Source organism: Pan paniscus, chromosome 2 (assembly GCF_029289425.2).
Source record: "Pan paniscus chromosome 2, NHGRI_mPanPan1-v2.0_pri, whole genome shotgun sequence".
Classification (NCBI taxonomy): domain Eukaryota; kingdom Metazoa; phylum Chordata; class Mammalia; order Primates; family Hominidae; genus Pan; species Pan paniscus.
In genome coordinates this window covers 12,429,822-12,718,179 of record NC_085926.1, presented here as the reverse complement: position 1 = coordinate 12,718,179, position 288,358 = coordinate 12,429,822, and the positions used below count along the sequence as shown (strand labels likewise).

Here is a 288,358-nt window from a genome sequence, read left to right as displayed (position 1 = left end):
CCTCAGCCTCCTGAGTAGCTAGGATTATAGGCACCTGCCACCACACCTGGCTAATTTTTGTATTTTTGGTAGAGATGGGTTTTCACCATATTGGCCAGGCTGGTCTCAAACTCCTGACCTCAGGTGATCCACCTGCCTCGACCTCCCAAAGTGCTAGGATTACAGGCGTGAGCCACCAATGCTGGCCCTGGCTGTGATTTTGGTCAAGTCCTCCCCTCTCCCAGCCTTAATGTTCTCATCTATACAATGGGGAGCATAACAGTGCCCACCTCACGGTATTATGTTGAGAACTGCATGAGATAATTACATAAAGTCTTATGCACAGACTCTGGCACATAGGTGATGCTCAATCAATGGGCGTTATTACATTAGACAGGAGCACAAATCAGATCCCCTTAGGGTCAGGCATACAGAGTCAGCAAGATGTAGAAAAGTGGGGGCTGGGTGCAGTGGCTCACACCTATAATCCCAATACTTTGGGAGGCCAAGGTGGGTGGATTGCTTGAGCTCAGGAGTGTGGTAGCATGTACCTGTGGACCTAGCTACTTGGGAGGCTGGAGTGGGAGAATCGCTGGAGCCCAGGAAGTCAAGGCTGCAGTGAGCCATGATCATACCACTGCACCCCAGCCTGGGTGACAGAGCGAGACCCTGTATCAAAAAAATAAAAATAAAAATGAAAAAAGTAGGGAGCAGGAAGAGGGGAACAGAAGAGCATATACCTGACCAAAGGGGGCAGCTGCTGTCTAGCAATTCCAGGTGAGAACACCAGCTAAGTGGGATCTCTCAGCCAAGCCAACGAAAACCACACCAGGTGCTTTAACAGGAAGAATTTAATAGAGGGACATGTTAACCAGGTGCAGGACTACTAGAAACGCAGAAAGGGACCATAGTATCACAAAGTGTAACTGAGGGAACTGCCTAGGGCTAGAGAGAAAAAGGAAAGAGGTTGTAGCTATTAGAAGTGAGAGGCCGGGGCCAGGTGTGGTGGCTCACACATGTAATCCCAGCACTTTGAGAGGCCGAGATGGGCGGATCACAAGGTCAGGAGATCAAGACCATCCTGGCTAACATGATGAAACCCCATCTCTACTAAAAATACAAAAAATTAGCCGGGTGTGGTGGTGGGCGCCTGTAGTCCCAGCTACTCGGGAAGCTGAGGCAGGAGAATGTCATGAACCCGGGAGGCAGAGCTTGCAGTGAGCTGAGATCGCACCACTGCACTCCAGCCTGGGAGACAGAGCAAGACTCTGTCTCAAAAAAAAAAAAAAAAAAAAAAAAGAAGTGAGAGGCCGGGTGCGGTGGCTCAGTCTATAATCCCAGCACTTTGGGAGGCCAAGGTGGGCAGATCACCTGAGGTCAGGAGTTCGAGACCAGCCTGGCCAACATGGTGAAACCCTATCTCTACTAAAAATACAAAAATTAGCCAGGCTTGGTGGTGGGCACCTGTAATCCCAGTTACTTGGGAGGCTGATGCAGGAGAATCACTTGAACCTGGGAGGTGGAGGCTGCAGTGAGCCGAGATCATGCCACTACACTCCAGCCTGGGCAACAGAGCAAGACTCTGTCTCAGTAAATAAATAAATAAATAAATAGCCAAGTGCAGTGGCTCATGCCTGTAATCCCAGCAGCACTTTGGGAGGCCGAGGCGGGTGGATCACGAGGTCAGGAGATGGAGACCATCCCGGCTAACACGGTGAAACCCCGTCTCTACTAAAAATACAAAAAAATAGCCAGGTGTGGTGGCGGGCACCTGTGGTCCCAGCTACTTGGGAGGTTGAGGCAGGAGAATGGCATGAACCCGGGAGGCAGAGCTTGCAGTGAGCCGAGATAGCGCCACTGCACTCCAGCCTGGGCGACAGAGCAAGATTCTGTCTCAAAAAATAAATAAATAAATAAAGTGTGAGAAGATTGAGAGAGGGTCCTCCAGAGCTGGGACCCAGACCTCTGGGGAAAGGGCACTGCTTAGCTGGGGAGGTGTCTCTGAGGGGCCTGAGGAGGCTGGTTCTGCAAGTGCAAGACCACTGGGGTCAGACCTCCAGTTTCTTAGCAGAAGCCCCAAATCTAGAGTTTGGCAACTATTTTTTTTTTTTTTTTTTAGTTTCCACTTCTGCTATGGAAAAGAGTATAGTGATTCCTCAAAGAACTAAAAATAGAATTACCACATGATCCAGCAGTTCTACTTCTGTGCACACGCTAAAAAGGGACTTGAAGGGATCTCTGTACACCCATTTTCAAAGCAGCATTATTTCCAGTAGCCAGAAAGGGGAAGCACAAGCGTCCATCAATGGGCAAATGAATAAACAAAGCATGGTATATTATCAGTTTTTAAAAAAGGAAATTATTTGAGACTTCACAAAAAAATAAAAACCAAAGGGGGAAAATATGGAAATTCTGGCCAGGCATACTGGCTCATGCCAGTAATCTCAGCACTTTGGGAGGCTGAGGTAGGAGGATCACTTGACCCCAGGAGTTCAAGACCAGGCTGGGCAACACAGCAAAACCCCATCTCTGCAAAACAGAAAAACATTAGCCAAGCATGGTGGCACATGCCTGTGGTCCCAGCTACTTAGGTGACTAAGGTGGGAGGATCACTTGAGCCCAGGAAGTGGAGGCTGCAGTGAACCATGATCATGCCACTGCACTCCAGCCTGGGTGGCTGAGTAAGACTCTGTCTCTAAAAAAAAAAAAATAAAAGTAAAAAAAAAGAAATTGTGACACATGCTACCACACAGATAAACCTTGAGAACATTATGTTAAAAGGACAAATACAGTTATGATTCCACATATATGAGGTACCTAGAGTAATCAGATTCATAGAGACAGAAAGTGGAATGGTGGGTGCCAGAGGCTGCAGGACGGGGAATGAGAGTTAGTGTTTAATGGGGACAGAGTGTCAGTTTGGGAAGATGAAAACAGCCCTAGATATGGATGGTTGTGATAATTGCACAACACTGTGAAAGTATTTAACGCCACTGAACTGTACACTTAAAAATGGTTATGGTGGTTAATTTTATGTCTATTTTACCACTTTTTTTTTTTTGAGACAGGATTTTGCTCTGTCGCCCAGGCTGTAGTGCAATGGCCCCATCTCGGCTCACTGCAACCTCCGCCTTGCAGGTTCAAGCGATTCTCCTGCCTCAGCTTCATGGGTAGCTGGGACTACAGGCACGTGTCACCATGCCTGGCTAATTTTTTGCAGTTTTAGTAGAGATGGGGTTTCACCCTGTTAGCCAGGATGGTCTCGATCTCCTGACCTCGTGATCCACCCGCCTCGGCCTCCCAAAGTGCTGGGATTACAGGCGTGAGCCACCGTGCCCGGCCACTTTTTTTTTTTTTTTTTGAGATGGAGTCTCACTCTGTTGCCCAGGCTGGAGTGCAGTGGCACGATTGCAACCTCTGCCTCCCAGACTTGAGGGATTCTCCTGCCTCAGCCTCCCAAGTAGCTGGGACTACAGGCACCTGCCACCATACCTGGAATTTTTTTTTTTTTTTTTAGTAGAGACAGGATTTCACCATACTGGCCAGGCTAATCTTGAACTCTTGACCTCAAGTGATCCGCCCACCTTGGCCTCTCAAAGTGCTGGGATTATAGGCGTGAGCCACTGCACTCAGACCACTTTAAAAAAAAAAAAAAATTCAAATTATCAGTGGTTAAATAAAACTGGATCAGGCCTGCGGCCCACAAGCTTACAGCTGCTTTGTGGAAGGCTTTTTATCGTGTCAAGCTAAAGCCGGGAGCTAAAAGTGGTGCACGCAGGGGTCTGGTTACACCTCAAGCATCAAGTGCATTCCTGGAGCCCCAGTCCAACGTGTGGGCTAAAAATAAAGCACTGAATCTTGAGCCCAGGAAGGCAGCGTTGAAAAGTGGAGGGGTGAGGAGGAGGTTATGTGGAAGGGGATGGGCTTTGGTCTTTGGCTGTCCTGGATGCTGTGTGCTAGATTTCTGCTTTGATCACAGTGGAGGGAGGGCGAGAGTACAGATTTCAAAACCATACAAGCCAGCTTGTGCCGGGAAGATTTTTTTAAATTTAATTTCAACTTCTGCTATGGAAAACAGTATAGTGATTCCTCAAAGAACTAAAAATAGAATTACCACGTGATCCAGCAGTTCTACTTCTGCACATATGCCCAAAGGGGACTTGAAGGGATCTCTGTACACCCATTTTCAAAGCAGCATTATTTCCAGTAGCCAGAAAGGGGAAGCACAAGTGTCCATCAATGGGTGAATGAATAAACAAAGCATGGTATATTATCAGCTTTTAAACTAATACTTCTGCACATGCTTCTGCGCATATGCCCAAAAGGGACTTGAAGGGATATCTGTCCCTTCAAGAGAAGTCCGAGAGGACTGTGGCGGTTGTTTATCCTGTTCTCCTGACACAGCCCCTGGAATCTTCTGTCTACTCCAGAGATCTCTGGGCCTGTACCAGAGATGGAGTGAAGGGATGCTGCTGACTAAACCTAGGAAGCTGAGGGAAGCACTTAACACTGGAGCTGGGAGATGTAGGGAAGGGCTATCCAGGCAGAGGTCACAGCATGGGCAAAGGCGTGGAGGAATAAAAGAGGATAGCATGGCCGGGCGCGGTGGCTCACACCTGTAATCCCAGCACTTTGGGAGGCCAAGGCGGGTGGATCACTGAGGTCAGGAGTTCAAGACCAGCCTGGCCAACATGGTGAAACCCTGTCTCAACTAAAAATAGACAAAAATTAGCTGGACGTGGTGGTGGACGCCTGTAATCCCAGCTACTTAGGGAGGCTGAGGCAGGAGAATCACTTGCACCCAGGAGGCAGAGGTTGCAGTGTGCCAAGATGGCACCACTGCACTCCAGCCTGGGCAACAAGAGCGAAACTCTGTCAAAAAAAAAAAAAAAAAAAGAGGATAGCATGTCTCAGAGCAACAAGGGGTCAGCCCAGTGTAGTTGAGGCATCCAAGGTCTGAGTAGGGCCGAGGACAGGTGGGCAACAGAGCACAGAGGTAAATTGCTCCCCTCCCCCAGCAGGACCTTGATACCTGAGATAAAGAGCTGAGACACTAGCCTAAGGACCATAAGGACAACAGGGAGCCTTGGAGGGAGTTTGAGCAGAAAAATGGCATGGTGAGACTGCACTTCAGAAAGATCACTGCACTCCTCTGGTAGCCCTGTGGGGGCTGTGGAGGGATGAGAATGAGCCTCACAGGCCTCCAACTCTAGGGATCCTAATTGACCAAGCACTGCTGTACTCTGTTTGCAGCAAGGACACAGTTCCCTTGAGATGCCCCCACCTGATGACTTTGCCATGAGTGGGATGCTAAGGCAGGCCCATTCCTAGGAGACATGGGATTTCTCTGAGCTGACTTTGGCTTAAGGACTCCCCGACACCCTGCCAAACCCTGCTTAGACTGCATGGCCAACTAGGACCCTTCTACCCAACCCTCTTTCCCTCTCTTCCTCACCTGGGGCTGGACTTACATCCCAACCCTCCCAGCTCCCTCCCCGTTTCCCCGCTACACGTGTTTTCTTTAATAAAATCCTAGCACAATTTAATCTTATCCCGGTATTTGCTTCTCGGAGGACTCAGACTAATGGGGTGAGATTAGAGGCAGGGGGGACCGGTGACCACAGGAAAAGATAGAAAGGGTAAACTTGAAGACATTCCAAAGGTCTAATCCACAGTATGACTTGAGGTGTGTGCTCACCATCAGCCCCCTGGGCTTTCCCAGTGGTTGGAGTTCCTAACACTCAGCAGAGTAATTGCCTATTTCTTTTTTTTGAGCCAACTTTCATTCTTGTCTCCCAGGCTGGAGTGCAATGGCACAATCTCGGCTTACTGCAACCTCCGCCTCCCAGGTTCAAGCGATTCTTCTGCCTCAGCCTCCTGAGTAGCTGAGAGTACAGGCACATGCCACCACACCCAGCTAATTTTTTTGTATTTTTAGTAGAGACAGGATTTCACCATGTTGGCCAGGCTGGTTTCAAACTCCCGGCCTCAAGTGATCTGCCCGCCTCAGCCTCCCAAAGTGCTGGGATTACAGGCATAAGCCACCACGCCCAGCTAATTTTTGTGTATTTTTAGTAGAGATGGGGTTTCACCATATTGGCCAGGCCAAAGATCGTGCCACTGCACTCCAGCCTGGGCGACAGAGCAAGACTCTGTCAAAAAAAAAAAAAAAAAAAAATTAAAAGAATTGAAAATAGGGACTCAAAGAGGTACTTGTACACCAATGTTCGTAGCATCAGTGTTTATGATAGCCAAAAAGTGGAAACAACCAAAGTGTCCATCAACAGATGAATGGGTAAACAAAATGTGGCCTATCCATTGTATGCAATATGATTTAGCCATAAAAAGGAATAAAATCCTGATTTCTGCTACACCATGGATAGACCTTGAAAACATAATGCTAAGTGAAATAAGCCAGACACACACACACAACATTGTATGATTCCACTTATGAACACCTAGAATAGGCAAATTCATAGAGACAGAAAGAAGATACCAGGAGCTGAAGGAAGGGTGAGATAGAGAGTTATGCTTAACATGTACAGAGTGTTTTGTTTGCAGTGATTAAAAAGTTCTGGAGATGAATAATGGTGATGATTTCAAGACCTCGTGAATGTACTTATTGTTGCTAAATTGCACACTTAAAAATGGTTATAATTTTACATTTTGCATATTATATCCCAATTTTTTAAAAGGTAAAAATAAATAAAACCTGTACCCAGTGAGTTTTGGGAGGGTTGACCCCACCACTAGCCCAAGGGATGGGTCTTGACTGGCATTTTGCCAATCAGCCTATTCTAGTCATTGATTCATGAGCACAAGGCAGAAGCACTAGCTGTCTGCCAGAGTCTATTCTTCCTTTTCCCATTTTTGGGTGTCTTTGGCACAGCAGCATAGTCTGTAAACCAACTAATTCAGGCTCAGAACTGAACAGAACCAACAGGTCATCAAATAGCTAGTCTCCAAAGATGAAGCCACCAATCTCCACTCATCTTGGGTGCATGTGTTGCCCCTGCCATCAAATGGCAGTCAGCTTCCTCTCCCCTTCAATCTCAGATGGAATGGTGACTTGCCTTGACCAACGGACTATAGCACAAGTGACATGTGACTGTCCCAGGACGAGCCTTTAAGAGGCCTGACAGCTCCTGCCTCTCCTCTTTTTTTTTCTTTTCCCCACTGTCCTGCTTCTTCTTTCCCCTTTCCCCACCTTTTCTCCCCATCTTTTCCTCCACTTTTTGCCACTGTCCTCTCTTCTTTCCTTTTCCCCACCTTTCCCCCATTTTCTCCCACTGTCCCCCCATTTTTCCCCACCTCTCCCCATCATCCCTCTTCTTCTTTCACCTTCCTCCCCACCTCCCCCTCACCTCTCCTCATACCATCCCTCTTCTTTCCCCTTCCCCTACCTTCCCCCACCTTTCCCCTTCTTTCCTTTTTCCCCACCTTCCTCCCCATTTTTCCCCACTGCTCCCCTTCTTTCCCCTTTTCCACTTTTCTCCTTTCCCCACCCACCCCTTCCCCCACTTTTCCACATTCCACTGTCCCTGTTCTTCTGTCCCCTTTCCCCACTGTCCCTCTTCTTCTTTCTCCACCCTTGCTCTTCAACCACACAGCTGAGCTCAGACCCCATTGAAGAATCATGAAAAACAGCAAATTGCTGTGTTTTAAGCCACTAAGCTTTGCAATGGTTTATTACACTGCAATAGATCATTGAAACAGAGACTTTTGCTGGGGCTTCTAAGAGAAGCAACTACTTCTCTGTTGCATTTCATGATGTGAGGCTGTGAACTTTGGCATCATGGCCACCGTCTTGCTCTATATAGGGGCCAGTCTGAGAATGAGTCTACAGGAAGTGGAGTAGAACCCAGAGAAGCTGAGAAACCAAGCCCTGATGACAATGTTACCTTCTGGATCAAGCTGCCCATGAAGTTAACCCTATTTTATGAAGCAAGAAACTTCCCTCTTTCTTTCACCCAATTTGAGTTGGAATTTCTGTTCCTTACAGCCTAAGAAGCTTGTCATACAGCAATGACAGTATGTTCTTTTCTAAATGTGGATGGGAAAGCAGGTTTGTGTGTAGATTAGTTAGGAATAGACCTTTCAGCTTTATGACAAAAAGATACAAAAATACAGTGGCTTAAATAAATTAGGACTTTGTTTTTCTTCCAGTAGCATTCCAGAGTTGAGCAGTCCAAACTGGTGGGATAACTCTGCTCCACATAGTCACTCAGGGACCCATCTGTGGCTCAGTTGTGTCTTAGAGGGTTATCTTAGTCTGTAGGATCAAAGCTAAGTGGTCACTCTGTCTGCGTTCCGGTCTATGGGCAGGGAGATGAGAGGACATAGAAGATAAGAAAATTCTTTTTAAGCAAGGACACAGAAATTGTGTACATCATTTTAATTCCCATTCTACCATAAGAACTTAGTCATTAACCACCCTTAACCGCAAAGGAGGCTGGGAAATGTAGTCTCTAGTGGAGCGCCTGTGCTTCCAACCTGCCTCCAGTGTCATGAAAGAACAGAATGTATTTGGGGAGGAACATCTGGAGCACATGACACATTCTATCTTGGATGTGATGATTTTGAGGTATTTAAGGGACATGTAAGAGGATGCACGTCTCATGCAGTTGGATATATGGGGCTCGGAAACAGGTGAAAAGCCTCACAACACTCTAGGAGTTGTGAACACCTACCTGAACGACAGGAAATCAATACATATTTGAGTTCCTAGTATGTGGCGGCCATTATGTGAGGTGCTGGGGAACAAATGTGGAATAGGAAGAGAATAGGGCTGAAGATCAAACTTTGAAGACCCTCAGCATTTAAAACTCAGGTTGAGGAAAAGAAAACCCAGAAGGTGTGGACAGGAAGACAAGAAAAAAACAAACAAACAAACAGGAAGAAGGGGTTCACAGAAGCCAAGGGGAAGAAATGCTTTAAGAAGAAGAGGTGGCCGGGCGTGGTGGCTCATGCCTGTAATCCCAACACTTTGGGAGGCCCAGGTGGGTGGATCACCTGAGGTCAGAAGTTCGAGACCAGCCTGGCCAATATGGTGAAACCCCGTCTCTACTAAAAATACAAACAAACAAACGAACAAACAAAAATTAGCCAGGCATGGTGGCACATGCCTGTAATCCCAGCTACTTGGGAGGCTGAAGCAAGAGAATCACTTGAACCCAGGAGGCAGAGGTTGCAGTGAGCCGAGATTGCACCATTGCACTCCACCCTGGGTGACAAGAGCGAAACTCAGTCTCAAAAAAAAAGAAAAAGAATTAGCTGGGTCTGGTAGTGCATGGCCTGTAATCCCAGCTATTCAGGAGGCTGATGTAGGAGAATCGCTTGAACCCAGGAGGTGGAGGTTGCAGTGAGCTGAGATAGCGCCACTGCCCTCCAGCCTGGTCAACAGAGTAAGACTCCATCTCAAAAAAAAAAAAGAAAAAAAAAAAGAAGAGGTAAGTTAGTTGTGTCAAGAACTTCTGAGGAATAAAGTAAGTGAAGAATGAAAAATGCTGCTGAGTCTTGTCTCATGCATGCATTGATCAGCACTCAGCTGAAGACATGAGCAGGACCCTCTGGAGATGTCCAGGGATCGCTCTCTCTCTGCAGCAGTGTCTGCTGTGGTGGTCGGCTCTGAGAACTTCAGTGGCCTTCACCTCCCCAGACCCCCATCTCTTCAATCCAGTAAGATCATCAGACCATGCCTGGGCTACTCTTTTTAGTCTTCTCAGGCTGCCATAACAAAATACCATAAATTGGAAAGCTGGATGTGGTGGCACATGCCTGTAGTCCCAGCTACTTGAGAGGCTGAGGTGGGAGGATCACTTGAGCCCAGGAATTTGAGGCTGCAGTGAGCTATGATTGTGCCACTACATTCCAGCTTGGGTGACACAGCATGATTCTGTCTCTAAAACAAACAAAAAACAAAATACCACATACTGGGTGGTGGCTTAAACAACATAAATTTATTACTCATGGTTCTGAAGGCTGGCAAGTCCAAGATCAAGGTGTCAGCATGGTCAGTTTTTGGGGAGAGCTCTCTTCCTGTAGATGGTTCCCTTCTCACTGTGTCCTCACATGGCAAAGAGAGAGACAGAAACAGAGACAGAGAGAATGTCTTTCATCGTCTTTTTTTCTTAGAGACAGAATCTTACTCTTTTGCTCAGGCTGGAGTGTAGTGGTGCGATCATAGCTCACTTTAGCCTCAAACTCTTGGGTTCAAGCAATCTTCCCACCTCAGCCTCCTGAGTAGCTAGGACTGCAGGCACGTGCCACCACATTCTGCTAATTTTGTTATTTTTTGTAGAGATAGGAACTCACTATGTTGCCCAGGCTTAGAGTCTCTTCTTTTAAGGGCACAAGCCCTATCAGTTTAGGGCCCACTTTTTTTTCTTTTTTTTTTTTTTTTTGAGACACAGTCTTGCTCTGTTGCCCAGACTGGAGTGCAGTGGCGTGATCTCGGCTCACTGCAAGCTCTGCCTACTGGGTTCATGCCATTCTCCTGCCTCAACCTCCTGAGTAGCTGGGACTACAGGCGCCCGCCACCACGCCTGGCTAATTTTTTGTATTTTTAGTAGAGACGGGGTTTACACTGTGTTAGCCAGGATGGTCTCGATCTCCTGACCTCGTGATCCACCCCCCTTGGCCTCCCAAGGTGCTGGGATTACAGGCGTGAGCCACCGCACCTAGCTTAGGGCCCACTTTTATAACCTCATTTAACCTTTATCTCCTCATAGGCCCCATCTCTGAATACAGCTACATTGGGAGTCAGGGCTTCAGGGTATGAATGTGGGGGACACACTTCAGTCTGTAGCACCTTCTCTGCACTGCAGCCTGTAGACCAGGGCAACTGTGGAACTCACATCGTTTGCTTCCCCTCTCTGGGGGTCACAGCCTTCCACTGTCTGATGTCCAATGTCTAAAAATGGTTGTTGCACACGTGTTGTCCGATTTTTAGTTGTTTCCAGTGGGAGGCAAACCCAGTCTCTGTTACTCCATCTTTGCAGTGCTGATGGGTTTCATAACAAGGAAGCCCCTGGTGACTTGATCCAGAGCAGTTTCAGGGGAGTGCTAAGGGCAGAGTTCAGGGTGGAGTCAAGTGAGCGAGCGTAGTTGGTGAGGGAGTAGAGACATGGAGACATTGAGTGTAGAAAACTTTTTCAAGTTATTTGGCTAAGAAAGGTGTCCCAGGGGAACCTTGACAAGATCCCTTTCTTTCTTTTTCTTTTCTTTTCTTTTTTTTTTGAAACAGAGCCTTGTTCTGTTGTCCAGGCTGAAGTGCAGTGGTGTGATCTCGGCTCACTGCAACCTTTGCCTCCTGGGTTCAAGCAAGTGTCCTGTCTCAGCCTCCCGAGTAGCTAGGATTACAGGCACACACCACCACACCCAGCTAATTTTTGTATTTTTACTAGAGATGGGGTTTCACCATGTTGGTCAGGCTGGTCTCGAACTCCTGACCTCAGTTGATCCGCCTGCCTCGGCCTCCCAAAGTGCTGGGATTATAGGCAAGATTCCTTTCAATTGACCTCAAGCCTATATTCTTGATGAATTTCCCACACCAACACTCTTTGGTTGGAGTAAAAACTAAAGGAAATAATTTGGTAAGATTCAAAGGCAGCTGTCAACCCTTGAGGTCACTGTATCACTCATTCAGTGAGTCATTTAGTCACTCATTCAATCAGTCACTTATTCATTCAGTCAGTCATTTAGTCATTCATCAAACTTTTTTTTTGAGACAGAGTCTCGCTCGGTCACCCAGGCTGGAGTGCAGTGGCATGGTCTCGGCTCACTGCAACCTCCGCCTCCCGGGTTCAAGCGATTCTCCTACCTCAGCCTCTTGAGTAGCTTGGACTACAGGCACGCACCACCATGCCTGGCTAATTTTTTGTATTTTAGTAGAGATGGTGTTTCACCATGTAGCCCAGGCTGGTCTCAAACTCCTGAGCTCAGGCAATCCGCCCACCTCGGCCTCCCAAAGTGCTAGGATTACAGGCATGAACCATGGCACCCGGCCTCATTCATCAAACTTCTATTGAGACTTCACTCTGTGTGCCAGGCTCTGCTGAGACTGAGATGAGTAAACACTTACTGGCTACCTGACTGTGTTTTAGACAAGGGGTAAACAAAGCCAGCCCAAAGTCTCAGCAATTCTCAGTGAGGTGATTTTTGCCCTGGCCACCATCCTGCCGCACCACCAACCAGGGAACATTTGGCAATGCCTGGAGACACTTTTAGTTGTCACAACCATGGTGAGGAGGGTGCAACTGGCATCTGGTTTGTAAAGGCCAGGGATACTCCCAAATGCCCTGCAGTGCACGGGCTAGGCCTCCATAACAATGAATTCTCCAGCCTCAGACGGCAATAGTGCTGAAGCTGAGAAACTCTGTTGTAGCTTCAACTCTAGTGGAGGAAGATGGAGGTAAGAAAAATGTGTCAGAGGGTGCTAAGTGCTATGTAAGAAGCGGGGGGCTGGGCACAGTGGCTCATGCCTGTAATCCCAGCACTTTGAGAGGCCGAGGAGGGTGGATCACCTGAGGTCAGGAGTTTGAGACCAGCCTGGCCAACATGGTGAAACCCTGTCTCTACTAAAACTACAATAATTAGGTGGGCATGGTGGTGGGCGGCTGTAATCCCAGCTACTTGAAAGGCTGAGGCAGGAGAATTGCTTGAACCCAGAAGGTGGAGGTTGCAGTGAGCACTCCAGCCTGGGCGACAAGAGTGAAACTCAGTGTCAAAAAAAAAAAAAAAAAAGCAGGGGACAGGGAGTGCTGGGGAAGTGCTCACTGAAAAGATGACGTTGGGCAAAGGAAGTGAAAGACTAGCTATGCGGCTGTCCGGAGGAAAAGTGTTTCAGGCAGAAGGAATAGCAAGTACGAAGCCCCTGAGGCAGAAGCAAGCAGGGCAAATTGGAGGAGCAGCCAGAAAACAAAGAAAATAAAATATTAAAAAAGGATACATACATACAGGTAATAAAACTGTAAGGAAAGTGAAAAGATAAACACCTGCTGGGGAGAAGGAGGGAGAGAAGCAGGGCCAGTGTCTAACGCGCTGGCAATGCTTTGTTTTTGTAGGTGGTGGTTACACAATAGATACACAATATCTATTTTCCAAGCTGTGTGTATATCCTAGATACTTTTCTGTGTGTTATATTTCACAATAAAGACGATTTAAATCATGTGTTAAATAGTCTTTACTGTTTGCTCAACTGTGGGTGCTATTACAGGGCATAGACACAAGAGGGGGCGCTAACCAATGAGCAGCGGCAAAGCAGTGTTTCCTAGCAACGGGGAAAACGTTGAAGCAGAAACTTCCTTCAGAGTGGTTAACTGATGGATTCTGGCTGCTGCACCTGACAGGTCGGCCAGAGTCCACTTCGCACCCTGGAGGCGTCTCTGCAGGGTCTGGAGCGTCACTGACTTTTGTGGGGAGTAGAGCTCTTCTCCCAAATGCGAAATCGGGTCTGCAGAACACGAGAGGTTGCTCCCTTGTGCCGCGGAGCTTTCTTCTGCCAATGTTAGATAATAACGACGTCCTCATTAATAGATGCCATTATTAATATCATTAGTAACAGAGGGCTCTTATCCGTAAGACTCCAAACAAGTCGTAGTGTTTCCCTCGGAAAACGGAGGAAATTAAAGAATGGAAAGGAGGGACCTTGCCTCCAGCCTTCTAAGACCTCAGGTCTCTCTCTCTCTCTGTCTGTCTGTCTCTCTCTCTCTCTGTCTCTCTGTCTCTCTCTCTCTCTGTCTCTCTCTCTCTCTCTCTGTCTCTCTCTCTCTCTCTGTCTCTCTGTCTCTCTCTCTCTCTGTCTCTCTCTCTCTCTCTCTCTGTCTCTCTCTCTCTCCTCTCTCCTCTCTCCTTCTCCTCTGTCTCTCACTCCTCTCTCTCTGTCTCATACGCACACAAAGAGAGAGAGGTTTTTCAAGATTTGGGATGCGGTGGAAGTTTTCAAGATTGCTGGCCGGTCATGGTGGCTCACATCTGTAATCCCAGTATTTTGGGAGGCCAAGGGCAGATCACCTGAGGTCAGGAATTCAAGACCAGCCGGGCCAACATGGCAAAACCCCGTCTCTACTAAAAATACAAAAATTAGCTGGGCGTGGTGGTGCGCGCCTATAATCCCAGCTACTCTCAGAAGGCTGAGGCAGGAGAATCACTTGAACCCGGGAGGTGGAGGTTGAAGTGAGCCAAGATCATGCCGCTGAACTCCAGCATGGGTGACAAAGTGAGACCCCGTTTCAAAAGGAAAAAAAAAAAAGATTATTGACAAAGCAGAAGGTTTTATGATACACAGGTAAATATTAGGTAAATTTGAGGCTGAGTGGGATTATGGTAATGAATACCTACACTGTTAAAAGAAGTTACCCCAGACTTTATCTCACTTGACTTTACAATCACTTTGGTACCACTCCATTTTGGAGATGAAGAAACTGAGGCTTAGAGAGGTTAAACTGTGAGCATGCCAGAGCTTTCCTCCCAATCCAATTTACTAAAGAAGAAGTATTAACTAGCTTATTTTTAAGGGGGGGGGGAAGCTGTTAATTATCTCTCCTGCCTGTAATCCCAGGACTTTGGGAGGCTGAGGCAGGCAGATCATGAGGTCAGGAGTTCAAGACCAGCCTGGGGCCGGGCGTGGTGGCTCATGCCTGTAATCCCAGCATTTTGGGAGGCCGAGGTGGGTGGATCACGAGGTCAGGAGATCAAGACCATCCTGGCGAATACGGTGAAACCCCGTCTCTACTAAAAATACAAAAAATTAGCCGGGCAAGGTGGCGCACGCCTGTAGTCCCAGCTACTCGGGAGGCTGAGGCAGGAGAATGGTGTGAACCCAGGAGGCGGAGCTTGCAGTGAGCAGAGATCGTGCCATTGCACTCCAGCCTGGGCCACAGAGCAAGACTCCGTCTTAAAAAAAAAAAAAAAAAGACCAGCCTGGCCAACATAGTGAAACACCATCTCTACTAAAAATACAAAAATTAGCCGGGCGTGGTGGCTGGCACCTGTAGTCCCAGCTACTTGGGGGGGACTGAGGGAACCCGGGAGGTGGAGGTTGCAGTGAGCTGAGATCGTGCCACTGCACTTCAGCCTGGGCGACACAGCGAGACTCTGTCTCAAAAAAAAAAAAAAAATTGTCTCTCATAACCAAAGAAAGTTAAAACAATGGAGAGGTAGTTTATTTTCTCATTAAAATAGCAAAACTATTTTCAATCATAATACCTCACACTAGGAAGGCCTAGTGGAAACTGGCAGTCTTGTACGACGCTAACGGCAGCGTAAACCAGTAGCCACTCATCAGGAGAGCAGTCTGGCAACACCCAGCAGAAGCCATAAAAATGTTCCTACCCTTTGATCCAGCAACCCAGGTTCTGGGAATCTATCCTAAGGACATAATTTGAAATTTAGGAAAAGGTGTATGTGCAAATATTGGTGGCAGCATTATTTATGATGGTGAAAAATTGGAAACAACTAAGGGAAATGGGTGATCAAGGGCACAAGTCTATTAAGTAACATGAATGTCTCCTTTTTAAAAAAATGATGACTGCAAAAATTTTGAAAATTACCTGGGTGTGGCTGGGCATGGTGGCTCATGCCTATAATCCCAATACTTTGGGAGGCTGAAGTGGGTGGATCACTTGAGGTCAGGAGTTCAAGACCAGCCTTGGTAACATGGCCAAACCCTGTCTCTACAAAAAATACAAAAAAAAAAAAAAATTAGCTGGGTGTGGTGATGCATGCCAGTAGTCGCAGCTACTCCAGAGGCTGAGATGGGAGGATTACTTGCGCCCAGGAGTTCAAGGCTGCAGTGAGCTGTGATCCTGCCACTGCAACTTCGGCCTGGGTGACAGAATGAGACTTGTCTTCTAAAAAAAAAAAATATATATATATATATATATACACACACACACACATATATACACATATATACATATATACACATATATACATATATACACATATACACATATATATATCTTATTCTGAAGACTGTGACATCATGGGAAATGCTGCTGTGTAATGTTTTTTAAAGTTTAGCTAGACTTCCCTCATACAGGAATGCCGTGCAATATTAAATGAAAACAAAAGCAGCTACAAAATAACAGGGATATCAATCAACTCATAAGTACATACCATTCCATTCATGTGGGGAGAAAGCTAAGGCAGGAGAAGAAACTATGTTGGGGATAAGAATGCTTTTTTTTCTCTTGTTTTTGTTTTCATAACTTTTTTCTCCCCTTTCACTTCTACTCGGGATCTTCTTCCTTCTTCCTTCTTGTTTCTTCTTCTTTTCTTTTCTTTTTTTTTTTTTAGATAGGATCTTGCTCTGTCACCCAGGCTCCAGTGCCTCTGCCCAGTCACAGCACACTGCAGCCTCAACCTCCTGGGTTCAAGCAAACCTCAGCATCCCAGGTAGCCAAGACTAAAGACACAGGCCACCAGACCAAGCTTTTATTTTGAAATGGGATTTCACTATGTTCCTCAGGCTGGTTTCAAACTTCCGGTTTCAAAAAATCCTCCCACCTCAGCCTCCCAAAGAGTTGGGATTACAGGTGTGAGCCACTGTGCCTGGCCTACTTTTTCTTCTTTTCAAAATAAAATTTTAGTAGGTATTTCTTATATCAGTTGGTAATGTAATCTTACTCCAGGAAAGCCAGGAAATATAAGAATATTAAGTCCAGGCACAGCGGCTCACAACTATAATCCCAGAACTTTACGAGGCTGAAGCGGAAGATTGCTTGAGCCCAGGAGTTTGAGACCAGCCTGAGCAACATAGCGAGACTCCATCGCCACAAAAATCTTTAAAATTGCTAGGCACAGTGGTACCCACCTATAGTCCTAGCTATCTGGGAAGCTGAGGTGGGAAGATGATTTGAGTCCGGAAGTTGGAGGCCCCAGTGAGCTGTGATTGTACCGTTGCACTCCAGCCAGGATGACACAGAGAGACTGTCTCTTAAACATATGTATTAATATATTCATACTCTCACTCATAAACAACTTCTAGTAACAGTGGTTAGAGCAGTGATTCCCAAACTTGAATGTGTATCAGTATCACCTTGTTAAAGGACCTGTTAAAACCCAGATGGGGCCAAGTGCGGTGGCCCATGTCTGAAATCCCAGCACTTAAGAGGCCTAGGTGGGCGGATCACTTGAGACCAGGAGTTTGAGATCAACATAGGCAACATGGTGAAATCCTATCTCTACAAAAAATAGGCCGGGCGCCATGGTTCATGCCTGTAATCCCAGTACATTGGGAGGCCAAGGTGGGCAGTTCATGAGGTCAGGAGTTCAAGACCAGCCTGGCCAACATGGTGAACTCCCATCTCTACTAAAAATACAAAAATTAGCTGGGCATGCTAGTGTGTGCCTGTAGTCCCAGCTACTTGGGAGGCTGAGGTGAGAGAATCCACCTGAGCCTGGGAAGTTGAGGCTACAGTGAGTCATGATTGCACCACTGCACTCCAGCCTGGGTGACAGAGCAAGACTTTGTCTCAAAAAAACACCAACCAAACAAAAATAACCCAGATGTCTGTGTCCCACCCTGGAATTTCTGATTCAGTAGATGTGGGATGGGGCCCAAGAATTTACATTTTTGACAAGTTTTCAAATGACACTGATGCTGCCAGTCCCTGGGCCACACTTTGAGAACCACCACCTTAACGTATAGGCTTATCAAATCTTTCTATATGTCACACATGTAGATTCTTCACCAAAAAAATGATGGACATTTAGATTGTTTTTCCAAGAGCCCTCTTGTACCTAAATATCTGGTGCATTCTTAATTATCTGAATAGCTAAGAATTTTTTTTTTTCTTTGGGACGGAGTCTCGCTCTGTCACCCAGGCTGGAGTGCAGTGGTGCGATCTGGGCTCACTGCAAGCTGTGCTTCCCAGGTTCATGCCATTCTCCTGCCTCAGCCTCCCAAGTAGCTGGGACAACAGGCTCCCACCACCACGCCCGGCTAATTTTTTGTATTTTTAGTAGAGACAGGGTTTCACTGCATTAGCCAGGATGGTCTCAATCTCCTGACCTCGTGATCCGCCTGCCTCGGCCGCCCAAAGTGTTGGGATTACAGGCATGAGCCACCGCACCTGGCCCTGACTAACCAAGATTATCATAATCATTAATTTACTCTTAATTACTAAAATTATTAGGATTAAGTTTCCATTTTCAGAAATGGAATTGTTGGATCAATAGACATGCATGTTTTTCAAGCTTCAATATGTATCATCAAATCGCTACCACAGAATCTTTTTTTTTTGAGACAGGAGTGCAGTGGTGCGATCTCAGCTCACCACAACCTCTGCCTCCCAGGCTCAAGTGATTCTCCTGCCTCGGCCTCCTGAGTAGCTGGGATTACAGGCGTCCATCAGGACTGGCCAGTCAATTTTTATATTTTTAGTAGAGATGGGGTTTCATCATGTTGGCGAGGCTGGTCTCAAACTCCTGACCTCAAATAATCCACCCACCTCGGCCTCCCGAAGTGCTAGGATTACAGGCGTGAGCCACTGCACCTGGCTTATAGAATCTAATATTTACCATACACCATGTAAGTACGTCATCTCATTTAATCTTCAAAATTCATTTATTCATTCATTCGGCATATATTCTTTGAATGCTACTTTGTGCCACATATTTTAGGGACTCAGAGATGAGCGAGACATAGCAACCCTCTGAGGTAGATACTATTGTTATTCAGATAATTATTATTCAGATAAATTATAAAATAATTATAATAATAAAATATATAAATATATATTATATATAATATAATTATTATTCAGATATTATTATTATTCAGATAAAGAAACTGAGATCCAGGCCAGGCATGGTGGCTCACATCTGTAATCCCAGCACTTTGGGAGGCCGAGGCAGGTGGATCGCTTGAGCTCAGGAGTTTGAGACCACCCAGGGCAACATGATGAAACCCCGTCTTTACTAACAATACAAAAAAATTTACCGGGTGTGGTGGTGCACGGCTCTAGTCCCAGCTACTTGGGAGGCTGAGGCAGGAGAATCGCTTGAGCCCCAGAGGCAAAGATCGCAGTGAGTCGAGATCATGCCACTGCACTCCAGCTTGGGCTACAGAGTGCGGCTCCATCTCAAGAAAAAAAAAACAACTGAGATCCATGAGGTGACTTGCCTAAGGACACACAGAGAGCCATTCCTTGCACTGCTTCATTTGCACAAAGTTGATCCTCTGGCTCTCAACAGCCTCATGCTGCTTTGCTCCATATGGAAAGGGATATTTTAGTTTTGGGTGGCAACTCTTTTTCCTCTTTCTTTTTCCATTACAATTCTGGAAAAATTAAATGAGGAAACATCCTGGCATATAGTTTAGGAAATACAGTTTGTCTGAAAGCTGCCAGGAATAAAAACTAACACTTTCTCCACTGAGTTTTATCTCCCACTTTTTTTTTTTTTTTGAGACAGGGTCTCGCTGTGTCTCCCAGGCTGGAGTGCAGTGGTACGATCACAGCTCACTGCAGCCTTGACCTTCTGGGCTCAAGTGATCCTCCCACCTCAGCCTCCCAAGTAGCTGAGACTACAGGTATGTGCCATCATGCCTGGCTAATTTTTTTGTATGTTTTGTAGAAATGGGGTTTTGCTTTGTTGCCCAGGCTGGTCTCTAACTCCTGGGCTCAAACGATCCTCCCACCTCAGCCTTCCAAAGTGCTGAGATTACAGTCATAAGCCACTGCGCCCAGCATTATCTCCCACTTTTAATAAATTAGGCAGAATTGGCCCCTTTTGATCTGAAAATTAGACTTGTTAATAACATTTCTAACAAAAAGCATGATGGAGTTTTATGGACATGTAGCAATTTAGTCATCTCTTTTTCAGTTTCCTAAATTAACTCTAATTACAATTATTGGCTGGGTAGCTTAGTGATTAAGTAAAAAGCTTGTGAGTCAAACAGATTTGACAAAACAAAGTTTTACAATAAATATTTGTAAAACTCTCTAAACTTCAGTTTCTTTGTCTGTAAAATGCAGCTGAAACTACTTCTTCATTGAATTCTCTAGAAGATCTCAAAGATTCAGGGGTCGTGGTCACCATCTACCCCCCATTTAATTCACTAAACTGACTCCTGCAAGAATTGAATGGATCCTGGAGGATGATGGAGGACTACTGCAAACTCAGCCAAATAGTAATTGTGATATGGTTTGGCTGTGTCCCCACCCAAATCTCATTTTGAACTGTAGCTCCCATAGTTCCCATGTGTTGTGGCAGGGACCTGGTGGGAGATTATTGAATCATGGGGGCGGTTCCCCCCATATTGTGCTCGTGGTAGTGAATAAGCCTCATGAAATCTGATGGTTTTATGAAGGGTTTTCCCTTTCACTTGGCTCTCATTCTCTCTTGTCTGTCGCCATGTAAGATGTGACTTTTACCTTCCGCCATGATTGTGAGGCTTCCCCAGCCACATAGAACTGTGAGTAAAATCTTTTTTTCTTTATAAATTACCCAGTCTTAGGTATGTCTTTATCAGCAGCATGAAAATGGACTAATACAAGCCCCAACTGAAGTCGCTGTGTGGAGATGGTGTCTTCCTAGATCTGATTAACATTGCTTCAAGTCTGTGGTGTCCAACCATTGATTTGGCTTTCCCATCCCTAACAAGAAAAAGGACCAAAAATAGCTCAATATATGTGGGGACAGACAACAATATACATTTACAGTCTACCTCAAGGCTATGTTAAGTCTTGCCCTCTGTCGTAACATGGTGTAAAGGGACTGGGCCATCTGGGCATCCTGCAAAACATCATATTGATCCAGTCTATGGGTGAGATAGTGTTAATAGGACTGGATGAACAGGACATGGCTCCAGAGAGTTGGAGATAAACCCTATAAGAATTCAATCCTGGCCAGACATGGTGGCTCACGCCTGTAATCCCAGCACTTTGGGAAGCTGAGGCAGGCGGATCACAAGGTCAGGAGATCGAGACCATCCTGGCTAACACAGTGAAACCCCGTCTCTACTAAAAAAATACAAAAAATCAGCCGGGCATGGTGGCGTGCACCTGTAGTCCCAGCTACTCGGGAGGCTGAGGCAGGAGAATGGTGTGAACCCGGGAGGCGGAGCTCACAGTAAGCTGAGATCGCGCCACTGCACTCTAGCCTGCTCGACAGAGCGAGACTCCATCTCAAAAAAAAAAAAAGAAAAAAAAAGAAAAAAAAAGAATTTAATCCTAAGCAAATTAACACAGGAGCAGAAAATCAAATACCACATGTTCTTATAAGTGGGAGCTAAACATCAGGGGCTGATGGACATAAAGACAGCAACACTAGACACTGGGGACTACTAGAGCGGGGAGGAGAGGAGAGGGGCAAGGATTGAAAAACTGTCGGATACTATGCTCAGTACCTGGGTGACTGGATCATTTGTATCCCAAATCTCAACATCACAGCATCATGCAATGTATCCAGGTAACAAAACTGTACATGTACCCCTTGAATCTAAAAGTTGGAAAAAATAGCAAATAAACTGGGAAAAAAAAAAAAAGAATTAGAAGGACTCCAGAAGTTTAAGAGGCTCACCACATCATGAGGTTTTTAGGGATTCAATGGTCTGGGGCCTGCTAGGACATCCTCTTCAAGGCAAAGGACAAGTAATTACACCTTGTTCCTCCTTAAGAAGATAGCAACACTCTGCTGGGTACAGTGGCTCATGCCTGTAATCCCAGCACTCTGGGAGGCCAAGGTGGGTGGATCACCTGAGGTTAGCAGTTCAAGACCAGTCTGGCCATCATGAAACCCCGTCTCTACTAAAAATACAAAAAATAAATTAAAAAATTTTAAAAAATAAGCTGGGCCTGGTGGTGCACGCCTGTAATCCCAGCTACTCAGGAAGCTGAGGCAAGAGAATCACTTGAACCCGGGAGGCGGAGGTTGCAGTGAGCCGAGATCATGGAATTGCACTCCAGCCTGGGCTACAAGAGTGAAACTCCGTCTCAAAAAAAAAAAAAAAAAAAGAAGACAGCAACACTTTGTAGACTTCTGCAGCATATTTTACTTTATTTATTTATTTATTTATTTATTTTTGAAATGGTGTTTCACTCTTTTTGCCCAGGCTGGAGTACAGTGACGTGATCTCGGCTCACTGCAACCTCCGCCTCCCAGGTTCAAGTGATTCTCCTGCCTCAGCCTCCTGAGTAGCTGGGACTACAGGCACTCGCCACCACACCCAGATAATTTTGTATTTTTAGTAGAGATAGGGTTTCACCACATTTGCCAGGCTGTTCTCAAACTCCTGACCTCAGGTGATCCACCTGCCTCGGCCTCCCAAAGCACTGATATTACAGGTGTGAGCCACCGTGCCCGGCCTGTGGCATATTTTATACTTTGGAATACTGCTCCAACTCATTTTCTTAGGAACATGGAAGGCTGACAACTTTGAACAGATCTCAAGCCAGAAAAGAGCTCTCTGGCACAGTCAGGCTGTAGTACAAGCAGCTCAGCCTCTGGGGCCACATAACCTGGAAGAACCCAGGCTATTAGAGGTATCTGTGGTGGGAAGAGATGCCATATATTTATGGCAAGCCCCAATGAGAGAATCACCACGTAGATCCCTCAAGTTCCAGAGCAAAGCCATTCAGTCTGCAGCAGAGAATTATTGCCATTTGAGAAATTACCTGTGGGTGGCCCTCATAGAGATAGAGGGCTTGACCATTGGACATTAAGTGACCCTTGCAGCCAGAACTGTCCATCCCAAGCTGGGATCTGTCAGAGCTACCAAATGACAAGGTCAGATGGGCTTGACAGCAATCCATAGTAATGCGGAACATCTGGGATCAGGCACAAGCAGGGCCAGAGAGCACGAGTAAGCTGCACAAGATCCCCACGGTGGCCAAGACCCCCATGTCATCCCCCAGTGTGACACCTGCATGCCTCCTTCGGCTCACCCTGGCAGCTGCTTTTGGGCTCCCTTATGACCAGCCAGCAAACAGGAAAAAGGCCAAGCTTGATCCACAGGTGGGTGCATTCAGGATGGCAGTGCAAGTTGAAAACAGAGAACGGCTGCACTGCAGCCTCACTCAGCAGGGACCCTTAAAGACACTAATGAGAAGGAATCTTCCCAACGGGCCGAACTTTGGGCAGTGCACATGCTCATCCACTTCGTGGCCAAGAGAAATAACCTGAGGTAAGTTACAGACATATGGGCAGTGGCAAAATTAGGAAGGATAAATATAGGAAGATTAGAGACAAGGAGGTCTGGGACACAGGGATGTGTGGACCCATGGGAACTGGCACAAAGTGTGAAAATCTTTGCATCTTATGCTCCTGTCCCCCAGACAGCATCTACCGTGGAGAAGTTACCATGTAACAAAATAGGCAGAGAGACTCAGTCCATTCAGCAGTCAGCCTCTGTCACTGGCCACCCCAGTTCTGGCACAATGGGTTTACAAATGGAGAAGCTATGTGGCGGGGTTAGAGGTTCTGCATTCACTAAGAATGCTCTAGCTACTGTCACTGTTGAATGTCCAATCTTCCAGCAACAAAGATTAACATAGAGCCCTCTTCATCCTTCATGTGATGTATGAGAAAAAATAATTAAAAAAAAAAAAAAGGACATAGAACCCTCAACATGACAACCATCCTTCAAGGAGCCCCATCGGCCCCTTGGTGGCAAGCTAGTTACCTCAGACCTCTTCTACCTGGAAGGGGAAGCAATTCATGTTGACTGCAACTGACACATCTTTTGGGTGTGTGTTACATTTCCTGGCTACAACGCCTCGGCCGATCTAAGGACTTGCAAAGCACTGATCCACTAACATTTGGTCTCAGATAATATCACATTAGACCAAGAGTCTCAGATAACTCCCATTAGACCAAGAGACAGCAAAGGTGGTACAGCCTTGCTTATGACTGTGACATCCACTGGACTTACCACATACCACCTTGCCCAGAAGCAGCTGGCCTCAATGAGCCTGGAGGACTTTGGTGCTGTTGCCTACGTCCAAACAGTCAAACTGGGCCCCAGAGGAACAATAGACTGGGTCTTTCCCAGCCCCAAACTGGAAATATCATTTCACGTCTCCCTGTAGACCTGTAAAAGGCAGGCACTTGAGCTCTTAATTCTTTCCCATTTGGGTCCTTTCTCTCTTCCACACCTGCAATAAGTTCTGCCTGAAAGCTATTTTTGTACCACAGCACTCCCTGGAGTATGGTTCACCCAGTGCTGCTTCCCACAGGAGTCGCTGATCTGCCTTGAGGCTTTCTTGGTCAGTGCCTGGCAAGGCTCCAGCCCCACTGGACCAAAGATTCTGTCATCCCTTCCCCTTCCCAACTCTGAGCAGATCCACGCCAGCTTCCTAGAGTCATGGGCAAGGAATTCTGGCAGAAGGCAGACTAACGTTCAACTTCTATTCTTCTCCCAGGTGCATTTTTAACTCTTTTCTATCCAACAGTGTCTGAAAAATTCTATCTCCAAAAGACATGATCAGCAGAATGCAGATGAATGATGTCTCCTCTCAGTAACAATCACCTTCCTATTGTCTCCTAGCTGGATTTGGCTTTCCCTAGAGGTTGCAGTGATGTCATGTTGGAGGGGACTACAGCACTTGGGCCACCCTAGAGTGGGCTGTAAGGCCCCTACGGCTCTGGATGCCTTGACTTGTTCTCTGCTAAGACCGTGTTCTCATGGGCAGCAAGTGGGATTGCAGGTGAGGGAAATAGTCAGGAGCCTGAAAACCTTCCTTTCTCCCTCCCAAGACCCTTCCTTTAACTGCTTTGTGGCTGCTGCTGTGATTTGAGTTGATAGATTAAAGAATTTCTATATTAAAGATGTTTGGCAAGTCTAAAAATTTAAAAAGCACTTTAGTGGCCAGGTGCAGTGGCTCACACCTGTAATCCCAGCACTTTGGGAGACCAAGGCAGGCAGATCACTTGAGCCCAGGAGTTCAAGACCAGCCTGGGCAACATGGTGAAACCCCATCTCTACTAAAAACACAAAAAGCTACTACAGGTGAAGTAACACACACCTGTGGTCCCACCTACTTGGGAGGCTGAGGCACAAGAATCATTTGAACCTGGGAGGCAGAGGTTGCAGTGAGCCAAGATCATGCCACTGCACTCCAGCAAGAGTGAGACTCCGTCGCCCCCAAAAAATTAATAAAATAAAATAAAATAAATAAAAAGCACTTTAGTTAGAAAAAAAGAAATGCAGCCAAGGCATCAATCTGGAAATGACACTGCAAGGATACAGCACCATCCCCCAGGATGCAGTATTCACCCTGAATCAACAGCCATTCATGAGTTGTTGATTAAGAGCTCAAGTGCCTGCTTTTTGCAGGCCTGTAGAGAGACATCAGATGGTATTTCCAGATTGGGGCTGGGGCTGTCTTGTCGAAGTAGAATAAATGGATCTGGGAATCCGGGGGTGGAAGTATGAGTGGCTGCTCTCACTGTACTCCCAGTGAGCTGCTGGGAGAAATCAGTCCTCTCAACTGTACAGCTCTAGGCTCTGTAGGTCTAGAAGTCCTCATTCCCAGCAGGAGGATGCTTCCCCCAGGAGGCCAATAAAATTTGTCTTATCAAACCAGCTGCCACCTGGTCACTTCAGGCTCCTTGCACCAACAGACCAGCAGGCAAAAAAAGGAGTCATGTTCTTGGCAGGTTAAATGATCACCAGGAGGAGGCAGGGCTGCTGTTGCACAACAGGATGGGGAGGGACTCATCTAACTCTCCAGCAGATCTATTGCGGTGATTCTTGGTTCTTCTCTGACCAACTTTGATGGTTAATAGACAGATGCGGCAACCATGACCTGAGACAAGCATGGTGACTATGGTCTCAAACCTCTCAGGGCCATCTCACTAGGTGAGCCACCTAGACCAGCAGAGACGCTGGCCGAGGGTGAGGGGATCTAGAATGCACAGGAGAGGAGGGAGAAGAAGACTATCAGCTGTGCCCTGAGACCAGCTGCAGCGTGACAGCTGCCATTCATTCCACTAACCTTCTCAAACTTCCCCAGAAAAAGAGATGAAAAAAGAAAAGAAAATGGCCAGGTGTAATGGCTCACACCTGTTATCCTAACACTTTTGGAGGCAAAGATGGGAGGATTACTTGAACTCAGGAGTTTTCAACCAGCCTGGACAATATAGCAAGATCCTATCTCTATAAAAATTAGCTGAGTATGGTGGTGCACACCTGTAGTCCCAGCTACTTGGGAGGCTGAGGTGGGAGAATCACTTGAGCCCAGGAGGTCGAGGTTGCAGTGAGCCATGGTTGCCACTGTGACTCCAGCCTGGGCAAAAGAGTGAGAGCTTATTAGAAAGGAAAAGAAAGGGGAAAGGGAAAAGAAAGAAAAAAGGAGAGAAAGAAAAGAGGGAGAAAGAAAAGAGAGAGAAAGAAAAAAGAGAGAGAAATAGAAAGAAAGGGGAAGAGAAAGAAGGAAAGAAAGAGAAAAAGAGATGAAGCAGAATCCTGGAGAAGCTGTTCTCAGATGGGTTTAGCTTATTTTATGAAGCAGGGGGATCCATGTGGTGCAGGACTGTAGTGGATGCTGTGATGTGTTGCTTAGATCTCCCTCTTCAGGACCAAGGCACTCACTCACTTCCCAGGTGCCAGGAGAGCCCTCTAGTGAAAAAGGTTGCAACCCCTCTTTGGGTGCAGTTCCAGCCATGACTGATCAACAGAGGAGTACAAAGGCATGATGCCCTTCTGTCAATTCAGGACAACTGTGAAGGGCCATCCCAGTTTCAGAGCTCCCAGTGACAGAGGTCTCTGTTACAACTCTAGCACAGTTCATCCTCTCCCTATGGGAAATCCTGATTCCTCACTACCTCATAGGTGCTATTTCTAAGGGCATTCCCCACAAAACCTCCTGCATGCCAACACCCTCCTCAGTTTCTCAGGAAACCTGGCTTAACACACTATGCACATCCTCAACCACACTAGTTAATGTCAAACTGTTCCCAAGATGGTTGTATCAACTTGCATTCCTACCAACAGCACCTGAGAGTTCCACTTGCTTAATACCCTTGCCAAATTCTAGTATCATTTGGTTTTTTATTTTTAGCCAATTTAGTGGGCATAAAATGGAAGCTCATTGTGGTTTTAATTCACATTTCTCTGGCGACTATTGAGGTTTGGCCCCTTTTCAAGGGTTTGTTGGCCATCTGGATTCCCTCTTTGGAAATAGCCCCAGCTCTTCTGCTGGCCCCATTTTATGGGCCCACTCATTTCATGCTGCCTAATAAGGGAGTGAGTGCTCACTTTAGTGAGCCCCAGAAAACTGGAATGGCTTTCCTGAAGGCCACCAACCTCGATGGATCCTTTGGTCCTATCTATCTGTCTGTCTGTCTGTCTGTCTGTCTATCTATTTATTTTTGAGACAGGGTCTTACCATGTTGCTGGTCTCGAACTCCTGGGCTCCAGTGATCCCCCTGCCTCAGCCTCCCAAAGCGTTGGGATTACAGGTGTGAGCCACTGCACCTGGCCCTCAGTTCTCTTCTGACTTGACCTCTGAGCAGTGTAAGATGTCATTGACTGCTCTCTTCTATCATCCTCTTTTCATGTCTTCCCTGACATTGCACAATCCTCATTTTTTATCCTACCTCTCTGGTTGTCCCTTCTCTGTCTCCTTTGCAGGCTTGACTGTTAAATGCTTGGGTTCCTCAGAGCTCAGTCCTTGGCCCTCTTCTCATCTCACCCTGGCCTTTCGCTCTGGGCAACTTCACCTTCAGCTACAGTTCCCAGCTTTGTACGCTGACGGTTCTCACATTCCTCTCCTTTGACACTTCCATGTGAATGTCCCAAAGCCTCTCAACCTCTATATATCCAGAATAGAAATCAGGCCTTTCCCCCCAAAACATGGTTGTTGTCTAGCCATCCCTGTTTCAGCAAAGGTCTCACAATCCTTCCAATTCCGAATGTCACAAACCCAGGAATCCCTGTCTCTTACCCCATATCTAAGCCTTCAGGACCAGTGTTAGTTATCTTCAGTTCACCCCTCCAGATCCACTCCCCACCCTTCTCCATTCCACTCTCTGCTTCTGGAGGATGATTATAAGCACACTTTTCCTGGGCTTCTTGTTCTTTAATTTCTGATTGGATTTGGCCAATGGCATTTTAGCTGTTTACTGCTGTATAACAAACTATCCCAAAACTGAGTGGCTTTAAAATATCACCATTGACTGGGCACGGTTGCTCACACCTGTAATCTCAGCACTTGGGGAGGCCAAGGTGGGTGGATCACTTGAGGTCAGGAGTTCAAAACCAGCTTGGCCAACATGGTGAAACCCTGTCTCTACTAAAAATACAAAAATCAGGCCAGGTGCAGTGGCTCACACATGTAATCCTAGCACTTTGGGAGGCCAAGGCAGGCGCATCACGAGGTCAGGAGATCGAGACCATCCTGGCTAACACGTTGAAACCCCGTCTGTACTAAAAATACAAAAAATTAGCCAGGCGTGGCAGCGGGCACCTGTAGTCCCAGCTACAGGGGAGGCTGAGGCAGGAGAATGGCGTGAACCCGGGTGGCAGAGATTGCAGTGAGCCGAGATTGAGCCACTGCACTCCAGTCTGGGCGACAGAGCAAGACTCTGTCTCAAAAAAAAAAAAAAAAAAAAAAAAAAATTACAGGTGGCAGGCACCTGTAACCCAAGCTACTTGGGAGGCTGAGGCAGGAGAATTGCTTAAACCCAGGAGGCAGAGCTTTCAGTGAGCCAAGATCACGCCACTGCTCTCCAGCCTGGATGAAAGAGTGAGACTCTGTCTCAAATCAAACAAACAACAACAACAACAACAAAAAACCACACACACTAAAAAATATACCACCATTGTATTCTCTTCTCATGACTCTGTGGGTTGACTCAGGTAATCTGAGGTCAGTTCTGCTCTACACGATATCATCCAGGGACTCAACTGTGCTAGAACATCCAAGATGGCATTCTCATGTCTGGCAGGTTGGTGGGGTGGCTAGAGGTGTGAACTCAGCCAGACCAGAAAGGCTGCACCTGTCTTTTTCCAGGTGGTTTCAGGGCTTCTCCCCTACCCAAGGCCTTTCCATGTGGTCTTATGAGCACAAGGTAAACAGGCTTCTTATATGGTCGCTCAGGGTCTTCCAAACAGCAAAGGCTGACACTACCAGGCCACCTTAATTCTTAGGTCCAGAGCTGGCATGGCATCCATCACATCTGCTGCCTTCTGTTGGTTAAAGTAGGTCACAGAACCAGCCCAGATATGATGTGGGAGTGGACTGCACAAAGGCATGCACATAGGGAGGCATGAGTCATTGGGCCATCTTTGGAGACCAGTCACCATAGTCTACTACCTGGTCCCCAAAGCCTCTCTCACATGCAAAATGAACTTCCCTTTACCTCCCGTAACTCCCAGAGTCTCACCCCAATTCAGCCTCAGGCCTAGGCTTGAAGTCAAGTTACTCATCAACTAAATCTCAGCCAGTTGTTGCTGAGGCCTTTGGGTGTGGTTCCTCCTGCTCTGAAGACCTGTGAACTAAAGAGACAACAAGTTCTCTCCCCCTATAGACCCAACGTAGAATGACAAAACAGGAACTCAGGCGCCACAATACATGCTCCCATTCAAATACACAAGACCTAGGGTAGTCACAGGTCCGTGGCCATTCTGAAATTCCACGGGGTACAATCCTCCCTGCTCCAAGGGTAGAAAACGTTGATGAAAGCCCCGGGTCAGCTTCCTGGGAATGGTCCTCTTAGGCTCTTGGCTCCACCCTCTGAATCATCCTTCTTTTCCATAAGGTATCACCATGTTTGCTGGCTTCCTGCACTTAGGGAGCTGGGGCCACAAAGGCTACCTTTTGTTTTAAAATGACTCTGTTCCACCGGGCATGGTGGCTCACGCCTGTAATCCCAGCACTTTGGGAGGCCGAGGTAGGCGGATCATGAGGTCAGGAGTTCGAGACCAGCCTGACCAATATGGCGAAACCCCCATCTTTACTAAAAATACAAAAATTAGCCAGGCGTGATGGCATGCACCTGTAGTCCCAGCTATGCGGGAGGCTGAGGCAGAAGAATTGCTTGAACCTGGGAAGTGGAGGTTGCAGTGAGCAGAGATCCTGCCACTGCACTCCAGCCTGGGCAAGAGAGCGAGACTCTATCTCAAAAGAAAAAAAAAAGTCTCCGTTCCTTTCAGTCAAGCAAGTACAATTAAAAATGTTGTGTTTCCTGTGTATCAGATTATAATCCACTGCATTAGACAAAAGCCACCCTTAGTTTCTTTCGGAGACAAGCCTTTTCTGCTTTGGACCCTGCATCTACTGCTGAGGAACAATGCCCTAAAGATTCTTAGAGGCCTTTTTATCTAGCTGAGAGGATCCACCTGGCAAATGCTTAAATCTTTCTGAAATATCAACAAAAGGGTCTTATAGCTGTGTCACTGATTTGGTCTTGACCCGGAGGCCACGTTTTACTAGAAGTTCCCTGGATTTGATCTTTAGCACCAGGTTTCTCCCCTACCTCCACATTTTTTTAACTTTTTTTTTTGAAACAGGATCTCACTCTGTCCCCGCCAGGCTGGAGTGAAATGGTGCAACTGGGGGCTCTCTGTAACCTCAAACTCCTGGCCTCAGGCGATCCTTCCACCTAGGCCTCTCAAAGTGCTAGGATTACAGGCATGAGCCATCACGTCTAGTCATCCCTTCAGGTTTTTGTTTTCTGGGAGAATTTTTACTGGGCTGTTAAGGTTAGGAACAAGAAACAGTTGTTTTTTCCAATCCAGCAGGTGTGGGGCTAGAAACTTTTTCTTTAGGTTCTGCTTGGATCCTGAACAATTCCTTCTTCAATTCGTCTGTCTATCCATACCTCCTGCTATGCAGTTAAAATGAACCAGTTGGCCGGGCGCAGTGGCTCACGCCTGTAATCCCAGCACTTTGATAGGCTAAGGTGGGCGGATCACCTGAGGTCACGAGTTCGAGACCAGCCTGACCAACATGGCAAAACCCCATCTCTACTAAAAATACAAAATTAGCTGGGTGTGGTGGCTCATGCCTGTAATCCCAGCTACTCGGGAGGCTGAGGCAGGAGAATTGCTTGAACCAGGGAGGCAGAGGTTGCAGTAAGCTGAGATCGCACCATTGCACTCCAGCCTGGGCAACAAGAGCAAAACTCTGTCTCAAAAAAACAAAAAACAAAAAACACGAACCAGTTGGTGCCATCAACATTCTGCATCAGCCAAATCAGCAAGTTCATGAGGTATGTTTTAGTGCCCACGTTATCACAGGGAACAGTTTTACTAAATTATTCTGCCAGTGAATTAGTTGGGTCCCCTTTACTCAGCCTCCAATAACAATTTCCTCATTCAGCTGTCTTCACAGGGTTAACAAGAATTCTGGACAGAAATATAGTGATAATTAAGCATTAATCAGGCTGCACTTTGACCCACTTGAGATAGATAGGATCTCTGACATAAGAATCACAAAGCTTTTATTTAAGAATTGCTTAAGCAAGGTGGGGCGTGGTGGCGCATGCCTGTAATCCCAACTACTCGGGAGGCTGAGGCAGGAGAATTGCTTGAACCTGGGAGGTGGTGGTTACTGCGAGCCGAGATCACGCCATTGCATGCCAGCCTGGGCAACAAGAGCGAAACTCCATCTCAAAAAAAAAAAAAAAAAAAAGAATTGCTTAAGCAGCCGGGCGTGGTGGCTCACGCCTATAATCCCAGGACTTTGGGAGGCCGAGGCAGGCAGATCACCTGAGGTCAGGAGTTCAAGACCAGCCTGGCCAACATGGTGAAACCCCATCTCTACTAAAAATACAAAAAAATTAGCCTGGCATGGTGGTGGGCACCTGTAATCCCAGCTACTCGGGAGGCTGGGGCAGGAGAATCGCGTGAACCCAGGAGGCAGAGGTTGCAGTGAGCCGAGATGGTGCCATTGCACTCCAGCCTGGGTGACAGAGTGAGATTCTGTCTCAAAAAAAAAAAAAAAAATTGCTCAAGCAGATCCTGACTTCCAGTGGAACAGCTGACACCAATCAGTATGAAGACCCCCATGGAGGAACCAGACCAGTATGAAAACAGCTTCTTCATCTCCCTGTCCCATGACTTCACCCTGCCCTCTTCCACCAATTGACAATCTCCACACTTTGGCCCACTCCAAACCCCTTAGAAACCCTATCCTTAAATTCCTTGGAGAGACAGATTTGAGGTTTCCTCTCATCTCCTCATTAGCCAGCCATGCAACTAAACCTCTTTCTCTGCTGCAACCAAGCGTCTCAGCATATTGATCTGCCCGGTGTCAGGCAAAGACCCTATTACAGTTACATTCACAGTCCTTCCATGTTCCAATAACAATCCCCTCGGGGCCTGTCTAGCCTCTGCCCACTGCTCTGTTTCTAAGCCAATCGCACATGTTTTTGGTGTTGATTATTGGAGCCCTCCTACTCTAAATAGCAATTCCTGTTTTTCTTATCCCCAAAGTTTAATGGCTTAAAACAATATCCATGCATTACCTCTTGAGATTCTGCATTGACCAGGCTCAGCTCCACGTGACATTGGCAGGAACAGCATTATCCAGGGGCTCACTTGGGCTGGACTGTCCAAAACAGCTCACGCACATGACTGGCACCTTGTTGGGGACAGCTCAAAGGCTGGGCTCAGCTAGGGCACTGGGACATCAGGCCTGTCTCTCGACCTGGCTTCTCCATGTGATCTCTTCTGTGATCTCTTCAACAGGGTAGGAAGACCTAGGACAAGTTCTGTAAATGCTCTGTCCCTAGGTGTTCCCGTTCCTCAGCTGCTCCTGTTACCTCAAGAAGTCTCCGACTCTGTATCCTTCTAACAGGACAGATGTCTTAAAGATGGCTTAAAGCCACCATTTACTGACCACTTAGGAACTGCCTGTTCTGTCTGGTGCCAAGCCCTGTGCTAGAGACTTGACATGTATTTTCTTCCTTAGGCCTCAAGGCTAACCCAGTTAGGTACGTATTGCTCCCTCAATTTATGATGTCCAGTGACTTGCCCAACGTCATAAGCTGGACTGGAATCCAGTTCCATCTGACTCCACAGCCTTTGCCTTCTTCAGTCCACTGCCCATGCAGACCTCCAGGGTCAACTAGTGGGTCCTACCGCAAGGTCACTGTTGGCTGAGGAGCTTATGGACTTTTAGGTGTAACATACAGATGGTAAACTTAAAGTGCGTTTATTTTCCACATACATCTCAGAGATGTTTACATCTTGCAAACCCCTGCAACAACCACTAATACTAAGATTTAGAACACCTCCAGCCCCCTGACAAGCTTGCTCGTGACTCTCTCCCATCTGTATACCTCTGACTTCTACCATCAGCAATTAGTTTTGCAAATTCTTGTCCTGGCCTTAGTGTGAAGAGACAGACCTGGAATCACACAGTTCACCACTAATTCCTAGTCGTGTGACCTTGGCCAAGTTAAGAACTTCTCTGATCCTCAGTGTTTATCTGCATAATTTGGCACAAATAACCCCTACTTCACAGACAGTACATCTTCTGGCACTTGGGTGCTGACTAGGGTGAAAGGCATGGATTCAGTAAAGGTTGGCCCCTTTTCCTTTTTCCTTTCTTCAGCCAATTTTTCATGTTCCTGAAAAAAAATGTGCTACTCAGAGCGAAAGACGACTTCAGGAGGAGCATTGGCTCTCAACTTTAGCTACACATCAAAATCACATGGGGGCTGGGCATGGTGGCTCACGCCTGTAATTCCAGCACTTCAGGAGGCTGAGGCCAGCGGATCACTTGAGGCCAGGAGTGTGAGACCAGCCTGGCCAACATGGCAAAACCCAGTCTCTACTAAAAATATAAAAATTAGCTGGGTGTGGTGGTGAGCCTCTGTAATCCCAGCTACTCAGGAAACTGAGGCAGGAGAGTCACTGGAACCTGGGAGGCAGAGGTTGCGGTGAGCTGAGATTGTGCCACTGCACTCCAGCCTTGGCCACAGAGCGAGACTCTGTCACACACACACACACACACACACACACACACACACAAAATCACATGGGAAAATTTTTTGATATAACAATGCGCAGTCCCTACCCACAGAGGTTCTGATTTAATTCATCTGGGTTAGTCAGCAGGCATTATTATTTTTCCAAAAGTGTCCAGGTGATTCCAATGTGTAGCCAGTGTTAGAATCACTGTGCTAAGTAAGGAATTGCCTATGTGTTCATTTGAGAAGCTGAAAAGAGGGATATGGTGACCAACCATCCCAGTTTGCCCAGGACTGTGCTAGTTTTAGCAGTGAAAGTCCTGCATCCCACGAAATCCCTTAGTCCTGGGCAAACTGGCACGGTTGGCCACCCATCAGGGAGCTCATATGCCAATGTTTGATATGTGTTACTTAAATTTAGGATTTCCTTTCCATTAAGTTGAGGTTTAAGTCAAACTACTTTTGAACTTAGGGAATAAACACTAGAAAGCTGCTAGTATACCCAGCTCATCTGGGGCATGTCAGCACAAAGTTTGAAATGCACAGAGAAAGCTATCAGCTCTGCAGTCCCATCACAAAAAGTAGAAGAGACTGAGGTCAGGAGAGAAGGAGTTCATTTGCCACAGGCCTTAACCCTCCCAAGTCTTGACAGCTGGGGTTGCTTTGCCAACTCCCACTCCTGCCGGGCCCTTGGTGGCTTTCCCTGTATCTCCTTGCCTTTCCTTGTCACCAAGGAAGTACTTCTCAAACTTTAATGTGCATGAGAATCATTGCAGGGTCCTATAAAAGGCAGTTTCTGATCCAGCAAGTCGGAGGGCAGCCTGAGATTGTGCTTTATTTTTTTGAGACAGAGTCTCGCTCTGGAGCCCAGGTTGGAGTGCGGTGGCACTATCTCGGCTCACTGCAGCCTCCGCCTCCCGGGTTTAAGCGATTCTCCTACCTCAGCCTCCCGAGTAGCTGGAACTACAGGCACGTGCCATCACGCCAGGCTAATTTTTATGTGTTTAGTAGAGGCAAAGTTTCACCGTGTTGGCCAGGCTGGCATCAAACTCCTGGCCTCAAGTGATCCTCCCATCTTGGCCTCTCAAAGTGTTGGGATTATAGGCGTGAGCCACCACGCCTGGCTGAGATTGAGCATTTCTTTTCTTTTCTTTTTTTTTTCGCAACAGAGTCTCGCTTTGTCGTCCAGGCTGGAGTGCAGTGGCGCTATCTCGGCTCACTGCAAGCTCTGCCTCCCGGGTTCACGCCGTTCTCCTGCCTCAGCCTCCCGAGTAGCTGGGACAACAGGCACCCGCCACCATGCCCGGCTAATTTTTTGTATTTTCAGTAGAGACGGGGTTTCACCGTGTTAGCCAGGATGGTTTCAATCTCCTGACCTCGTGATCCGCCGGCCTCGGCCTCCCAAAGTGTGGAGATTACAGGCATGAGCCACCGCGCCTGGCCGAGATAGCGCATTTCTAACAAACCCCCAGGTCACTTTGATGCTAAGGTCTAGGGATAATTTTTAGATTATAAGTTTTGGGTGTGAGATGCAACTTCTCTCTTACAACCCATGTGGCTTCGAGGAAATTCTTCTTGCAGACCTTCTGGTTTATCAGCTATAAAATGGGAATAATACCTACTTCACAGGTAATACTCAGGAAATTCCATATATTTTAGAAAGTGGGTTGTTGGCCGGGCCTGGTGGCTCACACCTGTAATCCCAGCACTTTGGGAGTCCAAGGCGTGCGGATTGCTTAAGGTCAGGAGTTCAAGACCAGCCTGGGCAACATGGTGGAACCATGTCTCTACAAAAAATATTAAAAAAGCTGGGCGCAGTGGCTCACGCCTGTAATCCCAGCACTTTGGGAGGCCAAGGTGGGTGGATCACGAGGTCAGGAGATCGAGACCATCCTGGCTAACACAGTGAAACCCCATCTCTACTAAAAATCCAAAAAATTATCCGGGCGTGGTGGCGGGCCCCTGTAGTCCCAGCTACTCCGGAGGCTGAGGCAGGAGAATGGCGTGAGCCCGGGAGGCGGAGCTTGCAGTGAGCCAAGATCACACCACTGCACTCCAGCAGCCTGGGCGACAGAGCAAGACTCCGTCTCAAAAAAAAAAAAAAATACAAAAAAAAAAAAAAAAAAAATTAGTGGCCCGGTGCAGTGGCTTACTTTGGGAGGCTGAGGTGGGTGGATCACGAGGTCAGGAGATCAAGACCATCCTGTCTAACACAGTGAAACCCCGTCTCTACTAAAAATACAAAAAAAAATTAGCCGGGCCTGGTGGTGGGCACCTGTAGTCCCAGCTACTCGGGAGGCTGAAGCAGGAGAATGGTGCGAACCCAGGAGGCGGAGCTTGCAGTGAGCCAAGATCGCGCCACTGCACTCCAGCAGCCTGGGTGACAGAGCCAGACCCTGTCTCAAAGACATAAAAAAAGAAAAACTGGCTGGCCGGGCGTGGTGGCTCACGACTGTAATCCTAGCACTTTGGGAGGCCAAGGCAGGCAAATCACCTGAGGTCAGGGGATCGAGACAATCCTGGCCAACATGGTGAAAACCCATCTCTACTAAAAATACAAAAATTAGCCGGGCGTGGTGATGCGCACCTGTAATCCCAGCTATTCAGGAGGCTGAGGCTGGAGCATTGCTTAAACCCAGGAGGCAGAAGTTGCAGTGAGCCGAGATTGCGACACTACATTCCAGCCAGGGTGACAGAGCAAGACTCCATCTCAAAAAAAGAAAAAGAAAAAGTGGGTTGTTGTGAAGATTCCATGTGCCTGGCATACAGTAGGGGCTGAGTAGGTGTTAGTTCCATCTCCATCTCCACACAACTTTTGCCCTTCTGCTTGAAGAGCTCTAATAATTTCTTAACGGTTAGCACTGTCCTCAAGGTAGAATGGGCACCTAATAGGCATTTGCTGAATTGCTCAGAGAGAAGGTGAGGGTAGGCAGAGGACTGCCAGCTAGCACAGGTAGCAGAGACCAGCTCCACCTTTAATTTAACCATTTGTGTGTCCTGAGAAGGAAAACCTCATTTCATTTAGAGATGATGTTGGTAGCCAACAGCTTTTACTTCAAGGCAAAAAAGAGAAGAAATGCCACAGAGAGAATATTTTTCCTTAATAACTCGTCTCAGAATGTTGAGGTTGGAGGAACCATTGGAGAGGGAAAGTGCTAGACTCATAAATAGCCTTAGAAAAGCACAGGCTTTGGAATCAGAAACTCCTAGGTTTGAATTCTAGCTCTACCAGTCACTATGCTGTGTGACCTTGGACAAATCACTATCCCTCTCTGAGCCTCAGTTTCCTGAGCACTTTTCACATGTTTATCCTCAGGTCCATCATATGAGATAGATGGTACTATTCCATAGGTAAAAAAGCAAAGGCACAGAGACACTCCATAGATGACCCAGGGTCACACAGGTAGAAAGTAGCAGTGCTCAGATTTAAATTCAAGCAGCCTGACTCTAGAGTGTGTGTCATTAACCACCACACCACACTGCCCCTACCAGAGACACTGACAGCATTCTCCTATTTATTTTTCTCAAAATAAACTACTAGTATTTGTTTTCTTTTCTTTTTTTTCTTTTTCTTTTTTTTTTTTGAGATAGAGTCTCTATCACCCAGGCTGGAGTGCAGGGGCTTGAACATTGCTCACTGCAGCCTTGAACTCCCAATTAAGGAATCCTCCACCTCAGCCTCCTGAGTAGCTGGGTCTATACCACTACTAAGCATTTTTAGTGTTTCCAGTTTTTCTTTTCTTTCTTTTTTTTTCTTTATTTCTTCTTCTTAAAAAAAAACAACAAAAAACAACAACAACCAAGATGCATGTGCAGAATGTGCAGGCTTGTTACATAGGTATACATGTGCCATGGTGGTTTGCTGCACCTACCCAGCCAATTTTAATTTTTTTTTCTTTTTATTGTAGTAATGGGGTTTTGCCATGTTGCCCAGGCTTATCGCAAACTCCAGAGCTCAAGCAATCCTCTACCTCAGCCTCCCAGAATGTTGGGATGATAGGCGACAGCCACCATGCCCAGCCAGTGAGCCATGATTGCATCACTGCACTCCAGTCTGGGTGACAGAGCAAGACCCTGTCTCTAAAATAAAATAAAATAAAATCCTACAATGATGAAAGAATGATCCAGAGCTCAAAGCCGGGAGTCATTAAGCCTGGGTTCAGATCTCCCAGCTTTTCCTCTGCTTAACTGTGTGATTACGGGCAAATGACTTAATCTAAGTTTCAGTCTTACCTTATGTAAAATGGGACTGTTCATAGCCCAACCTCATAGAGCAGGCCTAAAAATTCAGTGAGATAATACATGAGAAATGCTTAGCGTGGTCCCTGGCATTCTGTGGTGCTCAATAAAAATTCAGCTACGACTGATTATTCATGACTGATGTATGCTCTTTAGATTTGGTGAGCCTCCGGCCCTAAGAAGATCCGAATTTTAGTGGTGGAGAGAAATAAAGGGTCTGAGGGCTGCAGCTCCAAACATGAAAGCAAAGCCTGGAGGAGCAGGAGCTGTTTATAAAGTGAGGTACGGCCGGGCGTGGTGGCTCACGCCCATAATCCCAGCACTGTAGGAGGCCAAGATGGGTGGATCACCTGAGGTCAGGAGTTCAAGACCAGCCTGGCCAACATGGCAAAACCATCTCCACTAAAAATAAAAAAAAATTAGATGGGCGTGGTGGCAGGTGCCTGTAATCCCAGCTACTAGGGAGGCTGAGACACGAAAATTGCTTGAACCCAGGAAGCAGAGGTTGCAGTAAGCCAAGATATCGGCTACTGCACTCCAGCCTGGGTGACAGAGCAAGACTCTGTCTCAAAAAAAAAAAAAAAAAATGAGGTGCATGGTGCGGGGTGGGCGGGGACCTGTGTGTAAGTACTGGAGGTAGATGTACCGGAGCCAGCCAGGCCCTGTGATGGGTAGGAGGATTCCCTCTGTGTGTGCTCATCCACCCTGTCTGGTACAGTCACCAGCTCTGAAACTGTCCCTGCAGTCTCCTCCCTCCAAGTAAATAGGTGTTGCTATTCTAAGAGAGGCCTGTGATAAAAATAGTTGCTTTGCTTTGGAGGGTTTGTCTTTTTTTTTTAAGCCATGAAAATAACAGGGCAGTAGGCTGTCTATTTTGGGTTGGGGACTTTGGCCCGCTTTCAAAGTCACAGCCCAATGAGATCTATTTAGAAAAGGTCACTGCGCACTTTGCTCACGTCGATGGCGCCTTAAAACAAGCCTGCGTGGATGCACTTAGGAGACTCTGGGGCTTACCCAAGGGACAGAGTTAGAAGGAATTGTGGGGCCACTATGTTTATGCCCCTGTGTAAATGTAAGCCCTGGCATCTCTCCGTGGGGCTTCAGTGGTCTTTCTCTCCACCGCACTTTCCCCAGCCCCCACCAACTTCTCAGGAGGCGGAGCTAGCTGCCAGCCTGCTTCTCCCTCCACCTTAGGAATCCTGCATCAGGGTGACGCCGGGTGTGGGGAATGCTCTCCTACTTCTCTATAAATCAGCCTATCATGTGGCAGCATCAGTCAGGCAGGAGCTCCAGCTGGGGCCTGGCATCTGGAACTGGGCTGGATTTTTCCATTCTCAGTGGACCAAAGCGTGACTTGGGTGACTGAGAAAGGCACACCCGAGTAGATGGCCTAAGATGACAGAGCAACTGGAGTGAAAAGAACATGAGCAGTGTGAACCTTGTCCCTAGCCCTCACTAGCTGTGTGACCTTAGGCAAGTAACTTCACTCTCTGATCCCTTGTTTCCTTACTAGTAAAATGGAGATAAAACCAACCTTATAGGACTATTGGGAGGATTAAATAAAATAATGTATGTATGTATGTATGTATGTATGTATTTATACTTATTTATTTCTTGAGACAGGGTCTTGCCCTGTCACCCAGGCTGTAGTGCAGTGGCACCATCTTGGCTCACTGCAACCGCCACTTTCTGGGCTCAGGTGATCCTCCCACCTCAGCCTCATGAGTAGCTGGGACTACAGGGGCACACCACCACACCCAGCTAATTTTTTGTATTTTTTGTAGAGATGGGATTTCACCACGTTGCCCAAGCTGGTCTTGAACTCCTGGATTCAAGTGATCCGCCAGCCTTGACCTCCTAATTGCTGGGATTACAGGTGTGAGCCACCGCACCCAGCCACAAGATAATGTATTTTAAAAGTACCTAGTATGTATAGGGTGGCTACCAAGTCTGGAAACACAGAGGATTTTTCAGAATAAATGGTCTGTTGCTAATACATACTAAAATTCTCTATACTTTCAGACTTTAACACTTATATGGTGCTTACCATGTGCCAGCCACTGTTTTAAATGCTTAGCTTTTTTTTTTTTTTTTTTTTTTTTTTGAGACAGGGTCTCGCTCTGTCACCCAGGCTGGAGTGCAGTGGCGCGATCTCAGCTCACTGCAAGCTTCGCCTCCCGGGTTCACGCCATGCTCCTGCCTCAGCCTCCCGAGTAGCTGGGACTACAGGCGCCCGTCACCACGCCCGGCTAATTTTTTGTATTTTTAGTAGAGACGGGGGTTTCACTGTGTTAGCCAGGATGGTCTCGATCTCCTGCCCGCCTCGGCCTCCCAAAGTGCTGGGATTAAAGGCGTGAGCCACTGTGCCCGGCCTAAATGCTTTGCATTTTTAAACTCATTAATTCTCCATAACAACCTTATGAGGTAAGAACTATGTTACACCCACTTTACAGAAAAGAAAACTGAGGTTCAGAAGTTAAATCACCACCCAGTGATGTGGTAACTTTCTGCCCTTCTTAGTCAAGAACATACTGAAAACACATTGGAATCAGTTAGCAAACCTTTTTTTGGGAGAGGGCTCTCTATGTTGCCCAGACTGGGCTCACACTCCTGGGCTCACGGGATCCTCTCACCTCAGCCTCCTTAGTAATTGGGACTACCGGCCTGCCACCACACCTGACTACATTTTTTGAGTTTGCCCAACCTGTCAGGTGAGAAGTGGTCTCTCAGTGTAGTTTCTCTTACTATGATGGTGGCTCTCTTTTTGTACATTTGATTTACTTGCGTGTTCCTTTATGTGAATTGCCTATTCATATCCTAACTATCCTAGTCCTGACTATTTGTCTATGGGGTTCTTTGTTTCTTCTTAATTGATTTTTGGAACTCTTTTTACATTAGGGAAACCAATCCTTCATCTGTGAATTGTATTTACTTATTTTTTTTTTTTTTTTGAGACAGAGTCTCACTCTTGTCGCCCAGGCTGGAGTGCAATGGCGCCATCTCACTGCAACCTCTGCCTTCCGTTCAAGTGATTCTCCTGCCTCATCCTCCTGAGTAGCTGGGATTTGAGGCGCCCACCACCACACCCACTAATTTTTGTATTTTTAGTAGAGGTGGGGTTTCACCTTCTTGGCCAGGCTGGTCTCAAACTCCTGACCTCAGGTGATCTGCCTGCCTTTGCCTCCCAAAGTGCTGGGATTACAGGCGTGAGGCACCATGCTTGGCTCATCTATGAATTGAATTGCAAATGTTTTTTCCCAGCTTATCATTTGACCTTTGATTTTGTTTAAGGTATTTATTACCATGCAGAAATTTGACTTTCATGGAGGTCAATTTATCAGGCTTTTCTTTCATGCCTTCTGGCATTCATATCATGCTTAGATATGGAAGTTTCTCCTGTACTGAAAAAAAAATGTTTTTAACCTTCTCATGCTTTCCTGTAGTACTTCTTTTTTTTTTTTTTGAGACAGAGTCTTGCTCTGTCGCCTGGGCTGCAGTGCAGTGGCTTGATCTCGGCTCACTGCAACCTCTGCCTCCCAGGTTCCAGCGATTCTCCTGCCTCAGCCTCCTGAGTAGCTGAGACTATAGGCACACACCACCACGCCCGGCTAATTTTTGTATTTTTTAGTAGAGACAGGGTTTCACCATATTGGCCAGGCTGGTCTTGAACTCCTGACCTTGTGATCTGCCCACCTTGGCCTCCCAAAGTGCTGGGATTACAGGCATGAGCCACTGCGCCCGGCTTTCCTTTAGTACTCCTATGGTTTCATTTTTTGCTTTTTCTTTTATTTTTATTTATTTATTTATTTATTTATTTTTGAGATGGAGTCTTGCTCTGTTGCCCAGGCTGGAGTGCAGTGGCGCAATCTCAGCTCACCACAACCTCCGTCTCCCAGGTTCAAGTGATTCTCCTGCCTCAGCCTCCTGAGTAGCTGAGATTACAGGCACCTGCCACACCGGGCTAATTTTTTTTTTGTATTTTTAGTAGAGACAGGGTTTCACCATTTTGGCCAGGCTGGTCTCGAACTCCTGACGTCAGGTGATCCGCCCGCCTCAATCTCCCAAAGCACTGGGATTACAGGCGCCTGCCACCATGCCTGGCTAATTTTTGTATTTTTAGTGGAGAGGATGTTTCACCATGTTGGCCTGGCTGGTCTCGAACTCCTGGCCTCGAGTGATCCACCCACCTCTGCCTCCTAAAGAGCTGGGATTATGGGCATGAGCCACTACGCCTGGCCCATTTTTTACATTTAAATCTCCCTGTCATTTGGGTTTCATTTTGGTGTAATTTGCAAAGTAGAGTCACTTTGGGTCCTACTGTACATGCCCAGCACTTCCACTTAAAGCATGGAATCATTTATGTCCAGTTCTAATTTTAATTTAAAAATTTGGCCTTAATTTGGTGTATCAGTGTCCAGGGCTACCATAACGAAGTACCACAAATTTGGTACCACAAATAAGAAATCGTTCTGGAGACCAGAAGTCTGAAATCAAGGTATCAGCGGGCCACGTTCCCTCTCAGACTCTGGGTAGAATCTTTCCTTGCTTCTACCGAGTTTCTAGCAGTGCTGGCCATCCACGGAGGCCCTTGCCTGCAGCTGCATCACTCCAGTCTCTGCCAGTGTTGTCTCTTGGTGCTCTTCCTGTGCCTCTCTGTCTTCTTATTAAGACATCAGCCAGACTGAGTGTGGTGGCTCACACCTGTAACCCCGGCACTTTCTGAGGCTGCCAAGGCAGGAGGATCGCTTGAGCCCAGGAAATTTGAGACCAGTCTGGGCAACATGGGGAAATCCCATCTCTACAAAAAATAAACAAAATAAACAAATAAATGGTGGTGGATGCCTATAGTCCCAGCTCATCCGGAGATTGTAGTGGGAGGATCGCCTGAGCCCAGGGAGGTTGAGGCTGCAGTGAGCTGAGATGGCGCCACTGCACTGCAGCCTGAGTGACAGACTGAGACCCTGTCACTCAGACCCCTGAGTGACAGAGTGAGACCTTTCTCCACTACAAGTTCACTTCAGCTTCATTGTGTCTGCAAAGACCCTATTTCCAAATAAGGTCTCATTGACAGGGAGGCTGAGGCAGGTGGATCATCTGAGGTCATGAGTTCAGGACCAGTCTGACCAATATGGTGAAACCCTGTTTCTACTAAAAATACAAAAATTGGCTGGGCGTGGTGGTGGGTGCCTGTACTCCCAGCTACTTGGGAGGCTGAGGCAGGAGAATCCCTTGAACCCAGAAGGCAGAGGTTGCAGTGAGTGGAGATCTCGCCACTGCACTCCAGCCTGGGTGACAGAGTAAGACTCGTCTCAAAAAGAAAAAACAAAAAAGTTAACTTCTTTGTTTGTTTTTTGTTTTGTTTTGTTTTTGCTCACTTCAACTTCTGCCTCGAGGGCTCAAGCAATTCTTCTGTATCAGCCTCAGGCAGGTACCACCACACCCAACTGATTTTTTGTATTTTAAATAGAGATGGGATTTCACCATGTTAGCCAGGCTGATCTGCAACTCCTGGCCTCAGTTGATCCACCCACCTCAGCCCCAAAAAGTGCTGGGATTACAGGCATGAGCCACCTCACCGGCCTTTTTTTTTTTTTTTTTTTGAGACGGATTCTTGCTTTATTGCCCGGGATGAAATACAGTGGCACAATCTTGGCTCGCTGCAATCTCCGCTTCCTGGGTTCAAGCAATTCTCCTGCCTCAACCTCCCTAGTAGCTGGGATTACAGGCTCATGCCACCACACTGGGCTAGTTTTTGTATTTTCACTAGAGATGGGGTTTCACCACATTGCCAAGGCTGGAGAAGTTAACTTCTTTATCATAAAAAATAATTCTTATATACTGGTAAGAAAAAAACACCAATACCCAAATGGTCCAAGATCACAAACAGCTAAATCAGAAAACAGGGAACAGGTTGGGTGAGGTGGCTCACACCTGTAATCCTAGCACTTTGAGAGGCCAAGGTGAGCAGATCACCTGAGGTCAGGAGTTTGAGACCAGCCTGGGCAACACGGCGAAACCTGGTCTCTACTAAAAACACAAAAATTAGCTGGGCCTGGTGGTGTGTGCCTGTAGTCCCAGCTACCTGGGAGGCTGAGGTAGGAGAATCCCTTGAACCTGGGAGGCGGAGGTTGCAGTGGCACAATCTTGGCTCACTGCAATCTCTGCTTCCTGGGTTCAAGCAATTCTCCTGCCTCAGCCTCCCTAGTAGCTGGGATTACAGGCACACACCACCATGCCTGGCTAATTTTTTTGTATTTTTTGTAGAGATGGGGACTGGCCATGTTGTCCAGGCTGGTCTCGAACTCCTGGACTCAAGTGATCCACCAGCCTTGGCCTCCCAAAGTGCAAGGATTATAGTTGTGAGCCACCACATCTGGCCTTCTCAACTTCTGTTTTTTTGTTTGTTATTTTTATTTTATTGAGACAAGGTCTCGCTCTGTCACTTAGGCTGGAGTGCTATCATCCAGGCTCAATCATGGTTCACTGCAGTCTTGACCTCCCATGCTCCAATGATCCTCCCCACTCAGCCTCCCAAGTAGCTGGGACCACAAGCAAGTACCACCATGCCCAGCTAACTTTTTTTTGTGTGTGTAGAGACAGGGTCTCTCTGTGTTGCCCAGTCTGGTCTTGAAGTCCTAGCCTTAATTGATCCTCCCGCCTTGGTCTCCTAAAGTGTGGGCCTCCTAAAGTGTTCAGCCACCATGCTCGGCCCTAACTTCAGGAACTCTATATTAGAGAAATAATCTGAAGTGTGGAAAAGCTATTTGAACAGGTAAAGGAATATTTGTTGGATGCCTACTAAATGCCAAGCTCTTTCCGTATCTTATCTTTTTTTAATTCAGTAATCTTGTAACATAGGTATTCCTTGCTCCATTTGAAGATAAGATCAAGTCTCTGTGAGGTTAAGTCGCTGTCAAGGTCACACAGCTTGTAAATGACAGCTGGGCTTTGATCCCAGGAGATCCATCTGGGCTCTCAGCTGCCCACAGCTCCATGTGACGCAGAGCACCCTGACGCCTCTTCAGGCCAGCACCCATCTGCCAAATGTGGGGGCTAGAAAGGTTTGCACTGAAAGGTCTCTAGGATTTCTCTAAGCTGTAAGCTTTCGTGACTCTTTATTGCAAGTAAACCTCAGGAAGGACAAATACAGAAATGAGTAAGAATTGTGCAGTAAATTGGCCGGGTGCGGTGGCTCACGCCTCTAATCCCAGCACTTTGGGAGGACGAGATGAGCGGATCACGAGGTCAGGAGATCGAGACCATCCTGGCTAACACGGTGAAACCCCGTCTCTACTAAAAATACAAAAAAAAATTAGCCGGTCGTGGTGGCAGGTGCCTGCAGTCCCAGCAACTCAGGAGGCTGAGGCAGGAGAATGGCGTGAACCTGGGAGGCGGAGCTTGCAGTGAGCCAACATTGTGCCACTGCACTCCAGCCTGGGTGACAGAGCGAGACTCTGTCTCAAAAAAAAAAAAAAAAAAAAAGAAGAAGAATTGTGCAGTAAATTTGATCTTGGCTCACTGCAAGATCCGCCTCCCAGATTCACGCCATTCTCTTGCCTCAGCCTCCCCAGTAGCTGGGACTACAGGCACCTGCCACCATGCCCAGTTAATTTTTCTCTTTTTTTGTATTTTTAGTAGAGACAGGGTTTTACTGTGTTAGCCAGGATGGTCTCGATCTCCTGACCTCATGATCCGCCCGCTTTGGCCTCCCAAAGTGTTGGGATTACAGGTGTGAGCCACCGCGCCCAGCCTGTGCAGCAAATATTAGACACTCTTCATCTCCCCCTTCAGCATTGTGGCTTTCAGCCAAGATTAATCTTGTTTTGGATTACCATTTTGAGTATGTTGGTGTTTTTTGTTTGTATGTTTGTTTGTGGGTTTTTTTTTTTTTTTTTTGAGACAGGGTCTCCCTCCATCATCCAGGCTGGAGTGCAGTGGCATGATCACGGCTTACTGGATCCTTGACTTCCCAGGATCAGGTGATCCTTCCACCTCCACCTCCCCATGTAGCTGGTACCACAGGCATGCGCCACCATGCCCCGGCTAATTTTTGTATTTTTTATAGAGACAGGGTCTTTGCTATGTTGCCCAGGCTGGTCTTGAACCCCTGGGCTCAAGCGATCTGCCTGCCTCGGCCTCCCAAAGTGCTGGGATTACAGGTGTAAGCCACTGCAACCGGCCTGTTGGTGTTTTCTTAATTAAGATTAGTTATGTACTATGTTTGAATGCCTATTTATTTATTGAACAAATAAACTATAATGATTAAAGGTGCAGGTACTATGTAAGGATGTTTCTTGCATATTTTCTCCTTGTTACAAATTCTATCCAAATAGTTATTTTAGGCTGGGCGCGGTGGCTCATGCCTGTAATCCCAGCACTTTGGGAGGCCGAGGCGGGCGGATCACGAGGTCAGAAGTTCGAGACCAGCCTGACCAACATGGTGAAACCCCGTCTCTTCTAAAAATGCAAAAATTAGCTGGGCATGGAGGCGCGCTCCTGTAAGCCCAGTTGCTTGGGAGGATGGGGCAGGAGAATCGCTTGAACCCAGGAGGCGGAGGTTGCAGTGAGCGAGATCGCACCACTGCACTCCAGCCTGGGCAACAGGGCAAGATTCCGTCTCAAAGAAAAAAAAAATAGTTATTTTAAAAAAATAGAGGGGTGTGGAATTGGACAGCTTGAATTGGATCTACAACTCAAGCGCTGTTAGCTGTGTGTCCTTGCCTCAGTTCCCTCATCTGTAAAATGGGATGATAATGGTAGCCATCTAAAACTGTTGTTATGCCCATATGATCATGTGCCTTCTGGCATTATGCCTGACATAGAGCTGGTGCTCTATTGTTGTTAGCTATTGTTGTTAATAATTTCCTTTCTACGTTTTATGACCAACCAATTTGTTTTGGAGTCATTTGGCTTCTGAAATTGTTTCTAAAAGAAAACCCTGGCTGGGCGCGGTGGCTCACGCCTGTAATCCCAGCAGTTTGGGAGGCTGAGATGGGTGGATCACCTCAGGTAGGGAGTTCAAGACCAGCCTGACCAACATGGAGAAACCCTGTCTCTACTAAAAATACAAAAATTAGCCAGGTGTGGTAGCAGGCGCCTGTAATCCCAGCTACTTGAGAGGCTGAGGCAGGAGAATCGCTTGAACCCAGGAGGCAGAGGTTGCAGTGAGCCATCACATCACAGCACTCCAGCCTGGGCAGCAAGAGCGAAACTCCATCTCAAAAAGAAAACACTGATTTTCCTGATCGGACAAATGTCTACAGGATGCCAACATTACTATAAAGAATCTGAGAGGCAGGCACGGTGGCTCATGCCTGTAATCCCAGCACTTTGGGAGGCCGAGGCGGGTGGGTCACGAGATCAGGAGATCAAGACCATCCCGGCTAACATGGTGAAACCCCGTCTCTACTAAAAATACAAAAAAAAATTAGCCGGGCATGGTGGCGGGCGCCTGTAGTCCCAGCTACTCGGGAGGCTGAGGCAGGAGAATGGCGTGAACCTGGGAGGTGGAGCTTGCAGTGAGCTGAGATCGCACCACTGCGCTCCAGCCTGGGCGACAGAGCGAGACTCTGTCTCAAAAAAAAAAAAAAAAGAATCTGAGGAAGAAGATAAAACCACAGTTGCCCAGATCTATAATGAGAAAATGAACTAAAAGAAAGCAATTTCCAGAATTAATGTGCAAACCGTATTTTAGGCTGAGAAAAAGGCTGTATAGACAGGCTTGATTTTTTTCAATCTGATGACTGGAGCTTTTAGCTAAGGTTGACCCTCTTGTATTATCCTTAAATTTTTCACTTCTAGAGAGGTAAGTGAAGGGGCACAAAATTTAAGCTAAACATCAGAGGACTGCATCTTCAGCTACTGTTTAAAGCTCAGTTCTCATGGTCTCCAAGTTATGGAAACATTGCACATTATAAGGGTTGTAAATATTGTTAATTATAACACCAGGCCGGGTGCGGTGGCTTATGCCTGTAATTCCAACATTTTGGGAGGCCGAGGTGGGTGGATTGCCTGAGCTCAGGAGTTTGAGACTGGCCTGGGCAACATGGCAAAACCCCATCTCTACTAAAAATACAAAAAATTATCCAGGCTGGTGGGGCGCGCCTATAATCCCAGCTACTGGGGAGGCTGAGGCACGAGAATCGCTTGAGCCCAGGAGACAGAGGTTGCAGTGAGCCAAGACTGTGTCATTGCACTCCAGCCTGGGTGATAGAGCGAAACTCTGTCTCCAAAAAAATAAACTACCTGCCAGGTATGCTGGCTCACACCTGTAATCCCAGCACTTTGGGAGGTCGAGGCAGGCGGATCACGAGGTCAAGAGATCAAGACCATCCTGGCTAACATGGTGAAACCCTGTCTCTACTAAAAATACAAAAAATTAGCCAGGCGTGATGGCGGGTGCCTGTAGTCCCAGCTACTTGGGAGGCTGGGGCAGGAGAATCACTTGAACTCGGGAGGCGGAGTTTGCGGTGAGCCAAGATCATGCCACTGCACTCCAGCCTGGGTGACAGAGCGAGACTCCGTCTCAAACAAACAAACAAACAAAAAACCAGCCAGGCGCGGTGGCTCACACCTGTAATCCTAACACTTTGGGAGGCCGAGGCAGGCAGATTGCCTGAGCTCAGGAGTTCGAGACCAGCCTGGGCAACATGGTGAAACCCCATCTCTACTACAACGCAAACAAACAAACGAACAAAAAATTATCCGGGCGTGGAAATGTGCGACTGTAGTCCCAGCTACTCGGGAGGCTGAGGCAGGAGAATTGCTTGAACCCAGGAGGTGGAGGTTGCAGTAAGCAGAGATCTTGCCACTGCACTCCTGCCTGGCGACAGAAAAAGACTCTGTCTCAGAAAAAAAAAGAGCTGGATCTCCATCCAGGCCAGAGAAGCTTGTCACAGAAGGTTTTCAACTCTAAGAAATTAATTGGTTTGGTAATAAATGGCTTCTGGTCAGATAAAAAATAGTAATAATAAAATAAAAATAATAATTCCAGAGTTCTCACAATGTACTGAATCTGGTCTGATGAAGCCTCTCCAACGTGAACCCCTGTGAATCCACAACAGCCTCAGAGGCTGTGGGGCAAAGCAAGCCACCTGAGGAATGAATAGCGGAAGAAAGACTAAAGGCAGTGGGCAGCCTTTTACACCCATTGGTCTTTGGGGCTCGGAACACTCCTTCAGTTCATAGACTCCCTCCTCCTGAAAGCGTGTGCATAACTCCCAGTGATTTCCACATGTGGTCTGAAGGGAACCCTCTTCAGAAGAAGACATGAGCTTCACTGAATGTCAATATTCAGTTTCCGGAGAGAAAATCAACAGCTAACGGCCGGGGCATCTATTAGGGCTCTGCTATCGGCGATAGAAAAACTAACTTAATTGTTTTAAGTACAAAAAGGGGGAATGTAATCTGCATGGAACTGAAAAGCCCAGGTCTGGCTGTTGGAGGTCTGGCTGGTTTCAGTGCTCAACAGAGGTTGAAGGACCCCGCGGAATCCATTCTCGGGCCCTGTGAACTCCAGGCTCTGTTTGTTGTTTTTTTTTTGTTTTTGTTTTTGTTTTTGTTTTTGAGACACAGTCTCGCTCTGTTGCCCAGGCTGGAGTGCAGTGACGCGATCTCGGCTCACTGCAAGCTCCGCCTCCTGGGTTCACGCCATTCTCCTGCCTCAGCCTCCCAAGTTGCTGGGACTGCAGGCGCCCACCACCACGCCCGGCTATTTTGTTTGTTTGTTTGTATTTTTTTTGTATTTTTTTTTTTTAGTAGAGACGGGGTTTCACCGTGTTAGCCAGGATGGTCTGGATCTCCTGACCTCGTGATCCGCCCGCTTCGGCCTCCCAAAGTACTGGGATTACAGGCGTGGGCCACCGCGCCCGACCCAGGCTCTGCTCTCACTGTATAAAGGTGGCTGAGGGCCGGGCGCAGTGGCTCACGCCTGTAATTCTAGCACTTTGGGAGGCCGAGGTGGGTGGATTCTCTGAGCTCAGGAGTTGGAGACCAGCCTGGATAAAACGGTGAAACCCTGTCTCTACTAAAATGCAAAAAATTAGCTGGGAATGGTGGCGTGCACCTGTAATCCCAGCTACTCGGGAGGCTGAGACAGGAGAATCACTTGTACCTGGGAGGGAGGTTGCAGTGAGCCGAAATGGCACCACTGCACTCCAGCCTGGGTGACAGAGCGAGACTCCATCTCAAAAAAAAAAAAAAAAAAAAAAGTGGCAGACGCAGCTCCAGCCTTTCCTCCCCTCCCAGTTCAAGTCCATGGGAAAGCCCAGAAGGCTTATTTGGAAGCTTCCTCTAAAACCTGAGACTCACTGTGATTGGATCCGTTGAGTCACGTCTCCATCCCTCAACCAATCACAGTGACCAAGGGACCGTGCCTGAGTCACAGCTTCCATTCCTGGCACCAGGGGGAGAGTCCCAGCCAAATAGCAGGGTCTGAGAGTATGGGAGAAGTGGGTCCCCAAACGTTTCTTAGGATAAGAAGAAAAGGCAAACAATGAAGTCCTCTGTAACCGACTACTTCAATTGAGGCATGGGGCCTGAGATGGACAACCCAGGTGCTTCCCAGCCCCTTCCACTGGGCCTGTATCTCACCAAACTTAGGCACTCAACAAACCAAACTACTTACATTTTCTTGCACACACACACTGTATAAGTGATCTATTGCTGTGTAACAAATTATTCTAAAACTCAGCAGCTAAGACAAGCACTTACTATCTCATGCAGTTTATGAGAGTCCAATTCAGCCGGGGCTTAGCTGGTGGCTCTGGCTCAAGGTCTCTCATGAGGTCATAGTCAAAAAATAAAAGCTGAGGTTGCAGTCAGTGGGGACCATGGTATCTGAAGGCTTGATGGGCTTGAAGAATCTGCTTGTGTGACTGTTGACAAGCGGCCTCAGTTCCTCATCATGTGGGTCTCTCTGTAGGACTGCCTGTGACTTCCTTCAGCACAAATGATCCAAAAAAGAAAGAGATAGAAGATAGAAGAAACAGGAAAAAATCTTGGGTGCAGTTCCTTTTTTTTTTTTTTTGGCAGCATTGCACACAGTCTTTTAGAACTAGCCTTGGAAGTGACACACCACCACTTCTGTGGTATTCTATTGGTCATGCAGACCAACCCTGACAAAATATGGCAGGGAATTTCACAAGCTGTGAATACAGGAAGTGGGGATCACAGGCAGTCATCTTGGCTACCATGAAGAGTGCCAACTCCTGCCTCTGTGTGTATCTTTACTTGCCCTGTTTCTTCTGCCTGTCTTTCCTCATCTCCTTCCCTTGGAGAATTTCACTTGTGATTTCATCCCTGAACACACTCCTCCTCCAGGAGGCCCTCCCTTCCCCCTTATCCAGTCATTCCCTCTCCAAGGAACACTGACACATAGATAGACTACTATGTTTCAAAGCCTTGCCTGGGCCTGTAATTCATTTGTTCTTCTCCACACTGCACAATGAGGCCCTCAAGGGCAGGGACTCTGCTGGGCATCTCTACATCACCAGTAGCTGGTGTGGCCTCCAGCATGAGGGTGAACTGTAGATAATGGAGAGTGAAAGAGAGAACTGACAGGATTGTCCATATCATTTCAGCAAAACAAAACAACACAAGCACATCTTTGGTCCTGATTATCTGGCTTTCATTCTCCCTTTGGAACCAGCCAATGTGAGCCAATGAAGGAAACTGTATCAATTTTAGACTGGATGTGGTGACAATGAAATAACCAGAAATTAAAGTGTTAGTCATCCAATAAGCCTTGTTCCTTTAAGGTTCATCTTAAGGCTAAAGCCACAGTTTCTCTTCTGTCTTAGCTAACAGTGAAATAAGTATACATTAAGCACCAACTATATGCTCAGTACTACACGCTGCGGGATGGGGGCGGTAGAATATACCATAATAAGGCCCTTATCCCAGAGACTAAGAAAGACCTAAGCCATTACATTTTTTTGAAGCTCCTGAGATTTTTTTTTATTTTTTTTTAGAGATGGAGTCTTGCCCTGTTGCCCAGACTGGAGTGCTGTGGTGCAATCTTGGCTCACTGCAAACTCTGCCTCCCAGGTTCAAGTGATTCTCCTGCCTCAGCCTCCCAAGTAGCTGAGACTACAGGAGTACACCACCACGCCAGGCTAATTTTTTGTATTTTTAATAGAGACGAAGTTTCACCATGTTGGCCAAGCTGGTCTCGAACTCCTGACCTCAAGTGATCCACCCGCCTCGGCCTCCCAAAGTGCTGGGATTACAGGCGTGAGCCACCACCCCGGAATTTCCTGGTATATTTTTTTAAATGTAGAAATTCCAAAGTAGGTATTAAAAAATGGTGATGGGCCAGGCGCAGTGGCTCAAGCCTGTAATCACAGCACTTTGGGAGGCAAAAGAGGGCAGATCACAAGGTCAGGAGTTCCAGACCAGCCTGACCAACATGGTGAAATCCCGTCTCTACTAAAAATACAAAAATTAGCCGGGCGTGGTGGCATGTGCCTGTAATCCCAGCTACTTGGGAGGCTGAGGCAGGAGAATCGCCTGAACCCAAAAGGTAGAGGTTGCAGTAAGCTGAGATCACACCACTGTACTCCAGCCTGGGTGATAGAGCCAGACTCTGTCTAAAAAATAAAAAAAAAAAAAAAAAAGGTGATGAAATATTTTGAAGGCTTATTTTAAATTTTTATTTCTATTTGTAGAGAAGAGGTCTTGCTACATGGCTCAGGCTGGTCTTGAACTCGTGGCCTCAAGCAATCCTTCTGCTTTGGCCTCCCAAAATGCTGGGATTACAGGCATGAGCCACTGTGCCTGGCCTTTAAAAGCTTATATTCAACAAACTAATAACTTTTAAATTCATAATCCACCCCCATACAAACATAATGTAAATTTATGATGCTCTTTTCAAGATAAAGGATTTAAGATGTAATTCACAGATGTGGCCAATTAATACTTTTCAAAGATAGTGCAACAATAGGTCCCATCTCATATGAATTTCTGTAACCTCATCAGTCCCGCATCGAGAAGTGGATTCTGTATTTCCTCCCCTTGGCTCTGTGGGCTGTAACTGCTACAGCCAGTAGAGTACAGTGGAAGAGATGCTAGGTCAGTAGGTCATAAAATACCATGACGCATTAGTTGTTGGTGCTCTGAGTCCCCACGTAGGAATTCTGGACACCCTGAGGCCACTGTGCTGGAAGAGCAGGCAGAGGTGCTCTGGCAGATACCCTCAGCTGAGCTTAAGTTCAGGCAGCTTGTTACACAACAGAGGACAGCTGGAATAATAATCTACCACAGACAGTGTGGTCTGGTGTCAGGCTCCAGTTTAAAATTGTATGATGAGTGGTTTCTTGTTTTATTCTGATCAGTGTACCTCTAGAACCTTGTTTGGGGAGAATGGCAAATTTTAAGACCCTTCCAGGCCTATATGACCCTCCTGGCCTCTCTCCAGGGTCATCTACATAATTTGTGAGACCCAGTGCAAGATGAAAATGCAGGGCCTGGCCGGGTGCGGTGGCTCACACCTGTAATCCCAGCACTTTGGGAGGCCGAGGCAGGCAGATCACAAGGTCAAGAGTTCGAGACCAGACTGACCAACATGGTGAAACCCCGTCTCTACTAAAAATACAAAAATTAGCTGGGCATAGTGGTGCGCGCCTATAATCCCGGCTACTCGGGAGCCTGAAGCAGGAGAATTTTTTGAACCCGGGAGGCAGAGGTTGCAGTGAGCTGAGATCACACCACTGCACACTCCAGCCTGGGCGACAGGGCGAGACTCCGTCTCAAAAAAAGAAAAAGAAAAAATGCAGGGCCCGTGGCTGGTTGTGGTAGCTCACACCTGTAATCCCATCACTTTGGGAGGCCAAGGTGGGAGGATTGCTTGAGTCCAGAAGTTTGAAACCAGCCTGGGCAACATAGTGAGACCCCTGTCTCTATTAAACAGAAAAGAAAAGAAAACGCAGGGCCCTTGTTCAAAAGGCAAAAAAAAAAAAAAAAAAAGTGCCATTAAAATTTCGACTAAGGCAGGGCACAGTGTCTCACACCTGTAATCCTAGCACTTTGGGAGGCCAACGTGGGTGGATCACCTGAGGTCAGGAGTTCGAGACCAGCCTGGCCAAAATGGCGAACCCTCGTCTCTACTAAAAATACAAAAATTAGCCGAGCGTGGTGGCGCATGCCTGTAATCCCAACTACTCAGGAGGCTGAGGCAGGAGAATCACTTGAACCCAGGAGGCGGAGGTTGCAGTGAGCCGAGATCAAGCAATTGCACTCCAGCCTGGGTGACAGAGTGAGACTCCCATCCTGGAAAAAAAAAAAAAAGAAGAAAGTTCAACTAAAATGTAGAACTTGGCCAGGCACAGTGGCTCACGCCTGTAATCCCAGCACTTTGGGAGGCCGAGGCGGACGGATTGCCTGAGGTCAGGAGTTCGACCAGCCTGGCTAACACATAGTGAAACCCTGTCTCTACTAAAAAAATACAAAAATTAGCTGGGCATGGTGGCGCACGCCTGTGGTCTCAGCTATTTGGGAAGCTGAGGCAGGAGAATCACTTGAACCCAGGAGGCGGAGGTTGCAGGGAGGTGAGATTGTGCCACTGCACTCCAGCCTGCGTGACAGAGCAAGACTCCATCTCTCAAAAAAGATAAATAAATAAAAAATGAAAAATAAAATGTAGAACTTTTTCTTTTCTTTCATGGTTTCTCCACCATGTTTTATATTTGCTATTTCATGTCATGTTCCTTTGGACATGGGGATGCTCATAGGGTGAATGCAGACCCCAATAGGGGCCTGTGTGTTCCCACCAGCTGGTTCCCAGGTTGCCCCTCCCACCAACTGCCAGACTGATGTGCTGAGCCCAGCTGGGGGCAGGGAAGGCAATCTTCGCTTCCCAGTAGAACACTGTCCCACCTCCTGATAGATAGTGACCCTCAAGGGATTGCAGCTTCTGTGCCAGGTAGTGTTCAGAATCTGGGTCAGGGGCGGGAGGCGCCTGCTAGGCTGCCTGCCAAATGTGTAGTGGTAGGACCACACCTGGTGGGCTTGGAGGAGTCCCACCCTGACCTTCCTGGCCCCACCCCAAGGTGGAGGGTCACAACAGGAGCTGGGTGGGGGTGAGAGAGGGGAGGCTGCCCCAGGTAGCAGTAGGGAGTGGGGTGGGGTTGGAGGGAAGTGGCAGAACACAGTGGAGCAAGTGGCTGGAACCGCCCCCTTTCCCGGGTAGGGAGGAAGTAAGAGCCTGGACCACGCAGGAGCAGAGGTCTCAAGCTCCATGGTCACATTGGACTTCACATACAAAACGCAAACTCAAAGATAAAATGATGAAGAATTTCAAAAGAGATCACAGAGCATTCAACCCCAAGTACAGGTGCTTTCTGAGCATGGAATGGGGTTCCTGTGTGACTAGCTGGCCTCGTGGTCATAAAGCCCACCCTGCCCCCCTCTCACCACACAAAATAAGATGTTTTCTTTTCTTTTTTTTTTTTTTTGAGAAGGCGTCTTGCTCTGTTGCCCAGGCTGGAGTGCAATGGCGCAATCTCGGCTCCCTGCAACTTCCGCCTCCCAGGTTCAAGCGATTCTCCTGTCTCAGCCTCCCAAGTAGCTGGGATTATAGGCATCCACCACCACGCCTGGCTAATTTTTTTGTATCTTTAGTAGAGATGAGGTTTCACCATGTTGGCCAGGCTAGTTTTGAACTCCTGATCTCAAGTGATCTACCCACCTAGGCTGCCCAAAGTGCTAGGATTACAGGTGTGAGCCACCGCGCCCGGCCGATAAGATGTTTTAAATAGGGATCTCAGCCCTACCAAAGCCCTTGGTGGGGCGGGCGGAGGTGGGCACATCATTCCCATTTCACAGATAAGAAAACCGCAGATACATTAGCCAGTTTGCTAATACATAGAGTCAAACAGCTAATAGGATAAAGAGATGGAAAATCAAAGTCTATAGCTGAATAATAAAAAAAAAATTAGCTGGGTGTGGTGACGCACCTGTAGTCCTAGCTACTTGAAACGCTGAAGAGGGAGGATCACCTGAGCCTTGGGAGGATGAGGCTGCAGTGAGCCGTGATTGCACCACTTCACTCCAGCCTGGGTGGAAAACAAACAAAACAAAACAAAACAAAATAAAACAAAACAAAGGCCGGGCATGGTAGCTCACGACTGTAATCCCAGCACTTTGGGAGGCCAAGGCAGGTGGATCACGAGATCAAGAGATCAAGGTCATCCTGGCCAACATGGTGAAACCCCGTCTCTACTAAAAATACAAAAATTAGCTGGGCGTGGTGGTGCATGCCTGTAGTCCCAGCTACTTGGGAGGCTGAAGCGGAAGAATTGCTTGAACCCAGGAGGCAGAAGTTGCAGTGAGCAGAGATTGCGACACTGCACTCCAGCCTGGCGACAGAACGAGACTCCATCTCAAACAAAACAAAACAAAACAAAACAAAACACAAGTCTATAGCTGGTTGTGCAGCTGTAGTCCCCGCTACACCTGATGCTGAGGCAGGAGGGTCCCTTGAGCCCAGGAGTTTGACGCCAGTCTAGGCAACATAGTGCAACCTTGTTTCTATTTTTTTTTTTTTAAAAGATGAGTTTTGCTCTCGTTGCCCATGCTGGAGTGCAGTGGCATGATCTTGGCTCACTGCAACCTCCGCCTCGGGGTACAAGTGATTCTCCTGCCTCAGCCTCCTGAGTAGCTGGGATTACAGGCGCCTGCCACCATGCCTGGCTAATTTTTTGCATTTTTAGTAGAGACGGGGTTTCACCATGTTGGCCAGGCTAGTCTCGAACTCCTGACCTCAGGTGATCCACCCGCCTCGGCCTCCCACAGTGCTGGGAGTACAGGTGTGAGCCACTGTGCCTGGCCCCTCTTTTTTTTTTTTTTTTTTTTTTTTGAGTAGCACTACCTTTTAAATAAGTCAGATTCCAAAGCTTGTGCCTATTCTGTGATGCCTATGTGAGGCTGAGAAAAGGCAATGCACACAACGAAGATGGGGTAGAGGTGGAGCTAGTCGCTGCAGAAGTGGTCCTCGAGCTGGGATCTAAAGCATGGAAGGGTATTTCCAACAGAGGACATGGCAGGAGCTGCTTCACCAAGCTGCTCTGGGTCTAACATCCTGCAAGCGTAAAAGGAGCCAGTCCTGGGACAAGAAGAATCAGACAGCGCTGGTGTGAAATAGGAGAGTAGCACAGAGATAGAGTTTCAACAGGAAGGGCATACCCTTTACCAAATGCCACAAAGGGCATTGAGGCCTGGGCTTGGGACACCCTCCTGGGATTTACTGGGGGCCTTGGAGGGTGGTTTCTGTGGGAAGGAGAGGCATTCTGGGGATGGCTGTGGAAGGCCAACTGTCAGGGCTTAATGCAGGGGTGGGTGAGAAAATTCAGCCCCAGCCTAGACCATTTTTTAGATTAATTTGGCCCTAAAGGGGAGGAATTAGGGTACCAAGTACAAGGGGTACATTGGTGTTTTTTTTCTTCAAGACCCAGTCGACTTGTCCATGTAGGGCAGAAAGCAGTGAGTCAGGGAGAAGTTGGGGAGAAGGGGAGGAGCCGCGCTTTCTGTGCTCCTACTGTGTGCTAGGGACTGTGCTTTCCAGTTTTGTTTCCTCCCAGCAAGGCCTGAAGGCAAGTGTTTCCTACTTGACCTGAGGGAGAGGCCAAGAATCACAGGGATGAGGGGCAGGCTGGGGTTTGGTCTCCCAGCTGTCTGACTCCAGAGTCCAGGCCAGCCCCTCTGTGCAGAAGAGAGAGGAGGGATTGGGCTTATCAAGGAGAAAATGCATGTTCTCCTCAGGAGCTGGATGAAGGGGTGGCCTGCCCCTCCACACCTGTGGGTGTTTCTCGTCGGGTGGGACGAGAGACTGAGAAAAGAAAGAGACACAGAGACAAAGTATAGAGAAAGAAAAGTGGCCCCAGGGGACCGGCGCTCAGCATACAGAGGACCACGCTGGCATAGGTCTCTGAGTTCCCTCAGTATTTATTGATCATTATCTCTACCATCTCGGAGAGGGGGATGTGGCAGGACAATAGGGTAATAGTGGGGAGAGGGTCAGCAGGAAAACATGTGAACAAATGTCTCTGTGTCATAAACAAGGTTAAGAAAAATGTGCTGTGCTTTGATGTGCACATACATAAACATCTCGGTGCATTAAAGAGCAGTATTGCTGCCAGCATGTCTCACCTCCAGGTGAGATAGGTGGTTTTCTCCTATCTCAGTAGATGGAATAATACAATCGGGTTTTACACCGAGACATTCCATTGCCCAGGCACGTGCAGGAGACAGATGCCTTCCTCTTATCTCAACTGCAAAGAGGCCTTCCTCTTTTACTAATTCTCCTCAGCACAGACCCTTTAAAGGGTGTCGGGCTGGGGGACTGTCAGGTCTTTCCCTTCCCACAAGGCCATACCTCAGGCTATCACATGGGGAGAAACCTTGGACAATACCTGGCTTTCCTAGGCAGAGGTCCCTGCGGCCTTCTGCAGTGTTTTGTGTCCCTGGGTACTTGAGATTAGGGAGTGGTGATGACTTTTAACAAGCATGCTGCCTTCAAGCATTTGTTTAACAAAGCACATCCTGCATAGCCCTAAATCCATTAAACCTTGAGTCGACACAGCACATGTTTCTGCGAGCACAGGGTTGGGGGTAGGGTTACAGATTAACAGCATCTCAAGGCAGAAGAATTTTTCTTAGTACAGAACAAAATGGAGTCTCTTATGTCTACTTCTTTGTACATAGACACAGTAACAGTCTGATCTCTCTTTCTTTTCCCCACACTGCTAAAGTAGGAATATGGCATAATAGGGCTCCTATTGAAGGTGGGTCTTCAGCCCTGAGGTGTTTCCAGGGCTCAGAGCAAGTGAGTCTTCCCCCTTACACCCCCAAGTGTTCAGGTTTATTGAGGCCATGAGGAGCTACAAGGAAGCCTTGAGTGTCTGGGATATAGCCTGACATCAGCCTGGACAGTGGCCCAGATGAGGTCTCCACCATTTGGGTTTACTTGAAAGTGTGACTCTCAGCTTCACCTCGCCCAAAGCTTTTGGGCCTGAACACAGCGAAATAGCAGAGGTGGTTGCAATAGGGCTTGCCTTCATGCTCCGGGTGGCCCTTGGAGGTCGGTGTCTTTCCACACTTCCACACTTGAGGCAAGGCCAATGCCAGTCCTTGCCCTGGGAGGTCACCTGTTCAGCAAAGTACACTTTTTTCTTTTTTTTTTGAGATGGAGTCTTGCTCTGTCACCCAGGCTGGAGTGCAGTGGCGTGATCTCAGCTCACTGCAACCCCGTCTCCTGGGTTCAAGCAATTCTCCTGCTTCAGCCTCCCGAGTAGCTGGGACTACAGGTGTGTGCCACCATGCCCGGCTAATTTTTGCATTTTTAGTAGAGACAGGGTTTCGCCATGTTGGCCAGGGTGCTCTTGAACTCCTGACCTCAGGTGATTCACCCGCCTTGGCCTCCCAAAGTGCTGGGATTACAGGCATGAGCCACCTCACCCAGCCAAGTACACCTTCTTGTTGCACTTAGAGCGCTTGGGGATGGCAGCACTGGGTCCGGTGCAGGCAGCTGTGGCTGCAGCAGGAGTGGGCTATTAGTGCGAGACTCACATGTGAGTTGTGAGGGAATGCTGTGGGCAACCTTCCTCTAGAGGTGAGCCATGGAGGTGGTGGGGGAGGTGGTGGGCCACCGTGCCTGGCTCACGCATGTAATCCCAGCACTTTGGGAGGCCGAGGCCAGTGGATCACGAGGTCAGGAGTTTGAGACCATCCTTGCCAACATGATGAAACCCCGTGTCTACGAAAAATACAAAAAAAAAAAAAAAAAAAAAAAATTAGCTGGGTGTGGTGGCATGTGCCTGTAATCCCAGCTACTCGGGAGGGTGAGGCAGGAAAATCGCTTGAACCAGGGAGTCGGAGGTTGCAGTGAGCCGAGATGGCGCCACTGCACTCCAGACTAGCAACAGAGCGAGACTCCGTCTCAAAAAAAAAAAAAAAGATTACAAGCAATTGCAATGTGGCAAGGAATAACCTGTTTGGACATAATTTCACACCTTTACAAGTATATCTGTAGGATAAATTCCCAGGAGAAGAATTTCTAGCACAAAAGATACATGCATTTATAATTTTGATATTGCCAAATTACCTTCCATAGAGATTGTTCCAATTTTATTTTTTTTGAGACGGAGTCTCGCTCTGTCACCCAGGCTGGCGTGCAATAGTACAATCTCAGCTCACTGCAATCTCCGCCTCCCGGGATCAAGCGATTCTTGCGCCTCAGCCTCCCGAGTAACTGGGATTACAGGCACCTGCCATCATGCCTGGCTTTTTTTTTTTTTTTTTGGTATTTTTGTAGAGATGGGATTTCATCATGTTGGCCAGGCTGGTCTTGAATTCCAGACCTCAGGTGATCCACCCACCTCGGCCTCCCAAGGTGCTGGGATTACAGGCGTGAGCCACCACGCCTGGCCGATTGTTCCAATGTATATGCACCCCAGTAATTTATGAGAGAGCCCAGGTCTTAATTTTTAATTGTTTTCCAAGATGGCTGTACTAGGCTTTCCTGCAAATGACACCATAGCATATATTGTGGTTGCCACCCCAGCAACCAGGCCCTCACCCTCCATCATGGGCTGCCCATTATGGCATGAGGGGGATTGACACTGGGCCAGGTATCTTTTGCCCCTCTAGGATTCCCCTTCATCATTCTCTCCATGCCGTCTGCCCCAGGAAGGCGATCTCCAACCTCAGAGACCTGCTTGCTGTTTCCCAAACTTATGCTAATGACACCTCTATGCCTTTGCCCATACTGTTCCCACCTCTTGCCCTGCACTCCTTCCCTTCTCAGTCTGGAACATTCTGAAGTTGTCCTCACAGGATTAACAAGAATTTTGGACAAAAATATATTAATAGTTATAATTAAGCATTACTTAGGCTGCACTTTGACCCACTTTCTTGTAACTGAAAGTTACAGGGCACTAGATACTGACCATTTGCATCCCCATTGTTCCTACAGATAGGTTTTTTTTTTTTTTTTTTTTTGACAAGGTCTCACTCTGTCACCCAGGCTGGAGTGCAGTGGTACAATCATGGCTCACTGCAGTCTTGACTTCCCACATTCAAGCAATCCTCCCGCCTCAACTTCCTGAGTAGCCCGGTCTACAGGTGTAGGCTACCACACCTCACTAATTTTTAAATTTTTTTGTAGAGACAGGGGTCTCCCTATGTTGCCCAGAATGGTCTTGAACTCTTGGGCTAAGAGGTCCTCCCACCTCAGCCTCCCAAAGTGCTAGGATTACAAGTGTGAGCCGCCACCACACCTGGCCTATAGATCAGCTTTCTGATGCTGGAATAATAAGCCTTTTATTTAAGATAGGTAGAATCTCTGACATTAGAATCATAAGGCTTTTGTTTAAGAATTTAAGATGTTTTTTAGATCCTGAATTCCAGCAAGACAGCTGACCTCAAATAGTCTGAAGACCCACTGACCCTTACAGAGGAATGGAATCAGCATGAGAATACAGTTTCTTCATCTCCCTGTCCCATGACTTTGCCCTGTGCCCTTTGAGCAATCAAGGATCTCCACACTTTGGCTGATTCCCAAACCCCTGAAAACCCTAGCCCCAAACTCTATGGAGACGGATTTGAGGTTTCCTCCCATCTCCTGGTTCAGCTTCCCTAGAATTAAACCTCTTTCACTGCTGCAATGTGGTGAATTGACTTGCCACGTGCACTGGATAAAGGACCTATTATGGTTACAATTCCACTCATCCTTTAAGATAGCTTATATGTTGTCTCTGGTCACTGCCTCCCTCCTCTTGGTGCCCCTCGCACAGTTATCCATGACAGCACATTTGCGTCACCTGCTGGGGCAACTGTTTGTTTACATGGCTCTGTCTCTCCCAGCACCCAGCCCAGGCCAGCCCCACACTTCAAAGTCCCTGCAGGGCAGGATGGCATGGAAAGGTCACAGGTTTGGGAGTTAGACTGAATATGACTCCACCCTCTGTCCTCAGCCTCATCTGCTCCCCTAGTTTTCTGTGCTCTAACCACACTGGCCTGCACTCCTGTCTCACTTCATGGCCCTTACACATGCTGTTCCAACTGCTTAGAATGCTCTTCCTCTGGCTCTTTTTCATCCTTTCATGCCCAGCTTAACTATCACCTCCTGAGACAGGCCTTCCTTGACTACTGAATCTAAAGGCACACCCTCTTCCCATTCTGTCATTCTCCAGCAATTCCCTTCATTGATTTGCCACAACCCTAATTATCATATTATTCATTTACTTGTTTGCTGCTTGTCTCCCCTGCTAGAGCTTAAAGTCCTTGAGTATATACAGGGACTTTGCCTTGTTTACTCCTATAGGCCCAGCTCTAACACAGGGCCTGGCATATATTAAGCATTAAAAAAATTTAATTTTAGCTTTTTTTTTTTTTTTTTTGTGAACGGAGTTTCGCTCTTGTTGCCCAGGTTGGAGTGCAATGGCACGATCTTGGCTCACCGCAACCTCTGCCTCCCGGGTTCAAGCGATTCTCCTGCCTCAGCCTCCCTAGTAGCTGGGATTACAGGCATGTGCTACCATATCTGGCTAATTTTGTACTTTTAGCAGAGATGGGGTTTCTCCATGTTGGTCAGGCTAGTCTCGAACTCCCAAACTCAGGTGATCCACCCGCCTCGGCCTCCCAAAGTGCTGGGATTGCAGGCATGAGCCACCGCAACCGGCCAATTTTAGCTTTTTTCAGACAAGCTGGAGTGCAGTGGCATGATCATAGCTGACTGCAGCCTCCAATTCCTGGGCTCAGCTGATCCTCCTGCCTCAGCCTCCCAGGAAGCTAGAACTACAGGAATGTGCCACCACCCCTGGCTAATTTTAAAAATTTTTGATAGAAATGGAGTCTCACGATGTAGTCCAGGCTGGTCTCAAACTCCTGGCCTCAAGTGGTTCTCTCACTTTGGCCTCCTGAATTGCTGGGATTACAGGTGTGAGCCACCAGTCCACCAAGAAATTTTTATTAACTGAATGAGGAATGAACAAACAAAATAGATCCAAATCCTTGCTCCACTAGTTACCACCAGATTTGTGTCTTAGGACAAATTACTTACCCTCTCCTCATGTGAAGATGAGGCCTCTCATGGGTTGTGTATTGGAAACTGTAAAAATGCCTGATACGTGAAGACATTCCATAAATGGCCGTTATTTTTTCTTTCCTTCATCTGAAAAATGTACCCTTTTTGCCAAGAATAAAGACCTTACTGTACATCTTTCCTTTTTCTTTTCTTTTTTTTTTTTTGAGATGGAGTCTCGCTCTGTAGCCCAGGCTGGAGTACAGTGGTGTGATCTCGGCTCACTGCAAGCCCCGCCTCCCGGGTTCACGCCATTCTCCTGCCTCAGCCTCCGGAGTAGCTGGGACTACAGGCATCCGCCACCACGCCCAGCTAATTTTTTGTATTTTGTTTAGTAGAGACGGGGTTTCACTGTGTTAGCCAGGATGGTCTCGATCTCCTGACCTCGTGATCTGCCTGCCTCGGCCTCCCAAAGTGCTGGGATTACAGGCGTGAGCCACCACGCCTGGCCAACGGTACATCTTTCTTTTTTTTTTTTTTTTTTTTTTTTTGAGACAGGGTCTCCCTCTGTCGCCCAGGCTGGAGTGCAGTGGCACAATCTTGGCTCACTGCAACATCCAACTCCCCGGTTCAAGCAATTCTTGTGCCTCAGCCTACAGAGTAGCTGGGACTACAAGCATGCGCCACCATGCCCAGCTAATTTTTGTATTTTTAGTAGAGATGGGATTTTGTCATGTTGGCCAGGCTGGTCTTAAACTCCTGACCTCAGATGATCTGCCTGCCTCAGCCTCCCAAAGTGTTGAGATTACAAGCGTGAGCCACTGCGCCCGGCCTATTTTCCTCCTCTGATCTGACATCATGGGCATGTCTATTCTTCCTTCAAACCATTTCAGACTCATTCCTTCCTCCTATTACTCTTCTGAGACCTTTCCTAATGACTTTAGCACACTTGACCTCTCCTACCACCAAACCAGAGGTATCCAAAGTAGGGGATATGCAACCCAGCATGTAACACACATGTTCTTAGCACACACGATGCCCAAAAAATGGAAACAGCCCAAATGTCCACCAACAGATGAATAGATAAACAAAATGTGGCATAAACTTACAATGGAATATTATTCAGCCATGAAAATGAATAAAGTACTGACACATGCTACCATGTGGATGAACCTTGAAAACATTATGCCAGGTGAAAGAAGTCAGTCACAAAAGGCCACATATTGTGTGAGTCCATTTTTATGTAATATCCAGAATAGAAAAATCCATAGTGACAGAATGCATATTGTTGATTGCCAGACGTTCAGGGGATGGGGAAGAAACTGCTTGATGGGTAAGGGGTTTTACTTTGGAGTAATGGAAATGTTTTGGAACTAGGGGTGGTGGCTGTAAAAGACTGAATGTACTAAATGCCACTAAATGTTCAGTTTAAAATGGTTCATTTCACCTCAATAAATTTTTTAAAAAATGAAGTAGCCATTCTTCCAGGTGAGCTGAAAAGTTTGAATGAGGCACAGGCTCCTTAAATTTCTAAGATGTAAAGTGCTGGGCAAATAGCTGGGGATGCTGAAGGAAGGAATAATCAGAAGGTCAGCAAGTGTGGCTTCAAAACTCTGCCTCAAGTAATAATGATAATGATAATTAGAGATAGTTATAATATTGACTTCTTTGGTTTCCTTGTAAACCAGTGTTATTTTAGAAAAAGAGGGAGATAGCTCTAGTAATTACAGCTAACACTTCTACAATGCTTAATATGAGGAAGGCACTGTTCCAAGTACTTTACATCTAAAACTTACTAAATCCTTACAACTCTAAGAGGTAGTATCATCACATTTCCATTATAGATGAGGGAATGGAAGAATTGAGAAGTTTAAATGAGTTCTCCAAGTCACAGATAAGGAAATGGCAGAGTCCAAATTTGAACCCAGGCAAGTCAGACTCTAGGCACTGAAGTCTCAACCACCAGCCTCTGCACTAAGTGCTCTCCAGGTTTTATCTCATTTAATCCTGCAAGGAAGGTGTTATTATTCCCATTTTATTTTATTTATTATTTATTATTTATTTATTTATTTATTTATTGAGACAGAGTTTCACCCTTGTTGCCCAAGCCAGAGTGCAATGGCACAATCTCCGCTCACTGCAACTTCTGCCTCCCAGGTTCAAGCAGTTCTCCTGCCTCAGCCTCCCGAGTAGCTGAGATTACAGGCCACCATGCCCGGCTAATTTTGTATTTTTAGTAGACATGGGGTTTCTCCATGTTGGTCAGGCTGGTCTCGAACTCCCAACCTCAGGTGATCTGCCTGCCTCAGCTTCCCAAAGTGCTGGGATTACAGGCATGAGCCACCGTGCCTGGCCTATTATTCCCATTTTAAAAATCCACCTCATGCTATCCACATTCCACACCTTCTAGTCTTTCTTTTTTTTTTTTTTTTTTGAGACGGAGTTTCGCTCTGTCGCCCAGGCAGACGGAGTGCAGTGGCGCCATCTTGGCTCACTGTAAGCTCTGCCTCCTGGGTTCACGCCATTCTCCTGCCTCAGCCTCCCGAGTAGCCGGGACTACAGGCGCCCGCCACCACGCCCGGCTAATTTTTTGTATTTTTAGTAGAGATGGGATTTCACCGTGTTAGCCAGGATGGTCTCGATCTCCTGACCTCGTGATCCGCCTGCCTCGGCCTCCCAAAGTGCTGGGATTACAGGCGTGAGCCACCGCGCCCGGCTTTTTTTAATTTTTTTTTATATTTTTTTATTTTTAGTAGAGACCGGGTTTCACCGTGTTAGCCAGGAGGGTCTCTATTTCTTGACCTTGTGATCTGCCTGCCTCAGCCTCCCAAAGCGCTGGGATTACAAGCGTGAGCGACCGCGCCTGGCCAGTCTTTCTCCTACATTTATTTTTACGTTGGTCCACATACTCCTGTCATTCTCACTTTGCTTCATTTTTCCTTTCTTCTTCTTTTTTAAGAGACGGGGTCTTGCTATGTTGTCCAGGCTGGAGTGCAGTGAGGCAGTCATAGCTTATGCCATCCCCAACTCCAAGTGATCCTCCAGCCTCAGCCTCCTCCCTAGCTGGATTACAGGAGCATGTCACCATGCACACTAATTTTCTTTTCTTTTTTTTTTTTTTGGTAGAGATGGGATCTCATGTTGCTCAGGCTGGTCTTCAACATCTGGGCTGAAGTGAGCCCCCTTCCTTGGCCTCTCAAAGTGCTGGGATTAGAGGCTTTGGCCACCACATCCAACCTGAATTTTATTATTTATATTTTCTTTTAGTCTCCCATTACTAGAAGGCAGGGATTTTGATTACTGTTAATTTTCCAATATCCAAAATAATGTGTGGTACCTAATAGGCTCTCAATATCGAAAAGCAATAGTGCACATGGCATTCTGTAGTATTAGGTAGGTATCTTGTGTTCCTGTGTTTGCGTAAATAAGATCATACATGATGTTCTGCTTTTTTAACTTAATGGCTTTTTTTTTTTCTTTTTTTGCGACAGAGTCTGGCTCTGTCACCTAGGCTGGAGTGCAGTGGCGCTATCTCGGCTCACTGCAACCTCTGCCTACTGGGTTCAAGTGATTCTCCTGCCTCAGCCTCCTGAGTAGCTGGGATTACAGGTGCGCACCACCACACCTGGCCAATTTTTTTGTTTGTTCGTTTGTGTGTGTGTGTGTGTGTTTTTTTTTTTTTTAGGCGGAGTCTCACTCTGTTGTCCAGGCTGGAGTGCAGTGGCGCGATCTCAGCTCACTGCAAGCTCCGCCTCCCGGGTTCATGCCATTCTCCTGCCTCAGCCTCCTGAATAGCTGGGACTACAGGCGCCCGCCACCACACCTGGCTAATCTTTTGTATTTTTAGTAGAGACGGGGTTTCACTGTGTTAGCCAGGATGGTCTCGATCTCCTGACTTCGTAATCCGCCCGCCTCGGCCTCCCAAAGTGCTGGGATTACATGTGTGAGCCACCGCACCCGGCCTATTTGTTTTGTATTTTTTAGCAGAGACAGGTTTCACCATGTTGGCCAGGCTGGTCTCAAACTCATGACCTCAAGTGATTTGCCCGCCTCGGCCTCCCAAGGTGCTGGGATTACAGGCGTGAGCCACCACGCCCAGCCATGTCTTTTTTTTTTTTTTTTTTTGAGACAAGAGTTTCGCTCTTGTTGCCCAGGCTGGAGTGCAATGACGCTATTTCGGCTCACCACAATCTCCGCCTCCCGGGTACAAGCAATTCTCCTGCCTTAGCCTCCCGAGTAGATGGGATGACAGGCATGCACCACCACGCCCAGCTAATTTGGTATTTTTTATTTTTTTATATTTATTTATTTTTTCGAGACGGAGTCTCGCTCTGTCGCCCAGGCTGGAGTGTAATGGCGCGATCTGGGCTCACTGCAACCTCTGCCTCCCGGGTTCAAGCGATTCTCCTGTCTCAGCCTCCTGAGTAGCTGGGATTACAGGCGTACGCCACCAGGCCCGGCTAATTTTTGTATTTTTAGTAGAGACGGGGTTTCTCCATGTTGGTCAGGCTGGTCTCTAACTCCCGACCTCAGGTGATCCGCCTGCCTCGGCCTTCCAAAGTGCTGGGATTACAGGAGTGAGCTACCGCGCCGGGCCCTTTTTTTGTTGTTTTTTAAATTCAGTAACTATCTAGTTCATTCTTGGATGGATGACAACCCAGATTGGCTGTGTAGCAGCGTTCTCTTAACCAGTTTCCTATTAATCTTCATTTCATCCCCAGTGTTTCTCCAGAATGCAAATAATATGGCATTAAATATCTTCACACATAGCTTTTTGTGTATGTGTATACTTATTTCTCTAGAATTAGTGTCTAGAAGTGAAACTGCCGGGAGGCAGGATATATACTTTTAACATGTCCAAGTTCCACTGTGATAGCGCTGCGAGGGCACACAACAGGTTTCAATATACCTTGGACCAAACCGGATAGTATCAGTTTTTTTAACTTGTTGCTAATGTGATGGGGGAAAAATGAACTCGGAATTTACACACAAGGAAAAGACTGTTTAAGGTTCAGGGACTGTCCACATAGCTGTCAAGTGGCGGAGCCGTGATTTGGTATTAAAGTGGCCGGAGAGGACGCGTCAAAGTTGGACACTGTGCCCTGTGTCCTGAGGCACGTCTGGTGATCGCTGGGCCTTGCAATGCTGGGCAGGCAGGCCTTCCTCTCCCCTTCTAGGCCTCTGGCCACTCCTGGCTGGCCGAAAGCCTGTTCTTCTCGATTACCGAGTGCTCCTCCTGAAAGCAAGTCAGCATCGCCTAACCTCTTCAGCTTCGAAATGGCGGCCACCAGATCGCTAGGCCACGCCCCGGGGGCGGGGCCTGAGTTCAGGCCAGAGCGATGGATGCCCGAGCCAAGTTAGAAGTCGACTGCCAGTAGGGCTCGCGCAGAATCGGAGAGCCGGTGGCGTCGCAGGTCGGGAGGACGAGTACCGAGTCGAGGGCTCGCTTGTCGGGGCCGCCCGAGAGTCTTAATCGCGGGCGCTTGGGCCGCCATCTTAGATGGCGGGAGTAAGAGGAAAACGATTGTGAGGCGGGAACGGCTTTCTGCTGCCTTTTTTGGGCCCCGAAAAGGGTCAGCTGGCCGGGCTTTGGGGCGCGTGCCCTGAGGCGCGGAGCGCGTTTGCTACGATGCGGGGGCTGCTCGGGGCTCCGTCCCCTGGGCTGGGGACGCGCCGAATGTGACCGCCTCCCGCTCCCTCACCCGCCGCGGGGAGGAGGAGCGGGCGAGAAGCTGCCGCCGAACGACAGGACGTTGGGGCGGCCTGGCTCCCTCAGGTAGGTGGCAGGACCGGGTCGTGGATGCCTGGGGAGCCGGGCGGCGGGGCTGAGGAATCGGCTTCCAGGGCCACCGGGCCTGGGTGGCGCTGATGGAGCGGCTCCGCGGCTGCCGGGCAGAGGGCTTGGGCCAGGCCGCTGTCACCCCGGGTAGCGTTGGGCGGGGGCCCCGGAGTCCGGTGTCATGGCCGGCGAGCCGAGTTCCCACATCCCACTCAAATTTCCTTGTGTTTGGCGGAAACGTGCCAACGCCACCTTTATGCCATGCGCATTCCTCATATTTGGCAGTGGGAAAATCCGCGCAGAGCTGCCCCATATCTGTTGTCACTTGGATGGGCCAATTCCTTTTCTCTTGGGCCGCCGAATGTGGGACCCGGGCTTGCACCCTTTCTCAGGGTACTTCAGTCAAGTGACACCCTTTTAGAGACGACATGAGGAATCGGGTAAGAGAGGAGGAAACTGGCCAGTGCCCTACCGCAAAGGCACAGGGGCCTCTTCTTGGGTATCAGGACTAGCCTTGGGTATCAGGACTCTGTGGGTTATTAATGAAAGGTTTGGGATACTTATAGAGGATTGGCCTCAGGACGCTTTGGAATGAAGAGTCAGGGCTGTCTTTTGTGTGACGCGAGAGCCGCCGGGACGCTTCAGCTCTGCAGCTGCTGAGGCTCTGCGAGCGAGTCGATGCCCAAGAGAGAGGCGTTTGGACGTCGTGAGAGGCGAGGCGGCCGTGTTCATTCATTGTTCTCGTTCTAGGGCTCTGGGTGTGCCCCTGGTATTCATTCTGTGGTGGGAAGAAGGAATGGAACTTACGTGTATCCTTGAGATGTGAACGGGTTCTAGGGGGTCACTTAATCTAAGTGGAAAATGAATTCAAGGCACGTTCATTGAGCGTTTCTGCTTGCCTGGTCCTCTGTGGGCTGAGTGGAGAGACTCTGCCCTCCCTGCGCTCCTAAGGCGTGAAAACAATGCAGTGTGATAAGAATTGGCTTATCAAGTGTTATGGGGATTTAGAACAGTTAGTTTTGCTTGGGGAGGAGTTGAGGAAGCTTCTACACTCGAGGAGACTTCTGAGTCGAGTTTTGAAACACCTGTGAGTAAGTGCTCATCAGGTGAGGAGGAGCTCAGGGAACAGCTGGTACAAAGGCTTAGAGCCATGTGGGAGTTGGGATGAGTTTGGGGAGCAGCAAATTGCCTGGGGTGCAGGAAGGAAATGGTGAGAGATGAGAGTAAAATAAAAGTTGCTAGAATTGTGAGGGGGCTGTCTTTGTTGTAGATAGTGAACTAGTTGAATTTGGATTATTGTACATGGGTTGCTGAGTCTTCATTCTTGCTGATAATTTTCTCCCTTTGTTGATGTTGAAGCTGATATTGATTGAACATATTTAGTTTAACTTAGTTAATGACTTTTAAATTTTTTTTTATTTTTTCAGAACAATGCAAACTTTTTTTTTTTTTTTTTTTTTTTTTAAAGGAACAGGATCTCACTCTGTCGCCCAGGCTAGAGTGCAGTGGCATGATCATAGCTCGGTTGCAGCCTCTAACTCCTGGGCTTAAGCAGTTCTCCTGCCTTTGCCTCCTGAGTAGCTGGGACTACAGACAGGTGCCACCACACATGGCTAATTAAAAAAAAAATAGTAGAGATGGAGTCTGGCAGTGTTGCCTAGGCTGGTCTCAAACTCCTGGGCTCAGGCGATCCTCCTGCTTCCACCTCTCCCTCCCAACGTGCTTGCTGGGATTACAGGGGTGAGCCACTGGCCAGGCAGAACTTTTTTTTTTTTTTTTTAAATAATAGAGAGGGGGTCACACTATGTTGGCCAGGCTGGTCTTGAACTCTTGGGCTCAAGTGATCCTCCAGCTTCAGCCTCTTAAAGTGCTGAAATTACAGGTGTGATCCACTGTGCCTGGCTAGCAGAACATTTTTGATAAGTGTTTTATATCAAATGTTTTGACTTACACAGTAGTGAATGAATTGAACTCATATATTCCTGGGGATTCTTGCAAAAAATTCTCTTAAAGTTATACTTGCTCACAAAAATGTTAACTTTATAAATGTAGAACACTCTCCTACTAATTTTTATTTTATTCTATTGTTTTTTATTTTTTTGCGACGGAGTCTCACTCTGTTGCACAGGCTGGCGTGCAATGATGCGATCTCGGCTCACTGCAACCTCTGCCTCCTTGGTTCAAGCAGTTCTCCTGCCTCACCCTCCTGAGTAGCTGGGTAGGCACACTCCACCACGCCCGGCTGATTTTTGTATTTTTAGTAGAGATGGGGTTTTGTCGTGTTGGCCAGGCTGGTCTCAAACTCCTGACCTCGAGAGATCTGCCCACCTCGGCCTCCCACGGCCTCGCTGGGATTACAGGCATGAGCCACTGTGCCTGGCCTAAATTTTAAATATAAATAATGTACTCCCCAGTCTTACAGAAATTGGACGACTATAGAAAACAAACATCAAAAAAAGTGTAGAATGTGAGTATTTTTAGTTTAATAAGTGTATTTTATAAACTATTTATTTGTATTGACTTCTCGGATAACAACCTGTTATAAAATCTTTATCCCCATAAACATAATTTTCCTAAAATAGCTATAATATTGTGATTAATGTTTATGCTGAAGTGACTATTATGGAATTAACAGACTTCAGTTGCAGTTCCTAAATCTTGCTTTGGTTGTGATGATTATATACCACTGAAGAACATTCAGGATTATTTTGGCTTGTTTTTACCCTTATCACTCAAGGGCTAAGCTGTTTAAAATGCAACATAAACATTTGACCCAGTTGAATGCTGGGATACTTGGAAAAATAAACCTGTTACTGTTTCTGTACTAAAGGCTTATCTTTTAAAGATATGTGGTGTTTTTTTAGTGCAGTGGTGCGATCTCGGCTCACTGCGACCTCTGCCTCCTGGGTTTAAGCATTCTCCTGCCTCAGCCTCCTGAGTAGCTGGGACTACAGGCGCCTGCCACCACGCCTAGCCAACTTTTATGTTTTTAGTAGAGACGGGGTTTCACCATATTAGCCAGACTGGTCTTGAACTCCTGACCTTGTGGTCTACCCGCCTTGGCCTTGCAAAGTGCTGGGATTACAGGCGTGAGCCACCGTGCCTGGCTGATATGTGGTGTTTTGTGATTATAAATTGTAGTGGAGTTCCTTAGTTTTGTTAAAGTCTTGTCAGTAGTTGTAAAAACATCAGCCAGTTGTGGTGGCTCAGGCCTGTAAGCCCAGCACTTTGGGAGGCCGAGGCTGGTGAATTGCTAGAGCTCAGGAGTTTGAGACCAGCCTGGGCAACATGGTGAAAACCTGTCCCTACAAAAAATACACACACACAAAAAGAAAAAAATTAGCAGGGTATGGTGTAGTATGCCTGTAGTCCCAGCTGCTTGGGAGGCTGAGGTGAAAGGCTCACCTGAGCCCAGGGAGATTGAGGCTGCAGTGAGCCATGTTCATGCCACTGTACTCCAGTGTTGGTGACGGAGTGAGACCCTGTCTCAAAAAAAAAAGTGTGCCTTCAATAGAAGGCTTGAACATATTTTATGGGATTTGGTTTAGCTGAAAAAAACAGTGAGAAGCAGATTAAGCTGGTAATTTCTGACAAAAAGTATCTAAAAGATGAAGTGAAGAATGTTAAACATCAAGTATTATATTACAGTTGCTCTGAGACTAGTAGCTTTTAGTTTATAACATGTCATTTGTTTGCTCTGAAGATTAAGCAAGTTCATACTTCTTGGAAGTTAAATTTGACTTTTCCAGAAGCACTGGATTATTTACGAAATAAAAAATATAATTGATAACTTTAAACTACTATTTCAGGTAGTCTATTACTAGTAAATGTATGATTCTGCATTTAAATTTCAGGTAAATCTTTGTTAGTAACCTACTGCCTAAAAAAATGTTACATGAGGGAGTACTTTTGTTTGCATGTTAGGATCATAATAGGCCATACATAATAATCTTGAGCTTGGGAGGAGCTTGTTAGCCAAACAGCATGCCTTAATGTTGACTTGCAGAAGACAATTTTAAATATTGCCTTTGAAAGGCAGTGGATAATGTGACAGTGAGGGGGTTTATGAAACCATAAAATTGAGCTTTTTGACTTAGTTTTTGTTTTTAAGTTGTTCAGATCTTGGGAGTCATTTCTTCAAAACAAATGACTATGAGGTGGAAAATTACTTACCTTGAATAAATTAATTGGAAAATCAGAGAACACTGTGTTTATTTAGGATGAGGTTGTTTAGGTCTTTTATTGGTATGTGTATGGGAGGGTAGAATTCCTAATTGCTCATCTGACTGGGTTCAAAATGTAATACTAGATATTTGTGTTGCAATTCAGTTGGTACTTTTGGTATAGGGCTAACTTACCTTGCGTGTAATTTTTTTTTTTTTTTTTTTTTTTTTTTTTGAGATGAAATCTGGTGCTGTTGCCCAGGCTGGAGTGCAGTGGTGTGATCTTGGCTCACTACAACCTCCGTCTCCCAGGTTCAAGGGATTCTCATGCCTCAGCCTCCGGAGTAGCTGGGATTACAGGCGCCGGCCACCTTGCCTGGCTAATTTTTGTATTTTTAGTAGAGACGAGGTTTCACCATGTTGGCCAGGCTGGTCTTGAACTCCTGACCTCAAGTGATCCACCTGCCTCGGCTTCCCAAAGTGCTGGCATTACAGGCTCGCTCAGGCATCTTGCCTTGTAATTCTCATGATAGTAATGGCTATTTTTTTCTTGCCTTAGAGTTGTAAGTAAAAATTCCTTAATTACACATTAAGGTTTGATCTTTAATTTTACAATGTTTGAGTCATTTTGTTACTTCTTTTCTCCCAGAATGACTTGCGTAGTTCTAAATGATTTTAGTTAATTTCAGATCTGTTTGCCTTTCTTCTAAAATGACCCCTAGAATCTCAGCTTAACTAAGGAAAATGTCAAGTGGGTGTTGTTTCTTTGTTACTGGTTTTGGCCTAGACTATCTAAAGTTTGGCAAATTACTCACAAAGTATGTTAATTGGCATCACATTCCAATCAGTGTACGTAGCATTTTTTGAGGAACACTTGACACACGGTTTTATTTTTAGACCAGATTCTAAGGGGTTTTACTGGGTGGGGCTTAACAATCCTAAAGCTAGTTTACGGTTTTAAAATCTTTATGATTTAGAGGTTGTTTACATTTTTTGTTAATAAATGGGAAGCAGCAGGCAGTGGCAGTCAATTTTGTTTGTTTCTTTTTTTGTTTTTTTTGAGACGGAGTTTCGTTCTTGTTGCCCAGGCTGGAGTGCAGTGGCATGATCTTTGCTCACCACAGCCTCTGCCTCCTGGGTTCAAGCCATTCTCCTGCCTCAGCCTCCTGAGTAGCTGGGATTACAGGCATGCGCCACCACACCTGGCTAATTTTGTATTTTTAGTAGAGACAGGGTTTCACTGTCTTGGTCATGCTGGTCTTGAACTCCCTAACTCAGGTGATCTGCCTGCCTCAGCCTCCCACAGTGCTGGGATTACACGCGTGAGCCACCACGCCCAGCCCTCACATAACTTTTATGATATTATATTCTTATAATTGTTCCATTATTAATTATAATTAATCTCTTATTGTGCCTAATTTATATGTTAAACTTGATCATGGGTATGTATGTACAGGAAACAACATATACAGTATAGTATACTGTTCTTGCTTTCAGGCATTCATTGGTAGTCTTGGAACATATTCCAAGTGGATATGGAAGCACTACTGTGTGATGGAATGTTACTCAGTAATAAAAAGAAAGGATGTACAGGTGTATACTACAACATTGGAAACATGCTAAGTAAAAGAAACCATGCAGGAAAGACCACATATTGAATTATTCCATTTATATGTAATGTCCAGAATAGGAAAATCCTTAGTGACAGAAAGTAGATTAGGGGCTGAGGGATGTAGGGAATGGTCAGTGACTGTGATAGGGTTTTTTTTTTTTTTTTTTTTTTTTTTGGGGTGATAAAAGTGTTCTACAATTATGGAGATGGATCCACAACTGTGAATATAATAAAAGCCATTTTATTGTATACTTTTTTTTTTGAGATGTTTTGCTCTTGTTGCCCAGGCTGGAGTGCAGTGGTGCGCAATCTCAGCTCACCGCAACCTGTGCCTTGGGTTCAAGCGATTCTCCTGCCTCAGCCTCCTGAGTAGCTGGGGTTACAGGCATGCACCACCATGCCCGACTAATTTTGTATTTTTAGTAGAGATGGGGTTTCTCCATGATAGTGAGACTGGTCTCGAACTCCCGACCTCAGGTAATCTGCCCACCTCGGCCTCCCAAAGTGCTGGGATTTACAGGTGTGAGCCACTGCACCTGGTCCCTGCCTGGAAATTCTTAAGACTTAAATATTATTTTCTTTGAGTAAGTAATAATGTCAGATGTCACAACATTTAAAGGATATAGAAAGTTATGTTGTGCATAGTTATTCTATGTTCTCTTTTGTTCTCTAGCTACCCAGCTTCCTTTCACAGAGGGAAATGTGAATTCTTGTGTATCCTATTTTGTGACGACACAAAAATATTTAAGGGTAGATGTGCTGGCCTTACTTTCTTGCTCAAATCTTCCAGGCTCTCCCTGGCTACCAGACTAAGTATATACAATTCTTGCTTCTGTGTCTTGCTCACATGGCTTTCTCATAGTAATAGTATGTTTAGTGGAAATCAAAAGCCAGTATTTTTAGGCTCCTGTAGGTGCAGGCCAGTGCACTTGGTGCAGCATAAGGCAAGTTCCTACCTTCAAGGACCTTATCTAATTGAGAGAGGCTGACATTTCCTTACTTTTATCTATTCCTCTTTTTTTTTTTTTTTCCCGAGATGGAGTTTCACTCTTATCACAAAGGCTGGCGTACAGTGGCGTGATGTTGGTTCACTGCAACCTCTGTCTCCCGGGTTCAAGTGATTCTCCTGTCTCAGCTTCCCAAGTAGCAGGGATTACAGGCATCTGCCACCACACCCGGCTAAATTTTGTATTTTTAGTAGAGATGGGGTTTCATGATGTTGGCCAGACTGGTCTTGAACTCCTGACTGCAGATGATCCACCTGTCTCGGCCTCCCAGAATGCTGGGATTACAGATGTGAGCCACCGCAGTGGCCAAGTTGAATTTCTTGTATAGATGTCTTATGTCTCAGTTTAAAAATGAGGCATGTCTTACTCTTGCCTATATATTTCCAGTGGGGCATGTCTTATCCTTTTTTATATATCTCCAGTTCTTAAAACCTTGTCTTACACAGCAAACATTAATCAGAGGTTAATCACTTATGGATTTAGTTTCACTCTACTGCCATCTCTCCAAAATGCTTACAGTAAAGAGGCTACACTTACTAAATTCAAACTTAGAACTTTGTAACTTAGGACCTGTCTGTTGGAGGAGGTAAGTTGCTTAAGCTTCTCCCTCTATTGGGCATTATATGTAGAGTGCTCTAGGTTCTGCCTGCTAGCTCCTTGATGACATTTGCCTGCTTTAGCAGCACACTGACTCTTCAGCTCAAGCAGCTGTTACCATGCTGGCTATTTCCTTTTGCATTCATAGGTTTTAGATATGGAAGAAAGTTATACTCAGAGAGAATGGGGGGATAAATGATAATCTTCTACCATTTTTGACCTTAGTCTGGTCCAGCATTATAGTGTGATTTTGAGAGGAGAGATTGTGATTTCCCTGGCTAGTATTATCTAGTATTGCCTGACAATGCAAAATGGACCCCTAGGCTGTCTTATGTAAGTTGGAAGGGGGCGGATTGGGGGTGGGGTGTGTGTGTGTATCTACAATCCAGTGACATTTAACAACATTCACAATGTCTTAAAACCATCGCCACTACTCGTTTCCAGAACCTTTTTGTTACCTCAAACAGAAACAGTACTCATTAAGCAAGAACTCCTCATTCCTCCCTATGCCCAGTTCCTCGTAACCCCTATTCTACTTTCTCTCTATGAATTTGCCTATTCCAGGTACCTCATGTAAGGGGAGTCATACACTATCTGGCCTTTTTTGTCTGGCTTATTTTACTTAGCACATTTTCGAGGTTTATCCATGTGGTGGTGGCATGTATCTGTATTTTATTCCTTTTTATGGCTGAATAATATTTCATTGTATGAATATATCATTTTGTTTATCTCCTCATCAGTGATGGACACTTGGATTATTTCCACCTTTTGGTTGTTGTAAATAATGCTGCAGTGAACATTGGTGTACAAATATCTGTTGGAGCCCCTGCTTTCAGTGCCTTAGGGTAATGCACAGGAGTAGAATTACTGGATCATATGGTAATTCTGTGTTTACTTTTTGAGGAACTGCCAAACTGTTTTGCACAGTGACTGCACCATTTTACATTTCCCACCAGCAAAGCACAAGGGTTCCAGTTTTGCCACATCTTTTCCAACACTTGTTAGTTTTTCTTTTTTGATTTTTAAAATAACAATCCTGGGCTGGGCACGGTGGCTCATGCCTGTAATCCCAGCACTTTGGGAGGCCGAGGCGGGCGGATCACCTGAGGTCAGGAGTTCGAGACCAGCCTGGCCAACATGGTGAAACCCCGTCTCTACTAAAAGTACAAAAAAAATTCGCTGGGCTTGTTGGCGCATGCCTGTAATCCCAGCTACTTGGGAGGTTGAGGCAGGAGAATCGCTTGAACTCGGGAGGCGGAGGTTGCAGTGAGCTGAGATTGCGCCATTGCACTCCACGAGAGTGAGACTTCGTCTCAAAAAATAAATAAATAAAATAACAACCCTAATGATTGTGAAGTGGTTGTAGGCTTTTTGCATTTTAAAAAATTATTATTTTTACTATTTTAGAGATGGCGGGGGGGGGGAAGGTCTCACTATGTTTACCAGGTTGGTCTCGAACTCCTGGCCTCCATTGATCCTCCCATTTTAGCCTCCCAAAGTACTGGGATTACAGGCTTGAGCCACTGCGCCCAGCCCTCCTTTTCTTCTTATTGCTACTTAGATCTAATGGGCAAACCAGAACCTTTGAATTTGGCTATATTTGGATCTGATGGGTTTTTTCCTCCCTCTTAAACTTGTGTATAATGTTATTCAAAGAGATACATTAATTACACAATTAATGACATCTTTTTAAAAAGAACACTTTTTCTTTCATCCTTGTGAGGTGTAAGAAGAAAAATAAGCAAAAAAAAAAAATGAATAAAGTTTTTCTATAAGTTGATACACACAGTTGTAGTTACTTTATACTCATACCCTTTTTTTGTGTTGTGAGTGACACAGTCTCACTCCATTGCCCAGGCTGGAGTGCAGTGGTGCGATCTCCACTCACCGTAGCCTTGACCTCCCAGGCACAAGCCATCTTCCCTCCTGAACCTGCTGAGTAGCTGGGACTACAGGTGTGTGCCACCACACTCAGCTAATTTTTGTATTTTTTGTAGAGATGGGGTTTTGCCATGTTGCCCAGGCTGATGTCGAAGTGCTGAGCTCAAGTGATTCTCCCGCCTTGGCCTCCCAAAATGCTGGGATTATAGGCATGAGCCACTGTGCCTGGCCTCTCATGCTTTTTTATTCTATAATGTATTTAGGGCCAGCCTCTGTGGCTCATGCCTGTAATCCCAGCACTTTGGGAGGCCAAGGAGGGAGGATTGCTTGAGGCCAGGAGTTCAAAACCAGCCTGGGCATCATAGTGAGACCCCCATCTCTAAAACCAAAAAAACTAGTCAGGCATGTGGTATGCGCCTGTAGTCCCAGCTACTTGGTAGGCTGAGGAGAGAGGATTGTTTGAGTCCAGGAATTGGAGGCTGCAATAAGCTATGATTGTGCGTGCCATGGTGCTCTAGCCTGGGCAACAGAGCAAGATGCTGTCTCTTGAAAAAAAAAAAAGAAAAAGAAAAGATAAATAGTCTGTCTGAAATGGCCGGCAATCGCAGCTGCTGACCTGACCTGCATCTACTGTATAAGTCAAGTAGTTCAACTTTTTATTATAATGTCATGGCTTTTCTTTGCTTCTTGGGAGCGCTTCCAGCATCACTAGTGGTACTTCATATGGGACCTATGCTGTTATTCAAAGTTTATGGTATTGTACTGTACATGATGAAAAATACAGAAGACCCATGAGAGATCACTTTTTTTTTTTTGAGACATAGTCTTGCTCTGTCGCCCAGGCTGGAGTGCAATGGCATGATCTCGGCTCTCCTCTGCCTCCTGGGTTCAAGCGATTCTCCTGCCTCAGCCTCCCTAGTAGCTGGGATTGCAGGCACTCGCTACCACGACCGGCTAATGTTTATATTTTTAGTAGAGACAGGGTTTCATCATGTTGGACAGGCTGGTCTCAACCTCCTGACCTCAAGTGATCCACCCGCCTCTGCCTCCCCAAGTGCTGGGATTACAGATGTGAGCCACTGCACCTGGCTTCAGTTATTTAATATGCTGCAGTTATTTAATATACTGCATCTTAACATTTGTTTACATTTCTCTCAACTGTGAATGTGTGTCTGTGCAAATGGTGTTATGTATGGTCTGTAAGTATATGCATAAGTTTTGATTTTTTTTTTTTCTTTGAGACCAAGTCTAGCTCTGTCGCCCAGGCTGGAGTGCAGTGGTGCGAACTTGGCTCACTGCAGCCTCTGCCTCCTGGGTTCAAGTGATTCTCTTGCCTCAGCCTCCCAAGTAGCTGGGATTACAGGCACCGGCCACCATGCCCAGTTAATTTTTGTATTTTTAGTAGAGACGGGGCTTCACTGTGTTGGCCAGGCTGGTCTCAAACTCCTGACCTCAAGTGATTTGCCCGCCTTGGCCTCCCAAAATGCTGAGATTACAGGCATGAGCCACCGTGCCCAGCTCATATTTTTAATTTGTTTCCCTCCCTCTTTGAACATGTATTCTGTGATAAATTCGTGTATCTTTTTTTTTTTTTTGAGACCAAGTCTCGCTCTATTGCCCAGGCTAGGGTGCAGTGGTGCGATCTCGGCTCACTGCAACCGATCTCAGCTCACTGCAACCCCCGCCTCCCGGGTTCCAGCGATTCTCGTGCCTCAGCCTCCCAAGTAGCTGGGACTATGGGCATGAGCCACCACGCCTGGCTAATTTTTTTTGTATTTTTAGTAGAGACAGTGTTTCACCATGTTGGCCAGGCTGGTCTCGAACTCTGGACCTCAGGTGATCCACCCGCCTCGGCCTCCCAAAGTGCTGGGATTACTGGCATGAGCCACCACACCCAGCCCAATTCGTGTATCTTAAAAAATTATTGGGAAAAGAAATTATTGCAAAAAATCTATATATATCGGTATGAGATTATAAGCATGTAGGGAAACACTGAAGAATAATTGGTTATTGGGAGAAGGAAAGGAAAGATAAAACAAAGAAGGGGTTAAAAGATCCCCTCTAATACATGTAATGTTTAAGTGCTATAGAAAAAAAGCAGGGTAAACATTTTAGTAAAAAGGCTTGCTATTTATAATGAGTGTCTTTGTAAAGACATTAATTGTGAATATTTAAAATAAAAGGAAACAAAGTTATATAATAAGAAAGGCTGTATCCTTCAACAGGCTCATTTCTTTACCTGCTTGTCTGTGCTTATTCCCTGGGCACACTTTAGCTTTTGTTTTACCTCTGCGTTAGTCTGTTGAAATATTGCCCCTTTAAGCTCAAATACACAATGAAATATCCTTGTCTACCTCTTCTTCCACTCAAGCTAGAAGTGACCTTACCACATTTCAGATTCTTATAGTACCTTTCTTAAGAATCCTCCCTACCCTTAATTTCATGTTTTGTTGTAGGCCTGCTTGTCTTCCTGAAAGCTCTTAGCCCAGTGCCTAGCACATATTCAATTTTTGTTAAACGGTGGTGGTTTTTACTTCTACTTTAAGGGGTTCTGGAATGCAAGGACCATGTCTCCCTGAACTTTATATTCCTCAAAGCAGCTAACAGTTGAAAGTAGATTCTTAGAAATTGTTGAATAAATGGTGCTCTTTATTCTTTTTTTCCTTTCATTCCATGCTGGGTTACAGTCTATAGAGAGGCATTCTGGTTCTTTAGATTTATGTGATAGTGATTCGGTATTCATGAAAAAGGGTTAGGAAAATATTGTAATTGTTAACTTTTCTCCATTAATATTCAGCAGATATTTGAGTACCTAATTTTGTGCAATGTCCTATACTGGATGATGGATTATAACAAGATTATAGGAAATACATGTAGTTCTTCAATGCTTTGGTATATAATTATGTAGGTTATATTTTCTTTTTTGAGATGGGGTTTCATTTTGTCACCCAGGCTAGAGTGCAGTGATGCAGTCACGGCTCACTCCAGCCTCGACCTCCTGGGCTCAGACAATCCTTCTATCTCAGCCTCCTGAGTAGCTGGGACTGTAGGCATGACTACCATGCCTGATTAAATTTTTTTTTTTTTTTTTTTTTTTTTTTTTTGAGATGGAGTCTCGCACTGTCTCCCGGGCTGGAGTGCAATGGTGTGATCTTGGCTCAATGCGACCTCTGCCTCCTGGGTTCACGCAGTTCTCCTGCCTCAGCCTCCCTAGTAGCTGGGATTACAGGCGCCCATCACCACACCTGGCTAATTTTTTGTATTTTTAGTAGAGATGGGGTTTCACTATGTTGGCCAGACTGGTCGCGAACTCCTGACCTGGTAATCTGCCTGCCTCGGCCTCCCAAAGTGCTGGGATTACAGGCATGAGCCACTGTGCCTGGCTGCCCAGCTAATTAAAAACAATTTTTTTGTAGAGTTGATGTTCCCCCTCAGTTGCCCAGGCTGATCTGGAATTCCTGGGCTCAAGCACTCCTCCCACCTCGGCCTCCCAAAGTGTTGAGATTATAGGTGTGAGCCTTTGCTCCTGACCCTAGGTTATATTTTTGTGTTTCATTTACTATTTTATCCTCTGGCAAAATAGCAGGGTATAATTTAGAGCTTTAATGAATTAATGGTGTAACTAACAGTGAAAACTGTGTGTGTGTGTGTGTGTGTGTGAGTGACAGTCTCTGGCCCCCATGCTGGAGTGCAGTGGCACGATCATAGCTCACTGCAGCCTCAAACTCCTGTGCTCAAGTGATCCTCCCGCCTCAGCCTCCTGAGTAGCTGAGACTAGAGGCATGTGTCACCATGCCCAGCTAATTTTGTTTTATTTTCATAAAGATGGGGTGTCACTCTGTTGCCCAGGGTGGTCTTGAACTCCTTGGCTCAAGCCATTCTACTGCTTTGATTTCCCAAATTACTGAGATTACAGGCATGAACCACCATGCCTGGCCAGGGAAAAATTTTAAACATGTCTTTCTTTTGAGAAAATTATTATTGAAAAGTTGGTTAAAAGTAATTTCTGAAGAACAAATGATATTATCAGTTTTACAGGTGTCTTACTGTAACTCTTAGAAGTTGTTAAAGTTTACTATTGAGCGCACCACTAAAGACTAGGGAATTTTTCTTTTTCTTTTCTTTCTTTTTTTTTTTCTGAGACTGAGTTTTGCTCTTGTTGCCCAGGCTGGAGTGCAATGGCGTGATCTTGGCTCACTGCAACCTCTGCCTCCTGTGTTCCAGCGATTCTCCTGCTTCAGCCTCCCAAGTAGCTGGCATTACAGGCATGTGCCACCACGCCTGGGTAATTTTGTATTTTTAGTAGAGACTGGGTTTCTCCATGTTGGTCAGGCTGGTCTTGAACTCCCGACCTCAGGTGATCCGCCCACGTCGGCCTCCTAAAGTGCTGGGATTACAGGCGTGAGCCACCGCACCCGGCCGATGGGAATTTTTCTGTTTGAAAGCCATTGACTCCAGAAGGAAGTGTAGGGGAGCTGGCTGAATCAGATGGTTACTTTTTTTTTTTTGAAGCAGAATCTGACTCTGTCACTCAGGCTGGAGGACAGTGGTGCGATCTCGGCTCACAGCCACCTCTGCTTCCTGGGTTCACATGATTCTCGTGCCTCAGCCATCTGAGTAGGGAATACAGGTGTGCACCACCACATCCGGCTAATATAGATGGTTACTTCTTGAAATTGCTTTGGTAAGATGTAAACTTGGGGGAATACCTCTTCTCTTGAGGCCACATCTCCTCTGCCAAATGAGTGATGCCAGTGTGTAGAATGAATGATTCACTTATATTCTGTGTCCTTATCTTTGAGGAGGGCTAATTTTTTTTAACCACTTGTTGAATATGCAAGATTTACTGTGAAAATTAATGCCTTTAGTATGAAAGAGAAATTAGTGTGGAAATTGTTAGTGTTTCCAGGTGATTTTTTTCCCTCTTCCTTCCTACTTCATTATGTAGCTTTTTTTTTTTTTTTTTTTTTTTTTTAACTCCGCTGTTACTTGGCTATCTGAATAATCATTCCTAAACCATATTTTATTTGTACATTGTGTGTTTTGGTACTTGTGTTAATGGTGTACTTTGAATACACATCTGTTTATTTTAAAAATCAGCAGTTGCTGACTAGATGAAGAAAACAATGACTGATTTGAAGGTGAAAAGAAAAACTCGGGTTAAAAAAGAGTCCAGACAATGTGATTTAAAATGAAAATAATTTAAGCTTATTTGTGGTGAGAGTTAAAAATAAAGTTGGCTCCAGGTATCGTTTGTGGAACTGATTTGTTTTAGCATAATTGTTTTTGAACTAGCTCATTTTTAACTTGTATTTTTAAAGTTACACTTTTAAAATGTAGGAGTCTGTTTTGTAAACTTGTACAGCCCCTGCTAACTTTTAGAAGAGTAGAGTGGCTTATTTCTTCATGTGTGTTTATTCTGGGCTGTCATCTGATGAAGTTACCAGTTTGTGGTCAGAAATTGAGAAAGAGGAGTGAGGAAACGAAAAATATTGACACGTACACATCACCTTGCAGTGCATGAGAGTGCCCTTTTGGACTGGTTAGGAAACTAACATTTGAGCATATTTGCTCAGCAGAAACTTTTTATGTGTGAAAGTTATTTTTTTTCCAGTGTTGTGACCACTTAAAATTTATTTATTTGTTTTGTTTGTTTGTTTGTTTGTTTGAGACAGGGTCTCACTCTGTTGCCCAGGCTGGAATGCAGTGGCACAATCATGGCTCACTGCAACCTGGACCTCCCTGGGCTCAGGTGATCCTCCCACTTCAGCCTCTTGAATAGCTGGGACTACGCATGTGCTACACCGTGCATGGCTGATTTTTTGTAGACATGGGGTTTCTCCATGTTGTCCAGGCTGGTCTCAAGCTTCTAGGCTCAAGCAGTCTGCTTGCCTCAACCTCTCGAAGTGCTGAGATTACAGGGGTGAGCCACCATGCCTGGCCTGAATTTTTTTTTTTTTTTTTTTTTGAGACGGAGTCTCGCTCTGTCGCCCAGGCTGGAGTGCAGTGGCGCGATCTCAGCTCACTGCAGCCTTCGCCTCCTGGGTTCCCGCCATTCTCCTGCCTCAGCCTTCCGAGTAGCTGGGACTGCAGGTGCCCACCACCACGCCAGGCTAATTTTTTGTATTTTTAGTAGAGACGGGGTTTCACCATGTTAGCCAGGATGGTCTCGATCTCCTGACCTCGTGATCTGCCCGCCTCGGCCTCCCAAAGTGCTGGGATTACAGGCGTGAGCCACCACGCCTGGCCGGTAATGAAGATTTTAATAATGACTTTAAAAACCAGGCACAGTGGCTCACTCCTGTAATCCTAGCACTTTGGGAGGCCAAGGTGGGTGGATCATTTGAGGTCAGGAGTTTGAGACCAGCCTGGCCAATACATTGAAACCCTTTCTCTACTAAAATCACAAAAATTAGGCCGGGCGTGGTGGCTCACACCTGTAATCCCAGCATTTTGGGAGGCTGAGGCAGGTGGATCCCGAGGTCAGGAGTTTGAGACAAGTCTGGCCAACATAGTAAAACCCGTCTCTACTAAATATACAAAAAATTAGCTGGGTGTGGTGGTGTGTGCCTATAATCCCAGCTACTCGGGAGGCTGAGGCAGGAGAATCATGTGAGCCCGGGAGGCGGAGGTTGCAATGAGCCGATATTGTGCCATTGCACTCCGGCCTGGCAATAGTGTGAGACTCTGTCTCAAAAAAAAAAAAAAAGACAAATACAAAAATTAGCAGGGCGTTGGTGGTGCGCACCTGTAGTCCCAGCCACTCAGGAGAATGAGGTAGGAGAATTACTTGAACCTGGAGGCAGAGGTTGCAGTGAGCTGAGATCGTGCCACTGCACTCCAGCGTGGGTGACAGAGGAAGACTCCACCTCAAAAAAAAGACTTAAAAGAAACCGGTAATATCGTTATTATATTTCTGCCTGTCTTAATTCTTTATCCATTTGCTGTAGATTATAATGTTAGCTGCATGAATGAAAGATTATATTTTTCCAGCTACTCAGGAGGCTGAGGTGGGAGGATTGCTTGAGCCCAGGAGTTTGAGACTACAGTGAGCTATGATGAAGCTACTGCACTTCCAGCCTAGGTGACAAAGGGAGACTCCGTCTCTAAAAAACAAAGATTAGATTTTTGATACACCATCTATTAATATATTATTTAATCAGTAAAAAGAAAGGATAAGTTATAAAAAAGCATTAAGAATATGACTGCTCTAATGAATTTAAGCTAAATCCTTTGTTTAGAAGTGAAGTAAAAATCTCTTAAATATGAAGAAAAATTTTAATTGCTTGTGATATATAAGACATGGTATATACAGTCTTTTTCTTTCCTCCACACAGAGGTCTGATGCATTATTTACAAACAATATTTATTTAAAAGTAATGTAATAAGCCAGGCACAGTGGCTCATGCCTTGTAATCCCAGCTCTTTGGGAGGCTGAGCTGAGACGCTGCTTGAGGCCAGGAGTTCGAGACTAGCCTGGGCAACATAGTGAGACACCCCCCTCACCCCGCCCCACCTCTACAAAAAAAAGATTAAATAAATACAATACAGTACAATAATTAGGAACTCTTCTAGATAGCTCTTAAACTTCCAGCCTGGGTTTTTCTGAGTTCAGTGCCTAAAACTCTTAACCACTACATTACTGTATTCCAAAAATTAAGTCCTAGGTTTCAAAGTACAGATCAACTGTGAAAAACAAACAAAAATTTTAAAGGTAATAGTAACATCATTAAACAATAAAAATTTCAAATCCTATTGTACCATTCAAATCAGTGTATTATAATGGAAAGAGATGTAAAGTCTGAGTATCTGAATTTTTAATTTTGCTTCTCTTAAATTGTCACTAAACCTTTTGAATTTTACTTTTTTTCTTCATCAAAAAAAGGGGTAGTATGAATAATACCTGCTTTAACCTGCTTAATTCTAACAGTTCTGTGAGATAATGGAAAGATGAGCTGAATAAATTGTAAAGCTGTGTTAAATTCTGAGTTCTCTTGACTAAGTAAACTTTTTTGAGTCAGAACTACACAAAAAGCATTGCTGGGTTCTCAGAAGTTAGGTTTTAGGTAGATCTAAGAATCTCTTAAAACCTTAATACCAAAAGGCTGGCTACCTTAGATATTTTTGTCCTGCCACCATATATATATATATATATATATATATATATATATATATATATTTTTTTTTTTTTTTTTTTTTTGAGACTGAGTCTCGCTCTGTCACCAGGCTGGAGTGCAGTGATGCGCTCTTGGCTCACTGCAACCTCGAACTCTCTGGTTCAAGCAATTCTTCTGCTTCAGCCTCCCGAGTAGCTGGGATTACAGGTACGTGCCACCATGCCCAGCTAATATTTTGTATCTTTAGTAGAGACGAGGTTTCATCATGTTGGCCAGGATGGTCTGGCTCTCTTGACCTTGTGATCCACCCATCTCCGCCTCCCAAAGTGCTGGGATTACAGCCATGAGCCACCACGCCTGGCCACCTTAATATTTTTGAGTGAAATATAGTATTTGAGGAAAAACTCAAAAATGAGGTTTTTCAAAGTGCCTGATTATAATGATTGATTTGCTAAGGCGTTTTTGAAGAAAACTTAAAAATGTCCATGCCTGAAGTATTTACATTGTTTATTGCATGTGGGTGTTTCCCTACTCAGAAAGGGCAATAGGAAGATTTGACTGCTAGGCCTTGCTAAGCAAAAGGATAGAGCCAAGGGATAGGGCAAAACAAAGTCATCCTTAACCCTAAGTTTGTCGAGCTGCTTCTTGACTCTCTTTTGGACAGAAGTTTTAGGACTTGTAGTTCTTCTACACTTAACTCCTGAGAAGCTTGCTGCATTAGTCAGAATTGTGATAATTCTTACCACTGTCCAAAGGAATCTAATCTCATTTTTCGGGAGAGTAGTTGCGGCAGTACAATCCATGAGAAAACTTAAGTGGGTGTTCTAGTTTGGCTTACTTCTCTAGATGTTGATAAAATAACATTTTCACTGAAACATTTATGCCTCAGATTTAGCTTTAATGTGACAGATGTACCTTAAAATATTAGGATTCAAATCACTTAAAATGATACCCTAAGTACAGGTAGTAACTTTTTAATAATTGTAGTCTCTCCAGATTTGACTTGTCCCGAAGCTACTTCATTGTACTTTGTATGTGTGCTGCTCCCTAATAATCTTGCACCTTGAACATAGTTGTGCTTTCTTATTTTTTACAGGATATGATAAACTGAAAAAAACCAGCAAAACCTTTCCAGGGTTTTTGAAAGTTTGTTGTCTAATTTATAGTTTATTAATCTGGTATTACTTAACTTATTTTTAGAAATTCTCTGAATGCAACAATTCACTGAAGTTATTTCTAGAGGTGGACCACAGGGTGAGAAGGCTGAAATGACTGTTGAGTTGAAAATGCCTTTATCACAACCCTATATTCTTCTGGATTATGAGCATCAGAATAAATTATACAAGATTCCTATGTAAGATCACTTCTCAGCAATTTATTAGGAATTGCACAAGGAGGTAAACTGGATTTCTTTTTTGTTTTTATTTTTATTTTTATTTTTGAGACAGAGTTTTGCTCTTGTTGCCCAGGCTGGAGTGCAGTGGTGCGATTTTGGCTCACTGCAACCTCTGCCTTCCGGGTTCAAGCGATTCTCCTGCCTCAGCATCCCTAGTAGCTGGGATTACAGGCGCCTGCCACCACGCCTAATTTTGTATTTTTAGTAGAGATGGGGTTTCACTATATTGGCCAGGCTGGTTTTGAACTACTGACCTCAGGTGATCCACCCACCCCAGCCTCTCAAAGTGCTGGGATTAAAGGTGTGAGCCACTGCACCCGGCTTCTTTTTAATTTTTAAACAAGTCACTTTTTGGCAAATATAGTATGGCCCCTATAGTTACTCTTTTCTTACTTTGATCCTTAACATGTTTGCATACCCAAGAGTGTTGTGCCTGCTATATAATCTGTTTCTTAGCCTGATGGTGCTTTGTGTAGATTGAGATATGAGGATTATGGGATTAGTGCTCAGAACTCTGCAAGCTCTCTGGAAATACAGTACACCTTTTTGCCTTAGCCAGCAGAATGTTTGTGAGTTCTGTGCTGAAGCCTGGGGGTTGAGTGGTAGATATTGTGCTTTTATCTGTCATTTGATTTGTTGCCTGAGGACAGAGATGCAGTGTTATGGGTGGGAGTTGTGTCTTGCCTTACCAGTGTTTAGACTTTTTAAAAGATAATGGATCTTACTTCTTGAAAGAATAGGAGATGAAAACCAATGTCCTCTTGCTTCTGTTCTTCTCTTTCTTCATAGCTTTCCACTTGGCATATAGCAGAAAACTCTTTGGCTATATTTGGTGCATTTTGTTGGTGGAATTCCTCAAGAATGCATTCTTGACTTTTTTCTTTTTTTTTTTTCTGAGACAGAGTCTTGCTGTATCACCCAGGCTGGAGTTACAGTGACGTGATCATGGCTCTCTGCAGCCTCAACTTCCCTGTTAAGGCATCCTCTCCCCTCAGCCTCCCACCCCCTGGCCCTGCCCCAATAGCTGGGACTACAGGCCCATGCCACCATACCCAGCTATTTTGTGTGTGTGTGTGTGTGTGTGTGTGTGTGTGTGTGTGTGTGTGTGTGTGTGTGTAGAGATGGTGTCTCCCTGTGTTGTCTGGACTGTCTATAAAACTTGACATTCAACAGTCTCTTGTTTTTATTCATTGAGAAACTGGCTTCATCCTTTTACTGAAATGGGAGAAGTGTTATTTATCTTACTGTTTTTTTAATTAATTAATTTTTTTTTTCCTGAGATGGAGTCTCGCTCTGTTGCCCAGGCTGGAGTGCTGTGGTGCGATCTCAGCTCACTGCAAGCTCTGCCTCCTGGGTTCACTCCATTCTCCTCCTGCCTCAGCCTCCCGACTAGCTGGGATTACAAGCGCCCGCCACTACGCCTGGCTAGTTGCTGTGTTTTTTTGGTTTGTTTGTTTGTTTTTGTTTTTTGGGGTTTTTTTTTTTTGTATTTTTAGTAGAAATGGGGTTTCACCGTGTTAGCCAGGATGGTCTCGATCTCTTGACCTCATGATCCACCCGCTTCAGCCTCTCAAAGTGCTGGGATTTACAGGCATGAGCCACTGCGCCCGGCCTAAATTAATTAATTTTTTTGAGACAGAGTTTTGCTCTTGTTGCCCAGGCTGGAGTGCAGTGGCACGATCTGGGCTCACTGCAACCACTGCCTCCTGGGTTCAAGCAATTCTCCTGCCTCAGCGTCCTGAGAAGCTGAAATTACAGGTGCCTGCTACTATGCCCAGCTAATTTTTCTGTGTTTTTAGTAGAGACAGGGTTTCACCATGTTGGCCCAGCTGGTCTCGAACTCCTGACCTCAGATGATCCACCTGCCTCAGGCTGGGATTACAGGCGTGAGCCACCACACCGGGTTCCTATGGGACTATTTTAAGTTAACATCCAGGAATCTAAACTACAACTAGCATTACGTAGTTACGCTTAAGAAAGCATTTTTGGGGCCGGGTACGGTGGTTCACATGTGTAATCCCAGCACTTTGGGAGGCCAAAGCAGGTAGCTCACTTGAGCTCAGGAGTTCAAGACCAACTTGTGCAACATGGTGAAACCCTGTCTCTATGAAAAAAGCAAAAATTAGCCGGATATGGTGGCACATGCCTGTGGTCCCAACTGCTTGGGAGGCTGAGGTGGGAGGATCCCTTGAACCTGGGAGGCAGAGGTTGTAATGAGCTGAGATCGCGGCACTACACTTTAGCCTGGGTGACAGAGCGAGACCCTGTTTCAAAAAAGAAAAAAAAAAAACAACAAAACTTTTTTTTGGGGGGGACATGTCCACCAAATATTTGGAAATTGTTATATTTCCTGTAAGTGGAACTATTTTTTCTCCATATCTGAAATCTTTCTGTACATTCTTTTTTTTTAATACTTTAAGTTCTAGAGTACATGTGCACAATGTGCAGGTTTGTTACATATGTATACATGTGCCATGTTGGTGTGCTGCACCAGTTAACTAGTTAACTCATTGTTCACTTTAGGTGTATCTCCTAATGCTATCCCTCCTCCCTCCCCCCACCCCATGACAGGCCCCGGTGTGTGATGTTCCCCACCCTGTGTCCAAGTGTTCTCATTGTTCAATTCCCACCTATGTGTGAGAATATGCGGCGTTTGGTTTTCTGTCCTTGCAATAGTTTGCTCAGAATGATGGTTTCCAGCTTCATCCATGTCCCTACAAAGGACATGAACTCATCCTTTTTTATGGCTGCATAGTATTCCGTGGTGTATATGTGCCACATTTTCTTAATCCAGTCTGTCATTGATGGACATTTGGGTTAGTTCCAGGTCTTTGCTATTGTGAATAGTACCACAATAAACATATGTGTGCATGTGTCTTTATAGCAGCATGATTTATAAGCCTTTGGATATATGCCCAGTAATGAGATGGCTGGGTCAAATGGTATTTCTAGTTCTAGATCCTTGAGGAATCGCCACACTGACTTCCACAATGGTTGAACTAGTTTACAGTCCCAGCAACAGTGTAAAAGTGTTCCTATTTCTCCACATCCTCTCCAGCACCTGTTGTTTCCTGACTTTTTAATGATCGTCATTCTAACTGGTGTGAGATGGCATGTCATTGTGGTTTTGATTTGCATTTCTCTGATGGCCAGTGATGAGCATTTTTTCATGTGTCTGTTGTCTGCATAAACGTCTTTTGAGAAGTGTCTGTTCATATCCTTTGCCCACTTTTTGATGGGGTTGTTTGATTTTTTTTCTTGTAAATTTGTTTAAGTTCTTTGTAGATGCTAGATATTAGCCCTTTGTCAGATGGGTAGATTGCAAAAATTTTCTCCCATTCTGTAGGTTGCGTGTTCACTGTGATGGTAGTTTCTTTTGCTGTGCAGAAGCTCTTTAGTTTAATTAGATCCCATTTGTCAATTTGGGCTTTTGTTGCCCTTGCTTTCGGTGTTTTAGTCATGAAGTCCTTGCCCATGCCTATGTCCTGAATGGTATTGCCTAGGTTTTCTTGTAGGGTTTTTATGGTTTTAGGTCTAACATTTAAGTGTTTAATCCATCTTAAATTAATTTTTGTATAAGATGTAAGGAAGGGATCCAGTTTCAGTTTCTACATATGGCTAGCCAGTTTTCCCAGCACCATTTATTAAATAGGGAATCCTTTCCCCATTTCTTGTTTTTCTCAGGTTTGTCAAAGATCAGATAGTTGTAGATGTGTGGTATTATTTCTGGCGGCTCTGTTCTGTTCCATTGGTCTATATCTCTGTTTTGGTACCAGTACCATGCTGTTTTGGTTACTGTAGCCTTGTAGTATAGTTTGAAGTCAGGTAGCATGATGCCTCCAGCTTTGTTCTTTTTGCTTAGGATTGTCTTGGCAATGCAGGCTCTTTTTTGGTTCCATATGAACTTTAAAGTAGTTTTTTCCAATTCTGTGAAGAAAGTCATTGGTAGCTTGATGGGGATGGCACTGAATCTATAAATTACCTTGGGCAGTATGGCCATTTTCACGATATTGATTCTTCCTACCCATGAGCATGGAATGTTCTTCCATTTGTGTCCTCTTTTATTTCGTTGAGCAGTGGTTTGTAGTTCTCCTTGAAGAGGTCCTTCACATCCCTTGTAAGTCGGATTCCTAGGTATTTTATTCTCTTTGAAGCAATTGTGAATGAGAGTTCACTCATGATTTGGCTCTCTGTTTGTCTGTTATTGGTGTATAGGAATGCTTGGGATTTTTGCACATTGATTTTGTATCCTGAGACTTTGCTGAAGTTGCCTGTCAGCTTAAGGAGATTTTGGGCTGAGATGATGAGGTTTTCTAAATATACAATCATGTCATCTGCAAACAGGGACAATTTGACTTCCTCTTTTCCTAATTGAATACCCTTTATTTCCTTCTCTTGCCTGATTGCTCTGGCCAGAACTTCCGACACTATGTTGAATAGGAGTGGTGAGAGAGGGCATCCCTATCTGGTGCCAGTTTTCAAAGGGAATGCTTCCAGTTTTTGCCCATTCAGTATGATATTGGCTGTGGGTTTGTCATAAATAGCTCTTATTATTTTGAGATACGTTCCATCAATACCTAGTTTATTGAGAGTTTTTAGCATGAAGGGCTGTTGAATTTTGTTGAAGGCCTTTTCTGCATCTATTGAGATAATCACGTAGTTTTGATTTTGGTTCTGTTTATATGATGGATTATGTATGTTGAACCAGCCTTGCATCCCAGGGATGAAGCCAGCTTGATCCAGCAGCACATCAAAAAGCTTATCCACCGTGATCAAGTTGGCTTCATCCCTGGGATGCAAGGCTGGTTCAACATATGCAAATCAATAAACGTAATCCATCATGTTCCTGTACATTCTTTTGCATTCTACATGACCTTATGTATGTTTAAAAACACATTTTTACATTTCTTTTTTTGTATTTTTAGGCCGTGTTGGCCAGGTTGATCTCGAACTTCTGACTTCAGGTGATCCGCCCATCTCAGCCTCCCAAAGTGTTGGGATTACAGGCATGAGCCACCATGCCCATTTTTACATTTCTTGAGCAGGAGCCCTGTAGTTTAAAAGTCCCCTTTATTTTCAGCAGTGTACATTTAAGACAAATCGGATGTGTGAGTAGGTAGAAAATATTTACTGTTTACTGTGACAGAACAGATGAACAAGAATGTATTTGGTTTTATTTGTAATATAAAACAACTGTGAAGGGAATGCCAAACAATAGTAGTAAATCAAACTTTGGAAATACCTCTGACGTAGAATTCTATAGTAGCTTTAATTGGGTATTATTATCAGCTGGTCTGTTTGGGATTTGTTTGATGAACTGTTAGATGACTGACTGCCAGCCAATCATTATCCTGGCTGCTCCTTAGCTGACTGCCAGTCAACAATTACTCCATGCTGATTCTACAGTTTTTCCACAGTTGTCAGTGTTCTAGTTCTGAGTATAGTCTCTTGGCATAATGTGGTTCATAAACGACTGCACTGATAACTTTTGTTAGAACTCACCACTTGCCAGATAGCCCAGATGCCATATGTTACTCATTCAGTAAATAACTCTTAAGAGCCTGCCAAATGCTAGATACTTAAAGGCAGTGGGTTATAAGGGTGAACTGAACTTAGCTTCTTAGATCATACTACCTAGTGGTATAGGCAGTCAATAATCATTGAGTAGGCAAATACCTAATATTATTTCAAGTGGTGATAAATTATTATGAAAACCATAAAGCTGAGTAAAGAGAAGAATGATGGGGAAGGGCAGGATACACTTGAACCAGGGTGGTCAGGGGAGGTCCTGTTTGATGGGTGACGGGCCAGGCCATCATGAACGGTCTTGTAGGTCACAGTTAAAGAATTCGAGTGCTAATTTGAGTGTAATAAATAACAGATAAAGGGTATTTAATAATATGTCCAAATTTGTGTTTTTTGTTTTGTTTTGAGACAGTCTTGCTCTATCGCCCAGGCTGGAGTGGAGTAGTGCAATTTCGGCTCACTGCAACCTCTGCCTCTCGGGTTCAAGCGCTTCTCCTGCCTCAGCCTTCCGAGTAGCTGGGATTTCAGGTGTGTGCCACTACACCTGGCTGATTTTTGTATCTTTAGTAGAGACAGGGTTTCACCACATTGGCCAGGCTGGTCTCGAACTCCCTGACCTCAGGTAATCCATCCACCTCAGCCTCCTGCGAGCCACTGTGCCCGGCCTCCATTTGTGTTTTAAGAACACAATGACTGTGCTCCATAGAGGACAGATTGCTTTCAAATGTTAATAGAGATGGAGGCGGGTGGATCACCTGAGGTCAGGAGTTCCAGAACAGCCTGGTCAACGTGTCGAAACCCTGTCTCTACTGAAAATACAAAAATTAGCCAGGTGTGGTGGCATGTGCCTGTAGTCCCCGCTACTGGGGAGGCTGGGCAAAAGAGCGAAACTCCATCTCAAAAAAAAAAAATGTTAATAGAAGCAAGACCTACAAAGATGTACATATGCATATATACAATACTCTGTATTCAGTTTCTGGAAGTTCGTGAATTCACTGAAGTTCTCAGAAGTTGAAAGATTGAAGTTAACCCCATACCCTAGTTCCTAGGTGATAATCTAGTTCCCAGGTTTACTAGTGAGTATAATACACTTAAAAATTGAGCGAGTTCAGCTTTTCACTTGAAGAATTTGTTTTACTAGCGGAGGTACACAATTTTTGCTAACTTAGAATGTTTTTTATATGCCGGACTCTAAATTAGGTGCTTTATATACACTATCTTATTCATTCTTCACTGCAATTCAGTGAAGTTTGTACCATTATTATCTTTACCCTAGATCCATGGAGTTGCCCAAGTAGTGAAGCTGGATTTCAAACTCAGTACCTGTTCTTTTATCTACTAAACCAAAAGTGTTCAGTATAGTCTCCAGGGTATGTAGTATGTAATGAAACTGTTGTTGCCGCTGCTGTTCATTGATGTAGCAAATATTTTTTCTTTCTTTCTTTTTTTTTGAGACAAGGTCTTGCTCTGTTACCCAGGCTGGAGTGCAGTGGCATGATCTCAGCTCACAGCAGCCTCCACCTCCCAGGCTCAAGTGATTCTCCCCTCTCAGCCGCCCAGATAGCTGGGACTACAGGTGCAAGCCACCATGCCTGGCTAATTTTTGTATTTTTTGTAGAGAAGGGGTTTCGCCATGTTGCCCAGGCTGGTCTTGAACTTCTGGACCCAAGTAGTCTTCCTCATCTCAGCCTTCCAAAGTGCTGGGATTACAGGCATAAGCCACCGCACCTAGCCTGTGTAGCAAATGTCCCCTTTTTTTTTGAGCAACCATGCTTACTGCATTTTAATGTAATCAATCAGTTTTTTTTTTTTTTTTTTTTAAGATATACAGTCTTGTTATGTTGCCCAGGCTGGTCTTGAACTACTGGGCTCAAGCGATTCTTCCACCATGGCCTCAAGTGATTCTCATTTCTCAGCCTCCCAAGTAGCTTGGTGGTATGTACCACCAAACCCAGATATTTTTTTTTTGTATTTTTGAAATGGAGTCTCGCTCTGTCGCCCAGGCTGGAGTGCAGTGTCGCAGTCTCAGCTCACTGCAACCTCTGCCTCCCGGGTTCAAGGGATTCTCCTGCCTCAGCTTCCCAAGTAGCTGGGATTACAGGTGCCCACCACAATGCCCAGCTAATTTTTGTATTTTTAGTAGAGACGGGGTTTCACCACATTGGCCAGGCTGGTCTGGAACTCCTGACCTCAAGTGATCCACCCACCTCGGCCTCCCAAAGTGCTGGGATTGCAGACATGAGCCACCACGCCTGGCCTAAAAACAACATTATTAATTTTTTTTTTTTTGAGGTGGAGTCTTGCACTTTCGCCCAGGCTGGAGTGCAGTGGCGCGATCTCGGCTCACTGCAAGCTCTACCTCATGGGTTCACACCATTCTCCTGCCTCAGCCTCCTGAGTAGCTGGGACTACCGGTGCCCGCCACCACGCCTGGCTAATTTTTTGTATTTTTAGTAGAGATGGGGTTTCACCGTGTTAGCCAGGATGGTCTCAATCTCCTGACCTTGTGATCCGCCCGCCTTGGCCTCCCAAAGTGCTGGGATTACAGGCGTGAGCCACCGCGCCCAGCCTAATAAATTTATAAAGTAATCTCTCTCTCTCTTTTTTTTTTTTTTTTTTTTGGAGCTGGAGTTTCACTCTTTTTGCCCAGGCTGGAGTGCAATGGCACGATCTCGGCTCACTGCAACCTCTGCTTCCCTGATTCAAGGGATTCTCCTGTCTCAGCCTCCCAAGTAGCTGGGATTACAGATGTGTTCCACCACACCGGGCTAATTTTGTATTTTTAGTAGAGGTGGGGTTTCACCATGTTGGCTAGGCTGGTCTCGAACTCCTGACCTTACATGATCTGCCCACCTCGGCCTCCTGAAGTGTTGGGATTACAGGTGTGAGCCATGGCCCCTGGCCTTTTTTTTTTTTTTTTTTTTTTTTTGAGACAGGGTCTCCCTCTGTCACCCAGCCTGGAGTACAGTGGCAAGATCCCGGCTTACTGCAACCTCCGCCTCCTGGTTTCAAGCAATTCTCCTGCGTCAGCCTCCTGAGTAGCTGGGATTACAGGTGCACAGCCCAGCTAATTTTTGTATTTTTAACAGAGACAGGATTTCATCATATTGCCCAGGCTGGTCTTGAACTCATGAGCTCATGCAATTCACCCACCTTGGCTTCCCATAGTGCTGGGATTACAAGTGTGAGCCATCGTGGCTGCCCTAGTAGAAAGTCTTAAAGAAGTATTAAACATATACTAGCACCTAACTGAGACTTTTTCCTTATATCAGTTTTAGTTTATATCTTGTATACATATCTCTTATAATCATTTTGTAAACCATGAATAGTATATATCCCCTGCTTTGGGAAACACTGTGGTGCTATACTATTTTATTAATGTTGTTCAGCTACCTGGAGTATCTGAAGACCTAGCACAGGTTTTACCATTCACCTCCTCCAAAGGGGAGAGAATATACTTAAAGGGGCTAACTTTGAAAATATGGGCTATTTCCTTCCCTTCTCTGTTACTCCTTCCCTCTCTCTGCTCTTCCTCCAACCACTTTCCTCCCTTCCTCCCTCCCTGGCACTCTCAAGAAAAAAGGCCATTATGTAGGTGATAGTTGGAAATTGCTAGAAGGGGTCACATAATTATGGATTCTTGTATCCGGTGCACAGTTGTCACCCAGGGATTTCCCTCCATTGGCCTTCTGGAGATTTCCTTCGCTTCTTTCCTATGCTGGATGTCCCGTTTCCTATATCCTAAGTCTTTCTCTTGCTATATTCCTGTAACAAATCCCTTGAGAAAGGAATTACGGGCCAGGCGCGGTGGCTCAAGCCCGTAATCCCAGCATTTTGGGAGGCCGAGGCGGGTGGATCACCTGAGATCAGGAGTTTGAGACCAGCCTGGCCAACATGGCGAAACCCCATCTCTACTAAAAAAAAAAAAAAAAATTAGCCAGGCATGGTAGTGTGTGCTTGTAGTCCCAGCTACTCGGGAGGCTGAGGCAGGAGAATCGCTTGAACCTGGGAGGCGGAGGCTGCAGTGAGCAAGGTCATGCCACTGCACTCCAGCATGGGTGATAGAGCAAGACTCATCTCAAAAAAAAAAAAAAAGAGAGAGAAAGGAATCATGGAGGTTCAAATTTTTGTAATCATGAATGTCAGAAAATATCTCTCTAGTTCTGTCCCTCACTGATAGTTTTGCTGATTATTGTAAATTGGAGATAGTTTTCCTTCAGAATCTAGGAGGCTTTGCTCCATTATGTCTTCTAGTGTTGTTGAAGAGTTTGAAGTCATTCGGATTCCTGATTTTTTTTGTTTTTTTTTTTTTGAGAGAGTTTTTACTCTTGTTGCCCTGGCTGGAGTGCAATGGCGCAATCTTGGCTCACTGCAATCTCTGCCTCCTGGGTTCAAGGGATTCTCCTGCCTCAGCCTCCCAAGTAGCTGACATTACAGGTGCGCACCACCACACCCAGCTAATTTTTGTATTTTTTAGTAGAGACAGGGTTTCACCATGTTGGCCAGGCTGGTCTTGAACTCTTGACCTCATGATCCGCCCGCCTCGGCTTCCCAAAGTGCTGGGATTACAGGCGTGAGCCACTGCGCTGGGCCTGTATTTTTTTTTTTTTAACTGTAAAAGTTTATAGAATCTGGTCCTCCATTATTGTGATATTTAACGTGTTAGGCATTCGATAGGCTATTTTAATCTGATAGTTCAAGTTCTTTCATTGTGGATTTTTTTCTTTTTTCTTTTCCTTTCTTTTTTTTTTTTTTTTTTTTAATTTCCAGACAGGGTCTCCCTCTGTTGCCCAAGCTGGAAGTGTGGTGGCACAACACAATCACAGCTCTTGGCAGCCTCGACCTCCTGAGCTCAAGTGATCCTCCCACCTCAGCCTATACCTGGGAGTACAGGCGTTCGCCACTGTGTTGGAATGATTTTTATAATTTTTTGTAGAGATGAGGGTCTTACTGTGTTGTCCAGGCTGGTCTTGAACTCCTGGGTTCAAGTGATCCTCCTGCCTCACCCTCCCAAAGTGCTGGATTACAGGCCATTGTGGGTTTTTTTCTCTGTGTGTTTTGGTCTTTATCATCCATATTCGAGGGTTTCCTAAAAAGTCTGATATTCCTTTGCAACCTCTTTATTTTTTTAAAAGATAAGATTAAAAACAAATTGGAATCTTTGGGTGCATGGATGAGATTTGTTGTCTTTGAGCTTTATTGTAAGGTAAGGGAAACTAAAGATTTTAGTTTCTTTGAGTTTGGTTGCCCCACTGGGGAAAAGGGGTTTCTGCAGTCAAGGATTCAGTAAGTGTAGTTTGCAGAACAGTATTCATACTCTCAACTGGGTCTGGAATCCTCCAGTCAAGAGATCCTCTAATTTACCTTCTCCAGGAATATAAGCCTGGGACTACTTTTTTTGTTTTTTCCTCTTCATGTCAGATGGGTAATGTGTCCATGTCATTACAAGGTTTGAAGAAGGCACATCTCACACATGAGTGTGAAAACTCAATCATGCTTATAAACTACAAAAGGATCAGCCTGGGACTGAGTTTTAGAGAGTTTCAGAGTTTCAGAAGAGTTTCAGAGAGCTCTTCGGGAACTAGGTTGTTGAATTCTACTTTTTGTCAAAGGGGTATAAAAAATAGAAAATAGTCTCTTTCTTTTAAGTTGCTGATGGAAAGCTGACTAATGTGGAATTCTTAGAAAGATTATACCCACTGTTGTTGGTTGCCTTTATCAATCTGTATCTTTACCTTCTCTAAACTTTTAGAAGGCTTTGTCACTTAAGAAAGATGAGGTAGTAGCACAACCCTCCTTTTCCAGGTTAAACCTACTTCTCCCTGCCCCAAAAGATCAGAAAAAAACAGACAGTGATCCATTGCTTCAGAGAATAAGTTTATTTTGACAATTCACCCAAGCCTACTCTTTTTTTCTTTTTTTCGAGACGGAGTTTCGCCCTTGTTGCCCAGGCTGGAGTGCAACGGTGCAATCTCGTCTCACTGCAACCTCTGCCTCCCGGGTTCAAACAATTCACCTGCCTCAGCCTCCCGAGTAGCTGGGACTACAGGCATGCGCCACTGTGTCCAGCTAATTTCTGTATTTTTAGTAGAGACAGGGTTTCACCATGTTGGCCAGGCTGGTCTCGAACTACTGACCTCGTGATCCCCCTGCCTTGGCCTCCCCAACTGCTGAGATTACAGGCGTGAGCCACTGTGCCCTGCCAAAATTAAATAATTTATTATCAAACATTTAAAATTAAATTTGAAGGAGAATATTGTGATACAGTATTTGGATTGAGAGTGTAATTGTGTAAAAGTACATGGGTATGTGGAAAAGGATTAGGGCCACAGCCCCAAAGTCACCATTACTAAATAGAAAAAGGTCAATTTTGAACAGATGTACCTCTGCAGAGATGTTGCTCAGCTAGCAGGAAAACTTCTACATGTGAATTAGAAGGATCCCCATCCTTCATGCTTATGCTGTCTGTATACCAGACACATAGCCTAGCAAGTGAAGCATGAGCTGAATTTCCACCCTCTCTCATCTCCTGTGGTGGGTGTTCTTCTGTGGGATAGAAGCTATAACAGTATCGTTTACTCTGTGTTAGGTGCAATGCTAAGTGCTTTACAAACACTACTGAACAATTTTGTTTTGTTTTGTTTTGTTTTTGAGATGGAGTCTCACTCTGTCGCCTAGGCTGGAGTGCAGTGGCGCGATCTCGGCTCACTGCAAGCTCCGCCTCCCGGGTTCATGCCATTCTCCTGCTTCAGCCTTCCGAGAAGCTGGGACTACAGGCGCCCGCCACCACGCCCAGCTAATTTTTTCGTATTTTTAGTAGAGACAGGGTTTCACCATGTTAGCCAGGATGGTCTTGATCTCCTGACCTCTTGATCCGCCTGCCTCGGTCTCCCAAAGTGCTGGGATTACAGGCGTGACCCACTGCGCCTGGCCACTATTGAACAATTTAGTAACAACTCAATTAGATAAATAATATCTTTATTTTACAGTTCTTCTGCCCAGACATCTTCTGAACTTCATAATTCTATATCTAACTGCCTATGTCATTTATTTTTAATATAGTGAGCCACCACGCCTGGCCAGTTTTTAAATTTTTTTGTAGAGACTGAGTTTTGCCATGTTGCTCAGACTGGTCTCGAACTCCTGGGCTCATCCGCCCACCTTGACCTCTCAAAGTGCTGGGGTTACAGGCATGAGTCACTGAGCCTGGAACAATCCTTTTAAGATTTAAGCCTGGCCAACACAGTGAAACCCCATCTCTACCAAAAAATACAAAAATTAGTCAGGCGTGGTGGCACGTGCCTGTAGTCCCAGCTACTCAGGAGGCTGAGGTGGGAGAATCGCTTGAACCCAGGAAGCAGAGGTTGCAGTGAGCAGAGATCGTGCCACTGCACTCCCTCTGGGTGACAAAGTGAGACCCTGTCTCCAAAAGAAAAAATCTAAGGTAGATTGTGCCTTTTGTGCCTTTCCTCTGCTCAAGACCTTTCAGTGGCTTCCCACTTCACTCAGTAAAAGGCAAAAAGTCCTTTTAATAACCTACAAGGCATTATGTTACCCACATTGTCCCTGCTCCCCTACATTGTAATCAACTCTATGATCTTTTTACCATTCCTTGTACAAAGGATTTTCACTGGCTGTTCTTTCTACCTGGAATGTTGTTCTCTCAGTTATCTGCAAGTCAGACTCACTGATTTCCAGGTCTCAGCAGTTACCTCTTCGTTGAGACCTACTGTGACCTCACTATGTAATTGCAGTCTGCCTCCCTTTCCCCAGCACTTATCACCCACTATCATAGAATTTACTGTGAATGCCTCCAGCAGAAGATAGGCTTCTCTTATGATCATGGATCCTTGTGTTTTGTTCCCTGAGGTAGCCCAAGCATCTTGAACAGTGCCTGGTACATAGTAGGCACTCAGTAATGTTTATTGCATGAATAAGTGATGAAAATTGGTATATGGGAAAGGTAAGCAATTTGGTGAAAGGCCAGGCCATACAGCTAATAAAAGGTGGAGGTAGATTTTGAACTGATAGTTATTTATTGTGCCTCTAATATTAGAAGATGATACCCAAAAAAATGTGTTAGGATTAGTAAAATTGTGAGTAACTTCCCCTTTATCCTCCTTCCCAAATTTAGTTTTTGTTTTATTGTAAGTAAAAATATAATTAGGCCAGGTGTAGTGGCTTACGCCGATAATCCTAGCACTTTGGGGAGGCTGAGGTGGGAGGGTCACTTGAGGCCAGGAGTTCAACACCAGCCTGGGCAAGATAGTGAGACTTCGTCTCTACAGAAAATAAAAAATTAGCTGGACTCAGTGGTGTGCATCTGTAGTCCCAGCTAATCAGGAAGCTGAGGCAGGAGGATTGCTTGAATGTGGCTCAAGGCTGCAGTGAGCCATGATCATGCCACTGCACTCCAACCTGGGCAACAGACCCAGACCGGTCATGCCTTAGAAAAATAAACAAATAAAAGTATAATTAGAAACAGATTATCAGAGTAGAGGAAAGAGCCAGATACCAGGAAGCCAGAGTAGGCTGCCACAAGGTTGAAATCTGTCACCTCATCTTAGGAACCGCGTCTCCCACGAATGCACGGATCTTAACATATGTGATGGTGTGATGAAACCCTGGTGAGATTTGTGAATATTCTGAATACCATGTAACCTTGGACATTTTTACTTAACCTTTATGGTCCATAGATTCCTCACTCTAAAATGATAAGTTCTCTTATAGGGGGTTGTTGGGAGGATTAAAAGGGATATTGTATGTGAAGAACTGATAGATAATAAGCATTCTGTATTAGCTAATACATTAGCTAATATCATTATTGTTGCTGCTGCTTAGTTGGTACAGAGTTTTAAGAAATTTATTTTTTGGTGGATATATCTTGTTGCCTAGTGAGTTTTAGCGAGTACCAAAATAGAGAGCAAACACTTATTGTTTTTGTTCAGATAGCCAAACAAGCTTTGTCAAGTGTTTGTGTTTTTTTCATGGACACTTGCTTGTGGTTCTAATTTTATATTACATCTTAAACAATAGCCAACTTTTTGTAATTATTTACATAAATTTTAATATTTAACATGTGGATTCTACAACTACCATTGTTTCATTGGTTTTGTATTTTTGGTTGACTTCTATGGGTCAGTTGATTTAAAATGATCCATAGGAATTATGATACAACTGTCATGATATTTAAAAATTAGTGAACTGGCTGGGTGTGGTAGCTCATGCCTATAATCCCAGCTGAGGACAAGCTGGTGAATCACTTGAGGTCAGGAGTTTGAGACCAGCCTGGCCAACATGGTAAAACTCTATCTCTACTAAACATACAAAAATTAGCCAGCATGGTGGCTCACACCTGTAGTCGTAGCTACCTGGGAGGCTGGAGGGGGAGGATCACTTGAATGTGGGAAACAGAGGTTGCAGTCAGCCAAGATTGCACCACTGCCCTCTAGCCTGGCCAACAGAGTGAGACCATGTGCCCCGCCCCCGCCAAAAAAATAGTTTCAGGTTCATCATACTTATATGAATAGAAGTTACTGCCAGTGTATCCATTAAAGTATCTTCTACTTTAAAGTAGAAATTTGAATGATAAATAAGGTCACAAAATAACTTACAGTGCCTGAGAAAAGAATGATAGTATAATATACTGAGATTTTTTTCTTATTAACACGATAATGAAATACATGAAAACTAGTAGAGTTACATGAAGTAGGAAAAATGACTTTTTAAAAACTTTTTTTTGTAGAGTAGGTGTCTAACTGTGTTGTCCAGGCTGGTATTGAATTCCTGGGATCAAGTGATCTTCCAGCTTCAGCCTCCCAAGTAGTTGGGGCTACAGGTGCATGCCACCACACCCGGCTAGTTTTTAGATTTTGTAGAGATGAGGTCTCATTATTGCCAAGGCTGGTCTCAAACTCCTGGGCCTAAGTGATCTTCGTACCTCTGTCTCCCAAAGTGCAGGGATTACAGACATGAACTACCGCATCTGGCCAGGCTGTAAGCCCATTTTATAACTTGAATGTAGAAATAGTTTTACACTCTAACTTTTTAATTTTTGAGACGGAGTTTCACTCTTGTTGCCCAGGCTGAAGTGCAGTAGCTCACTACAACCTCTGCCTCCCAGGTTCAAGCGATTATCCTGCCTCAGCCTCCGGAGTAGCTGGGATTACAGGCACATGCCATCACACCCGGCTAATTTTTGTATTTTTAGTAGAGATGGGGTTTTGCCATGTTGGCCAGGCGGGTCTCAACCTCCTGACCTCAGGTTATCCACCTGCCTCGGCCTCCCATAGTGCTAGGATTACAGGCGTGAGCCAGTGTGCCTGGCCACACTCTAACTTTCACATAGGGAATAAGAAATATTCACATAGGGAATAAATGCAGTTGAGAGATTATAGAAAGATACGGCTTTGAAGAATTTACACCATAACAGTCATGAATTGCTTGATTAAAGCAAATATATCCTCAAAGTCCAGGTGGCAGAATGATGCATGAAGCTAATGAAAGGCAATTTTTTTTTGGTGAACCTAGGGAACCTACCACCCTCAGAAATAATGTCGACCAGAAAAAATAGTTGTAGAGAAGTTTATATAAATTCATGATTGATAGATATAGAGTAGGTGACTACAGAAAGCTAAGATAACTGGCAATTATGAGTCATCCCTTTTTTTTCTATCCTAAAACGTCCCCTGGTATCTTTCAGAGACTGATTTTGGGGTTAGGCCCATATAGTAATTTTTTAACGGAATAGTAGCCAAAGTAGAGGAAGGCAAAACAGAGTAGAATCTAGGCCTTTTGATTTTTGAAGCATTCTGTGATGATTGGTAGGGGTGACCAGGGGAAGTCAGGAATCCAGAGAGAAGTAGCTTGGAACCAGGTAAACCTAATTTCTGTACTAGACTAGAATAATTTGTATTAAGTAAATTGTAGGCTTCTGAAATAATTTATATGGTTTAGATATCATGATAAATTATGAATACACTATGTCTTCTCTGGCATGTGAAAGGTAAATGTTTCGCCTATAGAATACAAGTTCCCAGACTGTCTTACCAAATAAATGTTTAAAGCCTGGGAACTTTTGTGGTAATAAAAGTTTTTACTACTATTTTGTATATATGAAGAGTTTTTTTCTTTTCTTTTTTTTTTTTTTTTGAGACAGAGTCTCGCTGTCACCCAGGCTGGAGTGCAGTGGCACAGTTTTGGCTGACTATAACCTCTGCCTCCTGGGTTCAAGCGATTCTCCTGCCTCAGCCTCCTGAGTAGCTGGGACTACAGGCGTGCAGCACCAACCCTGGCTAATTTTTGCATTTTTAGTAGGGACGGGGTTTCACCATGTTGGTCAGGCTGATCTCGAACTCCTGACCTCAGGTAATTCACCTACCTCAGCCTCCCAAAGTGCTGGGATTACAGGCGTGAGCCACCCCGCCTGGCGAAGTTATCTTTAAAAAACAACAACAAAAAAACTTTATCATTGAGCAGAAATGTGATTTTACAATTAGTTTCCATATAAACTTTTTGTTACCAAAGTATCATCAAATTACATACTTAACAATATTCTTTTTTTAAATGCCTTTTTTTTTTTTTAGACAAGGTCTCGGTCTGTCGCTTTGGCTGGAGTGCAGTTGTGTGATCGTGGCACACTGCAGCTTCGACCTCCTTTGCTCAAGTGATCCTCCCACCTCAGTCTCCCAAGTAGCTGGGTCTACAGGTGCATGCCATGACACTCAGCTAATTTTTGAAATTTTTTTGTACAGATGGGGTCTTGGTATGTTTCCCAGAGCTGGTGTTAAACTCCTGGGCTCAAGTAGTCCTCCCATCTCAGCCTTCCAGAGTCCTGGGATTGCAGGTGAGAGCCACGGTGCCCAGCCCATGAACAAATAAAAAAATTTTTTTTTTTAAATGTTTGGTTTACTTTTTTTTTTTTGAGACAGTTTTGCTCATGTTGCTCAAGCTGGAGTGCAGTGGCGCTATCTTGGCTCACTGCAACCTCCACCTCTTGAGTAGCTGGGATTGCTGGGATTACAGGCGTGCACCACCACGCTTGGCTAATTTTTTGTATTTTTAGTAGAAATAGGGTTTCACTATGTTAGCCAGGCTGGTCTCAAACTCCTGACCTCAGGTGATCTGCCTGTCTCAGCCTCCCAAAGTGCTGGGATTACAGGCGTGAGCCACTGCGCCCGGCCTACTTTTTTTTTTTAATGCTTATCTATTTCCTGCAGTATGGTTTACTTTCGATATTATACTACGCATATAGTACTTGGAAGTATTAAATTGTATTGGTATTGGTGACAGATGACACTGACCTTATTCTTAAATTATGGAAAATGACTCGTGTATGTGTGAAGGGATCTCACTGTGTTGCCCAGGTGGACTTCAGTGGCTCTTCACAGGTGCAGTCATGCACTACAGCCTCGAACTCCTGGCCTCAGGAAATCTTGAGTAGCCTCTTAAGTAGCTGGGGGTAAATATTCTTTCACTTAGACCTTTAGCTAATGTACTGGGGGCAATATTCTTTCCTGGGAGGTCTTGTTTTTAAACCAGTCCTGCCTTAAATTGTTCCAATTTTAGTTCTGTGGCTTTGAGTCTGAGGTAATTTTCAGTTTATTGGTATTAGAAACATTCCTGTGTTTGTGTAGTGCTGGGTGTGAAATGTGAAGTTAAATCTTTAAATAGTTAATAGATACTATTAGATTGCTGTACTTCTGTGGTTTATACTCTTCACTGTGAGAGTAGAATACTTCAAATGCTTGTGCTAGATGTTTTGTCTTTTTAATTTTACAAATCTGTCTGGGCACAGTAGCTCACGGCTGTAATCCCAGCACTTTGGGAGGCTGAGGTGGGTGGATCACCTGAGGTTGGGAGTTCAAGACCAGCCTGGGCAACATGGTTAAACCCTATCTCCACTAAAAACACAAAATTAGCCAGACATAGTGGTGCATGCCTGTGATCCCAGCTACTTGGGAGACTGAGACAGGAGAATCACTTGAACCCAGAAGGTGGAGGCTGCAATGAGCAGAGATTGCGCCACTGCTCTCCAGCCTGGGCAACAGAGTGAGATTCCGCCTCAAAAAAATAAATAAAAATAAAATAAATTTTACAAATTGATAAAAAAGTTTTTATATTTGTGTTTCCCTACTTTATATATAAACATACATGTTTGTTGGCCTTTGTATTGCTTTTCTGTGAATTTAATTTCCTGTTTTTTTCCAATGTTTTTACTAATTTTTAGGAGCTCCTTGTTTTTGTTTTTGTTTTTTTTTTGAGTTGGAGTCTTGCTTCATTGCTCAGGCTGGAGTGCAGTGGCGCAATCTTGGCTCACTGCAGCCTCCACCTCCTGGGTTCAAGCAATTCTCCTGACCTCAGGTGATCCATCCACCTTGGTCTCCCAAAGTGCTGGGATTACAGGGGTGATCCACTGTGCCCGGCCAACATGTCTCTCTTTTTAAATGATTGATCTTTTCCAACATGACAAATTTCTCCATTCATAAGAGACTGCATTTGATTTTAGAACTTATCTGTGGAACTTTAAAAGACCTTTCACATGCAGAAGCTGATTTTCACTTTGGCTTATCTAGTTTTAGTATGTGTCTAGGATGTGTGTGTATGTGTGTCTGTATATACTTTTTTAACATGGGGCCTTTAGTCAGAGAAATTACAGTATTAAAAGCTAGATCTATGCTTATATTTGAAGGTAGTATCAACAGGGTTTCTGATTATCTCCATTTAAGATTGAAGTATGTTGCTGCTATATGATTTTTTTAGAAGATGCTTTTTCCTCCTTGTTTTCAGATGTCTGCCCTGATTTTTCAGATGTTTGCCTTGATAAAGGAATACCTTAGTAGAATTTTCTGTGATTAACAGGTTAGAGTTGTACCTCTCTTCCCTGAGACAACTTGTAGGGCCCTTGAAGCAGCATTGTCTGCGTATTTCAGCATGTTTTGCAAATATGACCTATCGTTTGTATGAGTATGTGCCATGAAAATGGTTAGGAAGGCTGGGTGCAGTGGCTCACACCTGTAATCCCAACACTTGGGAGGCTGAGGCGGGTGGATCACCTGAGGTCAGGAGTTCAATACCAGCCTGGCAAACATGGAGAAACCCTGTCTCTACTAAAAATACAAAAATTAGCCAGGTGTGGTGGTACATGCCTGTAATCCCAGCTACTTGGGAGGCTGCAGCGGGAGAATTTCTTGAACCTGGGAGGCAGAGGTTGCAGTGAGCCAAGATCGCGCCACTGCATTCCAGCCTGGGCAACAGAGCAAGACTGTCTCAAAAAAAAAAAAAGAAAAAAGAAAAAGGTTAGGAAACATTAACTTAGCCTGCCTCTTTTTTTTTTTTTTTTTTGAGACAGAGTCTCGCTCTGTCGCCCAGGCTGGTTGGAGTGCAGTGGCGTGATCTCGGCTCACTGCAAGCTCTGCCTCCCAGGTTCATGCCATTCTCCTGCCTCAGCCTCCTGAGTAGCTGGGACTACAGGTGCCCACCACCACGCCCGGCTAATTTTTTGTATTTTTAGTAGAGGGGTTTCACCCTGTTAGCCAGGATGGTCTCCATCTCCTGACCTCGTGATCCACCCACCTCGGCCTCCCTAAGTGCTGGGATTACAGGCGTGAGCCCCCGCACCCAACCCTTAGCCTGTCTCTTAAGCTGTAAGTGGTCTTGATATGGAGATAGAAAATAAAATACTATGAATGACAAATAATCTAAAACTTGAATTAAATAAAGTAGGTGTATTTTTATTTTGTCACTTTTTATTAAAAGTTATTGTAGTATATTCTCTACTGAGTACCAGCACTATATTTTGAGTGCCTGCAAGACTTAGAATTCATTGTAAAATTACTATTCTTGGACTGAGGTTACATTTTAGTCTTATCAGTGGATTCTTCACCAATCAATTGGAATCAGTCAATTCCAATACAGTCTTCCCCCACAGTTGAATATAGAATAAAATCTATTGCAAGCTGGGTGCAGGGGCAGAAGTGTGGCAGGAGTGCTTGAGCCTAGGAGTTCAAGACCAGCCTGGGCAACATAGTGAGACTTCATCTCAATTGAAAATATATATCTATATAAAAAATAAAATTTATTACAGTTCATCTTGCTGGAAAACAAAATACTGTTTTTGTAATTAAAATTTTTTTTTTAAATTTAGAGATGGGGTCTTGCTGTGTTGACCAGGCTGGTCTTGAACTCTTGGCCTCAAGCTGTCCTCCCATCTGGGCCTCCCAAAGTGCTGGGATTACAGGTGTGAACAACTGCGCCCGGCTGACAAAGTATTTTTTAAAGATGTACCACTAAAGGGAGATTTGATTCACATTTGATAGTTTTTGACAGGTCTTTTCTATTTAAAAACATTACTGTTTTTGTAGCATTATTCTGGCTTTTCCCTTAATTTAGTAAATATTTGAGTGCCTTTGTATTCCAGATACTGAGCAAGATTGGCAGGGTTCTGCCCTTATGGAGCAGAAGGAAGGTAGGGGGACTGACTAAAACTTGAAAACTGTCTAACATAAATACCATGCAGAAAATGAAACAGTATTAATTGGCAGAAGGAGAGCAGGCTATTTTGGCTAGTGTGGTTAGGGAAAGCCTCTCTAAAGAGATGTCTCTTGGGTGGAGACAAGATGTGAAAAAACCAGCTTGCCTGTTTTTGGGGTTTCAGCCTTGCAGGTGAAGAGAAACACGAAGTTCAGAAGTCTTGAGGCACAAAGTCTGGCATGTTATGAAAGAAGGCCTTTAGACGCCTTGTCAGGGAGTTTAGATTTTATTCTGAGTTTTAAAACGGGAGTGACACAATGAGTTGCATTTTAAGCCTGTTCAGGCTGTTACATGGATTATTAGGAGCTGTATCATTTCAGGCTAGTGAGATGCTCAGATGAGTCTGCCTTCTGTCTCTTCCGTCATCTATTTCTCTCTTATCTGGTCTTAAGCTCCTCCATCTTTTCCTTTTTAGTTGGAAAAAAACTCAAAGATCTAGAAAAAGGAGGAGCTGTATGTACTCCTAAAAAGGGACCTCATAGTAACCTGGGGATAGAGTTAGGTAGGAGTGAGTCAGGGCTCAGGTTGAGGCTCTAGATGCAGGAGGCAGCGAGATCTTGTTCTGTCATCCCCTCTTACAGAAATAAAATATGCCGATAAAAGTTTATAGTGTAATAGTAAAATATAAAAACAAAAAGTAAGTAATGTAGAAAATAAAAACCCTTCACGGTCCTGCTGAAATGATTACTGTTAACACTTTAATTCTAGAGTTCCCCATCCATTTATTTATTTCTAGATTTCCCTCCCTCTTTGTAGATTAATATTAAAGGGTTCAGACTTGTTCATTTTTTGTTGTCTTGGATATCTTTTCCCATCTCTGTATATATGGATCTACTTTATCACGTGGATATTAACATGGTTTATTTAATTCCCTATTGTTAGGTATTTGGTCTTTACCACAGTTTTTCAAGGGTATGAATAGTGCTGCAAGGAATATGCTTACACATGTTTTTATACACTTGTTTTAGGCTTCTGTAGGACAAATTTCTGGAGTAGAATACTAGATCATTCTTTAAGAACATTTCAAACTTTTAATAGATATTACCGTATTCTTTCCCAAAAAGAATGTACCAAGACTGTATGAGAATAACTCCATGTTGTGATCTTAAGTTGTCTCTAAACCTCTTTGGTTTTCTTAGCTGTCATCTAAGAATACTAAGTATCTAACCTCCCTCTTGATTTGGGCATGTGATGTGATTTAGCATATAGTGGATATTCAGTTAGAAACTTTTGGTTGAAAACAAGGTTTGGATTCTGTGGTCTTTAATTCTAGGCCATTTCAGCTCTGACTAAAATGATTTGAGTGTTAGTGTTATATATGGGAAGGTAAGGGCTATGGAGTCAGTGCAGCCCAGTTCAGAATCCCAGTTTGCCACTTACAAGCTGTGTGTGTGAGAATTTTCTCAACTGTAAAATGGGGACATAATTCCTACCTAGAGTAATACTGTAAGTATTAAGGTGGATAATGATTGGAATGTATGCTATGTATCCTGCCTCATAATAGTAAGCTTTTAGTAAATGGTAGCTACTGTTAATAATAAAACAAGTTTCTGAAGGAGGAAGGCTTGAAAAGATGGGATTCCTTATCAACCTCAAAGTTTTCTAAAGGAGGAAACCCTACCCCCTTACTTCTGCATGGTTTCTGACCATGAACTGAACTCTGAACTCTGAATGAACTGAACTCTGAACTCTGAATGTTATGGTAGAAAATGCATGGACTTTAAATTTAAACAGATAAAGAATCTGGTTATTTTACCCACTGCTGGGGTGTTCTTGGGCAAGTAGCATGACTTCTGTGTCCAAAAAAGAAAGGGTTTGCAGTGACTGAACCTGTAATCCCAGTACTTTGGGAGGCTAAGGAGAGTGGATTGCCTGAGCTCAGGAGTTCAAGACCAGCCTGGGCAACATAGTGAGAGCCTTTCTCTACCAAAAAAACTGTTCTTAAAAATTAGCTGGGCATGGTGATGCACGTCTGTGGTCCCAGCTACTTGGGAAGCTGAGGCAGGAGAATCATTTGAGCCTGGAAAATTGAAGCTGCAGTGAGCTGTGATCATGTCACTGCACTCCAGCCTGGGCAACAGAGCAAGACCCTGTCTCAGAAAATAAATTAATTAAAAAGAAAGTGTGGATGGAGGAAGGGATTAAAAATCTGGCTGGGCACGGTGGCTCATGCCTGTAATCCCAGGCGTGATTTGGGAGGCCGAGGCGGACAGATCACGAGGTCAAGAGATTGAGACCATCCTGGCCAACATGGCCAACCCCATCTCTACTAAAAATACAAAAATCAGTCGGGCGTGGTGGTGCATGCCTGTAATCCCGGCTACTCGGGAGGCTGAGGCAGGAGAATCGCTTGAACCTGGGAGGCGGAGGTTACAGTGAGCCAAGATCGCGCCACTACACTCCAGCCTGGCAATAGAGTGAGACTCTGTCTCAAAAGAAAAGAAAAGAAAATCTTTGGGGTTCTTACACAAATTAAATGAGATAATTTATTATTATTATTTTTTTTGAGATGGAGTCTTGCTCTGTCCCCCAGGCTGGAGTGCAGTGGTGCGATCTCAGCTCACCGCAAGCTCTGCCTCCCGGGTTCACGCCATTCTCCTGCCTCAGCCTCCTGAGTAGCTGGGACTACAGGCGCCCGCCACCATGCCTGGCTAATTTTTTGTATTTTTAGTAGAGACAGGGTATCCCCGTGTTAGCTAGGATGGTCTCGATCTCCTGACCTTGTGATCCACCCATCTTGGCCTCCCAAAGTGCTGGGATTACAGGCATGAGCCACCATGCCCGGCTTGAGATAATTTATAAAGTGCCTAAAATACATCCTAGAAATATTAGTTTTTCTTCCTTGAAGTCATAAATTATGGCTTACACTTTTTTTCAGGTATTTCTCATAGTACTAATGTGTTGCTCACACTCAAGGGTAGTAGTTGCTTAGGAAGAAGAGAAATGTAGTTGAAAAAGTAATAGACTAGAAGTCTTGAGACTTGGGCTCATGTTCCAAGTTGGCTTTTTTTTTTTTTTTTTTTTTTTTTTTGGGAGATGGAGTCTCGCTCTTGTCCCCCAGCCTGGAGTGCAATGACACGATATCGACTCACTGCAACCTCCACCTCCTGGGTTCAAGTGATTTCTCCTGCCTCAGCCTCCCTAGTAGCTGGGATGATAGACACCCACCACCATGCCTGGCTAATTTTTGTATTTTAAGTAGTGACAGCATTTTACCATGTTAGCCAGGCTGGTCTTGAACTCCTGGCCTCAAGTGATGCGCTGGCCTCGGCCTCCCAAAGTGCTGGGATTACAGGCATGAGCCACTGTGCCTGGTCCCTTGCTAAATGTTTTGTTTTGTTTTGTTTTGTTTTTGAGGCGGAGTCTTGCTCTGTCACCCAGGCTGGAGTGCGGTGGCATGATCTCCGCTCACTGCAAGCTCCGCCTCCCAGGTTCCCGCCATTCTCCTGCCTCAGCCTCCCGAATAGCTGGGACTACAGGCGCCCGCCACCACGCCCGGCTAATTTTTTGTATTTTTAGTAGAGATGGGGTTTCACCGTGTTAGCCAGGATGGTCTCCATCTCCTGACCTCGTGATGCACCCACCTCGGCCTCCCAAAGTGCTGGGATTACAGGCGTGAGCCACCGTGCCTGGCAGTTGCTTGCTAAATCTTTTAACTGCTGGTCCCATTTTCCTCATCTATGAAATATTTTATGGAAGTGTACTATTAAAGAAACTTTTCTTTGCTGATGAATGCAGGAGGTATCATTAAAAACCCACATAGTGCTATTTTCATAATTACTCTTTATGTATTGTGTTCTTGGGTTAAATACTTTTGTTCTAGAGTTACAATTATTTGTGTTTCTTACCAGGTTTAAGAATTGTTTAAGCTGCATCAATGGAGCACATACAGGGAGCTTGGAAGACGATCAGCAATGGTTTTGGATTCAAAGATGCCGTGTTTGATGGCTCCAGCTGCATCTCTCCTACAATAGTTCAGCAGTTTGGCTATCAGCGCCGGGCATCAGATGATGGCAAACTCACAGATCCTTCTAAGACAAGCAACACTATCCGTGTTTTCTTGCCGAACAAGCAAAGAACAGTGGTATGTGAACATTCTACTTAGGAAATTTAGCTATTTATCTGCCTGTGGAGCACATTAAGGATCATGTTGTTCAACTTAAAGACAGGCAAAATATTCATTGTCATTTAGGGTCTTTATTTTTTTTTTTTCTAACTGCAGATTTATTTTTTTTTATTGCTGTTCCTTCCACACCCCCTATTTTTTCCTACCTCTTGGCCTTCCTTCTGTTACTCTTGCCTGGAATGTCTTCCTTTGTGCCACTTCATCCAAACAAATAGTACATTCTTATGGGTATATTTCAAAGACTTTTCTTTGAGAAGTCTCTAGGCCTTTCCAACTACTTATTTTAGAAGACATTTTATTTCTTCTATTAAAATATTCACCTAAAGCTTTTTGACTATTACAATCAAGTATAAAGAAGAAAGTAAAATTACATAGAAAAGATTATTTTTGTATATTTCATAGGCCCAGGACCAGTCTGGAGGCAGCTTAGAAATCATAGAATCTTCTTTTTCAGGGCACTGACACCAGCCTCTTAGTTCTGCGTAGTTTATTTTTGCAGTACCAGTGACAGGTTCATATTGGCATCATGGCAGGACATTGCCACTAGGTTTTCTGATAGAAAATTTCTTTTTTTTTTTTTGAGACGGATTCTCACTCTGTCACCCAGGCTGGAGTGCATCTCACTGCAACCTCTGCCTCCTGGGTTGAAGTGATTCTCCTGCCTCAGCCTCCCAAATAGCTGGGACTACAGGCACACACCACCACACCTGGCTGATTTTTGTTTTTTGTATTTTTAGTAGAGACGGGGTTTCACCATGTTAACCAGGCTGGTCTCAAACTCCTGACCTCAGGTAATCCACCTGCCTCGGCCTCCCAAACTGCTGGGATTACCAACATGAGACACCACGCCCAGCCTGATAACAAAACTTCAATTTTTCTAAGAATTTAGCACTCAAAAAGTTTTCTGGCTGGGTGTGGTGATTTATACCTGTAATCCCAGCACTTTGGGAGACCGAGGTGGGCAGATTGCTTGAGCTCAGGAGTTCGAGACCAGTCTGGGCAACATGGCAAACCCCATCTCTACAAAAAAAAATTCAAAAAAGTAGGCCTGGTGCAGTGGCTTACGCCTGTAATCCTAGCACTTTGGGAGGCTGAGGCCAGCTCATTACTTGAGGTCAGGAGTTCGAGACAAGCCTGGCCAACATGGTGAAACCCCATCTCTACTAAAATTGCAAAAATTATAGCCAGGCATGGTGTTGCACGTTTGTAATCCCAGCTACTTGGGAGGCTGAGGCAGGAGAATCACTCGAACCCGGGAGGCAGAGGTTGCAGTGGGCCAGGATTGCGCCACTGCACTCTAGCCTGGGCGAAAGGGTGAGACTATATTAAAAAAAGAAATAACAACAAAAATGTAGCCAGGCGTGGTGGCACACGTCTGTAGTCCCAGCTACTCGATACTCGGGAGGCTGAGGTGGGAGGATGGCTTGAGCCCAGGAGGCAAAGGTTGCAGTGAGCTGAGATCGCACCACTTCACCCCAGCCTGGGTGACAGAGAGCCAGACCCCTTCTCAAAGAAAAGAAAAACAAAAAAAGTTTTCTACTATTATGGATAAAACAAACAAAACCAACCACCTGGCCAAAACAGAAAAGTGAAATTGCATTGGTTTTGCTTGGTGGAACTTTTGAGAAAACTTGGGTTCAAAACTTCATGCCTCTTCCTTTCCCATCCTCTGTTCTTTGTGTAAAATCAATGCATTGTGTTTATTCCATATAGTCAGGTGAAGCAAGGTTCTGAGGTGGGGAACCCCAGTCCAGAGTTTTCTGTTTGTTTCTAACAGTTCCACTCTTCCCAATTTGTTAATAAATTGTTTATACTTTTTTTGTGAACCTAAGGAGCCTCCCAAGTGTAGTGTTGAATACTTAGGTGCATTTTGAACTGAAGGCAAAACTCAAAAGTCTAACTTTAATGAAAGTTTGAGTAAGTTTATCTTTGTCTCTCTTCCTAAAAATGAAAATTTTATGGCTGGCAAAATAAACAGTAATAATCCCCTATATCTGAACAATGGTCTTCCATTTGCAAAGTAATTTTACCTACTGTTTCTCATTAATTTTCTTTGTGACCTTAAATTGAGAAGTCAGATAGGAAGTGTGTGTTATGAGAAGCTGAAGACCATTTGGTGCTTCTTCAAAGTGTTATTGAGACTATCTTCTCCATCCCCATCTGCTACCAGTTTGCCCAGAAGGCTGGGAAACTTAATTTGGCATAGTGATTAAGTGTATGAACCTTTAAAACAAGAAAACCCCAATTTAAATCCTTGCATTGCCTTTTATTAGCTGTATCATTTAGACAAGTTCTGTACTTTTTTAATCCTCTTTCCTGACCTTTATGAAATGAGGCTTGTACTTAGCACAGTGGCTGATTCATAAGTGAAGTGGTAGCTATGATTATTATTATTATATGTATTTTTTTTAGATGGAGGCTCTCACTGTCACCCAGGCTGGAGTGCAGTGGCCCAATCTCGGCTCACTGCAACCTCTACCTCCCAGGTTCAAGCGATTCTCCTTGCCTCAGCCTCCCAAGTAGCTGGGATTGCAGGCACCCACCACCACGCCTGGCTAATTTGTTTGTATTTTTATTAGAGACAGGGTTTTACCACGTTGGCAAGGCTGGTCTCAAACTCCTGACCTTCTGATCCGCCTGCCTCGCCTTCCCAAAGTGCTGGGATTACAGACATGAGCCACTGCACCCGGCTGCTATGATTATTTCTTAGCTTTTTATACATCTATGTAGTCCTTGATCCCCTCCATTTGAGCACAGCTGGTGGTTGGAAGCCAAGCTTGACTTCTCCTACAGCTTATGAGAAGGTTGTAGCCTAGGTTAGTTTTGCCTGTTTCTTTGGGTAAAGATGAACTAACTGTGGAAGAACTAGCTGCTTTCACCAGGCACGCAGCTTCAGGAAAGCGGTAGAAGAGGGAAGAGTTGCTTAGCTAGGCCAGCACCGTCAGTCAGCTCTTTTTACTCCTCCCCAGGTTGCTTTACTTCCTGAACCCAGAATGACTCTCATAATCACTCAGTGGGTTCTAGAAATTATTTAACTGATTTCAGCATGTATCCATGGAGGGCTGTAAAGAGGAGAATGAGACAGAGGACGTGTATCTGATTTAAATAATTTTAGATGTGATAATTAGGTTTTTGAATGTTTCTTGGAATTTTTATTTTCTAAATGTGTGCCTCTTTGACTTCCTTCTGCTGCTGTTGCTGCTATTGCTGCTGCTGCTACTGCTTCTAATTATTATTAGATAAGTGATTGACTGGAGCCGAGGACCACTACTATTAGAGTCAGCTGACCAGCAGGTTAAAATACAGATTCACTCTGTATGAATGGGCTTTATTCCATACTAACTGAATCAGAATCCTTGGATGTGTTGGACAGGTAGATGGAATCTATATTTTCTCAAGCTTCTCTGAGGATTCTAATGCCAGCTACATTTGGGAATCTGACGGGATTAGATGATATTTAAAGAACTGTCCAGCTTGCAGTATGATTTAATGAAGACTGATAATGTAACAGATATCACTTTATAGCTTAGAAAACATTGCTATACAGTATTTGATGCAGGTCATGATTCCATTAGGTATGTTTATTACTCTTTGTTTTCCTCATTCTTAGTGTCTTCGTACTTCACATCAGTATAGCTTACTTGTTTTGTTTCTGAAAAGCTGGAAGTTGGTGGGTATCACTGCGTCAAGAAACTTTTAAAATAAACTTATTTTGGAACATTAAAAAATATATACAGGCTGGGTGCAGAGGCTCTTCCCTGTAATCCCAGCACTTTGGGAGGCTGAGGTGGAAGGATTGCTTGAGCCCAGGAGTTTGAGACCAGCCTGGGCAATATAGTGAGATCTTGTCTCTACAAAAAAAAAACATTAGCTAGAAGTGGTGCTGCCCACCTGTGGTCCCAGCCGAGGCTGAGGCAGGGGGATCACTTAAACTGGGGTGGTCAAGGCTGCATGTGTCATGATCATGCCATTGTGTTCCAGCCTAGATGACAGAGCAAGACTCTGTCTCAGTATATATAATATAGATTTTACACACACGCACGCACGCACGCAGAGAAAATAACAAATCTGATGTACCCCTTACCCACTTTCAACACTTAGCTAACCATGGCAGGCCTGCTTAATCTGTGTTTTCATCCACTCGTTTCCCAGTGTTTTGACACAAATCCCAGGTATCATTTGTCTGAACTATTTTGGTATGTACAAGGAACTTTTAAAGAATGCTAATTTTATTTATTTTTAAATAGGTAAAGCATTCATATGAGCCAAAAGTCTTGGGTGACCCCTGCCCCTGTATCCCCATTTCTTTTCCTCAGAGGTTTCTTATGATCAATCTTTATCTATTCGAAGAATCAGTTGGTTTCCCCTTACCCTGTTGTTCACGACCTTTCCTTTCTTCCACATCTCTGAAGGAGAGGAAAAACCATCGGTAGCTAAGGAGGCTATCACAAACTCCAAAGGAACTTTTTTCGTTTGGAAAATCTTTTCCTTCTCCCAGATGATTGATCCTCCTGGAGAATATTCCTCCCCCACTCCCATCACCTTCTCGACTAATCTGTTACAAGTTCAAATTCTTCTATACTGTACTCTCAATGTGGAGTCCATCTTTGGGCTTCAAAGAATGATTACTGGGCAGATAAGTCCCCTTCAGTCCCTGGTGATAGCAAAATAAAGCCTTGTGAAAAACTTCTTACGTTGCCCCTCTCTGATGTTTTCAGATTCCTTATGCTTACATGCATTCCCTTCTTTCCTAGATTGTTTTCTCTGCTTTGCATCCAGATACTATGCCCTAGTTTGGAGCCTGGTAACTAGAAGGGCCCAGATAACTATGTCCTCTTTCTTAAGACTTTTTTCTGCTGTAAACCAGCTAGAGAAGGTTGGCTGGATTGGCATTGAGGTGGCTGGAGTAAGAGCCAAGATTAAGAACACTTTGGGCCTTTTGCAGCCCTGCTTTACTTCCTTCCCCCTCCCCGTGTACCCACATAGGTAGATATATGCATACACTCACCACTTTCTGGGGGCGGGGTGGGGGGGGGATGGCGGGGGTTGGGGGGGCGGTTGGCTGGCTGCTGTCAGCTGTTAGCACTTTCAATCAGAGGAGGAACCTTGTAGGCAGTTCACAAGCACTGCAAATCTCTGTTTTGCCCTCCTTGCTGGCCATACTGACTCTAGTTACCTTACTTTTGATTAATTATTGGCTTTGAAGTTAAACATGGAGGGCTTTTATCAAAACTCTGAAATTTTCATTCAAATTTTTTTACAGCTGCCATTAATTGTGAGTATCCTGGGCACTCACACTTCCCAATAGGGTTCTGAGTACCTGCCTAGCTTTTTGAGGATTGAGTACAGGGGAATATAGAGAAGTATGTGCCACTAAGGCTGCTTGGTATGGTGTGCACATATATTTAAACTAAGATTGGTGTTTGTCCCTACAGCAGGGCTGGAGTTCTATATCTTCCACTTCCTGCTTTGCCTTCACTAGTGTTAAGTACTTGTGAGATGGAATTTTTGTTAGAATCATCAGTCATTTTTGTTGAAAGAGGTTGAAGTACAAATTTTGATCATAAAAACTCGTTTGTTTATAGATCAGATTGGCTTATTTCCTCTCTAATGAATCTAATGAACATATATGTGTATACATTCTAATCACACAAAATTAGAGACATATAAAGGAAAAGTTTATCATTTTATCTTTCTTAACCACTGTCTCTTGATGTGAACAGCTAGGTGTAAATCTTTCCACTTGTATAACATATACAGATTTCTTCACTTTTTTTTTTTTTTTTTTTGAGACGGAGTCTCGCTCTTGTCACCCAGGCTGGAGTGCAATGGTGCGATCTCAGCTCACTGCAACCTCTCCCTCCTGGATTCCAGCAATTCTCCTACCTCAGCCTCCCAAGTAGCTGAGATTACAGGCGTCCACCACCATGCCCGGCTAATTTTTGTATTTTTAGTAGAGACGGGGTTTCACCATGTTGGCCAGGCTGGTCTCGTACTCCTGACCTCAGGTGATCCACCCGCCTCGGCTTCCCAAAGTGCTGAGATTACAGGCATGAGCCACCGTGCCTGGCCTCTTCACCTTTAAAATAATCTTACTCTATTATTCTGAAGGATATTTTCCCCCAATTAATATATCATGGACTCCTCTCCATCCAGGTCATTATAAGTAATATAATAGCTGCATAATGTGACATAATACAGATGTCTCACACTCCATTCAAGTACTTTCCTATTGCTGGACATTTCAGGTTGTTTCGTATATGTGTGTGTGTGTGGGCCATCACAAGCGATACAGACTGGTGCATTTATTTCTGTGCCCACCTTTCCAAGGGGTGCTGCAGCCTGTGTTGGTCCTAAAGGTGGTCCTTTGTTTGTAGGTCAATGTGCGAAATGGAATGAGCTTGCATGACTGCCTTATGAAAGCACTCAAGGTGAGGGGCCTGCAACCAGAGTGCTGTGCAGTGTTCAGACTTCTCCACGAACACAAAGGGTAAGAGCTCAAAAGTCAATTGACTTCTTCAGACTAGTAAGGATCTTCTAGCTTCAAATAGCTATGTTTGTATTAAATTGTACTAGCTTCCTATAGAATATTGTATATTTCTATACCTTTCTTTATAAAGAGATAATTCAGAAAAATAGGTATTAAGAAATTGAAATTATTGCTTGGACATTCTCTTGAAAAGTTAAATACACGTTAAGCTGGGCATGATGACCAATACCTGTAATTTTTTTTCTTTTTGAGGTGGAGTCTTGCTCTGTCGCCCAGGCTGGAGTGCAGTGGCGCGATCTCGGCTCACTGCAAGCTCCGCCTCCCGGGTTCATGCCATTTTCCTGCCTCAGCCTCCGGAGTAGCTGGGACTACAGGCGCCCACCACCGCGCCCGGCTAATTTTTTGTATTTTTAGTAGAGACGGGGTTTCACCGTGTTAGCCAGGATGGTAATACCCGTAATTTTAACACTGGGAAACTGAGGCAAGAGGGTTGCTTGAGGCCAAGAGTTCAAGACCAGCCTGGGCACATAGTGAAGGCCCATCTCTACAAAAGATTTTTAAAAATTAGCCAGGCATGGTGGTGCGGCCCTGTAGTCCTAGCTGTTCGAAAGGCTGACGTGAGAATATTGCATGAGCCCAGGGGCTTGAGGCTGCAGTGAGTCATGATTGTGCCACTGGACTCCAGCCTGGGAGTCTTGCTCCAGCCCAGGCTGGAGTAAGATCCTGTCTATTAAAAAAAGCCAAAAAACAAAAAAACAAAAACACATGTTAGGTATTGATAATGTTTCCATGGATGGAAACAGTGATGTTAGATGCTGTGTTTTTTTGAGACAAAGATTTTTCTTTGTGTTTACTCTAATGCATTATATAGACTGGGCACTCAGAAAGTGCATTATTTTATATAAAGAATGCTATCCTCGGGAGATTGACTTTTCTCATTCACTAATTTTTTTATTCAGTTAAATGTGTACTAATCCCTGCTGTTTGATAGATTGTTTAAAGATGCAGAAGCATTTCTGCTTCAGGGAAGATTCATGGTTTATCCTATTCCTAATGGTGGTGGCAAGATAGAGGCATCCCCTCAAAGGCTAGGAGTAATACCTCAAAGCAGCAGAGCTGTCCATAATTATCCATTATCCATTATTCCCTCCACCCCGAAAATATAGGGAAACCTTTAAAGGGTTCTTTTTTACCCTCTTCTTGGAAAGCGTCACTTATGTTATTCATCGTTAGCTTACATTTTTTCATGTTTCAAAGAGTTCTGCAGTTTGGGAGAATAGCCCAGGGAATGAATCTACTCGAAGGGGTGAGTGTAATTCTCAATTTAGGAGGCGTTTGTTGAAGTGCAAATCTTTGAAGCAGACGTTAACTTTTGCTGAAGGTAGCCCAGGTTGGGTCCCTAAGCCAATCCATAGTGTTCCTTAAGGACTAGAGAGAGTCTGAGACAGGGAGGGCTTGGTCTACTCTCATCCAAGGCTGCACTGGTTTGGAGCTACTCTGGAGTCTCTAGGACAGACAGCAGATTGTCACTAGGATCAGTCTGCAGATTGATGAGAAAATAAGGCTTGTCCTCCTTCTCTTCATAAGGGCAAAATAGTCCTTTGGAGTTATAGGAAGTTTTCCAGGTGCTGTATAGGTAATTATATTAAGGAATGTATTGTTTACTGTTGGATAGTGAGAAAAATGGCTTGACTAGGCTTCTGGTAGATAATGGAGAGGCTTGAATGGTGCTATACATGTTATTTTCTCTTTACCTGAGTATATTCTTCCTTTGGAAAATGGGCCAGATTAACTGGATAAAACATAAGACAGGAATTGGGCATTACTTTTTACTTATGTATCTATTTTTTGTCTTATTTATACTGTAGGCACAGAAAGTGTGGTTTCAGAGTAGATTTTAAGACAGTTAAGTTTCTCATTGACTTATAGACCCTACAACTACAGATTTGAGTCTGTTATTAATTAATAGAAAAGTACATTTTTCATTTGTGGCTCCTTTCTATTTATCTAGATTGAAATAGGCTACTGAAGACTAAATTTTGTACTGCAGCAATATTTATAATCCATTTTACAGGATTTGGGGATTTTTGTAAGATTTTAGTGTTACAAATTCCAATTTAATGTATATTGACTTTATCGTGAGATTTTATATATCATTGTTTAAAGAAAACTTTATTCTGGCCAGATATGGTGGTTCACACCTGTAATCCCAGCACTTTGGGAGGCTGAGGCAGGAGGACCGCTTGAGGCCAGGGATTCAAGACCAGCCTGGGCAACACAGCAAGACTCTCTCTCTACCAAAAAACATTTTTTTAAGTAAATAAAGAGAAAACTTTATTCTGAGAACATGGGCTTTGGAGTTCAACAGACCTAGATTCCAACATAGGCCCTTAAACTTGCTGTGTGGCCTTGAGCAGATTACCTTCTTAGAGTCCCAGTTTTCTTATTTTTCAGATAGAAATAATACCTACTTCATAGGTTTGTTGTATGAATTAAATAAATTATTGTTGTATGGATTAAATAAAGTTGTGTTTATATGGCATGTGATAAATGGTAGCTGTTGTTATTTCTATTGAACTTTGATCTTGTTTAAACATTTCATGTTTTTTTTAAATCCTTTCTAGTAAAAAAGCACGCTTAGATTGGAATACTGATGCTGCGTCTTTGATTGGAGAAGAACTTCAAGTAGATTTCCTGGATCATGTTCCCCTCACAACACACAACTTTGTAAGTTGCAGATCTCTTCTCTTTCTGGCATGTTGAGGGCTTTGCCAGGCATAACAGAAATTTCTCAGGTAATATGCGTATGTATATATATATAGTTGGATTGTTTAAAGTTCTTTATGCTGTTGTTTACAGTAAGGCAATTTAGATTTCATTAGTCAGAGATATACTCTAATTTGTGATTATGAATTCTGTACATGTTGGAAGTATGATTCATTTTGTAAAAACTTTTTTGGAGGCCAAGAAATGATGTTGTCTTTTGTCATCTTTTATTTATTCAGCATAATTTACACCTGTGTTCTTGTTGTAGGCTCGGAAGACGTTCCTGAAGCTTGCCTTCTGTGACATCTGTCAGAAATTCCTGCTCAATGGATTTCGATGTCAGACTTGTGGCTACAAATTTCATGAGCACTGTAGCACCAAAGTACCTACTATGTGTGTGGACTGGAGTAACATCAGACAGCTCTTGTAAGGCATTGTTCTTTTATCCAAGGAAGATAGGGATGAGGAGTATACATACTTTAAAGGGTATTTGTTGTAGATTTTGACTGACAAGTCTGGATTCTAGACTCATTTAATGAATTGTGATCCAGAAACTACTTTAGAAACAGTGATAATTCTGAAACTAGCTAGGTTTGGTGGCATTCATACTCCAGAATGAGCAGGTAGGAGTAGGACTTGTTATCTGTCAAATTGAGATTGACATACTGTGACTGTGATTCAGTAAGGAAAGGAGCAAAAGGATATGAAAACAAGAAGATTTTTTGCTTTTCTCTCTTAATAGTATTATCTACTAGGGTTGCTAGTAGACACTGCTCTGTATTTTGTTGAATATGCTGAATGAGCCTTTGACATTGAGAAGGAGCAGAAAGCACGGTTGATGCTATTTTCTTCACTTCAAACTGGAGAAAACTTAGTTGTTTGGACTTAAAATTGTTTGAATATAAAATCTTGAAAGATTCTTGTTTCTTTCAGGAGACAATATATTTCATATAGATAAAATGTTATTAAAGAATTTAAAGTTTATATTAAAAGTACATGGTCCAAACTGCCTTTTAAAAACTGTAACTAGGTATATGAAAAGTTTAAAGTTTTGTCCTTTTTTGACAGTACTAGAGAAACCAAGGGAGTGTTATTATTAGACCATGATGAAAATGTTTTTGCTTTCATGGTCACTTACGTATTGATTTTGTGATGAGAGCTTGAGTAGCACAAATGGCACAAGCTTTTAAAATTTATCTTATTTTTGTCCCCCACCTTTTTTTTTTTTTTTTTTTTTTTTTTTGGAGACGAGTCTCTTTATGTTATTAGGCTGGAGTACAGTGGCATGATCTCGGCTCACTGCAACCTCTGCCTCCCAGGTTCAAGTGATTCTCCTGCCTCAGCCTCCCGAGTAGCTCAGACTACAGGCACACACCACCACGCCCAGCTAATTTTTGTAGTTTTAGTAGAGATGAGGTTTCACCATCTTGGCCAGGATGGTCTCGATCTCTTGACCTCATGATCTGCCCACCTCGGCCTCCCAAAGTGCTGGGATTACAGGCATGAGCCACCACGCCCAGCCTTTTTTTTTTTTTTTTTTTTTTTTTTTTTTAAAGACAGGGTTTCGCTCTGTCTCCCACAGTGGAGTGCAGTGGCATGATCACAGCTCACTGTAGCCTCGACCTCTCGGGTTCAAGTAATCCTACCTCAGCCTCCTGAGTAGCTGGGACTACAAGTGTATGCCATCATGCCTAGCTAATTTTTGTATTTTTTCTAGAGACGGGGTTTCAGCATGTTGCCCAGGCTGGTCTCGAACTCCTGAGCTCAAGCAATCTGTCCGCCTTGGCCTTCCAAAGTGTTGTGGTTACAGGTGTGAGCCACCGCATCCGGCGGCACAAGCTTTTGAGTCTAACAGACATATGTCAAAATCTCAGTGTTGTCATTAACCATAACCACATCTGAGTTTTCGTTCATGCATCTGAATAAAGGGGATATTACCTTCCTTGCATTGTTCTTATGAGGCTTGCTGACATAACCTGTGAAATTACTAAGCACAAGTGCCCACCTCATGGAAAAAAGGTGCCTAATTACTCACTTTTCTGTGATTTATTCCTTCTATTTTAGTCTTTTATCTATGTATTTTCAAGATGGAATGTTTCCAGAGAAGCTGTGTGTGACATAGTTTGTGAAATGTTATACTGTAGTTTGAAAAATATTATTTTGATATAGCTAGACACAGGACCAGTATTTCCTAGAAATGCACACTGGGCCGGGCGTGGTGGCTCACGCCTGTAATCCCAGCACTTTGGGAGGCCGAGGCAGGTGAATCACCTGAGGTCAGGAGTTCGAGACCAGCCTGGCCAACATAGTGAAACCCCGTCTCTGCTAAAAATACAAAAACTGGGGGAAGGGATAGCATTAGGAGAGACACCTAATGTCAAATGACAAGTTACTGGGTGCAGCACACCAACATGGCACATGTATACCTATGTAACAAACCTGCATGTTGTACACATGTACCCTAAAACTTAAAGTATAATTAAAAAAAAATACGAAAATTAGCTGGGCATGGTGGTGTGTGCCTGTAATCCCAGCTACTCGGGAGGCTGAGGCAGGAGAACCCGGGAGATGGAGGTTGCAGTGAGCCGCCATTACGCCTCTGCACTCCAGCCTGGGCGACAGAGTGAGACTCCATCTTAAAAAAAAAGAGAAAAAGCACACAGGAGCCTGTATGTTTATTGGCAGGTCAGTATTATTCACATTCAATAATCATTCAAATCCAGTTATTTGGAATATTGTTCCCTTTATTCTAGGTAATGTAAAACAGTTGAGGAAAATGTGACTGGGAAAAGTTCAGTTTTAGTAGCTCTGAGTTTGCAAAAGCAAGGCATGCTGATTGTCTCTGTAAGATTACTGCAAGCCTAAAAACCAGTCTTTCCCTGCTTTTGTTTAGATTGTTTCCAAATTCCACTATTGGTGATAGTGGAGTCCCAGCACTACCTTCTTTGACTATGCGTCGTATGCGAGAGTCTGTTTCCAGGATGCCTGTTAGGTAATTTTTTACCTATAGCTTTTCTTTTAGAAAGTTATTTGGGGTGGTGGGGTTGGAAGCTTGAAGACAAAAAATAAGAGTTTCTTCGCATTCCCTCCTCTCTATGTGGAAACCCCTTGCTGCTTCTGTAGAACTTGATACTGGTGGTACAGCAAAATGTAGAAATTTCTGTTTATGGACCTGTAGATCTTACATTCTGGAAAGTGACTTTGACTGTAGCTTCTTCTGTTATCATAGCATATTCCTTAATATGTCATTACATTTTAAAGAGCTTGAGATTCTGCTTTCCTCAGTATGTACTGAGTTCAACCTCAATGGAAAGGGTCCTAAAACTTAATACAGTGATTTGATAAAAATAAAACCCTTAACTTTGAAATGCATGTTGTGGCCGATGCATTTGCTAAAACCATGTATTTAAATAGACTAGTGTCTTTAAAAACATTTAATTAGATTTTCAGCATAAATATTGTTTCTCATGTGTCTCTGAGTTTGCATATAACTTGTCTTTACTCTGTTTTCCAGCTTTATAATCAGTTTTGTTGCGTTCACCTACTGCTCAGTGTTAACACACATGAATTTGAAACCTAAAGTAAAATCTACATCCAAAATATCTTACTTTAGGCCAGGCACGGTAGCTCACACCTGTAATCCCAGCACTTTGGGAGGCCGAGGCAGATGGACCACTTGAGGTCAGGAGTTCCAGACTAGCCTGGCCAACATGGTGAAACCCCATCTCTACTAAAAATACAAAAAACTGGGTGGGTGTGGTGATATGTGCCTTTTGGCCCAGGTACTTGGGAGGCTGAAGCAGGAGAATCTTGAACGTGGTAGGCAGTGAGCTGAGATGGCACCACTGCACTCCAGCCTTGGTGACAGAGCAAGACTCTGTCTCCAAAAAAAAAATATATTATGTATGTATGTGTGTGTATGTGTGTGTGTGTGTGTGTGTGTATATATATATATACACACACACACACACACACACATACACACACATACACACACACATATAATGTGTAATCAGATAATGTTTAATGTGAAAATACTATGGAAATATTAAACGCAGCATATCTTAGAATAAGGAATTTGCATATATCTGGATATATATTTCTGTATGGCTTTTATTTTTCTTGATAATTTGAAAAGCAAATCTGACCAAGAGTTTGTAGTTACCTCTGAAGATTAGAAGAAACCAGGCCTCTGAAGCCATAAAACAGAGGATTATGTGGGAAGGCATTTTTTCAAGACAATAGAACAATTTCCCTTAGAAAAGCTGGCCTTTTTCCCTTTAATTCATACATGGGTGTTACCTGAATCTGAACAAACCTCAAACGAATCTTTAGAGCAAATAATGAAAATGTTATACCTCTTAATGCATGTTCCCAGTTTGGTTGGTGGGGGTTGGTGGTGACTGGAAGAGGCCAGTGGTTAATTTCACATTTAGGTATTTCCATCTAAAAACTGAATTCCCATTCATTTACTTTGTTTGCTGGTTGTAGCAGGAAAGGACAAACAGAGGGTAAAATCCTGGCCTTTTTACAGACATGCTCAGCACGTCTACTTATCTGTTTAAATAAATTCTCAAATTTAGTCTCTAAACTGGGCGTGTTCCAACTAGCTTAATAGGTGGTAGCGTGGTTGTCAAATGTTAATCTGTTCTTTCCTGGAGATGTTGTAAAAATGTGGAGTATTCGAGTGGTGCTTTATTTAAAAAAAGAAAACTTATAATGCACCCTCCTTTTCATTGAATTCCCAATACATATATTATTTCCTGTTCCAAATTTTGTATGCAAAAGCACCTAGACTTAAGATAATTTTTAGATGTCACATATTTGAAAGAATCAAACATTTTGTCAAAGGTTGTACAGGTAGAGTTTGCCCTTAAGCATCTTACTTAGTCAAATATGTACTTGAAAGACTTCACCAGTATGAAAGCCTAAGTGCCAATCATGGAATTTTCTTTCTCCTCCTAGTTCTCAGCACAGATATTCTACACCTCACGCCTTCACCTTTAACACCTCCAGTCCCTCATCTGAAGGTTCCCTCTCCCAGAGGCAGAGGTCGACGTCCACACCTAATGTCCACATGGTCAGCACCACCCTGCCTGTGGACAGCAGGATGATTGAGGTAATAGGGCACCTTGGGGGTGGTAATGTCAGTCAATTAATGGGGTGAGGTTGATATTTATTTCAGAGTTTTGGGTTTCAAATCTGATCAAGGAATGTTGCAACACTTTCTCAGGTCTCTGGACTTTTACAGTTTATTTTATATCCATAATATCTTCAGACTGGCTGAATAGTCTGGTTAGTATATCATTCAACTGGAGAACTAAAACTTCCTGAGAAAATGTTAACATTTGAACTCTTCCCATTATCAGATTTGAATAGGCTATTAATGAACAAGTGTCTAAGATATTTAAAGAGCAGTTTAGTTTTGGTGTGGGACAGAAAATAACAGTGATGGAGAACTACAGATTCTCTGGAAGACTTTTGTGATTTTATTTAGAAATAAAAGGGTGGAGTCCTAGGACTTTAATAAGCAGGTGTTTGGGGAGATGTCAAAGTGCCCAAAGCTAGTGTTTTTGAACTGCTTTTTCTTTTCTTGGCTTTTTGGTTATGTCCTGTTGGTTTAATTTGCTTTCTGCTTCATCTTTAATAACAACTGAATACACTTAAATACTTCCTTTGTTCTTTATTCTTCTTTATTTCTCATTGCTTTGGACTAGAATAACAACCTGAGTGCTTCTCCCAGGGCGTGGTCCAGACGATTTTGTTTGAGGGGAAGAGTAGGTATTTTTCTTCATGCCTTTGCTTTCTTGTAATTAACAGGATTGCTAAAACTGTCAGACAGCAGACTACCAAAAATGAAATAGTTGCTAAGTTAAATGTATATTTCTTGTCACTTGTTTCCATGTTTTCTTTTTCTTTCTTTCTTTTAAAAATTTTTTTTGGCAGTAGAGTATATAGAATTAAAAAAAAAGTTGTATGTGGTATTGATGATAGGTGAAATGAATTTCTGAAGTTAGGCCAGGCATGACGGTGTATGTCTGTTGTCCCAGCTACTCCAGAGGCTAAGGCAGGAGGATCACTGGAGCCCAGAAGTTCTAGGCTGTAGGGAGCTACAATTGTGCCTGTGAATAGCCATTGCACTCCAACTGGGGCAACATAATAAGAATCCACCTTAAAAACAAACAAAAAATGTTAAGTTAGATTTTGAGGCCAAGGGCATTAAAAAGTTTTTTTTTAAATCAATTCCAACCAAAGACTAATGTTAGACTTACTTAGTTGGTGCTCACAGCATTGGTATTCTGTTTATATATTAGTAACCAAATGTGTTTTTGGTTGATAAACCCTAGAATAAATATTCTTTATTGAAAGCTTATCAGAGACAACTATGCTCTCTCTCATCATGTAGACACCTGCTGCCTTAGGCACAGTTTATCTCATTCAGACCTCAAATCACTTTCAACATAATTGTCCTGCCACTATTGTGAGGAGATCATATATAAGCTATAAATTTTATTATTTTGACTTTATCATTATGATTAGTCCTGATAATACAATAATATACCAGTTACTGCTACTTCTGTTAAATGGTTTGTTCCTCTGTGAACACTGTAATATTTATAGGGAACAGTAAAGGTCAGAATTGGCTGGGTGGGAAGATCACTTGCGACCAGGAGTTCAAGACCTACCTGGGCTATATGTAGCAAAACCCCACCTCTACAAAAAAAAATACAAAAATTAGCTGGGCTTGGTGGTGTGCACCTGCAGTCCTAGTTACTCAGGAGGCTTGGGCAGGAGGATTACTTGAGCCTAGGAGTTTGAGGTTGTAGTGAGCTGTCTATGATTGTGTCAAGTAAGAATTTTTGAGTTTTTATTATAAAAGAATTAGCACAATTGTTGTGCCTAATCATTTTTTACTTTAGAAGCAGCGTAAATTTTGATTCCTGTTAATTTAATCACATATAAGTCAGCATTTTAAAAGTAGACTAATTGTTGCTTTATTCAAATTATTTGTGGGTCTCAAATTATTCATAGTTCTCTTGAGTATTTAGACTCCAGGAACAATAGGAAAATTCTTTCTAGAATAAATTGATCCAACTATAGAAATTAGCACAGAATAAAATATGGGATATTTAATCGATACAGGGAAGAAAATTACCATAACATTAAGGAAAATATTCTGCTACATAGGAATATAATTGTGGTTAATAAAAATAAATTGTGCTTTGCTTTAAAAACAAAGAACAGCTTAGTTGGATAATGAAACTACAGCTGCCGATTTCTATTGAAATCCACATTATTTTTTGCCAGTGTTTTGCCCACCTGGCAGTTATCCTGCTGTACTTAAAGACACACATTCCTGGACTTCCCACATTCCCCTCCAAAACATGCTCAGTCAATCCTGGGTCGGGGATTAGGGGTGGATCTTCATTCTTCTTTCCAGAGTCAGAATCACTCTCCAGGTAATTCTGAAGACTAGCTAGTTTTGGGAACCAGAACTAGGCTTTCTTGTTAAATTCCGAATTATGTTTTGGGAGCAGGGGAACAGCTTGGTTTGATTCTTTTTATCTATTTACATAATTAGATATATAATTTTATCTTTTTCTATAATTGAGTGGGAGCATTCTAGTAATAGTTGTGTGGAACAAGTATCTTGTCTGTACTGTGGTTACACAAAGAGAATAGTAGGACTTCCCCCCAAAAATGTCCTTTTTTAGGATATGGGGGCCAAGTGGTTTCATATTATTCTATTATACTGTTCTATTCCAAGCGATGCATTTTAGATTGGGGTTTAGGTCTCATGGAGGCCTCTGCAATTTAAACTATTTTCCAAACAGTTTCTAACAAATTCTAAAGATAGCCTTTGCTTTCTCCCATGAGGAGAATGTAACCGATTTCCAAATTTACCCATAAGGCAGTGTTTTGTGGTGAAAGAGCTGAGGGCTGAGATCCATATATGATGGTTTCTGGTTCTGTTTCTGCCACCTACTGGTTCTGCCAAGTGACCCTGCCAAGTCTCTCTACCTGTTCAGATGTGTTTTCTTATATGTAAAATGTAGGTTTTGAACTTGGATTTGTGGTCTTTCCAGCTTTCTGTGATTTTAGGCTTGGATAAAGTATATAGGCTGCTTACCTTTTTCAAATCCAACTTCTAGTCAATTTAGCCTAACTCCTTGTGGAGTAAGAGTGAGCTTCCCCCAGAATCCACCTCCCCACCCTGGCTTTTTAAAAAAGTTTTGAGCCTCAGTGGAACAAGAATCCCAATCTTTGGAAGGGTCTCAGCTGAGAGTAACTTTGCTAGCTTCCCTTGAAAGAGTATGTTTGTTGTGTACATTGCTTTCTTTTGAGAAAAAGAATGTGGTTTTCATTATATATGAAAAACTAATACCAGGCTTGGCACGGTGGCTCACGCCTGTAATGCCAGCACTTTGGGAGGCCGAGGCGAGAGGATCACCTCAGGTCAGGAGTTCAAGACGAGCCTGGCCAACACGGCGAAGCCCTGTCTCTACTAAAAATGCAAAAATTAGCCGGGCGTGCTGGTGCACACCTGTAATCCCAGCTACTCGGGAGACTGAGGCAGGAGAATTGCTTGAACCTGGGAGGTGGAATATTAAATCCTTCTAATATTTAATGAAAAATCAGCCTTGGAGATACTGGCCACTGGTATTTGCTGAATTTAATCAAGGAACGTTGATTAGAGTATGTTTAGGATTTCTATGGTTTTTAGAGGTTTTATAATCTATTTTGTTCTTGCACATCCTCCTCCTCTCTTTTCCCTCCCCCAGAGAAAATCTTTTGTGTGTAGGAGTTGACCAGCTTTCCTTTTCTGTTTCAGGATGCAATTCGAAGTCACAGCGAATCAGGTACTTTTCCATAGTCATTTAGCCAACAATAATGGGCTTTTTTTCTTTATGCGGTGTATCTTCTGTTGGCTTATCCTTGTGTGGCTTCTGTTTGTCTTGTCTATTAAGCCTCACCTTCAGCCCTGTCCAGTAGCCCCAACAATCTGAGCCCAACAGGCTGGTCACAGCCGAAAACCCCCGTGCCAGCACAAAGAGAGCGGGCACCAGTATCTGGGACCCAGGAGAAAAACAAAATTGTGAGTATAGACAACAGTACCTCCTGCCAATTAGGGTTCAGTAAGAAAAACCTCGTTGGAAATTAGAATACTTTAAACTTATTTTGGGAGAAGATTCTAATAAAATACATTCAATGAAGGAGATTATAAATGTCACTGTCATTTTTGGCACACTTGCATCAGACAGTTTGCCAGTGCTATAACTAAAATGGTATTTCTCAAAAGACAAAAATTGGAAGTATGGTTAATATGTTTATCTTTAAAAGATATGGAAACAGATGACATGGGTTGATCCTTTGATGCCCTCATTATCAAAAGATTATTACCATTGCATGGAGTATAATAATGATCTCTACTTGTTTCAGAGGCCTCGTGGACAGAGAGATTCAAGCTATTATTGGGAAATAGAAGCCAGTGAAGTGATGCTGTCCACTCGGATTGGGTCAGGCTCTTTTGGAACTGTTTATAAGGGTAAATGGCACGGTAAGCTTGGGGCCCTCCCTTTACTAACTGCAGGGCTTTGGTGTGAAGTCAAGTTTCAGCCCAGGGGGCCAGGAGGAGGAGAGGACTGAGTGCTCCTGGGCTTATAGCAGTACTCTGCCTTACATACTTGATTATACCTGAAGATTGAACTTAATTCTTTTTAGACTAAGTTCTTATAAAGCTCCCAGGATAATTAGAAATTAGTGAATAAGACTTGAGCCCTATAATCAAATGTCAGGAGTACTTCTCCTTTAAACTGATTAAATACAGTCTGCACATGGGTCATGCTTGGAAGCTCCTTAAGTGAGCAAGAGTCTGCTGCTACGGAGGGAGCATGGGTTCTAGAAACTTTAAGCTGGAAAGGACCTTAGAGATTGAAATGGGGACTGATTTGCCCATGGTCATGCAGTTAGGCATAGGAAAGCTGGAAATCTCCTGAAGTAACTTCTCTTTGTCCTGCCCTAGGATTAGTTGTGGGTGTCCCTATCAAACAGGGAAGGCATTGACTTAATTCTTGAACCTATGTGGAATATTAGTGTTCTGATTTTAATGGAAACACTTTGTCACTTGGAAGAAAGGTACTGTTTAACTTATGTAGTTACAGCTTGTGTATTTTGGCAACACTGAACATTTTGGCAACATACTTAGCATTTCTCTGTTAGGTTTTTAATGCCTCTGGCTTTAGGACTTTGGGAAATAATAGGTATTTCCTTGAAAATGCTGCATGTTCCCAAAAAGTCATCTCTTCTAAATTCAGATTACAATAAAGCAAAAATCACAGAGTCCCTTGGTGCCTATACTACTTTGGATGACACTGGAATTATCTTTAGAGATAAATGTGCAAAGATTGAGAGAAGTTAAAAGCATCAAATGAATGGAGTATTAAAATTCAAGGTACTGAAAATATCAAACACCTCCACTTTTGAGTACTTGGTGGTTTTTTTTTTTTTTTTTTTTTTTTTTGATATAGATTCTTGCTCTGTTGCCCAGGCTGGAGTACAGTGGCACAATCACAGCTCACTGCAGCCTCCAACTCTTGGGCTCAAACAGTCTTCCTTCCTAAGCCTCCCAAGTAGCTGGGACCACAGGTGAATGCCCAGCTAATTTGTTTTACCTTTTGTAGAGACAAGGTCTCACTATGTTGCCCAGGCTGGTCTCCAACTCCTGGACTCAAGCAGTCCTCTTGGGTCTCTCAAAATGCTGGGATTACAGGCATGAGCCACTGTGCCCAGCCTTACCATGTGCTCGTTAATGCATGGTTTTTACCACTTGTAATTAATCATCTGACCAATTTCTAGTTCCTTAAGAGGATTGGCACCCGACTGAACATTTGTAAAGTACATGTGGAATGATTCCTTTTCCTTTGAAAATTGCATCTGGCTGGGCAGGGTGGCTCACGCCTGTCATCCCAGCCCTTTGGGAGGCTGAGGCAGGCAGAACACTTGAGCCTAGGAGTTCAAGAACAACTTGGGCAACATCGTGAAACCCCATCTCTACCAAAAATTAGGTAGATGTGATGGCACTCGCTTGTAGTCCCAGCTGCTTGGAAGGCTGAGGCAGGAAGATTGCTTGAGCTCAGGAGGGGAATGTTGTAGTGAGCTGAATACAGTGAGTACACACTACTGTACTCCAGCCTGGGTGAAAGGGCAAGACCCTGTCTCAGAAAAAAAAAAAAAAAAAAGAAAATTGCATCTAGTATGTACTACTGGGCTGTCTCCTGGGTCCCAGAGAAATGATACTGTTGTAGAATATTTATTTATATGTATTTAGAGACAAGATCTGGCTCTGTTGCCCAGGCTGGAGTAGTGGCACAATCTTGGCTTACTGCAGTCTCTGCCTCCTGGGCTCAAGCTAGCCATCCTCCTGCCTCAGCCTCCCAAGTAGCTAGGACTACAGGCACATGCCACCACACCCGGCTAATTTTTGTATTTTTTGTAGAGATGGGGTTTCGCCATGTTTCCTAGACTGGTCTCGAAATCATGAGCTCAAGCGATCCGCCTGCCTCGGCCTCCCAAAGTACTGGGATTGCAGGTGTGAGCCACTGTGCTCAGCCAGTTGCAGAATATTTTAGATGGCATAAATATCTCCAGGATTCCTTAGGAAAGAAGAACACAAGCACTTTGTGGGATAGAGCACTTACTTGTGTCTGAGATAACAAGGCTGCTAGTAGTTGTAGGAGGCAGAGCAATGGATATTGCATTTATTGCTTCTGTTAGCATTAGAACATTTTTATATCACATTTTAAAAGCCCCAGCTAAAAGCCAGCAGATGAAGTTTTAAGTTGTACCCAAGTTTAATTTTCCTCTGGTTGCGCACTTTCATTTGGGGATTCATAATTTTTCAAGGCATTGGTACGTGGTACTGCTTCTGAGCTTTGTCTTCTCTCAATAGAGTGAGCTTTCAAACTGTGATAAAGATTATTTGTTACAGTGTTACTTCCATAAAGACTGCTATTAGAATGTAGATAACTTGTTTTTAAGATTCTAGGTTTTTTAGGCCAGGCGCGGTGGCTCACGCCTGTAATCCCAGCACTTTGGGAGGCCGAGGTGGGTGGATCACGAGGTCAGTAGATTGAGACCATCCTGGCTAACACGGTGAAACCCCGTCTCTACTAAAAATACAACAAATTAGCCGGGCATGGGGGTGGGCGCCTGTAGTCCCAGCTACTTTGGAGGCTGAGGCAGGAGAATGGCGTGAACCCGGGAGGCAGAGCTTACAGTGAGCCAAGATCGTGCCACTCCACTTCAGCCTGGGTGACAGAGCGAGACTCCGTCTCAAAAAAAAAAGATTCTAGGTTTTTTAAGTCAGAAAGTCTCAAAAGTCAGAGGAGTGAGGAGCAGTGGACTTTTATGCCATGCTTTCAGAAAGCAAGCTCTGGTCTATGAATGAAGAAGAAAAATGAGTGGTCCAGGAAACATAACTTCTAGATTGTTTTGTGCAATACTTTTTTCCCCCATATTCTGGTTCCTGTATACAGTATATCTGTTCAGTATCTTAAAAATTACAACTGTTTTCATGATTTTGATTGAAGATTTTTTTAAGTCAGCCCACCCACTTATGGAAGTAAAGCAGAAAGGGTCTCAAAGCAACTCAGAAGCCTCAGGTGCATGATTTAAAATTCAACATATTTATTTAAAGCAGCATCTGTCAGGCCCAAAGCTCACAACCTCCTTTTGGGCATTAAATTTGGCATCAAGGCTGGGTGCGGTGGCTCATGCCTGTAATCCCAGCACTTTGGGAGGCCAAGGCAGGCAGATCATTTGAGGTCAGGAGTTCAAGACCAGCCTGACCGACATGGTGAAACCCTGTCTCTACTAAAAATAAAAGAATTAGCCGGGTGTGATGGCATGCGCCTGTAATCCCAGCTACTTAGGAGGCTAAGGCAGGAGAATTGCTTGAACCCAGGAGGCGAGGTTGCAGTGAGCCAAGATCACACCACAGCACTCCAGCCTGGGCGACAGAACGAGACTCTATCTCAAAAAAAAAAAAAGAAAAAAAGAAAAAGAAAAATTCTTTCTCTAGGCCAGGTGTGGTGGTTCACACCTGTAATCCCTAGCACTTTGGGAGGCTGAGGTGGGAGGATCACTTTAGCCCAGGAGATCGAGACCAGCCTGGACAACATAGTGAGACCCTGTCTCTACAAAAAAACACAATTAGCTGAACATGGTGCTGTGTGTCTGTTGTCCCTGCTACTCGAGAAACAGAGGCAGGAGGATCACTTGAGCCTGGGAGATAGAGGCTGCAGTGAGCCGTGATAACACCACTGCACTCCAGCCTGGGCAACAGAACAAGACCCTGTGTCCAAAAAAAAAAAAAAAAAAAAAAAAAAAGAAACTTAAGGAGTTTATATTCTAGTGGAGACAGTAAACAGGAAAAGTAGAATATATAATTCTGTATATAGAATGCTGTAATTGCTAAGGAGAAAAATGGAGGAAAGGAGATATGGAGTGGCAGTCCCAGTTCAATGTTTTTAATAGGTTGGTCAGGGAGGAATCTGCCAAGAAAGTGGCATTTGCATGGAGGGCGAGGGTGGGTGGTGCAGATATCTAGGGAAGCAGTAACATCAAGTGCAAAGTGGACCACTCACCTGGCCTGCTCAGAGAACTCAAGGAGATCTTATGGCTTCATTTAGAGTGAGTGAGAGGTATACTAATAGGAGTGAGGTCCAGTGGTAGGGTGTTTTAGGGTCCTGTAAAGACTATCATTTGGGTTAAATGGGATCTGGGGTTGTAGGAGACCTTTAGGAGGTTTGGCAAGCCTTTGTTTGAAAATGAGTGTGATGAGAGAGCTCATTATCTGTCTGAGAGCCCATTCTAACTCCAGGTAGTTCCTACTAGTAGAAAATAGTTTGATTGGGTGCAGTGGCCCACATCTATAACCCCAACACTTTAGGAGGCTGAGGTGGGAGAATCACTTGAAGTCAGGAATTTGAGACCAGCCTGGGCAACATGAGACCCTTGTCTCTACAAAAAATTTTAAAAATTAGGTGGGCGTGGTGATGCACACCTGTATTGTAGTCCCAGTTACTTGGGAGGCTGAGGTGGGAGGATCCCTTGAGCCCAGGAGTTTGAGGCTGCAGTGAGCCGTGATGGTGCTGCTGCACTCCAGCCTCAGTGACAGAGCAAGAGCCAGAGTGGGGCGAGGGGAGGGCATGGAATAGTTCTTTATTAGAGTTGAAATCCGTTTTCCTATAATGTTTGCTCATTGATCCTAGCAGACTGAATGAATCCCTTTCATGGCAGTCCTTGGGTTATTTATATGTAAATGAGGGGAATGCTGCAGTATAGAACATTCCTTCTGGATTTCATAAGAAATTGCAAATAATCTGTTACCATAACTGTGTTAACGAGAGCTGGCTGGCAGATGGATCCCTGCAAGTACCATGGGCACTGTCTTTGGTTGACCCTGTTCCGTCTTCCCATCAGTGACTTAATCAGAGGTGTGCTATGTATTTGCATAGTAGTGAGGATTTAGAAAAGCGAGAAGAGTTCAACTGGCTAGGATGATGGAAAAAAGAAAAGATCAACTTTTAACAGAGATAAGTCATATTCATTGTTCCAAAAAGTAGAACTGGAGGGGGAAGATGTGGCTTAATGATAACGTGTGTAGAAACTGCTAAGGAAGTTCACCCGACTGCAAGGTCAGAGTAAGTCACTGCGTGGGCTTGGCTGTGAATTCTGAGGTTATATTACTGATTAGGGCCAGAACAGGTGACACCAAAGGGTGGGTTCAGTGACAACTAGAGCATGCCCAGAGGAGAGCTATAAGAAAGGGAGTGGACTACAAAACGAGGTCCATGAAATAGGAAGGTCCTTAGAAGCAGTTCCCCCTGAGCGATCATCCAGCATCTCCCAAGCCACATGCCTGAACCCCTAGCCCTGTCCTGTCCCCTCCCGTTAAAGGCTCTGCCCTTTTCTGGGTCCTGGAGCCTGGGTCATAGCGTTGGCCATTTTCCCAGCACTTCCACTCAGTTGACTGCCTCATTGGGTCAGTTTACCTTCACAGGATTTCTTATCTTCATCCCTTCTTTCTGAGTCCCCACAGTCAACCATTCTGCTTGTACCTTTCCTGAGCTATTGCAGCAGATTTCCTTTCTGGCCTCCCTCTTTCTCTCCTACAGGTGTCCAAATCCTACCCTAGAGTTTACTAAACACAGCTCAGGTTTCTCTCATCCCCCTCACCTCACCTTTATTTCTGATGTGCCCAGTCTGAAACATTCTCTGTCCTATTTACTAAAATCCTTCCCTTGGTTTATAGCCCATTTCCTTCAGAAAACCTTTCTGTATTCTCTTTGAAAAGAGATTTACTTAGGCACCTGTAGTCCCAGCTACTTGGAAGGCTGAGGTTGGAAGATTGCTTGAGCCCAGGAGTTTGAGGCCAGCCTGGGCAACATAGTGAGGCCCCATCTCTAAAAAAGAAAAAAAAAAAAAAGGATTTACTCCCCCATCTTGGGGAACTCCCCTTCTGTTCCAGCACTCCTGTCTTGGCTCCAACTGTACCAGAATGGACACTTATGCAAATGATTGTTGTCCTCCTACTCAGGGCTGGTTATACACGTTTCCCATATGGTGTCCCATATGGATCCATTTTTCTAGATAGAAGGTAGCTCCAAACATAGTGTGGATCTCTCCCATCCAGTCAACAGCACCTTCACCGGCAGCCCATGGCAAACACATGTGCAGGTTAACTGGATGAGAGCCACTTTGGAGGCTGCTGTTAAAACATGGGGAGTCGTTGAAACTTTAGATGATAAAACCAGAGATCACAGAGAGACAGTTTGGGCCTATCGTGAGGACCATCTCTCTACCAATTTTCTTCCCAAAAATGAAATGGGGAGGGCTGGGTGGGGTGGCTCACGCTTGTAATCCCAGCACTCCAGGAGGCCGAGGCAGGCAGATCATTTGAGGTCAGGAGTTTGAGACCAGCCTGGGCAACATGGTGAAACCCCATCTCCATCCAAAAATACAAAAATTAGTTGGGCATGGTGGAGCATGCCTGTAATCCCAACTACTCGGGAGGCTGAGGCAGGAGAATCGCTTGTGGAGGTTGCAGTGAGCCAAGATTGTGCCACTGCATTCCAGCCTAGGTGACAGAGCGAGTCTCCATCTCAAAAAAAAAAAGGAAGGAGGAAGGCTCCAACAGAGAGGCCCCAGAAACACTTTTGAAAGTGGCTTTTGGCCAGGCACGGTGGCTCATGCCTGTAATCCCAGCACTTTGGGAGGCTGAGGTGGGAGGCCTCACAAGGTCAGGAGATCGAGACCATCCTGGCTAACATGGTGAAACCCCGTCTCTACTAAAAACACACACAAAAAATTAGCCAGACGTGGTGGTGGGTGCCTGTAGTCCCAGCTACTCGGGAGGCTGAGGCAGGAGAATGGCGTGAACCTGGGAGGTAGAGGTTGCAGTGAGCCGAGATCACGCCACTGCACTCCAGCCTGGGTGACTGAGCGAGACTCTGTCTCAAAAAAAAAAAAAAAAAAAAAAGAAAAGAAAGAAAGTGGCTTTTAAATTTATAGCACTCTAAAGTGGAATGGATCCCTGGATGTGTCCAAAGTTATATCAAGAGGCTGGTTTTACAGTGCTTGACAATCAGTTGTCAGTATTATAGGTAGAATAGCAATTGGAGTCAGACTGGGGTTTTGATCCTGGCTGCAGCGTTCTTTGTTTTTTGGCTGTATGACCTTGGGCAAGTGACTAAACTTCTCAGCTTGTTGTCTGTGAAGATAAATTATTTACGTCAGAGGGCAGCTGTGAGGATTAAAAGAGATAAAAGTATACACAGTGCCAGGATTCAGTATTATTAGAATTACTTTTTGATGGTATTGAAGGCAGAGAAGCTTAATTTCAATATATATCTCTGAATTTTTACTAGGGACCATCTTAGGTCTCACTGAAATGTGGATTCAGAGTTCAGCCTCAATAGTTGCTAAATGGCCTGCTTCCTTACACCAGCATCCAGCCCCAGTCATTCTGTATTTGCCAGGCCATTCATATCTGTGCACTGATTTCATCCCCACAGGACAAGGTTTTGACCTGTCACACATGACCTCACCTCTGTGGCTTGCCAGGGTTGGTGTGAATAGTTTAACCAAGGCTATCGAAGGCCTAACTGTAGCGATAGCAGTTAACCTATGTAACTTTTTTTGAGTCATTTAAATTATGTAGAGATTGGACCTGTAATCCCAGCACTTTGGGAGGCCAAGGTGGGAGGATTGCTTAAGCCCTGGAGGTCAAGGCTGCAATGTGCCACTGCACTCTAGCCTAGACAACAGAGTGAGACCCTGTCTCAAAAAAAAAAAAAAAATTGGAAATTTGTCGTATCTGTGTAGGTATGTGATTCTTTGGATAAATGATTCACTGTATCTTCCTCAAAACTAGGTTATTTGAAAGACTAAGATCATTCAACTGATTGCACTGACTGCCAACTAATTTTGCAGGAGATGTTGCAGTAAAGATCCTAAAGGTTGTCAACCCAACCCCAGAGCAATTCCAGGCCTTCAGGAATGAGGTGGCTGTTCTGCGGTGAGTAGAAAGCTGGTGGTCCAGTCCCTCTGGAGTGCTGGAGTGGGGAGTACAAGGACTGTAGAGTTAGTGGACTGTGCCGCAGGTTGGGACGGGCAGGCAGTTAGGACTCACTGTGGAGTTCCTGTGGTTGGATGCTCCTCCCTTGAGAGCAAAGGGATGTTTCCTTAGTTTATGTGGTTGTCAAGCCTTTCGAAGAGCCCCTTTTTAGGAGAATACCCTCCTCTGGGCACAGTAAACTCAATAGCCCGATTTCTGTCTCTGGGTTTTGGTTTGAGGTGGGCAGAAATAGGCCCTATTTTTACCTTTATTTCCCAGAACCCTTTTTTTTTATAGCTGAATTGCCTTATTTTAGACTTCAGAACAGTCAGCTTTCCAATCTTTCAGTCACTATTTAGACTTGTAGGAATAAGTCATATAATGGAGACTTCTACAAGGAGTCCTTGTGACCTCCACAGGAGGGTCATGGAGTGTACATTGATGAAAGAGAATGTCCTCTCTGTAAGCAAGGCTGGCACTGAACTGATGGCCCAGTGAACTAATGGTGGGCTTCTGTTTGCTCAGAATGCCACCCGGGTTATCAGCCGTGCCATGTGTTTGTTTTTGGGACTGGGGGTGGTGTCGAGAGCACAGAACCCACAGTCCACGGGAAAGCACAGTAGACCTCCCTGAGCACTTTCCTCCTCCCTCTCCTCTCTTCCCCTCCCCTCCCCAGCAAAACACGGCATGTGAACATTCTGCTTTTCATGGGGTACATGACAAAGGACAACCTGGCAATTGTGACCCAGTGGTGCGAGGGCAGCAGCCTCTACAAACACCTGCATGTCCAGGAGACCAAGTTTCAGATGTTCCAGCTAATTGACATTGCCCGGCAGACGGCTCAGGGAATGGAGTGAGTAGATGGTCTGATGCCTCTCTGGGACCCAGGCATCAAATTTGTCCCTAAATTGGAACCAGGATCAGGAAAAGCCTTCTAGTCCATTAAGCGATTCTGTGATATCTTTGCACAAGCCTCTGGCCTGGGCTGGAGGGGCCAATTATCAGGAATGAGTTGTTCAGGTTCCAGCTGGGTGGGGTGGCTCACACCTGTAATCCCAGCACTTTGGGAGGCCAAGGCCAGTGGATCACTTGAGGCCAGTAGTTTTGAGACCAGCCTTGCCAATATGGCAAAACCCTGTTTCTACTGAAAATACAAGAATGAACCAGGCCTGGTGGCACATGCCTATAATCCCAGCTACTCAGGAGCTGGGACAGGAGAATCGCTTGAACATGGAAGGCAGAGGTTGTGGTGAGCTAAGATCACATTACTGCACTCCAGCCTGGGCTGCAGAGCGAGACTCTGTCTCAAAAAAAAAAAAAAAAGAGTAGTTCAGGTTCCTCCTTGGGACTGAACTTCCCCCTTGGGGCTTAGATTCGGGCTCTGCCTGCTACCCTGGCTTTATCAGAAACCTGAGAATATAGTGGGGTGCATGTACCTTCTGCTTGGACAGCTGTGGCAATGCCTTCTGCTCAGCTGTCTGAGGCATGGCTGTCCCACATGAGGGTTTAAGCAGATGTCGTTTTTGGGATAATTTTTTTTTTTTAATTAAAAACTTTTTCCTGGCCAGGCACGGTGGCTCATGCCCATAATCCCAGCACTTTGGGAGGCTGAGGCGGGTGGATCACGAGGCCAGGAGTTCGAGACCAGCCTGGCCAATGTGGTGAAATCTCATCTCTACTAAAAATACAAAAATTAGCTGGTTGTGGTGGCAGGCGCTTGTAATCCCAGCTACTCGGGAGGCTGAGGCAGAAGAATCACTTCAACCCAGGAGGCGGAGGTTGCAGTGAGTGGAGATTGTGCCATTGCACTCTAGCCTGGGTGACAGAGCCAGACTCCATCTGGAAAAAAAAAAAAAAAAACACACACACAAAAAAACACACTTTTTTCCTTAGAGACACAGGTTCTCACTCTGTCACCTATGCTAGAGTGCAGCGGCGCAATCATAGCTCACTGCATCCTTGAACTCCTGGGCTCCAGCTCTCCTCTTGGCTCAGTCTCATAGGTTGCTGGGACTGCAGGCACATGCTACCGTGCCCAGCTAATTTTCGTGTATTTTGTAGAGTCGGAGGTCTCACTATGTTGCCCAGGCTGGTCTCAAACTGGACTCAAGTGATCCTCCCACCTTTCCTGGCTAGCCTAGGGTAGTGCTTCTCAAACTTCTCCTCTCAAGTAGAGGAGCTCCTCGTACCCCTAGACATCTGGGAGTTACTAAGCTATAGCTGTGCTTGCAAGTCCTACATAAATTCTCACACTGTCTTTAAAATTCATATGGAAGTTGCCTTCTGTGTATTTTAAGAAATGGAATGACTTTTCAGAAAAATTGAGATATAATTCATACATCATAAAATTCCCCCTTTTAAAATGTACACCTACCTCAGTGTTTTTCTGGTATTGAGTTGTGCAGCCACCACCACTATCTAATTTTAGAACATTTTCATTATCCCGGAAAGAAACACATGCCCATTGTATTAGTCTGTTTGGGTTGCTCTAAAGGAAGACCTAAGGGTGGGTAATTTATAAAGAAAAGAGGTTTATTTGACTCGGGGTTCTGCAGACTGTACAAAAAGCATGACACCAGCATCTGTGTCTGGTGAGGCCCTCAGGAAGCTTTCACTCATGGCAGAAGGCAAGGGGAGCCACGTGTGATGTGGTGAGAGAAAGGAGCAAGAGAGAGAGCATGGAGGGAGGTCCCAGACTCTTTAATAACCAGGTTTCATGTGAGCTAATAGTGTGTGAACTCACTCGTTACTGCAGGGAGGGCACCGAGCCGTTTGTGAGGAATCCATCCCCATGACCCAAACACCTGCCACTTAGGTCCCACCTCCAACACTGGGGATCACGTTTCAACTTGAGATTTGGAGTGGACAGATATCCAAACGATATACCCATTAGCGGTTACCCAATACCTCCCACCCACTTGCAGTCTACTTTCTGTTTCTATGGATTTTGCCTACTTTATAGTTCAATATAAATGGAATCATGTAAGATATAATATAGTCAGGTAACATATAATGATGTTTCGGTCAATGACCACATATAGGAAGGTGGTCCCACAAGATTATAATACTGTATTTTTACTATGCCTTTTCTATGTTTGGCTATGTTTAGAGACACAAATACTCACCATGTTACAACCAGCTACAGTATTCAGTACACTGAGGGCCATACAGTTTTGTAGCCTAAGTGCAACAGGCTATACCATTTAGCCAGGGTGTGTAGAAGGCTGTACCTTCTTGGTTTGTGTGAATACACTTTATGATGTGTGCATGATGACAAGTTGGCTAACAACACATTTCTCAGAAGGTATCCCTGCCGTTAAGTGATGCTTGGCTGTATATAATACATAAGATATGGTATTGTATGCCTGGGCTCTTAGACCTAGCATAGTATTTTCAAGGTTAATGTGTAGCATGTGTCACTACTTCATTCCTTTCTGTGTCTGAGTAACATTCCATTGTATGGATATGCCACATTATTCATTCATCATTTATGGACATTGGGTTATCAGAATTACTTTAGAGTAAAACTGATGCTTGAAGAAGTGTCAGCAATGGTCAGGCGCCAGGGGCCCATGCCTGTAATCCGAGCATTTTGGAGGCCAACATGGGAGGATCACTTGAGCCCAGGAGTCAAGACCAGCTTGGGCAACAGTGCAAGACCCTGTATCTACCCAAAAAAAAAAAAAAAGAAAAAAAAAAAGGCGGCATGGTGGCACATGCCTGTGGTCCCAGCTACTGGGAGGTGGGAGGATCACTTGAGCCCAGGAGGTTAAGGCTGCAGTAAGCTATTGACTGCACTCCAGTCTCCAAAAAAAAAAAAAAAAAAAAGGTGTAAGCATGTTTGTGCTGTGGCCTCACCTTCAGGTAAGCAGTGATGTGAACCAGGCTGAACAGCACAGGGTCTATCCCTGTGTGTAACACTCCTTGGAGCCAGGCCTTCAGTGGCTTTACTTCTTAGCTGTAGTTTAAAACTGCTTTCTACCCATGCCCCTCAAACTTATTTTTAATAATTTCTTTTCCCTTCACAGCTATTTGCATGCAAAGAACATCATCCATAGAGACATGAAATCCAACAGTATCCTTTGGTTGTTGAGTTCATTTGACTGCTCAGTTCTAAATTTAGGGAAACAGAAGGGAGGCTTTCTATCACAAGTGGCTCTTGGTGCCAGGGGATATCTTTTTAAGGAAAGAGGCAGAGGACAGGAAAACAGAAAAGTCAGAAAATTAGTAGGCTTGGCCTGTCCCTCAGCAGCTTATGCCTCACCTGGACTGATGAGAGCGATGTTTAGGTTAGGTTCCTTTCTGAGTTTATCTCAGCAAAAGTGATTTGGAGAGATTTCCGTAAGCTTGAAATAGGCATAATTTTATCACACTATTAGTAAATGTAACCTGAGGGGGATTGGGCTTTTGTCTTAAGTTTATTTCTAGTTTGTGGCCAGTGTGTGTATGTCTATCTGCTTGTTATGTGGATAGCAAGTAGCTACAAGCCAAATGTTTCCAAAATCACTAATTAAAATGGTCTTTCTTGACTGGGCGTGATGGCTCACACCTATAATCCCAGCACTTTGGGAGGCTGAGGCAGGTGGATCACTTGAGGCTAGGAGTTTGAGACTTGCCTGGCCAATGTGGTGAAACCCCATCTCTAAATTTAAAAATTAGCTGAGTGTGGTGGCACGTACCTATAATCCCAGCTACTCAGGAGGCTGAGGCACGAGAATTGCTTGAACCTGGGAGGCAGAGGTTGCAGTGAGCTGAGATCACGCCACCGCACTCCAGCCTTGGGGACAGAACAAGGCTGTGTCTCAAAAAAATAAATAAAATGGTCTTTCTCAAAGGTACATAAGTGGGTTCTTCAGAAGTCACTATTAGAAGAGGAGAGGGGTTGTTTTTATAGAAGAGTAAATGAAGAAAGGTATTTTTAATGCTGTGAGGCGTGAAATTTAACAATTTTGAATCTGCCACCCTCCACCAGCCTTTCCTTGTGAAAGAAAGATGGCATTACAACCCACGTTTTGCCTCTTGAGCAGTGAGAGGCATGATAGTTGTGTTGGATTATGGGACATGGCCTATTTTAGGTACATGTCTGAGGTGTGGAACACCTTTCAATGGTGGGGTTTTTAGCAGCCAAACATTATACCATGAAAGCAGACACCACAGATTTAAGGAGGTGTGAATTCCTGGGCACCAACATCACAAGTTACTTTGTGTGTGTTTTGTTTTTTAATTTTTTGTTCTTTTTAAATTTTTTTTTCCTCACAAGTTAGACTTAAACTGTATGACTTCTTTACCCAGAAGCGAGCCGACTTCAGTTCTCATTTTGAAGTCACTGAGTGGTACCGATTCTAGTGAGGAATTTCTTACTACAACATTGAACACTCAGTAAGGGATTTGCTATTTTGTTAACCACTCAAGTTTCAGATGGTGATTTGAGGGCACAATACAGGTAGAAACGCCTGTAAGCTGTCAGGCCATCCTTGGCCCTCTGGGGAGCACTGGAGTGTGGCCTCTGCTCATCCTGTTAGGGTTTCAAGTACCTGTATTATGTGGAAAGGTCGCAAGGCCAGGGACCCAGCACCTAGATGTGCAAATGGGGAGAAGAAGCAGGGAAGAAACGCTGGCTTGCTTTTGGCTAGGGCCAAATAATCTGGCACATTGACCAATCCCTGCCTGTCTTCTGGAAGAAGGTGCATTTCAAAAGCACTTTAAAGAACTTCAGAAACCTTAGGAAGTTCAGTGCAGAGAGGCTGTGACAGAGGTAAGGTGGAGAGATTACCGTGTTATAAAGAACTTTGGGATGTTTTTCAAAATTAACCTGACCATTCTTTTGAAACCAGAGTCCTTAACAAGCATTGAGATATATTTCTCCATGAAGGCTTAACAGTGAAAATTGGAGATTTTGGTTTGGCAACAGTAAAGTCACGCTGGAGTGGTTCTCAGCAGGTTGAACAACCTACTGGCTCTGTCCTCTGGATGGTGAGAATCTGGGCTCCCACCAGCAGTCTCTGGTATAGGGCAAAAGGAATGCCTTGGAGATTTATGTGCAAACTTAAAGCGTTTCTGTACATTTCCCCGAAATCCACATGACCCCTAGTGACAGCCAGCCTCAGGGCAATTGTAGATTTTCTTGAGGAAGCTGTTGATCAGAACCACTGTGAAGCTTAGTGTGGAGAGGAGTTAATAAGCTGGGTGACAGAAATGCTGGGTCTTGGTCCTTTAAAGACAAGGATTCCTGAGCTGTTTTAACCAGTGCCTGAGTTGGAGTCCTTTGGGGGAAAAGCTATGTGGGGACTGAAGAATGGACTCATTCATAACTAATGAAAGGGACAGCCTGGCCCCTAGATGTCTGTGAGGCCTGTCATATGGTGATAAATGCACTTTTGTCATATGGTGATACATGTAGGCCCCAGAGGTGATCCGAATGCAGGATAACAACCCATTCAGTTTCCAGTCGGATGTCTACTCCTATGGCATCGTATTGTATGAACTGATGACGGGGGAGCTTCCTTATTCTCACATCAACAACCGAGATCAGGTAAGTCTGTGCTGGTGCGAAAGGACCCAACTCGTGGGAGCCCCTGGGCCTCCGCCAGCCTAAGCAGCTAGAGGGTTAGGACTTGTTATTATCTGTTGTTCATTTACTCCCCATTAGCTCAGCTGTTTTCTTTCCCTTAGATCATCTTCATGGTGGGCCGAGGATATGCCTCCCCAGATCTTAGTAAGCTATATAAGAACTGCCCCAAAGCAATGAAGAGGCTGGTAGCTGACTGTGTGAAGAAAGTAAAGGAAGAGAGGCCTCTTTTTCCCCAGGTAAGGCTCAGGGCTGCTAGAATGTGATTAAAGCATGGGTTGGTTCGTAAAGATGGCAATATAAGGTGGGAGTGTTTTGTTTTGTTTTATAGGGAGGGGACCCAGGTCCTCTACAAGATGGTGGGGGGCAGGGTACATCCTGTGTCTTTGAGACACAGCTAATGAGAGCATTCTTGGGCTTTGTTTCAGATCCTGTCTTCCATTGAGCTGCTCCAACACTCTCTACCGAAGATCAACCGGAGCGCTTCCGAGCCATCCTTGCATCGGGCAGCCCACACTGAGGATATCAATGCTTGCACGCTGACCACGTCCCCGAGGCTGCCTGTCTTCTAGTTGACTTTGCACCTGTCTTCAGGCTGCCAGGGGAGGAGGAGAAGCCAGCAGGCACTTTTCTGCTCCCTTTCTCCAGAGGCAGAACACATGTTTTCAGAGAAGCTGCTGCTAAGGACCTTCTAGACTGCTCTCAGGGCCTTAACTTCATGTTGCCTTCTTTTCTATCCCTTTGGGCCCTGGCAGAAGGAAGCCATTTGCAGTGCTGGTGCATCCTGCTCCCTCCCCACATTCCCCATGCTCAAGGCCCAGCCTTCTGTAGATGCGCAAGTGGATGTTGATGGTAGTACAAAACGCAGGGGCCCAGCCCCAGCTGTTGGCTACATGAGTATTTAGAGGAAGTAAGGTAGCAGGCAGTCCAGCCCTGATGTGGAGACACATGGGATTTTGGAAATCAGCTTCTGGAGGAATGCATGTCACAGGCGGCACTTTCTTCAGAGAGTGGTGCAGCGCCAGACATTTTGCACATAAGGCACCAAACAGCCCAGGACTGCCGAGACTCTGGCCGCCCGAAGGAGCCTGCTTTGGTACTATGGAACTTTTCTTAGGGGACACGTCCTCCTTTCACAGCTTCTAAGGTGTCCAGTGCATTGGGATGGTTTTCCAGGCAAGGCACTCGGCCAATCCGCATCTCAGCCCTCTCAGGGAGCAGTCTTCCATCATGCTGAATTTTGTCTTCCAGGAGCTGCCCCTATGGGGCGGGGCCGCAGGGCCAGCCTTGTTTCTCAAACAAACAAACAGCCTTGTTTCTCTAGTCACATCATGTGTATACAAGGAAGCCAGGAATACAGGTTTTCTTGATGATTTGGGTTTTAATTTTCTTTTTATTGCACCTGACAAAATACAGTTATCTGATGGTCCCTCAATTATGTTATTTTAATAAAATAAATTAAATTTAGGTGTAATGGCTGTTACCTCCTTTTAAAGTAATTCTGAGCTCACAACTTGAATGCCCCATTTGTTCACCCTCTTCAGGAGCAGAATTCAAGAACAGGAAATGTGCCCAGAGCCTAGGCTGGGAATGAATTTGTAATTTAACCTTTGTACTCTTTGTAAACCTCTACTGAAGAGTTAAGTATAAAAATTAATTAAGCAGAAAGTACTCTAAACTCAGCTAATAAATACCTTAAGTAATACATTTTATAAACTATTTGGTAGGTACAGCTTTTTTAAACACAAAAATAGATTAGATAAATTCCAGCTTGGAACAAGCTAGTGCTGGTTCACAAGGTTGTGCTCACCCTTCAATTAAAATCAAAATGACTACAAGACTTGCCATCAGCTCTCTTCAGGACCACTGCTGGGTCAGAATCAGAAACCTTGGGTGCCATGAAAGTTTTACAAAATTTCAAATCAAAGCCAGGCTTTGCAGCTAGATAATAGATCACTTGAGTACGAACCACACATGTAAGTGCACGTATATTTGAGTTCTCAATACAATTACCCTGATGGGCAAGAACCCACAGGTGAGAGCAGAGGCTTGGTTCCCCTAGAGGGCCCTGGCTGGAGGCCCCAACACCAACCAGACCACAGGAGGACGAGACTGCTACCCAGTACTGTACCTCCTGCTCCTTCAAGAGCCTCCCTAAGGGAGAAGAAGATTTATACTTCCACTTTGTTTGCTGCACATGTGGCAACAAGATTGCTACCCTGATTTGGGACACTTGAGAGAACTCGAAAAAAATGACCACCCTTAAAGCCCTAGAAAAAAGTTGTATGTTTGTTAACAGCTATGCTGCGCTCACTTTGCATTGTGTGTTCTTGAAAGCTCTGTATAAATCAAAATTTTGACCACACACTAAATACACTAGAGAAATACACTATAGAGGAATCCTTTTATAGGGCTGAAGACTCCTTTGGTAAGAAAAATATGCTGCATTAGGGGCAGCTGCAAGTTTACTATTTCTGGGGAAGAAAAGATCAAAGATAAGAGCCAGGTTTGTTTTTTAAAGCAATCAATCCAAACAGTTTGGGTGTTTGTTAGTTGTTACCCCTGAGGGGCTTGAGGTGTAACTATATCAGCTATAAAAATAGCAATTCCATACATTTAATTAGGTTACTTTATATCTTTCACTCTTCCCCATGGCTGTAATAATGGAGAGTGAATGAGACTAAGGCTAAGCCCAACTCCACTCAAATCCAAGTCACACGTCACCTTGGCTGCAGTACAGGGAAGCTCCGCACACCCTGGCTTGGGAAAGTTTCGGCCGATGGAGCCCAAGATGCAGGGCAACCATCTACTCTTAGGGTTCTGATGACTCCACTCCAGAAAGGTGCATGAAGAGGTCCCCGAGCTCTGTCATGTCGACATCTTCATTGTTGGGGACATGCCGGCTTTCTCGGTTCTCGATGAAATCCCAGAGCCGCACTGAATTAAAGAACTGCAAAAACAGCCAGTGGACATGCCTGGTTACTGCTAAGAGCAACAGGAAGGCTGCGTTCCTTGATCATTCTTTTGCCTACCCCATTTCTCTGCCAGGAATGGTACCTGGAAATGCCCACAGCTGCTAAGTGTCCCCAACTAGAGATGGCTAAAGTCCTTACCCTCACAGTGCCTTGAGAACTGAGCTGTTTCCGAGGTTTCTCAGGCTCTGCTAGCCGCCCATCGGGGTAAGCATGGCGATAAAGACATTTGCTTCCAAATGGGCAGGTCCCCTTGCCTTGCTCAAAGTATTTACAGGCTTTTTTCCTGAAAAGCAGAAAAAGTCAAGAGGCTGGTGGGAAAATGAGGGGTCCAAACTGGGCCACTGCCTTCCTCCAACCTTACCCTTACGCCAGAGGTAGGTCAGCCTCACATTCTAGGTGGGGCAGCTGAGGCTGGGAGAGGTTGAGTGATTTGTCTCAGGTCACACACAGCTGGGATTCTGATTTCCAAGCAGGATAGGAAGTATCCCCACTTACCTGCAGCCTTGCAAAGGATATTAACCTGCCTGGGGACTCGCTGTGTGGAGACTGCAGTGCTCCACAGGCCCTCCGGCAGCTCCAGAGCACCTCCTGGGTCACCACAGAGCTAAGCCAGGCCTGGTCACTCCTCTGGGCACTAAGGTCTGAAGCTGGGCCACTTGTCTCTGCTCAAAGTTCCCTAGGTACCCCACCAAGCCAACTCTCCCCTTCCTCCTGGCCGCAGTGCTGTCAAGGTGGCTACAGGGAAAGCAGAGGGTTTTAGCAACTGCCTAAAGCCATAGGTCTCCTTCCAGTTTTCCTGTCTCCAACCTCGGCACCAGGGAGGGCTTCTTCACGCCTTATGTGCTTTGGACCCCTTCTCTGAACAGTGTTTTTCAATGCATAAAACACATGGGTCTACAGCATACAGTGACCAAACAGTTCAAAATGTTTTCCCTCTCTCTTAATTCTACCATTCTCCCCACAGACCTGTATGTTAAGAACCCTGCCCAAGGAAACTCAATCAAATGAATTCCCATTTTGCTCAAATGAACTCTGGTTTATCCAATCATAAAGGATCCCAAACTGAAGTTAAAAAAAAAAAAAAGATACCCAAGAATCCAGAGGGCCATCTCGGAGTACAGAGGAAGGGGAAAGTCACAGAAATAAAGCCAAACAACAGAAAGGGCACGCTGCTGTCGGGCAGCTGGGGTGTGTGACAGCGGGAGACAAGAACAGGGAAAGGAGGCTCCTGAATCCAGTGGTTTTCCGTCTTGTCAGATGGGATGGCCGCAGGCCGGTGGTGAAGTTCTCTGAGGACGGCTTCATAGCAGCATAAAGAAAAGCCCTCTGGCCGGGCGTGGTGGCTCACACCTGTAATTCCAGCATTTTGGGAGGCCAAGGTGGGTGGATCACTTGAGGTCAGGAGTTTGAGACCAGCCTGGCCAACACAGCGAAACCCCATCTCTACTAAAAATACACAAATGAGCTGGGTGTGGTGGCTGGCACCTGTAATCCCAGCTACTCAGGAGGCTGAGGCTGAGGCAGGAGAATTGCTTGAACCCAGGAGGTGGAGGCTGCAGTGAGCCAAGATTGTGCCACTGCACTCCAGCCTGGGAGACAGAGTGAGACTTCGTCTCACTGGGGGTGGTGGCGGTGGGGAGGGGTAGGGTGGGGGGGAAGGTGGGGAGAGAGAGAACAAGTTCCCTTGCCAGCTGATCTGATTTGAGCACAGGTGGCTGCAGAGCAGGTGTGTGGACGACACATCCTCCAGGCCCCTGCTTGCCTGGAGTTCTGAGCGGACTTCAAATGACCGTGAGCAGTTTGCTCTCACCAGAGCCTGCTGGACAACTCCAGAGCATCCTAGCACACTGGCTATGAACTCGATCAGGTCAAACACATTATATACTGGTCCCCCACTCTCACAAGAATATTACTCTTTTTCCTCCCCCAGGCTTATCTGGTCACCAAGGCCAAAAGCCTCCAGTTCACTCTGACTCACTCTGTGTCCTCGGCTCTCACACCCAACTGTGTTCATTCTGTTTACAAATCACTTCCCAATCTCCCCTTCCTTTGGGTTCCCACACTTGTGGAAGCCTCTGGGGCCTGCCTGCCAGGGCCACTTCCTCACTGGCCTCCCTCCCACTCCCACCAGTTTCCACCTTTAGAGCAGCACGGAGGAGCTTCCCAACCTTTTTTTTTTCTTTAAAGAGATGAGGTCTCCCTATGTCTCCCCTGGACTTAAGCAATCTGCCCTCCTCAGCCTCCCAAAGTGCTGGGATTACAGGCATGAGCCACTGCGCCTGGCCCCAACCTGTTCTTAAAGAACATGGTCACACTGGGATTCAAGTGTCCCTTAGATTCCAGTCTGTAGGTCCCACCACATCCTTCTACACACCTGTTTCAATGCCAGAAGCCACTCCCAGTGTCCCCCAGACACAAAACCTACACCCTTCTGTGCCCATGTCCTTCCATCACTTCCCCCTACAGACAGGTGCTTCCTGCTTCATGGTTCAGGCTCCCATGCTGCTTCCCCTGGCAGCCCCTGGTGGATCCATGTGCTTTCTCTGTTGTGATAGATGGTCCCTCATGAAGAACTGGTCACCAGCAAACCTGTATCATAATTGCCCTTTTGCAGTTTCCCATGAAGTTGTCTTACTTGGCGGGGCACAGTGGCTCACACCTATAATCCTAGCACTTTGGGAAGCTGAGGTGGGCAGATCATCTGAGGCCAGGAGTTCAAGACCAGCCTGGCCAACATGGCAAAACCCCATCCCTACTAAAAAAATACAAAAATTAGCTGGGTGTCGTGGCGCACACCTGTAATCCCAGCTACTGGGGAGGCTGAGGCAGAAGAATCACTTGAACCCTGGAGGCGGAGGTTGCAGTGAGCTGAAATCATGCCATTGCCAGCCTGGGTGACAGAGCGAGACTCGAAAGAAAAAAGAAATTGTCTTACTAATCTCTACATCCCCCAGTGGTGCTTAGCTAGAAGGTACCTGACCCATAGCGAGTACTCAGTAAATGTTTGTGGATTGCAAAAAACACAGTCATTAAAGGAAAGCAAAGCAAGGAAAGATCCAAATAGCAATAACAATCTCCAGACTGCTTTTCAGCAGAGCCCCTTTCTACAGGCTGGGACCCTTTTCTACAGGCTGGGGCCCTTTTCTACAAGCTGGGACCCCTCTGCTTGCCACGCCTGCCCTCTTGTGGACACACAGGAAGACTGTATGAGGAAAAAATGGTAAAAAAAAAAAAAAAAAAAAAAATCAAGCTTTAGTAAACTAATATGCAACATAAAGGAACCATTAAAAAAGGTAATGCATAGTTTCACTTTTAGTATGACAAGTAAACGCCTACCATACCCAACCCTCCTGCAGATAAGTCTTAACACAAATATTTCAAGAAGACCTGAAGGCACCAGAGAATGAACAAACGCAGTTAGATTCTTTGGAGGAGTAAACACAAAGAAGAATAGCAATGGCAAAGGCTAAGTTACCTTTTTTAAAAAAGGTAGCTTTTGTGGCTCACATCTGTAATCCCAGCACTTTGGGAGGCCGAGGCAGGTGGATTGCCTGAGCTCAGGAGTTCAAGACCAGCCTGGGAAACACAGTGAAACCCTGTCTCTACTAAAATACAAAAATTAGCCAGGCGTGGCGGCATGCGCCTGTAGTCCCACCTTCTTGGGAGGCTAAGGCAGAAGTGCTCGAACCTGGAAGGCGGAGGTGGCAGTGAGCTGAGACTGTGCCACTGCACTCCAGCCTGGGCTACAAAGCAAGACTCCATCTCCAAAAAAAAAAAAAAAAAAAAAAAAAGAAGTAGCTCTTATCCTGGAGCAGGCCAAAATCGTAACCACATGGGGTGGCTAAAACTCCAAGGGGAAATCCAATCTTTCTGGCCTGAAGAACTAAAAGACAAGAGTTCAAGGAAATCACAGCCATTGGAAAGTGAGGAAGCAATCCCACAAAGGGGCCTGTGAAAAAGTGCTCAAAGGCTGTGTATAAACTCTGCCCAAATCTGACTAACTCCCAAACCACACAGGAATGCGACAAAGTCAGCTACGAATGCAAAACCAGAACTGAGATCTGAACTGCTACCTGGGTTTGAGTTCAAACAATTTACCTGCCTGTTAAAAACAGCAACACTTGGCCAGGCGCAGTGGCTCATGCCTGTAATCCCAGCACTTTGGGAGGCCGAGGTGGGCGGATCACCTGAGGTCAGGAGTTTGAGACCAGCCAGGCTAACATGGTGAAACCCCGTTTCTACTAAAAATACAAAAAATTGGCCAGGTGCAGTGGTGCATGCCTGTAATCCCTGCTACTCGGGAGGCTGAGGCAGGAGAATCGCTTGAACCCGAGAGGCAGAGGTTGCAGTGAACCGAGATTGTGCCACTGCACTCCAGCTTGGGCAACAAGAGTGAAACTCCGTCTCAAAAAAAAAAAAATCAACACTTTACAGATAAACCATAACAGAATCCTAAGTCTCTCTACAATGTAATATTTACAATGTCAAGGATAAAATCTAAAATTACTAGACATATGAAGAATCAGGAAAATGTGATCCATTCTTAAAAGACAACAGAGGTCAACTTCAAGATAACAAGGATTTCAAAGTAGCTGCTACAACTATGTTCAAGGAGATGAAAAGAAAAAAAGATTGAAAAAGAATGAATATCCCCAGAGATCTATGAACAATATAAAAAAACTATCATAAATGGAAGTAGAGTCCCAGCAGGAAAAGAAAAAAACAAGACAGAAAAAAAGTTAATGAAACAATAGCTAAAATTTCGCTCATCTTGGGGAGTGACATAAGCGTAGAGAAAAACCACTCCACTCCTAGGCAAAATATCAACATGCTGACAACCAGGATAAAGAGGAACATTTGAGGCTGGGCACGGTGGCTCATGCCTGTAATCCCAGCTCTTTGGGAGGCCGAGGCAGGAGGATCACCTGAGCCTAGGAGTTCAAGACCAGCCTGGGCTACATGGCGAAACCTTGTCTCTACCAAAAAAAATTAGCCAATTAGCCGGGCATGGTGGCGCACACTACTGGTGGCCCCAGCTACTCAAGAGGCTCCTGCTTGAGCCCAGGAGGCTGAGGCTGCAGTGAGCTGAGATTGCACCACTGCACTCCAGCCTGGGCAACAGAGTGAGACCCTATCTCACCGAAAAAAAACAACAACAACAACAAAAACACCAAAACTAAACAGGTCCACATCACCATGTCCTTGCTCATTGCTGCATCCCAGAGCCCAGCATGGTGCCTGAGAGGAGGAAGAGAGGAAGAGGCCCCTAAGACCACACTCCTGGGAAGGAGAATGAGGACACGGGCTGACAGCAGAGCCAGGCAGGCAGCAGGGGCACGTCGAAACTCAAAAGCACTTACCCCATCCCCTGTTTGAAAGCTTCAATCAACTCGTTCTTTTTATTCTGATCTTCCACCCAATACACACTTGGAATTACAAACTCTGATATCACACGGCATTCTGGACAAGACCTGAAATAAGAATTAGATTATTAAGGGAGAAGTGATGTTACGAAGCCTGGGCACACTCTCTGCTAAACTCTTGCTCAACTGCCTCACCACTACAGGCATTTCCTTCACCAGAAATTCCAAAAGATGAAATCACAATCATCCAAGAACCTTATTTACTATTAAAAAAATAGGGTTTCCCAATAAGAACACATGGACACATGTGGGGGAACATCACACACTGGGGCCTGTCGGTGCAGGGGCAAGGGGAGGGAGAACATCAGCACAAACAGCTAATGCATGCGTGGCTGAAAACCTAGGTGATGGGTTGAGAGGTGCAGAAAACCACTGTGGCACATGGATACCCATGTAACAAAGCTACACATTCTGCACATGTACCCCAGAACTTAAAGCAAAAAAAATACACACACACACACACACACACACACACACACACATATGGTTTCCTCAACAAAAAAGACAGATGAAATAACCCTCATACATTGCTGGTGAGAATGTGAAAGGGTGCAGCCACTTTGAACAGAGTCTGGCAGATTCTCCAACAGTTTAATGTAGAGTTATTATACCATAAAACCTAGCAATCCCACGCCCAGGTGTATACCCAAGAGAAATGAAAACACATGCCCACATGCTGTGTTCACAAATGTTGACAGCAGCATTATTCATAATAGTTGCAAAGTTAAAACAGCCTAAATGTCCACTAGCTGAGGAATGGATAAGGGAAATGTGCTGCGTCCATACGATGGGACATATTCCGTCAGGAGAAGGGGACTCTGGCACATGCCACAGTCGGGATGAACTCTGACAACACTATGCTCAGTGAAAGCGGCCAGGCACAAAGGCCCAAATTCTATGATTCCATTTATAAGAAGTGTCCAGAATAGGCAACTCTGTAGAGACAGAAAGCAGATGAGTGGTGAACTAAATTGTGGGCTTTTATCTCAATAAAGCAGTTGTTTTACCACACGATTTTAGGCAAGTTACTTGACCCCCGCACCCCAGGCCTGTTTCCTAATCTGTAACTGAGGAGGGTCTTTGAGGGAATGAGATGAGCGGACAGATGTGAAGAGTTCTGAACAGTAGAACGCGTGCAGTAACCTCTCCACATGCCAGCTCTTCCCCTGTCCTGCTGGAGAATTTGAGACTCCTATGTTGGCCACACTGAGCACATCCCATGTGCCAGGCATCATGCAGAATGTTTTACATGCATTATTCCACTTCATCCTCAAATAACCCTATTTTCATTTTTGGTGGGGGGAAAAAACGAAGCTCAAAATGATTAACAGGCAACTGGGCTACAGGCAGGTACTACTGGATTTCAAACACAAGGCTAGGAGATGAAAACAGGTCAGTGCCATTTAACACCTTTTTACACAGATCATCTTTGCTGAGTTCCTCCCCAACATCCAGAAAGCCTGGTAGGAATTGTTGCCCATCTTTTATAGGAACAGGCACTTAGGCTCAGGAAGAGTAAATGACTTGCTGAAGTTCATGCAGCCAGGGGCCAGAACTCACCAGTTACTCTTGAGGGTAACGGAGGGCTTAAAAGTGGATGGAATAAAGTCTCAAATCAAACATTCTCCTAGCTCCTACAGCTAAGACCCCTGGCTGTACTTACTTAATGATTGGGTTTTCAAACTGTTTGGCACACCGCCACTGCCGGATGCAGGACAAGCAGTACGTGTGATTGCAATTGGAGAGAATCCCAAATCTCCTCTCAGAAGCAGAGGCCTTCTCCAGGATCACTTCCATGCAGATACTGCACACTTTGTCCTGGCTTGCCTGGAAGGCAAAGGCCTTTTCCATCTCGTGTTCGAATGTCAACATGCAGATCTGAAGCACAGACAGGAAGGAAGGCTTTGGTTGTGGGCCACTGAGGAGTGGCAGGAGCCCTAGGAGTAGCTGCAGCCACACTGCCACAGCTGAGATCAGGAAGGAACACTGACAGCGACTGCTGTGAGCAAAGGTCCAGGCTCCCCCAAGTCAGGACACTGACATCTCCCTCGGACCACACAAAGGACTTCAAACCATCACTGGTCCAGCCCCTTGCTTTCCTAGGAGGTGACATGGTCACCACCCATTTAGGACTGAGAACACGGAGATCCAAAAAGGTTAAACTGCAGTGGAGTCAGAGTCCGTAAGGACTGCAGCCCTAGTCCCCCAGCTCCTCTGGGCACTGTTTCCCCCGACTCTGAGCCATGTCTACATCAGAGATGCTGACTCGTCCTTACCATGAGGCTTGAGGCTGGCAGCCTAGTCATATGTAAGAAGCACCACTTCTCCCCAAGAAAACGATTCAATGAATTCATTCATTCACTAGGCATGCCCTGAATTCCTTCTATGTGCTGGCATTTGAGCAAGAGTGAGAAGACCTAGGCCCAGCCCTTGCAAGCTCAGTGTGTCCAGATCTGAGACAAGCCAACACTCACCGCAGAGACCTCACACACTTGCATAAAGAAGACAGCTCTAACCCTCTGCTTCCCTGGAAGACAATGGAGAGTGTCTCCTTGTCCATTGCCACATGGAGTCAGTACTAACTTACCCCTTGATTATCTAGGAATACGCTGTCCATTTAAACATGCCTTAGGCCAGGTGCAGTGGCTCACACCTGTAATCCCATTACTCTGGGAGGCCATGGTAAGAGGACTGCTTGATCTCAGGAGTTCAAGACCAGCCTAAGCAACATAGCAAGACCTCACCTCTGAAAAATAAAATAATTTTTTTTTTTTTTTTTGAGACAGAGTCTCTCTCTGTCGTCCAGGCTGGAGTGCGGTGGTGCAATCTCAGCTCACTGCAAGCTCCACCTCCTGGGTTCACACTATTCTCCTGCCTCAGCCTCCCATGTAGCTGGGACTACAGGCACCCGCCACCACACCCAGTTAACTTTTTGTATTTTTAGTAGAGACAGGGTTTCACCATGTTAGCCAGGATGGTCTCAATCTCCTGACCTTGTGATCCGCCTGCCTCTTCCTCCCAAAGTGCTGGGATTACAGGCGTGAGCCACCGTGCCCAGCCAAAATAAAATAAAATTTTAAAAGTTAGCCAAGCCACCACACCTGGCATTTTTAAATTTTTTTATTATTATTTTTCTTGAGACAGGGTCTCACTCTATTGCCCAGGCTGTAGTGCAGTGGCACAATCTTGGCTCACTGCAACCTCTGCTTCCCAGGCTCGGGTGATCCTCCCACCTCAGTCCCGCCGAGTAGCTGGGACTACAGGTGTGCACCACCACACCTGGCTAATGTTTGTATTTTTTTTTTTTTTTTTTGTAGAGACGGGGATCTTACCATGTTGCCCAGGCTGGTCTCAAACTCCTGGGCTCAAGCAATCTGCCTGCCTTGGCCTGCCAAAGTGCTGGGATTACAGGTTTGAGTCACCATGCCTGGCCCTCCCCTGCCTCTTATCCAGCTTCGTACCCTCTGCATCATGCATAGGGCCTAGCATAAGGCAAAGCCTCCCAAAACACTGCAGACATTAATGACTTTAAAAGGCCCTTCCAACAAGTGGCTCCTCAGATTCTATGATTTGGGCTCAAATCTTCCAAAACTTCACCTAGCTGGATCCCAGCCATGAGGAAGTGTGAACCCAGGGAGGGAGGATGCTGTATCTGCATGTGATAGAGACATACACACAGACGACATACCATGGTCCCGAGCTAGATCTGTTCTTTGAACTTAGCATGATTTTATATTTCAGATACGACTTCTTTTTCTCTTTATTCTGAGTAATTAAAAATTGGCAAAATAGGCCGGGCATGGTGGCTCATGCCTGTAATCCCAGCACTTTGGGAGGCCAAGGCAGGCGGACAACTTGAGGTCAGGAGTTCGAGACCAGCCTGGCCAACGTGGTGAAACCCCATCTTTCCTAAAAATACAAAAAGTAGCCGGGTGTGGTGGTGGGCGCCTGTAATCCCAGCTACTCGGTGGGGCTGAGGCAGGAGGATCACCTGAGCCAGGGAAGCAGAGGTTGCAGTGAGCCGAGATTGCGCCACTGTACTCCAGCCTGGGTGAGAGGGAGACTCCGTTAAAAAAAAAAAAAAATGGCAAAATGACTGCAGGAAAAAGAACCTGAAAACAGGATGTAAATATACCAGATACATAATATGCGTATTACTGGCAGGGGGATGCCTGTGGAAATACCAACAATTCTGTCACTTAGTACATTTCAGATTTCTTGAGTGTGTATGGATGGCCTTCCGTGTCCTGTTCAGTACATTTCAGATTTCTTAACATGAGTTCATGCAAAGGTTTGTGACTTTACCTTTTCGTGAGCCTTCCTCTGCTCTGGGTCGAATGGGTGCAAGACTTGCAGCCTACAGATTTCACACACCTCCCCGTGCAGGTAGACACAGGCATCCCCAAACCGGCACTCCCCAGCAGCTGCGTAGGGGCACAGCTGCTGCTCGTTGCTGTAGGAGCTGCTGGCCTCCACGTCATCAAGGCCACTCCTGATGGCATCCAGGTAGGAATGCGGCTTCATCTCGGGGCTGGGCTGGGGGTCGCTGCAGCTGCCTGGATTACTCGCCATGCTCGGCTGGGTCTTCCCTTCAGCCATGCCGGAGAGATCTGAATACAACACACAGCACACATGCAAAGGAAAATGGCCCCATTTTTCTGGTATGCCGTTAGCCAAAGCCTAACATATTAAGCTACTCTGACCTAAGAATTCCACTCTTGAGAACATATGGCAAAAAAAAAGAGACCGAAGGGGAAAAATAAAAGGAATAGTATAAAATGTTCATAGTGACATTACTTATAATTACTTAAAAAAACAAAAAACAAAAATGGCAAGACAGGGAAATAGCAAAACAATAGGATATACTTATACAAAAGAACACTACAGCCGTTTAAAATGGCAAATATGGAAATGTTAACACATGGACCAGTTAACACTAAAACAAACAAAAAAACAGTGAGAGCACTAGAACACAGTGTTTCCTTCATACCAGCAAAGGTAAAATCATTTTAAGTGAACTAGAATAGATGTCTAGAGCACATGTGTGGGTCCTGAGGCCAGTGTAAACTGCCCCATGGTCACCCCTTCCCACGCCAGGAGCTGCTGCCTTCCCACTGCACACCTCCGAGCTTGTTTACAGGTCACGTATTCTCACAGGATTACTCATTTGCTGAGGACAGAATCTGCCTACCTCATGGTAGCCAATTCCAAGAACTAGAAATCTCTTCACCTGGTGAGGACCAGCCAATAAAAACAACTTTTATGGCCAGGTGCAGTGGCTCTTGCCTGTAATCCCAGCACTTTGGGAGGCCGAGGCGGGCGGATCATGAGATCAAGAGTTTGAGACCAGCCTGGCCAACATAGTGAAACACTGTCTCTACTAAAAATACAAAAATTAGCTGGGCATGGTGGTGGGCACCTGTATTCCCAGCTACTCAGAAGGCTGAGGCAGGAGAATCCCTTGAACCCGGGAGGCGGAGATCATGCCACTGCACTGCAGCCTAGGCGACAGAGCGAGTCTCCATCTCCAAAAAAAAAAAAAAACAAAAACAAAACAAACAAACAAAAGCACAACAAAAAAACTTTTACAATTTGTAGCTTTCTTCCTCATCAAACCCTGTTTTAAGGCAGAGACCATGTCCCAAACCCTAGTGTGCTATTCTTTTCCCAAAGGTGCAATCTAAACTGTCAAACACTGTCAGCATAAAAACTAAGACCATTCACTGGCCTAAAAGTCAAACAGTGAAACATGCTCTTTAGCAAAATATTTAGTTTTCTTTTTCTTTTTTGAGAGGGAGTCTCACTCTTGTCATCCAGGCTGGAGTGCAGTGGCGTGATCTCAGCTCACTACAATCTTTGCCTCCCGGGTTCAAGAAATTCTCCTGCCTCAGCCTCCCAAGTAGCTGGGATTACAGACACCTGCCACTACGCCCGGCTAATTTTTGTATTTTTAGTAGAGACAGGGTTTCTACTAAACCATGTTGGCCAGACTGGTCTCGAACTCCTGACCTCAGGTGATCCGCCCGCCTCAGCCTCCCAAAGTGTTGGGGTTATAGGTGTGAGCCACTTTACCCAGACAAAATATTTAGGTTTGAAATGAAGAGCTTGATGCTTCTCACCAGCTGGACAACCACCATATGAAGATGGAAGTTACATGTTGACAAAAAGATTGTGTTTTTATGTTTTGCCAGGCCAGTCTTGGAGCTCAACCCAGCCTTGGGCACGAGGGCGAATGTATCATTTGAATGATCTGCAGCCACATGGAGCCTCTTCAGAACAGTTCTGAAGTCTCTCCGCACAGACAATCTGGAGTTGTATTAGGTTAGGAGTCCTCTTGACAAGAGGAGGCTAGAAAGGAGCACCAAGCATTAACAAGAGTGCTATGCAAAAAGACGCAACAAAAGCCTTCCGCTTACTCACTTCGGTCTCTAAGAACCAATGTTCTCTTTTCACGCTTTCCGGGTTCATGTGAGTTAGTTTTCACAATGGATGCAGTGACTTCGGAAGGAGGGTGAGGACTGTGGAAAGCTGGGGAGGGCACACTGTGGGCCATGGTGCCCACAGCACCTCCAGCTGCAGCGGAGGGCCTCGTGTGGTCATATCTAAACAAAACACACAGCAGATGCATTACAGACATGCCACCCACACACATCTCCCACACTCCCCAGATGCCAATGGCCCTCCTTCTGCTGCACTTGTTGAGGTGAAGGCGGCGGCCATCTTTTCCAATATTTAACAGGATTATCGATTATTAACAGATGCTTGGCAATTCAGTGTGAGGGGGACATTTGCTATCTATCACCTATGCTTAAGTGTCTCTGTGGGACTTGAGTGGGACAGACACACAGCACCAGACCACACAGAGAACCTGAAAGTTCCAAACAGATGTTGAGCTGAAATCTCCTGATGCCTGACTGACCCAGTATTCTTTTGAGCAGGAGTCCCCAAAATGCTGACAAGGGCCAATGATCTCTCCCTGACTGTCTCTCTTGGCACTCATTGACAGGGGAAGACCAAGGTGGGCCTACTTCCATCATCTCCCACTGCACTGCAGAGAAAAAGGAGGGAAGGAAGCTTTGCAGCCTAGGAAAGAAAAGATCGGCTCTTCACTACAAAAGCATGAACAAGTTTCCGGAATTGTGTACAATTTTATAACTATATATTCATAAGAATAAGGCTGAAAAGTAGTTTTAAAAAATGAAAATTAGGCCGGGCACGGTGGCTCACGCCTGTAATTCCAGCACTTTGGGAAGCTGAGGCGGGCGGATCACGAGGTCAGGAGTTAGAGACCAGCCTGACCAACATGGTGAAACCCCATCTCTACTAAAAATACCAAAAAAAAAAAAAAAAAAAAAAAAAAATTCAGTCAGGCGTAGTGGCAGATGCCTGTAATCTCAGCTACTTGGGAGGCTGAGGCAGGAGAACTGCTTGAACCCTGGAGGCGGAGGTTGCAGAGAGCTGAGATCACACCACTGCCCTCCAGCCTGGGCAACAGTGAGAGACTCTATCTCAAAAAAAAAAGAAAAGAAAATTAGTTCTAGGGTACTGAAACTGAGGTTTTAAACTTATTTGCCATACTTTTTGTGATGCTGTCATATTACTTTTACATTAAAATTTCCCCCTTATGAAGACCCATTCTCCAAATGAAATCAGTGTCACAGCTGGAGCCTGTTGCAGAGTCCTTGCCTGCACCGAGTTCCATAGGCACAGTAGCCCTTCTGGTAGTACTTGCAGATGGTGGACGGCTTGCTGTTTGCCAAGTCATGTGAGAATAGGCACTGACTTCCTTCCCGACACACACCATGCATAAAATACCTGCAGAGACAAGCACAGGCATACAACTTTTAGAAGCACATTTTGCTTTATAAAATCAGCTTATTCTTGAACTTAGCATACAAACATTTACCAGGCATATATTATGTATAAAGGCTCTATTAGGCACTGGAGAGAGATCTATATATTTCCTTGATTCTACAACAGTGATTTCAGAGGCACTACAACTGATTCAATGACAGCTTTTCTGAAAGAAAAACAAATGACCCCATATATTTCTATGTGAAGATATATCTTCCTGATTTGAGATATGTTCAATGTGAGCCACATAATTGAGAAAATACTCTGTGAAAAACTGTTCTCTCTGTTCTCAAGGAGCTTAAAGGGCATGACTAACGAAACCAGAAGATCTGGGCTCAAGACCCAGCTCTGCCACTTAAGAACATGTCACAAAACCAACTTCCCTGGGCCTTGCTACCTTTCCCTATAAAATGAAGATTATACTACCCACTTAACTGGTTGTGGTAAGGATCAAATACCATAGTGTGGTATCAAAAGATATACACAGATGCTCCTTGACTAATGATGGAGTTACATCCCAATAAAGCCACTGTTTTTTGTTTTTTGTTTTGAGATGGAGTCTCTCTGTCACCCAGGCTGAAGTTCAATGGCACAGTCTCAGCTCACTGCAACCTCTGCCTTCCGGGTTCAAGCGATTCTCCTAGCTCAGCCTGGGCTACCTTACTTATGCTTAGAACACTTACATTAGCCTACAGTTGGGCCAAATCATCTAACACAAAATCTATTTTATAATAAAGTGTAGAATAATCTCATGCAATTTATTGAACACCGTACTGAAAGTGAGAAACAGAAAGGTTGTATGGGTACTTGTAGTTTTTAATGAAAGCTGTTTCTCATACATTGTTTCAGATGTTTCAGAATATCAGATGTATCACATGTTCTGTATCAGAATATTCCACTGAGATATCAGATCCTGGCCTTGAAGGAATAAGTGGTACAGGAATACCTGGGAGGCTAACTCTGTCCAGACAGGGTAGAGAGACCTGAGTGAATACTCAAACAGTAGAGACCCTAGATGAACATGCCTTGATATTAAAGATAAACTAGGCTGGGCGTGGTGGCTCACACCTGTAATCCTAGTACTTTGGGAGGCCAAGGCGGGCGCATCACCTGAGGTCGGGAGTTCCAGACCAGTCTGACCAACATGGAGAAACCCCGTCTCTACTTAAAAAAATACAAAATTAGTCAGGAGTGGAGGCGCATGCCTGTAATCCCAGCTACTTGGGAGGCTGAGGCAGGAGAATCGCTTGAACTCAGGAGGTGAAGGCTGCAGTGAGCCGAGATTGCGCCATTGCACTCCAGCCTGGGTGACAAGAGCAAAAACTCTGTCTCAAAAAAAAAAAAAAAGATAAACTAGCCAGGGCAACAAAGGGAGACCCTAAAATTTAAAAATTAGCCTAGCATGGTGGTATGCACCTGTGGTTCAGCTACTCAGGAGAGTGAGACAGAGGATTGCTTAAACCCAGGAGTTCAAGGCTGCAGTAGCCATGATTGTGCCACTGCACTCTAGCCTGGGTGACAGCAAGATCCTGTCTCACAAAAGAAAAAAAAAAAAAGTAAACTAGTGTTAGAGTAGAAGTATTTTAGACACACCCTAATAAGGCTTAAAAAAAAAAAAAAACACAAGCTGATAGCAAGTATATAACTTACTGTCAGCCAAAACAAACTTTAAAGGAAGACAATACAATCCAAATGCTCAGAAACTCACAATGCTTGGCATCCAATCATAAATTACTAGATATGCCAAAAAGCAGAAAATAATGTGACCTATAACCAGGAGAAAAATAAAGAACAGGAATTACAGAGATGATGGAATCAGCAAAATAAGACCTTAAGAACAGCTATTATACATATGCTCAATATGCTGAAAGATTTAAAGAAAAACATAAACATAATGTGGAGAGAAATGGATGATTTAAATAAGACCAAATACTAGGTGTGGTGGCTCACGCCTATAATCCCAGCGCTTTGGGAGACTGAGGTGGGCGGATGACCAGAGGTCAGGAGTTCGAAACCAGCCTGGTCAACATGGTGAAACCCCATCTCTATTAAAAATACAAAAATTAGCCAGGTGTGGTGGCAGGTGCCTGTAATCCCAGCTACTTGGGAGGCTGAGGCAGGAGAATCACCTGAACCCTGGAGGCGGAGGTTGCAGTGAGCCGAGATCGCGCCATTGCACTCCAGCCTGGGCAATAAGAGCGAAACTCCATCTCAAAACAAAACAAAACAAAAAACAAATGAAACTTCTAGAAGTGAAAAACACAATGTCTGAAATGAGAATTACATTAGATGAGTTTAGTAGATGGGATACTACAAAGGAAAATATCAGAATACTTGAAGACACAGAATAGAAACCATCTGAGAGAGAGAGAAACAAACTTTTGCTTCTGACTACCAAGGAGCATGGATCTTGGCTTCTCACTGTAAAAAAACAAAACAAAACAAAACAAAACCCAACTGAAAAATGAAACAAAATATGTGAAACAACTGCTTTCAGACAATAGAAAAAAGGACTGGTCCTTAAGAGAAGGGAAACACAGGAAGTAAGCCCCACATTTAGTCTGACTTCCTACCTGGAGGCATATTCTAGGTCTTGGTACTGGGAGCAGAACCTCAGGCAAATCACAGAGATTGGAGTTTAGGGAGGCTGCAGGGATTCTTTAAAGATCCATAAATAGTCTGGGCTCAGAGGCTCATGCCCGTAATCCCACCACTTCAGGAGGCCAAGGTGTGAGGACTGCTTGAACCCAGGAGTTTGAGGTCAGCCTGGGCAACATGGTAAAACCCAATCTGTATAAAAAATACAAAAATCAGCCGTGCATGATGGCTACTTGGGGGCCTGAGGTGGGAGGACTGCTTGAGCCCAGAAGGAGAGAGGCTGCAGTGAGCTCTGTTTGCACCACTGTACTCCAGCCTGGGTGACAAAGCAAGACCCTGTCTCAAAACAAACAAAAAAACAAACAAAAAACCCTGTAAATAGAACCACACATAGGCCGCATGCAGTGGCTCATGCCTGTAATCCCAGCACTTTGAGAGGCCAAGGTGAGTGGATTGCTTGAGCTCAGGAGTTTGAGATCAGACTGGGCAACATGGTGAAACCTCGTCTCTACCAAAAAATATACAAAAAATTAGCCAGGCACGGTAGCGTGCACCTGTGCTCCCAGCTACTTGGGAAGATGAGGTAGGAGGATCGATTGAGCCCAGGAGGCAGTGGTTGCAATAAGCCAAGATCATGCTGCTGCACTCTAGCCTGGGTGACAGAGTGAGACCCTGTCTCACAAAACAAAAACAAAAACAAAAACAAAAAAAGGTAAGTTGGGGAAAGAATCTTTTCAACAAATGATGCTGGACCCAAAATCGACTTGGAAAAAACTTAAATATGTACCTGCTGATATGACCCAAAATGAAGTATAAAACAACCTATGATGTATTCTAGCCAGAAACAATTAATTTGAATCCACAAAACTCCAGATCTAACATCCAGTTCATAGAAAATACAGGAGACTGGGGACAACCTATGAAAGACATCTCGAGAAAACAACCAAATAAATACAAAAGAGGCTGTACGTGGGACCTAGGCCTACTGTCTTTATAAGTGCCATGTAACTAAAGGAGGCTGAGTTTGGAAGACAGTTTGACAGTTTCTTAAAAAATGTAAACATAAATCTACCATATGACCCAAAAATTCTACGCCTAGGTATGTACCCAAGAAAATGAAAATCTATGTCCACACAAATACTTGTACATGAATGTCCAAAGCAGCACTATGCATAACAGCCAAAAAGTGGAAACAATCCAAATGTCCATCAACTGATGAACAGACAGAGAAAATGTGATTTATCCATACAATGGGCTCTTATCCAGCCATAAAAAGGAAAGAAGTACTGGCACACACTACAACATGGGTGAACCTTGAAAACATTATGCAGAGTGAAAGAAGCTGGACACAAAAGACCACATGTTGCATGATTCCATTTATATGCAATGTCAGAAAAGGCAAATCTATAGAGACAGAAAGTAGATTAAGTGGTTGCCTAGGGTTGGGAGGAGAGAAGTGAGGGTGACTGTTAATGGGCACAAGGGATCTTTTGGGGGTGATAGAAATGTCCTAAAATTTAACTGTGGTGATGGTTGTACAACTTTGTAAATTCATTAAAAAGTTTTGCACTGTACACTTCAAACAGGTAAATTTTATGGTATATAAGTTATACCTCAGAAAAAGCTGTTAAAAAAGAGAAAAAAGGGAAGGGACAATGCTAGGTTAGCAGACAGAACACAAGGGACATAACCAGATGGAATACTTACCTCTGGACTAGAATCTGGTTTCAACAAACCAGATACAAAAGACATTTTTGAAACCAGATATTTTGAAAGATATTTTGAAATAAATGTGAGTATGGACTAGGTATAAAATGAAAATTTATTAATATGGAAAGTTAAACACAATTAACTGAGAAGAGCAGATTATAAAACAGCTAATGGTGCAGCTTCTATAGAAAAACAGTACGGAAGTTCCTTAAAAAATTAAAAATATATTTACCATATGATCCGGCAATTCCACCTCTGGGTATAGACATAAAATAATTCAGGCCAGGCCCAGTGGCTCACGCCTGTAATCCCAGAACTTTGGGAGGCCGAGGTGGGTGGATCACCTGAGGTCAGGAATTTGAGACCAGCCGGATCAACATGGTGAAACCCCATCTCTACTAAAAATACAAAAATTAGCCGGGCGTGGTGGTGGGCGCCTGTAATCCCAGCTACTTTGGGGGCCGAGGCAGGAGAATCACTTGAACCTGGGAGGGAGAGGTTGCAGTGAGCCAAGATCACGCCACTGCACTCCAGCCTGGGCAACAGAGTGAATCTGTTTCAAAAAAAATAGAAGACTTCAAAGTAGGGACTCAAACAAACATTTGCACACCCGTGTTCATACCAGCATTATTCACAATAGCCAAAAGGTGGAAGCAACTCAAGCGTGCGCTAATGGACGAATGCATAAACAAGATGTGGTCTATCCATACAATCAGCCTTAAAAAGAAAGGTGATTCTGGCCGGGCGTGGTGGCTCATGCCTGTAAACCCAGCACTTAGGGAGGCCGAGGCAGGCAGATCATGAGGTCAGGAGATAGAGACCATCCTGGCTAACACGGTGAAACCCCGTCTCTATGAAAAATACAAAAAAATTAGCCAGGCGTGGTGGCAGGCGCCTGTAGTCCCAGCTACTCGGGAGAATGAGGCAGGAGAATGGCATGAACCCGGGAGGTGGAGCTTGCAGTGGGCCATGATTGCGCCACTGCACTACAGCCTGGGCGACAGAGTGAGACTCCGTCTCAAAAAAAAAAAAAAAGAAAGGTGATTCTGACACATGCTACAACATGCATGAACCTTGAGGACATGACGCTAAGTAAAATAAACCAGTCACAAAAAGGCAAATGCTGTATGATTCCACTTCTGTGAGGTCCCTAGAGTAGTCAAATTCATAGGGACAGACAGTCGAATGCCAGGTGTCAGAGGCTGGGGATGGGAGAAATGGAAGTTTTTTAATGGGTAGTACAGAGTTTCAGTTTTGCAAGACAAAGAGCTCTGGAGATTGGTTACACAACAATGTGAATGCACGTGACAGAACTATAAACTTAAAAATGGTTAAGACGGTAAATTTTATGGAAATTTTACAATAATTTTTTTTTTTTTTTTGAGATGGAGTCTTGCTCTGTCACCCAGGCTGGAGTGTAGTGACATGATCTTGGCTCACTGCAACCTCCGCCTCCCAAGTTCAAGCGTTCACCTGCCTCAGCCTCCGAAGTAGCTGGGATTACAAGCACCCGCCACCACGCCCAGCTAATTTTTGTATTTTTAGTAAAGATGGGGTTTCACCATGTTGGCCAGGCTGGTCTTGAACTCCTGACCTCGTGATCTGCCCACCTTGGCCTCCCAGAGTGCTGGGATTACAGAAGTGAGCTACTGCGCCCGGCCCACATAAAATTTTTTAAACCAATATATACAGTATGATCTCATTTTGGTAAAAGATTATAAATATATACATACATGTACTTTAAAAATCTGGGGCCCAGCAGGGCATGGTGGCTCACACCCTTAATCCCAGCACTTTGGGAGGATGAGGCAGGTAGATCACTTGAGGTCAGGAGTTCAAGACCAGCCTGGCCAACATGGCAAAATCCCGTCTCTACTAAAAATACAAAAATTAGCTGGGCATGGTGGTGGGTGCCTGTAATCCCAGCTACTTGGGAGGCTGAGGCAGGAGAATTGCTTGAACCCAGGAGGCTGAGGTTGCAGTAAGCCCAGATCGCACCACTGCACTCCAGACTGGGCAACGGAGCAAGACTGTCTCAAAAAAAAAAAAAAAAAAAAAAAAAAATCTGGGCCCATGCATAGTGGCTCATGCCTGTAATCCCAGCACTTTGGGAGGATGAGGTGGGCAGATCTCTTGAGCCCAGGAGTTCAAGACTAGCCCGGGCAACATGGCAAAACCTCATCTCTACAAAAAATACAAAAATTAGCCAGCTGTGGTTGTGTGCGCCAGTAGCCCCAGCTACTAGGGAGGCTGAAGCGGGAGGATCACTTGAGCTTGGAAATTGGAGACTGCAGTGAGCTATGATTGTATCACTGCACTCCAGTCTGGACAACACAGTGAGACCCTGTCTCAAAACAAAATCTGGAAAGATATATAATAGCATGTTAAGAGTAGTGATTCTTGAGGATAAGATATATGTTATTTTTTTCTTTTTCTTTTTGCAAATAGGAAAGCCAAGGCTCGGAGAGGTGAGGTGACTTACAGATGATTTAATTGCTAGGTATGAGGACTCCAACTCTGGCCTTTCCAGATAGCCCTGACCTTCCCCAAGAAAATCAATTTCCCTATCATGCTGCCTTCATCCCCATCGTGGCCCCTGTGTAAAACACAGTAGCTCGTATCTTTCATTCCACTGAATTACTATAACCCACCTTCCTTCATGGACCAGCATGAGTCTTGGCTGATCCAAGAGGCCAAGAGGCCTCCTCATACCCTCCAGCCCACAGGCTCATCACTAGTGGCATCCACACGCTATGGCACTTCCCAATCTGAGGCCCCAGATCCTCTCGAGCTAGTGCTCTGGAAGATGTAGTAGGGAATATCTGTTCTCTAATGAAGAATGCTTGGGAATAACTGCAGGAAGGCACAGCTAGAATATGACTAAATGCAAGCAGATATAGAAAGCCTCAACCTAACCATTTATATGGTTCTGTCTGAAAGTGGAAAACAGAACTACACAACAGAAGGCCGGGCACAGTGGCTCGTGCCTGTAATCCCAGCACTTTGGGAGGTCAAGGCGGGCGGATCACCTGAGGTCAGGAGTTTGAGACCAGCCTGGCCAACATGGTGAAACCCCGTCTCTACTAAAAATACAAAAATTAGCCGGGCATGGTGGCAGGTGCCTGTAATCCCAGCTACTCGGGAAGCTGAGGCATGAGAATCGCTTGAACTCAGGAGGCGGAGGCTGCAGTGAGCCGAGATCGTGCCACTGCACTCCAGCCTGGCGACAGAGTGAGACTCCATCTCAGGAAAAAAAAAAAAAAAAAAAAAAAAAAAAGAACTAGACAACAGGAGGGAATGGTATGGAAGGAATGCCAGGGAGGCCCGAGAGGCCCAGACTGCTGGTGTCTCCAGAGAAAGGGTACTAGTGAACATGCTGCACATCCGCCCCAATCAGAAACCTCTGACTTCTCCACCTGTTTCTCTCCCCAAAAGCAGAGGAAGTGCTGACCAGACCTACCTGACAGTTTATTTTTTTCCCAGGGAAATTATAAAAGGATATTCTAGTATATAAGTCTCTCATGCATTTGGCTAGTATGAGCCACCTCTATGTACACCAACAGAATCAAATTTCTGAGCCTACAAAATGAGAACTGGACCTCATGACTTAAGTGACTATACAATGGTGCCATCCTACAGCCTTTGCTAGGTAGTCAGCTAGGCTTTCCCCAGGAAACACCCTCTTGTGGCCTACCATTAGATCAGCAGTTCCCAATCTTTTTGGAGCCAGGGACCAGTTTTATGGAAGACAATTTTTCCACGGAATGGGGGGATGGGGGATGGTTTCAGGATGATTCAAGCACATTACATTTATTGTGTACTTTATTATTATAATATATAATGAAATAAGTATACAACTCACCATAGTGTAGAATCAGTGGAACACTGAGCTTGTTTTTCTGCAACTAGATGGTCCCATCTGGGGGTCATGGGAGACAGTGACAGTTCATCAGGCATTAGATTCTCATAAGAAGCACACAACGTAGATCCCTCACATGCACAGTTGACAAAAGGGTTAGTGCTTCTATGAGAATCTAATGCTGCTGCTGATCTGACAGGAGGTGGAGCTCAGGTGGTAATGTGAGTGATGGGGAGTGGCTATAAACACAGATAAAGCTTTGCTCACTTGCCCACTGCTCACCTCCTGCTGTGTGGCCTGGTTCCTAAAAGGCCATGGACTGGTTGGGGACCACTGCACTAGATCAGACATTGTGCAGTAATTTGCCATAAGGCTGTTAAAGTTTTATTTTTTAAAAAGAAAAAGCACAAACAGAAGCTTTTTGTTAGAAACTTAGAGTTCCTGTTATTTACAATACCGATTTTATAAATGCACAGAAGAGAGTTACATAGCAGATCTGAGACTGCTATCCTTAGGAAGGTCTGCTTCCAAGGCTGCCCCTTGCCTGGCATCTGGGAACTTGGCTAGTAACAGTTCTCTACACAGATACAAAATTTTCCCTAAATGATGGAGAGTGGCTCGCTGTGTCTAAACCGATGTACAATGTAGTTCATGCTGAAAACCTGCTTGCCTTCTGGGAGTCTGGAATTTTGGTTCATGCTAGGCAGAGCGTGCCTATGTGACCAGCTTGGGCACTGAATCCCTAATGGGCTTCCCTGGACACATGTTGCTGCATTTTCATTGCTGTGTGGCCCTCTCAGGGAGGGACAGATGTAGGAAGCCTGCACCCAGGCTCCTCCAGACCCCCCATGTCTTCTGCCCTCATGATCTGGCTGTGACCCCTTACTAGATATGGTAATAATCTCAGCCTTGAATACAGCTGTATACTGGGACCCACTTGTCCTAGTTCTAGACAGTCTCTGGATTTGGGGTGGTCTTGGAGATCCCAAACACAAAAGTAGAGTATACATCTAAGCTGTTTGAGAATTATTTTTGAGAAATGCTACTCAAGACTGCAATATTTCAATTGTCCTCAGACATGGTAATCTTTGAAGGTATAATAGTTTAAAAAAAAAAGTCAGTGCCAAGAGCCAAGTCTGAATGACAAAGAGGTATCAGGATTAGTAAACTCATAAATACTGAAAGAGGACAGGTTCAAAGTGGCAACATAAGCAGTTAAACAAAAGTGATATCGAATAAATACTGTATAGTTTCTTTCCTTTTCTCGGGTAGAGACAGGATCTTGCTATGTTGCCAAGGCTGGTCTCGAACTCCAGGGCTCAAGTTATCTTCCTACCTCAGCCTCCCCAAGTGCTGGGATTATAGGAATGAGCCACTGCACCAGCCAATACTGTATCGTTTCTTTTGAAGCAATTAGAACAGAAAATTTTCTGAAAGAACCAGGGTGGAAGACTACCACAGGCCCTCTACCAGATACTATTTGTTAACAAGGCAGACAAGAAGAAAGATTTTTTTAGGTAGTGGTCTCCTGCAAGGATGCCTTTTATAATTCTACCTCCGCCTTCCATACGTCCTATCCAGAAAACTTGCCTTCCAAACTGCACTAATTATCTCTTCCACTAAAATACAAATATTTAACTGCCAACCAGAGCTTCTAGTTAATTTTGCCATTTATAAGCTGGTGACTTCATAAAAGCCACTTCACTTCTGTAAGTGACTGAGCTGAGATTTAAACAGATTCAAAAATAATTTCTAGACCACCATCACTGCCTTCAAGAAAGGAAAGTATGAAACGAGAGTTATGTAAGAGGTGAAGTCAGCCCAGTCCTATTTTTGTAGCATATGTCACCATTTCCACTCCCCAGTGACAAGCACAAAGCCATCTAGAGCACATCCTGCTTGTCCTTTGGGGCATCTCTGTCATGTGCTTATAGTCACTCCTCTCCATCTATGTTATACTGATCTTACCCCAAGCCTCTTTCATGTTGCGCTTTGTAATGAATTTCCAACTGCTCACCCTTTCTGATGGACAAACCGCCCCTCATATCTTCCAAGAGAGACGACTGAGACATGAACTGGAGGAGGGGAGAGACGACTAGGCGGGTGAAGTGCATAGCTGGAGACTCACAGCAGGTAGGTTCTTTCTGGGGGACACTCCAAAGGGGTGTTACCCTGGGTAAACCCAAAAGACTGTTTCAGACAGTATGGCTATTATACACTGCAGAGCATATCAGGTTCACTGCTGGCCACAGAACCACCAGCAGCTCCAGCAGCAGCAGTGCTAAGCAAAACAATCAATCTGGTTTCTTACAGGCCCTTGAATGTTGCCTGTTTAGCAAAACGCTTTTGCAAATCACTTCCAAGTATACAGGTAATTTGCATCCTCAGTGTCTTTTTTTTTTTTTTTTTTTTACATTTTCCTACATATTTTCGCAGGCTAAAATTTTATGGCTATACTCCTTGTGACAGCAGATCCATTGAGGGGGAAGGAAGCAAATGGTAGGCACTGTGGCAGGCTTGCAATAAATGTACTGATTAGAGGTGGGGATAAAATGAAGTACAGTGTGGTGGTGAAGACACTGAAGTCAGACTGCTTGCTATGTGAGCTTGAGCAAGTTATTTAAGTCACTGAGCCTCAGTTTCCCCATCTGTAATGTGATTATAATAACTGCACTTACTTCATAGACTGCTATGATGGACTACTGGGACATTTAACTGAGAAAATGCATGTAAGTGCTCATCCTAATACAAAATAAATGGTTTGTTGCTATTATTTAATTTTTAAACAGCCCTGCCGGTTAGGCATTACCATCCTCATTTCACAGATGAGGCAGTTGTGGCACAGGTGGTACCAGGATTAGAATCCAGAACTGCCCAACCCTGGGGCTCAAACTCTTCCTACCACCTGCCAGCTGAAAAGATCCCCCATGTTTTGTGACTTTCAAAGAATCAAAAGCCCGAGGTTTGACTATCTTAGGACAATGAAATCCTGTGTCTTCTAATAGTGATTATGAGATGCAGGGAAGCTCTATCACAAGAGGAGAAGGTGAAATAAACTGGTTACTAAGCTATAATAAGGGCCTCCCCCAGGGCTCCGAAAACAGACTGGAAGACAGGGAGATGGTTGTGGGGGAGGGGAATCAGCAAAAAGGCACAGATTGAGATTCTGGATAGAGCGGCATGTCAAGGAATCAGAAGAGCTGACTGACAGCATAACTGTACGAGCAGTCATTTTTACCATTCCAGGCAATAAAAACATGGAGTGTCTTTGTCATTAGGTTTGAGACTCCTAGCATTTGATAAGCAACTCTTGGAGAGACATAATATCTAACAGATTGGAAGCAAAACTGACATTATTCTGCTGTCATTCAAAATAAACATGTACATCACATCCCACAGTCAGGAAAACAAACCTAAAACTTTGTGACCTGAGATTAAAAAAACAAAAACAACAAAAAAAAAAACAAAAAAACGCACACCCTGCTTAGATCTGGTCCCCAAAATAAATCATACCTTGAACATTTCCTATAAATTATCAATGTCTAGAGATAAGGCTTTTGTTAATGAGATAATAAAGTGAGAAAAGCTTTTGGTAGATAAGCTGGTAGAAAAATTGATGGTAGATAAACACACTAATGTAAACTTGGTACTCTTGGTCATATTGGTTTTTTCCCACTTAAAACACCTGTTATGTTTTTTATTTGGCAAGGCAGTCATCAGGAGCCCTGACTCCTTTACACCCCTTTGTGAGTAAACTTCTTTGCAGTTTTACATATCCTTGTATGAGTTTCCTTTCATGGGAACATATTAAAAGCTTTGATAAGTCCTGCAGTAAATAAATTTTAATTTAGCATTTCGAAACTTATCTGGAGGCCCTACAGTCTATGAGGGCATGAACTTTGATTTCACACCTCTGTCACTTGGAAGCTAAATGACCTTAGGCAAGTCGCTTCAATGCTGAGGCTCAGTTTTACGATCTGTGGAACAGCGCTGGTTGCTGGATTATACACTACAGTACCTAAGAGCCGCAGCACATTGTAAGTCCCCAACAAACATGAATAAACACTTAAACAGAAGTGATCCCTTCTCAACATTCCAACCCAATCTTCATTTATATGGAGCAACATCCTACAGAACACCCCTGTTTGGGAAACAGAATTAAAGCTTTCAAGTCAAGCTATCTCCAGGTATACAAGGAAAAAACCAAGATGATCCTGATTTAGGTCCTTGTGCCTCTACTAAGGTGTAAAATTTTAGGCAAATTTCAAGTCTTTCTGAGCATAAGATTCCTTATTTGTAAAATAAGATACTACAGAGTTGAGATTCAATTATAAAGCATTATTACATAAATGTGTACTGTTTTGTGGACACTTCTTAGATGAGGTACGGGAATAAATGGTAGAATTAAACCATAGAGCGAGGGGAGGAATACAGAGGTTTTTCTAGGAGGCTACAAGCTGCTTTACAGTGCACAATGACCTAGGAATACTTCCTCCAGCAGGAGAAACTTTATACAAATAAAAATACGTAAACACACACAAACCCGTCTTCGCAAAACACCTTCCAGTACAAATAACCTAGTAAGTCTTTTTATAGACACTAGGTGCAAATTTCTGACAACAGCGTAACATAAGCCACCTGGGCCTTGGATAAATTGAACAGTAAATGTACACTAATGCTAACAGAAAACTTACTACACAGTCACGTCTCAACTATTCATACCAATGAAGAGAAGTAACAACATAGAAAATAAACTGTTTATTACACAAACTCTGTAACTGTTTTTAAGCAGTGTTTCCCGTAAAAATTATTAAATGAAATTTGCATTTTCCAAGCATACAATTCAATTTGCGTTTTCCAAACATACAATTCAATAGGACTAGACTCCATTACCAGTAAGCCACAAGCTGATCAAGCAATGAGGGTGTTACACAACCACACTATTCTATTTCATAGGAGCAGTCGTAGTGTAGCTATCTGGCTATTTTCTACAATAAACCATCCATTACCGTGGCATTTCTCCTCGTAAATGGCTCTCTCAGTAAGATAAAAGAGTGTCAACGTCTTTCGGTCTCAGTTTCCTGCACTGTAAAATGGTAGTAATAACTACTAAGTTGTCTTACTGTGAAGTCTGATGATAATGAATATAAAGGACTTGGAAATATGCAGGGCGCTTCGCCGATATTCAGAATATGCTACCTGTCGTTATTTTCCACACAACAACTTTTACTTGTTAACTCTCTGCAAGTTTAGATTGCATCTGGATTCTCCAAACTTTGAGGCCCTCATAATCGATTAACAAATTACTCCTATGTGGTACCCCCATTTGTAACCGTCCTCTCGGCGTCCCTTTACTCAACTTCAAATCTTTTCCAGTTAAAGCGTAAGCCCCAGAGCCTTCCCGACAGCGCCCCGGCATCCTGCACGGCCCTGGCTAGGACGTCCTTCCTCCCAGCCCACAGGGGCCACGCTTCAAACTCGGGGCGTAGCCCCCCGCGCTGGCCTCGCCCAGCGTCTCGGCCACGCATCCCCCAGATCCCCGGCTCTGGCCGCAGCGCTCGCTCTGCCTCGCAAAGCCCCGCCGCGAGCAGCCGAGTAACTTTCCGAGTCCCGCTCTAGCCTCAGGTTCCCGGACCACAGCACTGGCGCGCACCGGCCCCCCTGCGGCCTGGGGGAGCGGCCCGAAGCTCCTGGCTCCAGCGCACTGACCTGCAAGTGATCTGCTTGGTGCTCATGGTGGCTGGGTTGAGGGACCGTCGTCGTGCCGCCGCCTCTCGCAGCCGCTGCCGCCTCGGCCTTGGCCCTGGCCCGGCCCATCCCGCGTAGCCGCGTCACGCCGGCGCACGCCGGCGCACGCCGGCGCACGCCGCCCCTCCGGTGTGGCACCTTTGTAGCGCCGGCGGGTAACCTAGCCGTCGTCACAATTGGTTCCGCACCGGGGATCGGGCCGGCTGTCCCGGCATCCCTGCTCTCGGTGTCCCGCACTTCCAAGCCTCCGGGGCGGAGCCTGGCTGGCATCCTAGTCCTGCCAGTCTTATCCCGATGCCTACTGTTAGTGCCTGCGATTCTGCCCCGATCGCCAAGAGTATTCCTTAGGGATATCCCGCCTCCTTCGAGGCACTTCACCACTCCTGGGGAAACTCCAGCCTCTCCTCTTAATCCCAGATGCCCCTATCCATTCATACTCGCACTCACTGGGCACCCTTCTCAGGCCCTGCCTCAACTGTTCCCGCCGGACCTCGCCTCCCACTTAAGGAAATTCCTTAGCTCTCTCCCAACTGCTCTTTCCCCAAATCTCTACTTCCACAAGTTTTAGTCTTCATTTTCTTTCCTGCCAGTCTTGTGCTGCTCGTCTTCCATTTCCTATGGTGGAAACCCCAAAAGTTATTTTTGACACTTCCCTCTAGCTCTCTATACCCTGCACATTCTGCTCCCACACCTCTGTCCAATGCGTCCTCTTCTGCCCCCTTTCCACCGTCCCTTCTACCTAGCACCATGCGATACCTTTTTTAAAAATTATTATTTTATTTTTTATTTTTTTGAGACGGAGTTTCTCTCTTGTTTCCCAGGCTGGAGTGCAGTGGGGCGATCTCGGCTCACTGCAACCTCCGCCTCCCGGGTTCAAGCGATTCTCCTGCCTCTCAGCCTTCCACGTAGCTGGAATTACAGGCGTGCACGCCTGGCCAGCCATGCAATAGCCTTTTAATTGGTCTTCTGGCTTCCGTTCCAGGTAAAAATCTATTTTTAAAACATAAATCTGATCATGTCATTCACCTTTTAATCTTACAATGGTTTCTCATTGCTTAAAAACTCGAGATACATAACATGCACAATATAAGTGCACCAAACACATTCTATGAATTTTTGCACATGCATACACTCATGAAACTACCACCCAGATCAAAATAAAGAATTTTTTGTTTTGTTTTGAGGCAGGGTCTTGCTCTGTCGCCCAGGCTGGAGTGCAGTGGCGCCATCATAGTTCAAGCAGTCCTCTGCCTTAACCTCCCCAGCAGCTGGGAATACAGGTGCGCGACACCATGCTCGACTAAACTTCAAAATGCTGGAGTAAGGAGAGGTTGAGCCGGAAGGATCCTTTGAGCATAGTTCACTGCAGTCGAGGCTGCAGGGGGTGGGTGGGGGCTGGATATTATCGACACCCCAGAAGGGCTTCCTTATGGTCCTTCCCAGTCAATACTTTACAAAGGTCATTGCTTGGGTTCATCTCTATCACTATAAATTAGTTTAACTGTTCTTGACTTTCATATAAATAATAATTCAGTACCTACGCTTTTGTCTGCCTTCTTTTGACCAACATTTTATCTGTGAGATCTTTCCATGTTATGTATGTAGAGCTGTATGTTCTTTTTTTACTTTGCTATAAAAATATTGAGTCTTCCAATGAATGAGCATGGTATATACTTCCAATTATTTAGAACTTTTGAAATTTTTCTCAGGAATTTGGAAGTATACTGGAAATTTTGTTTTCAGTGTCTTGAATATTGCATTTTAATTCATAACACATTTGATCCATGCAATTCATGCTCGTAAAAATTACACGTCTTTTTTTTTTTTTTTTTTCTTTTGAGACGGAGTCTTGCTCTGTCACCCAGGCTGGAGTGCAGTGGCATGCTCTTGGCTCACTGCAACCTCCACCTCCCGTGTTCAAGCGATTCTCCTGTCTCAGCCTCCGGAGTAGCTGGGATTATACAGGCGCACGCTGCCACGCCCAGCTGATTTTTTGTGTTTTAGTAGCGACGGGGTTTCACCCTGTTGCCCAGGCTGGTCTCGAACTTCTGAGCTCAGGCAATCCACCCGCCTCGGCCTCCCAAAGTGCTGGGATTACGGGCGAGAGCCACCGCGCCCAGCCCATGCCACTTATTTTTAAAATTCAGCTTATCTCATTCTTTATGGAATACATTCACGATCTGAACGTTATTATGTTCAAATATTTTAAAAGCGTAAAGTGAAAAGTCTCAGTCTCCTGTCAATTTAGTTCCCGCCTCTTCAAAACAAAAAGCAGAAACATTTTTTAAAACCTCAAAACCTGGCCACTGTTATCAACTTTGTATACATCTTTCCAGAATTTCTTTAAATATACACAAGTAAATACATATATATTATTTTCTCCTTTTTGTAGAAAAGATAACATAACGTACTGTTCTGCACAGCGTACATAATCAGTGGAGATTTTTCCATATCAGTACATACAGCCTCTTCCTCCTTTCGTAGAACTGTATAGTATTCCGTTGTACGACTATGCCATAAGTTATTTCATCAGCCTTGTACTGCTGGTGCCCTTTGGGGTGTCTGTGCAAATAAAACACTGGATCGGGCACATGTTCTCAGGATCTCCTGAGGTCTGTGTCATGGGCAATATATATATGTATTTATATATTTCATATATATTTATGAAAAAATAATACAACACTGGATCAACGACAGCCAGTGTGCACTTCCACAAGCTGTACCCAACAGCTTGGTTCCTGCCACTGTCATGGTACTTAGCACTTAGATTTTTCCCGAAGGATGCAAGCAGTCTCCACTTGGGGTTCTTCCGGCGTTATATGGCGCTTAGCACTAAACACCAAGTCCTGCCCCACCCAGGACGTGGAACTCACTTTCCTCACCCCCAGGGAACCCGCGCTGGCAGAGAAGGCAGGGCCACTCGCTCCTGCCCGTAGCAGGGGCGCGTAAAACTGCGTCTGCTTGCTAACCACCACCTCCCGTTCTCGCCCCTTAAGAAAAGCAACTTTGCTACCAAACACTCGGGAGAAAAAGGCGTATCAGATAGAAGCGGGTGAAGAAGCTGAGAAAACAGAAGAGAAGGGTGGCTACCAGCTCGGGACTCAAAATGGCCATCTGGGCGTAGAGACACAGAGACCCTTTGCGCAGACTTGCGCCGAGGGTCTTGCAAAGCTTTCGTTTTCTTTGTGTGCCGACCTGCCCCTAGAAGCGGTTTTCGATGCTATTTTAAATGATATTCCTAAAATTTCCGAATTGCTTGTTGCTTATATATAGAAATACACTAGATCTTTGTATACTGACTTGGGATTCAGCTCCATGCTAAATTTGGAATTAATTCTAATGGTTTATTTGTAGTTAGTTATCGATTTTCTATACACAATTACGCCATCAGCAAATAATGACAGTTTTGCTTCCTTTTCATCTTTGTATCTTTTATTTCTTTTCCTTGCCTTATTGCATGCACTGTCTACAGCCTTCAGAACAATGTTAAGGAGAAGTAGTAATAGTGTACATCTTATTTTTTTCCTGGATTCAATAAAAATATTTAATATTTTACTTTAAAATTATTTAATATTTTAATTAAAATGTTAGCCCTAGATTTTCTTTTTAGGCTATCCACTGCCAAATTAAGAAAGTTTCTTTCTAGTTTTATTAGCATTTTTACCATGAACACATCTTGACTTTTATCACTTTTTTTTTTGCATGTATTCAGAAACCTATATTGTTTTTCCCTTTTATACTGGTAATGTATTGAATTATACTGATTGATTTTTAATGTTAACCCTACCCAATTGCTCAGGATGAACCCCACATGGCCATGATATATTTTCTATAAATCATCTATTTGTTAAAATTGTGTTTAGAATTTTTGCATCCTTGTGTATGAGAGATATTAGTCTGTAGTGTTCCTTTCTTATAATGTCCATGCCAGGTGTTGGTATCTGAGATATGCTGGTCTCATAAAATGAGTTTGGAAGTCTTTCTTTTCTATCCTCTGGAAAAGTCTGTGTAATATGGGTATTAATTTTTCCCTTAAACATCTGGAAGAATTTACCATGGAAGCCATCTCAGCCTGCAGTTTACTGTGCAGGAAGTTTTTTTTTTTTTTTTTTTTTTTTTTTTTTTTTTTTGGAGACCGGGTCTCACTTTGTCACCCAGGCTGGAGTGCCGTGGTGTGATCTTGGCTCACTGCAACCTCCACCTCCTGGTTTCAGCCCCTCAAGTAGCTGGGACTACAGGTGTGCGCCAGGCATGCTCCACCACTCCTGGCCAATTTTTGTATTTTTTGTAGACAGGAGATCTCACTATGTTGCCCAGGCTGGTTTCAAACTCCTGAGCTCAAGAAATTTGCTCACCTTGGCCTCCCAAAGTGCTAGGATTACAGGCATGAGCCACCATGCCCAGCCTGCAGGATGATTTTTATTTAAAGATTTAAATGTGGGGCATGGTGGCTCACACCTGTAATCCCAGCACTTTGGGAGGCCCAGGCAAACAGATCACCTGAGGTCAGGAGTTCAAGACCAGCCTGGCCAACATGGAGAAACCTCGACCCTACTAAAGATACAAAATTATTCAGGTGTGGTGGTGCATGCCTGTAATCCCAGCTACTCGGGAGGCTGAGGCAGGAGAATTGCTTGAACCCGGGAGGCAGAGGTTTTGGTGAGCTGAGATGGCGCCATTGCACTCCAGCCTGGACGACAGAGTAAGACTCCGTCTTAAAAAAAAAAAAATTAAAAATTTAAAAAAATTAAAAATATCTAATTGCTTTCTTATATATAAAGCTATTCAGATTTCATTGTTTTATGGGAGTTTTGGAAAGCTTTTTTTTTTTTGAGATGGTCTTGCTCTGTTGCTCAGGCTGAAGTGCAGCGGCACGATCTCAGCTCACTGCAACCTCTGCCTCCAGGGTTCAAGCAATTCTCTGCTTCAGCCTTCCAAGTAGCTGGGATTACAGGCGCCCACCACCCCGCCCAGCTAATTTTTTGTATTTTTAGTAGAGACAGGGTTTCACTATCTTGGCCAGGCTGGTCTTGAACTCCTGACTTAGTGATTCACCTGCCTCGGCCTCCCAAAGTGCTGGGATTACAGGCGTGAGCCACCGTGCCCAGCCTTCTTTGTTTTTTGTATCGGAGCATTTAGTCCATTTACACTAAATGTAACATAGTTGGATTTAAATGTATCATCTTGATTTTTTTTTCTTTTTTCTGAGACAGAGTCTCACTCTGTCACTCATGCTGGAGTGCAATGGTGTGATCTCAACTCTGCAACCTCCACTTCCCGGGTTCAAGCGAATCTCCTGCCTCAGTCTCTGGAATAGCTGGGACTATAGCCATGTGCCAACACGCCAGGATAATTTTTGTGTTTTTGTATTTTTAGTAGAGACGGGGTTTCACCATATTGGCCAGGCTGGTCTCGAACTCCTGACCTCAGGTGATCTGCCCATCTTGGCCTCCCAAAGTGCTGGGATTACAGGTGTGACCCACTATGCCTGGCCTTGATTTTTTTTCTTAATAAATCCTTCATTGAAATATGTTTATTTTCTATTTACATAATCTGTTATTTGTTCTTTATTTATCCTTTCGTGTATTCCTTTGGATTGAGTATTTTCCATTATTCTACAGTTTTTTCTTTATTGGTAATACACTTTTTTTTTTTTTGAGATGGAGTCTTGCTCTGTTGCCCAGGCTGGAGTGCAGAGGCACAATCTCGGCTCACCGCAGCCTTCGCCTCCCAGGTTTAAGTGATTCTCCTGCCTCAGCCTCCCGAGTAGCTGGAACCACAGGTGCGTACCATCACACCCGGGCTAATTTTTGTGTTTTTTGTAGAGATGAGGTTTCACCATTTTGGCCAGGCTGGTCTCAAACTCCTGGTCTCAAGTGATCCACCCACCTCAGCCTCCCAAAGTGCTGGGATTACAGGCGTGAGCCATTGTGCCCGGCCTTTTTTTTTTTTTTTTTAAATAAAATGTAATGACAGAGGGGTGGTGGTGCTCATTTTGTGGGTCTTGGCCACTTGCTGTCAGGGCAGGAGGGTGGCTCCCTGGGTTGGTGAAAGCGGTATGTAACCAAGTCCAAAGGAGACAGGGGCAGGATTTTGCCTCTGTCATGTCCCACCGATGGGTGGATTCCTATGCAATCTGAAAGAATGAACTAGACCTGTATTACTGATACTGTGAAGAAACTGGTTATTTTACCAAGGCTTTGACTGGAATGGTACACTTTCCTTTAAGGAATCAAATGGATATGTATCCACTAGGGAATGTATTCGAGTCACACAGCAAACTATGTTAGTAGAGGAAGTTATCTGAGTTACCCAACACCAAAATATGTTACCGGTGGCAGGTGTCCGAGTTACCGGCAGTGAATCCGTACCGGCCTGCAGCAACCTCAATTCTTGCCTCCTCAGAAGAAAGAATTCGACTGAGGGGCATAAGGCAGAAAAAGAGACTGAGGCAAGTTTTACAGCAGGAGTGAAGGTTTATTAAAAAGCTTCAGAGCAGGAATGAAAGGAAAGTAAAATATACTTGGAAGAGGGCCAAGTGGGCATTTTGGAGGACAAGTGCCTGGCTAGGTTTTAAAATTTTTTTTGTAGAGATGGGGTCTTGCTATTTTGCCCAGGCTTACTCTATGGGTTTTGACAAATGTATAATGACATATTACAGTAGTTTCACCGCCCTAAAAATTCTCTGTACTCTGCCTATTTATCCCTCCCTTCCGTCAACCACTGATCTTTTTCCTGTCTCAGCAGTTTTGCCTTTTCCACAGTTTCATATAGTTGGGAGTCATACCGTATACAGCCTTTTTAGATTGGCTTCTTCCACTCAGTCATATGCATTTAAGTTTCCTCCATGTCTTTCATGGCTTGATATCTTGCTTCTTTTTGGCACTGAACAATAGTCCCTTGTCTGGATGTACCACAGTTTTTCCATTCGCCTGCTGAGGGACATCTTGGTTGCTTCCAAGTATTAGCAATTATGAATGAAGCTGCTGGAAACGTCTATGTGCAGGTTTTTGTGTGGACGTAGGTTTTCATTCATTTGGGTAAATACCAAAGAGCACAATTTCTGGGTCATATTGTAAGGGTTTGTTGAGTTTTGTAATAAACTGGCAGACTATTTTCCAAATCACTATACCATTTTGCATTCCCACCAGCAATGAGAGTTCCTGTTGCTCCACATCCTCTCCAGTATTTGGTATTCTCAGTGTTTTGGATTTTAGCCATTCTGCTAGGTGAGAGTTCATCACTAGAAAACTTGCCCTATAAGAAATACTAAAAGGAGTTCTTCAAGCCAAAATTATAGGGCGCTACCTATAATCCCAGCACTTTGTGAGCCTGATGTAGGAGGATCACTTGAGTCCAGGAGTTCAAGACAAGCCTGGGCAACGTAACAAGACCCTGTCTCTATAAAAATTAAAATTAAAATATTAGCCAGCTGTGGTGTTATGCATCTGTAGTTCCAGCTGATTGGGAGGCTGAAGTGGGAGGATCCCTTGAGCCCAGAAGTTTGAGGCTGCAATGAGCACTGATTGCACCACTGCACTCCAACGTGGGTGACAGAGCAAGACCCTGTCTCAAAAAATAAAATAAAACGAAACAGGCTGGGTGTGGTGGCTCACAACTGTAATACCAGCACTTTGGGAGGCTGAGGTGGGTGGATCACTTGAGGTCAGGAGTTTGAGACCAGCCTGGCCAACATGGTGAAACCCCATATCTACTAAAAATACAAAATTAGACAGGTGCAGTGGTGCATACCTGTAATCCAAGTTACTTGGGAGGCTAAGGCAGGAGAACTGCTTGAACCCGGGAGATGGAGGCTGCAGTGAGCTGAGATTCCAGCCTGGGAAATGGAGCAAGACTCCATCTCATAAACAAACAAACAAACAAATAAATAACATAGGCCAGGTGTGGTGGCTCACTTCTGTAATCCCAGCACTTTGGGAGGCTGAGGTGGGCAGATCACAAGGTCAGGAGTTCAAGACCAGCCTGGCCAACTCTATTAGAATATAGAAACCCCATCTCTATTAAAAATACAAAAAATTAGTCAGGTGTGATGGTGGGTGCCTGTAGTCTCAGCTACTTGGGAGGCTGAGGCAAAGGGATCACTTGAACCTGGGAGGTGGAGGTTGCAGTGAGGCAAGATCACGCCACTGCACTCCAGCCTAGGCGACAGAGTGAGACTCCATCTCAAATAAAATAAAATAAAAAATAAAATGCCTTTAAAAATCTTTTAAAAACTACAGTTTATGTAGTTTTCTGTGTCTATGTTTTATTTTATAACAAGATTAAGATAGAGAAAAGGTAAAAAAGGATTGAAGATGCTTGTGTTGAAAAAAATGCTGGTATATTTAAAATGTTTATTAAAGCATGGTGCCTCAATCCCTTTTCATGAGATTAACAATACCTCTTGGTGTTGGTGTCAGAAAGATTATATTCTCAATTTAAAGTGGCTTGGGTCACTGAAGCAACCTAACAATACCATGTGGTTTATTTATGTATTTATTTGAGACAGAGTTTCGCTCTGGAGCCCAGGCTGGAGTGCAATGGTGCAGTCACAGCTCACTGCAACCTCCGCCTCCTGGGTTCAAGCGATTCTCCTGTCTCAGCCTCCCAAGTAGGTGGGACTACAGGTGTCTGCCACCACGCCCGGCTGTTTTTTTTTTTTACTTTTTTATTTTTTTGAGACGGAGTCTCGCTCTATTGCCCAGGCTGGAGTGCAGTGGCCGCGATCTCGGCTCACTGCAAACTCCGCCTCCCGGGTTCAAGCGATTCTCCTGCCTCAGCCTCCCGAGTAGCTGAGACTGCAGGCACCCGCCACCACGCCCGGCTAATTTTTTGTATTTTTAGTACAGACGAGGTTTCACCGTGTCAGCCAGGATGGTCTCGATCTCCTGACCTCGTGATCCACCCGCCTTGGCCTCCCAAAGTGCTGCGATTACAGGCGTGAGCCACCGCACCCGACCGGCTAATTATTGTAATTTTAGTAGAGACGGGGTTTCACCATATTGGTCAGGATGGTCTTGAACTCCCGACCTCAGGTGATTAACCTGCCTTGGCCTCCCAAAGTGCTGGGATTTCAGGCGTGAGCCACTGCGCCCGGCCGTACCATGTGGTTTGTATTAATAATGAACAATCTCAGGTCTTTGTCACCTGAGCTGAGTGTCTAGCTATAACCTCTCTGCCTTCACTGTAACAAGAGAAGGTTGGTGGAAATGATTTCTGAGGTCCTTTCTAGTTCTGTGAGTCTGATGATCATTCTCATGTTATAACACTGAAGATGCACTTTTCTGCATTTTAGCATACTGTAATTTATTTAAATGTACATTGTGAAATACTTAACCCTCCTGAAGTGCCTTTACCTGCCATGACACCTTCTCTGTGGGTCTCCCCCTTAAGATTGCTTATCTTTGGAACTATAGGCATCAATTAGGCCTTGGTTAAAGTGTAGTACAACCTAAATGTGGGTTCCCATGAAATCTGAAATGAACTAGACCTGTATCACTGATATTGTGGAAAAGTTTCCAAGATGAGGCAAAAACACAAATTTCAAAACAGTATACAATATAACAATATTGAGGGGTTTTGTTTTGTTCTGTTTTTCTCTGTCACCCAGGCTGGGTACAGTGGTGTGATCATGGCTCACTGCAGCCAAGACCTCCTGGGCTCAAGCAGTCCTCCCACCTCAGCCTCCCAAGTAGCTGGGACTACAGGTACACACCACCAAATCTGGCTAATTTTTGTATTTTTTGTAGAGATGAAGTCTTGTCATGTTGCCCAGGCTGGTCTCGAACTCCTGGGCTCAAGCGATCCACCTGCCTCAGCCTCCCAAAGTGCTGGGATTATAGGTGTGAGCCACCATGCCCAGCCAATATTGAGCTTTAAAAGAATCTAACATACCATTAATTTTCTCCAGAAAGTAGAATATGGTGGGTGGAAATGTTATGTGAGAAACAAGGGGCATTACTTTTTTTCCAAATATTTTTATGGAATTGCTTATTTTATTTATTTATTTATTTATTTAGAGACAGGGTCCCACTCTGTCGCCCAGGCTAGAGCACAGTGGGATGATCTTGGCTCAAGGCACCCTCGACCTTCCAGGCTCAAGCACTCCTCCCATCTCAGCCACCTGAGTAACTGGGACTACAGGCGTGCACCACCACACCTAGCTAAAAATTATTTTTAAATTGTACACCCCATCTACCCTGATGTGATTATTGCACATTGTATGCCTGTATCAAAATATCCCATGTAGGCTGGGTGCGGTGGCTCACGCCTGTAATCCCAGCACTTTGGGAGGCTGAGGCAGGAGGATCACCTGAGGTCAGGAGTTCGAGACCAGCCTGGCCGACATGGTGAAACCCCATCTCTACTAAAAGTACAAAAATTAGCTGGGTGTGGTGGCGGGCACCTGTAATCCCAGCTACTCAGGAGGCTGAGGCAGAATTACTTGAACCCAGGAGGCGGAGGTTGCAGTGAGCCGAGATCACACCACTGCACTCCAGCCTGGCGACAAGAGTGAGACTCTGTCTCAAAAAAAAAAAAAAAAAAAAAAAAATTCCCATATACCCTTTAAATATATACACCCATTATGTACCCACAAAAATAAAAAAATTAAAAAATTATTTTAAAATTGAAAAATTATATACTGCATATAATAAAACGCACAGCTTGATGATTTTTCACAAATGGAATACTCCCATATTATTAACACCCAGATGAGTCACAACAGCCCTGGACCCGAGAAACCACCTCTGTCCTCTCCCAGTCAGTATCTCCCTCCTGTAACCACTATCCTTATTTCTAACAGGGCTGTTAACTTTTTAAAAAAATCCCCAGAACATTCTGGATGTTAATTTTTTTATAAGCAAAATTACTTTTATAATATAAAATGTCAAAATAAAATAGCCTTAAATAAGGATTTATTTATGCAACAACAAATGATCTAACCAATTCTGGGAACACAAAAGTAAAGGTCTCCAATTTCAAGAAGCTCACAGACTAATGGGAGAAACAAAACTAAATGATTAAATAACAGTTCTAGGCTTGGTGCAGTGGCTCATGCCTGTAATTCCAGCTCTTTGAGAGGCCGAGGAAGGCCTCTTCAAGTCCAGCCTGGCCAACATGGTGAAACCCCCATCTCTACCAAAAAACACAACAATTAGCTGGGTATAGTGGCATGTGTCTGTAGTCCCAGCTACTCGGGGAGGCTGAGTGGGGAGAATCACTTGAACCTGGGGGTGGAGGTTGCAGTGAGCCAAGATCGTGCCACTGCACTCTAGCTTGGGTGACAGAGTGAGACCCTGTCTCTAAATAAATAAATAAGAGTTCTGATGGAAATATGAATCCAGTGCTGCCACTGCAAGGGAAGACTGGGGGAAGCTGAGAAAACTTTCACAGAAAAGTGAGGCTTTAAAGGATGAATAGGAGCTGGCAGTTATCAGTTACCATAAACAATGGAAATAAACAAATAGAAACTAGCTCTTTAAGAAACAGTCTATGGGGAGGCCTGGCTACTGGTTAATCCTATCTGGTTTGGCTTCTGAAGCCATCAGTCAGGATGACATCACCATTGATCAGGTTGCTTGGGGCGGTGTGCATTCGCCAGGTGTATAATGAGGAAAAGGAAGTCTCCGGAAACCTCCCCTAGCATTCCAGGAGGCGAAAGCTATGCACTGCGCAGAGGCTGGGAAGGCTTTAATTAAATTCAACCACTGTGAGAAATACATCTACAGCTTCAGTGTGCCCCAGTGCTGCCCTCTCTGCCAGCAGGACCTGGGCTGGAGGAAGCTGGAGGATGCACCTGTTAGCATCGCTAATCCATTTACTAATGGACATCAAGAAAAATGTTCATTCCTCCTCAGACCAACTCAGGGGACATTTCTTAGGTACAGTGTTTTTTAAAGTGTTAAATTGCATTGTGCAAACTTTTCCTTCTGTTTTAGTCACTGAAGTTTCCTTTTCTTAATACATAATGTGTGAGGTTTGGTGGACAATTTTTTCGGTGCTTTGGCCTTAAATCCTGAGATGCAGGCCTACTGGCTTCATAAAAACAGATGGTGTGCATATGTTCCTGCAGTGACAAGTGCAAGAATACATGTGGAATATATGAAGAGTAAACCTGCTCATATGATTTTCAGAGAGAAAAATATGTGCTCAGAGGCTAACCAGGAAAATGACCCAGCAGCTAATCTTATCTAAATAATACCTTTACTGTCAGTTAATTTGTAGTTTCTGTGACAAACAGGTACAGCCTACAGGGCCTGATGAACGGGCACTTGCAGACTATTTTGTATGGAGGCAAATTAAACTGAAGACTAGAACTGATCTATTTCCACTGTAGACACCACCTGGCTTTAAGAACAAATTCAGTTCTCTCTTGCTGAGAGCGCTGGCATAAACAAAAAGGATGAATTAGAAAGCAAAAGAAAGGATTATACCTTTTTTTTTCCCCCCGAGACAGAGTTTCCCTCTTGTTGCCCAGGCTGGAGTGCAATGGTGTCTCAGCTTACTGCAACCTCCACCTCCTGGGTTCAAGCCATTTCCGGGAGCCTGCCTCAGGCTCCCGAGTAGCTGGGATTACAGGCGCCCCACCACACCTGGCTGATTTTTGTATTTTTAGTAGAGACGGGGTTTCACCATGTTGGCCAGGCTGGGCTCAAACTTCTGACCTCAGGTGATCCACCTGCCTCAGCCTCCCAGAGTGGTGGGATTACAGGCGTCAGCCACTGTGCCCAGCCAGGTTTATATTTTATTGTCCCCGTGGAGTTTACCAATAGGATTAGGATCGGCCCAGCGTAAGCCAGGCTTTAGGTGAGCATGGGTCGTAGAATGTTGGGGTATGCTTTAGGAAATATGTTCAGCTCCTGCGTATCATTAGTCTAATGCTCCCTAGAGTTTACCCTCCTAACTTCCTGTCCCCTCAAGAGTGCTGGTTTCGAATAAGAAAATGGGAGTTGACTACTCACCTTCCTGCCTACTAACTTCCTTAATTTCCTTCTGGTCCCTATGAGGATTAAATGAACCAAAGTATGTAAAATGTTTTGGTCATACTGTTAGGTGCTAAATAGACAGCATCCCTGGGCCTTGCTCAGGGAGGCAGCCAACGCAGAAAGGACATTACAGGCTCTGGCGTCATAAAGCCCGATTCCTATCCTGGTTCTTTTAACCAGCTCCAGGTATCTCTGGTTCCTTATCGGTAAAACAAAGATTAAAATTATTTTTTTTTGAGACAGGGTTTTATACTCTGTTGCCCAGGGTGGAGTGTAGTGGTGCAACCTTGGCTCACTGCCACCTCCGCCTCCCAGGTTCAAGCGATTCTCGTGTCTCAGTCATCCGAGTAGCTGGGATTACAGGTGCCCTCCACCATGCCCAGCTAATTTTTGTATCTTATTTTTTAGTAGAGACGAGGTTTCGCAATGTTTTCCAGGCTGGTCTCGAACTCCTGGCCTCAAAAGATCCTCCCACCTCAGCCTCCCAAAGTGCTGAGATTACAGGCGTGAGCCACTGCATCCAGCTGGCTCTATTTATTTTCTTGGACAGACTCTCGCTCTATCCCCCAGGGTGGAGTGCAGTGGCGTGATCTTGGCTCACTGCAATCTCCACCTCCCAGGTTCAAGCTGTTCTTGTGCCTCAACCTCCCGAGTAGCTGGGATCACATATGCACACTAACACACCTGGCTAATTTTTGTATTTTTAGTAGAGATGGGGTCTCGCCATGTTGGCCAGGCTGGTCTCAAACTCCTGGCCTCAAGTGATCTGCCTGCCTTGGCCTCCCAAAGTGCTGGGATTACGGGTCTGAGCCACTGTGCTCGGCCTCCTCCTACTTTAAATGCCAATTCTTCATGCCAAATACATGCAAACCAGAAAAAAACAAACCTTGTTTCTTTCAGGGAGTATGATGGAAGGTCTGATCTTCATGTTGGAATAACTAACACAAATGGTAAGTGCAGTTTTGTAGCTTAAAAAACCCCTACTACCCAGCAAAGGGAAAGCAGTATTTGTGGAGATTTGATTATGGCAACATCTAATAAGTGATTCCATTGTTCACTGCGTTCTCGTACTGCACCATGAGGTGGGCATTGCCCCCAAGTGAGAAATATTTGACTTTATGGCAAATTATCACTAACAATACAAAATATTTGAAAGCTCTTTAACGTTTTCTCAGTGAGGAGCCTCACAAACCTGTACATTTTTTATTGGTTTTTGAAAGAGGAAGAAATAGATGTCCAGTGAGATTGACTTGCCCAAGACCTCCCATCTTGTGTCTGAACCAGAATTTGGAACCAGGCCCTCTGACTTCCAATCCTATGCTCAGCCGACTACCACTGGGTCCCCACATTCTAGGGACGTCAGGAGTAAAGCAGGATGTGGTGGGGCCTGCAGTGTTTTTTTTTTTTTTTTTAAGGGAAGTGAAGATTAAACAAAACTTCCTTTGGCCACCTATAGCTCTGAGGGCAGTGTGCAACCCTTCAGCCAGAAGCTTTCTTGTCTGCAGGAAAAGGGCCTGGGTGGAGCCACCTGCAGGATGTGTGGCCTGGATATGGTGAGGCAGGTGAGGCACCAACCCAGGCCTCACAGCTGAAGTCGAATAACAGCCTTTCCTTACCCGCTGAGGCAAGAGAAACTGACACTGTGATCAGAAACCCAGAACGGTTCTGAACTGTTACCCACAAGAACAGTTGTACTTACCACTCATCTTCAGCAGGTGGAAATTTATTCCTGATTTAAGGAAACAAGATTGACCCATTGGTAAATAGAGAACTTCAATGAAAATATTGGAGATGATGATCCTGGTGCCTATCATTGTCTCTGTTTCCTGGGGGCAACTTCACAGCCCTGAACAGCAGGTAGAGCTAGAACTGGGTTTCTCTCAAGGAAATGATTGCTGATAACAGGGAAGGCTACAAAAATCCCTCCATGACTGTAGGCAAATCTAAATCTCATTAGGTGGATGGAAGATTCTAGAACCTCCCCCCTGGATTTATGTGATGTAAAGTTACCACATGGCTACTGTTATTTTCTGATGTCTCTTTTTCACAGAGGTGTGTGTTTCCTTGAGGCTCCATATGACTTTGGTTTTGATTTGCAGGGGTTGTGTATAATTACAGTGCACATGGTGTCCAGCGAGACGGAGAAGGGTGGGAAGAGAGCATAAGCATCCCATTACTGCAGCCCAACATGTATGGAATGATGGAGCAATGGGACAAGTACCTGGAAGACTTCTCCACCTCGGGGGCCTGGCTTCCTCACAGGTACACGACTGCAAATGCTGCCCCCTCGCTGACACTCACATGCTATGCAAGTGGGATCCCCGTGTAGCCTCAGCTCACAGAGGACTCAGCAGCACTTAGCTTCATGTTGAGCCGATACAGAGATATTAGCATCTCTAACAGAATTTAAACAGAGGTTGAACTACCCTAGGTTTTCTGCAGAGGTGGGTCAGCATACACATACAACAAACTCACAGCGTTGTAAGAGCTGAAAGGTCTAGAACCTGTATTCAGTTATTTTAGTTATGTGACAAGGTATTTTTACACATAAATAGCAAGTCATGATATTATATTTCCTTAAAAATTAAAAAAAAAAACAATATTCAGGCTGGGCACAATGGCTCTCGCCTGTAATCCCAGCACTTTGGGAGACTGAGGCAGGTGGATCACCTGAGGTCAGAAGTTCGAGACCAGCCTGGACAACATGGTAAAACCCCGTCTCTATTAAAAATACAAAAATAGCCAGGCGTGGTGGTGGACGTCTGTAGTCCCTACTTGGGAGGCTTGGGCAGGAGAATCACTTGAACCAAGAGGCGGAGGTTGCAGTGAGCTGAGATCACGCCATTGCACTCTAGCCTGGGCAACAGAGTAAGATTTCGTCTCACAAAAACAAAAAAACACAAAAAACAATGTTCAAAATGTAAAAGCTTCTTTTTTGTAATTTTAGCAATTTCCAGTTAATTTCTCACTCTCAACATTTTATAAGACGTATAGCATATTTGTGGATTTAAATTATTTGGAGATTTCCCCCGAAATAAGTTTAGATACTATGGAATATCATAAAACTCATATGGAATTCCATCTCTAAACTCTAGAAGTTCAATAAGTTCCCCAAATTGGTAGTTAACTTGCAACTGAGTAACCACTCTGAACATCTGGGTGAGTCTATGCCAATCTGCAGCAAGCAGAAACGGCCCAAGAGACCAAGCATCCCCCAGAATTGCATTTTTTTTTTGAGATGGAGTCTTACTCACTCTGTCACCCAGGTTGGAGTACAGTGGTGCGATCTTGGCTTACTGCAACCTCTGCCTCCCGCTGGTTCAAACAATTCTCCTGCCTCAGCCTCCCAAGTAGCTGGGACAACAGGCGTGCACCACCATGCCCAGCTAACTTTTGTATTTTTTGTAGGGACGGGGTTTCACCATGTTGGCCAGGCCAGTTTCGAACTCTTGATCTCAAGTGATCCTCCCACCTTGGCTTCCCAAAGTGCTGGGATTACAGGTGTGAGCCACTGCAACCGGCCTGAAGTGCACATCTTGAAGCTTCTTAACCACATAAGCCAGCACATGCAGGGGCCTTGCTTGCTGAGGCACCCGATTTCAGTTAGGAAAGGCCTTCAGTAGCTTCACAGCCTGTTCTGAGCAGCCTTTTCTTCTCAACACCCTTATTCTCCTCCATAAGGTATGAAGACAACCACCATAACTGCTACTCTTACGCACTCACGTTCATTAACTGCGTTCTGATGGCAGAAGGTAGACAGCAGCTGGACAAGGGTGAATTTACGGAGAAGTACGTGGTCCCGCGGACAAGGCTGGCATCCAAGTTCATCACACTCTACCGGGCGATACGGGAGCATGGCTTCTACGTCACTGACTGTCCCCAGCAGGAGGCACAACCCCCTGAGGGCGGCGGTTTGTGCTGAGAGCTATGTAAGTGCAGCCCGGACGCTGGAGGGTAGGGTGTTTGCTACCTTTAATCAGTACTATGGATTTCTAAATGCATTTAACTGTGGTTAATAAAAACGTGTATGGGCCGGGCGTGGTGGCTCACACCTGTAATCCCAGCACTTTGGGAAGCTAAGGCAGGTAGGTCACCTGAGGTTGGGAGTTCGAGACCAGCCTGACCAACATGGAGAAACCCCGTCTCTACTAAAAATACAAAATTAGCTGGGCATGGTGGCGCATGCCTGTAATCCCAGCTACTAGGGAGGCTGAAGCAGAAGAATCGCTTGAACCCGGGAGGCGGAGGTTGGGATGAGTTGAGATCGTGCCATTGCACTCCAGCCTGGGCAACAAGAGTGAAACTCCATCTCAGAAAATAAATAAATAAAAAATAAAAACGTGTATGGCTTCCCTTCAAGCATATGTCAGCTTACTACAACATAAGACTTCATAAAACAAAAATTGCCCTAGGTTTTAAAAATTATATGCATTCCAACAAAATTATTTTCATATCAATGAGGTTTTTAAACTAAGAATCCGTTTACAGCATAAAGTGGTAGCACATTTTATTCACAGAGCAATGAAAATTATTCCTATAAATTAATGTGAGCTGAACAAATTCACCTTCCAATGTGCATACAGAAAGTGGGGATGTGAAGACAGCAAGGTGGGTGAGACACAAGTTATGAAGTAATGAGTACCTTCTCCTCGTGGTTTTTACTTTAAAAGCACATGCTAAGGGCCGGATGCAGTGGCTCACGCCTGTACTCTCAGCACTTTGGGAGGCCAAGGCGGGCAGATCACTTGAGGTCAGGAGTTCCAGACCAGCCTGGCCAACATGGTGAAACCCCGTCTCTACTAAAAATACAAAAATTAGCCGTGCGTGGTGGTGCACGCCTGTAATCCCAGCTACTCAGGAGGCTGAGGCACGAGAATCGCTTAAACCCAGGAGGCAGAGGTTGCAGTGATCCAAGATCGCAGCATTGGACTCCAGCCTGGACGACAGAGCAAGACTACATCACAAGAAAAAAAAAAAAAAAAAAAAAAGCACATGGTAAGCTCATGATAGTGAACAACAGTAAAAAAAACCAAAAACCCCCTCAGAATCTAAATCAGGAAATGGTCACTCCTTTTAAATGAGCTCTTCTGAGTCTATTTGCATAAACGAGCCCAGCAATGACTGAAATCAGTAAAATTCCAGCCTGTGTCAATTTCATTTTGCCTGACCCGACACATGGAGGCTCAGGGGTTGGGTTTGCTGCTACAAAGCACTTCCTCTGCCCACTGAAAAGGCAGAGTTCAGAAAGCACATGAAGAGAGGGCTATCTTCTTTCTCTGACACCTTCACAGGAGGCTGGGGAAACTGGGATGAGAAACTGTAAAGAAATGAGGTGATTTTTAACAAGTATGTTGGAGTCTGTGCACTGAAAGAATCATCGAACTTCAAAAGGCCAACATGCAAAACATTCCCAAATTCCTCTTTGGAAACTTCTTCCAGAACTCGGTTGTTTTTGACCAAATGTGATGTACTACTTCACTTAATCTTATTCCCCAGCCTTGGTACTAACTGATGTCTAATTTCCAAAAATCAAACCCATCTTAAAGGTACCAATAACCGCCTCATGTTAAAATAACTTAGGGGGAAGCCATTACACCAAGATGGATCCAACACCCAGTTCCAAATTAAACTAAATGAAACTTAAGATCAGCCAATCCTAAATGGCCAACTGAGCGTTAGTTACAAAATCAGATACTTGCCACTGGGATAACCTAAATAAGACAACTGCTCAAACTTTAACCAACCAACTTCTCTCCTGTGCCTCCTCACACACCCTCTAAAAGCCTCCCTTCACACCCTTCTTCAGGAGCCCGAACCACTTCAGTTTTGGTGTGGCTTGATTCACGAATGGCTGTTTGCTCAAATAAACTTTAATGTGTTTTACCCTTTAACATTAGTAATAAAGATATTCAGAAAACTTGCTACAGATCCTTAAAGCTTGTTTCCAAATAGGCATTTAGTCCATGTTTCAGCACAGTTAACTTCAATGGGAAAGAATGCATGGCATAGCAACATTTGCATTTACAAGCTCAGGTACTTTCCTTCAAACACAAAACTGCCCACCCAGAATTTGATACCATTTTAAGCAGAACTATGACTAGTATTCCATGGTGTTCAAGAAATCAACAAAACCCCAGAGGGTAAAGATGAAAGAATTCCAATTTGCCCCCATTTCTTCACATTTTATACTAGGATTCAGCTTCTCTAGTCTAATTCTTTACTCATTATTAGTAGTAACGGCAGCTGCATTTAATGAGTATTCATAAAGGACTCCCCACCAGAAGAAACAGTTATTCTTCCTTGTCAATCCTCAAGACCATCCTCTGAGGTGGGTCTTAACATTATGCTTCTTTTATAGGTGAAAAGGGAAATTGAGGAAATGTCCAAAGTCATACAGTGGCAAAACTGGGGTTCAAACCAGGGTTTGACCACGAAAGCTGTGCCCTTAACCCCTGGGCCACACTGCAGTGGTCAAGAGGACAACCCCAGCAAATTGAAAGGGACCAACTGTACCTAGTATGTGCAGAAACTGGGTCAATACTTTGCCATCATTAGAGAAGAAAAAGGAGAAAATAAGGATTTGCTTTTATCAACATTCAAACATGGAAAGGAGGTAAACAATAAAAGTCAGCTAAAATAAATAATATAAGAAATGCCTATTTCATGCTAATTTCCCTTAGGGGCTGCAGCTCTTTTCTTTTTCATTTATTTATTTTCTTGGAGACAGGGTCTTCCTCTGTTGCCCAGGCTGGAGTCCGGAGGCACAATCACGGCTCACTGCAGCCTCAACCTCCTGAGCTCAGGCAATTCTCCCACCTCAGCCTTCCCAGTGGCTGGGACTACAGATGCATGCTACCACACCCAGCTAATTTTTTTAAATTATTTGTAAAGACGGGGTCTCACTATGTTGCCCAGGCTGGTCTCAAGTGATCCTCCCACTTAAGCCTCCCAAAGTGCTGGGATTCTCACCCCTTAATTTTCAAGGAAAGCTTTAGATGGTCCCCATTTCTTATTTTAGGGGGTGCTCTCCAACCTGGAGGTGACATTGGCAAGAGCTGGCCTCATATTTCTCTCTCTCACTTCAGCAGGCTACGAATTCCTTTTTTTTTTTGAGATGGAGTTTTGCTCTTGTTGCCCAGGCTGGAGTGCAGTGACGTGCTCTCAGCTCACTGCAACCTCCCACCTCCCGGGTTCAAGTGATTCTCCTGCCTCAGCTTCCTGAGTAGCTGGGATTACAGGCGCCCGCCACCACGTCCGGCTAATTTTTTGTATTTTTAGTAGAGACAGGGTTTCACCATGTTGGCCACTCTAGTTTTTGAACTCCTGGCCTCAAGCAATCCACCCGTCTCGGCCTCCCAAAGTGCTAGGATTATGGGCATGAGCCACCGCGCCTGGCCCCCTCCTCTTATAAATAAGACCACATACCAATCTATAGGTTTTGCCCCTAATAAAGGAAATCAGCCATTGATTTACACCAACAGATGGCAATGTTGCTCAGTCTGTAGAATTACGAACTGAGACTCCTTAGATTAAGTTTCCTTTATCGTACCAGCTAAATGCTAACTGAAGCATTGGCAGCAACTCTGCTCCCCAGATGAAATCCCAAGTTTCTTCCCAGCACCTCCCGAGATGTGCTTCTTTATTCCATTGTTCAGCACTCCCCGGAGCACACATCTGGGACTCAATCAATGTTCATGGGATGACCACCAGGATCCTTTTCACAGCAAGTGCCACAATGTTTCCTATCTGAAACACTAAAATGATCTATACAAAGGTAATCTTCCAAAGCCTCTACAGCATGCATGAATTACTCCTAGAACCAGGAAAACCTACCAACCATTATTAAAAAACAAAACAAAACAAAACCCCACAATGGCTGCATCTAGCTCCCTGTGTACAGCAGGTGCTTACTACAGTATTGCCTCTCCTCCCAATCTCCTCTGCTGTCTCCACTACTTTACCTCCAACTATATTTCTACCACCTCCTTCTCCTCCACTGACTCACCTACCAGGGCATAAAATAGGCTTTGCACTTCCTAGAGAAAATAAGGATGGCAGTGCTTACACTTTGTCTGAAAGGGGAAAAGTACACCTACTGTGTGCCAGACGCTTTTGTATGTCATCTCATTTCATTCAGTCTGCAAAGCAACTGAGGAGGTGGTAATTATTCTTATTTTACTGTTGAGGAAACCAAGGCTCAGAGTGATCAAGCAACGTTTCCAAGGTCGCCACTGTTTTCCCAGTGGTGATTTGAAATGTGGACCTGAGTTTTCTGATTCTACTTTACCAGAATGTGCCATTTAAAAGTTAGGAAAATCCCAGCACTTTGGGAGGCCAAGGCGGGCAGATTACCTAAGGTCAGGAGTTCGAGACCAGTCTGGTCAACATGGCGAAACCGTCTCTACTAAAAATACAAAAATTAGCCAGGCATGGTGGCGGGCACTTGTAATCCCAGCTACTTGGGAGGCTGAGACAGGAGAATCGCTTGAACTCAGGAGGTGGAGGTTGCAGTGAGCCAAGATCTCACCACTGCACTCCAGCCTGGGCAACAAGAGCAAAACTCCGTCTCACACACACACAACGTTAGAAAGAACATTTGCCTTTGAAATACTGTTTATGAAAATATAAAGACTCTAAAAATTTTAAATGACAGAAACCTTTCACTTAAAAGAGATCATACTTGCAATAAAAATATTGCCTCCTAGTTTAACCATTTTACAAATATGACTTTTACATCATGTAAAAGGCATCCCTATATTTCACAAAATTAGATAGACTCAAATTTTCCAGTTTTAAGATCAACTTTAGAAATGGGCCTCGGTTATAGTGTTAGGGGAGTTAACATTCATGGGATGATTATTCAAGTCTGTAATGAGATTTTAAAAATTCAATTCAGTTAGTAAAATCATACATGGGAGGTGGGTGGTGGGGAGGAGAGAAAATTTGTTTCTTTTTAATCCAAGTACTTCTCCACAAGGGTGAAAATAAGAACCACATTCAAGTAAATAGAATTTTTTTTCTTAAAAAAAGAGAAAGCAAATATGTTGTAACAATAAAGGTAAAATGATTAAGACAAATTTTTAAAAATTATCAATTTAAAGTTGTCAATAAGTAACAATGAAACTTCAGGTTTTTTTTGTTTTTGTTTTTTAATGGAGTCTCACTCTGCCCCCAGGCTGGAGTGCAGTGGGGTGATCTCGGCTCTCTGCAACCTCCACCTCCCAGATTCAAGTGATTCTCCTGCCTCAGCCTAAGAAGCTGGGATTACAGGCGCCACCACCACACCCAGCTAATCTTCTTTTTTTTTTTTTTTTGAGACAGAGTCTCGCTCTGTCGCCCAGGCTGGAGTGCAGTGGCGCGATCTCGGCTCACTGCAAACTCCACCTCCTGGGTTCATGCCATTCTCCTGCCTCAGCCTCCCGAGTAGCTGGGACTACAGGCCCTGCCACCATGCCTGGCTAGTTTTTTTGTATTTTTTAGTAGAGACGGGGTTTCACCGTGTTAGCCAGGATGGTCTCGATCTCCTGACCTCGTGATCTACCCACCTCGGCCTCCCAAAGCGCTGGGATTACAGTGCTTTTTGGGCTCTCCTTTACCCACACAACCACACGATTAGGTAAACATCATTAGCGCCACATGCTAGAAATAAGAAAACTGAGGTTATCAAGGGCAAGTAAACTGCCCAAGGCACACCACCACAGGGAAGCAGAGCTGAGATTTGAAGCATTCCTTTCTGGAAGGTTCATTTCACTACCCAGTTTTCAGAATTCTCTCTGGGGAATTAAAAGCCAAGTAACACACACTGCACCAAGGTTCTTACCCTTGGATCCATAGGTGGTCGTCATGGAATCTTTCTGACACTGTTTGCAAAATCACAGGCATAACCAGTAAGTAAGGGGGCTTCAGGCTGCACCCCACCCCTGAGGTAGAGGACTGTGTGGGAGCACAAAGCTGGCCCTGCCCGATGTGGTGGGTGGCCTTCCTTGTTAACCACCACCACCACCAAACAGGGCTCTATTTCTGACTGCATGCAATTTTTAGGATAGCGCCATTTCAGCTGAGATAGTGATCTCAGGTCCAGTCCTCCACGTGCATGACTGGTAGTGATGCACACCTGCCAACATCTCTGAGCTTCAAACACCCCTCTGTGGGTCCCTCCTCCTGAATTCATAAGGCTGCTGCAGGGATAAATACACAGGCATCTGCCGCATCTCAACTCCCACTCTCCAAATGTTTGCTATCATGGTTTGCAAAATATTTTACCCCATATTGGCTATCCAAATTAAATATAACAAACATGTAAGGGTTTGCAGCAATATCATTCAAGTAGTGTCTGGACCCGTTAAGAGGATACAGCTCAGGCTACCACCTTAGCCTAAGTATTCTACCACCAAAGAGCAAGTATTCCCCCTTCCCATTTCCCCACCACCCACTTTTTTTTTTTTTTTTTTTTTGAGACAGGACCTTGCTCTATTGCTCAGGCTGGATTGCAGTGGCACGATCTCCGCCCACTGCAACCTCTTCCTCCTGGGCTCAAGCGATCCTCCTACCTTAGTCTCCTGAGCAGCTGGAATTACAGGCATGTGCTACAATGCTTGGATAATTTTTGTTAGTAGAGATGAGGTTTCACCATGTTGCCTAAGCTGGTCTCCAACTCCTGGGCTCAAGCGATCCATGTGCCTTGGCCTCCCAAGGCCTCCCAAGTGCTGGGATTACAGGTATGGGCCACCATGCCCAGCCACCCATCTCCCTCCTCTTGCCACCAGATGCCCTGAGGCAACTTAAGTCTTCATGACTTTCTCACCAATTACAAAAAGGCTTTATTATATTTTGCCAAATGTTAATTGCTTTCATTATGTCTCCAAACATTATTTCACCACTCATTTTTATAACAAGTGCAGTGAAGATATGCTTATCGAATATTGTACAATACTGTTGTGTTCTGTAACACTCTTTCGGGAACAGCTTAGATGTAGGTAACAAGAGATGCCTGCGTATGAAAGTGCTTCATAAACTGTACTGTATAAATGTAAACTACTACCATTTTCAGGTAAAATCAGAGAATAAATGTCTCTTGTTGGAAGTGTCCTCTCAGGACTCATCTAGTCCAATCTCCCCAGTGAGTGGATGAGGGAACAGACTGACGCCAGAGGCAGGAGGCTCTGGATTGGAGAGTTAGAGGCCAACGCAAGTATAGAATCTGCAGTCCTGGCACAGGGATCTTTCTCCTCCCTTGTGTAATTTATCTTTAAAAACACTGATAGTTTTCTGGTGCTGGGAGCACCATGCCCTTTAAAACTTATGAATTAATGGACGATTACAACAAAAAGAACTTTTTACCTAGCCCTCAATAAATAGTTGTTGGTGAAATTAGAAATTTGAGGTTGAATTGTTAAAGATCGTCTTGGTCACTCCTCTCTCGTGAAGAAACCCATCGACTCAGAATCACCTCCTGCAACCAATAAAAAAAAAGACCATTTCTTAAAACAGAAATGTAAGACCATTCTGACACCACAGCTGACACCACAGCTACATTTCACAAAGGGCGGTCTATATAATGATGATACTGTTCCCACCTTTAGAACAGAAACATCTGGAGAAAATGAATGTAACAATATAAACCTTACAAGCATATAGTATCTACTTTCACCAGGCAAAGATTTTAACAGCTAAGCTTGCCTCTGCTGTGGTATTCTACTAGCACATTTCAGAAACAGGTGGGCGGGATGAAAGCTAGCATTTTACATTAGAGCTAGGTCTGTGATGGCATTGCTGTAACTGGGCCAGCTACTGAGAAGGGAGAAATGAGGTTGATGAGCATTTTATGAAAAACTAGCCTAGTGGAGATAAGTGGGACCAACTGAAGGGAAGACGTGCTGGGGCCCTGGAGACCAACCAGCAGGTCTGCAGGGGGCAGGGTGGTGTGAAAAGAAGACAGGACGACAACAGAGACATACTGGATGTTGGGAGGAGCCAATGGCAACGTTAAGGCTCTACACACAGAGGGAGGGAATGCAGAAACACGGACACACACTAGACAACTCGGCCAGACCAGAGAGAAACAAGCCAAGATGACAGGAGGTGCCTTGGTTCAATACAGAAGCCCAGAAGCAGGAACAAGTCAACAGGGACACCTCTGGTCTCTGGGAATGAGACCTGTGAGAAGTCCTGGCCTGGCCAGGGGGTCACAGGCCATCTGTAAGAGAGCAGTTTCAGCTGAGTGATGGGGACATCACAGGTAATAAAGTGGGGAATTAAGGAATAGAGGAAGTCAGCATAGATTTCGTGTCCAATGGGTTCAATGGGGAAAAGGTGAGAGACTTAAGAGCCTGCCTGAGAAGGCTCTGTTACCAAGGCAAAACTGTATTCATGTATTTTCTTGGGACCACATGTTCCAGATACACTATGATTCACAGAATCTTTGGGATGACATGAATTTCTGAGTTTACCCACCTGAACTTTAATCCTTTTCATACATTCTGGTGACTCCATTTCCTTGTCAGTCATAGTAGAGGGTTTAATCAAATAGCACAGCATAAGTTCCTATTGAGAAATGAAAAACCACTTCTGTATCCTACAAAATAATAGTACAAATTTGGGTGCATCAGCAGGAAATGCAGGTGGTCTCCAGTCCCTCTCACTGTGCACTCCAAGTGGAAACTCACAGAGCACATCAGTTTCCTCCTGGGGAAACCATAACTGGGATTTACGTTCTGACTAAGTACCTGCCGTTTAGTAATCACTGAACATGGCAAAAGATATAAGCAGATACATTGATTATAAACACAGCATTAAGAATACTAAATATAGTAAGTCCTCAAATGTCCTTGATAGGTTCTTGGACACGGACTTTAAGTGAAATGATGTTGATACGGTTTGGCTGTGCCCCCACCCAAATCTCATCTTGAATTGTAGTTCCCACAATCCCCACGTGTCATGGAGGGACCTCGTGGGAGGTGATTAGATTATGGGGGACGGTCCCCATGCTGTTCTTGTGACAGTGAGTTCTCATGAGATGTGATGGTTTTATAAGGGGCTTCCTCCTTCACTCGTCCTCTCATTCTTGCTCCTGCCACCCTCTGAAGAGGTGCCTTCCACCATGATTGTAAGTTTCCTGAGGCCTCCCCAGCCACATGGAACTGTGAGTCAATTAAACCTCTTTTCATTATAAATTACCCAGTCTCAAGTATTTCTTTATAGCAGCATGAGAACGGACTAATACAGATGTACAGCAGGTCTTCAAATAAACTTCAACATTATTTTCTTGAAATGATGAGAAGAAAAAACGGTTTTGTTATACGACATTAAAGTTGCAGTTTCCAAGAACATATCAACAATGTTAAGTGAGGACATATTAAGTATATGCTACAAGTCCCCTAAAATGGGCATAAAAATTCTAGAAACAGTATAGGCTCCCTAATTTTCTATAGGACCAAGCTAAAGCCTAGGCAACCTAACCTGCTCTAAAGGGCAGTCATCTCTAGCCCTGCAAGACCCTCTGGCCTCAGCCCCACCTCACCTCCAGCAGCATGAGGATGAAATTAGAGGGTATCTACAATTTGTTTTCAGCCAGCAAATCACTGAGTAATGAGAACACACACAGCTTTCTTTCTTGATAGTCCTTGTGTAAGCTGAGTCCCTCCTATCTCTGATGGCAACACGAAGGATATAGTGAAACAAAAGCCAGGGAGCCAGAGAGCTGTGGGTTTGGATCCCGAGTCTGCACATGAGCTGTGTGATCTTGGATTAGTCACTCAACGGCTCCAACCGTGGTTTCTCATCCTCAGGATGAGGATAACAACAGGGTGGGAAAGTGCTTAGCAACAAATATCAAGTCCCTTCCTCTCTAAGAGATCTGCAAACTTTCAATGTTTTGACTCCTTTGTGAATATGTGTATGAGTGATGTTAAATTGCAGTATAAAACAAGTCACATAGCAACGATACCCCTGGGAAGAGAAGCAATGCCTACCCAGATCAGATCACCACGGGACACTCCAAAGCTCCGTCATTGGAGCTCAGCAGCAGCTGGGAGGGAGGGGACAATAAAATGTAACATGAGGGGAGGACAACTTCTAGCGCAATAAGGGAAGGGTACGAATGACCCCAAATCTTCCAGCATGTCACTGGCAGGAATGTTATGAAGTTTCTACAACTAACTTTTTTGATTCTACTACATTTAAGAAAAAAAAAAAAACTGAACCATTTCAGTGACACTCCAATGGCAAAGCTGATGTTGTGTTACCTTAGAGACATTAACGGAAACTCTGCTCAAGGCAGCCAGGGACTTCCAACTGAGAGGCCTGCGGAGAGAGCCTTCAAAATGGTCATCAACTAGCTCAATAATGACAGAATAACTGGAAAATACAGAAAAAGCATGTTAAAAGTAATCATGAAATAAATCTGTTTAAAAAGAATATTTGTCCTACCAAGAACAAATATACAGAAAATGAAATTTACATCATCTGATTCTAAATTCCCCTAAATTGCTATTGAGAAAATATTAATGAAAAATTCATACTTTAAGTTACAAACTTTCAGGCTGATTCCAACACTTACTTACAGGAAAAAACAAATACTTTTCCCAATGCGAAAGCTGTAAATTCACCCAGCTGTTTAGACACTAATACTAACTGATGTTTTTTTTTTTTTTTGAGACGGAGTCTCGCTCTATCACCCACGCTGGAGTGCAGTGGTGCGATCTCGCCTCACTGCAACCTCCGCCTCCCGGGTTCAAGCAATTCTCTGCCTCAGCCTCCTGAGTAGCTGAGATTACAGGCGCCTGCCACCATGCCCAGCTAATTTTTTTGGATTTTTAGTAGAGATGGGGTTTCACTATCTTGGCCAGGTTGGTCTTGAACTCCTGACCTCATGATCCACCCACCTTGGCCTCCCAAAGTGCTGGGATTACAGGCGTGAGCCACCGCGCCCGGCCTAAGTGATGTTAAAATGAACAATTACGGCACAGATTAACTCAGTGTTTAATACTAGAACATATATTATCATAAACTATGCATCATCCTATATATAGTATAATGACATTAGTGTGTAAGGAGGCATGAACATATAGCATCTATTCATATCAGGCCAGGAAGAACATGACTTTTGTTCCTATGGCACCAAAAAGTTAAATTAGAGGCCAGAAATTCCTTGTGTCCCTTTAACCCATTAGTTTATTTAAAAATCACTCCAAACCTTGCATGGTAAAATGGAGGGCCTTTCCGATATAGCACTGCAAAGAAGAAAGAAAAAAAAGAAGTATAACCACTCAAAATAATGAGAGAGGAGTAAGACTCAACAAAAAGCTTGCTTTATTAACTTTTCTTCTCCAAAAGGAAGCAAATACTCAATAATCTATATGTAGACAGATCATCTGCAATATGCCTGTGGTCTATTTTTTCAGACAGGGTCTCGCTCTGTCACTCAGGCTGGAGTGCAGTGGCATGACCATGGCTCACTGCAGACTTGCCCTCTTGGGCTCAAGGAATCCTCCACACTCAGCCTCCTGAGTTGCCAGGACTACAGACGTGCACCACCACACGCAGCTAATTTAAAATTTTCTTTTAGCGACAGCATCCCACTATGTTGCCTAGGCTGGTCTTAAATTCCAGGGCTTGAGTGATCCTCCTGCCTCAGCCTCCTAAAGTGGGGGTTTACAGGTGTGAGCCACCACACCCAGCCACCATCATCTATTTTTAAAATCCAAACTATTTTTTTCCTGAAACAAAGTACAATTAGTAAAGAAATCTGTTGCCAAGACCCTAACACCTCGTTTCACCCTACAAATAAACTCCAAAGTCAAAGTACAGGCAATCTTGCCTTGCCTCTTGTCTTACACTCTCCAGAGTGAGTGTGAATCATACTGAGAGGTGTAAAATTCATAGAATGTGGATCAATATTTTGTTATTGATTTCAGATCAACGTAATGCAAAGTGTCTGACTCACTACTCTGGCCAGCTACTGTGACAGGGGTTGGTAAAAGAAGAGGAATAAGACTCATGCCTATTTTTAAGAAATTCAAAGTCAAGTGATAGAAGTCATAACCATACATGCCATTCAAGTATCAGTTTGCTCCACTACTGAGGACCTGAAGAAGATGGGGGAATTCAGTCTGTGGAGGTCGAGAGCTACTCAGTGAAGGAGCCTGGGGCCAGGGACTCTGACACAGACTCTGGAATCTGGCAGGGAACCCTTCAGAGGCACATGGTCTGTGGCAGGGACTGGCTAACTGTTCACCAAATCCAGTTATTTCTCCCCCAGGTGCATGGCCAGACCACAGCTCTCAGTCTCCCGTACAGTTAGGTATGGAAGGTGACCTTGGAAGCTGTGTGCTGAAGACTGGGAGCCACCAGGAAGCAGTTACTAAAGCATCTTCTGGAGTTGATTGGGCCGCCAATCAGAGACAGCCGTGTTGGATTTCACATGAACAAAAATGAACTCTTATTGTTAAGCCCCTGAGACTTCGGGTTTATATGCAACTACAGCTATGGGAATTGCCATAACGACACAATTACATCTGTAAGCTGTTAGCTGTCCTCTGTGCTAAAACCAGCACAGAAAAGTTCAAGGAAAAGTTTTGTTTCCCTTGAGGAATGGATAGAATTTTCCTTTTTGGACACATCAATCCTGTAACTAATCATGTTTCTTTTTGGCTCAGGAAGCTCAGAGCCAAATTTGTAGCATGACTTTAGTAACCATATAGGGCCCCAAGGACGACACAGTAACCCTTCACTTAGTCTTGTTTTGCGTCTGTATTTTCCATGGTCACATTTCCTTTCTGTATTTCCTATTTAAGTTGTATTTAAAGTACTCGACAAGTCAGCTCAAATCACTGAGGCACAAATGTAAGTAAATATCCAAACATGCAATTTTCAACTTTTTGAGATGGAGTGTACTGGAAAGAAACCATGTACTGGAACAAAAGTGAACTTGGGAGTTTTGTTCCCTGCCCAATCTTTGCCTCTTCAAGTTGTGTGCCTTTAGGCAAGTTATTAACTTCCCTGAGCCTCCGTTTCCAAAATCCTAAAATGAAGACATCAGGGGAAATTGAGATCTTTTCTAGTCCTCAAATGCCATTACCTGTAATCAAACACACATCTTTAATTCAATATGCACCTGGAGCATTACAGAGCTTGAAAGTAGCTCACACCCACAAGGCAAGTAATTTCTGATGATGGGCTCCGACACAGCACAGCTTAGTTTAAGCAAGAACACTGGCAGCAGATGGACCCAAGGTCAAGTCAGCAGTGCCAAGACCATGGGACAACTCTTTATGTCAATTTCCTTATAAAAATGGGGATTATGGTGAAGGCAGAAGTATTAGCATGGTGTATGGCATACAGTAAGCATCACAAAGTTACCTATGCTAGTAACAATTACAGTCTGTGTGGCTTAATGATGAGGATACGTTCTAAGATATGAGTCCTTAGGCAATTTCGTTGTTGTGTAAACATGGTAGAGCGTACTTACACAAAACCTAGATGGTACAGCCCACCACACACATAGGCTATGTGATATCACTTATTGCTCCTAGGCTACAAACCTGTTCAGCACGTGACTGTGCTGAATCTGTAGACAATTATAACACAATGGTTAAATATCTGTGTATCTAAACATAGAAATGGTACAGTAAAAATACGATATAAAAGAGAAAACCCGTATACCCGTATAGGGGACTTATGAATGCAGCCTGCAGGTCTGGAAGTTGCTCTGGGTGAGTGAGTCGTGAGTGAATGCGAAGTTCTAGGACAGTACTGTGTGCTACTGTACTCTTTATAAACACTTTTTTTCTGTCTTTAGATTTTTTTATACACATATATATATATAGAGACATGGTCTACCTATGTTGCCCAGGCTGGTCTTGAACTCCTGGGCTCAAAGGATCCTCTCGCCTTGTCCTCCCAAAGTGCTGGGATTACAGGTGTGAGCCGCCATGCCTGGTCTCTTTCTTCAATAATAAATTAACCTGGCTGGGTGCGGGTTAACATACAATGAACCATGATGGATATGACCATGGTCCCATAAGATTATAACGGAGCTGAAAAATCCCTATCACCTAATGACATCGTAGCCATCGTGCTGTCATAGTGCAACGGATTATTCGCATGTTTGTGGTAATGCTGGTGTGAACAAACCACCGGGCGTGGTGGCTCACACCTGTAATCCCAGCACTTTGGGAGGCTAAGGTGGGTGGATCACTTGAGGCCAGGAGTTCGAGACCAGCCTGGCCAACATGGTGAAACCCCATCTCTGCTAAAAATACAAAATAATAAAAAAAAATTAGCTGTGGTAATGCATGCCTGTAGTCCCACCTACTTAGGAGGCTGACGCGGGAGGATCATTTTAACCTAGGAGGTTGAGGATGCAGTGAGCTGAGATTGTGCCACTGCACTCCACCCTCGGAGATAGAGTGAGACCTTGTCTCAAAAACTACATGAATAAATAAAAGTAAAAATAAGGTCTGAAAGAACAGGGAGTATAAAAGGAAAACTCTTTCTTACAGAAGAATGCTAGACAGAGGTGTGGAATGAATGACAAAATCAGAAAATGATTAGTGCAATAATTAAATCAGACAACTATTATAATTATTAGATTATACTTATGGTATCTACTTATGGTATCACTTATGGTACTTATGGTATCACTACTTATGGTATCACTCCACAAATGACTTGTTTTTTACAAAAGAAAAACTGTAATTATATGACAGACATTGACAATGGCCACCATCAAACTTAGCATCACCACAGCAGGAAAACCTGACTTCATGCACTTCCTGACACACTCCAGTAAGCACACACATCACCTACGTGTGCTAAGAGAACCCGAGCTTGAGTCTGATCATCAGGAACAATCAGACATACGGAGAATGGGGAACATCCTGTAAGATTTCGAAAAAAGTCAACATCATGACAAACGAAACAAGAAGGTAGAGTGACCATGTCAGATTAAAAGAGGCCAGGCACGGTGGCTCATGTCTGTAATCCCAGCACTTCGGGAGGTCAAGATGGGTGGATCACCTGAGGCCAGGAGTTCGAGACCAGCCTGGCAAACATGGTGAAATCCTGTCTCTACTAAAAATACAAATGTTAGCTCAAGCACGGTGGCAAGCACCTGTAATCCCAGCTACTTAGGAGGCTGAGGCAGGAGAATCACTTGAATGTGGGAGGCAGAGGTTGCAGTGAGCTGAGATCGCGCCACTGCACTCCAGCCTGAGCAACAGAGCGACACTCTGTTTCAAGAAAAAAAAAAAAAAAAAAAGAGACCAAAGAGATTGCAGTAGGTTTAATGGCAGCTCCCAGAAAGATACGTTCATGTCCTAATCCCTGACTTATGAATGTGACCTGGAATGTGGAATGTGACTTGGAAAGAGTCTTTGCCGATGTAACTAAGTTTAGAATTTTGAGATGAGATCATCCTGAATTAGCTGGATGGCCCCTAAATCTAATGTCAAGTGTCCTTACAAGAGAAAGGGGATTTGACACAGACAGACAAGGTAGAGACTGGAGGGATGCAGTAACCAGCCACAAAACGCCTGGGGCCACAAGAATCTGGAAGAGACAAGGAATGGATTCTCTCCCAGAGCCTTTGGAGGGAGCCTGGCCCTGATGACACCTTGATGTTAGACTTCTGGCCCCTAGAACTGTGACAGAATGAATCTTTGTTGCTTTTAAGCCACCCAATTTGTGGTAATTTCTTATGAGCCCTAGGAAACTAAAAGGTAGATATAATAATCAAATGTGATTGTAACAAGAAAATCAAAGACAGGGGCCTGCATGGTGGCTCACGCCTGTAATCCTACACTTTGGGAAGCCAGGCAGGAGGATGGCTTGAGCCCAGGAGTTTGAGCCCAGCTTGGGCAACATAGAAAGACCCCATCTCTATAAAAATTACAACCAAAATAGCCACAAAAGACATTACAAGGACAACTGGAAAAATTGAAGTATAGACTGGATATTTGGATGATATTAAGTAATTCTAATTTTTCTCAGGCATTATATGGTATGTAGGAGAATGTCCCTAATCTTTGGAGGTACACATGAAAAATACTTACGGATTAATATGGATTATGTACGTAAACGTGAAGAATATTAACAAAAATATATCAAAAGTTTGACTAGAAAAACAAGCAAGGAGGTGGCTTAGAAATGAATCAAAGGCCCGGATGCCACGGCTCACGCCTGTAATTCCAGCACTTTGGGAGGCCGAGGCAGGCAGATCACTTGAGGTCAGGAGTTCAAAACAAGCCAGGTCAACATGGCAAAACCCCGTCTCTACTAAAAATACAAAAATTAGCTGGGTGTGGTGGTGTGCGCCTGTAATCCCAGCTACTTGGGAGGCTGAGGCAGAAGAATGGTTTGAACCTGGGAGGCAGAGGTTGTAGTGAGCCGAGATCGAGATCGTGCCACTGCACTCCAGCCAAGGCAACAAAGTGAGACTTTGTCTCAAAAAAAAAAAAAAAAAAAAAAAAAGAATCAAAGAGGAAGATGAGGAGAAGACACATCTTCTTGTTCTGTGACAAACAGAGAGCTGCTCTGTTGACCTCCATTCACGGACAGAACTGTTAGTCTCTGGGCTGGACGTCACGACAGGTCATGGTTTCTTCTGGGTCTGGAAATTCTATAACTCTGCTAGCTTTCAATGGCTCCCACCATTCCATTTCTGTGCTGGGACTTCTAATTGGCAGAAAGCTCAGAAATCATACTTATCAGTCAATGCAAATCCCTAACTAGGGTTGGCTGGGAAGGAGGCTTAGGAGTAACCAGACCTTTGGGTCACACCAAATCAAATCAAACCATAACTGTGTACATAAGACAATATAAATCCTGCGTTAGTTTTTGGCTTCTTGGCAGGCAACATGACTTAGGTACGGTAGGAAGATAGGGAGGACAGACCCACAGAGCCCTAATCTGTGTACTTAACGAGCTGTTAAGTACTCCAGCAATTTACCTAACCCTTCTAAACCTCAAACTCCTCTGCTACAAAAGGAAGCTACTACTACAGACCTCACAGGAGTGTGAAGATTAAATGAAACAACAGAAGAAAACACCAAGGCAAGGTGCCTGGCTGGCCCTAGGAGCTGGCAGCCAGGGGAGCTGCTGAGTGGGGAGTGTAAGGAAAGGCTCCCTCTTGGCTTCTGGCCTGGCTTCCCCAGTAGGCAAATAAGGTCAACTAGGTTGGCAGCTGCACTTGATTTGAGAACCGTATCACCTCTTCCAAATACTGCTCCTGGAATGAAATGTGATTGACAAGATTTATTCAAGGGAAAAGTTTTCCTGATAAGGTGTGAATTTCACAATGGTCTTGTATTAGGAGTCACTACCTCTCTAAGGAAAAACAATTGTTAAGAGTTTAGCCTATGTTGGCAGTTCTAGGCTTCATGTGACTAGGTCATTGGCCTTTGAAATTAAAATAATATCGTTAAAAAGCAGCAGGAACTGTGCAGCCATGCCTGAAGATGAGGTAGAGTTTAGGAAGCCACTCCTCATATCCCAGACTAGCACTGCTCAAGAACCTTTGCTTATGCAGAGAATGTGAAGACACTTTTAACACTGATGCTGGCCCAGTCTGACTCTGTGTGTGAGTCAGAGACCTGGTCCCACATTAATTGTACAACTAATGTATTAATTGTACATCTGTTTCTAGATGATATGTCCCAGTGAGGGCAAAGGCCTCCAGGGGAGTTGTAAACTGAGTAGTTTATCTTTTCTGTTTTCAAAATTCTATTTATCTGTCCATCCATCTATCCATCTGTCCAACCATCCTTATAAGGCAGAATATCTTTAAATTAAGGAAGCTTCCCCTATGCATCATCCAAAGTATAACTTGATCATTAAAATAAAGTTGCAGACAAAAGGGCCACAGTATGAGATTAAGAACATTAATAAAATGAACAATTATAACAATATACTATAATGAAAGTTATGGGAATCTCATCTCTCAAAATATCTTAATTTTTATTTTTTATTATTATTTTTTGAGACAGTCTCACTCTGTTGCCTAGGCTGGAGTGCAGTAGCGCAATCTCGGCTCACTGCAAGCTCCGCCTCCTGGGTTCACGCCATTCTCCTGCCTCAGCCTCCTGAGTAGCTGGGACTACAGGCACCCGCCACCACGCCTGGCTAATTTTTTGTATTTTTAGTAGAGATGGGGTTTCATCGTGTTAGCCAGGATGGTCTCGATCTCCTGACCTCGTGATCAGCCCGCCTCAGCCTCCCAAAGTGTTGGGATTACAGGCGTGAGCCACTGCGCCCAGCCTATTTTTATTTTTTTTTAAGAGACTCTTACTCTCTTGTGCAGGCTGGAGTGCAGTGGTGTGATCTTGGCTCACTGCAACCTCTGCCTCCCAAGTTCAAGAGATTCTCGTGCCTTAGCCTCCCAAGTAGCTCAGATTACAGGCATGCACCACCACACCCGGCTAATTTCTGTATTTGTGCTAGACACAGGGTTTCACCACGTTGGCAAGGCTGGTCTCAAACTCCTGACCTCAGGTGACCCACCTGCCTCGGCCTCCCAAAGTGCTGAGAATCCAGGCCTGAGCCACTGTGCCCAGCAGATATCTGAATCTTTTTGACTACAGTTGACCTTGGGTAGCCTTGACTCTGCTTCTTCTTACAGTGCTTATCTGTTGCAGAAACTACGTCATGTAGTTATTTGCTTGTGTGTCTTCCCCATCCCCCTAGAATGTAAACTCCATGAAGGCAGCTCTGTTTGTCCTGTTCACTTCTGTATTCTTGATGCCTCAAACAGTACCTGGCCCACAGCAGACCTTTAGTCATTATCTGCTGAATGAGGAACTCACCTACTCCAGACCCTCACTTTAAGATTGGGGGATGCAGTGGAATACTATGCAGCCACAAAAATGGACAAGATCGTGTCTTTTGTGAGAACATGGATGGAGCTGGAGGCTGTTATCCTTAGCAAACTAACACAGGAACAGACAACCAAATACCACATATTCTTACTTGTAAGTGGGAATTAAATGAAGAGAACTTATGAACACAAAGAAGGGAACAACAGACACTGGGGTCTACCTGAGGGTGAAGAGAGGGAGGAGGGAGAGGATCAGAAAAAATAACTACTGGGTACTAGGCTTAGTACCTGGGTGATCAAATAATCTGTACAACAAACCCCTGTCACATGAATTTACCCATATAACAAACCTGCACATGTACCCTTGAACCTAAAATTTTTTTTTTTTTTGAGGTGGAGTCTCTCTCTGTCACCCAGGCTGGAGTGTAGTGGCGTGATCTCAGCTCACTACAACCTCTGCCTCCCGGGATCAAGCAATTTTCCTGCCTCAGCCTCCCAAATAGCTGGGATTACAAGTGCCTGCTACCACGCCCAGCTACTTTTTGTATTTTTAGTAGAAACGGGGTTTCACCATGTTGGTCAGGCTGGTCTCAAACTCCTGACCTCAAGTGATCTGCCCGCCTCGGCCTCCCAAAGTGCTGGGATTACAGGCGTGAGCCACCGCACCTGGCCCTAAATTTAAAGTTAAAAAAATTAAATAAATAAAATATTGATTTAATTAAAAAGAAAAGATCAAGGGAGGCAGTACTGTCAGACATTTCTAAAAGCGTGGGCTTCAGAATTCAAAGTGCAGCTTTGCAAGTTACTGGCCCTGGAAACTATTATGGGCAATGACCTACTTTTTCTAAACTGTAGTCTCCCTATCAGAAAATGAAGACAATACGGCCGGGCATGGTGGCTCACACCTATAATCCCAGCACTTTGGGAAGCTGAAGTGGGCAGATGACGAGCTCAGGAGATCGAGACCATCCTGGCTGGCATGGGGAAACCTTGTCTGTACTAAAAATACAAAAAATTAGCCGGGTGTGATGGCGGGCGCCTGTATTCCCAGCTACTCGGGAGGCTGAGGCAGGAGAACGGCGTGAACCCATGAGGTGGAGGTTGCAGTGAGCCGAGATTGCGCCACTGGCACTCCAGCCTGGGCAACAGGGCGAGACTCCGTCTCAAAAAAAAAAAAAAGACAGTAAGAGTCTCCACTGCATAGGACTGCTATAAGGATTAAACAAGATGATGAATGTAAAATACTTAGTAAAACGCTTGGCACATGGCAAGTGCTCAATGATGGCTGTGGCGATTATTACAATTATATGATTGTTCTCACTTGGCAGATGAGGCCACTGAGGCCCGGGGATAACGGACTGTCCCAAATTACCCGATCTCATGGCTAGAGACGTGGGGGCGGGTGCTATAGAATGCTTTTTCTTTTTTTTTTCTTTTGAGACGGAGTCTTGCCCTGTCGTCCAGGTGGGGTGCAATGGCGCGATCTCGGCTCACTGCAAGCTCTGCCTCCCGGGTTCACGCCATTCTCCTGCCTCAGCCTCCCGAGTAGCTGGGACTACAGACACCCGCCACCACGCCCAGCTAATTTTTTATATTTTTTAGTAGAGAAGGGGTTTCACTTTGTTAGTCAGGATGGTCTCAATCTCCTGACTTCGTGATCCACCCACCTTGGCCTCCCAAAGTGCTGGGATTACATGCGTAAGCCACGGCGCTTAGCCAGAACGCTTTTCTAAGATTATAGAGCAAACAAGAGGGAAAGCCTGAACTGGCGTTGCAAGCTTCTACTCCTAGGCCTTCTCCCTAGACTGCCTTTTCTCTTTTTGCACTTACCCTTAACCCAATCCAAATATCCAATAATCTTATCTAAACCCAAAGGACACCTTCTTAGAAAACATCATCAACAGCACACAAGATCAATTTGATGTTCTAGGGTGAATCTGATAAACTCTATTCTCACACACACCACGCCAAGAATTACTTACATAAATCTGTCCCGTACTTGAGTCCCACTTTGGGCACCCAGCCCTTGCTTCGAAAGTAATGGTAGGCCATGTAGGTGGTTCTGAACGTGGGCTGAACTACAGTGAAAGCTTTCCAGAGCTTCACTATCGTTAAAGGCTCCTAAAGTTATTTACAAAAAAACAAAAAGCATTACTATGTATGCATTCACTCTCCGTTCAGCCAGGGCATCAACATCTATACTAAGTGTGGAGCTGAAGCAGCGAAGAAAATGCAGTTCCCCCAGCAGAGCAATTTATTTATTTTATTTTTGAGACAGAGTCTCGCTCTGTCACCCAGGCTGGAGTGCAGTGGCGTGATCTCGGTTCACTCCCAGCAGAGCAATTTAGCAAGAAGGTCTGGCCCTGCACTGTCCAGTGGGGCAGCTGCCAGCCATACATAGCTAGTCTGAACTGAGAGTGGCTCTAAGTGTAAAATATACACTGACTTCCTACTCAGTATGAAAAAAAAAAAAGGGAGAATATAAACTATTTCAATATCTTTGAATAAGTTGGGTTAAATAAACTGTGTAATACTGTATTAAAATACCACCTGCTTTTTAAAAAATGTTTTTAATGTGGTTACCAGAAAATCTGAAATTATACACATGGCTCCCATCTGAGGCTCTCACTGTCCTTCTATTGCACAGCACTGCTCCAGAGGACTTAGAAAAGGCAGCATTTGAGCATGAGAAGTAGTGAGGGAAAGGGACTGGAGGGGGTGGTGGTGGGCTGGGAAGGACATTCCAGGCAGAGGAACCAGTGCATGCAGGGGGCTCACTGTAACAAGCCCACCAAGGCTGGAGCACAGTTCGTGACAACATTTCACAGATCCTTAGTGAGTGGCTACTCTATGTCAGCTCATGTTCAGAAGAACAAAAAACACTTTTATAGTAAAACTTAAAAACAAACAAACAAACCTCCATTTAGTGTTTGAAACTAGAGAATTTGTTATCTGATGGCACAAACTAATAATTAACTGCTTAAAAGACAATTTTGTTTTTAATGTGGGAGTCAAAGAGAATGAGAATGGTTTGGTCTAGAGGATATTCTGATGTATCATTACCAAAAATACAATGACAACAAAATAACTAGGTAAGTTTGGAAAATTTTTGCTTTATTTCAGTAGTTACTGAAACAATCAAGTCTTCAGCTGATTTAAGGCTCAGTCACTCAGTGAGACTGGCTCAGTTTGTCCCAGCCTAAGATTATAATACAATAGGCTAGAGTTGTTTTTTTTTGCAGTTGTTCCTAATGCAAAAATTCCATACCTGTGTGACCTTGTGACCCCACTGTGAGTAACAAGCAACAGCCTCATAGAGAAGGCTGAATTTCCAACACAGCCCAGTGTTGTTCAGATGTTGAGGCTTTTATGTCACAGCTGTAAGGTTCTGACACATTTCAGCTAAGGCCCGCGAGAGGAAGCAGGGTGGGGCTAAGAATTGCCACCATTTGGGAAAATGAGCCATTTGTCAGGCAGACATTGCTTCCAAACGGCTGGAATACCCATGAACGGTATTTATGCAATCAGAATTTGATGACTGATTAAATTATGTGCTCCCAAAAGCCAAACAGAATATACCTTATCTGCTCCATTTACTGTTCTGTTTACTTTTCTCTTTTAAATTTTATTTGAATTATTTTACAATTATCTCCCTTCCAAAGGCAGCAGGCAACAACAGCACAAAGTCATGGGCTTTGGAGTTACTTGGACATAGGTTCGAATATTTATTCTAACCAGACTAGCTGTGTGACTTTGGGTACATTATTTATTTTCTCTGAGCCTCAGTTACCTTATCTGCAAATTCTTTTTTTTTTTTTTTTTTTTTGAGACAGAGTCTCGCTCTATCGCCCAGGCTGGAGAGCAGTGGCGCTATCTCGGCTCATTGCAACCTCCACCTCCCAGGTTCATGCCATTCTCCTGCCTCAGCCTTTTGATTAGCTGGAACTACAGGCGCATGCCAACACGCCCGGCTAATTTTTTGTATTTTTTTAGTAGAGACAGGGTTTCACCATGTTAGCCAGGATAGCCAGGATGGTCTCGATCTCCTGACCTTGTGATCTGCCCGCCTCGGCCCCCCAGTGTGCCGGGATTACAGGCGTGAGCCACCTTATCTGCAAATTCTAACCAGGTGGAGATAAGGACTGGAAATATTGCATGAAAAGTACCTAAAATATAGCTTTTACCATAGTAGGTGCCAAATACGGGTAACTTTTATTTTTGTTAATTTTTAATACTGTTCTGACACAGATTTCCTAATCATTATCCAGTATAAGATACTGTACTTCTCCTAGTTTTGAGGAATGAAATGCAATCTAAAAGGGTCAAAGATGCCTTTTGCTCGAACAGTCCCACCTCAGGACCCAAATCCAAAACTTTAGAGAAAAATTCAATTCCTATTTTATTCAGTAAGAGTAGAAACATTTGTATTAATGCAATATAGAAATTAGTACAACCTGCTTTTAACAACAGGGAAATTTTAAGTGGGTTGTATGTAAACAGAGCATCTTACCTTCTCATAGTAAATACTTAAACATCCCAGAGCATAGACCAAGAAGAAGGCCTGAAAATACAGCAAGCAGAAAATGCTCATTACAAATAGTTCCACATTCTTGTGAAACTATTTTACAGACTGATCTCTTTTCACCTCAAATACAAATGCTCTTAAGTCATCATCAAAAAGGTCACATATATATATATATATATATATATATATATATATATATATATATATGTATGTATTTTGTTTGTTTTTGAAACGGAGTCTCGCTCTGTCGCCCAGGCTGGAGTGCGGTGGCGCATCTCCGCTCACTGCAAGCTCTGCCTCCTGGGTTCACACCGTTCTTCTGCCTCAGCCTCCCGAGTAGCTGGGACTACAGGCGCCCGCCGCCACGCCCAGCTAATTTTTTTGTATTTTTTTCAGTAGAGACGGGTTTCACAGTGTTAGCCAGGATGGTCTCGATCTCCTGACCTCATGATCCACCTGCCTCGGCCTCCCAAAGTGCTGGGATTACAGGTGTGAGCCACCACACCTGGCCAAAAGTCACATATTTTTAATATAAATGGTTCATTCAAATGTCTTAGATTTTTTTAAAAATCTAAGAAAATACAAATGTTACAAACTGGCTTAAATCAATAAAAATAAAAGATTTTTATGAATGTTTCCATATTTATTCCCTAAAAAACCTATATAACTGAAGAATGATGTTAACAGCTATAGCAATAGAAACTGTTGCTCATTGGAGTTTCTCCCTGTAAAATTAAATAACCATATTTAAATTGAGAAAAATATATAAACAAAAAAAAAGGTGTGAAAAGTGTGGGGCAGTGCTGATTTTGCTTACCTGATAAAATACTAGTTTCCCAGTCATCTTTGGTGAAGTGATTTTCTAGAACCCTATGTTTGCACTGACCTCACATAATGATATATTTTACTGTGTGGGGGGAGGCTGTAGGAATGGCAAAGAAAATTGGCTCCAGTTGAATATAGTCACACTTAAATGGAAATGAAAATGGCTTTCTGTTAAAGTAATACACTGCCAAACACTGACACCACCCAAAGAGCCATGTGTTGTTGGCTTTGCCTGTCCAGGGCGCTTAGGGTCTACAGATACCACTGAAGGGATTCCCATGAGATTGGTGCAGAGCAGGTAGTGACCAAATGGTAGCCAGTGGTAAAATGGGGTCACATTTCTTTTTAAATATGAAGGTGAAAAATTAGATTGATAACCAAACATCAAATATTCTGCTTCGGCTCTCACTGCTGCTTCCAGCAGACACAGACGAGGAGGGCCCCTCTCGTGCAGTGTGGGAGCAGAAACATAATCCCCTCCCTGTCATAAGCTTTGAGGCTTGTGTGCAGCAACAAGGCACTGACAAACTGCTCACTCAGCTTCTTTCCTCACTGTCCTTCCACCCCACCACTAACCCGGCATACACAGAACAAAAGACAGCACAAGTAATATAGGTGGAAGGACTTCCAAGCAGTGAATACCCTGTCATTCTCTGCCTGGCTATCTGATGACATCTGTCTTCATAGCAGCAGTTCTCAAAGGGTGGTCTGGGGATCCTGGGATCCCCAAGACCCTTGCAGGAGGTCTCAAGATCAAAACCACTTCATAATAATAACGTGGTGTTATCTGCCTCATTTGTGCTCTCTCCAGTGACTATAAGACGTGTGATGGCCCAAGACTGAATCAAGAAGCAGATGCAAGAATCTAGCTGACTTTCAGGAAATTAGACCTTAAAGCGACTTGCAAAAATGAAAAACGAAGCCTCTTCTAAATTTTTTGTTTTGGAAAATATAGTTATTTTTCATAAAAAACTTACATTAAAGTATTTATGTCAAGGTATGGGTTGTTGTTTTTAATATGGAAGGCTTCACAAACTTGTGTCATCCGTGGGCAGGGGTCATACTAATCTCTGCATTGTTCCAATTTTAGTATACGTGCTGTTGAAGACATCACTATTATTATTTTAAAATGTGTTAAACTGATACTCAACATTTTTGTTTTAATTTATAATTTGATAAACACTGACAGATACGAGGGACCACTACTTTAGTTTTACCCAAATCCTAATCTAGAGCATTTCTGGAGATGAAGGTGGTCACCTTCTTTTCCACTTTTTCCTATCGCCTTCTTGGTCCCAGTCTGTGGGTGGCTCCTTCCTGCCTTCTGTGACACCCTCCCTGTTCTGAGCCCTCTACAGTCCACTCTCCATAGCATCCAGATTCATCTTCTTGGCACATGAAAATCTGGTCGTTCCCCTAATTAAAACTTTCCAAAGAGATTTCACTGCCCTTAGAATAAAGTCCAAACTGCTTGCCACCAGCTCCAGGTCCCTGCATGATCTTACCACTGCTCTTTCCAGCTGTCCTGGCTGCACTTCTGTCCCCTGAAGACACTAAGCTCATTCAGGCCTTTGCCTCTGTAATCACTACTCCTACTATCTGGCATGTTCTGCTCCAGACTCAAAGGTCACTTCTTGGAGAGGTCTTCCCTGGCCACCAAGTCTAAGTAACCCCCATCCTGATCATCTCCAGAGCACTTACTTTTGTCTGAAAATCTTCCTCTTACATGTGTTCCTCCGACTAGAATGTAAACTCTGGCAGAACAGAAACTGCCTGCTGTTCCCTTGGCCTAGAAGGGGGTCTAGCACATGTTGGGTGTTCAATGCTTGTGTTGAAAGACAAAAAAGACAGGTCCCCAGTCCTGCCCTTGGCTTAGGCCCCAACAGCCAGAGCCACCCTACAGCAGGTCTCTGCACCTCACTCAGCTCATCTCTTCTCAGTGTGAACATTGCGTTCCATTTCTTTCACAGCTGTTGACAGCCCTGCCAAGTGGCCCACAATCTTATTCTGACCTTTTCTCTTTCCATCACTCACTACTTATTAATACAGAATACCGCTGTTTTTCAGATGGACTACCAGCCAAAAGGTACAATGGAAAAGATAAAGTTGTTTCCTTAAATGGCTGAGTCCCTTGCATTTTACCACAATTTGCACTTCTTGGTTCAGAACAGTGTAACACAAAGACTGAAGTTTGAGATCTGACAGACCTGAGCTCAAATTGTCATTGTTAGCTAGGGCCTTGGAAGTATCACTTAAATTCTCCATGCCTCATCTATACAATGGGGATAATAATGCTTTCTTAGCTAAATATTTAATAAGATCAAATCGTACAAAGATTTAATAAGCTATGAAAAGCACCTAAAAGCTCAATTAATTTTAGTTTTCCTCCTTTCTGGAACTCCTGACCTCAGGTGATCTGCCCGCCTCGGCCTCCCAAAGTACTGAGATTACAGGCATGACCCACCGCGGCTGGCCTTAGTTTTCTTCCCTTTCTAATAACTGGATAGCACAGCCTGGAAAAAAAAGTTCAATCCCATCCTTGCCTAATAAGAGATTCTTTCTTGATATCTGCTAAAATGTAAGTTCTTCAAAAACTGATGTGTTTTCATTATCAGCAAGCATACATTTCCCCAAGAGTGAATGAAACCAATATCTCATTTTTATTGGCCTAAAATGGTGACTGGCTTTGATCATCTATGCAAAATGCGACTAGGCACTTACTACAGATGGAGGGGATCTTAATTCAACTGAGTTGGTTTTATTTAAAATTAAATTCTCAGTAGACTGGAGAGGTCTGTAGAGGTTGACAATCACATCCCCTGCAATCTCATTAGTAAGTTTTACTTTCGCAGTACTAATAAGATGGAAGGATAAGTTTAATGATAGTTTTTAACATCATACCGCTAAATGTAGTTAGGGCCCTCAAGTGTTGTAATGGAAAAATAGATCTCAATAACAGATCCCTATGAAACAATGGAATACATTAGCTAAGTGGCATGGCAATCTAATTATCCCTGAAATGAATACTCGCACAGACTGAACATTAAATCATCACCATGACCGGTTCACAAAAAGTATGGGTTAAAATGTCACTGGCTAAAAGCAGAGGTAAGGAAGATGTTGCATGTGGAATATGCCATGTGGCATGTGTGAATACAGTTGCAGGTGCCTAACCAGGAAAAAAGTGTATTCTACTAATGTGATCTAGTCACTGTGTGTGTGAAAGACCTAGTCACTGTGTAATACTTCCACCATTTAAGTAAAAGATCTATTTTGTGATCATTATCAACAATTTAGAGACAGAGTATGTATCTGCTACGAGGCAGAGAATAAAGGCAGGAACCAAACAAGCACCTATTACATGTGCCAGGAACTGTGCTGGTCGTTGTGTATACATCACTGAATGTCATTAGCTGTTATATCAATTCAAGCAAAAATAAAGCACAATTTCCAAGAAGTGTTTTTTCTTGTGAGTGCTAGCCCTCCCTCAGCACACACATGTCTTTCTCCAAACTGCCCATAAAACACATTGCATTGAAGTCCATTTTAAATTTACAGAAAATATATTCATTTAAAAATATCTGCCATTTTGTGAACTAAAGCTATGTCTTCACTCCACCCAGGGAAGTTGGCTAGCTTGAAGAGGGATGCGGACACAATGAGGAATATACATTGCTAAGTGTCTTCCAGGGCAGAGACCTCACACATATCACACTACATTCAATCTTCACTATCTTCCTCTGAAGGAGAACGTTACATCTGAGGAAACTGAGGAATGCCAAGAACACTGTCTATTGTGTGTTACACTGCATGCTGCAAATATTGTCTTCCCATTTCATCTTTTGCCTGTAATTTTGCCTTTGTCTGTAACATAGAGTTTTAAATTTCTAGGTAATGAAATCTATATATTATGGCCTCTTAGAAGAACTTATCCATATCTCAAAAATATATAAAACCTAGGCAGGGTGGCTCACACCTGTAATCCCAGCACTTTGGGAGGCCGAGGCGGGCGGATCACGAGGTCAGGAGATCGAGACCATCCTGGCTAACACGGTGAAACCCCGTCTCTACTAAAAATACAAAAAATTAGCCGGGCGTGGTAGCGGGCGCCTGTAGTCCCAGCTACTCGGGAGGCTGAGGCAGGAGAATGGCGTGAACCCGGGAGGCGGAGCTTGCAGTGAGCCGAGATCGCGCCACTGCACTCCAGCCTGGGCGACAGAGCAAGACTCCGTCTCAAAAAAAAAAAAAAAAAACAAAAAAAAAAAAAACAAAAAAAAAAACGTTAAAGCTCCTTAACCTTCAAAAGTTGACTGCCTGGCAGGGTGTGGTGGCTCATGACTATAATCCCAGCACTTTGGGAGGCCAAGACGGGCAGATCACTTGAGGCCAGGAGTTAGAGAGCAGCCTGACCAACATGGCGAAACTCCATCTCTACTAAAAATACAAAAATTAGCTGGGTGTGATGGTGCATGCCTGTAGTTCCAGCTACCAGGAGGCTGAGGTGGGAGGATCACTTGAACCCGGGAGGCACACGTTGCAGTGTGCTGAGATCACGCCATTGCACTGCAGCCTAGGTGACAGAGCGAGACCCTGTCTCAAAAAAAAAAAAAACCAAAAAAAAAAAAACCCAAAAAAAACCCCCCAAAGTTGACAGCCCTAACTTTATGACAGCATTATGCAACTGCTTTTACTTTACAGTGAAATCAACTTTCATTTAAAAAAAAATTTGCTCCCCCAAATCAATCTATTTCTCACTGGATCTTGCTAATTAAAAAGCATTTGATTAAAAAATTAGCCAGACATGGTGTGGCATGCACCTGTAATTCTAGGTACTCAGGAGGCTAAGGTGGTGGGATACCTTGAGCTCAGGAGTATGAGGCTTCAGTGAGCTACGATGGTGCCACTGCACTCCAGCCTGGGCAACAGAGAGAAACCCTGTCTCTAAAAAATATAAGAATAAAAAATTTGAAGAGCAAAGCATTTGAGTGTTTGCGTGTGTGCGTGTCCACTGAAGGATGCAGAAGATGGATGGAGACAGAACTCTTCAGAAATAACTACTCAGAAATAACTGAGGTAAATACAGTTTATAGCTCTTCAATTACTCTATGAAAATTTCCAAATCACTGTTCTGAATGAGTCAAGGCAAAGGCATGAAAACACCCCTACAAGGCTGCATGTCCACATCTGTGGTAGGTTGCAGACCAAAAGCTTCCCATGTCAGTGCTGAGCAGACTTCTAAGTCAGCTGTGTATCACCACTCTGAGTCCCTTAAGAGAGCTGTTGTGAATCACCACAGCAGGGGTGAGACCCCATTCTGCCTGTGTTCCTGACTAACATTCACAGAAACACTCAGCGGGTACATGCAGTGCACCAAACATAGGTGATTCATTCAAAAGAAATCTGCCAAAACAGAAAGACAAGTAGAGCTAGGTTTAACGGTATGCTCCCTGAAAACTTCTGGAACACATCTCTGAAATGTTCTCAGGTGCCAGGCAGCTTCTAAGAAGGCAGAGTAACCTCATCTCCTGTCTCCTATTACTCTTGCCTTTCATCAGGGAGTGTTCAAGAGGAGGCAGCAGGCAGCAGCAGCCTTTAAAAAATTTGTCAATAAAAGACAGCAGCTGGTCAACTGGAACAGTGCAGCTGAACTCCCAGCATCTGACACCGAATACCCTTCGCCTACAGCTGCCACCTCCCAGGCCAGGCCTCCAGCCCACCCTCCATACTGATGCTAGCTCTGGTCACTGCCACTCCCCTACGGAATCCCCTGCAGTGCCCTGCTGGCCCAGGACCAGGCCAGACCCTGACTCATGGACACACCCTCCCCCATCTGGCATTCGTTTTGGCAGAGCTATCTGGAAGAGCCTTTGCTACCCTGTGTCCATGTGGCAAGCCCCATTTATCCTTTACTATCCTCAGCTATCATGACTGCAAAAGCTTTCCACCTCAGCCCTGCAAGATGGTCTCCACCAGCTTCGATGCAAATTCCCTATCTTGTACATTCATTCATTTAATAATTATTACGCACCTAATAGATGTCAGGCATTGGGCCCAAGGAAACAGGAAGAGCGATACTGACAAGATCCATATGCCACACTATGCTTATCACACTGAACTGTAATGATTTCTGGGCTATCTTTAAGATCAAAGTCACGTTCTACTTATTTCAGTATCGGTAGCACTTAGCCCAATGCCTGGCACATAGTAGGTACCCAATGGGCATTTTTGTGATTGTAAAAAAGAAGGTTCCAACAAGCTGCTAATTAGCTTTTACAAGTAACTTAATAATGACAAAAATAGCAGGCACTAACATTTATTGAGCATTTACTATATTATCAGGTACTGTCCTGACCCAATTACATGTATTATTTAATTTCCAGAACATCCTATGAACAAGATGTTACATAGCCCCCACTTTACAGAGAAGAAATCTGAGGTTCTGACAGGCCAAACATCTAAGAACGGGTACATGTGGGCTATAAAGCGCTCCACAGTGCTGGGAATGCCTACGCATCTGCTGTTCAATACAGTAGCCAGTGGCCACACGTGGCTGTTCAGTGTTTGAGACGTGGCTGGTGCAACCGAGAAAAGGAATTTTGAATTGTTTATTCTATTTTATTTTATTTTAGAGACGGAGTCTTACTCTTTCACCTAGGCTGGAGTGCAGTGGTGCAATCTCAGCTTACTGCAACCTCCGCCTCCCGGGTTCAAGTGATTCTCCTGCCTCAGCCTCCCGAGTAGCCGGGATTACAGGTGTGTGACACCACACCCACCTAATTTTTGTATTTTTAGTAGAGATGGGGTTTCACCATGTTAGCCAGGATGGTCTCGATCTCCTGACCTCGTGATCCACCCACCTCGGCCTCCCAAAGTGCTGGGATTACAGGTGTGAGCCACGGCGCCCGGCCCCCACAATTACTTTCCTGTGGTCTCAGCTATAAAATTACCAACATGGATGTGTTCCATAGCACTTCTTGGGATCTACCTGTATGCCAAGAACCACACTGGACACTGCAGGAACTATCAAAGAAAGCCATCACAGAGCTCCTGGAGAAGAGGGGAGCCCAAGAAGCAGTCCTAGCTTCAAAGGCAGAAAAGACATTTCTGTGTGCACTATCAACATAAGCAAGAAAAGAGGGTCTGAGCATAAAGTGACCACAGGTTAGAGGAACTCCAGGTCACTGGGACAATATGATGCAGTTTATGGAAGGCCACTTTTAGTCACTTTTTTTTTTTTTTTGAAACAGGATCTCGCTTGTGCAGTGGCATGACCTCGGTTCATTAAAGCCTCGACTTCCCAGGCTCAAGCAACCCTCCCACCTCAGCCACCCAAGTAGTTGAGACTACAGGCATGCACCGCCACACCTGGCTAATGTTTGTATTTTTTGTAGAGATGGGGTTTTGCCATGTTGCTTAGGCTGACCTTAAACTCCTGGGCTCAAGCTATCTGCCTGCCTTGGCCTCCCAGAGTGCTGGGATTACAGGTGTGAGCCATGGCACCAGGCCCAAGCTAACTTTCAAGAATGTAGCTACTGCATTAAGTAGAGGGATCCCGCAGAAGGAAATAAATCCATTTACTTAACTAGCAGTCACTACATGATCTGAATCATGTAGCACAGTATATGAAAAGTAGAGACTCCATGAATATACCAAACAATAGTGACTTGTACTCTTTAAGTGGATAAATTGTATGGTATATGAATTATAGTATTTTTGAAAAAGCTAGTGAAAATTAGTAACAAAATATTCAGCCAATCCGAAATCCATTTTTTTCTTCTTTCCACCCCCCTACCCCTGGCATCACCAGTCAGCATCTGTTAACAATCTGAAATCTTTTTATTCTTTTTTTTGTTTGACACAGAGTCTCACTCTTTCGCCCAAGCTGGAGCGCAGTAGTGCAATCGTGGCTCACTGCAGACGTGACCTCCTGGGCTCAAGCAATCCTCCCACGTCAGCCATGCAAGTGGCTGGACTACAGGCATAAGCCATCACACCTAGCCATCAATATAAAGCCTTTTTTTTTTTTTTTTTTTTTGAGACAGAGTTTCATTTTGTCACCCAGGCTGGAGTGCAATGGCACGATCTTGGCTTACTGCAACCTCCACCTCCCGGGTTCAAGCAATTCTCCTGCCTCAGTCTCCTGAGTAGTCGGGATTACAGGCATGAGCCACCACTCTAATTTTTGTATTTTTGGTAGAGACAGGGTTTTACCATGTTGGCCAGGCTGGTCTCGAACTCCTGACCTCAGGTGATCCTCCTGCCTTGGCCTCCCAAAGCGCTGGGATCACAGGTGTGAGCCCCCGCACCCGGCCTAACAATCTAAAATCTTAATGAGAAAAGAAGTACTCAGAAAAACCCCTCGAATCTTCTGTGGAATGATTGCAAACACATATCTTAGAACTGATGAAATAAAGGCTGAGGAGTGAAAGGCAGGCCTACTTGGGAGCTACCCATAGTGATTTCAATACTGAATTACAATATTCAATAATTGAATTACATACAGAACTACACTGTGAGGTAGGTTCACATATAGTGTAGTTCAGGCCCAGAGACCGATGGCTGAAATGATAATATGTTGAAAACATACCTCTTCCAGGCTGAGTTGCAAATACTCAAAGATCCTATATGGATTTCTTCTGCATATTAACCTGTTTCTTTGCACCAACTAAAGAGAAAGAAATACAATATATACAGAACAAATGGAAGCACTACATGTCATAGAGAATGTATTTTAAAATGAACATTTTTCTTATAAATTCCCAGGATTCACATTCTATTGTGTTAATATTATAAAGAATGATTAAAACACAATTTTTTTGAGACGGACTCTTGCTCTATTGCCCAGGCTGGAGTGCAGTGGTGTGATCATAGCTCACTGAGGCCTCAAATTCCTAGACTCAAGCAATTCTTCTGCCTCAGCCTTCCCAGTAGCTGGGACTACAGGCGTGTGCCACCATGCCTGGCTAATTTTTTGTAGAGACAGAGTTGCCCAGGCTGGTCTTGAACTCCTGGCCTCAAGCAACCCTCCCGCTTCAGCCTCCCAAAGTGTTGATTACAGGTGTGAGGCACCACGCTTGGCCAAGAAGTGCTTTTTTATTACTTTTGTGGAAAAGGAAGTTTTAAACTTTTTCACTATGAAGATTCTCATTTATTTCCTTTTTCCCCTGTGAATTTTTCCTGCAGTTGTAATCATTTTGTTGGTGAATTTTATTTTACGTGTTGCTTTTTTCACCCAATTGTACCTAATAAGCATGTGCCTATGTTTTTGTTTTTTTGAGACAGGGTCTCACTGTTGCCCAGCCTTGATCTCCCAGGCTCAAGAAATCCTCCCACCTTAGCCTCTTTAGTAGCTGGGACTACTGGCATGTACCACCACACCCAGCAATTTATTTTTATTTTTAGCAGAAATGAGGTCTTGCTATATTGCCCTGGCTGGTCTTGAGCTCCTGGCCTCAAGTGATCCTCCTGCCTCGTCCTCCCAAAGTGCTGGGATTATAGGTGTGAGCCACTGCACCTGGCTCCTATGTTCTTAATATGACTTCATAAACCTCATTCTAAATCTACATGATATTTCTTTGAATGGGTATCTCATATCCCATTTAGCAATTAGATTGTTTCTAATTTTTAGCGATTCCAGACAGCTCTAGGGTAACTCTGACAGCAAGTCCCTTCATGACGTAGCTCTTACCCGGCCTCCCTAGGCTTTTCTCAAGATGGCTGACTTCCACACGTGAGCCCTTCTTGCTCGGCTGTACTCAAGATCAGGTGTAATTATCACCGCATTTTGTTTTCTCCCAAATAAAGGAGAGAATACCACTGGCCTTGTCTTAATTTTATAAATTTTTTAAAAAGTTATTCACCAACTTTGGGGTTTTAGTTGAAATGGCCCTCACAGCTGCTGTGGCCCAAAGCCTGCTGCTTCCCTTGGACCCTACAACAGGCCAGCTACCAGCTGCAGGCAAAAGACATCCCTATTAGCCAACATCTCCAGGAACGGATGGCTTTGGAGGAAGCGATTTATTTTCTTCTACTTACTTCCTCATTTGGGGCAGCCTCCCTCTCGCTCATGGCACACTCTGCTTCCTCGACCAGCACGTACTCATGGTCAGGCCCTCTGTCCCCAGGATGCAGGAGGCCGATGTGCTGGCTGCCGTCTTCATGATGAAGGCCACGCTGCAGGATGAGAGCATCTTGTTTGCAGCAACAGACGTGGGGCAGAGGTGAGGCGTCCTCTCGCACGCTTTTCTCAAAGCTCTCTGTTGTTGGGTGGCAGCCAGAGCCCTCCTGCAGGCAGCCTAATGGCTCACGGGGATCACCCACACCACCTGACTTTCCAGAGTCCCCGTTTACCACAGAAGGTCTCTCTCCCCCTGCTGTGCCTTCCATGTTGGAAACCATTCCAGAGTTAAGCTCGTCATGCACTTGAGCCTCTTCATCCCTCTTCACAGGAGGATGCTCAAGCGGTTTCGTGTAATCCTTGAGGATTCTGCCCACTGTACTCTCATCCTGCCCCTGTCTACGCATCAGCTCTGCTGCCCACTCAACACTACGCTGATACCTGCAAGATAGAAATACTGTTAGAAACAGCACTCGAATTTCAAAATTGAAAAAACAACAAAGCACATAAAACAGACTGGAAGGTGACACACCAAAATGTTTACAGCAGTATTACTGAATGGTGCATTATAGATAAATATTTTTCTTCTTTATACTTTTCTGCATTTTCTTTTCTTTCTTTTTTTATTTTTTTGAGATGGAGTCTTGCTCTGTTGCCAGGCTGGAGTGCAGTGGTGTGATCTTGGTTCACTGCAACCTCCACCTCCTGGGTTCAAGCAATTCTTGTGCCTCAGCCTCCAAGTAGCTGGGACTACAGGCATCTGCTAACACGCCTGGCTAATTTTTGTATTTTTAGTAGAGATGGGGTTTCACTATATTGGCCAGGATGGTCTCGATCTCCTGACCTCACGATCCGCCCGCCTTGGCCTCCCAAAGTGCTGGGATTACAGGTGTGAGCCACCGCGTGTGGCCTCTGCATTTTCTAAGTGTTCTGCAACAAGCATATGTTACTTCTTGTTTCTTTGCTTTTACAATATAGTTTCATTTATTTGAAAAAAAACAAAAAAAAAAAACAAAAAAAAACTAACCCCCAGTTCAACAAACTATGAAAATTTATCTAATTTAAAACTGATAGATTAAGTGATTTAGGTAAATAAACAAAAAAATGGCCATCCTTTATCAAGATTTTTTTTTTGTATTATTGTTGTTATTTTTTGAGATGGAGTCTTGCTCTGTCACCCAGGCTGGAGTGCAGTGGCACGATTTCGGCTCACTGTAACCTCTGCCTCCCGGGTTCAAGCGATTCTTCTGCCTCAGCCTCCCGAGTAGCTAGGATGACAGGCTTGTACCACCACCCCCAGCTAATTTTTTGTATTTTTGAACACAAATTTTTGGCCAGGCTGGTCTTGAACTCCTGACCTCAAGAGATCCGCCCGCCTTGGCCTCCCAAAGTGCTGGGATTACAGGTGTAAGCCACCGCTCTCAGCTTGTTTTGTATTATTTTCAATTTTGGATCTCATAATGTTTTCAGATAGATATGCCATTCATAATACAAATAACTTGTTTAGCATTGGAAAGCAAAATGAGAATTTCAATAAATATTCATCACAGTGCCTACTAACCCTTTCACAGGATAAGGAGAGAAATGATTTGGCTTACGTAGATTCATCCACATATTCTAACAGAAATGGCCCTTTTCCTCACAATACTTTGCAGAGTAGATTTTATTGATAAAATTCTTGTTAAGTTTCTAAAACTTGAAGCTAAGACCCAAGTTACAAAACACTTCCCAAGTTACAAAAAATTATAGGCAAAACAATAGGGCAAAGCATTCATGCCTAGGCTGTTGGGATGTGTTCATGTGATGTGAGAACTACCAGATGTTGGAAATCTGATCAGAAGGTCAAAGACATTGTGAAACTCAAGTGCTTTTTGCCTCGACCTTCAGTGATCAGTCTGAAAGGCATCCAAGACAACACATGGCTTGTGAGAAGGCAGATGTAACTTTACTTTTCACCTTCTTTTACCTGGTTAAGAAGACTGAATAGTGCTCGATGCGGCAGCACATATACTTAGAATGGCCCCTGCGCAAGGATGACACGCAAATTTGTGAAATGTTCCAAAAGAAAAAAAAAAAGACTGAATATGTCATAGTTTACAAACTGCTATATCTCACACAGTTCAACAAGGACATTGGCTTCTGCTGTACCTAAAAAGAGACTAGTGGTTGCTTAACCCTGATTCCTAAGAATCCCAAAGCTGTCCATACCTTGTTCACCCCACATGAGGATGAACATCAGGGATGCCTCCCTATATACTGGGAATTGTATCCTAAAGATTAACACCTGGTAAGGCTACCCTAATACCTGAGAGTCAGTACGGCACCGTGACTTTGGTATGGCACATTTTGTGTCCAGCCCTGTTACTTATAACTGTGTGGCAATGCAAATTACTTAACTTCTCCGTGCTTCAATTTTCCCACCTATAAAATGTGGAGATGAGTACTACCACCTCAAAGGGATCTTGTTATGTATTACTTTTAAAACCAGCAAAAAGAACATAGCTGTGCCACAACCCGCAGGGTGTCTTCTCACCTGGAACATGGCCACCTATGCATATGTTTAAAAGAACTTTCATGTGAGAGGTCTAAAAAGAATCTTAGCTCTTCATATCAACATAAGCATTGGCTCTACAGGGTCTATAAATTTCCTTTATTTGAACACAAATTTTTGTGACAATATATTTTTCTGGGGAAGGGACCCAAAACTTTTGCCAAATTCCTTGACTCAAAACACGTGAAAGAACCACTGATTTAAAGGGTCAATAGTTCCTCCTTTGACCAGAAGATCTGGAGTGAAGTGAGCACACAGAGGGCACTGCTCTGCTCTTTGCAGCAGAGCAGTCAAAGCAGACGTGGGTTCCAATCCTTGCTCCATCACGTTCTCATACCAGCTATATGACCCCACCTCTCTAAGGCTCAGTGACCATCTACAAACCAGGGATAACTGCACCTACCTCCTGGGGTTGCAGCAAGAATTAAATAAGACAGGTAAAGTGCATAGCCCATAAGAAGTGTTCAATCAATACTACTATATCATTGTGGAGTTTTTAGGAGTGGCCTGAAAAATAAATCAGACTCAATATATGGTATCTTGAAAAAGATGTTAATGAATGGAAATGTCTTAATTTGCTGTTGAGAGCAGAGGCAGCAATGCAGGGATGAACGCAGCCTCTGGAGGTCTAGGTCCTGGAGTTGGCTCTTCCGTGTGGCTCTGAGCTAAGCCACTTAGCACTTCTACCTCTGTGCTCTTCTGTCACATACCAGAACCAGGCCATACCTGTGTTCCCTTTTCAGGGTCTCAGAGGATCGCTATGAAAAGTCAAAGGAGACTGAGGCTCGAAGAGCATGTAGAAGAAAGCCTCCAAGTCAGATATGATGAAAAGAGCCACACAAACAAATGACTAAGACAACGACACATGGGTCAGAGCTGAAGGCCTCCTCTAGCTGGCTGGCAACACCTTAAAAAGCCAAGTCCTGTTGCCATCAATCCCAGATGCTGGAGCAGTTGCAGGAAGAGAAATGAGAAGTAAAATGCAGAAAGTGTTAAGGGGGAGCGTGGCAGAAGGATGAGGCAGCAGCCACGACTGGAAGCAGTGACAGGACTGGGGAAAGCAGCACCATCCAGGACCGCAAGGACACAGGATGTGCCCATCAGAACACGCCACGGCTTCTCATGTTTCTGCACCCTTGAACACACACCTCTCCCATTTGCACAGGGCACCGTTCCCTATTGTTGTACTGATGAATGCCCATTTATCACTGGAAGTGCACAGCAGAGTGGTTTAGAGTGGTTAGTGCACATAGATTCTGGGGCCACAGTGCCTAAGTCCACATACTGACCCTGAGCAAGGAGCTTCACTTCCCTGTGTTCGGTTCTTCCAATTGTGGAAGATGGCTAAGAACAGGACCCACCTCATAGCAGTGATGTGAGGACCTGAGATAACACACAGGCCCATCACTGGCACGATACTTAGCACTGGAAGGTGCTCAGGGAGTGCTGGTGTGCACACCCATATCAATGCCTCCCAGGCTCTGGCGCTGAGCCCACGTAATCTTGGGCAAGCTACTGAAGCCTTCCGAGTCCCCATCTACGAAACAGAAACATCTCTAGTACCTACCCTCGAAGGTTTCTTGAGAAGATGAAAGGAGGTAATGCAGGCAAGCTCAGAGACTGGGAATGGCACTGCCAGAACAGTCAGCACCTGTTGGCTATAATGGTGATGGTATCTCTATCACAACACCGACTGCTACAGGACAGCACAACTGTTCACTTCTCTTCCTCTCTCACTAGACTGTAAATCCTTCAAGAACAGGGACTAGGTCTTTTCCTCGCTCTTGGGTCCCCAACACCTATCCAATGCCTGACACATAGTGAATTCTGGCTGAATAAAGGACAACGGGGTGGGCAACCAGCACGACCATCAGGGCTGGTCCTTCAGGGACATACCCCTACTTGTGTCAGTTCCCCAAAGGCATCACAGAAGGGTCCTGACATTACCTTCAGAAAGAGTTACGCAGAAGGTGCGTAACTTTATCCAAGGACGACTATTGTTGAAAAAAGGCCAATTTGAGTGAATCGACTTGAAATAAAAATCAGAATTTCAGAGGCATCAGAAAAGAAACAATTATGGCCAGGTGCAGTGGCTCACACCTGTAATCCTGGTGCTTTGGGAGGCTGAGGTGAGAGGATCACTTGAGCCCAGGAGCCCAAGACCAGCCTGGGCAAGAGCGAGACCCTGTCTCTACAAAAAATACGAACAACTATTATGACAAGTATTTAAGTTGAAAAATTAATCTAAAAAGATGAACATGAATCAATTTTTCTTATATTTAGCAAAATTTAGATTGTGATTCCAAGTGTTGTGAACAAATAATAAATCAAGTATTGGTTTTGGTTGGGGGACGTATGTAGCTTGCTGATAGAACTGTGCTGGTAACATCTTTAAACATCCTTAGGTTCACACGGGGAAATGAGTTGTAATCTGAAAATTTCTTATAAAAAATTAATCCCCACAAGCATACCCCCTTCAAGCAACATTCCTGCACTGTCACTATGTGTCGTTTATGTCACTTTGTCCTTTGTTATGTTAATGTAAATTCAATGCAAATTGACAGCAAATTGAACATTTAAATCTTGCAAAAAAGATGCAGGATTCATGAAGTCTATGAAAGTGATCAAAGTATGGCAAAGGGATTAAAAAATGAGAATCTGGCAGTTAGACTAGAGGAGAATTGAAGGAAAAAATCAACTAAGGTGATAACACAATAAAGTATATCAAGAGCGCTGAGGAGGGAAGAGAGATATATCTGAATGCAGATTGAGTTCATGCCAGGCCTGCTTATTAGTGAATAGTTTATCATTTTCACTTCTCAGTGCAACTCTGTAACTGTGGGGCCTTGACTAAGGAATAGTAGAACAACATACACCTCCCAGATTACGCACCCCAGTACCTGCAAATATGACTTTATCTGGAAACAGGGTCTTTGCAGATGGAATCAATTTGATCTAAGGACATAGTGACTGGCGTCCTTAAAAGAGGCAAAATATCACATGTACCCATACCCCGAAAATACATACATCTATTATGTATCAAATTTTTAATGCCAAAAAAAAAAAAAAAGAGGAAAATTTGGACAAAGACACACAGAAACACACAAGGGAGAATGCCACGTGACCACAGAGGCAGAGATTAGAGTGATGCATCTGCAAGCCAAGGAATGCCAAGGGGTGCCAGGAGCCAGCAGTGAAGGCAGGCAAGGAAGGATGCTCCCCCAGAGCCTTCCGAGGGACTGTGGCCCTGCTGACACCTTGAGTTTGGAATTCTGGTGTCCAAAACCATGACAATAAATTTCTGTTGTTTTAAGCCATTGAGTCTGTGGTACTTTGTTATGGCAGCCCTAGGAAATGAATACAAGGGTCAATGAAACTTCTTGGGATACTGTAGTGCTCCTAAAGAGATGCTCTTCAGGGAGGTAGCCCTCTCCCTGTGCAGAACCTCTACGCTGGCAGGCTGGCTTGACCTTATGTCATGTTGTGGCCAGCCTAACCAGGATGCAGTTCTGATGGGCGAGCTCCTGCTATTTCTGATCCCTAGGTTTCTGCTGTGGCAACCTGTCTGCACTATAGCTCCTCCAAGGCTGGGGGCTCTGCCAGGTTCTTAGCAGGTCCCTCCCACACACCAGAATCCCACTCCTGACCCCAATCTGAGGTTACAGCTGGAACAGCCATTGAGATCTCCCTGGTGCCACCACTCCTTGCCACCCCGCTGGCTATGGGGTTGCCAAGCATGTAACCAAAAAGGAGCTGCTGGATTTTGCGCGTATATGCCAGAAGCAAGATGAACAAAATCACTGGGGACCTGAGAAGTTTTATAAGGTTTCATGGAAGAGCTGTACTGTATCACAGGGACAAGGAGGTCTGGGATGGATGGAGACAGTCAACAATCTCACCAAGGGACCACAAAGTGTGGCGCTGCAGAGAGGAGAAGGGCCTGATCTCTGCTCTCCAAGCACCGACAGTCTAAACCCATGTATGACACATGAGGAAAGTGCTGCACGCCAAAGAGGGCTGTGGGGGCCAGAGGAGCAGCACCCAGGACAGAGGAGGGGACGGTGGTAAGGAAAGAAACCCAGGAGAGGTCAGGCATGAGCAGGATTGAGGACATGCAGGAATCAGCCAGGCCATATGTGTGTGTTTGGGGAGTCAGGGAGAAACGTTCCGGGAATGTCTAGGATTAAATGAGGAAGGGCCTCTGTGAAAGCCTCTTTCTCTGACCCTACAGTGTAGCTGGAGGAAGGGGGACAGGACCATCTGTGCCCACCGGGCAGAAGGCTGGTTCAAAATCTAGGCCCAAGAATATGAGGACTTAATAACATAGCTATTACAGGATAGTTATTCATAATTTGGAAAGAATTCAACTGGCAAAACAGTATTTAAACAAACCATAAACTCACGTAAGGCATTTCAAAAATGATTTGATCCACATTAAATTCCAACATAATTTTCAAGGATACATCTACTACCAAAAACAGAAAGAAAAAAAGGTGTGGACTGGACTGCTACATGGGACAAGACTACCTAAAAACATCTGACTTAAACTATCATTTTGACAGAAGCCAAAGTTCATTATGACTTACCTCTTTGATGTGATGATAGGCATGTTTGTCTTCATATCTGGAACAAAGAAGTTCTATTAGTTTCAGGCAAATTTCCCATAAGGGGAACAAACACTAAAAATCTAGGAAAGACTAAGAATTTTAAGATTCACAAAATCACACACCTAGAAAGTTTACTGTCCAGTCAGCAATGGCAAAAATATGCTTTCTATGCCGTCCTTCCCTGAACCCATACCCTTGGCAGGTGCTGCCCATCAATCACATCGGTCTTGCTGGGCTTAGAGGGGACCTCAGAATTCTTCTCAACTCAGGGCTCCAGCTAAGCAGCAACAGAACACGAGGAAACCTCTCTGCCATGGCTGAATGCTCATTCCAACTTCCAAATGAGAATGCTGAGGCCCTAGAGGTATGCACTTCATCTCCATTCTTCCCTCTTCACTGAAAGCTCCTTCCATGTGTATATCAAAAGTGCTGGAAAAGTGAACTTGATTGCAGTGTTGGTTTTGGATGTGGATTTGGGAGTTCAGGGATCCAGCTCTAGCTCCCTGTGCAGAATCTCAAACTGGCTTGACCTCAAGTTATTTTGAAGACCAGCCTGATGAGGGCGCAGTTCTGACAGGCGGGGTCCTGCTGTTTCTGAATCCCTAGGTTTTGGTTGTAGTAACTTGCCTGTACCCCAGGCATAAGCAGGGCATCAGGTGGGAGGAGTCTTTCCAACCGAAATGTTTATCAGGTCACCCAGTGGTCTGGGTTTTCATCCTGGTCTTTTCCTAACTCTGCCTTTGGGCTAATTACTTCTCTTTTCCCAAACTCAGCCTCTTCTGCATGCATTAAATGCTTGGAAGAGATGATGTTCAGCTTTAACCCCACAGGAAAGTGAGCACACCCAGCCAAGATTGCACACCTAGTGACTACTATGGTTGCTGCTTAAAACCAATACCTTTCGGGGTGGTTTACTAAGCAGCATTATCGTGACAAGAAGTAACTGACGCAAAGTCTATCCGATTAGGTTGAACAATCAAATCACTATAAAGTTACTCAAATGGCCAGGCTCACCGGCTCATTCCTGTAATCCCAGCACTTTTGAGAAGCTGAGACGGGTGGATTGTCTGAGCTCAGGAGTTCAAGACCAGCCTGGGTAACATGGTGAAACCCTGTCTCTACAAAAAACACAAAAATTAGCTAGCTGCGATGGCATGTGCCTGTAGTTCCAGCTACTCGGGAGGCTGAGGTAGGAGGACGGCATAAGCCCAGGAGGTGGAGGTTGCAGTGAGCTGAGATTGCACCACTGCACTCCAGGCCCTATCTCCAAAAAAACCAAAAGTTACTCAAAATAATTTCTCACTCTGTGGTTATACAACCAACTTGATATAAGCTTCAGTTACTTCATTTCTATGTTTAAAAAAATCTCTTGTAAAAATTTAACTTTTTTTTTTTTTTTTTTGGAGACGGATTTGCATCATGTCACCCAGGCTGAAATGCAGTGGCGCGATCTTGGCTCACTGCAACCTCCGCCTCCAGGGTTCAAGCGATTCTCCTGCCTCAGCCTCCCAAGTAGCTGGGATTACAAGTGCCTGCCACCATGCCCAGCTCATTTTTATATTTTTGGTAGAGACAGGATTTCGCCATGTTGGCCAGGCTGGTCTTGAACTCCTGACTTCAGGTGATCCGCCTGCCTCAGCCTCCCAAAGTGCTGGGATTACAGGTGTGAGCCACCATGCCCAGCCAAACTTTTTTTATAATTATGTAATACATTTATATGGTTACAAAGTCAAATCTATAAAGTCTCACCTCTCTCTGCATCCTGTTTCATCCCTTCCTACTGGAATTTTTAAAAAACTACGCTTTATCCTTCCATTTAAAAAAAATTGGTCAGGCGTAGTGGCTCATGCCTGTAATCCCAGCACTTTGGGAGGCCAAGGCAGGCAGATCACTTGAGGTCAGGAGTTTGAGACCAGCCTGGTCAACATGGCAAAACTCTGTCTCTACTAAAAATACAAAAATTAGCCAGGCATGGTGGGATACACCTGTAATCCCAGCTACTCACGCAGGAGGCTGAGGCAGGAGAATCGCTTGAACCCAGGAAGCGGAGGATGCAGTGAGCTGAGATCGGAGATTGCACAACTGTACTCCAGCCTGGATGACAGAGTGAGTGAGACTCTTGTCTCAAAAAATATAATAAAATATCTATTTTATATTTCCATCTTTTTAGATAAACCACAGCACAGCATGTACTTTCCTTTATACTGTGCTGTCTTCGCTTACCAGCATATCGTAGCGATCTCCCATTCCTGTCTCAGCTCCACGGTCCTTCATTATATGGATTAATTATATAAATATGGATTATTCCACAGGTCCTCTCCTGATGAACATGCAAGTTGTTCCCAGTCTTTGGATATTACAGTGTTGCATGAATAGCCCTGTGCTATTTCTTTTCATATTTTTGTCAGTGTATTGTTAAGATAAATTCCTAGAAGTGAGATTGCTGGATCAAAAGTAAACGCATATACTGGGACAACTGGATATCCACAGGCAAAACAATGAAGCTGGACCCTTACTTTACACAGTATACGAAAATTAACACAAAATGGACCAAAGACCTAAACTTAAGAGTTCAAATTATAAACCTCTTAAAAGAAAACACCAGGGAAATCTGCATGATTTGGACTTAGCAATGGTTTCTTAAATAGATACCAAAAGCACAGGCAATAGTAGAAAAAATAGATAAATTGGACTTCATTAAAATGAAAAACTTTTACCATTTAATACTCATTAGGATGACTATTTTATTTTATTTATTTATTTAGAAACGGAGTCTTGCTCTGTTGCCCAGGCTGGAGTGCAGTGGTGCAATCTCGGCTCACTGCAACCTCCGCCTCTCGGGTTCAAGTGATTCTCCTGCCTCAGCCTCCTGAGTAGCTGGGATTACAGGTGCACAGCACCATGCCCGGCTAATTTTTGTATTTTTAGTAGAGATGGGGTTTCACCACGTTGGTCAGGCTAGTCTCGAACTCCTGACCTCATGATCCACCCGCCTCGGCCTCCCAAAGTGCTGGGATTACAGGCGTGAGCTACCGCGCCTGGCCGACTATTATTTTTTTAAACAAGTGTTGGCAAGGATGTAGAGAAATTGGAACCTTTGGTGCATTGCTGGTGGGAATGTACAATGATGCAGTCAATGTGGAAAATAGTTTGGCTAGTTCTTAAAATGTTAAACAGACAATTATCATATGACCCATTAATTCTACTCCTGGGTATATATCCAAAACAACTAAAAATAGACTCAGATACGTGTATGCAAATATTCACAACAGTATTATTCAGAAAAGTCAAAATACAGAAACCATCTAAGTGTCCATCAGCAGATGAGCTAAAGGCACTATGTCCAAACAATGGAATATTATTCCACTATAAAACGGAATGAAGTTCTGATAGACACTATGGCAGGGACAAACCTCGAAAATATGCTAAGTGAAAGCAACAGACACAAAAGGGCAAATATTGTGTGATTGTTATTTATATATGAAATATCTATAATAGGTAAATTCATAGACAGAAAACATATAAAGGTTACCAGGGACTGAGGAAAGAGAGGAATGGGGGAAAAGAAAACAAAGTAAATGCATAGGTAATTTTGCTAGACATTGCCAAATTCACCTCCATGAGGGTGGTACCACAAGCACCCCACCAGCAATGCAAGAGAAGGTCTGTTTCTGAAGTCCTCACCAATGCAGTATATTGTCAGACTTTTGGATTTCTGCCTGATTGTTGACATGTTATCTCAGTGCAGTTTTAATCTGTATATTTTCTTACAATAAAACATTTAAAAGATCCTTTCTAATTATGTTTTAACATGCTGGTATTGGTTCTTAAGTAATTACCATGAGAATTCCTTAGATAAATATTCTAAAACATTTATAAATTAAAGAGAATCAGCAAGGGAGAACCACACACATACATGTCATGGCTATTACAAATTCTAATTCTGGAAACAAAATTTTAAAAATTTTGCATAGTGCCACAGGTGAGCAGGTCCTTAACTACCAGTACCTGCCACAGGCATAGTACTCTGCTAAGCAAACACTTAACAACAGAAAAGCCCAATTAACACTTGATAATTCTAGAAATTAAACACACTGTCACCCAATCATAACCCTTTTGCTTTGATTAGAATTATTCTAGCTAACTTTGGCAGTAAAACTGCCAGTGTACATGTTACTTCTCTAGAATTTTACTATATAGCCTGAGATATAAGATCAAAAACAAAGGAAAATGATAATTTGTCAAAAGAACTGAATGATACAACAACTTTACCTGTCCATTTAGCAACCAGTTTAGGATCTGAAATTGTGAAGCTTGGACGGCTTCTTGAAAGAATACCTTTTCCAAAATAACCCTTCCAGGAAGAGAGAAAATGAAGTTAGTTCATGCTTAGTTACCAGTTTTTTAGCTGAGGTAGAATATACAGTAATCCCTCAGTATCCACAGGGGGCTGGTTCCAGGACCTCTGGTGGATACCAAAATCTGCAGATGGTTGAGTCCCTGATATAAAATGATGCAGTATTTATATATAGTCTACGTAGGCCCTCCCATATACTTTAAGTCATCTCTAGGCTACTTACAATACCTAATGCAATGCAAATGCTATGTAAATAGTTGTTATATTGTTTAATATAAGAAAATAAAGTCCCCGTTTAGTACACATGCGATTTTTCTCCCAAAATATCTTCAATCCAAGGTTGGGTGAATCCACGGAAGTGGAACCCATGATATGGAGGGCCGACTGTACCCATCTGAGTTAACAAGAGGTTCGCCCCACTTTTCATGTCTTTACATTTTCCCTCTGATTATCTAATGATGACTAAGGATGTTCTTAGCGTAACACCTTTCTAATCGCTTCAAGAGTACTAGTAAGTTTTTAGCACACCTCATTTATCCCATAACTAATGCTTTCAGTCTAGGTATGATAAGCCGAGGGCAGGCAGAGGCAGAGTTTCTTCTCTACATATGGTTCGGGAACACAGTGTGCCTGAAGGCAGGAGCCATGCTGCCCACTAGGTCCAAAAAAACCTCTTGGATTCTTTTGTACTCCAGAATTGAAGTATTCCTCTCATTCCTGCTGATTCCAAAAACAACATGTATTTTTCCCCTTTTCATTACAAAATATTTAAACACACAGAAAATTGAAAGAATAAAACAAACACCCCTTTCTCCATTTAGATTAACAATCAGAATAAAGAGGCCAGGCATGGTGGTTCACACCTGTAATCCCGGCACTTTGGGAGGCTGAGGTGGGCAGATCACTTGAGGTCAGGGGTTCAAGACCAGCCTGGCCAACATGGTGAAACCCTGTCTCTACCAAAAAATACAAAAATTAGCCAGGCATGGTGGCATGCGCCTGTAGTCCCAACTACTCGGGAGGCTGAGGTGGTAGAATCACTTGAACCTGGGAGGTAGAGGTTGCAGTGAGCTGAGATCATGCCACTGCACCCTAGTCTGGGTGACAGGGTAAGACTCTGTCACAAAAAACAAAAAAAACACCCAGCAACAACAAAAACCAAGAATAAATAATGCATACAGCACTTTATAAAGCCTCTTGCTTAATGTTATATACTGTAAATGAAGGCCTCCCTGGTGAGCTGCCCTTGGCCTACTGAGACTGCTGCCTCACCATGGCCAGTGCCACCCACTCTTCCATAAAGTGTCTAGAGAAGGCACATTTATGGAGACAAGACGCCATTCCATGGCTGCCTTGGGCCGGGAGTGGGAGCAGGGATTAAGTGTGATGGGCACAAGGGAACTTTGTGGTGATGGGAATGTTCTAAAACGGGACTGTGGTGAGAGTTGTGCAACTCTATAAATTTATGACAACCACTGAATTGTATACTTACAATGGGAGAACTTTATAGTTGTAAATTATAACTCAATAAAGCTGTTTTTTAAAAATGCCCACAGCAATGAACAGATTATGGAAAATTTTTTTTAAAGAACTACCAGTCTTCATTCAACTTGATCAATGCTGGAAAACAGTAAAAACTAGAACTTGTCCTCATCTGAGAAGAGGTCCCTAACCAGGAGGCAGCAGATAAGGAGCTCCATGCCAAAGCCCCATCTGATCCGTGCCTGAGCAGGGACACTATGCCACGCTGTGGCTACCTCTGGGAACGGGATGGGAGTGAGTGGGGAATTTTCACTTTTTACCCATTACATTTCTGTAAATTACTTTTTTTGTTCCTTTAACAAACATGCATTGCTTTTACAACTAAAGACAAAAAAAAATAGTCAATCCATTGAACCTACTTCATCACTGAAATAAAGGTTTGTGGGCAGGGGTGCTCCATCTGTCGTTCTATTACCCTAACATATGGCTTTTGGGCACTAATTCAAATTGTACTTTTCCTACAACTGGACCAAACCGCAAGGAAAGAATACACATTGTTCATGGTTGGTGTGGGGGTATGGCTGGGATGGGGAGAAGGAAAGGACTGCTTGCTCAGGGTTGTCTGAAAGTCATCTTACCAAGGCTGCCTGCACTTACTTTCCCATAGAGCTGCTCAATGTCCTCTGCATTCCTCACAATCACATTGTTGTTAATCATTTCAGCACGGAATATCTTGAATTCTTTCAGAGGACCATGGTCCTGACCAAAAGGGATTGGCAATGGAGACTCGTAAGTCTCATACACTCTTCTTTTCCTCTTTGGGGCATGGAAAACTGCTTCTGCCATTTTTCAGAGGAGGTATTCTTTAAACAGCAGACAACAAACAGAAAGAAACAGACAATCAGTAACTACCTTGATCCAAAATGTGAGTACATCTGTACCTAGGCTCAGAAAACTTAGTGGTCTGTGGGAAGAAATAGAGTATTTATAAAGCAATAAACTAAAAGCAGTAAGAACAGTTTGTGTGAGCAATGTAAATCATATTGACCTAGAATACTGCAATTAATCCCCACAATAAACCCCAGGAAATGAGTGGTAATCTTTCTACTCCAGCTGACAACGCTGAGACCTAGTGACATGCCCAAAGCTGCAATGTTAGGTCTCCTGAGAGCAAGCACAACAGGATTTCTGTCTACCAGGAGTGCTTCCATTTCACTCACCCAACAGACATTTACTACCAGGAATTCCTAATAATCATAGGTGCTGGAGAGACAAAGACAAAACTGAGACCCTGTCCTCAACAAATTAAATCTTGCAAGCACTTCATTTTCCAAGAGGATCTTACAATACACTAAACACTGGGTCAATCAGCTCCCAATTTTTAAAGTACATTAATAAATAATAATGACAGCAGCAGTTATTTAAGGGTCGATTATATACTACCAAATGCTACTGGCTTCAAGCAGGGACTCTAAAGCCAGACTATCAGCATCAGAATCAACTTTACCACTTCCTAGCAGTGTGATTTTGGGCAAAAGTCACTGACTCTCTCTGTGATTTAGTTTCCTCACCTGCAAAATCAAGATAAGAACGACTCTATCTTACAGTTAAGATCCATAAAGTGCTTAGAACAGTACCTGGCACATAGCGTGTACCATTCATGTATCAGCTATAATTAGTATTACAGGGTGAGCAGTAGCAACACCATTTTACAAATAGGAAACAGATTCAGGTTAGAGAGATTTGTAGACGACCCCGAGTGTGGTGGCATCGGATGACCCAGGTCTGTTGAACTCCCAAGCCCATGCCCTCTCTCTAGATTCTGCTGAAAGCACAGGCAGGGTCTATCTACTTTTGTCTGATGACTCTTTCTCAAAATCAGATGGTGAAGGGTTATTGAGCAGTAACGGAATTACCCACTGTGCACCCAGCACCATGAGGGAGAACAGAAAGCCAAAGCCAGTACGTGTCCCTCTGGGGCCATACATTGGATCCAAGGAGACAAAACAAGTATATAACATAGCTGGAAGCACAGAAAGCAGGTTGGAGCTAACGGAACTGGCTGTTATCCACTGTCTAAAGGAGGGAAGTAAATGTGAACATATTGTGTGATGCAGACACAGAGATACGGTAGATGCACTTAACCTAGGAAAACGTAACCATATACATGGGAAAACAATGTAAATGGTGCAAGACATTCCACTCGAGGAGCAGCTGTCCTGGAATGAGATGGGAAACTTGAATCTGCTGCTCCCCCAGTACTAGGTCTAGACTTGATTTCAACTGAGAGCTTACCTGGTGCTTGAAGATACAGTGCGGCCAAATCATACACACGTTTAACCTACATGACTCCGAATCCTCACAAGGGAAAAAATAAGACTAATTACTTAGGTGGCTCCTGCACTCAGTACTTGCATCCCATTGGCAAGGGATGCCATCAAGCCTGAAACAGTCAAGAAGGTGGCCAAAACTGAGGGAGGGGAAGGTGAGTGGCTTTAAGAGTGTCATGACCATTAAGAAAAGGCTTATCCAACGTGTGATGATATCATTATCCAACTTCTCAAGGAAGAAGCTGAGGAATTATACGAGGACATAGAAAAACACAGACTAAAGAGGAGTTAGAGGAAATGATACATCAATTACAAAGATAACCATGAAAAAGAAGAATCGGGAAGTTGGAACCTTCCTAGAATTGCCATTGTTCTAAGCAGCAACATGCTAGATTAATTTCTAAATAAGGTTCCTTGAAAGAATTACATACTGAGCATTACTTTGTACATTTTATATTTATGCATGCATCTTGCTGTATAGTGTTTATAACAAAACCATGTCTACTGCATGCTCACAGGAAACCTAAGAGATTTTCTTAAGAGCATATTTTGACTAGGCTTTTACCTTGCTTGCTGACTTATCCCTCAGCCCAAGCCAATGATCACATTTAGTACTCAACTGGAGAGACAATAATTTATTCTAAAACTGAAAATAAACACTGCTTTTTGGGGGCAGGATGTTGGTCTCTAGTAAGGCACTTTTTGAAAGACTTCCAGGAATGGTTCGGACTTTTATGGGATTTTTCACTTTTATAATAACCTCTGCTCAGCAGCTGACTTATATACATTACATTCGGAATTTTAAAAAATGAAAAAAGATTTAATGGCCACCTTCAAGAAGTTCTAATAAATTCTCTCAACAAATAAAGAGTTGTATTTTAGTCTGCCTCATTTGTTCAGCGTTTTTCCCTCTCAGACTGCTGTCACATCTAAAAAAGGCAAGATTTAGCTGTGACACTTGATCAAAAGAACTCTGTACTCCAACCCAGGTGTGTGGGATGGAAGGGTCCCTGCGACAAAACACCCCTCATAATCCAAGTTCTTGTGTTACTCTTGCTCATGCGGCTGCACACCCCTCAGGAATTTGGCTCGCAGTAGGCCTTCCAGACATGCAAAGCCGCCATTATTATTGTGTGACCTTGCACAACCCACTTTCTCTAAGCCCAGTTTCATCTTCAAATCGAACAGGACTGGAGGAGTCTGGCGGTTCCTCAAAATGTCAAACACATAGTTACGACATGATCCAGCAACTCCACCCCTAGGTATAGACCTAAGAGAAATGAAAACATATGTTCATGGAAAAATTTGTATGTGAATGTTCACAACAGTATTATTCATAATAGCATCAAAGTGGAAACCATCCAAATGTCCATCAATAGTTGACCAGATCAACAAAATGTGGTCTATCCATATAATCAAATATTTAGCCATAGAAAAGGAATGAAGTTCTGATACATTTTTCAACACTTGAAAGCATTATGCTAAAAGAAGTCAGACACAAAAGACCACGAGACAATTAATATAAAGTGTCCGGAATAGACAAATCCATAGAGACAGATTACCAGTTGCCAGAGACAGGGAAGAGTGGGAAATGGGGGGGGTGACTGCTAATAAGACAGGAGGTTTATTTTGGAGGGTGACGAAAATGTTTTAAAATTAGATTGTAGTGATGGTAATGGTTACATAACTCCGCGAATACTAAGACCACTGACTTGTACATTTCAGAAGGGTGACTTTTACAGAATTATATGGTATCTCAATAAAGCTATTTTTAAAAATTCAGAAGTAAAGACATTCCCCAGGCCATGTCCTGCAAGAATGACTTCACAGATACCAGCGTGAAGCTTCTAGAAAAGATCGAAAGAAACCCTCTGGGAAGGTAGAGCTCACTTCCCCAGGGGGAAACATTCAAGAGGACAAATCAGATGATCTCTAGTTTCATGGAAGAGTCCTCCTGTGCTGAACTCGAAAGGCAAAGCAGAGGAGAAAAGACTGCATTTACCATTCCCCATATCTGCAATGGACATTCAAGAAGGTTCTTTAGTGTCGCGGCAGAACAGCATGCTGTAAGAGGTGGGATGTGAGTAAAATAAGAAGAGGAAACTGTCATAGGTAGGTACCAGATGCCAGAGGCACTCACTGCATGTGCTGCACATGTGGGTACTACAGTCATCCCTTGGTATCCACAGGACTGGTTCCAGGACTCACCCCCTACCAAAATCCGCAGCTCAAGTCCCTTAAATAAAATGTAGTATTTGCATGTAACTTATGCCCATCCTCCCATCTACTTTAAGTCTTCTCTAGATTACTTAGATTACTTAGAATACCTAATACAATGTAAATACTAAATAATTGTCATATATATATTTTTTAAATTTCTTTTTCCAAATATTTTTGATGCAACATTGGTTGAATCCACAGATTCGGAACCTGATAGGGAGAGCTGACTGTACTATCCTCATTCCACAGATAAGAAAGAAGAGCGGTGCCTGAGGTGCACAAAAACATATAGGAAAGACTGGGTCAGTTGTCAAGAGGTTTGGGTTGCAAAGGTTGGTTTGGAATTGGAGTCACTGCAGGTTATTTAGAATGATGATTGAAAAATGCAGATTAAGAAAATTAAACCTGGGAGTGGTACATCACACAGTGGCCCTCAAGCTTAGCTACCCTTAACTCCTCATGCCCAGGCCTCACCTGCAATCAATTACATCAGAATTTCCTGGGTGGACCCAGCTGATTTTAACATATAGCTAACCACTGGTAACAGCAAGGTCTATTCAAATTCACTTAATCCCAGTAGCCCCCGGAGGTAAAGACTATTTTTATTTCCATTGTACAGATGGGGAAAGTGACTCGGAGGGGCCGGGCGCACCCCTGAGAAATCTTTACTTATTTCCCCAACCTGCGCACACCTGACTCCAGAGCTGCATATTCTTACTTTCTATTAAAAGCAGAGTCTGTTTCTTATTCTTCCCTCGAGCACACAAGCTAACACCTCTTAGGTGATGGTAAATGTCTATTAGAAAAACAAAAAAGGGAGAGGTGGCTCCATTTAATTTTCCAACTTCCTGGACTAGGTGCCAAACAAACCTGGTTAAAAAACCTCCTACTCAGCAAATCTCACCTTCTCCCAACCAAAACACGCTTCAAGCTCCATCTGCGCACCTCCTGGGCTTAGGGAGGCAAGGATGAAAGGGACAAGGTAAACAATCCTGCCTCTGGGGAGCTTTCAAGTTAGAACCTGAGAATAAGCCATATAAACAGATGACCAGCCTTTGAAAGTTGTTGTCAGGATTAAATGCATAATTTTGCAGAAGGCGTTTCGTTCGGGGCCTACCACGTGGAAAGCGCTCACCAGACGACAGCTGCAAATAAAATAAACAACTGCGCACCCCAATAGCGTTAGGGGCCCCGCGAATTCCTAACTCCCTGTCTTACCCCTTTGCTTCTTTCCCTGACTACCCCCACACCCGACCGAACTCCACCAGAGGCTGCGGCTCCTCTCGGGCATTGTCAGCTGCACCTTGCGCCCCAGCCCCACCAGCCCTGAACAAGGCGCCGGCGTTTCCAAGAACCAAGGGCTGCAGGCGCACGAGGAAAGCGCGGAGGAGTCAGTGACCGGGCGCACTAGGAAGCCTGGCTCCCCGTCCCGGCACTGTCTCGGCCGGCTGTGCGACCCCAGCACAGTACCTAGGCCCTTTCCTCTCTCGCCCTGGAGGACTTTCGGAAGAGCGAGATTTCCTTTCGCCGCAAAACACCAAACTCGGAAAGGGCCGCGGTTTCCTCGCCCAGGGCCCTTACCTTTCTTGGCCCCACGCGCTCGCCGTTACCCCGGCAACGCCGGCCGTGGGGCGGACACCGCTGCCGTCAAGCAGTGCGGCCGCAAAGCCAGCCGAGTGCGCAGCCGCAGAGCTCCCGTCGGGACTTGGCGGAGTGCGCCTGCGCACGGCCGGCTGGCGGGTGTTCTGTGCGCCAGCTCTGCCACTGCGGAGTATGAGGCGGAGGCTGCGTGCGCTCTTTGCTGCTCTCTGCAGGATTGTACGGAAGCCAGAACGATCCTGCAAGACGCATTTTACAGATGAGATGCAGTTACCCGTCAAATGTCACATAGTCACGTGGGAGATGGGAGAGACCTAGAGTCTTCGGCCCTCGGTGGATGGGATGTTTGAGGCGACCGACAGGACTTTATTAAATGGCCCTGAGGAAACTGATCTCATCTTTCTCAGTGTAGAAAGAGGATCACAGCAGCGCACCTGTGTACGCTGCAGCATGCGGGGAACTTGCAAGGACGTTTCCTCTGGCAGACACCTGGCCAGAAGCCTCTGTGTGCCCAGACTGCCTGTGCAGTTAAGGGACAATAGGCGGCAGGTCCACCTGCTCTGCATCCCCATTTTCCCCCCTCACTGGCTGCGTGAGCTTGAATGACTGACAACCTTTCTGAGCTTGAGTTTACTGAAAAATGGGCCATCAGAATTACGGGAGATGAGCAAAACTGGAGTGCAATAGGAAGTGTAAGTTTCTCCTGACCTGGTTATTTTAAAGGAGCCCTGTGGGGAGTCCAATATATACTTTCCCAAATATGAATCACAGGAGTTCCACCACACAGACTAAGCAGGAGGCAAAGGAGGATGGCAAGGAAGTGTGGCAAATACTGCTGGAGAGATTCATGGTGCTAGATGTGATGATGGATGTTGAATTTTGGACTTCTGCCAATGTTCTTGCCTCCATTCCTTCACGCATGCTGTTGCCTCTATGTTCCCTCCCCTCTGTTAGCTGCAGTAATTCCTGGTCAGCCTTTAGGTCTCAGCTCAAATATCACCTCTTCCAGGAGACTTCTTGCCTTCCCAGACCTGCTTGGGTGACTTGCCTCTGTGCTCTGCAGTAGTCTGGCATGGCATGTGTTGTCCCTGTTTTTCTGGCCCTTTTTATTTTTTGAGACTGAGCCTGGCTCTGTCGCCCAGGCTGGAATGCAGTGGCACCATCTCAGCTCACTTACCTCACTGCAACCTCTGCCTCCCAGGTTCAGGTGATTCTCCTGCCTCAGCCTCCCGAGTAGCTCGGATTACAGGCGCCTGCCACCACGCCCGGCTGATTGTTATATTTTTAGTAGAAACGGGGTTTCACCACGTTGGCCAGGCTGGTCTCAAACTCCTGACCTCAAGCGATCCTCTCGCCGCGGCCTCCCAAAGTGCTGGGATTACAGGCGTGAGCCACTGCATCCTGCCTGGCCCTTTTTGAACTGCACTGTGGGCTTGCTCTTGGTAGAGTGAGATCATGTCGCAGCATTCAGTGGGTCGTCTGCTGCAAGGACCTTCACTGCTAGGCTAGGGAGTTCGGGCTTTCGATACACCAAAATCAAAGAGCTTTGTGGTAAGAATGTTGCAAAAGAAAGGGAGAAAATTGGCAAGAGTCACAGGATATGGTAACAGGATGGATTGGGCAGGGGAGAGACAGCTGAAGAGAGGCTGTAATATCCGACCAGAACAAGCCAATTTAAGAAATACTGGTTTTAGAATTAGAGGGCTTTAACAATGAAAGGGATTCAGAGGTTGTCCAGTTAAACTTCCTTATTTAACTGATAAGAAAACAGTTCCAGTGGCACTGTGAGTTGTCAGAGATAACCGAGCAGGTCTGAGGTGGGGCTGAGACTACAGCCAGGTCTCTTAAATCCCATCCCAGCTCGTGGAAGGATTTGGGGTTTGCTGATAATGGGATCTCAAATTCCCCTCCCAAAAACATAAAAAAAGAAATTAAAAAAAGAAAAAAAATCTGTAAATTTTAAAAAAGAAAGAAATTTTCCCCAAGACTTTCTCAAGTGCATTTTAAACCCTTTGATATGGTTATTTTCAAACATACAACACAAAAGTAGAGAAAACAGTCCAATAAATCATCACTTCTGGCCGGGCACGGTGGCTCATGCCTGTAATCCCAGCACTTTGGGAGGCTGAGGCGGGTGGATCACCTGAGGTTGGGAGTTTGAGACCAGCCTGACCAACATGGAGAAACCCCATCTCTACTAAAAATACAAAACTAGCTGGACATGGTGGTGCATGCCTATAATCCCAGCTACCCTGGAGGCTGAGGCAAGAGAATTGCTTGAACCGGGGAGGTGGAGGTTGTGGTGGGTCGGGATTGCACCATTGCCCTCCAGCCTAGGCAACAAGAGTAAAAACTCTGTCTCAAAAATAAAAAATCGCTTCCACAACCTTCAACCTTTGGTATCTCATTTCTTTTGCATTCTCGATATACACACTTTTATCTCCTTGCTGGAGTATTTTAAAACAATCCCAGACATGATATAACTTCATCCATGATATAACTTCATCCATGATATTTCAGTAGGTATCTCTAATAGATAAGGACTTAATTTTATTACAATACATCTGCATCTACATATATATATATATATATACACACAGACACACACACACACACGTATATCAACTGTGTAGTTCATTCTCATTATTTGAGGTAATTCTGTTCTATAAAGTTGCCACAAACACTGAATTAGTAAATACTGAACCATGTTTCCAGGAGAAATACAAGATACAAGGTTAGGTGTCTGTGAGTCTCTGGTCACAGCATTTTCATCAACTGGTCAATATATAACCTCACTTCATGTGTTTCTGTTTAAAGACACCTTACATATGTTGATTCATCGACACTGAACTCGCAGCCAACAGCACTATAACTCCTGCCTAAAGGAGGCTTATCTAACACACCTATTCTCTCCAATAAGGCACATTTCTTGGGTGGGGAACACCAGACAGCACTTCAGCACTCCACTTGGGGCCATTTTAAACAGTTAAATCACCAACAAAAAGCACAAAAATGTGAAAAACATGGCACAAACTAGAGCTCAAAAAAGCATACTTATTTATGGTATGAGAGCTGAAACAAGAAGGCAGAGTCTCCTTGTTCACCTGCAGCTGGGAATGTGCACGCTGTGTGACTCAAATTTTTTGGTATTCTGTGCATGCACACATCTGCAGATGACTGTGACAGTGAAGTATTGATTGTGATGTTACAAATAAGTTTTAGCAACTAGGTGAGTTTGTAAATACAGAATCCAAGAGTAGGGAGGACGGACTATATCAACATATCCCCAGTATCACTAGCACATCTAACACAATGAACAGTTATCGGTGAAATGTGCCCAGAACCTCCAAGTAATATTTGGGATATACTTAAGAAAAAAGTTTATCTGAAATTCAAGTTAATCTGGGTGCCTCACATTTTATCTGGCCACCCTAGTGACAATTTATTGGGCATTTACTATATGCCAGCCACTTTTGCATCCATGATCTTATTTAATTCTCATAACAGGGCTGTGAGATTGGTGTTCTTACCTCTGTTCTGCAGCCAAGGTTACTGCACATGCCCATGGTGTCATTGCTAGGAAGTAGTGAAGGCCAGATGAGGATACGGATCTACGGGGCTTATGCTCTTTTAATCTGTCATGCTGGATACAGGAGGGCAGTGCATTAACAAAACATGACAGGCGGGGCGCGGTGACTTATGCCTGTAATCCCAGAACTCTGGGAGGCCGAGGTGGGTTGATCACCTGAGGGTGGGAGTTCAAGACCAGCCTGGCCAACATGGCAAAACCCCGTCTCTACTAAAAAATATATATAAAAATTAGCTGGGCATGGTGATGCGCCTGTAATCCCAGCTATTCGGGAAGCTGAGACAGGAGAATCACTCGAACCCAGGAGGCAGAGGTTACAGTGAGCGGAGTTTGTGCCACTACACTCCAGCCTGGGTGACAGAGTGATACTGTCTCAAAACAAAAACAAAAACAAAAACAAAGAAAATAAAAACCACACAACATTCAATACTGAAATATAAAAAATAACCAACAGTAAGTGTCGGTTGGAGGTCAGGGAAGACCAGGATGGGTCTAAGAGCCTGGGAGGCTTCCAGGAAGAGGTGGCATATGAGCTGCCCCTGGAAGGGAGGTTAGCCTTAGGAGGAGGAGAGGAGGAGGGCAGGTGGCTGCCTAGGGCACAGGGCAGGCCCATGTGCAAGGCTGGAATGGGCCTTGGTTCCGGAGCCAGGGAGGAGCTGGGCCTGGCCGGGGCAGGAGGTTGGAGCTGTGATAAGGTCCGATAGGTAGGGTGGGGACCGATTGTGGAGGCGCTTAAATTCCAGGCTTGGCTTTTGGACTTTACCCTGCAGACAATGGGGAGCCACCAGCGTTTCTGAGCAGGGCAGGGCAGCCCCAGCTGTCGCCCCATTGTTTTTCTGAAATAGCGTTGAACCCTGTAGTATTTCAGACAGTCCACCAGATGGAGACATTTCAGCAAATTTAAACCACCTAGTGTCTGAAGGACACTGCTTTACCGAGGTGAAAACAAATACAGGGACCCTACTAAGCTCTAACTTTTTACTCAGCATCCTCAACAGAAAATGCAAGGACTGTGAAAAAAAAAATCAAATCAGAGACATAGTCCAGCTTCACTCTGCTGGTGAGAGAAAGCCTCCGCTAATTTCACCACGTTGAAAGAGAGATTGAGCCTCAGCAGCTCTTTGAGGTCACTGATATTATCCCATTTACAGATGAGGAAGCTGAGATTCTGCAGCGTACATTAATGCCATTATTTACCAGACTAACACCAGGCCAGGCTGTGGGATAGAGTTGACACTGTGTGTGAAGGGACGGGCTGGTCAAGTCCCCAAGGCATTGCCTTGCTGTGTGGGCTTTTAAGGGCCAAGAGTCCCTTGTGCAAAGGGTTAAGAATTACCTGAGATCCAGAAAGATCTGTAGCACTGATGATGAGAGCTACCTGGATTCCTACCATCTGCACTAATCCAGGTGTTTTTTTTAAGGCAGACCCGCTTAATTCTCTCCAGCAACCTGGTGAGTTAATGATCATCATACTCTTTTTATAGGTAGGAAAACAGATTCAGAGAGGTGAGATGAGTTGCCCAAGGTCACACAGGGAGTAAACATCAGAGCAGGAGGCAGGCTCGGTGGCTCAGGCCTGTAATCCCAGAACTTTGGGAGGCTGAGGTGGGTGGATCACCTGAGGTCAAGAGTTCAAGACCAGCCTGGCCAAAATGGTGAAACCCCATCTCTACTAAAAATATAAAAATTAGCCGGGTGTAGTGGTGCGTGCCTGTAATCCCAGCTACTTGGGAGGCTGAGGCAGGAGAATCACTTTAACCTGGGAGGTGGAGGTTGCAATGAGCTGAGATCTTGCTACTGCACTCCAACCTGGGTGACAGAGTGAGACTGTCTCAAAAAAAAAAAAACAACAACAAAAAAACAAAACAACAAAACAAAACAAAAACATCAGAGGGTGGACTAGATTTCATACTCCTACTCCTGCCCTGTTTCTTCCCATGAACAATCAAACAAACTCTATTTCTGTGTAAATTTCCTAGAGAATCTTGGCATCTGTGGCCAAAGAAATAAATACAAAGATTTTTATTAAAGCATTATGGTTTTTTTTTTAAAAGGAGACAACCTTTAGCCCGGCATGGGGGTGAATGCCTGTGGTCCCAGCTACTCAGGAGGCTGAAGCAGGAGGATGGTTTGAGGCCAGGAGTTCAAGGCTGCAGTGAGCCATGATCACTCCACTGCACTCCAGCCTGGGTGACAGAACAAGACCTTGTCTCGAAAAAAGAAAAAGAAAAAAAAAGACAACGTAAATGTTCATCCCTAGAGAAGTGGATACATAAAACGTGGTATAAAATGTTCACACAGTGGAGTGCTATGTAGCAATGCAGCAGCTGAAAGGAGTGAGCAAATTCTTTTTTTTTTGGGGGGGGACAGGATCTGGCTCTGTCACCCAGGCTGGAATGCAATGGAGTGATCACAGCTTGCTGCAGCCTTAAACTCTTGGCCTCAAGCCATCCTCCTGTCTCAGCCTCCTGGGTAGCTGGAACTACATGCCTGTGCCACAACACCTAGCTAATTTAAAAAAATTTTGTAGAGACAGGATCTCACTATGTTGCCCAGGCTGGAGCTCTTTTATAGACAGTATATATTAACATAGGTAGATTTCAAAAACATAACATTTGTTGATAAAGGCAAGATGTACACCAATGTGAATCATATGATACCATTTATGTAAATTAAGACATAAATCAATATCAAATGCTAAATATATGGATAGGTATGTTAAAATATTGGAAAATAATGAGAAGGATATACACCAAATTCATTAGTTATCTGTGGGACTTGGGTAGTAGATAAAGGGACTTCAGCTTTGTCTCTATTGTGTTATTTCCTAAAAAGAAAAAAAAATTAGAAGCAAATATGGGTGGTGGGATTATAGGTGATTGTTAAATGATTGTTGTATTAATTTGTATATTTTAATATTTGTGCAAAAAGATGCTTCAAGCAAACAAATAAGTACAAAGCTAGGAAATAACAAAACCAAAGTAATTTTGCTATTTAAGATCAACAGTTTGAAGATGGAGGTAGCCAGTACTGCGGGAGGGCCTCGAGGAGGCTGGGGAAGGAGGTCAGGAGCCCACAAGTGCTGACCCTGCAAAGCTCAGGCCTGGGCTTTGTTGCTGTGGCAATGTGGCGTGGTAGGGTCCCATTCGCCAGCATTTCCAGGGTAAGAACCCAGTCCCGGCATTCCACAAATGATCCCACCACCCTGCAACTGCTGTCCCTGCCAGAGAGAAGTGAGCGCCAGGTGAGGATCACTTCAAGGAGGAAACAGAGGACCGAGGAGCAGGTGCAGGGGCCCTGGTGAAAACGTGGCTCCTCCTGTGGGAGCAGGGTGGCTGGCAGTGGTCACACCTTCTAGTTTCTCACCCTTTTCACCTTCTTTTTTGTCATTTTCTCTAAACTCATGGTTACATAGACCATTTCTTAACGTGTGTTCTTGACAGACCACGCCCACTTTCCGGCACCAGGTGCTCCAACTGGAATAAAAGGGCAGTCCTCACTTTGCCAGCCTCCCAGAGCTGTGCTGACCAGCATGTGAAATCACGAGCCCTAGTGTTCTTTGGAAACTGTTCCTCACTACCAAGTGATAGAAGATCATCGCTTCTTCTCTTTCCTCCCTTCCTTTCCATTTGTCATGGTACACAAAATAATATGAGTACACATTGAGCCTAGAGTTTTAACTTTCATCGGCCTGTGTTCCCACTCTTCGATTCCTCACCACACCTCTGTTAGTAAATATTTTTATTCTCCCCATTTTAAAGATGAGGAAAGTAAGACTCGGAGAAGTTAAATAATTTACCCAAGGTAACCCAGCTAAGAGTGACAACAGGGGGATTTAAACCCACGTCCTCCAACACAACAGGCCCTTTTGCCTATGTTGATGCATTTTATGTACAATGTATTTTATGATCTCATATCTTATCCAAAAAGAAGGTACAGACAACCTTTAGTGTTATGTTTCCTCTCTTTCTCTCTCAAAATAACATACATATCTTCTTTGTTGCAAGTTATTTTTGTCTTGCATGTGACTCCCCTGTAGGTCCCCACCTCTGAGCTCAGAATTTTAATTTCCTGGGTGGCTGAAAAACTCTGGTCTCCTCACAAGAGATATAGAAGAAGAGGCCGAACACGGCCCAAACCTGGCTTTCCTGCTTGCCTGGGTACATCTGCCTCAGATATCAAAAGGCCTGAATTCCAGGCAAACCAGGAATAATGCCCCAGTCATCAAATTTGAAACCAAAACTCAGCAAAGACATATATTTGCTGCCAGACAGCAAATAGCTTTTTCTTTTCTTTCTCATTTTTTTCACCCAAACAAAACATCCTCTTATGAAATATGTCCAATTTGCAATATTTACTTTCCCTTTATTTAATAACAGGAAAGGGTTTGCTGGACTTTTGTTGATTTTTGCATTTCTTATTAAAATTCTTAAGGGGGTTTTGGGGGAACTTAATCAGCAAAAAGGAGGAGGAAAAAAAAATCTCATGTGCATTCCACAGGACTTATTAATGGAGGAAGCTTGCTGTTTGTTTAAGAGCATTTTCTGATGGGAGAAGGCAAATCCTCACGTGTTCCAGAGCCTTCCTCTGACTCTTCCTTTTCTGTGCTTCCTTCTTGACTGTCTCCAGAGCATTTCCGAATCCCTTGTTCTAAACCTGCCCAAGAAGATGGAGCGGAGTTTATGCCCCACTGCCAGGCTGGAGGGAAGCTCACATTCACTGAGTGCCCAGTGCAGTTGCTTTACCCTCGACCTCAGTTTACCTCAAACCAGCCCTCAGAGGGGGCTGTTATGGGGACATTTGGCAGATGAGGAAACTGAGGCTTACAGCATGGAGTCCCTTGTCCAATCTCCCTCCCTTTCCTTATACTCCATGGGACTAAAAAGAAAGGATTCCTAGTATTCAGAGTCCTACATCCAAGGGAGTCCTCACAGCAACTTTCTGAGATAGCTACACAGTCTCCAATTTTCAAGGCTCAGAGAGGTAAAGAGACTTGTAAGGGTCACACATCTACAGAGTACAGAGCAGGGATCTGAGCTATGCTCGGCCTGACTGTCACATCCATGTTTATTTCCCTTCCCCAAGGGACCTCGTGGGGGCCAAGAGCAGCATGATGTTTCCTATAATGGAATACACTCCCCTAAAAGGTCTTGGTCCTGCCTTCCTTGGTTCCAGAACTAGACCGCAAGTAACTTCAAGGACTTTGTCTTTATATTTTCATTTGACCAGAAATACTTATAGTTATCTACATTACTATTAGTATATACATCATACTATCATCATAGTATGTACATTTCTAGAATAGGGCCTCGTATGGGGTAAGTCTTAATAAATAGCATTGCAGGATAGTCAAGTCCCAATGTTCTCCTTCTACAGACAAGGAAACTGAGGTCTAGAGAGAAGAAGGAATTTACCTGAGGAGCCAGAAGACTGGAATGAGAATCCAGCTCTCTTGATTCCCTCCACGTGGTGCTTTCCCCAGCGTGTCTGCTCAGTGACCTGCTCATCCATTCAGTTCCTGTATGCCATGTCTACACTGGAGGGTTGGGACACCCAAGTAAACCCAAGGCGATATTTGATGGCAAAGCTCTCACAGTCTAGCAGGGGAGGAAGCTCTGGAAAGTTGGACTCTCAAGTAGTGTGGCCAATGCTAACTGAGGGACGCCCAGGAGGAGGAGGCTGAGGAAAGACTTCTTGGAGGAGTGGACTGTTGCTGGGTCTTGGAGAATGGGGAGGAGCTGACCAAGTCAGAGAGGGCACCCCAGGCAGAGGGACCTACCTGAGCAGAGGCCCAGAGGTGTGGACACACACGGCATATCCAGGAACCACCAGGCAGCCTGCCTGGGAGAAGCAAGCCTGGAAAAGAAAGTGGGAGCCTGGCTGTGAAAGGGCCTCAGATGCTGTCCTTAGGGGCTTGGGTCTTATACCAAGGGCAGTAGGGCCACAGGGAAGGGAGGAAGGAGGGAAAGTCTCAGCCAGATTTGGTTTTAGAAGATGGCTCTGGAGGCCTGGGGGCTGAGAGGCTGCAGGGAGGAAGCTGCTGCCTACTCCAGGGGAGAGGTGCTGGGCCTTGTGCGCCTACAGTCTTCTTTCTACTCCTCCCTTCCTTGAATGAAGGCTCGCCTGTTCTTCAAGCTCAATCTCCTGCTCCAGGAGCCTTCCCTGACCATGCATGCATCTACCCTCCCCCAGAGCCCCTCTGTCTGATTCCTCTCTTTTTTTTCTTGGAGTTACACCATTTAGCATCTTCCTTTGCATTCTCAAAGTCCTTGGTAGCAACAGATCTTAGCCTTTTGGAGGTCAGAGACTCCTATGAGGGTCTAGGGAGAGGCTTGATTCTCACTCCAGAAAAATGCTCAAGTATATAAATGCTCCAAATATGGACTGCATTGTGGAGTTTGGCAGACCCCCTGGAGTTGCTTTGGAAGAGGGAAGGGGACAATTCCCAGACAACCAGGGAGGCAGACACCCCAAAAGGTGTGAGTTACCCCTTGCAAACCCCTGAGGAATGGGTAGGCAGTCCAAGGAGGCAAGGGATTAGGAATGAAGATTGATGTTGGGTGCGTTGGCTCCTGCCTGTAATCCCAGCACTTTGGGAGGCCGAAGTGGATGGATCGCTTGAGCCCAGGAGTTCAAGACCTGCCTGGGCAACACAGCAAAACCTCATCTCTAAAAAAAATACAAAAATTAGCTGGGCGTGGTGGTGCAGGCCTGTAGTCCCAGCTACTTGGGAGGGTGAGGTGGGAGGGTTGCTTGAGCCTGCGAGGTCAAGGCTGCAGTGAGCCGTGATGATGGTACCACTGAACTCCAGCCTGGGTGACAGAGCAAGACCCTGTCTCAAAAAAATACATATTAAAAAAGGAATGAAGATTGCCCTCTGAGAGTTCAAGTATACAACCCAGAGGGAAACTAGGCCAGAGAGAGCCCTAAATGGATGCAGTGGAGTTTCTAAAGAAAACATATACATGTCCTTCTGCAGAAAGCTTGGGTAGCCAGGGAGGCAGAGGGAAGAGGAGGAAAAACAGGACCCAGGCCAAGGATTTGGGGGAGCCTCGTGGTAGGTCTAGCTTGTCCTGATGCTGCTAAACATTGGAGTCCCATAACTGACCCCTCCCTTCTCATTCTGTGCTCACCAAGCACCATTTTGATTTGAACTTGGCTTTCTGCAGAGTGTGCCTGCAGGGAGCTGACGTGTTGGCTGGAGGACACGTGTATCCGGTCCCTTTGGCAGTTACATTTCTCTCTGTAAATTAGTAAATTGGGAACAGACAATTCACAGAAGAAGCAATTCAAATGACTAATAAGCGTATGAAAAAAAAGTTCATCCTCACCAGTATTCAAAGAAATGTAAATTCAAACCAAAACCGAGATTGTTTCCAACCTATTAAATTAGAAAGGATTTCTTTTTTTAAGTTAATACAGATTGCTGGGAAAAGTGTGGCACAAGGGCACCAGGGGGTTCTGCTGAGGGGCATGCGACCTGCTGGGGTGGGTGACACTGGGGCCCATTGTGGATGTTCTTTCAAGTCCTGCAAAATCAATCCAGGCAATCTCATCTGCCTGAAAGCAACGGATGGAGGAGTCTTTCAAGAATCTGTTCGACAAATGTTTGCTGAGCACCCATGACGTGCCGTGCTTACAAGACACCATCTGGGATAGGGGCCACATAGAAATCCTTATCCCAAATGCCAAATGGTCTCAGACCACGAGGGAAGCTGGAGGCCACTTCCTGGGTGGGCTGGAAGAGGAGAAGAAGTGGAAGGGAACGTGAGGGGGAGAAGAATCAGCTACAGGCCATCTCTTCCCCGCAGCCCCACGCCCTTCTCCTGCTACTTCCGAAACTTGTCAGACTTGATCAAGCTGAGGCTCAGGTGCTCTTGTTGGAACCGCAGGAACTTCCTAGAGCCAAGGTCTCCAATCTGGGTCCCAGAGAGACTGACCTCATTGGTCTTAGATGGGCCTAGCCACAGTATGTTTAAAAAGCATCTCAGGTATTTCAAATGTGCAGTCTGGGTAGAGAACTACTGAGAAAGTGGAAAATAAGAAACTCAGTCCAAGGTGGTGGTTAAGAGCACAGGCTTTAGGGCTACATGGACCTGATTCAAGTGCCAGCTTGGTCACTTACTACCTGGGTCCCCTCTGGCAAGACACAAACACTTCTCCTATTCTAGCCTTGGTTTTTTTCTCTGCAAGACAAACATCAAATGTCTGTCCCACGGTGTCATGGTGAGGGTTAAATGAGGCAAGGCGTGTGAAGGGTTCAGCACAGTGCTGGATGATATTCATGATTACGACAATTCTGGTCAGCCAGATACTATCACACACGAAGTCCCAGCAGGAACAAGGGGCTCTAGGCTCTGAAGGTTTCAGAAAACGACAAAGAAGGAAAACTCAGTTGAAATTGCCATGGCCGTCAGCTTAATCTTTTCTGTGAGTTGGGAGCAGATCCCCATTGGAGCCTACTTGAGCTCCAGGAATTCTTGTTCTAGCTGACTGTGCAGATGAGGAAATGACGAATGATTCTATCCAGAGAATCATTCCTATAGGCAGGGGTAGTGCTGAACGGCTGCGCTGATTTTTCAATGCCAGGATGTACTGGCCCCTTTTCTGTGAAGACAGCAGTTAAGAGGCCGGGTTGACGGGGGGGCCCTCAGACCCAGTTCTACCGGATTCTACCACTGACTAGCTGTGTGACCTTGGACAAGTGACTTTGCCTCTCTGAGCCTCATCAGTTTATTTGTCTCTAACATGGGAATTCAACTGGTTCCTGCCACAGCTGGCCCCCGGGAGGACTTGTGGGTAATGCTGGTAAATTCTGAGAGCAGGATCTGGCTTGTGTTAAGGCCTGGAGGAACGGCCTCCATATGGGCCCCCCGAGCCAGGAACAGCCCTTCCCACCAGTTTCATTCCCTTATGGCACTTACCCCCAACACATGGGGCCTGGAGGTGTGACTGCTGATGTGTGTGTCCCATGGAGTGCTGGGAGCTGATTCTCCAATTTCCTTAGGGCCCTTGGTTTACTGTATCACATTTGACCGCTGCTCAGAGGGACATGTATGAAACTGAACCCCTTTCCTTTCACAGATAAGAAACCTGAGGCTCCCAGAAGGATGATGACGGCGGCCACTGAGGTCCCACACTCAGTGGGTACTAGAACCATGGTCTCCCCTCTCCTCGCCAGCCACCTTACTCTAGCCCTGGTGCTGGGAAAGAATTTTCGAAGCAACACACACTGGGAATGGAGGGAAGAGGAGTGACCTCCAGCTGCCTCCTTGGGCAGTGAACTTGAATGAGTGGGGTTGAGGAGGAAAAGGAGATCGCAGACACCCTGGGGACTCCCGCCAGAAGTGGGCGAGGCTGTGCAGGTGGCTGGAGGACCGGGGTGAGCGAGCAGAGGGGGAGGCTGGGAGAGTAAAATTCACGTTATTACGGGCAGGGTGACTCATCTGTGCCAACAGGCTGGTGAGACATAGAGAAACCCCAGGCACAGGAAGATGAAATGGGATAACGTGTTTGAAGGTTCTTTGAAAACAGTAAATCAACCTAACAGCAGGGGCGCCAAGAGAGCTGGATTCAAAGCCTGCTTCTGGAACGCACCTAGGACCTTGGGCAGCGGCTTAACCTCTTGGAACTTCGGTTGCTCATCTGAAAGGTGGGGGTGGGGGTGGTAGCAGCCTCAGCAGGAGCGATGTGGATAGAGTGGGTGGCACAGTCCTGGCATATGCAATGCATATCAGCCACAACGATGGAGAGGAAGAAACTGGGCCCTCCAAGACACCCTTCCTCACTGTTTCTTCCTATCCAATTCTTACCCATCCTTCACCCTCACCTGATTCCCTTAGGCAGGAAAGCCCTCTGTCTTCTCTGCACTTTCATGACAGCCTTTCCATAGCTCTTATCAGACAAGGCCTGGCATTCATTGCTCTTTCAGGAGGGATGTCATCCAGTGGCCTGGGGGTCTGCAGGGCGGGGCCTGGGCCTTATTCATCTCTGTGCCTTGACTTTCTCCTGAGAGTCATCAGTGAACACTTGTTGAATGGCCAGAAGAGGCAGAAACAGCAGCAGGTGGTAGCTTTCTGGGCCTTGTTATCAGAAAAGAATATGTTATTTGAGCTAATGAAGTAAAGAGGAGAAATGAATTTGTAAATGCATTTTTTAAAGCTCTATCAAGTTCTTTTTTTTTTTTTCTTGAGATGGAGTCTCGCTCTGTCACCCAGGCTGAAGTGCAGTGGCATGATCTTGGCTCACAGCAACCTCTACCTCCCACGTTCATGCGCTTCTCCTGCCTCAGCCTTCCTAGTAGCTGGGATTACAGGTGCACGCCATCATGCCTGGCTGAATTTTGTATTTTTAGTAGAGACGGGGTTTTGCCATGTTGGCCAGGCTGGTCTTGAACTCCTGACCTGAGGTGATCTGCTCACCTCAGCCTCCCAAAGTGTGGGGATTACAGGCATGAGCCACCAAGCCTGGCCTGACCAAGTTCTTTTGATGAGTACTATTTAATTCACTTTTTTTTTTTTTTTAAATGAATGGAGTCTCCTGTTTGCTTTTGTCTTTGGGCTCTGCTGCGGATTAATGAATAAGAATGTCCCATATAGCCCACAGGATGATAAATCCACCTGGCATGTTTGTGAAAGAGCTGGGCAGGGAAAGTTGGTCCAATTGTAGAAAGCTGTATCACCAGCCATCAGCCAAGACAAAATAGATGAAGAGAAAAAGCATCCACTCTCAAGGATTAGAAAAATCAAGAGCTTGCACTTGTGGGCATTTGTGTGACGTGATCTTCCTAAGCCACGGGTCGCTCATCTGTAAAATGGGGAAAGCAGGGCTACCCCTGCAAGGACACTGAGAGGTTTGAGGATGATGTGCGTAGTACCTGGCTGGGAGTGGGTGCTCAATAACGCCAGCTACTCTTGCCATCACCACTCAGCGTGACGTGAGCTTCTTTTCTGGGCTAATTACATGAAGTTTAACATGAGCTTCTATAATAAAATGACCTGTATCTATTTCTTTTTTTTCTTTTTTCTTTTCTTTTCTTTTTTTTTTTTTTTGAGATGGAGTCTCACACTGTCGTCCAGGCTGGAGTGCAGTGGCACCATCTCAGCTCACTGCAACCTCCGCTTCCCAGGTTCACGCCATTCTCCTGCCTCAGCCTCCCAAGTAGCTGGGATTACAGGCACCCACCACCATGCCCAGCTAATTTTTTTGTATTTTTAGTAGAGACAGGGTTTCACTATGTTGGCCAGGCTGGTCTCAAAATCCTGACCTCGTGATCCACCCACCTCAGCCTCCCAAAGTGCTGGGATTACAGGTGTGAGCCACCGCTCCTGGCCTCCTGTATCTGTTTCTAAATGTGAGCCCAGCCCATTCATGATCTCTTCAATGGATAAGGATTTCAGATTTGGGATTGCGATTTTGAGTGTTTCTATGAAATGGGAGGGAGAGGCCAGGCAGGTGGCTCATGCCTGTAATCCTAGCACTTTGGGAGGCCGAGGTGGGTGGATCACCTGAGGTCAGGAGTTTGAGACCAGCCTGGCCAACATGGCGAAATCCACAAAAATTAGCCGGGCATGGTGGCAGGCGCCTGTAATCCTAGCTACTTGGGAGGCTGAGGGAGGAGAATCGCTTGATCCCGGGAGGCGGAGATTGCAGTGAGCTGAGATAGCGCCACTGCACTCCAGTCTGGGTGAGAGCAAGACTCCGTCTCAAAAAAAAAAAAGAAAAAAAAAAAAAAAAAAGAAAGAGAAAAGAAATGGGAGAGAGAGTCGGGGAGCCAAAGGACAATCAGGCAGGAGCTCAGGGCCTGGCTGCCAGAGTTTTCTTAAATAAGAAAATCCAGGAATTAATTCAAATAGGCAGCTGAACCTATGCTTTGTCCGTTATTGATGATCCCCCAAACCAACCAGTCAACCAAACAACCAAGAAATAACACCACTCATCTTATAAATATCCAGTGGGCTGCAAAGAATTTACTCCCTCCCTCCCTCCTTTCTTTTTTCTTTCCTTCCTTCCCTCTCTCTTTCCTTCCCTCCCTCTTCCCTTCCTTCCTTCCCTTCTTCCTCGTTCCCTCCCTCCCTCCCTCCCTATCAATGTTAAATTGCTCTCCAGATACTCCTTCCTGTTTGGTAATTTCGTACATCTAGCTCTTCCCAATCTCAGGATAGAAAGGCCATGGTGCTTCCCCGCCCCTCCTCGCCTGTTGCTCACGGGGCAAATGCACTGCTCCTCTGTGCTTCTGATGTGAGAGCCAAAGTGGCACCAACAGAACTGAGTGGAGAGTCTGGGGACGAAATAGTCTGGTTCTGGCTGTCGGACCTGTGGACAAGCCCTGTTTCCTCCCTGCCTCTGCCCTCTCACAGTGTGGTAGGAGCAAATAGTGCCTCGGTCTCTGTCTCTGTGGCTCCAGTGAAGCCAACCGTGGGTCTGGACTAGGGTTCCAATCCCTGCTCCACTCCCTACAGCTGGGTGGCCTGGAGCAAGGTACACAACCATCTAATGGGTAACACTAGGACCTCCCCTTTAGGGCTGGGGCCAGGGTTAAATAAGATGCTACATACTAAGGGCTTGCACAGTGAGCACTCCATAAATGTTGTCTGCTATTGCTGTTATGCAAAAGAGTATGCAATGGGACATCAGACCAGTCTCACACTGACAACGGGCCCAATCCTAGAGTCCACTCTGCCAGTTCAAAAACAAGTTAGCCCTATTGGCCAGCGTGGCATCATCTTATTATGTAACACCCATGACAGTGCTGGGTACAGTGGCTTCTGAGCTTCTAGAGAAGCTTAGGCTAGGTCAGGGCCTTGTCCCCTCTGCTCTGGGCTCCCAGGGGTCCCCTGACTTCGCACAAGGCTGAACATATCAAGTCAATCAGGTTGTGTAAATGAGTATCCTGTGTGCCCTGACAGAGCACTGGAGAAGCATACCTGGCCTGAAGGCAAGGAGATCATAAACTGTTTTCAAATGCCACTAGCCAAACAAGCTCCCGCAGCCTGATTCAATCTGCAGGTTGCTAATTATGGGACTCTCCAGCTGCAAGACTGCTGGGGTTGGGCTGAACAATGATTACCATCCATCACCATAATTTATTTCTTTATTCACTTATTTAAGTAACAGCTTTATTGAGACAGAATTTACATACCAATTCATCCTTTTAAAGTGTACAATTGGGGGCCAGGTGCGGTGGCTCACACCTGTAATCCCAGCACTTTGGGAGGCTGAGGCGGGAGGATCACTTGAGGTCAGGAGTTCGAGACCAGCCTGGCCAACATGGCAAAACCCTGTCTCTACTAAAAATATAAAAATTAGCCAGGCGTGGTGACACGTGTACCTGTAATCCCAGGTACTTGGGAGGCTGAGGCGGGAGAATCGCTTGGTGGGGAGGTAGGGGTTGAATCTGGGAAGTGAAGGTTGCAGTGAGCCAAGATCATACTGCTGCACTCCAGCCTGGGTGACAGAGAGAGACTCTGTCTCAAGAAAAAAAAAAAAAAGTTTATAATTGGGTGGTTTTAATTTTATTGTATTTTAAGCCAAGCAGAGAGATACCAATGGTTGGTTTTTAGTATACTATACAGGTATTCACAGAGTTTTGCAACCATTACCACAGTCAATTTTAGAACATATTTTAGTACGACAAAAAGAAATTCTGCATCCCTTGGTAATCCCCCCACTCCTTCCTCCAGCCTTAAGCAACCCTAATTTAGTTTCTGTCTATGGATATGCCTTCTCGACGTTTCATATAAATGGACTAATACACCATGTGGCCTTTTGTGTCTGGCTTCTTTCATTTAGTGTAATGTTTTTAAGGTTCATACATGTTATAGCATGTATCAATATGCTTCATTCCTTTTTATGGCTGAATATTATTTCATTGTATGGACAGACCACATTTTGTTTATCCATTCATCAGTTGATGGACATTTGGGTTGTTTTCACTTTTGGGCTATCACGAATAATGCTGCTATGAACATTTATGTGCAAGTCTTTGTGTGGCTGTATGTTCTCATTTCACTTTTGAAAATACCTATGAGTAGAATTGCTAGGTCATATGGTAAAGTGCATATTTAACTTTATAATCAACCACAGAAGTGTTTTCTTAAGTGCCTGTACCATTGTGCATTCCCATCAGCAGGGAATGAAAGTTCTAGTTGCTCCACACCCTCACCAATGCTTGCTATGGTCAGTATTTTTATTTTTATATTTTTTTGAGACAGAGTCTTGCTCTGTTGGCCCAGGCTGGAGTGCAGTGGTGCTATCTTGGCCACTGCAACCTCCACCTCCCAGGTTCAAGCAATTCTCCTGCCTCAGCCTCCCGAATAGCTGGGATTACAAGCATGGGCCATCATGCCTGGCTAAGTTTTGTATTTTTAGTAGAGACAGGGTTTTGCCATGTTGGCCAGGCTGGTCTCGAACTCCTGACCTCAGGTGATCTGCCTGCCTCGGCTTCCCAAAGTGCTGGGATTACAGCCATGAGCCACCACGCCCAGCCAATGGTCAGTCTTTTTCATTTTAGTCTTTCTGTTGGAGGTACAGTGGTGTCTAGCAGTTTTCATTTGCATTTCCTTGCTGCATTTCCCCGTCTACACTCTGAACCACTACACCCTGCTAGTGGGCCCTGCATTGGACACAGGACAAGGAATAGATAGTGCCAGCCCTGGAGGGACCCACAGTTGGGGTCCGGGAGCCTCAGTTGCAGTATTAGCCTCAGTTTCAAGGGCCGTCTCTGCTAATCCCTCAGGGTAAACAGAGAAGAGTAAGTGTAGGTAGTGGAAATTAAGGCAAAGCAAAGAGCATCTGGGTGGCTGCAAGGGGAAGCTGGGCAGGGCCAGAGCAGGGAGCTTACTTAGCAGTTTGGAGGTTGGCTGCCTTTGTTTTTTCAGCATGTTGGAATCTCCTGGCTACTAGTCTTTTATTTCCTTTAATTAGCCTCCCCTACTTATGGCGACAGGTCAAGATCTCTAGGAAGTGTTCCAGACGACTCTGCCTGACAGACAGATGTCCCAGACATCCCTACGTTCACTCCTTAGAGTTAAAATGAATCCTGTTTCCCATCCCTAGACCTGACTTAGGGCAAAATAGTTTGACTTTTGGTGCTTTGACTTTTCATTCCTTGCTTTCCCTCTAACGCTAAGAAAGTATATTATTTACAAAATATCTCTATCGCCTAGAAAATATCTCCCTGGGAAGAATTAAACAGTTACCCATTAAAAACTTTAAAAAATGCAGGCATGCATCAGCTGGCGTTAGCGCACCAGTCACTATAGTCCCTTTTAGAGTCTATTTGGTAGAAAAACAAGTTACTATGGCGAAACTCCGTCTACAAAAAAACACAAAAATTAGCCGGGCGTGGTGGCGTGAGCCTGTAGTTCCAGCTACTAGGGAGGATAAGTGGGAGGATCACTTGAGCCCTGGGGGTTGAGGCTACAGTGAGCCGTGATGGTGCCACTGCAGTCCAGCCTGGCCGACAGAACAAAATCTTGTCTCAAAAAAAAAAAAAAAGAAAGAAAGGAAAAAAACAAGTTATTGAAGCTTGAAGGCAAAGTCGGCTCCCTTGAAGGCACTTGGTTGTAAATGCGGGCACCATCAGAAATTCCTTTAACAGCAACTTACATAGTCACCACTTTGGAGGGGGTAATTTCCTAATGTGGTGAGGACGTTTTAAATGCGGGCACCATCAGAGATTCCTTCAACAGCAAAAACTCACACAGGCATCATTTTGAGGACAGCGATTTCTTAAACGTGGTGAGGATGTTTTAAATGCTTATAGTAAAATACTCAGAAATGGACTGAAGGCAAACACCAGAGACAGAGAAATCACAGAGGCCAGTGTCTTCCAGTTTCTATGGCTCTTTGACAGGCATGATCTGGTCTAATCTTGGAAGGTTAGTTACTTTCCCACTTTACAGATAAGCAGGCAGCGGCCAAGGGAGCTCTACAGAGGTAGGAGAGACACCAAGACATGGGCTACCTGCCTGCAGCAATTTCCCCAGCTCTGCATGCCTTGCCTGGGTTTTGAAGGAGATTGTGGCTGCCAAAGAATGTTTGGTACTAAAGAAGATTTTAAAGAAAAAATGGAAGAGACTTTGTCATTGCCCATCCTGCAGGTAAAGACAAGTCAGAAGAGGTCAGCCAGTGCTTGGTGCACAGACACACCCTCCTGCCCTTTCTCCAGGCCAGGAAGCTGAGATGCCCCGGGCTGAGCAGTGGGGACTTCTGAGAAAGCAGGCACAATTCCTAGCCTATCAAGCTGGTGGTCCAGAGCAGGAGGCAGATATAGAAAGAAGTAAACAGGCCGGGCCCTGTGGCTCACGTCTGTAATCCCAACACTTTGGGATGCCAAGGCAGGTGGATCACTTGAACCCAGGAATTTGAGACCAGCCTGGGCAACATGATAAAACTCCATCTCTACTACAAATACAAAAAGTTAGCTGTTATGACAGAGAGGTGGACAGGGCACTATGAAGCCCATAGGAGAAAGCAACCCTTTGGAGGATGGTTTAGGGTTTTCTTTACAGAAAAAGGGACATTTGAGTCGGGCCTTGAAGGATGAATAGAAGTACATTGGAAGACAACAGAAAGAACAATCTACAAGTCAGAAGAGCATGTGTGAGGCACCAAAATGTAAAACCATGGCAGGTACAGGAAGATGTGGGTCCTTGAATGATCTGGAGCATGGTGTGGAAGACAGAAATAGTGGGAGGAAACTTGGTGAACTCAGTAGAGGCCAAACCCCAAGGAACCTTAAGGGCCAAGCTAAGGAGTTTGGGCCCAACCCATTGAAGCATTTGGAGCAGGGGAGTGACCTGATCAGAGTATGTTCTTGAGAAAATATCTTGGCCACCACAAGCGGAATGCATAGAGACAGAAAAGCTGGGTACAATTATGTGAGGCCCTTAGTCAGTGCCAGGCATGGCCCATGGACCTGTGATGTGCCAGCACTGTGCCAGGGACCTGGGATTGGAAGTTGGCTGGCAGCACTTCCAAAGGAAGCTAGAATCCACCTGTTGCACCACTGATGACCTCTTCCCAGTGCCACTCAGCTCAATCCCCAGCAAGCAGAAAGTAGACATTGACCTTACTCCCCTTTCAGGGCAGATTCCAGGATACCACATATCACTCTGATTCCAGGATGGGAAAATGGCCAGTGCTCAGCTGAGATTGCAGTGGCCACAGTAATCCAGGCACCACCTCTTTGATTCACAAATCTCTCACAACTCAGTGTCCTAAGCCCGGTTGACAACCCAGTTCCCCTTATAGCCACAAAATGCTTCGGGAGGTGGGCAGCCTAGAGCTGGTTAGACCCCTTGCTTTTTCAGAGGAGGAAATTGAGGTACAGAGAGGTGCCCAGGCTTGCCCAAGCTCTCAGGATTAAGAAATGGTGGATCTGGCAGGGCACGGTAGCTCATGCCTGTTATCCCAGCACTTTGGGAGGCCGAGGCAGGCGGATCACGGGGTCAGGAGTTTGAGACCATCCTGGCTAACACGGTGAAACCCCGTCTCTATTAAAAAATACAAAAAATTAGCCGGGCGTGGTGGTGGGCGCCTGTAGTCCCAGCAACTCGGGAGGCTGAGGCAGGAGAATGACGTGAACCCGGGAGGCGGAGCTTGCAGTGAGCGGAGATCGCGCCACTGCACTCCAGCCTGGGCGACAGAGCGAGACTCCATCTCAAAAAAAAAAAAAAAAAAAAAAAAGGAAACGGTGGATCTGTGGGTTCTCAAATCATCATTCCAGGTTGCTTCTCACGAAGGGTCAGAAAAATGAACACTGTGACACATGCTATACATACATTTTCTTACATCAGTTCTTATGACTACTCCCATTTTGGAAGTGAGGAAACCGAGGCTCTAAGTAAGATTACATGCCGTAAAAGGCCTGACTATCTGATGCCTGCAGATGCACCAGTTTGCCTCCCAAATCTGAAAACAGACTTGGATCAAAATTTCTTTGTCCACTGGCAGCAGTCGAGCCTGCTTTGCTAAGTAAGAGCTGATGAAGACACAGGCCTCTGGAGATGGCAATATTTTCCTCATTGACATGGCAAATGACTTGCAAAACACTATGGCATTAAGAGAGGTTTTTGCAACAGAACTATTGTGACAAGGCAAAGAGACCACAATGCTCTGGGACTTTTCTTTTAAAAAAAAATCATTTTTTTTCTCTTTTTGACAAATAATTCAGATCCTAGGCCAGCATCAGAGCAGCCAAGGGAAGTTGCCCCTCCCCCTGGCGGCACCCACTTCCTCCCAGGCCCAGGAGAGAGGGGCCGTGCTGGTACTGCTATCTCCCTGGCGGCTGCTCTCTGAGCCGGCCCCAGGTACCGGGGGTTTGTTTTATGGATGGGTCTTTCGTGAGTCAATATGATAATGTTTCCTGTGAGAACTTTATTTCCCTGCATTGTTTGCAAAGTCTGTGTGTGTCTGAGCACGTACTCCTAATCTGTGGAGTTTGCTGTGCCCTGGTGTGCAGGACACCCCTGGGGGTGGGGAGCAGGGACCTCAGGAGGCCAGACACAGGTTGTCCCCAGCCCCGGTGGTGGCAGGGAGAGGAGGGGTGACTCCCTGCTCAGGCCTTGCCTCCAGCCTGTGCTGGGCTGCTGGCTCTCCTCCTGTTGAAGCCACTTAAATCAGTCCTCTCCAGCTGGGAAGGACTCATCGTGGGCCCCATGCCACACCAGCTGTGTGCACCCATGGCCCCTGGGGCCATCTTGGAAGCTTCTATTCAGGAAGGTCAGGAGAGGCCCCTTTCAGCCCCTTGACTTGCAGATGGAGAAATCCAGAGGTTACATGACTTGTCTGAGCTGAAACACCCAGGCCGGAGGTAACAGGAAGACAAGGTGTTTGGAGTCAGCTGGTCCTGGGCTCAAATTCTGACTTTGCCATTTATTACTGGGCAAGTCTCTTGGGCAGTCTCAGTTGCTTCAACGGCCAAATGGGCTCAAAATACTCACCTCATAGACCAGCTGTGATGATCTGATCAGAATACAGACACACAGCACATGCCACAGAAGGTGCTTGGGGAGTATTCAGTCTTTCTCCATTCACCCAGGTTGGAATGCAATGGTGTGATCTCAGCTCACTGTAACCCCTGCCTCCTGGGTTCAAGCGATTCTCCCACCTCAGCCTCCCGAGTAGCTGGGACTACAGATGCGGGCCACCATGCCCAGCTAATTTTTATATTTTTAGTAGAGATGGGTTTTCACCCTGTTAGCCAGGCTGGTCTCGAACTCCTGACCTCAGATGATCTGCCCACCTCGCCCTCCTAGAGTGCTAGGATTACAGGCGTGAGCCACCTCGCCTGGCCTTCTCATTTTCTCTTAAATAAGGACTGAGGCTGGTATATACAGGCAAATGCTACACGACAAATGCCATTAAATGCCATTAGGTCTGTAGAGCCATCCACATACCTCACCCAGAACAGTCCTTTTTGGGGACCATTTAATCAAAGCTACTAGGCTCCTGAAGTTTCCAAAACAAAAAGGAAATCACCCTGGCATTAAGAGATGGCTATCAGTATTAGTCAGTAGCTAGGCTGAGAGTTTTAAAAGAAGCAAGAAAAAAAGAAGAAACTTTGTCACTCCCGTTCTGTGTGGCTTCCAAGCCCACTGCTCACTTTCTTCTCTGCCCCCTGCCCCCGCCTGTGTGTCATACTCAGGGCTGGCCCCGCACTCCTGGCTCTGACCTTACCTGGCTTTGTGGCATCTCTTTTTGTTATTTCTTTTGACTCTCATTTACATCTTTCACTGGTATGGAACTTTCCAGCGGGTAGGGGACATTGATTGTTTTGATTTGCCCAGCATTTATCTTCCCTTCTTCTAAAATCAGAGCCCAGTTTTGGTTTTGAGACCCCCCGCAACCCTCCCTTCATGAGACGCAGTCTTTCTAAGACTGTTAGTAGGAGCGCCCAGTGATTTTTGGCCAAGGGAGGGCATCTGACCCAAGCCAAGCCAATCAGAAGCCCTTCTCCTGGAACCTGAATCTTGAAGGGAATAACACAAGTACCCAACACAGTTAGAGCCACATCATCCCATAGAGGTTTCCTAAAGAAATGAGCTGGGTCTGCAGCTCCCATCCTGGGAGCTGCTTTTGACTCTCCCTTACCACAGTATGACTGGCGAGCCCCTTCCCTCGTACCTTCTGAATAAATTGTTTGCCTTGCAGTTACAGTTGGTGTCTGTTGCTTGCAACCAGAGCATCCTAAGTCATACACAGTGTACATACATAAATGCATAGATAGCTTCCTTTTCAACTTGTATCAAGGGCAGGGACTGAGCCATTTATTCATTTTCTCATTCGTTGATCAACAAACCGTTACCAAGTAACCTACTCTGTGCCGGTTATGTGCTGGAAGTTGGGAGTGCCAAAATGAACCACAGTCCCTGCTCCAAGAAGCCCAAGTCTACCCTTATAAAAAACGTGGCACTTCTTCCTTCAGCCCTTCATTCACTCATTCACCAAATGCTCAGTGTGCACCCGTTATGAACCAGAGGCTCTGCTGGAACTGGGCTGACAGTGTAGAGGACAGAATCCCTGCCCACATGAGATCCTTAGCAATTTGCACCAAGTTGGTGCTAAAAATAAACTCAGAATCCCAGAGGGTCAGAGTCTGAAGGCCGCCCAGAACCCACATGGCCTGCTGGTTTTCAAACAATCCTGCTGGTGGGTCCTGAGGGTTGAATATTGATGTTTCATAAAACATTCTTTTTTTTTTTACAGCTTTATTGAGGTATAATTTACATACCATAAAATTCACCCATTGTAAGTGTACAACTCAAGGATTTTTTTAGAAAATACATGGAGTTGTGCAACCATCACCACAATTCAGTTTCAGAACATTTCCAGCACCCTACAAAGTTCTCTCATGCCCGTCTGCAGTCACTCTTTGTTTGAAGCATTCTAGTTTTTAGTTATGTATTTGATACAGGGTCTCACTCTGTCTCCTAGGCTAGAGTGCAGTGGCACAATCACATCTCATTGCAGCCTTGACTTCCCAGGCTGAAGTAATCCTCCCACTTCAGCCTCCTGAATAGCTGGGACTACAGGCATGCACCACCACGCCAGCTAATTTTTTTTCTATTTTGTGGAGACGAGGGTCTCACTATGTTGCCTAAGCTGGTCTTGAACTCCTGGCCTCAAGTGATCCACCCACCTCAGCCTCCCAAACTGCTGGGATTACAGGCATGAGCCACTGCACCTGGCCTACATTCTAGTTTTTAAAAAAGAACAGAATTTGAGAACCAGTGACTGATTCTAAACCACTTCTTCTACAGATGGGGAAACTGAGGGCCAGAGAGGAGAAAGGGCCTGCTGAGGACAGCGGTGGGTCCATAGCGTCACGGAGATTCACCCCAGAGCAACCTGATTTCAAAGCCCAGTTTCCTCCCACTCATGGGAAGCAGTTCTGAGGTGGAGTTAAGAGTCCTCAAATCACACAGTGGGGGTTCCAATCATGGCTTTACCATTTATAAGCTGTGTGGCTGTGGGCAAAATGTTTAACCTGTCTGGGCCTCAGTTTCTTCATCGGCAAGTGTGGGGAAGCTTAGTCTCTGCCCCGGGGGTTGCTGTGTGGATTGTGTGAGATCACAGGTGTAAGATGCATACGTAGCACAGTGCGTGGCACGCAGTAAGCATTCAGGGCAAGTTGGCTAATAATGATCATTTCACCACATCACCCTCTCCCTATTTGTCCTCAGAAATCTGGAAGTGGAAAAGACAGTGATTAAACAAAGCCCTGAGTAGACACGGGTGTACAGAGGCAGCTTTCTAAGAACCTGGTGCAATACCCCACCCTGGGCATCATCACCCCGTGTGGCGAATGGAGCAACTGCTGGGGACTTGCTCAAGCAGCCTCCGACCCCGCAGGGCTGTTCCTTCCTCCCAGTTTCAGGATTTCCCAACAGGCCCACAACAGACGCATTTCATCAGCCTCAGGGGAGCCTGGCTCCCTTCCCGCCCCGGCCCAGAGGCGCCTGATGGGATGGAAGCTGGTTTTATGCTTCTGGATCCCCAAGAATGATAGGGCCCCACCCTTCTGCCCTCCCCAGCAGCGTCTCTCTGCCATCAGTGAAGCAGTTGAGCTTGATGGAGATGGGCAGCGCACCCAGGAAGAAGGCAGAGGACTTAGCCCAATGTTACCTGCTGTGTATGTGTTATCTTCGTCAGCCCTGCCCATCATGCCTGCTTGACATTAGAGGAAATTAAAGGTCAGAGAAAGGGGGTGATATGCCCAAGTAAGGAGTTCCAAAAACATAACAGTCTGAGGTAGACCAAGAGATCAGAAACAAGAGTCCAGAGGTGGGATCAGGTCTAGGTAATGTGGCTCCCAGGAAGCAGAGTGACTTTTTTTTTAAGCACACATACATTAGACATAATTTAGACACATTATAAAGAGCTCTGCGTTTGCAATGAAGTAAATATGACTCTGAAGGACTGTCTAGTTTGCTAGGCTGTGCTAATGATTAGAGAGCCTGCTCGATGAGTAGCTATTTACCAAGCTCCTCCTGACTACAGGGGATCGAGATTACAAGAGGTAAAATAACACCCCTAATTCCAAGAGCTTCCCAGGCTATGGTGTGGTTGGACAAAATCCTACACTAATCTAAGTTTGACTGTGATGAGGATCAGAATCACAGGACTATGGGAGAACTAAGGAGGGAGTCAGGGAGCATCGGGCATTGAAGGGTGAATTCACTGTTGACAGCTCAACAAGGCTTCGTGGCCCTGTGTAGCTGGAACTCATGGGTAGGAAGGGCAGAGGCTGGAAAGGCTGGCTGATGTCAGATTGTGAGGGTCTTGAATGATGGGCCATTTTAACTTTATCATGTAGGTCATAGGGAGCCACTGAAGGTGTTTGAGCAAGGGAATGACACAACCAGAGGGCTCTTTAGGAAGACTGATCTGATGGCTGTTACACTTGGAGTCAACAGGAAAAATGAGAGAGAGTGTTCTTTAGGCCCCTTCCTTTTTAAAATTTATTTATTTATTTATTTTTTGAGATGGAGTCTCGCTCTGTCGCCCAGGCTGGGGTGCAGTGGCGCAATCTCAGCTCACTGCAACCTCTGCCTCCCACGTTCAAGCAATTCTCCTGCCTTAGCCTCCCAAGTAGCTGGGATTACGGGCATGCACCACCACGCCCAGTTAATTTTTGTATTTTTAGTAGAGATGGGGTTTCACCATGTTGGCCTCCCTTGATCTGCCTGCCTTGGCCTCCCAAAGTACTGGTATTACGGGTGTGAGCCACCATGCCCAGTCAATGTATTTATTTTTTTGAGACAAGATCTTACTCTGTTGCCCAGGTTGGAGTGCAGTGGTGCAATTATATAGCTCACTGTAACCTTGAACTCCTGGGCTCATGCAATCCTTCTGCCTCAGCCTTTCAAATAGCTAGGACCACAAACCTGTTCCACCACACTCAGCTAATTTTAAAAATTTTTTTGTAGAGATGAGATCTCACTATGTTGCCCAGGCTGATCTCGAACTCCTGGACTCGAGCAACCCTCCTGCCTTGGCCTCCCAAAGTGCTGCAATGACAGGCATGAGCCACTGTGCCTGGCCTGGGCCCTTTCCTTAGGCTCCATGACTGAATGAAAGAGCAAACATGATGAATTGAACACCTACTATGTGTTAGGCACTTGCTGAATTTAGAAATAAATAAATGTCTTGTGTTAATGCGGTGATTACTCGGTCACCAGAGAGCAGATGATAATTTGGGGAATGGGCAGTACTGCTAAAACCCAACACCAAGGAGAGGGGCAATCTCCAGCAAAGAAAGACACAGAAGAACCACAGGATGGTCAGGAAAACTCGTTCAATAGCCTGGAGGCTGCTCTACAGCCACCCTCAGAGTTCACAGTGATGGCGCTGGCAGTGAAAAAGTCACTGATAGTCTGGGTGCTTTGCTTGCCAATGCAGGGAACCACTTATTTTATCATGAAGGTGAATAAATATGCAATGAGCACAAACACAAACAGTGACAGGTGCAGCCCCTCCCTCTGGGTCCTCCTGGGCTGTTGGGGATAGCTTGAATGATGCTCCAGTGAAACCAGATGAAGTGGGTGAAGCTGAAGGTGGACGGTGGGCCACACAGAGTGGCCTTCTCGGTGCTCCTGCCTCACCTTTGATTAAAGGTGGGCCATGGGGCTGTGGCCTTTAATCCAAGACCAGATACTCCGAGACCCACCACCTCTGTATTGCCTGGGCTCAGGCCACCATGCACAGGTGTTGCTGCCACTAACCAGAAAAATGGCTGTCAGCCTTGGGCTTCCAGTCACTGCAGCCACAGAAGGGGAACCTCCGTGTTGTGCTGCTGGAGATAAGGTTTGGGGGGCTGATGTCCACTGTCCAACTCCATGACTCTCAGTCGAGATGCATTCCTGCCAAGCCTCCAGCTGCTTTGTCCTGGATACCACAAAGGCAGATGCAGGCCCTGAGCCCACCTTGCTCAAGGCACGTGCCCGAAGGCCACCTGATCCCAGCTCAGGCACCAGTGGCTCCAGTTACTCCCTTCCAGAAAGCCTAAGGTCCTAAGAGTTCAAAAAGCCATAGAAGGCCAGAATGACCGTGGAAGTGAACCAAGAAAAACGAAGAGAAGAGCTTAAATGAAGTAGGACAGAAACTATTGAGAAGGGGAATAGAAAACAGTGACAAAAGCTGCAATTGCCTTTTTGTTTAGGGTAGGTGTATGCTCTTGGCAGGATAATTCGTTGGCCTATTAATTTCTGCCTTGTTCTTGTGAACATACGAGAGACCCAAGAAAGAGGCCAAGACCCAAGAAAAATCAACTTTCCTCCAGAGAATGTCATACCCCTGAAATCCTGTGCTCCCAGAGGTGGTGGAGCTGACTATTCTGGAGGAAGAGGGGCTCAAGGGCTAGACAGAATAGAAATCAGGGGGCTGTGTCCATGGAGACTGGTGGAGGCCTGGGAGGCGGTCTGGAGCTGAGCCGCCGATGAACCTGCCGGCTTGGAGGCCCACGGCCTGGGGACCTCGGTCAGGGCCTCCTCCCTCTCTGGCTTGACCTTCAGGGACAGAATACCCAGGAAGCACTGCAGACGTAGCCATGAGAGAAGGAACACCGCAGACCCCCTCCAGCACCTTTGTAGATTGCCCCCACTCTGAAAACTGACTTAACTGATCTAGAAGAAAAATACATTTATCTTCAACTGTTCAGTGGAACAATTTTGTACCCTGTTATAAAGGCATAGAGACGTCGATTGAAAAACAAATCACCACCAAATATTAGTAGTGGCATTTGTGTCTGTGTTGTCCAAAGTCTGTACTTTGTATATAATGGACAGGAATTATTTTTGTCACAAAAATTTTTAAGAGGATGAAGCAGGTTTCCAAACAGCATTTCGGTTACAAATTATGTAAATGCCTGTATGCACTTGGACAAAAAGCTTGAGAGATGTTAACGGCACTTGTCTCTCGGTCGCCAGCTTGCAGTGGGTTCTTGACTTCTTATTTTCATTTTGAAATGAATATCTGAAATGAATTCACTTGAAACTAACAGAGAATTTCATTCTCTATTTGACTATAGTTTTTTTCTATAATAAGATGAATTACATGGAAAAGAAAAAAATAAATGGAACATTTTTGAAAGGGCGAGTAAGGAATGGCTCCCTCCCTACCCTCATAGCCCCTCCTGGACACAGAAGAAGGAAGGACATTGGGGTGGGTAGCTGGTCTAAGTAGAGTCTCGCAGGTGACAGTGAGCCTGGGTTGAGTTGAGGACCATCTGCACAGGTGCCTGCAGTGTGCAATAAGTTCGGCTGGGTAGGGAGGGTGGGACCAGATTTCAAAGCCTGTTCATCAAAATCGTTTTCCTCCCAGTGTGAGCATTTGCATCAAACTTTTGTGAAAGTGCCCGTATCTACCCTTGTGAGGCAGACAGCCCTGAACCCCATAACTGGATGGGGGGAGCCTCTCGTGCATCATTCAACATGAACCTTGGTTACAATTATTCATTCAACAGGCATTTACTGGGTCCCAACTATGCTAGGCTCTGGGATGCAGGGATGATTGTGGTGGAGCTGGTGGAAGGGGCACAGGCTTCTTCACACAGACCTGGGTAAGAGGCCCAGTTCCACCTCTTCACAGCTGGGAAGGCTTTGGTGAGTTACTTAATCTCTCTGAGCTTCAGTTCATTTCTCTGTAACAATGATGAGACTACAACTTCCCCTGCAGGGGGCTGTCACCAGGGTTAAATGGGATAATCACATAGGCAAAGCCTCTAGTGTGGAGATGGACTGGCATATCATGGAAGCTCAGTAGGGGTCCTGCTCCTATGTCCTTCTCCCCTGGGTCTCCTGAAACCTCCTGGCCTTCGAAGCCAGAGGGGAGAGGCAGATATGAAACAGAATCTTTACACAATGGTCACGATGATGAGCGATATGAATGAGTAATTTTGTGCTCAGAGCCTGAACAGCATTTCATTCTCAGAACAACTCTGGGAGCAGGGGTCATCATTCCTATTTACAGAAAAGAATACTTGGGGTGAAAGAAGCCAGGCACTTTGTCCAAGGCCACACAGCTAGAAAGTGGCAGAGGTGGGACTCCCTTCCAGACCTGTCTTGCTCTTGGTCACGGAACTATATTCTTCTCCAATCTGATCAATGGCAACGCAGGGATCTGTCCAGGGTGTTGCTGGACCTTGAACCATCTGCTGGAGTCTGCCAGGTTCTGGGTCAAGCAGATGCAAGGATTCTTAAGATGGTGACTGTACCCATAGGGGTTCCCAGGCTCATGTGAAACTTAGATATGGAGCACCTTTCAGGATAGCAGCCTAAATTGATAAAAAACACCATCAGTGCATTAATTAGCTTGATTTAGCCACTCCACAACGTATATATATTTCAAAAGATCATGTTGTACACAATAAATACATACCATCTTATTTGTCAATTAAAAACAAATAAAATAAATTAAAATCTTAAAAAACCTCACCAGGTCAATGAGTATTTACCAATTGCTTCCAACAGGCCCTAGAATTGTTGAATTCTATCTTTGTTTTTAGATGGGGTCTCACTGTGTTGCCCAGGCTGGTCTCAAACTCCCAGCCTGAAGCCATTCCCCGCCTCAGCCTCCTGGGTAGCTGGGACTACAGGTGCATGCCACTGTGCCTGGTTTTAGCTCACTGAATTCTCACAGTGATCCACAACACAGAGATTCTCATCCTTATGCTAGGTATAAGACTGACAGCACACAGGTCCACAGACTTGCCTGAAGCCCCACAGCTTGCAAGTTGCAGATCAGGACTTGAATGCAGGTCTGCTAGTTACTTAATGCCCCACATTTAACCCCTGGGCAACACTGCCAATCCGGACAGCCCTTCAATAGGGATCCTAATGTAAACACAAGGAAATGGCTGCCGACCCAACCATGCATCCTGGGAGCAGGGAGCGTTGTCCTTAAAGTAAGGCGGCAGACTGTGGTGGAGGGTAGCCCTGGGTTTGAATTTCAACCTGGGCACTTAATAACTTTGTGACCTTGGGTGTGTCATGTCCCCTCTCTGGCCTGTTTCCTCATCTATAAGGGGTGTTGTGACCATATGAAATAATGTCTATTTCAATGTCCTGTCTCGGGGCTGCCACTCTATGGACACACCCAACAAAAACTTGTTGTGTTTGTATCTAAGGAGGCCAGCGTTGTTTATCAGAGCCTCTGACTGGCAAACCCTTGACCCAAACCGTTGCACAACGCTGGTCCCGATCATATGAGCCTTTGCGCCAGAGCTCAGGTCCCCTGAGTCCCCATGGCCTTATCCTGAGATGCTGAGGCTCCATGCCTGTGGCAATAGTTGCTTCACATGGCGGCAACTCTTCTTGCAATGGGGAACATGGAGGCAGCCAAGAGCTCAGTGGGGTCACCTCTGTGTGCTCTGTCCCAGAGCGGGCCTGCTGTTCTTGGGGATTGCTAAATATGGCCATGTGTCCCTGGCACCATTCAGGGAGCTCCTGCCAGGGCTAGAGAGGGCTGGAGGCAGAAAGAGTTCCCAGAGGCCACCATTGGTAGGGGCGTAGATGTTCGATCCTGCCATCTCTTCCATTTGTCCACCTTCTACCCCAGAGAGATCTGTGCTCCAGTCTAGGTTCCATCACTTTTTCACTCTGTGACTGCGGACAGCTCACTTCTCTTCGCTGAGCCTTAGTTTCCTCATCTGTAAAACAGGGTATACCATTCCTACAGTTCAGGGTTGATGTAGAGATTAAATGACATGATGAGTGTGAAGAGCCAGGCCCACGATGTGGCCCAAAGAGGGTGCTGAGTACATGTTTGCTTCCTGATGACCTTGGACAATCCCCTTTTCTCTCTGGGCTTCAGTTTTTTCACATCAAACATGAGATCTGATGGCCTCTGGGGGCCTTTCCTGCTCTCAAGGTCTCCAGGCTTGTTCCCAACTGGAACAACAATCTAAGGTGGTGTCAGCCATTGGGCAGAAAACAGTGGGGCAGGATCAGCTCAATGTCACTCGGCCACCACTGGAGGCTCTGGGCGAGTTGCAGAGAGGCCTACAGCTTCCTACCCCCACCCTCCAAGCACTAAGGACCTTCCCCTTGCAGGGTCTGAATATGGGCACAGCTGGCTCTCTGTCCACCACTAACTTATCTGGAGCTTCTCCAAGGCCACTTTTAGCCACTTGAGCCTTTTCAATTTATGGTTCTCTTGAGCACTAGCATGTCTGGCCTCTCCTTATTCAAACTGTACATTAACTTTCCCAAACTAATATAAGCTCTTGGGGAAAGGGGCTGTGGTGCAGGGCTTGCATGGTGCTGGGGCACAGTCAACAGTCACTAAATACTGAGTGCCTGTACAAGCCAGCTCTATGCTCACACTCCAGGAGGATGCCCGGCCTCCTGGCATTCATGCTCTTGCTCCCTTGTTGCAGTGAATAGGGCTGGCCTGTGTGACCTATAGGATCTTGTGAAAATAATGGAATATAACTTCCAAGGCTAGGCCATAAGAGGCACTGTGGATTCACCTTGCTCTTTTAGATTCCTCACTCGGGGAAGCCAGCTGCCATGTTGTGAAGATGCAGCAGGGAGGTCTACGTGGTGAGGAACTGAGGCCTCCCGCCAACAACCACATGTACTTGGCTGCTACGGCTGCCATAGCAAAATGCCACAGCCTGGGGACCTTCAACAACCGAAATTAATTTTCTCACAGTTCTGGAAGCTGGAAGGCCAAGATCAAGGTGGCAGCAGGGCTGGTCTCTGGGGAGGGCTCTCTCCTGGGCTTGCAGACAGCTGTCTTCTGTGTCCTCACAGGTCCTTCTTCCCTGTGTGTGCATGCTCCTGGTGCCTCTTCCTCTTTTTAAAAAGACACCAGTCTTACTGGATTATAACCATCTTTATGACCTCATCAAACCTTAATTACCTTCCCAAAGGCCCCAAATACAACTACATTGGGAATTAGGACTTCAACATACAAATCTGGAGGGGAAACGTTCAGTCCATAATACCCTGTGAGTGAGCCATCTTGGAAATTTGTTATGCAGCAGTAGAATAACTGATGCACTAGAAGTATAAAATGACGTATCAGTCTGATTAACTGTTCCTTCCCTCTTCTGAGGGACTCTGACTTGCTCACATCCTCTGGTGCCAACACATGATATTTTATCCTGCATGGAAATTTTCTGCAATTGTGCTTTGCTGCCCAGCTCTTTTAGGGCCTCCTGGGATGTTCGTCTAGAATGCAGACCGTTAAGACTCTACATGAGACCTATTTTGCAGATGCCTATGCTTTTGGTACCCCGTGTCCCATCCCTCAGCTCACTTCTGATTTCAGCCACAGCTGAGATGGTGAATGGTTTGGTGCAAGCTGAGACTCACTTGCATAATCAAAGCCCCTCACAGGTAAATGCAGCACAGCTCCTCACCTTCTGCACCAGGACATTCTCCTTTCTCTGACTATGGGAGCCTTCTCCGCACATAAATAAATACCATCAGGATGCCCCTGGGGCAATCCTCAACCAATAGGGATGAGGCCTGTCCTTCAAACGAACCATCTTGGGAGTATTTCTCCATGGGGAGAGCAGCAACTCTTCCTCCTTCTTTGTCTCACTCTCTCACACACAACTGGTTCCTCTAAATCTCCTCCCCCAGACACTGCTACGCCCAAGTCCCTGTCTCAGGCTCTGCTTTCAGGGAGTAGTAAGATGTGCTGGGTGCCTTCATTGCCTCTCTGGATCCACGCCCCATGCTTTGCACCCTGGGAGGCTGACTTGTATGGTTTGCATCAACAGGCATCCTCCCCCTCTGGTTTCTGGCTGGCTTCAGTCAATGAGACATATGCAGGAAGCCAGGTTGGGGAAACAGAGAGGGATCCAAGATTTATTCCCCCAGTTCCTTCCCCACGGTGTCCCCACAGGCTGGCTGCCTCCCTGAACCATGGTCAGGCTCCTGTCAGGCCACTGTCTTCCCACAGCTGACTCCCTCTACAGGTTCTGGTGACCTGTGGAAGGTGACTGGTCCTGGACTCGGCCCCATCCCTGTGGTTTCACTACACTCTGCCCGCCCCTTTGTAAATGATCCCTTTATTATTAAGCACTCTTCAAATTACCCACTTTGAGTGTGCCTGCTGTCTCCTGGTGGGATCTTGACACAATTCTCTTTGTGCTCCATGTCCTGTTGTAGATGGAATAAATCATGTTTCCCTTAGGTGACTATAGTGGTTGCAAGATATTTGCTCCAGAAACGATTTCCTTTTCCTTTGGCAACAGCCCTGGATTTTTCTTTGCAGAAATTCTTGTCTGCCCAGTGTGGTTCGGGTGGGACTCCAACCTCTGCTTCAGGGATGGGCATGTGACATAGGGTTAAGCCCATTGGCTTTTTGCATCCCCCTGGACACAGCAATTGGGTAGGTGGTGCATCATGTGACCTTGGATAGACCAATCAGGTTGAAGTTTGAACACCAGCAGGTGCTGCCTAAAAAACATGGCAGTTTCTGGTCTGGAGCTCCCATGATCCTGCTAGATTTCTTGGCGGTGACTACTTCACCTTGAGCTGAGCTGCGGTGTGGTGTCCCTGCCAATTTAAAAACTACGTGTCCTTGGGTAAATTACTTAGCAATTCTGTCCCTCATTTACTTCTTAAAAAGGTACATGGTAATTTAATAAGTGCCTTATTGAGCTGTCGTGAAACTAAATGAGATAACTCCTGAAAAGAACTTGGAACAGAGATTTTATTAAACAACTCTTCCAGGATTTAACTGGAGGCCTTTTCTGTTCTAGGACCCAGATAGAAGTCAATGGAGCTGGGCTGGGAAGACATTTGTGACAGCCTCCTGCTGAACTTGGAATTGCACCTCCCACCACAGAAGGCTTTGCTACCAGGTCAAGCTCCTCAGACCGGTCATTCCTCACTCTTTTTTTTTTTTGACAGGGTCTCACTCTGTTGTCCAGGCTGGAGTGCAGTGGTACAAACACAGCTCACTGGAGCCTTCCAGGGTCAAGTGATCCTCCTGCCTCAGCCTCCTGAGTAGCTGAGACTATAGGCATGCACCACCACACCTGGCTAATTTTTTAATTTTTTGTAGAGATGGGGGTCTTGCTATATTGCCCAGGCTGGTCTCAAACTCCTGGCCTCAAGTGATCCTCCTGCCCTGGCCTCCCAAAGTGCTGGGATGACAAGCATGAGCCACCATGCCCACTCATCACTCTTTAAGAGGCTTCTGGTTGCTCACAGGTCTGGTTTTTGGCAGTTCCATTCCACTGGCTCCCGGATGTACCCAGGTATGTCAGAATCACCCCTCCCCATATCAACACAAATTAGCATCCAAACCTGATTTTCCACACTTCAAAGAGACAAGGCTCTCTGAAGAGGGTGGAAGCTGGGTCCTGGGAAGCATCATTCTGGAAGGGCTTTGACGGCTGGCTTGGCTGACACAAGGGGGCACAGTGCTGCCCTGCTTGCTGTCCCTCTAGTCTAACCTTTCCTCCTAAGCCTCCTCAGTCATTGCTGCAGAGACTACCCCCAGGACATTTTGCAAACAGCCATTTGGTCTCAGCCAGGCCTGGACCCTTAGTGAAGCAGGACAAGGAGAAGGGAAGGAGCTTCCTAAGCTGTCTGAAATATGCCCTTGTTAGACGACCAACCTTCCTTCCTTCCTTCCCTTCTTCTCCTTCCTTCCTTCCCTTCTTCTTCCTTCCTTCCCTTCTCCTTCTTTCCTTCCCTTCTTCTCCCTCCTTCCTTCTCTTCTTCTCCTTCCTTCCTTCCCTTCTTCTCCTTCCTTCCTTCCCTTCTCCTTCCTTCCTTCCTCCCTCCCTCCCTTCCTTCTCTTCTTCTTCTTCCTTCCTTCCTTCCTCTTTCTTTTTCTTTTTCTCTCTTTCTTCTTTCTTTTTTGGTCCCACTGTGTTGCCCAGGCTGAGTGCAGTGGCTATTCACAGGTGCAACCATGGCTCACCACAGCCTCCAACTGCTGGCCTCAAACGATCCTCTGGCCTCAACCTCCTGGGTAGCTGGGACTACAGGGGTGTGTCACCATACCTGGCTAGAGTTTCATGTCTTCAGGTTAAACATTGATGTATTCAGATTCCACTTTAAAAAATGTAATGTCCAAGAGCCCTTTTAGGATCTGGAATCTGGCTCATTTCCCACTATTCTTTCATATATGCCCAATGTCCCATCCCCAGTGGACAGCTTAGTGTTTCTGGAACTGGGCTGTGCTTGGTTATACTTCTGTGCCTTTACCTATACTGTTCCTTTACCTGAAGCACCCTTACTCACTTTCTCCGCTTGAGCAGCTCCTACTGAACATTTAAGACACAGCTTAGGCTGGGTGCGGTGGCTCACGCCTGTAATCCCAGCACTTTGGGAGGCCGAGCTGGGCACTTCACCTGAGGTCAGGAGTTTGAGACCAGCCTGGCCAATATGGTGAAGCCCTGTCTCTACTAAAAACACAAAAATACACCTGGCTTGGTGGTGCCTGTCTGTAATCCCAGCTACTCAGGAGGCTGAGGCAGGAGAATCGCTTGAACCCGGGAGGCAGAGATTGAAGTGAGCCGAGATCTCGCCACTGCACTCCAGCCTGGGTGACAGAGCGAGACTCTGTCTCAAGCAAAAAAAATAAAAAGAAAGACACAGCTTAGTTGTTGCCTCCTCCATCCTCCAGGCTGAGTTAGGGGCTCTCCATTGTGTGCCCATAGCATCCCATACTAACTTCCGTTATCGCCCATATCTCTGCTGGTAACTGGTGGTTTACTTGTCTGCCTCACTCACTAGACAGTGCATTTCTTTCTTTTCCCTTTCTTTTTTCTTTTCTTTTCTTTTTCTTTCTTTCTCTTCTCTCTTTTTCTTTCTTTCTCTTTCTTTCTCCTTCCTTCCCTTTTCTTTCTTTTTTTTTTTTTTTGTTTTACAGGGACTCACTGTCACCCAGGCAGGAATGCAGTCGTGTGATCACGGCTCACTGCAGCCTTGACTTCCTGGGCTCAAGTGATGCCCCCACCTCAGCCTCCCAGGTAGCTGGGACTACAGGTGTGAGCCAACATGCCCAGCTAATTTTTGTATTTTTTGTAGACACGAGGTTTTGCCATGTTGCCCAGGCTGGTGTCAAATTTTTGGGCTCAAGTGATCCACCCACCTGGGCCACCCAAAGTGCTGGGATTACAGGCATGAGCCACCGTGCTCAGCCCAGTGCATTTCTTCCCCCCTCTCTCCTTCCCTTCCTTCCTCCCTCCCTCCCTCTCTCTCTCTCTTTCTCTCTTTCTTTTTTGAGATAGAGTCTCACTCCATCACCCAGGCTGAAGTGCAGTGGTGCGATCTTGGTTTACTGCAACCTCCGTCTCCCCAGGTTCAAGTGATTCTTGTGCCTCAGCCTCCTGGGTAGCTGGAATTACAGGTGCATGCCACCACACCTGGCTAATTTTTTTATTTTTTATTTTTTAGTAGAGACAGGGTTTCGGCATGTTGGCCAGGCTGGTCTCGAACTTCTGACTCCCAAAGTGCTGGGATTACGGGTGTGAGCCACTGCACCTGGCCCCAGTGTGTTTCTTAAAGGCAGGGCCCATGACAGGTTCACCCCAGTGTCCTCAGCATTCAGGATCTGGGTATACAGTAGGTGCTCAAGCGTGTTCTCACTATCTGTATAAGTGGGTGACTGCCGCTGTCCTAACTCCAGCCACCTCTATTGCTAACCTGCTGTCTACTTAGTTTGGCCTCCTCCAACAAGCAGACCCTGAGAAAGGATTTGAGTGCAAGTAGTTTATTTGGAAGATAAGAGAATACGGGTAAGGCAGTGAGTGAGGAAATGAGACCTGGAAGAGAAGTCAGCCAGAAAAGTTGTTTTCAGGCAGGTTGGCACTATGGGAGAGTGGCTCTGAATCCCACTGGGGAAACTCTGGGAGTCAGTGCAGAACAGATATCCTACCTGAGATGTGAGGGAGCAGGGGTATATATGCCCCAACTAAATTAATCATCAGTCCTCAGTCAAGAGCACTCCTGGGGAGCACTGAGACCCTGGCAAATCTAGTCGACTGCATGGAACAGCAAAGCAGACTTCTGTGGCTAGAAAGGGCTCAGGCAAGGAACCACAGGGGCTGGCGGCCAGAAGTCGGGCCAGTGTGCACCCAGGTGGTAAGGCCGAGGGACACGGGCCAGCCTCCTGCATTGGAGCTGCTGCAGCAGCCTCGTCAGTGGTCCCTACCTCCAGTTTCTCCATCCTGATCCCAACCCACACACTGCTGGATGTCAGGGATTGTCTCACTCATCTTTATGTCCCCAGCATTCAACAATAGGGCCTGTCTCAGAGGTGACACCTGGTGAGTACTGAACAAATGAATGAACAAATGACTGAATATGTGATTCAATGGAGGGCTGTCAAATTAGCAAAGTTTTCATGCCTGGCAGGAGAAATTAGGGGTCTGGAGATCCCTGGGAGCCCAAACGCAGAGAGAGAGAGAGAGACAGCGAGGGAGAGAGAGAGTGCACAGAGGTAGGTGGTGGGGTGAGGGCAGGAGGGATGGAGGTGGGCAGTGATGGGGAGGAGAGGGGACTCCCTATGGCTTTGAGGCTGGCTGGCCAGGTGGCCATGAAGAAAGGCTCTTTTCATATATTTTATGGGGCGGGGAGGCTCCCCAGGCCTGAGGGCCTTGCTGCTGTGGGAACAGTTTCCGCCCTGGGCCTGTGGGATTGCGTGACTCCTGGAGCACTGGGCCCAGGGTGTGGAGGCAAGCAAATGCCATTAGCCCTATCAGTGATCTCCCGGTGCAGATATGGAAGTTTGAGGAGGCCCAGCCGGCTCTGCCCAACTGTAAAGAGACGTGATTGAGGCGGGTCATGGGAAGGTGGCAGTGATTAAGGGGGGTCGAGTCCTGCTGACTTCCTGCCCAGCAGGTAGTGGTGACCAAGGGAGTCAGAGGATGGGGTGTTAGTCACAGCACAAACCCTCTCACAAAGCTTGTAAAAACCAGGCAGAAGGTTTGCTGGGGGACCTCCAATAGCTCCAGGGAGAAAACCTCATTCCCTTGGAGCTGGAATTGTACCTGCCCTGAGGACTGACTCAGGAGCCGCGGGTACAGAGACACCAGGTCTGGTAACAGTACTGATAACACGGCGGCCCCAGGAGTGCTAGTCTGTGGTGTCTGCGAAGCACTTTCTCCTCCCATTATCTCATCTAATCCTCCATACGGCCCTGTTAGGTCTGTAGAAATAAGGATCACCTCCATCTGATTGATGCGAAAACGGAGGCCCCAAGGCTTCATGCTTGAAAACATGGGGGTGGGAAGGAAGAATGGGCAGGGCTTCTGAGCAGGGGCTGACTTTCAGCGCTGTTTTGGCGCTGGCTGGGGTCCAGGGACGCAGATCAGGGCAGGAGGGGGCGGTGGCAGCAGCCCGGGGAGAAGGAATCTGAAGAGTGAAAGGACTCTGCCCTGTGGGGCCCTGCCGTCTGGGCCACTGCTGCCCTGATAATAAAACTCTCTCTCCCAGAGGCGAGATAGGCACTCAGGGAACCTTTCCTTTGAGTTACCGGAGAGAATAAAGTCCTGTGAAGGAGTCAGCAAGGCATGCCTCTTGGACGGTGTGCGCGTCTGTGTGTGGAGACAGAGTAGAAGAAATACCCACTCTGGGGCAGCATAAACAGCCACAGGGGAGGGGGAGGCCCATTTATGGAGGCCCCTAACCTTCAATTCCCAGAGGTCTTTGGTTCTGCCAATTTGAAGGACAGCCACTGTATTTGAATTTAGAAGAACTCCCAGTTCTGTCACTTAATGGCCTCAGTTTACCCACCTGTGAAATGGAACAATACTATTTCTCTCAGATGGTCACTGTGCTGGAGAAATGAGATGACGGACAGTTAAATGGGAATCCCATTTCTCCAGCAGCCCCCGGCATGCAGAAGGCGCTCTGTACATCTTTAGGGAGCCAGTGGATACAAAGACAACGCAGACATTCAGACCTCCTGAGCCCAGTGGGAAAATGGGGTTTGCGGGGCAAGACGATTGACCTACGGTCCTACAGGGAGCTCCAGCAGGAACACATGTTGGCCTCCTTTACTGCAGCTGTTCTGTAACCCTGGTCACCTTCTTCCCCAGCCTGCCTGCACCTCTAAGCTCCAGACACCCACAGATCAAACAGCCAACGAGACACCCCCGCCTGGGTGCCCCACAGGTACCTCACCCTCAGGATTTCTGAAGCAGAACTTATGAATGTTCTCTCCAACAAGCCCCCTAGTCCAATAAAGAGCATGTCCCTGTCCCACAATCCATGTCACCTGAGTATCACCTTGAGAGTTCCCCCTCCCTCACCTCCATGTTAAGTAGATCCTGGACTGTTTCCCAAATCTGTCTACTCCTTCCGACCCCAATGTCAGTGCCATTCCCTCACCATGCCACTGCCACCTCTTATCTGTATGACGGTCACAGCCTCCTCGTGGTCTCCCACCCTCCAGTCAAGTCCTATCTCCTCGGCTGATGAAGGGATCACCAGAGGGAATATCTGATTTGCAACTTCCCTGCTTAAAACCTTCCAAGGCTTTCCATGCTCCCTGGATAAAGCAGAAATCACTCCGTCCATCAGTTTAAGTCCTGACCTATATTAAAAAAGCCTTGATTCTATTCTAGTGTTCCAGCCATTTCTCCTCCTCCAGCACCCTCATATCCCAGCCACATCTCAATATTTATACTTCCCAACATGCCACGTGCTTTTGTGCATGAGCCCTTTGCCAGCTGTTTCTTCCTTGTCTGCCTGGGCCACTCTTATAAATCCTCCCACTCATCTCAAATGTCACCTCCACTGTGAAGCCTTCCCTTACCTCCCCGGGGCAGAGTGAAACCTCTTCCCCACTTCCATAGCAACAGAAACCACAGAGCTCAGCTTATCTGGGAAATTTAAAATAAATTCTTTCGACGTCGAATCATAAGTGCAATGTGGGGCTGGAGAAACATGGCTGTCCTCTTTCGTCGTGACGTGCACAACCCTCTGTCCCGGCATTTGTGGCATTGGGTTACGTGCTAAGTGCTCTCGTACTTCATCTATCTCATTCCTTAACGGTAACTTCAGGAAGTAGGTATGAGCTTGCCCAATTATAAAAGAGGAAACCTAGACAGTTACATGGCTTGCCCACGGTGATACAGCTAAGAAATGGCTGCGTGGGGGATTTGAACCCGCTTGCCTGCCTCCGAGCCATTCCACTCCTGGCACCTGTCGGGTGTCTTGTCGTTGCCAGCGTTTGTGTTTATCTCTTCCCTGAGAGTGAGTTCTTTGGTGACCCAAGTCATGCCAGGCTTATCTATGTATCCCCAGAGCACGGGGACAGCTGGGGACAGCTGGGGACAGAGAATGTCAGTGAGCATTTGCTGACACGGAGCTCAAATCTTTTCCTCTTCCCTCCTCTCAGGCTGACCATGAGTGACCTTTTCTCCCTTTTCAGGCTGTCTCCTGGGCTCCATTTTGGCCAGATTTCCTTTGTCTCCACCGTGCAAGA

At 45.1% G+C, this 288,358-nt stretch overlaps 5 protein-coding genes and 2 non-coding genes across 42 annotated transcripts in view; 3 read left to right on the top strand and 4 right to left on the bottom strand.

The window, feature by feature from the left end:
* The window catches only part of TMEM40 (transmembrane protein 40), an 18,963-nt gene extending 18,251 nt beyond the window's left edge, over positions 1–712 (top strand). The window contains exon 11 of the mRNA XM_034955845.3: positions 1–712. This exon is cut by the window's left edge and continues 1,491 nt beyond it. The gene's annotated coding sequence lies outside the window, so the exon portion shown is untranslated.
* Positions 713–68,464: 67,752 nt separating this feature from the next.
* RAF1 (Raf-1 proto-oncogene, serine/threonine kinase) lies at positions 68,465–147,746 on the top strand. Of its 9 annotated transcripts, XM_055109500.2 has the most exons (18): positions 68,502–68,876; positions 104,932–105,023; positions 112,561–112,793; positions 119,213–119,325; positions 121,950–122,052; positions 122,360–122,517; positions 124,985–125,083; positions 127,057–127,210; positions 130,925–130,952; positions 131,061–131,188; positions 131,533–131,650; positions 139,588–139,672; positions 140,388–140,564; positions 143,740–143,786; positions 145,566–145,684; positions 146,112–146,243; positions 146,384–146,518; positions 146,708–147,746. In XM_055109500.2, the coding sequence occupies exons 3-18, from the start codon at positions 112,587–112,589 to the stop codon at positions 146,849–146,851; spliced, it is 1,947 nt and encodes a 648-aa protein (XP_054965475.1). In that variant the 5' UTR covers positions 68,502–68,876; positions 104,932–105,023; positions 112,561–112,586; the 3' UTR covers positions 146,852–147,746. The 9 variants fall into 9 exon arrangements, with proteins under 9 accessions (XP_008949956.1, XP_008949957.1, XP_063458255.1 ...); XM_008951708.5 differs by lacking the exon at positions 104,932–105,023 and having other exon boundaries at positions 68,465–68,876; XM_063602184.1 differs by lacking the exon at positions 124,985–125,083 and having other exon boundaries at positions 68,514–68,876.
* On the bottom strand, positions 98,594–98,694 carry LOC112439489 (small nucleolar RNA U13). Its single transcript, XR_003027764.1, has one exon. It is a non-coding gene; the product is annotated as a small nucleolar RNA U13 (small nucleolar RNA).
* Positions 147,641–176,603, bottom strand: MKRN2 (makorin ring finger protein 2). 2 transcript variants are annotated; one of them, XM_003826255.6, is made up of 8 exons: positions 176,408–176,603; positions 162,364–162,492; positions 161,098–161,279; positions 158,983–159,287; positions 156,341–156,555; positions 154,615–154,725; positions 149,393–149,537; positions 147,641–149,229 (listed from the first exon to the last, which is right to left on the bottom strand). In XM_003826255.6, the coding sequence occupies exons 1-8, from the start codon at positions 176,431–176,433 to the stop codon at positions 149,092–149,094; spliced, it is 1,251 nt and encodes a 416-aa protein (XP_003826303.1). In that variant the 5' UTR covers positions 176,434–176,603; the 3' UTR covers positions 147,641–149,091. The 2 variants fall into 2 exon arrangements, with proteins under 2 accessions (XP_003826303.1, XP_014199654.1); XM_014344168.4 differs by lacking the exon at positions 162,364–162,492 and having other exon boundaries at positions 176,408–176,551.
* On the top strand, positions 169,123–226,167 carry MKRN2OS (MKRN2 opposite strand). 13 transcript variants are annotated; one of them, XM_055109505.3, is made up of 6 exons: positions 169,127–172,831; positions 173,384–173,427; positions 182,107–182,228; positions 190,333–190,382; positions 191,532–191,694; positions 193,114–193,791. In XM_055109505.3, exons 5-6 carry the CDS (start codon positions 191,621–191,623, stop codon positions 193,352–193,354), a joined length of 315 nt encoding a protein of 104 aa, XP_054965480.1. In that variant the 5' UTR covers positions 169,127–172,831; positions 173,384–173,427; positions 182,107–182,228; positions 190,333–190,382; positions 191,532–191,620; the 3' UTR covers positions 193,355–193,791. The 13 variants fall into 13 exon arrangements, with proteins under 13 accessions (XP_054965481.1, XP_034811731.1, XP_034811732.1 ...); XM_055109506.3 differs by lacking the exon at positions 173,384–173,427 and having other exon boundaries at positions 169,123–172,831; positions 191,551–191,694; XM_055109504.3 differs by lacking the exon at positions 173,384–173,427.
* On the bottom strand, positions 193,923–247,026 carry TSEN2 (tRNA splicing endonuclease subunit 2). Of its 15 annotated transcripts, none has more exons than XR_008624695.2 (13): positions 246,838–246,969; positions 241,364–241,569; positions 239,140–239,221; positions 234,847–234,883; positions 227,628–228,150; positions 226,180–226,257; positions 216,753–216,803; positions 214,225–214,363; positions 204,626–204,662; positions 203,676–203,787; positions 201,886–201,975; positions 200,773–200,884; positions 193,923–194,749 (listed from the first exon to the last, which is right to left on the bottom strand). XR_008624695.2 is itself a non-coding variant. In XM_034955825.3 (12 exons), the coding sequence occupies exons 2-12, from the start codon at positions 241,550–241,552 to the stop codon at positions 200,825–200,827; spliced, it is 1,398 nt and encodes a 465-aa protein (XP_034811716.1). In that variant the 5' UTR covers positions 241,553–241,569; positions 246,838–247,026; the 3' UTR covers positions 200,229–200,824. The 15 variants fall into 15 exon arrangements, 9 of the variants coding, with proteins under 9 accessions (XP_034811716.1, XP_034811714.1, XP_034811715.1 ...); XR_004670448.3 differs by having other exon boundaries at positions 193,923–194,386; XR_004670449.3 differs by having other exon boundaries at positions 246,727–246,884.
* LOC112439412 (U6 spliceosomal RNA) lies at positions 218,605–218,706 on the bottom strand. Its single transcript, XR_003027699.1, has one exon. It is a non-coding gene; the product is annotated as a U6 spliceosomal RNA (small nuclear RNA).
* Positions 247,027–288,358: the final 41,332 nt, after the last annotated feature.

Coding starts and splice junctions, on each gene's coding strand:
- MKRN2 (XM_003826255.6), bottom strand. CDS start 176,433: ATGAGCACCAAGCAGATCACTTGCAG. Junction 159,288..161,097: donor ATTGGTTCTTAGAGACCGAA/GTGAGTAAGCGG, acceptor TGTTGTATTCAG/ATCTCTCCGGCATGGCTGAA. Junction 156,556..158,982: donor AGAGGAAGGCTCACGAAAAG/GTAAAGTCACAA, acceptor TCTGTGCTTCAG/ATCTGCATGTTGACATTCGA.
- TSEN2 (XM_034955825.3), bottom strand. CDS start 241,552: ATGGCAGAAGCAGTTTTCCATGCCCCAAAGAGGAAAAGAAGAGTGTAT. Junction 216,804..226,179: donor TGCAACTCAGCCTGGAAGAG/GTATGTTTTCAA, acceptor CTGTATTTTCAG/GCCTTCTTCTTGGTCTATGC. Junction 200,885..201,885: donor TGAAAAGGATTAAAGTTCAG/GTGGGTAAACTC, acceptor TATTGGTTGCAG/GAGGTGATTCTGAGTCGATG.
- RAF1 (XM_008951708.5), top strand. CDS start 112,587: ATGGAGCACATACAGGGAGCTTGGAAGACGATCAGCAATGGTTTTGGA. Junction 112,794..119,212: donor CGAACAAGCAAAGAACAGTG/GTATGTGAACAT, acceptor CTTTGTTTGTAG/GTCAATGTGCGAAATGGAAT. Junction 131,651..139,587: donor TTATAAGGGTAAATGGCACG/GTAAGCTTGGGG, acceptor CTAATTTTGCAG/GAGATGTTGCAGTAAAGATC.
- MKRN2OS (XM_055109502.2), top strand. CDS start 188,111: ATGCACTGCGCAGAGGCTGGGAAGGCTTTAATTAAATTCAACCACTGT. Junction 188,329..190,332: donor ACTCAGGGGACATTTCTTAG/GTACAGTGTTTT, acceptor TGTTTCTTTCAG/GGAGTATGATGGAAGGTCTG. Junction 190,383..191,531: donor TGGAATAACTAACACAAATG/GTAAGTGCAGTT, acceptor TTTGATTTGCAG/GGGTTGTGTATAATTACAGT.